The 271805-nt window shown below is 43.7% G+C and overlaps 11 protein-coding genes and 1 long non-coding RNA gene across 17 annotated transcripts; 9 read left to right on the forward strand and 3 right to left on the reverse strand.

The window, feature by feature from the left end:
- Positions 1–2504: 2504 nt before the first annotated feature.
- Positions 2505–8567, reverse strand: LOC139373421 (adaptin ear-binding coat-associated protein 1-like). Its single transcript, XM_071113895.1, has 8 exons — positions 8323–8567; positions 7289–7389; positions 5529–5633; positions 4995–5076; positions 4648–4756; positions 4340–4487; positions 2834–2930; positions 2505–2697 (listed from the first exon to the last, which is right to left on the reverse strand). Exons 1-8 carry the CDS (start codon positions 8565–8567, stop codon positions 2643–2645), a joined length of 942 nt encoding a protein of 313 aa, XP_070969996.1. The 3' UTR covers positions 2505–2642.
- A 1082-nt stretch (positions 8568–9649) lies between these two features.
- LOC139372604 (epsin-1-like) lies at positions 9650–23287 on the forward strand. Its single transcript, XM_071112369.1, has 10 exons — positions 9650–9779; positions 9944–10045; positions 10878–11033; positions 14716–14844; positions 16231–16351; positions 16535–16716; positions 16870–17854; positions 19381–19533; positions 20023–20160; positions 21503–23287. The coding sequence occupies exons 2-10, from the start codon at positions 9977–9979 to the stop codon at positions 21934–21936; spliced, it is 2367 nt and encodes a 788-aa protein (XP_070968470.1). The 5' UTR covers positions 9650–9779; positions 9944–9976; the 3' UTR covers positions 21937–23287.
- Positions 23288–24183: 896 nt separating this feature from the next.
- LOC139372605 (germ cell-specific gene 1-like protein) lies at positions 24184–34451 on the forward strand. The gene is made up of 7 exons (XM_071112370.1): positions 24184–24263; positions 27801–28347; positions 29194–29388; positions 30485–30532; positions 30701–30859; positions 31019–31130; positions 33988–34451. Exons 2-7 carry the CDS (start codon positions 28152–28154, stop codon positions 34397–34399), a joined length of 1122 nt encoding a protein of 373 aa, XP_070968471.1. The 5' UTR covers positions 24184–24263; positions 27801–28151; the 3' UTR covers positions 34400–34451.
- A 1981-nt stretch (positions 34452–36432) lies between these two features.
- Positions 36433–50122, reverse strand: LOC139372606 (visinin-like). The gene is made up of 5 exons (XM_071112371.1): positions 49884–50122; positions 45581–45675; positions 43437–44000; positions 39098–39209; positions 36433–38981 (listed from the first exon to the last, which is right to left on the reverse strand). Exons 3-5 carry the CDS (start codon positions 43815–43817, stop codon positions 38893–38895), a joined length of 582 nt encoding a protein of 193 aa, XP_070968472.1. The 5' UTR covers positions 43818–44000; positions 45581–45675; positions 49884–50122; the 3' UTR covers positions 36433–38892.
- A 4449-nt stretch (positions 50123–54571) lies between these two features.
- Positions 54572–56222, reverse strand: LOC139372607 (transmembrane protein 238-like). The gene is made up of 3 exons (XM_071112372.1): positions 56146–56222; positions 55204–55556; positions 54572–54978 (listed from the first exon to the last, which is right to left on the reverse strand). The coding sequence occupies exon 2, from the start codon at positions 55546–55548 to the stop codon at positions 55231–55233; it is 318 nt and encodes a 105-aa protein (XP_070968473.1). The 5' UTR covers positions 55549–55556; positions 56146–56222; the 3' UTR covers positions 54572–54978; positions 55204–55230.
- Positions 56223–58433: 2211 nt separating this feature from the next.
- Positions 58434–80011, forward strand: LOC139373422 (splicing factor U2AF 65 kDa subunit-like). Its single transcript, XM_071113896.1, has 11 exons — positions 58434–58522; positions 59147–59276; positions 59918–60024; positions 71133–71287; positions 71523–71639; positions 71835–71973; positions 72076–72155; positions 72325–72447; positions 76055–76141; positions 76606–76857; positions 77244–80011. Exons 1-11 carry the CDS (start codon positions 58474–58476, stop codon positions 77376–77378), a joined length of 1374 nt encoding a protein of 457 aa, XP_070969997.1. The 5' UTR covers positions 58434–58473; the 3' UTR covers positions 77379–80011.
- Positions 80012–81131: 1120 nt separating this feature from the next.
- LOC139373423 (CCR4-NOT transcription complex subunit 3-like) lies at positions 81132–97918 on the forward strand. 5 transcript variants are annotated; one of them, XM_071113897.1, is made up of 18 exons: positions 81132–81314; positions 84237–84303; positions 84917–84984; positions 85592–85666; positions 86047–86136; positions 89435–89563; positions 90091–90186; positions 91502–91721; positions 92181–92353; positions 92715–92771; positions 92875–93841; positions 94056–94161; positions 94284–94425; positions 94598–94694; positions 95043–95244; positions 95475–95607; positions 95804–95929; positions 96197–97918. In XM_071113897.1, the coding sequence occupies exons 2-18, from the start codon at positions 84279–84281 to the stop codon at positions 96293–96295; spliced, it is 2805 nt and encodes a 934-aa protein (XP_070969998.1). In that variant the 5' UTR covers positions 81132–81314; positions 84237–84278; the 3' UTR covers positions 96296–97918. The 5 variants fall into 5 exon arrangements, with proteins under 5 accessions (XP_070969998.1, XP_070969999.1, XP_070970000.1 ...); XM_071113898.1 differs by having other exon boundaries at positions 81139–81314; positions 91508–91721; XM_071113899.1 differs by having other exon boundaries at positions 81160–81314; positions 92226–92353.
- Positions 97919–101206: 3288 nt separating this feature from the next.
- Positions 101207–104742, forward strand: LOC139372608 (uncharacterized). The gene is made up of 3 exons (XR_011627468.1): positions 101207–101462; positions 101856–101938; positions 104561–104742. It is a non-coding gene; the product is annotated as an uncharacterized lncRNA (long non-coding RNA).
- A 97-nt stretch (positions 104743–104839) lies between these two features.
- On the forward strand, positions 104840–114661 carry LOC139373424 (protein shisa-7-like). The gene is made up of 4 exons (XM_071113903.1): positions 104840–108428; positions 108724–108878; positions 110044–110226; positions 110753–114661. The coding sequence occupies exons 1-4, from the start codon at positions 107686–107688 to the stop codon at positions 111607–111609; spliced, it is 1938 nt and encodes a 645-aa protein (XP_070970004.1). The 5' UTR covers positions 104840–107685; the 3' UTR covers positions 111610–114661.
- Positions 114662–125834: 11173 nt separating this feature from the next.
- LOC139373425 (zinc finger protein 865-like) lies at positions 125835–147525 on the forward strand. Of its 2 annotated transcripts, none has more exons than XM_071113904.1 (2): positions 125835–126714; positions 141911–147525. In XM_071113904.1, exon 2 carries the CDS (start codon positions 142334–142336, stop codon positions 146354–146356), a length of 4023 nt encoding a protein of 1340 aa, XP_070970005.1. In that variant the 5' UTR covers positions 125835–126714; positions 141911–142333; the 3' UTR covers positions 146357–147525. The 2 variants fall into 2 exon arrangements, with proteins under 2 accessions (XP_070970005.1, XP_070970006.1); XM_071113905.1 differs by lacking the exon at positions 125835–126714 and adding an exon at positions 129498–129945.
- A 2354-nt stretch (positions 147526–149879) lies between these two features.
- LOC139373426 (hepatic leukemia factor-like) lies at positions 149880–161356 on the forward strand. Its single transcript, XM_071113906.1, has 4 exons — positions 149880–150982; positions 154938–155354; positions 158488–158753; positions 160235–161356. The coding sequence occupies exons 1-4, from the start codon at positions 150793–150795 to the stop codon at positions 160448–160450; spliced, it is 1089 nt and encodes a 362-aa protein (XP_070970007.1). The 5' UTR covers positions 149880–150792; the 3' UTR covers positions 160451–161356.
- A 37328-nt stretch (positions 161357–198684) lies between these two features.
- LOC139372314 (glutamate receptor ionotropic, NMDA 2C-like) lies at positions 198685–248944 on the forward strand. The gene is made up of 16 exons (XM_071112044.1): positions 198685–198777; positions 198965–199150; positions 205245–205435; positions 207334–207952; positions 212505–212771; positions 217024–217355; positions 225686–225800; positions 227611–227819; positions 230646–230814; positions 231326–231479; positions 235540–235665; positions 235953–236182; positions 241618–241778; positions 242326–242513; positions 244750–244982; positions 245927–248944. The coding sequence occupies exons 1-16, from the start codon at positions 198685–198687 to the stop codon at positions 248942–248944; spliced, it is 6291 nt and encodes a 2096-aa protein (XP_070968145.1).
- The last annotated feature ends 22861 nt before the right edge of the window (positions 248945–271805 follow it).

The raw sequence follows: 271805 nt of genomic DNA on the forward strand, positions 1-271805 counted from the left end.
GACAGAGCCATCTGAAACCGTGTTCTGGGGAAGGTAAACAAACACTTTTGACACGAGGCAACTTATTCAATCACAACAGCGTTCAAAGATGTACAACAGCACATCCTCGACAACAATAGTTGCAGTTGTTACACATTCATATTACTCTGTGTTAGACAATCATCACTTCACAGCCTGGTTGCCAGATTGGAGGAGTAGGCAGACACAGATCTGGCATCCCAGGCTACTTCTTTAAAACTCATACAAATTAAACATTGAAAAGCACTTTTGCGAATATCATTAGTTTTACACCTACAGTTGAAGTCGGAAGTTCACATACACTTAGGTTGGATTCATTAAAACTTGTTTTTCAACTCCACAAATTTCTTGTTAACAAACTATAGTTTTGGCAAGTCGGTTAGGACATCTACTTTGTGCATGACACAAGTCATTTGTCCAACAATTGTTTACAGACAGATTATTTCACTTATAATTCACTGTATCACAATTCCAATGGGTCAGAAGTTTACATACACTAATTTGACTGTGCCTTTAAACAGCTTGGAAAATTCCTGAAAATTATGTCATGACTTTAGAAGCTTCTGATAGGCTAATTGACATAATTTGAGTCAATTTGAGGTGAACCTGTGGATGGATTTCAAGGCCTACCTTGACATTTCAAGTGCTTCTTTGCTTGACATCATGGGAAAATCAAAAGAAATCAGCCAAGACCTCAGAAAAAGAATTGTAGACCTCCACAAGTCTGGTTCATCCTTGGGAACAATTTCCAAACGCCTGAAGGTACCACGTTCATCTGTACCAACGCAACTGTTATACTGCTCAGGAAGGAGACACATTCTGTCTCCTAGAAATGAACGTACTTTGGCGCGAAAAGTGCAAATCAATCCCAGAACAACAGCAAAGTACCTTGTGAAGATGCTGGAGGAAACAGGTACAAAAGTGTCTATATCTACAGTTAAACGAGTCCTATATCGACATAACCTGAAAGGCCGATCAGCAAGGAAGAAGCCACTGCTCCAAAACCGCCATAAAAAGCCAGACTACTGTTTGCAACTGCACATGGGGACAAAGATCGTATTTTTTGGAGAAATGTCCTCTGCTCTGATGAAACAAAAATAGAACTGTTTGGCCATAATGACCATTGTTATGTTTGGAGGAAAAAGGGGGAGGCTTGCAAGCCAAAGAACACCATCCCAACCGTGAAGCATGGTGGTGGCAGCATCATGTTGTGGGGGTGCTTTGCTGCAGGAGGGACTGGTGCACTTCACAAAATAGATGGCATGACGAAATACAATTATGTGGAAATATTGAAGCAACACCTCAAGATATCAGTCAGGAAGTTAAAGCTTGTTTGCAAATGGGTCTTCCAAATGGACAATGACCCCAAGCATACTTCCAAAGTTGTGGCAAAATGGCTTAAGGACAACAAAGTCAAGGTATTGGAGTGGCCATCACAAAGCCCTGACTTCAATCCTATAGAAAATATGTGGGCAGAACTGAAAAAGCGTGTGCAAGCAAGGAGGCCTGCAAACCTGACTCAGTTATAATAGCTCTGTCAGGAGGAATGGGCCAAAATTCACCCAACTTATTGTGGGAAGCTTGTGGAAAGCTACCCGAAACATTTGACCCAAGTAAAAAACTTTAAAGGCAACAAAACCAAATACTAATTGAGTGTATGTAAACTTCTGATCCACTGGGAATGTGATGAAAGAAATAAAAGCTGAAATAAATAATTCTCTACTATTATACTGACATTTCACATTCTTAAAATAAAGTGGTGATCCTAACTGACCTAAGACAGGGAATTTTTACTAGGAGTAAATGTCAGGAATTGTGAAAAACTTAGCCAAATATAAGGTGTATGTAAACATCCGACTTCAACTGTATGTTCTTTTCATTACAAGTAGGGATTTTCACCCATTTTCATCCAATGTACACTACATCACAACTACTTACTTACCAATGGACTGTAGAGGGCTGTGTCAAGTCCTCTGCAGCAAAGTTAACAAGAAGACATGCTCTTCCCTCTTTAAAACAGGCCAAGTGTGAGGCAGTACAATGGAAACAGATAAGTTCATCAATATGAGCCCTATTCCGGTTCTCCCCCTTCTCCCAAAAAAAGCCTATAGTTTGCATGCAATCATAAGGAATATGATCGATTCCCTCCAGCCAATGCATACGCTCATCCAAAGCTTTAAAATCATTGAGGGGGAGTGAACGATTGCACACTGAGGAGAACGGGGGAGGGAGAAAAAAATTGGGCGAGTGTCTGGGTATGTAGGGATGTTTAGGGAAACATTAACAAGAGGTTGCCGGGTAAAAAACAGTACTGTAAAATTGCTGCTACTGAACATCCTATCATCATAGCCCTTAGGATATATTGCAGACCTGCCATAAAGCTCATATGACCAAATATTGAATATTTGCATTATTATCCCGAATATTACTTTATTATTATTTTTCTTTTTTTTTACTTTGGGAGGAGATTGTTGTGTACGTCCATTCTTAGATTTGATGAAGACTTTCTAGACGTGCATGGTGTTCTTCGTCTCTTGGAAAGTTTGCTTTGACTGTGTTTGTAGCGACGGAGGGAGGCGTTGCGTTCAGCGGTGGAGGCCAATGAGAAAGGCGATGATGTGGACTCAAAACTGGCCCCAATTCGGCGTGTGCTCTTGTCGCGATGTTGGAGGGAGCGAACTGAAGATAAAGAGACTCTTTTTACAGTCTGATTGACTCACAGCAATGCTGGTATGACAGTATATCAGTATGTCATAGCATAACAAGACAAAAAAAGCTCAAATAAGCTCCGTCACAGACAGTTCTAACAAGTTACCTTGCAGGAGAGGAGAAGTCTCCCCAAAGATCACTGCTGGGGTTGGATGATTGGACCACAGTGTTGGAGTTACTACTGTCCAGATCTAGCAAACAGCCTAGAGAGAGAGAGAGAGACTTGTGAAATGTTTGTGTTTATGTTTATGTTAATTTGTGATTGCCAAAGCAAGTGAAATAAACAATGGTAACATGTTTTCCATGCCAATAAAGCCCCTTTGAATTGAGAGAGAGACAGAGAGAGAAAATGAACAATCAAAGCTACACTACATGGCCAAAAGCTATACTACAGGGACACGACACGTTCGTCAGACATCTCATTTCAAAATCATGGGCATTAATATGGAGTTTGTCTGCTTTAACAGCCTCCACTCTTCTGGGAAGGCTTCCCACTAGATGTTGGAACATTGCTGTGGAGACTTGCTTCCAATGAGCAACGATAGTATTAGTAAGGTCGGGCACTGATGTTGGGCGATTAGGCCTGGCTCGCAGTCGGTGTTCCAATTCATCCCAAAAGGTGTTCAATGGAGTTGAGGTCAGGGCTCTGTGCAGGCCAGTCAAGTTCTTCCACACCGATTTCAACAAACCATTTCCGTATGGATCTCACTTTGTGCACAGGGGCATTGTCATGCTGAAACAGAAAAGGGCCTTCCCCAACCTGTTGCCACAAAATAGGAAGCACAGAATCGTCTAGAATACCATTGTATGCTGTAGCGTTAAGATTTCCCTTCACTGGAACGAATGGGCCTAGCCCGGACCGTGAAAAGCAGCCCCAGATCATTATTACTCCTCCACTATGCATTGGGGCAGGTAGCGTTCTCCTGGCATCCGCTATAACTCCGATTTGTCCGTCGGACTGCCAGATGGTGAAGCGTGATTCATCACCCCCAGAGAACGCCTTTCCACTGCTTCAATTCTGTCCAGTTTTAAACCACTGCAGCTGACACTGGGCATTGCGCATGGTGATATTAGGCTTTTGTGAGGCAGCTCGGCCATGGAAACCCATTTCATGAAGCTCCCCATGAACAGTTCTTGTGCTAACGTTGCTTCCAGGAGGCGGTTTGGAACTCGGTAGCGAGTGTTGCAACCGAGGACAGACGATTTTTATGTGCTAGGTGGTTCAGCACTCGGCGGTCCCGTTCTGTGAGCTTGTGTGGTTTACCACCTCGCGGATGAGCCAGTGTTGCTCCTAGACGTTTCCACTTCACAATAACAGCACTTATAGTTGACCGGGGCAGCTCTAGCAGGGCAGAAATTTGACCAACTGACTTGTTGGTAAGGTGGCATCCTTTGAAGGTGCTACGTTGAAAGTCATACTGCGGGCCAATCTACCGCCAATGTTTGTCTATGGAGATTGTATGGCTGTGTGATCGATTTTATACACCTGTCAGCAACGGGAGTGGCTGAAATAGCCGAATCCACTAATGTGGCCATGTAGTTTACCAATCAAAGCTTTATTTAGCTATAGAGAAGTTTATCAAGGCTTTATTGAGAGTTTTAACTGGTGTACCCGTATCTGAGCCTCCTGTTTGAGGCACAGTGTTGTGATTGGAGAAGGCAGAGGAAGGAGGAGGAGCCATCTTTCCTTTTGGTGGCGGCGGTTGGAGACCGAGCCCACCTGCCCCCTGTGGACGTGGCTTATCCCTCTTTTTGCCTTGCTTGAAGAGAGAAAGGATGAGAGAGAAAAAAAAAGATTGGAATTCTGAAGGAATATTGGTGTTGGGGAAAAGCCAAATGGCCAATCCCAAACAATCCCAAACAGATTTTGTTATACAATTTCTACAAGAATGATCTAGTTCAATTGTGCTAGGTCTTTACCCCAATATTTAGGGTGATGGTTTGTCCGTCTTTAAATCCCAAGTCCAGCTTTGGTCCCAAAGCTACCCCCTTAGGGTTTTTGCTGATCTCATTCTCTTGTTTCACCCACCTGTAACACACACAATATTGACTGCACTGACACAGGAAAAAGCACTGTAACATCAGCTGTTTTGAAAACTGCAGCATCTGGAACAAGCGAACTCAATGACACGTTGTTTTGGCTGGCAACTTCTGCTGCAGACAGACCACAGTACGTGTGTTTGTTATTAGTGGGAGGTGGTGAAGCAGCAATGTGTGAGTGCCTTGACAGTCACACTGTCCTTGGAGTGGCCCCTTCCATCACTTACTTAAAGTGGTCCTGCAAAGACACGTTGAAGTCAAAAGAGTCCCCTCTGTCCGCGAATCCAACGCCAATAAACGCACTGCGACCTGGGAGAGTAGGTTGACATGGCTGTATGAGTTCATTGACGTCGAGCTGACATGCAGGACCAGTCAAAAGTTTAGACACACCTTCTCATTCCAGGGTTTCCTTTATTTTAACACTTTTTTGGTTACTACATGATTCCATATGTGTTATGTCATAGTTTTTGAAGACTTCACAATTATTCTACATGATAGAAATGGTCAAAATAAAGAAAAAAACCCTTGAATGAGTCGGTGTGTGCAGACCTTTGACTGGTACTGTAAGTGTAGAGTAAATTTACATTTGAGGAGAGCTGACAAACTCTATGAGCGCACTGTGATCAGAAAGAATATGTTGACATAGACTGATGAGAGTACTAAAACATGCTAAAGGAGGCTGACATAACACTATATGACTTGTGTAAAAGGCTGACATAGCTATGAACGCACAGTGAGGAGTTTTTCACTCATACACACACCATTATCATCCTGTATTCGCAGGACAAAGTAGCGACTGGAGTCGCTTACGGTTTCAACTGCGATGCCGGGATACTCTGTGACAGGGGCCTGAGCAAACAGCTCCCCTGCAGGATGGCAGGAGAAACACAATCATAATAATAAACTACACAGATATGCTGTGTGAAGTTAATTTTACTAGCCACAGTGGGGAGAACAAGTATTTGATACACTGCCGATTTTGCAGGTTTTCCTACTTACAAAGCATGTAGAGGTCTGTAATTTTTATCATAGGTACACTTCAACTGTGAGAGACGGAATACAAAATCCAGAAAATCACATTGTATGATTTTTAAGTAATTAATTTGCATTTTATTGCATGACATAAGTATTTGATACATCAGGAAAGCAGAACTTAATATTTGGTACAGAAACCTTTGTTTGCAATTACAGAGATCATACGTTTCCTGTAGTTCTTGACCAGGTTTGCACACACTGCAGCAGGGATTTTGGCCCACTCCTCCATACAGACCTTCTCCAGATCCTTGAGGTTTCAGGTTTCACTCCAGGACCTTGAGATGCTTCTTACGGAGCCACTCCTTAGTTGCCCTGGCTGTGTGTTTTGGGTCGTTGTCATGCTGGAAGACCCAGCCACGACCCATCTTCAATGCTCTTTCTGAGGGAAGGAGGTTGTTGGCCAAGATCTCGCGATACATGGGCCCCACCCATCCTCCCCTCAATACGGTGCAGTCGTCCTGTCCCCTTTGCAGAAAAGCATCCCCAAAGAATGATGTTTCCACCTCCATGCTTCACGGTTGGGATGGTGTTCTTGGGGTTGTACTCATCCTTCTTCTTCCTCCAAACACGGCGAGTGGAGTTTAGACCAAAAAGCTCTATTTTTGTCTCATCAGACCACATGACCTCCCATTCCTCCTCTGGATCATCCAGATGGTCATTGGCAAACTTCAGATGGGCCTGGACATGCGCTGGCTTGAGCAGGGGGACCTTGCGTGCGCTGCAGTATTTTAATCCATGACGGCGTAGTGTGTTACTAATGGTTTTCTATGAGACTGTGGTCCCAGCTCTCTTCAGGTCATTGACCAGGTCCTGCTGTGTAGTTATGGGCTGATCCCTAACCTTCCTCATGATCATTGATGGGTGATTGACCATCATCTTGAACTTCTTCCATTTTCTAATAATTGCGCCAACAGTTGTTGCCTTCTCACCAAGCTGCTTGCCTATTGTCCTGTGGCCCATCCCAGCCTTGTGCAGGTCTACAATTTTATCCCTGATGTCCTTACACAGCTCTCTGGTCTTGGCCATTGTGGAGAGGTTGGAGTCTGTTTGATTGAGTGTGTGGACAGGTGTCTTTTATACAGGTAACGAGTTCAAACAGGTGCAGTTAATACAGGTAATGAGTGGAGAACAGGATTGATTCTTAAAGAAAAACTAACAGGTCTGTGAGAGACGGATTTCTTACTGGTTGGTAGGTGATCAAATACTTATGTGATTTTCTGTATTTTTTTTTCAACTTCACAGTTGAAGTGTACCTATGATAAAAAATGACAGACCTCTACATGCTTTGTAAGTTGGAAAACCTGCAAAATCGGCAGTGTATCAAATACTTGTTCTCCCCACTGTACATTGAAAGGGCCCTGATGAGCAATGTTGGGACAAAGGGGCACCTGTGCCACACACACACACACACACACACACACACACACACACACACACACACACACACACACACACACACACACACACGGTTTCATGACTCTCACACCTGAGACTTTGTCTTCCAGTTTGATGTAGGCCACTTTCCCCTTCGCCGTTATCCGCATGCGCCCTGACCAATCGGGCACATCCAGCTTCCAGTCTGCTGCCCTACAGGAAATACCCAGGTCAGAGGTAGCCAATAACAAGGCAAAACAGGGAGTAGGTCAGAAGGTCAGTAAACAGTGCCTATTCCAACTGTTCTCAGACCAGCTTTTGTAACAAATAGTACTGTACAATATGGAGAGAATTCTGAATTGACCCAATTGTCCTGTTCTTATAGTTCCTGAAGGTCAAATCAAATATCAAATAAAATTGTATTTGTCACATACACATGGTTAGCAGATGTTAATGCGAGTGTAGCGAAATGCTTGTGTGGAAGCAAGACTATTATGAAGATCACAAACCCCAATTAATAGCATATCAGATAATGTACGGTTTTAGAGAATTTCAATTAAAACCATTTAGCCTACAGTTAACTGGGCCACACACATATAACCAGAATGAAAACAGCAGTCTGCTGAAACTACTCTACTTTCTCTCTCGCAGCTGGCACTGTTCGCTTTAGATGCCTTTAATATACATTGGTTTCATTATTTGAGCTATTCTGTAATCAATTTTACTATCATAATAGGACTAGTGTAGAATGATCGGGAGCCTTGTATTATAGGCCCAATGATATCAGGCTATTTATCACCTAATATGCATCCATATAACATTTGCTGTCAATACATTTTATGGTTAAACTATGCTGATAAACAGCACACGCAAATACACATATCATGCCCATTCACTGTCGATTCATCCGCACTGATAGTGCCAGCCTTGCGAGAGTAACATCAATATTACCAATGGAGCGGAATAATTAGAGAGTCGTAGGCCTACGCAAAACAAATATTAAACACACGTCGACTCCTGTTAACATCCACTTAGCGCTCAGACAGATGCACACACACGATGCAGCATTATGACCACAGATAGAACCACCGGCACCGCGGTTTTTTGTCCATCACCCCAAATATGTGCCAACCCTTTATATTTTACCTGTATCCACGATTTGTAGCCCTCGGTGGTATTCGATAAACGTTGACATCGGGTTTAACGCAAAGGATCGACTCGTATTCGCCCTCGGTCGACATCTTGATGTAAATTAAATTGATGTGTGGCTTATTTATAGTTCCTTTCGGTTTTTGCGAATGGCCTATATACTCACAATACGGCGATGACGTGATGGGGATTCCAGAGCGGAGTTTGTGCTCCATCAATGGGTGCATTGACCCTGCGCACATCCCCCAATGTTTTAAGGCAGCATCCCTCTTCCAATAATATGTATAATAGGCTAGATGTGTAAGCACCCAATAGATGGCATTGGTAAATATGGCAAACAGCTGTTCATGTATACTTTTGAGACCCAGAAAATGCTCAATAAACACATACTTTATGAGAAACAGGCAAGACTGATCCCAATAATAATCAGTTCATTTGTGGACAAAACAAAGAAGCAAACATAGTATTTGTTTCAGTCTCAATAGAGACAATGTTACATCATTGCCACGTTGATTAATTTTATTGACAACAATGTAACGTTCTCGTGATTATTAAGTAGGGGGAGTGCTCTTTTAGACAGGTCAGGTGCGGATTGCAGACGGAAGCGGAAATTGTAGTTCTTTGCAGATCCCTGAAAGCATCCCGAAGGTTCGTATTCCTTTCAAATACACGCAAAATCATATGAAAAATGGATACCCAATGGAAGCATGTTATCTTAAAAGTGTCCGTTGTCCTTAGAAGTTTACCAAAGCTATATTTTCCAAGCTGTCGTTGTTATTGGACGGCTGTCATTGATAGCTAACTGGTTAGATTGCTTGCTACGCTAAAGCTTGGAGGAAAACAACATTCGACAGCCATGAAGATGCACTGACGTTGGCTAGCTACGGTAGCTGTCCATGGTTCTGAATCGTGATGCAGACACTAGCTTGGTTGATCTATCGCAATTACTGTTCTTCAATAATAATATTGCCAAGTAGCATGCTAAATCGACAGTAGCCTACTCGGGTGCATAGCTAATCTGTAGCACTGTAGATCCTGGATTTGTCGGCATTACATTGGCGTTGCATGAAGCTAGCTAGCCACTAAGCTAATTTAGCCTTTTTGCTAACGTGAATGGTGTTGATTTGGTTACAATCATGACGATGTCTAGTTACTAGGCTACCTTTGGCATTTTTCTGTTTGGTATTTACATTTAAAACACAACGCTAACCATTGCATAACTGGGTGGTACAATTTGTTGCCCAGTGGCATGCCAATGTGAAGTTGCTTCTTCAATAGCCTATAGCTGTGTCATTGCTTTGCTCCCTTTTTAGGATAATTTTTCCCAGATCTGTGTGTGCTGGGACCCAATGTTGTCGTGGAGAGAGACGAACAGAATGAGCATCCAGTGAGAGCAGATCGAAAGAGAGACCCCACTTCTTTGACATCACCCACAGTCAGTTTTATTTCAATAGGTAAACAGAGGTATAAGCAGCATTTGGGTTAAGTGCCAAGCAGCTTCTCCTGTGTTACAGACACATACATGTCTGGTGTTACGCGAGGCAAGACAGAAGCGTCATGGTTAATATATGAGTGAAAGGTGTGAGTACATGCTCTTACTAGTCTTTATACTGACTAGGTCCTTGTGGTTTGAGACACCCCATCTGGCACCATGACGTCCTCTATGCTACGCCGACAATTGAAGAACCTCGTTCAGAACTTCTCTGAGGCTGAGGTCAAGGTAAAGGATATGATTTACTTTCCATCTCGTCTTTCCCCCTTTTCCTTTACCCTTCGCTCTCTCTTTTCTTGCTCTCTGTTCTTTGTTCTCTGACTTCCTCTTGATTTTTCTCATCTTCCTCTCACAATACTACCTTGCTTACTTCCCTTCATCTTCACTCTATCCCTCTCTTTCTCTACTCTAAATGCTGTACCACGGGTGGGTCGTTTTACCTTGCAAGGGCCCGTGTGGGTTCAGGCTTTTGTGCCAGCCAATTAGTAGCACACATGCAGTCCTGGATCAAGGCTTTCATTTAGCAGAATCGAGCTAGTACTGCTTGGCTCGGGCAAAAGCCTGCATCCACACGTAGGGTAAGAATGGCCACCCCTGCTGTTCAGTTGACACTGTCAGCATTCTGAAGTGCCTTTGCAGCATCGTTCTGAAATAAGACACACCCTCTGTAGCAGAGCATGGGTAAGTCCTCCATCTGCTACCCCTGTCTGTAACACCAGTGACTCTATCACCAGTCTTTTCCTACAATTATATAGTACAAGTTTGGTGCCAGAAGGCCTGGATGGTATTTGGTATTTTATAAGGATCCCCATTAGCTGTTGCAAAAGCAGCAACTACTCTTCCTGGGGTCCACACAAAATATGAAACATATTACAGAATGACATTATACAGAACATCATTAGACAAGAACAGCTCAAGGACAGAACTATATACATTTTTTTTTAAAGGCACACGTAGTCTACATATCGTTGCATACACACAAACTATCTAGGTCGAGTAGGGGAGCCTTTGTTCTCCGTCTGGAAAATAATCTGTGTTAACACTGCTGTATGCCTGTCAGGTGAGGGAGGCCACCTCCAATGACCCCTGGGGCCCCTCCAGCTCGCAGATGGCCGACATCTCGGACCTCACCTACAATGTGGTGGCCTGCAACGAGATCATGACCATGCTGTGGAAACGCCTCAAAGACGACAAGAACTGGAGGCACATCTACAAGGTGAGGCCAAAAGGGGTATAATCACACATATTTATAGTTCGAAAGATTTAGATAGATTGTGTATACAAGAATTTAATCTACAGATTAGTACATCTACTCATCACAACGTCAAAGTTGTTCGTACTGTATGGCTCACTAGCTGTATGCATACTTTACTCTTTATTCTGAAACTTTATTCTGAATAATTGATGAGCTATCCTGCTGAACAGCTCAGTTCATCAACCAGTGCTGGATAGAACCCCACCTCTCTCTTTTTCCGTCACATCAAATTATTTATTTATCTTGTCTTTGGTGGGGTGGATTGCTATGACGCATTGAGTTTGAGTTACTGGTATCAATCACTTCAGTGTGGGTACCTTTCAGAGATGACAATGTCGATGTCAAGCCTTTGTATATGAATGGTGCGTTTATATTTCTGTTCAGTCCATGTTTCCTGTAATATTATGTTCTCTTATTCAAGTAGGTTGGTGGTTTTTGTTGTTGAGAGCTTTGTAAAAATGTAGCCGATATATATATATACATATATATATATATATATATATATATATATTAAAAAATAAACCTTATTCCTCTTACTGTGAAAATATTATTTTATATTATTTGACACTTTCTTCTTCATTTTGTTTCTTTTGCCACAAATCAGATACAAATACATTTCGTCTACAGTATTTATATTGGCATCGGACATACACGGTACCAGTCAAGGGTTTTACTTTATTTTGACTATTTTCTACATTGTAGAATAATACGGAAGACATATAAACTATGAAATAACACATAATGAATCATATAGTAACAAAAAGAAGTGTTAAACAAATCTAAAATATATTTTGATTCTTCAAAGTAGTCAGCCTTTGCCTTGATGACAGCTTTGCACACTCTTGGCATTCTCTCAACCAGCTTTATGAGGAATGCTTTTCCAACAGTCTTGAAGCAGTTCCCATATATGCTGAGCACTTGATGGATGCTTTTCCTTCACTCTGTGGTCCAACTCATCCCAAACCATCTCAATTGGGTTGGGGTCAGAGGATTTTGGAGGCCAGGTCATCTGATACATCACTCTCCTTGGTAAAATAGCCTTTACACAGCCTGGTGGTGTGTTTAGGGTCATTGTCCTGTTGAAAAACAAATTATAATCCCACTAAGCGCACACCAGATGGGATGGTGTATCGCTGCAAAATGCTGTGGTAGCCATGCTGGTTAAGTGTGCCTTGTTTTCTAATTAAATCACTGATAGTGTCACCAGCAAAGCACCATCACACCTCGTCCTCCATGCTTCACGGTGGGAACCACACATGTGTAGATCATCCGTTCACGTACTTTACTGACTTTATTGTCCCCATGGGGAAATTTTGTTGCAGTGTCATGTACACGTTTAAAGTGGCGTTTAGATAACAAAACAAATTGACAATACAACTATCGTATCGGTTGCACACCAATAAAAAGAGACTAGCCTGCTGGCCTTACTGGGTCGATGGGAACATTAGCCTGAGTTATTTAGGAGGGATATCACACCTGGCACAAATTATTGTCTAGTTCTGTTTTTCCTGCCGAGGGGTGCTTTATACCTGCGCCCAGAGGGGAGTAGTTTAAAGTCCGGGTACAGAGGGTCGCTTGGGTCGAAAATGATATGTGAGCCTTGCGGAGGGCTCTGACCTTAAAGATCTCATCCAAGCCTGTCTGTTTGACTCCAAGTACCTTACTTGCTGTGGTGATAATCCTTCTCAGCATATTTCTCTGGCTGACAGTGGCATTGCCAAACCAACAAACAATACAAAAAGTTAAAATACTCTCAATGAAAGATTTGTAAAACAGAGTCAGTATAGTACAATTAACATTCAAAGATCCCAGCTTTTTGAGAAAGTACAGTCTCTGTTGACTCTTTTTGTAGATCAGGTCTGTACATTTACTCCACTGAAGCTTATTGTCCAAGAGGACACACAGATATTTGTATTCATTTACAATCTCTATGTTCTGACCTCTGATAGATGTTGCAGAGGTAGGTGTTGTAAGCTTCCTGAAGTCTATACACATCTCTTTGGTCTTATTGGTATTGAGGACCATGTGTGGTCACACCACTCTCATTTAGGACCGGGCCATGGTGTTCCTCGTCATCATGCAACAGGCTGATCAAGGCAGTGTCATCAGCAACGAGGTGTCTGTCAGGATGGGAACTAGTACAACTATTAGTGTACAAGATGTACAGGTGTGGGGACAAAACACATCCCTGAGGAGAGCCTGTGCATGTCCCACACTTGGGGATCCACCTTGACCCAATGTGACCGTTGGCTCAGGAAGTCCAACAGCCACAAAACCAGCCCCCCATCTAAGGAGAAGTCCCAAATGTGTCTCTGCCAGAATGTAAGGCTGAAGGCAGAAGAAAAGCCAACAAACAAAACCCTGACATGTGATTTGTCACCCTGTCGATGTCTGTAGACCATGTTGAGGAGGGTAAGAATGGCATCATCAACTCCTCTGCTGGGCTGACAGGCAAACTGAAATGGGTCGAGGAGCTTCTGAGAATATGACTTTTCACAATTTTCTTAACGCATTTCATTACTAAGGATGTCAAGGCGACAAGACGGTAGTAATTCAGCACAGAGGGATTAGATGCTTTAGGAATTGTTATATTTATTGAGTTTTTCCACAATACTGGTACGTGTTGCTGGTCAAGCAACTCCGCTTCTCACAAAGACACAACGGTTGGAACCAAAATTATTAACTTTGGACTCATCAGACCAAAGGACAGATTTCCACCAGTCTAATGTCCATTGCTCGTGTTTCTTGGCCCATGCAAGTCTCTTCTTCTTATTGGTGTCCTTTAGTAGTGGTTTCTTTGCAGCAAATAGACCATGAAGGCCGGATTCACGCAGTCTCCTCTGAACAGTTGATGTTGAGATGTGTCTGTTACTTGAACTCTGTGAAGCATTTATTTGGGCTGCAAATTCTAAAGCTGGTAACACTAATGAACTTATCCCCTGCAGCAGAGGTAACTCTGGGTCTTCCTTTCCTGTGGCGGTCCTCATGAGAGCCGGTTCCGTCTTGATGATTTTTGCGACTGCACTTTCGAAGTTCTTGAAATTTCCCAGATTGACTAACCTTCATGTCTTAAAACAATGATGGGCTGTTGTTTCTCTCTTCTTATTTGAGATGTTCTTGCAATAATATGGATTTGGTCTTTTACCAAATAGGGCTATCTTCTGTATGCCACCCCTACCTTGTCACAACACAACTGAACAACACAACTGATTGCCTCAAACGCATTAAAAAGGAAAGAAATTACACAAATTACACTTTTTTTGGTTACTACATGATTTCATATGTTTTATTTCATAGTTTTGATGTCTTCACTATTATTCTACAATGTAAAAAATAAAGAAAAACCCTGCAATGAGTGGGTGTGTCCAAACTTTTGACTGGTACTGTATGTTTTGTCATCTTTCTCAACTTTTACAATCCGCTTGTAATTTCATACAAACGCTCCCCTCTTCGCCATATTTCTCTGGCACATCTTGGCTTTCACTATGGTGCCATCTTACATTTTTATGAATGATTGTATTTATTTTCCTTCTGATGATTGCTCCATGCAGGGATCAAGTTTCAGAGAGTGTTTTTAAAGGAGTTAGGGGATGATCGTCTTGATTCCCTATTTAATTGTTTTACTCCCATCCCCCAACTGCAGTCGTTGACCCTGCTGGAGAACCTGTTAAAGACGGGCTCAGACCGTGTTCTGAATACGATGAAGGACAACATCTACATTGTGAAAGCGCTAACAGAGTTCCGTTTCCAGGACAAGGATGGGAAAGATCAGGTACTAAAGCTAAATGCATGTTTGTCCCACCAACTCCTCTGATATGCAGGTTCCATCTCCAAGGTATTACTTTTGAAGCCTCCCCACTTGAAAAATGAACTGTAAGCGAATTTACGTATTCATAATTACCATTGGCATACCTTTTATCTCTAGATTATCTCTTCATTGCTCTAACCGAATGAATAATATTAAAATGCATCAGAATCTCTCATGGCTTCACGTTAAAAAAAATCTAGTCTTCTGATTTTCTTAAGGAATGCTATCTTTAAAAAAAAATACAAAAAAACACAGTATTTCTCAGTCCAATTAGTACATACTAGCAACACACGCATAACCACCAAACCAGACAGGCAAATTCAGGGCAGCTAAAACAACTCAAGCCAAGGACAAATCGCCTTAAATCTACGGTTTTATGTAGCGCTAAATGGAACTTTTTACCAATCCATATTTCTCAGACAAAAAGTAAATCCACCTTAAAGAAAAAAATAAAAGAACATCGAATGTGGTAGACCATATCACTGGACAGGAAGTAGAAAGAACATCTAATGTGATAGACCATATACCTGGACAGGAAGTAGAAAGAACATCTAATGTGGTAGACCATATCACTGGACAGGAAGTAGAAAGAACATCTAATGTGGTAGACCATATCACTGGACAGGAAGTAGAAAGAACATCTAATGTGATAGACCATATACCTGGACAGGAAGTAGAAAGAACATCTAATGTGGTAGACCATATCACTGGACAGGAAGTAGAAAGAACATCTAATGTGATAGACCATATCACTGGACAGGAAGTAGAAAGAACATCTAATGTGGTAGACCATATCACTGGACAAGAAGTAGAAAGAACATCTAATGTGATAGACCATATCACTGGACAGGAAGTAGAAAGTATCAACTGAATGTTAAATGTGTTTCCTGTCAGGTATTTTAATTATCTGTATTGTCTACTTGTTGAATGTTTGTGAAGTCTTGATTTGTGGTTGTTTGTAATGTCTTGTTAATTGGTGTTGGACCCCAGGAAGATTAGCTAGCGTTGTGGTGTTAGCTAATGGGGATCCTAATAAAAAGGACAAAACGAGCATAACTTTTATGATTAGTACATTCAGAAAATCTCCAGCGAAAGTGCTTTGTCGAACAGGAATAGGTGTAAACTGGCCCGGGGGAAACCAGTCCAATAAGTGAGTGAGGCTTGGAAGTATCTGGCTCTACTAACATCTAAGCTAACACAGTGCTTTGCCATTCATACACTGACCACTTATTTTCTGATATCGAGCTTTCCCATACTAATTTGGCACAGTTACACTTAGGGAGCCCCGTGCTCCGGAAAGAGAGCTGTCTAGCGGTACGTACTAATGTCTGCTCATGCTATCATTCACAGGGGGTGAACGTGAGGGAGAAGGCCAAGGTAGTACTGGTTCTTATGGAGGACGACGAGAAACTAAAGGAAGAGCGAGAGTCTGCGCTCAAGACCAGAGACAAGATCTCAAAGAACGCCACTGGTGAGCATTAGAGAGCACAGACTCGACATTTGAGAGACTTCATTTGACCCATTTCTCTTAAAAACATTCCCGGAGAATCTCACAGAAAGCAATTTCTTCAATTGAAACCTGAATTGGCCCCCAACCCTGCTTGACATAATAATGTATCTTATCATGCTATATCTTATCGTGCTCTTCCCACAGCCTCCTCGGACGACCCCAACGACCCCAAGGACCCCAACTACAAGCCAGTGTATGTCCCAGGAGCCACCGGGCTCCCCTCCCTGGCCAACATCCCTTCTGTGGCTGATCTCGCCGCCAGCTTTGAGGCAAAGAAGCAAGAAAAACTGAGACTAGAGGCCCAGAAAAAAGAGGAGGAACGAAGGGTTAGTTTTACACTTCAATAGTCTGATTTCTCCCTTTATTTGGACTCAAAGATGCCTTCAGTAAATGATTGTACACTTAGGACAATTTTGGATCATCGACCAAATAAATGTGTGTTTGACATCATGATTGTCCAATCACTTATGTAATTGCAGTCAAAGATGACCAAGGAAGAGCTTGAGTGGGAGGATGCCGCCAAAGCAGGAAAAGTTGCTGACGCCTTTTGCGGGGCAGATGCGCCATCAGAGGAGGATGCGTGGGGTGCAGCAGCCAAGACACCCGCTCCTGATCCTTGGGGGGTTGCGTCCAAAGCTCCATCCGAGGATGCATGGGGCGGATCATCCAAAGCTCCATCCGAGGATGCATGGGGTGCACCATCTAATGCTACAACAGAAGAAGCAGATCCTTTTGCGGCACCAGCCAGTGCCCCAACAGATGGTTCAGATCCTTTTGCGGCTACAATAGATGGTTCTGATCCATTTTCTGCACCATCCAGTGCATCATCTAAAGTTGAAACTGATCCGTTTGGGGCACCAAAAGATGATCCCTTTTCAGCACCATCCAATACACCAAAAGATGGTTCCGATCTGTTTGGGGCACCAAAAGAGTATCCCTTTTCAGCACCATCCAATACACCAAAAGGTGGTTCCGATCTGTTTGGGGCACCAAAAGATGATCCCTTTTCAGCACCATCCAATACACCAAAAGGTGGTTCTGATCCGTTTGGGGGACCAAAAGATGATCCCTTTTCAGCACCATCCAATACACCAAAAGATGGTTCTGATCCGTTTGGGGCACCAAAAGATGGTCCCTTTTCAGGACCATCTAATATGTCTAAAGATGGAGCCGATCCGTTTGGGGCACCAACAGAGGATCCATTTTCGGCACCATCCAATATGCCAAAAGACAATTCCGATCCTTTTGGGGCCCCATTGAATACCCCAACGAAAGGTGCTGATCCTTTTAAGGCACCATCCAGTCCACCAACCGAGGCTTCAGATGCGTGGGGTGCGCCATCCAATCCACCGTCCGAAAAGAAGGCTGACCCCTGGGGAGACGAGGGAACCACAGCTGCCTCTCCCCCCGCAGATCTATTTGGCGATGGCTCGAAGGCTGATGATGACGCATGGGGACCACCAGGTAAGGAGTAATGGTTATTTTTTATTTATTTTTATTTCACCTTTATTTAACCAGGTAAGCTAGTTGAGAACAAGTTCTCATTTACAACTGCGACCTGGCCAAGATTAAGCAAAGCAGTGCGACAGAAACAACAACACTGACAACACAGAGTTACATGGAATAAACAAGCGTACAGTCAACACAATAGGAAAAAAAGAAAGTCTATATACAGCGTGTGCAAATGGCGTGAGGAGGTAAGGCAATAAATAGGCCATAGTAGGAAAGTAATTAAAATTTAGCAGATTAACACTGGAGTGATAGATGAGCAGATGATGGTGTGTAAGTAGTGATACTGGTGTGCAAAAGAGCAGCTAAGTAAATAAAAACAATATGGGGATGAGGTAGGTAGATTTTGGTGGGCTATTTACAGATGGACTATGTACAGCTGCAGCGATCAGTTAGCTGCTCAGATAGCTGATGTTTAAAGTTAGTGAAGGAAATGTAAGTCTCCAGCTTCAGCGATTTTTGCAATTCGTTCCAGTCACTGGCAGCAGAGAACTGGAAGGAAAGGCGGCCAAATGTGGTGTTGACTTTGGGGATGACCAGTGAGATATACCTGCTGGAGTGTGTGCTACGGCTGGGTGTTGTTATCGTGACCAGTGAGCTGAGATAAGGCGGAGCTTTACCTAGCATGGACTTGTAGATGACCTGGAGCCAGTGGGTCTGGCGACGAATATGTAGCGAGGGCCAGCCGACTAGAGCATACAGGTCGCAATGGTGTGTGGTATAAGGCACTTTGGTAACAAAACGGATGGCACTGTGATAGACTGCATCCAATTTGCTGAGTTGAGTATTGGAAGCTATTTTGTAGATGACACCGCCCGAAGTCGAGGTTCGGTAGGATAGTCAGTTTTACTAGGGTAAGTTTGACGGCGTGAGTGAAGGAGGCTTTGTTGCGAAGCCGATTCTAGATTTGATTTTGGATCGGAGATGTTTGATATGAGTCTGGAAGGAGAGTTTACAGTCTAACCAGACACCTAGGTATTTGTAGTTGTCCACGTATTCTAGGTCAGAACCGTCCAGAGTAGTAATGCTAGTCGGGCGGGCGGGCGGGTGCGGGCAGTGAACGGTTGAGAAGCATGCATTTGGTTTTGCTAGCATTTAAGAGCAGTTGGAGGCCACGGAAGGAGTGTTGTATGGCATTGAAGCTCGGTTGGAGGTTAGTTAACACAGTGTCCAAAGAAGGGCCAGATGTATACAGAATGGTGTCGTCTGCACAGAGGTGGATCAGGGAATCACCCGCAGCAAGGGCGACATCGTTGATATATACAGAGAAAAGAGTCGGTCCGAGAATTGAACCCTGTGGGACCCCCATAGAGACTGCCAGAGGTCAGGACAACAGGCCCTCCGATTTTACACACTGAACTCTGTCTGAGTAGTAGTTGGTGAACTACTGGTAACGGTTATAACCTTGTGACATCATCACACATGCTCTTAATACAGATTTTGGCTCAATCCTAAAGTTAACCCCTTCCCCTTTCCTCCAGCATCGACTCCGCCCACCGCCAGTGACCCTTGGGGTGCAACTGCTGCTCCCACAGACACAGCATCGACAAGTGACCCCTGGGGAGATGGAGGAGCTTCCACCACTACAGACACTATGAACTCTGACCCATGGGGAGCTCCAAGTAATGGCACAGGTAATGTACTGTAGTAATGTATGCTTCCTAAAGGCGAAAAAGCTCCAAGCTCTGAGGAAGGCGTCTGACACACGCCGCAATGTAAGCCTGTCTTTTTGTCCTGGCAATAAGCCTCAAACATCCTTGCATGCAGATATCTGAGTGCTCCTTTTTCTTTCTCTGGGCTAGTCGGCAATTGATGTGTCCTGGGGTAAGATGTTTTTTTTGGGATTTCTAAGTCCCTTAGTTAAACGCTGTATTCCCTTTTTCAGTCAAGCATGTTTGGTTACGCTCACAGATTCCATTCATGTTTTTCTTTGTGTGCTAGCACTCCATCTGTCTTCCCTCTGTCTGTCTCCAACAACAATACTTAACACATCCTTGTCTGGTGAAACCCATCCTTGCTCATATTTATACTTCCCACCCATAGGCAATGATTCCTCTAGGGTTTGGCGAAATCTTCAAGATCTCTTATTGTATATCACAATAATATTTCCTCTCTCTCTACAGACAATGGAGCCGCCGCAGACGAAAACAACAAATCGCCAGCTTCGTTCCTTGGCGCAGGAGCTTCACTCGTGAACATGGACTCACTCCTCTCCTCCGAACCCAAACAACCCCCCCTCAACGTCCTTGCCAAGCAACAAAGTAAGGACGGGTAAATGAAAGAGAGACCAGGGGAGAGAGAGAGGGAATATATATTTATCCATTCATTTAAAGCAGTGCTTGTGATTCAGTGTTTTGACTAGGTCTTCCTACCCCTATAGTGGATAACTGTTGTGTGGGTCAGCATCGGTAGTTGTAGTCACTTACAGTACCAGTCAAATGTTAGGACACACCTACTCATTCAAGGGTTTTTCTTTATTTTTACTATTTTCTACATTGTAGAATAATAGTGAAGACATCAAAACTATGAAATAACACATATAGAATCATGTAGTAACCCAAAAAAGTGACAGACAAATCAAAATATATTATATATTTTAGATTTTTCAAAGTAGCCACCCTTTGCCTTGATGACAGCTTTGCACTCTCTTGGCATTCTCTCAACCAGCTTCATCTGGAATGATTTTCTAACAGTCTTGAAGGAGTTCCCACATATGTTGAGCACTTGTTGGCTGCTTTTCCTTCACTCTGTGGTCCAACTCATCCCAAACCATCTCAATTGGGTTGAGGTTGTGTGATTTGTTGAGGCCAGGTCATCTGATGCAGCACTCCATCACTCTTCTTCTTGATCAAATAGCTCTTACACAGCCTGAGGTGTGTTGGTTCATTGTCCTATTGAAAAGCAAATGATAGTACCCCTAAGCGCAAACCAGATGGGATGGCGTATCACAGCAGAATGCTGTGGTAGCCATGCTGGTAAAGTGTGCCTTGAATTCTAAATAAATCACTGACAGTGTCACCAGCAAAGCACCCTCACACCTGTGGCGGTCCTCATGAGAGCCAGTTTCATCATTGCGCTTGATGTTTTTTTGCGACTGCACTTGAAGAAACTTTCAAAGTTCTTGACACAACACAACTGATTGTCTCAAACACATTAAGAAGAAAAGAAATGCCACAAAATAACTTTGATCAAGGCATGGCTCAGGCTCATGACAAGGCATAGCAAGGCTCATGAAGCTGGTTGAGAGAATGCCAAGAGTATGCAAAGCTGTCATCAAGGCAAAGCGTGGCTACTTTGAAGAATCTCAAATATAAAATATATTTTGATTTGTTTAACACTTGTTTTTGGTTACTACATGATTCCATATGTGTTATTTCATCGTTTTGATGTCTTCACTATTATTCTACAATGTAGAAAATAGTCAAATAAAGAAAAATCCTGGAATGAGTAGGTGTGTCCAAACTTGACTGGTACTGTATATATTTTAAATATGTAACCTTTTCACTCCTCCCTCTGTTCTACACTCTCTTGGAATGCTTTGTACTGTGTATCCCTCCTCCTCCCTCTCTTGCCACATTTCTTTTGCCTTTCCTAATTTCCCAGGCGTTTCACAAGGCCCAGGCCCTATGGGCAGAGTCACGTCCATTGCTGGCGTGTCTCGTACTACAATACCCCCAAACTCCAGCCTTTTTGGTTCCATCGCTATGTCCTACGGTGTTACCCAACCCAGCTTTCGGTCCCCCAACCCCATGCTGGGGACTCCTTTATCCCAGCTATCATCCCATTCCCTGGGCATGCCTCGTCCTGGCCTGGCTATGCCTGCAATGGGTCCTCAGATGGCACCCCCCTGTTTTGGAGCTGTGATGGTACAACCCAATTGTCTGGGGGTGATTCCTCAGGCAGGTCACTCTGCAGTGGCCCACTTGGGAGCTTCCACTCCTCCAATGGGACGCGGGGTCCCTTTGCAGCCACACATGGTTTTGGACACTGGGATGGGAGAGCCTCTTCAACAGAACAACAATCCTTTCCTTTTTTGAAAAGCTACAACCTGCCCAGCTCACCTTCCTCAACCCCAATATCTACAATGGTTAATATAATGTACATGTCCAATTTAGGTGTATGCAACGATATGTAAGAAATTAAGCAAGGCAAAATATAAGTATTTTGAAATTATTTTTAATGGAAAAACATTCCATTTTGGTTGATTTCGATTTTTATTTAGGTTCTTTCAAGAGTGGGGAACTTGTGTGATTTTGCTCTTGTGTTGTTCGTTTTCAGTTACGCTGACCAGGTTATTATCAATGCTCGCGTTCTTTATGCTTGACTCAAAAGGCTCTGAGAAAGATGGACGGAGGGTTAAGAAGACCTGATAGCAATATTTGTACAATCATTACAAAAGCCTACAGTGGGACACGTACCCATAAAAAACAGGATGCTAGTAGAGACGCTTTCAGGAAGTGTGTGTGTGAGCGGGCATGTTTTGTGTGAAGATGAGGGGAGGTCCTTCAGCAAAAGTAAGCATAACAACAGTAACTTTTTAAAGTCATTTTTAAAGTTCTATTGTATTTTTTAAATTAATTTATTATCCTATTTATTGTATTTATTTATTTATTAAACGATTTGTTTGTTTCTTGAACACTTGGCCTCCAACAGACACTTTCGGAAAACAAACTAGAGCCATATTCAAATTCATTCATATGACATTACTGACAGCAAACATCAAAGTTGTCATTTTCCCGTGGGTTTCTTGAGTTGAACAGTGACTTTGGTTGGAAAAGGTCATATCCAATTGGATAGAACCCTAATCATCCACATTATCATCCAATAACCAATAGTGGCTTTATTTCCCTTTTATCATTTTATACACATGTATATGTCTACTTATTTTCTTGTGTTCGGGAACAAACACATTGTATACAAATGAAAGCTGGATTTGTCATCCTTTTTTTCTGTCCTGCGAAGCTATCTGTCAGTTGAAAGTTTTTTTTTTTTGTCAAATATTTGTATTGAAAGACAACATTCCATGCATACAGTACTGTTAATGTACATCTATTCAGTGAGTTTTCATCGTAAGGCCTATTGGATGCTTGTCATTCTGTATTTTTGCATTCCTTCTTTGGCCTCAAACGAAACGGTCGAAGTACAACAAGACGGCGCACAAAACGTGAAGCGAAATGAAAGTGGGACTGGAAGTCAACAAATGAATTGATCTGAATCGTAGTGCAAGTGTATTAGTATAGCTACGATAAATGTTATCATAGCTACTATTATGATTACATTTTGTATGATCAATCTTTATTTTATTGTGTATGTCAAGGCTGTGATGTAAACTGTGACAGTACACGTTTGAGAAATAAAATGATTCAATTCCTGAGAGCTCAGCTCTGACTACAGTATCTGCAAATTCTCTCTTTGTTGGCATTGCTTATGTTTTAAGGCGTCTCCATCAATGCCTGTTATCTCTCTGAGTGAGGCGTATGGTCTATGCGCAATCAACACTTGTCTCAATCCGCATCATAGTGATGGTAGTTATTACAAATGGCCACAAGAGGGCTGGCGACACATCTGTAACTCCAGTACAGTGAGTCTGTGTTATATACCGCATATATATTTTTAGTTTGTACATACATGCATGTGCGCCACTAGACTAAAACCCAAATTAAATTATTTTTCATTCGCCCACTTCACTCTTCCAGCCCCTCTCCGAAATCGGGATGATTCAAACTAATTGGTGGACATCATTTGCGGAACTGCTGTTTGATGGGGAGTGAGCTAAACGGAGTGGAGATTGCTGGGTTGAAGGGACATTGGGTGGATCAGAGTTGATGACGAGATGAAAGCGAGGGGCTGAGTGGTGAGTGCATACTGTAAATTCTCTAATTCTACTCCTCATTCGGAATATGGGCATGTCCCAAAGGAAAGTTTGGGTGTTGACTCATCATCCGGGTCACGATGGGGATTCCCCAGAGGGGAACAGACGGTGTGAAATCTCGTGTACAGTACAGTCTCAGTACAGTACAACAAGTGACACAGTGGGTTCACGTCTACAGCCATAACGTTAATCATTATGTAGTGAACTGCTAAGTATGATAATGGATTTGCCTAAAGTGGAGTGGAAGAAGGGGGCGGAGAGGGAGGGAGAGAGAGATAATGTGAGGGATGGATGGATGGATAGATATAGGGAGCAAAGAGAGAGAAAGTAACAGATGGGCGCGTGAGGATTAAGTCAAATCTGGGTGTATTTGTGTCAGAAACTCACCCAAGAAAGACGAGCGTGAGAGTGAGGGAGAAAAGGTGAAGAAAGTGAATATGGTAGAGAGGACGAAGGAGTGTAGAGGGTCGATGTCTTTGAAGGCCTTATATGGTAAATTGTTTTCTTTAATTCGTTCATTCACATATGTTCGGTAACTTTCATGCATGCATTGTACAACCGTAATGGGTGGACAAGGACTCAATGGAAATCCCGCTATTATGCAGTACATAGGGAAAATACAATGGGTACGGCAATTGGAAATCATATCTAGGCACAGGTATTACAAGAAATGAAACCGATCTACCTATGATAGCCGACAAGTAGCCCACAGGAAGTGTGGAAAGTAGATTTGATCTTGGGGAGCTAGTTTTCTACAGCTTCATATGTACTGTAGCACCATCTGAATTACATGGGAAGGAAAAGTGTGATTGTGTGCCGGCTGTGTCATATTTAATCATATTGTTGGACCAAGGGGATAGGAGATTTTATTTGGTTTACCCGTTAAATTTATGCAGTCCCTGGACTGCCCCAAATATTTTACAGTTTCGAGCGAAGCAATAAAATAGTGTCAGAGTATCTGGAGTTTATATGTATGAGACTCTTCGAAAGGACCGATTGATTGACAGTTTGAAAAAAATAACTTGTTGAAATGCTTACAGATTTAAATCATTGGAAAATTGAAGGGCTTGTAATTTGATATTTCGGGGGTAAATTGACCAAGTGTGAAGGATATTCCAAATGTTGGAATATTTTGGTATCACGATGGGATAAATGAAATGCATTACTTTTCTGGATGAACTTCAAAATGCCTAATATGGGTGTCACGAGGGAGCAGTCTGACAAACTCCCGGTCTTACTGTCACGAGGAATCCTCTCTGTCATTATATTGTGCTGAAACTGACAAACCAATCTGGCAACAACACAGCTATACACTCTTAGACAAAAAGGATTCCAAACAGGTTCTTCGGGCTGTCCTCGTAGGAGAACCCTTTTTGGCTACATTTTTGTAATATAGCATACGCTCTTATAGAGAGTGATTTACAGTAGTGACTGCATACATTTTCATACTTTTTGTTGTTGTACTGGTCCCCTGTGGGAATCGAACCCACAACCCTAGCATTGCAAGCGCCATGCTCTACCAACTGGGTCACCCAGGGAGAAACTTTTTTTGGTTCTTTGTGGAAAGGGTCCTCCATTGAACCAAAAAGGCTTCTTCAAAGGGTTCTCCTATGGGGACAACTGAAGAAGCATTTGAGCTTCTAGATAGCACTTTTTTTCCCCCTAAGAGTGTATAGTGGTAATGTGTGCAGATGGACTGATGCAGATGTTGCCAGATGAAATAAAAAACATACAAGCATCACATCTGTGATTCTGCTATCTTTGTCAGATTGCTATTCTACATAAAGACCATATCAACACAGATGGATGGATCTTTCGATTACTATTCTCTGAGGTGACCAATAATGATTCATGGAAATGAGACAGGCATCAGACCAGTACATTAAACCATCCCTATAGTATGATGATGATGATAATGATGATTGTGATGATGCCGAAGATTGTGATTATCGAGATTGCTATGAGGATGACCACGATGACGATGATAGGAGGATGATTGTGTGGGTGATTGTGATTGGGACGATGCAAAAGATTGTGACGATGAAGAGGATGACAAAGATTGCTGTGGCGATGATGATGATGACGATAATGATCGTCAATGATGTTGATCATGGACTGTTGACAAAGTCCACATAGTCCAAAGTATGTGTGTAATCTCAAACTTTTCTGACTATATGGATTACATCGTTGTCTAAACCTATTGCCATGTAATATGAAATGTTTCTACAAAAAGGAGATTACAGTGAACAGTGATTCCTGACAGATTCTGCTGTAGTTTGTTGTCCATTAATTACTCCTCCCAATACTAATCCAAATGATTTGTCTTGCTCTATAGATGGTTGGACAGATGTTACGATCGTGAGGTCAAATGGGATTACCCAGATTTACAGGGAGATTAACACAGATTACGGGCCAACAGAGAGGTAGATTGAGAGATTGGACTAATCATTACATCAAATCACAATCTTCCTAAGAAAGCTGAGATGCACGGGAAGAACAGAATATGTCCTGAGAAAAGGAGACAGGAGAGAAGGATTGGGGGTTGTATAAAACGTGGTGAAATTGAAGCGTTTACCTTCCAGGACACAACTGTATAACAGCGAACACATGCCAATTCCACGTCATGAAACTGGAAACATGGGATGTAGCATTCAGACGAAAAATAAGAAAATGTAAGAAAAATGTATTCATTCAATTTTTTTCTTCCCAAATCTAAAGATGAAAAGCTCTCTGCCTGATTGCCTCAGTTTAATGACTGCTTTGATTTACCTCGTTAATCATCACAAGTCGTTATCGAGGGACCACAGCTGGATCACTGTGTAAAGGGTGGAGGAATATCGAGGGGACTCGTTGGAGTAGAGCATGACAGAGGCTGGAGGCTAGCTAGCCCTCATCCACGTGACATGATATGATGATGACAACGATGACGATTGTGTGGATGATTGTGATTGTGATGATAATGAAGATGATGATAACGATTGCTGTGACAATGATATGATGATGACAATGATGACGATGATTATCATGGTCTGTTGTCATAGTCCACATAGTCCAATTTAGGTATGTAAATCTCAAACTTTGCTGACTATATGGATTACATCGTTGTCTAAGCCTATTGCCATGTAATATGAAATGTTTCTACATGAGGGAGACTACATCATGAACAGTGATTTCTGATGGATTTTTGCTGTAGACTGTTGTCCATTAATTACTCCTCCCAGTACTAATCCAAATGATTTGTCTTGCTTTATAGATGGTTGGACAGACGTTGCGATCGTGATATCAAGTGGGATTACCCAGATTCACCTAGTACAGGGAGATTAACACAGATGAATGAGGATTACAGGCTAATAGAGAGGTAGATTGAGAGATTGGACTAATCCTTACATTGAATCACAATCCTCCTAAGAAAGTTGAGATGTTCGGGAAGAACAGAATATGTCTTGAGAAAGAGGAGACAGGAGAGAAGGATTGGGGGTTGTATAAAACGTGGTGAAATTGAAGCGTTTACCTTCCTGGACACAACTGTATAACAGCGAACACATGGCAATTCCACGTCATGAAACTGGAAACATGGGATGTAGCATTCAGACGAAAAATAAGAAAATGTAAGAAAAATGTATTCATTCAATTTTTTTATTCCCAAATCTAAAGATGAAAAGCTCTCTGCCTGATTGCCTCAGTTTAATGACTGCTTTGATTTACCTCGTTAATCCTCACAAGTCGTTATCGAGGGACCACAGCTGGATCTGCGTGTAAAGGGTGGAGGAATATCGAGGGGACTCGTTGGAGTAGAGCATGACAGAGGCTGGAGGCTAGCTAGCCCTCATCCGCATCCAATCCATCTGTCTCGCTCAACCGCAAGTAAAATCTTCTACATTTCATTGTCCCCTGACCCTGTGTTTTATCTATTTCTTCTTCTTCTTCTTCTTCTTCTTCTTCTTCTTCTTCTTCCTTCCCTCCCTTTATCCTGCCTCTGCCTAATCTCCTCTTCTCCTCTCACCCCTCCATCCCATCATTTTCTCACAGTTTCCTAATCCCACTCCCCAAAACCATCCCTCTGTCAATCCCCCTCCCCACTCCAATTTCTTCACTCTATACCTCTCCATTCCATTCCCCTCATTCTGCCGTGTCATTCAGTCCCCCCACAGTTCCCTCCTCAGCATTGTCAATGCCCTTACTCTAGCTGGTCTCTCCTCAGTCCTCTGTCATCCCTGCGTCCGTCCTCTAACCAGCACCCTCACCCTGTTTCACCATCCTTCGTCTCAAGCTCCTCTTGAGACACCCCGTCTCTCCCCGTCTCTCGCTTCTCTTTCCAGCCTGTCTCCCACCTCTCTGTCTCTCTATAGGAGGGGCATCGCCCCACTCCCATAATCCATCATGCTGGAGAGCATGTCACGATGCAACCGCTCCCTGCTCTCCCTGTCCCTGACCTCGCTGGCCCTGGCACTGTCCATCCTGGCCTTCTGCACCTCGTACTGGTGCGAGGGGACCCACAAGGTTGTCAAGCCCCTCTGCCTCTCCCCGGTCAAGTTGAAGAACTGCGGGCAGAACAACAGCCAGCCCTACACCACAGGTGGGGAACTAATTCACCTCTTCGCCCTGTGCCAGAACGAATCTGGAGCCCAGTGACTAATGATTTGTTTCCCTCACTCTATACTTGTGGACTCACCCCTGTTGAACCTCCCCTGTTGAACATGAATCCTGAAACTGACAATTATGACTTTATAGATTTGTCAGGGGAACCCTTAGCAAAAAAAAGTCCACCTATCCCTTTTTCGCCATCGCTCTCTGAGCAATCTACTGTATATCAACAGAAAGCAACCAGAGGTCTGTTGACATAGTCCAATGTATCTATGTAATCTCAAACTTTGTTGACTGCCTGGATTACATCGTTGTCTAAGCCTATTGCCATGTAAATGTGCAATTTTTCTACATAAGGGAGATTACGTGAAGAGCAGTGATTTCTGACGGATTCTGATGTAGATTGTTGCCCCTTCATTCCATTGACACTAGGGAGCACTTTTGACCTCTGTCCCTGCAGAATATTACATGGTGGTCTTGCTATGCCTTTGAGGAACATGGCTGCAAGATGTGTGTTTCTTGAGTTTATTGTAGAAAAACATTAATATGGCGTGTAGACTAGACACATACAGTACCAGTCAAAAGATTGGACATACCTACTCATTCAATGTTTTTTCTTCGTTTTTACTTTTCACAACTCTGAAATAACACATATGGAATCATGTAGTAACCGAAAAAGTGTTAAACAAATCTAAAGATGTGTTATATTTGAGATTCTTGGCATTCTCTTAAGAAGCAGCGTCACCTGGAATGCTTCTCCAACAGGTACTCTATATCTCACCTAAAACTGTCCAAATATTCCTGTCCCAACTATCCCCTTACCCTCTGTTGTCCTCAGAGAGTCCCACTCTGGACCCCAAGAAGCCGGCAAACAACGTCACCTTGTCGCCCCAGGAAAAGGAAGAGCAGGCGAGGCGTCGGAAAAAGGCCCTCGCCAACGCGGTGCACTATATCTGGGAGACGGGCGAGGACAAGTACATGCTGCGCTACTTCCACACAGGTTTCTGGTTGTCCTGCGAGGCACACAATGAGGGTGAGCATAGGGCTAGACATTGGGGTCTTTATCCAGACCGTTGTTTGAATATGCTTTACACTTATAGAAAGAGGGGTTAAGTATGCTTCATCCCAAGAACCTAATGATGCCTGGTCCTTGTTCTGTAAGATCCAATCTCCTCAATGAATGCACTTGCTACGACTGTGAGACAATATGTGATATGTGGTTGTCTCACCTTGCTATAAGGAATGCATGCACTAATTGTAAGTCTCTCTGGATAAGAGCATCTTCTAAATGACTAAAATGTAAAATGTAAATGTAAATGAATCCCTAGCCTTAGCCAGTAATTGTTTGACACAGAGAACTTGATTTGGACAGTGAATAAAACACGATATAGCTCTTGTTTTAGGCTGTTGATCTACAGAACCATTCGAGTCCAGTGGTTCACACCAGCACACATCAAAATCCACAAAGAAAAGGTTAATTGACCACAAAATCGAGTCCAGCCATGTTCCATGGACCTAGGACTGAGCCTTGTGGAACCCTAATAATGACCGGACACTAGTGATTAGAATGCACTATAACGTCGATATATCTATCAGCAATTGCCATTGTGCCTTTGAATATGGCTGTTTTGCTGTTTCACTATCAATCTCTGCAAGACTGGTTGCTTTAACACCATACTCATCCACTGATCTGGGATTGTCCCTCATCAACCGAGGCTATGTAGAAGTAAATAATCACGAGCGGGTGCTTTGTTAATAACTGAATCGTCTTTAATGTCAGCCATGTCAAGTGTCAGTGAAGGCTAACTTAAAAGGAATATCTTCCCATATCACCTCAGGAATCATTTGCTAGATCACTATAGAGAGAGGAGAGTTAAGAGCTTTGGTCTTGACCCTAAGATAGAAAACATCTGGTGGATTTCTCTCTCTTCTCAATGTGGCTTATTTTATGACAGAAAGTGTCCCCTTCCCGAATGCCCATGCCAATTGGAGCACTGTCTTAAGATCTCAGAACAGCCACTCAAGGGATCTCTTGTACGTCCATTTTCTTGACAAGGCCCTAAAAGATACATGTGAATATACTGACTTAAATTGGATTTGTAACTAATCACATTCTATTTGTCCTATAGAGGAGAAGTGCCGAAGCTTCATTGAATTGACTCCAGGAGAGACGCAAGGTTTGTGCTCGTTGAAAGTACACATACTGTAGGTGCTGCTAATACGCCAACATAACATTTCAAATAAGAACTGTATGCCAACTTTTTATCTCTCTACCTCTGTCCAATCTTAATTATCTCTCTCTCTCTCTCTCTCTCTCTCTCTCTCTCTCTCTCTCTCTCTGACAGGGGTGCTGTGGCTGTCAGTAGTATCAGAGTTTGCGTACATAGGCCTGTTGGCCATGGGCTTTCTCCTCATGTGGGTGGAGGTGCTGTGTCTCTGTGCCCGTAAGGAGATGTACGCTCTCAAGATCAACGCATTTGCCGCTATATGCACGGTCCTTTCAGGTGAGACTGCCACCACTGGCAGAACTTTCTTTTATCACCAAAATGATACATGCCAAGGCTATGAATACTCTGTAAAAATATCCAAAAGGTAAAGCATTGATTATTCCATGTTAGTCGAATAAAATAGGGGATTGTCAGCAAATACCTTTTCTCTCTTAGGTCTGATGGGAATGGTGGCTCATATGATGTACACCACAGTGTTCCAGTTGACTGTGAGCATTGGGCCAAAAGATTGGAGACCACAAACCTGGGACTACGGCTGGTCATTTGCGTAAGTATCTCCTTAGGCATAGTTCACCCAAATTACAAAATTGCTTATTTGTTCCCTTAACCCTGAAAGCAGTCTTTGGACTGCAATCCATGGTTTGGTTTGTTTGTCTAGGCACTGTCTCCATTTTCTAACCACGAATCAATGGAAAACAGTGAGTCCAGAAGGATTGGATCACTGTCTCCATTTTCTAACCACGAATCAATGGAAAACAGTGGGTCCAGAAGGATTGGATCACTGTCTCCATTTTCTAACCACGAATCAATGGAAAACAGTGGGTCCAGAAGGATTGGATCACTGTCTCCATTTTCTAACCACGAATCAATGGAAAACAGTGGGTCCAGAAGGATTGGATCACTGTCTCCATTTTCTAACCACGAATCAATGGAAAACAGTGGGTCCAGAAGGATTGGATCTCTGTCTCCATTTTCTAACCACGAATCAATGGAAAACAGTGGGTCCAGAAGGATTGGATCACTGTCTCCATTTTCTAACCACGAATCAATGGAAAACAGTGGGTCCAGAAGGATTGGATCACTGTCTCCATTTTCTAACCACGAATCAATGGAAAACAGTGGGTCCAGAAGGATTGGATCACTGTCTCCATTTTCTAACCACGAATCAATGGAAAACAGTGGGTCCAGAAGGATTGGATCACTGTCTCCATTTTCTAACCACGAATCAATGGAAAACAGTGGGTCCAGAAGGATTGGATCACTGTCTCCATTTTCTAACCACGAATCAATGGAAAACAGTGGGTCCAGAAGGATTGGATCACTGTCTCCATTTTCTAACCACGAATCAATGGAAAACAGTGGGTCCAGAAGGATTGGATCACTGTCTCCATTTTCTAACCACGAATCAATGGAAAACAGTGGGTCCAGAAGGATTGGATCACTGTCTCCATTTTCTAACCACGAATCAATGGAAAACAGTGGGTCCAGAAGGATTGGATCACTGTCTCCATTTTCTAACCACGAATCAATGGAAAACAGTGGGTCCAGAAGGATTGGATCACTGTCTCCATTTTCTAACCACGAATCAATGGAAAACAGTGGGTCCAGAAGGATTGGATCACTTAAAAATAAAGAGGAGCCTGTATAAAATAAATACAAATACTGAGCTATATTTTATGCTATTTTTATTGAAATAATTTATATTTTATACTAACACAATTTCTCAGAGAAAGAGATGTTGTTTAACTAGTAAAATATCTCAAAAACATAGGAGTCAAAATGATTGGAGCCACTGTTTTCAATACTCCAGCATCCTACACCTTGCAAAGATGACACTGAAACTAAGGATACTGAAGATAATGACACTGAGATGTTTTTATAAAAACGTTTTTATGAGTTTGTAGAACACATCGGGAGGGATCTTAGACCATTCCTCCATACACAATCTTCCCAGATCCTTGATATCCTTTGTCTACACTTATGCACTACCCTCTCCAATTCAAACGGCAGGTTTTCAATGGGTTTTAAATCCGGAGACCGAGAGGGCCATTGCGAAATTATGATTTTGTGGTCAATGAACCTTTTCTTTGTGGATTTAGATGTGTGCTGGTGTGCGTGGCCAAATACCTTTATTTTTGTGTCATTTGACCATAGCACCGGTTCCAATCTAAGTGCCAATAGCATTTAGCAAACTGAAACTGATGACATTAAAATAGAGGTCTTTGGCCATGCACACTGTCACGATCGTCGTATGGAGTAGACCAAAGCACAGCGTGGTTAGAATACATTCTTCTTTATTTAATGAAGAACACGAAGAACACTTAAACCAAAAAAAATGATTAAGACGACCGTGACCGCTATATAAACACTGTGCTAACATGCAACATAACATAGACAATAACCCACCAAATACCCAAAGAAGATGGCTGCCTAAATATGGTTCCCAATCAGAGACAACGATAAACACGTGCCTCTAATTGAGAACCAATCTAGGCAACCATAGACCTACATAAACACCTAGATGGAAACAACCCCATAAATCTACAAAACCCCTAGACAGTACAAACACCCTAGATGAGACTAAAACACACATACCACCCTCGTCACACCCTGACCTAACCAAAATATATAAAGAAAACAAAGAATACTCAGGTCAGGGCGTGACACACACCAAAGGTGAGTTTGGCCCTCGAAAAACAATGCATGCAGAAAATACCTGATCCTCACTGTAAAATATGGTGATGGATCTTTGATATTATGTGGCTATTTTGCTTCCACTGGTCCTGGGGCCCTTGTTAAGGTCAAGCGCATCATGAACTTTACCAAGTAACAGACATTTTAGCCAAAAACCCAGTTGTCTCTGCTAGGAGGCTGAATCTTGGCCCGCAAGTGGATCTTCCAGCAAGACAATAACCCCAAGCACACATCGAAATCCACAAAGAAATGGCTAATTGGCCACAAAATCAACATTTTGCAATGGCCATCTCAGTTTCTGGACTTGAACTGCATTGAAAGTGTGTGGTTTAAATTGAAGAGGGAAGTCCAATTGTACTGTACAGACAAAGGATATCAAGGATGTGAAAATATTCTGTACGTAGGAAGGGTCTTCTCCAATCTAAAAAAAAAAACATTTTAGAAAAAGGGGAGGGTGCTGGAGTATTGAAAACAATATATTTGTTTCATTACTTGTTAAACAAAATATTTTTCTCTGCTCAATTGTATTAGTATAAAATAATTGTGTTTGTACAAAATAATGGATCCCTTTATCAAGGGATCCATTAATTCCGGACCTCACTGTATGTATCCGATATTAGCATCTTTTAAACTTCCTAGGCCATATTTACAGCCTATCTATAACCAATGACCACTACGGCCCTACCATCCTTTCTCTCTTTTACCTCCAGTCTGGCCTGGATCTCCTTCAGCTGCTGCATGGCAGCGGCTGTCTTCACCCTCAACTCCTACACCAAGACGCTGATAGAGATGAAGCACCGCGCCCGTGTTCGTCTGGAGGAGGCCCGGGCGGCCATCCAGGCACCCTCCTATGACGAGGTGCTGCAGGCGGACGGGGGCATCTACTCAGTCAGCAGCCTGCTCCAGCACTGCCATCAGGGGGCGTTGAACGACCCCATGTGTGGGGGAAGGGGGCCGCTGGTGGGCCCGGGGGTTCCAGACCCCAGAGGGCTGGTGGTGATGGCTGGTGGCTGTGGGACAGAGGGGTGCGAGGACTGCGAGAGGGAGATGGACGAGATTGAGGACGCCCTAGACAGGGAAGAGAGGGAGGAGATGGAGAGAGAGGACTGTGAGAGGTGCTGAGGGAAGAGAGGAGGAGGCGTTAAAAACTGTGAAATGGACTGTTCTTGATTTCAGTCATAACTATTTCAGTACCTCCATCCATGCATTAAATCTGAGTAGCTAAAGCTCTGTAAAACCAAACACAGAGAATGATATGTATTGTCCGGGTAGAGGTCAATATAGACAATCACTAAGAATTGGCCACATTTAACATGTATAATATAGCTCACTTTTATTCTATGTCTTTATGTTAACCCTGTTATTACTATCCTGATATTGATAGTAACTGTTCATCATTGGCGGCAGCGTAGCCTAGTGGTTAGAGTGTTGGACTAGTAACCCGAAAGGTTGCAAGATTGAATCCCCGAGCTGACAAGGTACAAAATCTGTCGTTCTGCCCCTGAACAAGGCAGTTAACCCACTGTTCCTAGGCCGTCATTGAAAATAAGAATGTGTTCTTATACTGACTTGCCTAGTTAAATAAAGGTAAAATAAAATAAATACAAATCATGTCAGTTTTCATGTCATGTCAGTTCTTCTACATAAACTGGACAGATCCTGGGAATTGTCTGTTGGGACAACTGTCTCAATATCTCCAGTTGATGTCCAAAAATAGAGGATTTTATCTTGTAGTTAAATGAAGAGTGATTCAAAGATTACATTAAAAAACACAGGCAGCTTTGGAGGTTAAGACAGATGCTTTCAAATGCATAAGATTATGTCAATAATCTCCCCAGTCACAGGTGCAAGAGAGATAGAGAGATAGAGTCTATGCCTTCGCTATGGTGAATCACTAAAACAAGAGACTCTAACCACTTCTGGGAAAATTGTTATCTAAAATTGTTATCTTGGCCCTATAACAAAGAACAAACAGCAAAAACATATACATGATCAAATACACATCTTAGAATCAACTATTAAAGACTACCAGACCCCACTGGATTCTCCAATTACATTGAATGAACTACAATGAACTACAAAATACAAACCCTCCAACTCAAAAAGACCTGTGGTGTTGATGGTATCCTAAACGAAATGAAAAAATATACAGAACATATTCCAATTGACTATACTTAAACTCTTTAACATCATCCTTAGCTCTGGTGTCTTCCCCAATATTTGGAACCAAGGACTGATCACCCCAATCCACAAAAGTGGAGACAAATTTGAACCCATTAACTGCCGTGGGATATGCACCAACAGCAACCTTGGGAAGATCCTCTGCATTATCATTAACAGAGGAGGGCCCACAGCAGCACCTAGATCTTCTGTACAGATTCTGTCAGACCTGGGCCCTGACAGTAAATCTCAGTAAGACAAAAATAATGCTGTTCCAAAAAAAGGTCCAGTCGCCAGGACCACAAATACAAATTCCATCTAGACGCCGTTGCCCTAGAGCACACAAAGAAACTATATATACCTCGGCCTTAACATCAGCGCCACAGGTAACTTCCACAAAGCTGTGAACGAGTTGAGAGACAAGGCAAGAAGGGCCTTCTATGCCATCAAAACAAAAACACCAAATAATTCATGCAGATCAGAATTAGGCCGATACCCACTAATGATCAAAATCCAGAAAAGAGCCGTTAAATTCTACAGCCACCTAAAAGGAAGCGATTCCCAAACCTTCCATAACAAAGCCATCACCTACAGAGAGATTAACCTGGAGAAGAGTCCCCTAAGCAAGATGGTCCTGGGACTCTGTTCACAAACACAAATAGACCCCACAGAGCCCCACGACAGCAACACAATTAACCCAACCAAATCATGAGAAAGCAAAAATATAATTATTTGACACATTGGAAAGAATTTACAAAACAGAGCATGCTAGAATGCTATTTGGCCCTAAACAGAGAGTACACAGTGGCAGAATACCTGACCACCATGACTGACCCAAACTTAAGGAAAACTTTGACTATGTACAGACTCCGTGAACATAGCCTTGCTATTGAGAAAGGCCACCGTAGGCAGACCTGGCTCTCAAGAGAAGACAGGCTTTATTATTCCCTTTTGTACTTTAACTATTTGCACATCGTTACAACACTGTAGACATATGACATTTGAACTTTTGTTTATTATCTACTTCACTTGCTTTGGTAATGTTAACATATGTTTCCCATGACAATAAAGCCCTTGAATTGAATTGAGAGAAAGAAAGAAAGAAAGAAAGAAAGAAAGAAAGAAAGAAAGAAAGAAATAAATAAATAAATAAATAAATAGCGGTTGGAACTAGGGAAGGATGGATTGATGAATGTGACAGCCATCTCTTCAAGCATGTAGGATTATTCAGATGTATGTGGTAAATGATAGAGAATTTAAATAAAAACAAAATGGTAGCCTATAAGATCGTGACAATACTGTGTGGAATGTCTTTGGCAAGAGTTTACATTTTGTATGGATCGATTTTAAATGTAATGTTGACATTTCCAACCAGAAAATAGACATTTCTATGAATAATGTATCAAACATTTAAAAAAAAAAAAAATTCTTGAAGTGGAATGCTTTATTTCACAATAATACTTTTAAATCAAAACAGCAAAACAAATTGTGTACAAAAACAGAGGGGGGAAGCACAGATCACACAAATAATCAAAAACAAAGAACACAAATAATCATCTGATAGACAGATTTGATGTTGTCTTGCTACACAAACTATCTTTCTAAGAACTATTAAAAGGGCCATTTTTATCTAATGAAACTTGAAGGTAATGGAATCTAAAGTTTATGACAACTCTTTCATAAAGTCAGTATCTTATCAAAATAAAAGGTATGTGTATTAAATGAGTGAGACTTCAAATGCTGCTAGAACCGTTCTCAAAAGACAGAGTAAACACTAGTGATCTTCCTGTCCGGGTTGGCGCCCCCCCTTGGGTTTGTGCCGTGGGGGAGATCTTCGTGGGCTATACTCGGCCTTGTCTCAGGATGGTAAGTTGGTGGTTGAAGTATCCCTCTAGGATGGGGGGTTATATCCTGCCTGTTTGGCCCTGTCTGGGGCTATCATCAGACAGGGTCACAGTGTCTCCCGACTCCTCCTATGTCAGCCTCCAGTATTTATGCTGCAATAGTTTATGTGTCGGGGGGCTAGTGTCAGTCTGTTATATCTGGAGTATTTTTCCTGTCTTATCCTGTGTCCTGTGTGAATTTAGGTATGCTCTCTCACCTGTTGCACCCTCTACAACCACTGTGCTTATTATTATTTGACCTGCTGGTCATCTATGAACATTTGAACATCTTGGCCATGTCCTGTTATAATCTCCACCCGGCACAACCAGAAGAGGACTGGCCACCCCTCATAGCCCGGTTCCTCTCTAGGTTTCTTCCTAGGTTGTGGCCATTCTAGGGAGTTTTTCCCTAGCCACCGTGCTTCTACATCTTTGGGGTTTTAGGCTGGGTTTCTGTACAGCACTTTGTAACATCACCTGATGTAAGAAGGGCTTTATGATTGATTGATTGATAGTTCAGCAATAATTTCAGTGCAAGCATTAGCACTTTGATAACGTTTGTGTCTATCATTTTCAGAGGATAATATTAAGACAAAGAAACAAATTGAAACTCACAATCCTTAACCTTCAATAGCAGGGGCAAACTCTGAGTGAAGTATTTTAAAATGTTTACTTCGAAAAGAGGAGATTTCATGAGGTAAATGCCATAAAGAATTGTATCGTAGTTGGCATTGTGTGAGTCTACAGTATTTAGCCCTTGACCTTTATATTAGATTGTGTCTGTCGGTATCAAGATCAATGTCTTTATGTCAACACGGACCAGGTTACATTTTAAACACAATCTCTAAAAGGTCCTAAAACATTATCCTAAGTTTGCACTACCTTTGCTATTATTGCTTTATTGGTGCACATATCAAAATATTTTAACAAATGATTAGCTAATGAGTAGCACGTCTGGTATGAAGTATTATCAGATTACTCATTGCTTGCTTTCATTTTCTAAACCCCTCTTACCAGCTCTTAATACTCTTTACCCTTTCTCAAAACATTCCAAAGCTAAATATCAAGTCCCAAAATATACAGTATATAGTAAAAACAATACCAGTATATAGTAAAAACAATACCAGTATACAGTATATAGTAAAAACAATACCAGTATACAGTATATCGTAAAAACAGTACCAGTATACAGTATATAGTAAAAACAATACCAGTATACAGTATATCGTAAAAACAATACCAGTATACAGTATATAGTAAAAAGTAATGTCCCGTGTAGCTCAGTTGGTAGAGCATAGCGCTTGCAACGCCAGGGTTGCGGGTTCATGGTATGTTTTTACAATCACGCGCAGCTAAAGTATTTGGAGGAAAACATATACTATTTGAACCGAAGTCCGATAAACATTGAAGTTAGACTGGAATTAAAACAAAATACTTTCTGCATTATGATGGGTAAGTTGAGGATAGGGTGGGGAATGTGGAATGTAGGAGCGCAGATCCCAGATCTGTTTGTGCTGTCTTGTCAACTCCTATGGTCATGTCCTATGACCATAGGACTTTATTAGCAGAGGGTTACTTGTTTGCAGGTTCATATTGAATGAGGTGAAGTGCATCCTCATTGTCCATCACACCCTTGATGAACTCTCCTTCTGCAACTCGCTCTGAGGTGGAGAGAGAGAGAGCAAGAGAAAGAAACAGATAGGAATCATCATCATCATCAGGTTTATATTACAGTTAAAATGTCAAATCACATTAAACAAGACGTTCTTCTCCTCACCATTGTCTTCTTTCTCAAAGAATGTCCAGAGTTTGTTGGCCCTCTTCTCCGGTGTGTTCTCATCATTGGGCAGCTCAGCTTGTTCATCCTTGGGAATTAGCTTGAAAATAGCCTGTTGGGTACATAAAAATGGTATACCTTCAATCCCTGAACACAAACAGTGTTTTATTAGAGACAGGCTTCTATTTGAGCCCGGTGTTTATTTCCTTTATACTCAATAAAATGTTGAAAAGACTACCACACTGTTTATTGTGACAAGTAGGACCCGTATAAACATTGTAATAACAAATCCGCCGCAGATCAGACTTGCAACGACTAGACTGCCTATCACCATTTCGCGCTTCAACACCATGGAGAACGGTACCGGTGATATTGCATTTTCTTTTTTGGTGGCGCAATGGCTAGCAACAATGACAGAATTTTGTACACATTTTTTTAATGTCCATGGGAATATCGGAGCTGTGTCCATGCTAATCTCGTAAACAATTCATTTCAACCTGGTGTTTATTTGAAGCAGGTGTTCATTTGCTGAAATGTGTTTTCGGTGCCCGGGGACAGACGGCTATTTGAGATTCGGCGTTTAATTGAAGTTTTATGGTATGTCACTTTCATCGGCTATTCTGTAACACGGGAGATTTACTGACAAATATGTAAAGCAAATCCTGCCGACTACGCCAAAAGGTCAAGTTCAATCATGTTGTCCAACACAAATAACTATTATTATGGAACCATTGTTTTATCCACATTCACTTTAGGAACTAATACAAGCGGCGTGTTGGGGTGAAGTGTTTGTGAAAGGATGTCGTGGATATTCTCTCACCCTATATAAACTACAAACACCAGATCACTGCAGTGAGAATATATCCTTAGAACACCCCAATCCTGTTCTTTTTAATCTTCTCATAAAATCATATTCCAGGGCTGATTATTTTAAAACGGGCGATTACTGTGGAACATTGATGTTTGTACTACGAAAATGATCCAATGATAATCTGTAATGTAAGGCTAAAGAAAATGTATCGCTCCGAAGCAGTCAAAAACACATACTGTATTCTTTCCTGAACAATGTAAATGTATGAAATACTCAGGTACCATTCACATAGAAATAAAAATGTATTTGCGTTCTGTGAATATACAGTGCCTTCGGAAAGTATTCAGACCGGTTGACTTTTCCACATTTTGTTATGTTACAGCCTAGTTCTAAAATTGATTAAATAAGACAATTTCCTTAGTAATCTACCCACAACACCCCATAATAAAAAACAGAAATACCTTATTTACATATGTATTCAGACCCTTTGCTACAAGACTCAAAATTGAGCTCAGATGCATCCTGTTTCCATTGATCATCCTTGAGATGTTTCTACAACTTGACTCCACAAATTCAAATTCAATTGATTGGATATGATTTGGAAAGGCACACTGTCTATATAAGGTCCCACAGTTGACAGTGCATGTCAGAGCAGAAACCAAGCCATGAGGTCGAACAAATTGTCCGTAGAGTTCCGAGACAGGGTTGTGTTGAGGCACAAATGTCTGCAGCATTGAAGGTCCCGAAGAACAGTGGCCTCCATCATTCTTAAATGGAAGAAGTTTGGAAGCACCAAGACTCTTCCTAGAGCTGGCCGCCCGGCCACACTGAGCAATCGGGGGAGAAAGGCGTTGGTCAGGGAGGTGACACAGCTCTAGAGAACCTTCCAGAAGGACAACCATCTATGCAGCACTCCACCAATCTGGCCTTTATGGTAGAGTGGCCAGACAGAAGCCACTCCTCAGTAAAAGGCACATGAATGCCCGCTTGGAGTTTGCCAAAAAGGCACCTAAAGACTCAGACTATGAGAAACAAGATTCGCTGGTCTGATGGAACCAAGATTGAACTCTTTGGCCTGAATGCCAAGCCTCTCGTCTGGAGGAAACCTGCCACTATCCCTACGGTGAAACATGGTGGTGGCAGCATCATGCTGTGGGGATGTTTTTCAGCAGCAGGGACTAGGAAATAGTCAGGATCGAAGCAAAGATGAAGGGAGAAAAGTACAGAGAGATCCTCAATGAAAACCTGCTCCAGAGCACTCAGGACCTCAGAATGGGGTGAAGGTTCACCTTCAAACAGGAAAACAACCCTAAGCACACGGCCAAGACAATGCAGGAGTGGCTTTGAGACAAGTCTCTGAACATCCTTGAGTAGATTGGTTTTGAGGGATTTCAAATGTTAGCATCCACCATTTATAAATATTCTTCCCATCTGAACCTTAGTTTTGATTAAATCGCATTGTGTTCCCATGGCTTGTAAGAAAATCAAAATAACATTTTGGAGAGAAAAACAGTGGTACAAAAAACACTAAATCACATTTTAGTGTTTCAACTGTAAACAGGGAGCTTAAATAAGATTAGAGCCTAAGGACTGGTGTGAACCGACAAATCAGCAGCAGCTTGTTCTCATTTACAGTTCACATAGACTCAGTTTGTTTAAAAGGATTTTTTCTGTCTATATATACACAAACAAAAATATAAACGCAAAATGTAAAATGTTGGTCCCATGTTTCATGAGCTGAAATAAAAGCTCCCAGAAATGTTCCATATGCACAATAAGCTTATTTCTTTTAAATTCTGTGCACAAATGTGTTTACATCCCTGTTGGTGAGCATTTCCCCTTTGCCAAGATAATCCATCCACCTGACAGGTGTGGAATATCAAGTAGCTTATTAAACAGCATGATCATTGCACAGGTGCACCTTGTGCTGTGGACAATAAAAGGCCACTCTAAAATGTGCATTTGTGTCACACAACACAATGCCATATTTTTTGATAGGGCGTGCAATTGGCATGCTGACTGCAGGAAAGTTCACCAGTGTGCATCGAAATCGGCCTATGCTTCGTGGCCTGCACTCCACGCTTTGGAGTCAGAACGTTGAATAAGATTAAATTATTGTTCGTTCCATGTATGCATGGTGTTGAAACAAACACAATTGCATTTTATCGATGTCAATTTGAATGCCCATTGGGAGGCCCATTTTTTTTTTTTAAGGCATCTGTGACCAACAGATGAATGAATATATGTATTCAAAGTCATGTGAAATCCATAGATTAGGGCCTAATGAATTTATTTCAATTGACTGATTTCCTCATATGAACTGTTACTCAGTAAAATCAATGAAATTGTTGCGGTCATTTTTTTGTTGAGTAACCACTACTACCCCAAGCAAAATACAGTATATGGTGTTTGCCATTGGTCACGTTTACATGGCAAAGCACTGACTGTTCAGTTATTGGTTGGCAATGTTGCATGCTTCATCATGATCGCTATAGGGTGGGGCACTCACTGTTATTCTTTAGCATTTTTCCGGCTCGAAGGGCCAAATAAGAAATTATAGGTTTAAAAAAACGTTTTAATTTGGACTAAAATGTTATTCACAACTTTAGTATTCAACCTCCTTTGCATGTTTGAACAAATCATACATTTACTTTCAGACAGCCATGGGGGATAATCACACAGTGAGTGTCACATACTGTACATCTTGACCTGCAGCCCAGTGTAACTGTTGTTAAATGGCTAGCTAGTTAGGGGTGCGCGCTAGTAGCGTTTCAATCGGTGACGTCACTCGCTCTGAGACCTTGAAGTAGTTGTTTCCCTTGCTCAGCAAGGACTGCGGCTTTTGTGGAATGATAAGGTAACGATGCTTCGAAGGTGATTGTTGTCGATGTGTGCAGAGGGTCACTGGTTCAAGCCCAGGATGGGACGAGGAGAGGGACGGAAGCAATTCTGTTACACCAGGACACAGCGAGATGTGTCTTTAAATCTTAAACACTGTTCAATCTCAGTCCCCATTCTCTCCTAATCTACATTTATCCCTCCTTCCCTAATTCCCTCACTCCCTCCTACACCCTTTCAGTTTAACCTCAGGGCCCGGGGAATACGGTCAGATGTTGTAGTGGAGTGGTATCAGTGCTTGAATTCATCTGCACCTCAGGGACACTGAGGCAAAACAATTTATCCCTGCCTCCAGGTCACTATAGTGCTTCCTGAGACTCCACAGCAGAAGTGAGGCGCCAAAACAATGAATTGTCAGATATTGGGGTCACCACTTTATTTGTCAAATGGAAAGTCAAGATTTGTTTGATTGAACATTCAATTTTTTGACACTTGATGACCAGAATCAACCTCACACGGCTTTAAACCTTAACCCCCTCAATGCCAATACAGAGGCCTAGATTAAGGCTGGTTTGGATTTAGATGACAAGCGTCAGTCAACGGGATTAGTTTCTAACATGCATGTCATCTCTATTGATCTGTCTATCCACCCACCCATCCACTCCCCGCTTCTCCTCCCCCACTACTTACGCTGCAGATCTCGGTCACTTCCGACTTGGTGATGTATCCGTTCTTGTCCACGTCGAACAGCGAGAAGGCCCACTCCAGCTTCCTGGTGGTCTTGCCCGTGGACGTCAGGTGCAGCGCAATTATGTACTCCTTGAAGTCCAGAGTGCCGTCGTCGTTGGTGTCGAAGGAACGGAAGACGTGCTGCGCGTACGTCTGGGCGTTGCTCTCGGGGAAGAAGCGGCTGTAGATGACCTCAAACTCCTTGGGCGTGATACGTCCAGAGGGACACGACTTCTGGAAGCTCTCGTACCACTGGGTGATCTCCGTCTCAGTGAACTTGGTGCTGAGCTTCAGGTCTTCCAGGATCTCCTTGGAGACGGCGCTGCTCTTGGCGTTCCCCATGTTGTGTTTTCAGGTGAAAGAAATAGCCCCGTTGTGTCTTTTAAAAGGCAAATGTATATCAACACGGACTGTGATGTGTGTGTTCTTTTGTACGTCCTGACAATGTACGATATCCAGAAGCTGGGAGGCTGGGTCCTTCTCTCTGTAAAGCAGGCTTTTCGCTTGACCCCTTGAAAAGCAACTCTAAATTAAAATAGGAATGAATTCATTTAATAAGGTTATTCCAGTCTAACAAATCGCAGAGTGGAGTCCAATGTCTTTAATATTTACATTTTTCATCAAGAGAAGTATCTGGGCACAACGGGCCATCCATAACTAATTGCAGTAGTGTATCCAGCATGTGACGGGATGACAGTTATCGTAGACATGATAACCATAATCTGTGCTCTGTGATCTCCGTCTAGTAGGCATAAAATACCCATTCCTAATCATCGGGTTTAGGATAAAGGCTACAGTCAGCTAATGAGTTTACACACACACACACACACACACACACACACACACACACACACACACACACACACACACACACACACACACACACCTGAACAACATCCAGGCTTCTTAAAGAAAAACTAACAGGTCTGTGAGAGCTGGAATTCTTACTGGTTGGTAGGTGATCAAATACTTATGTCATGCAATAAAATGCAAATGAATTACTTAAAAATCATACAATGTGATTTTCTGGATTTTTCTTTTAGATTCCGTCTCTCACAGTTGAAGTGTACCTATGATAAAAAAATTACAGACCTCTACATGCTTTGTAAGTAGGAAAACCTGCAAGATCGGCAGTGTATCACATACTTGTTCTCACCACTGATTATATATATATATATATAAAACCTCCCAGTAATTTATTGGGTAAAAAAATGTTTCAGAATTAATTTGCCTTCTTCAGGGTAATGTCATGAATGCTTGGGCCAGGTTATGTAGACAAACAATGACAATAGTGAGGGTTGTGTCGTAATTGCTAGGTTGATCATATTGAATTGAGCTAAACTGTTTAAAGACAATAGCCCACAGCATATTGAATATATTATGCCATAACAATTATTCAATAAATGACTGGGAGGTTATATATATATATATATATATATATATATATATATATGGAGTGTGTGACTCTCTTTGGGATTTTTTTATAGCTTATTCACCGTTGGTCAGCACCTCTACACTAAATTATTTTCTCTGGGTGTGTGCCAGCTCATGCTTTTTTATTGGAATGGAATAAATGAAACGGAGTCAAATGTGGTTTCCATACGTTTGACTCCGTTCCATGAATTCCATTCCAGCCATTACAATGAGCCCGTCCTCCTATCGCTCCTCCCACCAGCCTCCACAGATCACTGTGCTAACACACATAGGCGACTAAAAACATCATACTGAAAACCTGTGGTTATTCCTTTGATCTATGACTCAAATATGGACTAGCATACATTCATGATAATACAACTTTAAAACCATTAGAAGCTTCAAAAGTACTAAAACAGAAGTTAAAACTATGGCTGAAATGAGTACAGTATGTTGAGTAGATACCAAAAAACGAGAAAGTCCATATTAACCTAATGCTTTCAGAAGGGAGTTCAAATCCTTCAATTTAGAAAGAACTGAAATCTCCAAATCAATTCCAATCTTCCACATAAATTTGAAGGGAATTTAACCCATCCCTGGCTCCAAAAAAGGAATTTCCTTGGAGTACAGCTAGAACTATAGACAGAAACAAACAAGGAAAGACATAAATAAAGATGAATTCAAACGCTTACCTGTGTGAGTGACTCAGCGGAGACAAGTCAAGATGAAAGTGATATTCATGGTCAGCGGAGAGCAAAGTGGGATCCTGCTACACCTGCAGGTTGGGCTAAGTCAATTATACAGGATCGTTAATTAAGGCGCTAAGCCACAAACACACCCAAATGAACTTCTTATCTGCTTCTTTTTGTTTCTCGATCATTCCATGCCTACACGTCAGCACACACTAAAACATATTTTATGTAATGTCCGTGTAACGTCATATTATGTCCTTATTTTTTCTATTGCCCTGTCTTAAAAAGCAAAGTTCAAACAACTTTAAACAATTCAATTATTTGAAATCTTTCGCCGTGAGCGTTTTATCCACATAGGTTGCTGTGTAGTTATTGACTCTAGCTTTTACCTTCTTCACTAAGACTTGTTGTCCGTTATCAACACTTGAGTTGAATAAGAACAAAACAACAATGGTCTTACAGGCATGAGCTGTTTTTATAGATGTCAGAGGTTAGTGTATAGGGGCCATGCAACCATTTCTCAACACATTGTTAGCAGTTCCTAGAAAGCCAACCGTAGGTCTGTTTTTATGGTTTAGGTGCTTTATAGTCAGTTAGGATCCCACTTATAAGTAGAGGGTTTGGTCAAACATGTTCAACTATGTACACCAACATAGAAACAAATAAATGCCTGCTCGCTGTTTCGTTGTTCCCAGATGAGTTGATTTAATAAAGCTTCAAGCTTTATTCAAATCGCCTTCAAGGTAAATGACCACACTAGCGTTATTAAATCACCATGATAGCTTTATTAAATCATCATGTTTGGGAGCAGCATAACAGTGAGCAAAGATTCTTTTTTGATGTAGATCTTCGACTTTGAGCATGGTCTGGGAGAGACTTGGTGGGGAAAAGAAGGCGGAAGCGGACGATGAAGTGGATTCTGAATCCAATGGCGGTAGACCCGAGGAGAATTAGTGTAGCAAAAGTAGTGTACAGTGATGAGTGTCCCTTCGTATCTAGTAGAAGTACAGTTTCTTAATGAGGAGCAGTTGAGCAGATTACCAATCTTGAAGAATCCATTTGAGATACCGAAACTGGCGGAGAGAGTGCTGGGTAAAGTGAAGGCTGTGAGGGTCACGAGAGGCGGGCTTGTTTCGATTTTTTTGTGCTTCTGCGGATCGGAAGAAATGTGCGTCTCCCCAAATTTGATACGTTTGAAGTGTCATGTCTGTCTCTTCGTAACAGGGCACACATCAAGGGGGTTATATCTGAGTGGCCTTTATAGCCATAGTGATTAATGGCACTGCCAAGGTGGGGAGGAGGTCCAGGAAGATGGATATCATTGTGGATGCGGCGGAGTGGTTCCTGGGACTGAAAGATTTCTTGGCGGAGGAGTTACATGAAATATTGTCACAAGCCGTACCACCCTCTGAGGCCCTAGAGCCTGAGAAGGGAGGTATGGAGATTTGAAAGAAGTAAGAAGTGGTAGTTCTGATTTGGTTTTGTCAAAGTACTATTTCTATTTGGGTGGATTAAGTTAGTTTACCTATCACCTATGGATTTTCTTTTTACCTTGTTTTGGTTTTTCAACCTGTCCAGTTGGTGGCGGCAATACACCTTTTTGGGTTGTATTCCGCCATAAAACCCACAGAAGAAGAATAATAAGATGTAGATATTTTTGTCGAGCTCCTGTTACTATTTAAGATGTGCATAAACCCCCTCTTTCCATCATGTACACCGCTTTTGAGACAGAAACAGACAAAATAGTAAAGGGTGGTCTCACAAACAAAGAGATTCAGTATGTCAATAACACACAGGTAACCTATTCTTCCCCCGTAATTAGAAAGGGCTAAACCTTCAGGTTCTTGGGTCTTACAGACCTAAGACGAGTTAGTGATAATTGACCCCCCTGTCTTTGATCCAGGGGACTTAAGTGCACTTACCTGACCTATGACCCATAAGCCGTAGTCCACCACCTGCTGAGGTGAAACTGCCTGAAAGAAAATGTGCATTATATTTTTGGTAGAATCCTCATAACTTCCCCAATTTAGTTGGAGTTGGTATAACCAGTGGCGATTTTAGCATGTAAATGTTGGTGGGGCAAACTCCCCCATTTGTTTTTGTATGCATGCCAGCAAAGCCATTACACAACACAACACTAAACAATACATTAATTGCACTATAACGATGGCAAACGGTTGTCCACAAAATGTTAGGGCCTACATAAAACTGTCCCAAAAGCAGAGTCTCAACAGCAGTCCCAACACCTTACCACTGCTACACCTGGCAGGCGGAGGCGGAGCCTTGTCTGGCAGCGAAACAGTTAATTCAGCCTAATTTACCACCTTTAAAAAAAACATAGCTGATATGGCTGACTTGCTTAAACAAATGTGGTTTCTACTGACAATTGAGATGTGCAAACTATGGAATAAGTGGACGACAAGCGGATAAGAAAATATCTGTAATTTCGATTAAAACTTTAATGAGCGAGCTAGGACGGACGTAGTCAATATAACTATTTGTTCAGTACTTTTGAAATGTACAGCAACACAATTCAGAACATGGGCCGTTCTTACAGTATTCTCCCTGTACACCAAGTCAGAAGCGTAAGATAAATAAAGGTAGCATATAAGCAGACAATGAAAGCTCTTACAATATTCAATGATGAAAATGTATACCAAGAAGGAGAGCGATGGAGTGCTGCTTCAGATAACCTGCCCTCCACAATCACCCGACCTCAACCCAATTGAGATGGTTTGGGATGAGTTGGACTGCAGAGTGAAGGAAAAGCAGCCAACAACTCCTCAGCTTATGTGGGAACTCCTTCAAGATTGTTGGAAAAGCATTCCAGGTGAAGCTTTTGAGAGAACCCCAAGAGTGTGCAAAGCTGTCATCAAGGCAAAGGGTGGCTACTTTGAAGAATCTCAAATATAAAATATATTTTTATTTATTATAACACTTTTTTGGTTACTACATGATTCCATATGTGTTATTTCATGGTTTTGATGTCTTCACTATTATTCTACAATGTAGAAAATAGTAAAAATAAAGAAAACCCCTTGAATGAGTAGGTGTGTCTAAACATTTGACTGTGTACTGGTACTATATATATATATATATATATATATATATATATATATATATATATATATATATATATATATATAATGTTTTTTTAAATTTTTATTTTATTTTATTATTATTTTAGATTATTTTTGTATATATTTTTTATAGCTAGACAGGTGTGGCCGTCACTGGGTATAAGTATGACTGGGTATAAGTATAATGTATGGCTGCCACTGGTTGACAACCATGACAGCCATACATAAAAGAAGGATGGGCCTTGATAGCTGGAGGTTTCGCCACCACTGTCTACCTCTGTTTATCACTAGGACCAGAGGGGTTTACAACAAAGCAGGATCAATGTGTTAGCCATCGAACTTTGCATAAACATTCTGAATTAACTTTATTTTTTATATATGCTTGAAATGCATATAGTCCAATTGAGTCGACAACCAAAAACACATACCTAAGTTTAATGAACCAGAAAATCAATAGTTATTTCTGGTTGTTTATCAAAGTTGGCTAACTCATTTTTCCTGCTTTGTATTATACCCCTCTGGAGGGGCCACGTTTTTATTGACTTGGTTAACCAGTTTTCTCTTTCTCCCTTATTTTCTCTGGCCTTTTCCATACTCCACCTGTAATGCTTAGTGTTATTGGTTGATTGTCTGACACAATGTTCATTTTCAAAACCTACAGTGTGTCATAGGGACCCAACACTGTGAAGTGGTCAATTTATCAACACCTTGAAAAAGATGGTCCTATATACAGTATGAGAGTTTGGATTTCAACACTGTGTTTAGAATCTAATACAGAATCTAATACAGAAAGGCTGTGTTTACACAGGTAACGAGTGGAGGACAGGTCTGTGAGAGCCAGAAATCTTGCTTGTTTGTAGGTGACCAAATACTTATTTTCCACCATAATTTGCAAATAAATTCATTAAAAATCCTACAATGTGATTTTCTGGATTTTTTTTTTCCATTTTGTCTGTCATAGTTGAAGTTGTACCTATGATAAACAGGCCTCTCTCATCTTTTTAAGTGGGAGAACTTGCACAATTGGTGACTGACTAAATACTTTTTTGCCCCACTGTACATGTAACCAATTTTCAGTGAGTTCCTCTGGTGCAGTTAAGTGCCTTTCTCAAAGGCACAACAATAGGAGGTAGCATCAAGGATACTGATTATGTTTCTTGTCTATTTATTGTCTATTTATTGTCTATGTGCTTGATTGTTGTATGTGTGAAGCAACACCATACCTTTAACCTGATAACTTGGATTCCATTTGATCAACCACATCAAGAGAGACGTCTGGATAGACTGGCACCAAGACGTGTGTGTTACCATCAGTCCCCGAATTCACCTGTAAATGAAGTCAAACTACTTAAACGTTCAGATGGCCAGAACACCCATGGACAGAGGCACAGATCGCCTTAAAACAGGGTGGCATAGTACCACTCTTCAGCTACAGTCTTGTCCTCACATTCCACTTTGTCCACACACACACTTTATCCATTGTGATCCCCCTGGCCTGACACACACCCTCCCCCCACTTGTTTTGTCCATCCATCTATTTTAAAGAGGGGATTTTCCCCTCAGCTAGAAATATACTTTGCCAAGAGCCCCTGGTTATTGGATTAAGTATGTTTGACGCCCCCCTCAACTCTCTGAGCCAGTAAAGCTGCTGCCCCGAGACCAATCTAACCTTTGCTCTAAATCAAGGTTTAGGCTGAGTGGATGGCGCTAGTGAAGGGATCTTTTGATTGACGGAGAGATAGACAGAGGAGAGGCTATGGAGGCTTAGGAGGTGATGGTTTATGTCAGGACAGAGTGGTGCCAAAGTGATCGAATGGCCATGCCATCCATCCTATTAGTCTGTTTGTCAAAGATACAGTGGGGCAAAAAAATATTTAGTCAGCCACCAATTGTGCAAGTTCTCCCACTTAAAAAGATGAGAGAGGCCTGTAATTTTCATCATAGGTACACTTCAACTATGACAGACAAAATTAGAAAAAAAATCCAGAAAATCACATTGTAGGATTTTTTATGAATTTATTTGCACATTTTGGTGGAAAATAAGTATTTGGTCAATAACAAAAGTTTATCTCAATACTTTGTTATATACCCTTTGTTGGCAATGTCAGAGGTCAAACGTTTTCTGTAAGTCATCACAAGGTTTTCACACACTGTTGCTGGTATTTTGGCCCATTCCTCCATGCAGATCTCCTCTAGAGCAGTGATGTTTTGGGGCTGTTGCTGGGCAACACGGACTTTCAACTCCCTCTAAAGATTTTCTATGGGGTTGAGATCTGGAGACTGGCTAGGCCACTCCAGGACATTGAAATGCTTCTTACGAAGCCACTCCTTCGTTGCCCGGGCGGTGTGTTTGGGTTCATTGTCATGCTGAAAGACCCAGCCACGTTTAATTTTCAATGCCCTTGCTGATAGAAGGAGGTTTTCGCTCAAAATCTCACGATACATGGCCCCATTCATTCTATCCTTTACACGGATCAGTCGTCCTGGTCCCTTTGCAGAAAAACAGCCCCAAAGCATGATGTTTCCATCCCCATGCTTCACAGTAGGTATGGTGTTCTTTGGATGCAACTCAGCATTCTTTGTCCTCCAAACACGACGAGTTAAGTTTTTACCAAAAATGTATATTTTGGTTTCATCTGACCATTTGACATTCTCCCAATCTTCTTCTGGATCATCCAAATGCTCTCTAGCAAACTTCAGACGGGCCTGGACATGTACTGGCTTAAGCAGGGGGACACGTCTGGCACTACAGGATTTGAGTCCCTGTGTGTTACTGATGGTAGGCTTTGTTACTTTGGTCCCAGCTCTCTGCAGGTCATTCACTAGGTCCCCCTGTGTGGTTCTGGGATTTTTGCTCACCGTTCTTGTGATCATTTTGACCCCACCGGGTGAGATCTTGCGTGGAGCCCCAGATCGAGGGAGATTATCAGTGGTCTTGTATGTCTTCCATTTCCTAATAATTGCTCCCACAGTTGATTTCTTCAAAACAAGCTGCTTACCTATTGCAGATTCAGTCTTCCCAGCCTGGTGCAGGTCTACAATTTTGTTTCTGGTGTCCTTTGACAGCTCTTTGGTCTTGGCCATAGTGGAGTGTGACTGTTTGAGGTTGTGGACAGGTGTCTTTTATACTGATCACAAGTTCAAACAGGTGCCATTAATACAGCTAACGAATGGAGGACAGAGGAGCCTCTTAAAGAAGAAGTTACAGGTCTGTGAGAGCCAGAAATCTTGCTTGTTTGTAGGTGAGCAAATACTTATTTTCCACCATAATTTGCAAATAAATACATTAAAAATCCTACAATGTGATTTTCTGGATTTTCCTTCTCATTTTATCTGTCATAGTTGAAGTGTACCTATGATGAAAATTACAGGCCTCTCTCATCTTTTTAAGTGGGAGAACTTGCACAATTGGTGGCTGACTAAATACTTTTTTGCCCCACTGTACATGCTATGGTAAATATAGCTAGGGTTATAAAAATTGCTGCCAATTGGATCACAACAATGGAACGTGGAACGAACTAGCCAGGGCAGGACAGGCTATATAGGCAACTCCATTCCTGACCTCAGACTTGGCAGGCTTTAGGTACAGCCCTTTTGTTACAGCCCAGCTCTTAAATACCGGATTAGACTAATCATGATCTTCATTTAAGGCCATGATTAAATTGAAGACCATAATTCATTAATGAACCGCTTCTACAGACAGTGAGTAACGTGGCCGTGGCAGGCACACAGCGATCGAGGTCTTCAGTTACTGTTCGATTGAATGTTAAAAGGGCAAAACAAGTGACCTAAGCGACTTTGTGCGTGGTATGATCATAGGTGCCAGGTGCGCCGGATCTGGTATCTCAGAAATGGCCACCCTCCTGGGCTTTTCACACACGACAGTGTCTGGTCCGACAAAACTCAGTTCCTTTTGCGTCATGCTGATGGCAGAGTCAGGCTTTGGCGTAAGCAGCCTGAGTCCATGGACCGACCCATCCTGTCTGCTGTCAAAGGTACAGGCTGGTGAGGAATGTTTTCCGGGCACACGTTAGGTCCCCCAATTGAGCAACGGTTGAATGCCACAGGGTATCTGAACATTGTTGCTGAACAAACCCAATAGATCATCTTTAGGATGAGATGGAACGGGCTGTACGCAGAATGAATGAACTGCTGTCCAATCTGCAGCAACTGCATGTTGCCATCGCGTCAGGATGGACCCACATCCCTTTGGAATGTTTCTGACACCTTGTACTGTCCAAGCCCCAAAGAATGCAGGCTGTTCTGGACCTGGTTCTTGTACCTAATAAACTGGCCGATGAGTGTATATTTTTGGTTGCTGACTCTTAGGGATCAGTAGAATCTACCCATACTATTGTGTAGATTTGTCATTGAGGTGAACTATCCACTTAAGTGTTGATCCAGACAAAGCAGAACACTGATCTCACATTCATATATGTACTAGCCCAGATATGTACTTATATTATAGGTAGCCTAGTAGTTAGAGTGTTGGGCCAGTTGGGCCAGTAACCGAAAGTTTGCTAGATCAAATCCCCGGAGCTGACAAGGTAAAAATCTGTCGTTCTGCCCCTGAACAAGGCCGTTTAACCCATTGTTCCCAGCATATATCTATGAGGTACAGAACATGCTTGAGAGTACATGATAATTATCTGCTACACCAACTCATTAGCCAGCTTATGAGGACCCTTTTGTAGACCACAAGTCAAAGACCCCTCTAAATCTGGCAGGACATAACTATTTTCTCTTCTTCCAGGAGCAGTGGAGGGTGCTGAGGGGAAAACGGCTCATAATAATGGCTGGAACGGCGTTAATGGAATGGCATCAAACCATTGTGTTTCATGTATTTGATACCATTCCACCTATTCTGCTCCAGCCATTACCACCAACCTCCTATGTCCAGGATAGTCCATTTTCTCTCCCCTGCCTTCCGTTAAGCCTGTTGTTGTTTTGAATACAATATAATACTTCTTGCCAGGTTTACAGGATATCAGTTGTTGGACGGTATCCTCTGAATAACATAGCAATAAACTTCATTTGAGCCCCCTCAATATAAAGCTCATTCATTTTTGTTTAAGTAGTAAAACAAAAGCTCCCATTTTTGTATAACAAAACAAAAGCTCCCACAACTGTGTATGACCAAATTGTGGTCATACACAGGACATAGAAGCTAGAATACAATTCTGAATATCTACCTCTGCATAGTGGTAGGGATAGTATATATATGACATTTGTAATGTCTTTATTGTTTTGAAACTTCTGTATGTGTAATGTTTACTGTTCATTTGTATTGTTTATTTCACTTTTGTATATTATCTACCTCACTTGCTTTGGCAATGTTAACACGTTTCCCATGCCAATAAAGCCCCTTGAATTGTATAGTAGTCGTCATAGATACTTATGTTGCTGTGTCTCTACGATGGAAAATGCATTGGTTGAATAAGAATGTCAGTCCAAACAGGTCTACTGGTACATAATGTACATCACAAGAGGTTGGTGGCACACACCTTAACTGGGGAGGATGGGTTCATAGCCATGGCTGGAATGGACTAAATGGAATGGTAATCGAACTTATCAAACATATGGTTTCTTGTGCATTTCGATACCATTCCATTACAGCCATTATTATGAGCTGTCCTCCCCTCTGTAGCCTCCTGTGACGTACATACTGTACACTCCTTGTGGGGACCTGAGAGTAAATCTGTTTGTCTCCATCTACAGTTCACAATAGGAACTGTCCCAAGATAAGAGGGAATGGTTGAAGACTGAAAATACTACAATTACACCTTCCAGAAATGTAAAATACAATGGATCACATTCACGCTGCAGGGCTACCATTCTAAACGATTTACATTACTAGTAAACCTATAGACATTTCCAAAATTCAAAGAGCCTGAAAAAGTTCACACAAGGAAACATTTATTAGCAAAATAACTAAATGAAAATGATTGAGTGTAAGGTCATTTTTCTAAATGAAATCACACCACACAAGAAATGTTAAATCACATCCACTATGTCAGATGTAACAGATGAGCAAATGCATTATTATTTTTAATAAAAAGTGTTTTAAAAACTTTGGACATGAATAGTTTGTAATATACAGGGGACATAGCATGCTAGGTGAGTGCATTTCAACTGCTTGGCATTAAACAGTGCTAATTACCCATCACACATTAATACTGCTGGACACAAGTCTCAGAATAAAATGTAAAATACTGCACTAGCACAAGAACTATAGAAGTTGTTCAATGTGAGGGGAGATTGGGGGTGATTGATCCAATACATGTCTGGCATCCACCCACCAATGTGTAGATGGAAAGCCTATTGAGAGAAGAGGTGGAGAGAGTGAGAGGTTACAAATCAATTAATTATTTTAGATCCTGCCGAGTAGATGCATCACAAATAGCATGTCTGGTGGCGTGTTTATTTGATGTAAGGGAGTCATGCTGAGAACAAGGTCTCTTTCACAGATGAGCCCTGTAAGTATAATGTAGGAAATGTTTTGGCCTATAATCCATTATTCAAGTCCCTAGTAACGTAACTTACCTGCTTTTATGGCCAGTTGCCACAGCCCTAAGGCCCCCTGTGGCGATGGATATGCATCTTGCGGCTGAGGGTGCGGGCCAGCCGGTCCACGGTGGTGCCGATGTGGCCAAGCTCTTTGCTGGAGACGAGGCCGTCAATGTTTCCGCTGTACCACAGCACCCAGCCCCCCAGGGACATGAGCACGAACAGTGCTCCTGTGTACACCAGGAGGTCCCCAAAGTCCCTGCCTTTGATATTCAGAGGGACAAAGACTCCCACCAGCAAGGCGGTGCCACCCAGCAAGTCCATCAGCACTGCAAAGGCCAGGGCCAGTTTACAGTGGGACAGGCCATCACAGAGCCCCATGGTCACACCTACATGAGTTAGATATAAAAGTGGTTGGTATTAGTTTACAAAGATTTAAACAACGTTTGTATGGGACAAACAGGAACCCACTGGTCAAAACGGGTTAAATCAACGATGTTTCCACGACATTTCGACCAAAACAATGTAATGTAATGTTCATGTAATGAACTTAAATCAACGTGGAAAACTAATTGGATTTCCAAAAGTCATCAAGGTAAGAGAATCTCGTTTCTTTTTCACCCAACCTTTTAACCTAAATCCATTGACAGGATGACATTTTTGGATGATTTCACGTTAACTCACAACTCAACCAAATGTAGCCTAAATCAACTGAACGTTGAATTTGAGACCGCACCAGTGGGAAGGCAATATTTTAGAACATCAGAATAGCCTAACTAATTACATGTTCACTCCAAAGGAACAAAGAAAATAGTTAGGCTAGGGAGGCTACATTGTTTTCAAACCATTGGCTTGCCATAGTCGGTAGCGTACTTTGTCTGGAAAATGTGTCATGTTTTTAGTTTGACCTGGTGAAACTGATGTCGAATCCGACATCGTTTAATGTCTTCTTTTTAATTATCAAAAATAGTTATCTACCTGGACACGTTGTGTAATCTTCCGGAGTTCGATCCCACCTTTTCACTTTTTTGCGTTTTTCTCAACGACCACTTTACCCCTCCCACAATTTCACCTGAGCCCCGCCCACAAACGGTATGCAAAAATTGTATAAGGCATGGTTATCATTGGTAGGCTAATAAGGCTAGAAGATACAAATACAGTAGTTGATGTATGTGAAGACACGATGAAGTAGGCATAAAGTTAGTTTCACTGTAATTCTTATACATTTTCATTAGCCATCAGGAAGTCCGAAGCGTTACTACAAGTCGTAGGCATGTGCCCTTGAGGAGAAAAGCTGACGAATGTACCTGATGGGGAGCGGATGGGTATTAACTTGCGTCTTTCTTTCTTTTTTGCAGAACGAGGGAACAACTAAGGCAAACGATTCGATGACCTTTCATGCGAAAACATTTATCTTCAGTTGGCATTCCTTTAGCTAAATTTCAGCTTTGTGCGACCGATTTTGGAGCAGGTGAACTTACTAGATACAACTCATATGGCGAAATTGCATTTGAATATTAAAGTTGATTGTTTTACAGCTGGTGACATCACCGTGTCGAAGGACTAATGACAGTTTAAACACTTTCAGTGCAATGTATGATCCATGATGGTGCTTATTATAATGCTACAATGTTGCCATGTGTAGCCTATCACAGATTTGCAAAACAACACTCAGCCCATGAAAGATGACTGATTCTCGGACAAGCACGAGGAATGCAACAGACACTAACTTGTCTTCCTCCTCCTGTCTAATTGTTATTTTACTAAGTTACTGCATTTACTATAGAAATGTATAAAAGCATGGTTAGCCTACTCTATAGGCACTTATATTTAAAGACCCGCTCCTCCCTTTCTAGTTTATCAAACGACATAATTATTAATGATGTGTCACTACCATTGACTGTGGTCCCTAAAGGTCTGTATATTGTTGTGGATGGATGTGAAGTCTCCTTCCCCTTTGAGGAGAACATACAGAATACTAGTGAGTTAAGCAACCCCTTATAAATATGTTCTCTTATCATGAAATGTCAGATAGTTCCGGGCTACTCGAACACAAGCAACATGATCTGCAGTTTATTGATTCATGTCACTAATTGGCTAGAAGTTCCACAGACCTGGAGGGTGAGGTAATTAAACTATCATCCCTCATGAATAGGGCTCTACATAATCACCTCTTGATACCTTCATCAACTCAATTAATAATGTAATTATGGTGTCATAGGTCAAGTGGTCAATAACTTTTCAGTGCATACCACCTGCTTCTGCCCATCACCTACAGGTTTAGAAACGAATAGGGGTTCCTTTCCTCCTATAAGTGTCGACATCAAGGGATAGGAATGTAGACGAGAAGTTATTGACCTTCATGGGGATTCACTTACCAAAAGCTATAAGGCTTTGGTCACAGCCATTTGGCTCTAGCTTCAGAATGGTTTCCCCCCCTACATTAGAGAGATTTCTGTTCTCCCAACCTAATTTTTAGAAGAGAAGAGATGTGTAAGAAAGGTTTGTAGTCTGTCACAGTATTAACTAAAAGCCACATTTTGTGATGTAGCCTATTACAGCAGTTACATAGAAAAATAGTGTTGGCTCCATCCTGAGTCATCCACTGGTTGGGCATGCTGTTTATGGTAATTGGATTATGTTTTGATAGCCATGAATCAAATACTATCTATCTTTCATTCAGTCAGATGGCGCAGCAGAATGATGATTTGAGGTGTTGCTGCATGATTCATGGATGGTAGAAGCACTGACACAAGCACATATTGCAGACACCGCATTCCTCCGTTTGAGAAGGAAATGGGAATAATTTGAGCACATATTGTTGTTTTGATGGTAGAGAAAGTTCATGAACAGGCACACCGTTCTGAGCCGTGGGTTTAAAGAAACTCCACCTGTACATGTTTTATTTGTTTTCATTGTTGAACCATTTAATACCTGAATATTTTTTTGTTTATTTTTTCATTTTCTTGCCACGTTTTGATAGGTCAGTTACTGATAGGTCAGTAACCCATCTGCTGTACAATAAAACAATATCATTTGTGCAAAATGTAGTTATGGGTTTTTGTAGTTGGTATCTGTCTTCCTAGATATTTAATTGATCAGAAATGTGCTTGTGTTTATTTACTAACTGGCTGGCCTCTGAACAATTGTCCAGAATTCCTCTGCTCAACACACACAAGATTAGCGTTATTCCATGCCGACAGAGGGCATCCTAATTCCTTGTGTCCAGTCTTGATTCAAACAGATGTTTATTTGTAGCCTTGGTAGCTAAACTAACAAGATCAAGTCATTAAATCGAGGTCCATAATGTCGGATTTTGATGAATTCGAGAGACTGTTGACTGAAAATAAGAAAGGTGAGTGTTGTTGCACATTCATCCTACAGTAGCGGTTAATTTGACCATCGACAGTAGCTCCAATAGATTATTTAAACTAGGTATCATACCGGTAGCTCCCTGTCACTGCATTGCTGCTAACTAGCTTGCACAAGGCCTATAAGGTGTTTACCAAAACAATATTATGACAAGAGACTCACATGCTTGCTTGCACCTCTGCCGGCAATGTATAACAAAAAGGGTACTGTTTGACAGCTAGCCATACCTGAATAGCTAGCTACATCTGCAGGATTGACTAGTGACATTTTAAAATTGCGATCTGTCCATTACTTTTTGACTTGTGCTGCTATTAACTGCAGCACGCGGACTATCCGATAGCTTATCTAAAGGGTACTGTACATTTATGCAATGTAGAATGAGGGAGTAGTGTTACAGATATGCCCACATATCGTGCTTTCTCTGCATGTTGATGGAGTGCATTTTGAATGGCCTTTTAACTCCTCTAACGTTAGCTATAACAGGATGACAGTATTTTTCATTCTCCGGTAGTATGCATAAGGCCTTTTCTCTCCTGCTGCGACTAAGGGATCCTGTGTCTTTGTCAGTGACTCAGCCCTACTCGCTTATACTTCCTCCCCCTTTTAGAGCGGGACAAGGAGAATCGGCACCGTCGGCGCACACTGTCCCGCAGTCACAGCCGAGAGAGGAAGAAGAGGAGCTGGGAAAGGAGGAAGAGCAGGGCAAGCCGCAGCGACAGCAAGGACCATCAACACAGGCGCAGGTGGATACCGCTGTTCAAGTATTTGAAATGAGATCCATTCCCATTTTGTGCGAATAGTTGTCAGCTTTGTGGACCATTGGCTTGTTTCAACTATTTCTTTCCCCACCTTTATGCAATAGTAAACGGAATACCCATGTTTTAACTGTCATTTCAGCACACAGACTCAAAAACAATCCCAAGAGACTGTCGTGAGCTACAGCAATACAGCGGACAGTGACTTGCATGACACCTTCAAAGTATAACTGCTAATAATGAGTCAGCTGTCCATCTGTTGGTTAAGTACTGTACTTGGTGGTTGTGTGTACTAACGTTAGACTTGCTTCTTAATACAATTTCAAGGTAAGGGTAAGACTTGGATCTGTAGCTGTCTTAGAGGCTTGCTTTGAAGTCCGTGCTTATATTTTGGTCGATATCTGATGTCTAATTCATATAGAAATGTGACCATGTAGATTCCAGGAAGATAGAGTTCTGAAAGGAATGTGTTATAACTATCCATCCAAAATGTATATATTTTTAATATCCCTTTGATTCCCATACTTTTGTGCTATTCGTTGTCCTCTCTCCACACAGTCTCTGCATTGCAAGGCTATATGTCCGTCTCTCCTGTCCTGTCCCCTACTGTTTCTCTCCTGCAGTCGCTCTCCAGCTCTGCACAGAGAGAAGAAGAAAGTGAGGAAGTACTGGGATGTTCCGGCACCAGGCTTCGAGCATATCACCCCCCTGCAGTACAAGGCTTTGCAGGGTCAGTTTGGCAATACTTGTCAGCTCTCACTATAATAGTGTCACATCACAGTCCGTATTATGTCTGCTCAAAAGCAAAGGCTGTTGATGTGATATTGTATGAAAGTATTCAACTCAGTCCCTCTCTCACTTCATACATATACAGTACAAGTCAAACATTTGGACACACCTACTCATTCAATGTTTTTTCTTTATTTTTACTATTTTCTACATAGTAGAATAATAGCGAAGACATCAAAACTATGAAACAACACTAATGGAATCATGTAGTAACCAAAAAAGTGTTAAACAAATAAAAATATATTTTATATTCTTCAAAGTAGCCACCCTTTGCCTCAGCGCAAATCAGATGGGACAGCGTATCGCTGCAGAATGCTGTGGTAGCCATGCTGGTTAAGTGTGCCTTGAATCCTAAATAAATCACCAACAGTGTCACCAGTAAAGCACCATCACACCTCCTCTTCACGGTGGGAACCACACATGTGGAGATCATCCGTTCACCTACTCTGCATCTCACAAAGACACAGTTCGTCACCAAATTTGAACTCATCAGACCAAAGGACAGATTTCCACCGGTCTAATGTCCATTGCTTGTGTTTCTTGGCACAAGCAGGTCTCTTCTTCTTATTAGTGTCCTTTAGTAGTGGTTTCTTTGTAGCAATTTGACCACGACACCTGATTCACAGTCTCCTCTGAACAGTTGATGTTGACATGTGTCTGTTACTTGAACTCTGTGAAGCATTTATTTGGGCTGCAATTTCTGATGCTGGTAACTCTAATAAACTTCTCCTCTGCAGCAGAGGTACAGTGCCTTGCGAAAGTATTCGGCCCCCTTGAACTTTGCGACCTTTTGCCACATTTCAGGCTTCAAACATAAAGATATAAAACTGTATTTTTTTGTGAAGAATCAACAACAAGTGGGACACAATCATGAAGTGGAACGACATTTATTGGATATTTCAAACTTTTTGAACAAATCAAAAACTGAAAAATTGGGCGTGCAAAATTATTCAGCCCCCTTAAGTTAATACTTTGTAGCGCCACCTTTTGCTGCAATTACAGCTGTAAGTCGCTTGGGGTATGTCTCTATCAGTTTTGCACATCGAGAGACTGAACATTTTTCCCATTCCTCCTTGCAAAACAGCTCAAGCTCAGTGAGGTTGGATGGAGAGCATTTGTGAACAGCAGTTTTCAGTTATTTCCACAGATTCTCGATTGGATTCAGGTCTGGACTTTGACTTGGCCATTCTAACACCTGGATATGTTTATTTTTGAACCATTCCATTGTAGATTTTGCTTTATGTTTTGGATCATTGTCTTGTTGGAAGACAAATCTCCGTCCCAGTCTCAGGTCTTTTGCAGACTCCATCAGGTTTTCCATCTTCCCATCAATTTTAACCATCTTCCCTGTCCCTGCTGAAGAAAAGCAGGCCCAAACCATGATGCTGCCACCACCATGTTTGACAGTGGGGATGGTGTGTTCAGCTGTGTTGCTTTTACGCCAAACATAACGTTTTGCATTGTTGCCAAAAAGTTCAATTTTGGTTTCATCTGACCAGAGCACCTTCTTCCACATGTTTGGTGTGTCTCCCAGGTGGCTTGTGGCAAACTTTAAACAACACTTTTTATGGATATCTTTAAGAAATGGCTTTCTTCTTGCCACTCTTCCATAAAGGCCAGATTTGTGCAATATACGACTGACTGATTGTTGTCCTATGGACAGAGTCTCCCACCTCAGCTGTAGATCTCTGCAGTTCATCCAGAGTGATCATGGGCCTCTTGGCTGCATCTCTGATCAGTCTTCTCCTTGTATGAGCTGAAAGTTTAGAGGGACGGCCAGGTCTTGGTAGATTTGCAGTGGTCTGATACTCCTTCCATTTCAATATTATCGCTTGCACAGTGCTCCTTGGGATGTTTAAAGCTTGGGAAATCTTTTTGTATCCAAATCCGGCTTTAAACTTCTTCACAACAGTATCTCGGACCTGCCTGGTGTGTTCCTTGTTCTTCATGATGCTCTCTGCGCTTTTAACGGACCTCTGAGACTATCACAGTGCAGGTGCATTTATACGGAGACTTGATTACACACAGGTGGATTGTATTTATCATCATTAGTCATTTAGGTCAACATTGGATCATTCAGAGATCCTCACTGAACTTCTGGAGAGAGTTTGCTGCACTGAAAGTAAAGGGGCTGAATAATTTTGCACGCCCAATTTTTCAGTTTTTGATTTGTTCAAAAAGTTTGAAATATCCAATAAATGTCGTTCCACTTCATGATTGTGTCCCACTTGTTGTTGATTCTTCACAAAAAAATACAGTTTTATATCTTTATGTTTGAAGCCTGAAATGTGGCAAAAGGTCGCAAAGTTCAAGGGGGCCGAATACTTTCGCAAGGCACTGTATCTCTGGGTCTTCCTTTCCTGTGGCGTTCCTCATGAGAGCCAGTTTGATCATAGCGCTTGATGGTTTTTTGCGACTGCACTTGAAGAAACTTTCAAAGTTCTTGACACAACACAACTGATTGGCTCAAACGCATTAAGAAGGATAGAAATGTCCCAAAATAACTTTGATCAAGGCACACCTGTTAATTGAAATGCATTCCAGGTGACTACCTCATGAAGCTGGTTGAGAGAAAGCCAAGAGTGTGCAAAGCTGTCATCAAGGTTAAGGGTGGCTACTTTGAAGAATCTCAAATATAAATATATTTTGATGTGTTTAACCCTTTTTTGGTTACTACATGATTCCATATGTGTTATGTCATAGTTTTGATGTCTTCACAATTATTCTACAATGTAGAAAATAGTAAAAATAAAGAAAAACCCTTGAATGAGTAAGTGTGTCCAAACTTTTGACTGGTGCTGTACATAAATATATAGTCATACATAGTCATACAAAACATTAAGAACAGCTTCCTAATGTTGAGTTGCACCCCCCCCCCCATGCCCTCAGAACAGCCTCAATTTGCCAGGGCATGGACTCTACAAGGTGTCGAAAGCATTCCACAGGGATAATGACCCATGTTGACTCCAATGCTTCCCACAGTCAGGGGCGCAACTTTCACTGGGGTCAGGGACATGAACCGCCTCCCCCCCCGACTCATTCTGAAATAACAGTTTTATAATTGCACTGTGATACAAAATGTGGCTCCGGTGTGCTTTAGGACCATGTGGATGCCTCAGAGCGGTCGGATAGGCTGTTTTCCGGTTTCAGCCAGCTGGATTTAGGATCGCACGGACACCACAGAACGTGCGGACAGACTGTGTGAAGGCAAAGCTTCTGAAAGGCTGGCGTATAGGACCAGCAAGGGAGAGATGATTAGAGGCCGCTGCTGTCTGTGTTGCGCTTTTTCTCAGAGTTGTAAAAGCAAGCAGGCTGCAGGCCCAGACGGCATCCCCAGCCGCGTCCTCAGAGCATGCGCAGACCAGCTGGCTGGTGTGTTTACGGACATATTCAATCAATCCCTATCCCAGTCTGCTGTTCCCACATGCTTCAAGAGGGCCACCATTGTTCCTGTTACCAAGAAAGCTAAGGTAACTGAGCTAAACGACTACCGCCCCGTAGCACTCACTTCCGTCATCATGAAGTGCTTTGAGAGACTAGTCAAGGACCATATCACCTCCACCCTACCTGACACCCTAGACCCACTCCAATTTGCTTACCGCCCAATTAGGTCCACAGACGATGCAATCTCAACCACACTGCACACTGCCCTAACCCATCTGGACAAGAGGAATACCTATGTGAGAATGCTGTTCATCGACTACAGCTCAGCATTTAACACCATAGTACCCTCCAAACTCGTCATCAAGCTCAAGACCCTGGGTCTCGACCCCGCCCTGTGCAACTGGGTACTGGACTTCCTGACGGGCCGCCCCCAGGTGGTGAGGGTAGGTAACAACATCTCCACCCCGCTGATCCTCAACGCTGGGGCCCCACAAGGGTGCGTTCTGAGCCCTCTCCTGTACTCCCTGTTCACCCACGACTGCGTGGCCACGCACGCCTCCAACTCAATCATCAAGTTTGCGGACGACACAACAGTGGTAGGCTTGATTACCAACAACGACGAGACGGCCTACAGGGAGGAGGTGAGGGCCCTCGGAGTGTGGTGTCAGGAAAATAACCTCACACTCAACGTCAACAAAACTAAGGAGATGATTGTGGACTTCAGGAAACAGCAGAGGGAACACCCCCCTATCCACATCGATGGAACAGTAGTGGAGAGGGTAGTAAGTTTTAAGTTCCTCGGCGTACACATCACAGACAAACTGAATTGGTCCACCCACACAGACAGCATCGTGAAGAAGGCGCAGCAGCGCCTCTTCAACCTCAGGAGGCTGAAGAAATTCGGCTTGTCACCAAAAGCACTCACAAACTTCACCGCCTGGTACGGCAACTGCTCCGCCCACAACCGTAAGGCTCTCCAGAGGGTAGTGAGGTCTGCACAACGCATCACCGGGGGCAAACTACCTGCCCTCCAGGACACCTACACCACCCGATGTCAGAGGAAGGCCATAAAGATCATCAAGGACAACAACCACCCGAGCCACTGCCTGTTCACCCCGCTATCATCCAGAAGGCGAGGTCAGTACAGGTGCATCAAAGCTGGGACCGAGAGACTGAAAAACAGCTTCTATCTCAAGGCCATCAGACTGTTAAACAGCCACCACTAACATTGAGTGGCTACTGCCAACACACTGACTCAACTCCAGCCACTTTAATAATGGGAATTAATGGGAATTGATGTAAAATATATCACTAGCCACTTTAAACAATGCTACTTAATATAATGTTTACATACCCTACATTATTTATCTCATATGTATACGTATATACTGTACTCTATATCATCTACTGCATCTTTATGTAATACATGTATCACTAGCCACTTTAAACTATGCCACTTTGTTTACATACTCATCTCGTATGTATATACTGTACTCGATACCATCTACTGCATCTTGCCTATGCCGCTCTGTACCATCACTCATTCATATATATTTATGTACATATTCTTTATCCCTTTACACTTGTGTGTATAAGGTAGTAGTTTTGGAATTGTTAGCTAGATTACTCGTTTGTTATTACTGCATTGTCGGAACTAGAAGCACAAGCATTTCGCTACACTCGCATTAACATCTGCAACCATGTGTATGTGACAAATAAAATTTGATTTGATTTGATTTTAAGCAGAACATAAACTGGCTACTCTTTAGTTGACTGATCTAGCTGGCAAGGTAACTGCTGTTTGACAGAATTTGTTTATTTTTATTCCAAATGCCGAGCTAGTAGTGTAACTGACATGTTACGTTAACCAATGTTTCATCCCCTCTCGACTGAAATAAATTAACTTCTAGCAGCGAGTTAATTGTAAAATTGATTAAACGAAACTAGATTATCAAATTTTAAAATATTCAGGAGAGAATTCCAGGACCACGGAGTTCAGTAACTAAAACAATTTCTACCACGACCTGTTGTAATTTTTGGTACTGTTAGAAGAAAATGAAAATGGGACCGTAATTGATATTTATTTACCGACCTGACTAAAAAAGAAGAGAGAAAATGGCATTTTACCCAATATGGCCTTATAAATCAGTGTATACCAGTGTTTAAGCCTACGCAAGGTCAATGACGGCCAGCCAACAGCGTTGTAGAGATCACAATGATGTGGTAGATGTTTTATCTACACAAAATAATATATATCACATTTACATAAGTATTCAGACCCTTTACTCAGTACTTTGTTGAAGCACCTTTGTCAGCGATTACAGCCTTGAGTCTTCTTGGGTATGATGCTACAAGCTTGGCACACCTGTATTTGGGGAGTTTCTCCCATTCTCCTCCTTAGATCCTCTCAAGCTCTGTCAGGTTGGATGGGGAGTGTCGCTGCACAGCTATTTTCAGGCCTCTCCAGAGATGTTTGATCGGGTTCAAGTCCTGGCTCTGGCTGGGCCACTCAAGGACATTAAGAGACTTGTCCAGAAACCATGCCTGTGTTGTCTTAGCTGTGTGCTTAGGGTCTATGTCATGTTGGAAGGTGAACCTTCGCCCTAATCTGAGGTCTTGAGTGCTATGGAGCAGGTTTTCATCAAGCATCTCTCTGTACTTTGCTCCGTTCATAGTTTCCTCGGCCCTGACTAGCCTCCCAGTCCCTGCCACTGAAAAACCTCCCCGAGCATGATGCTGCCACCACCATGCTTCACCGTAGGGATGGTATTGGACAGGCGATGAGCGGTGCCTGGTCTCCTCCAGACGTGACACTTGGCATTCAGGTAAATTAGTTCACTCTTAGTTTCATCAGACCAGACAATCTTGTTTCTCATGGTCTGAGAGTCCTTTAGGTGCCTTTTTCCAAACAGGCTGTCATGTGCCTTTTACCCAGGAGTGGCTTCCATCTGGCCACTCTACCATAAAAGCCTAATTGGTGGAGTGCTGGTTGTCCTTCTGGAAGGTTCTCCCATCTCCACAGAGGATCTCTGGAGCTCTGTCAGAGTGACCATCGGGTTCCTGGTCACCTCCCTGACCAAGGCCCTTCTCTGCCGATTGCTCAGTTTGGATGTGCGGCCAGCTCTAGGAAGAGTCTTGGTGGTTCCAAACTTCTTCCATTTAAGAATGATGGAGGCCACTGTGTTCTTGGGGACCTTCAATGCTGCTGAAATGTTTTGGTACCCTTCCCCAGATCTGTGCCTCGACACAATCCTGTGTTGGAGCTCTACGGACAATTCCTTCGACCTCATAGCTTGGTTTTTTCTCTGACATGCACTGTCAACTGTGGGACCTTATATAGACAGGTGTGTGCCTTTCCAAATCATGTCCAATCAATAGAATTTACCACAGGTGGACTCCAATTAAGTTGTAGAAACATCTCAAGGATGATCAATGGAAACAGGATGCACCTGAGCTCAAATTTGAGACTCATAGCAAAGGGTCTGAATACTTATGTAAATAAGGTGTATATATATATATTTTTTTTTTATTTATTTGTTTTATTATTTTTTTTATATACATTTTCAGAAATAGCTAAAAACCTGTTTTCACTTTGTCATTATGGGGTATTGTGTGTAGATTAATTAGGAAAACAAAATATTTGATACATTTTAGAACTAGGCTGTAACATAACAAAATGTGGGAAAAGTTTGAATACTTTCCGAATGCACTGTATATAAAAAAGTATGTCGACACCCCTTAAAAATAGTAGATTCGGCTATTTCAGCCACATCCTTTGATGACAGGTGTATAAAATCGAGCACATGGCCATGCAATCTCCATAGACAAACACTGACTGTAGAATGGCCTTACTGAAGAGCTCAGTGCACTAGCTGCCTCGGTCAACTAACGTCTAGGAGCAACAACAGCTCATTCACAAAGTGGTAGGCCACACAAGCTCATAGAATGGGACCTCCGAGGGTGCTGAAGAGCGTAAAAATCATCTGTCCTGGGTTGCATCACTCATTACCGAATTCCAAACTGCCTCTGCAGCACAATAACTGTTCCTTCACGAAATGGCTGAGGATCCGCTAAGATCACCATGCGCAATGCCAAGCGTCGGCTGATGTGGTGTAAAGCTTGCCACCATTGGACTCTGGAGCAGAATTGTTTGGTGCTGGAGAAATAATGATCTGGGGCTGTTTTTCATAGTTTGAGCTAGGTCTCTTAGTTTCAGGGAAGGGAAATCTTAAGGCTACAATATACAATGACATTCTAGCGGATTCGGTGCTTCCAACTTTGTGGCAGAGCCCTGACCTCGACCCCATTGAACACCTTTGGGATGAATTGGACTGCGAGCCTGGCCTAATAGCACAACATCAGTGATCGACCTCACTAATGCTGTTGTAGCTGAATGGAAGCAAGTCCCCGCAGCAATGTTCCAACACCTAGTGGAAAGCCTACCCAGAAGAGTGGAGGCTGTTATAGCAGCAAAGGGCAGACCAACTCCATATTAATGCCCATGATTTTGGAATGAGATATTCGATGAGCAGGTGTCCACATGCTTTTTGTCATTTAGTGTACCTACCATAGCCAGTTCAGCTCTAGCTAGCCTCTAGCTATCTGCCAGGTAGCAGTATCTAACAGCTTTTGTGTGTATGGAAATGCTTTGTGGCCTTTGTTTTGTCCCGTTTTAACAGAAGTAAATTTGAACCATTGTATCATTAGCTAGAGCTAGCCAAAAGTTGGGTAACGTTAGCTAGCTAGCTCACTAACCTTTGCTATTATTTTTGCCTCAATCACACTAGACTTGAATCAAATGATTAAACCAGCAGCCAAACGATTGAAGGCTAATATATTCTGACATTTCTTCAGTGTAATGTGAGTTTTTATTAGTCAGTAAAGCAATGTAACGTTATTCAACTGTTAGTTTCTCTAGTTAATTCCCTACTTTTCACGGTGACACATTATAAACAGCTCTACAGGCTACACTGCCATGGTGTACAGTCCGTACACAACACTATGCTCATCATATCCCAGCAGGGTCAGGCAGCCAGGGAAGACCAGTCTACGGAGCGTAGGTGAATTTTGCAATCAGTGAATGGATACAATGAATGGTGAGTGAATGGATACAAATTCCATCTTGAGTTGATGGGTAGGCTACAATCTGGGAATCGTGGTCATTTCAATTATTGAACCATTGATTCTATTCTTGGATAATATAATGTATAAATGTACACCAAGGTAATTCTTTGTCATGCTTCATCTGAGCAGGATCAGATGGTGACAGGGGTCATGGTCAGGCAGCCAGGGAAGACCAGTCTGTGACAGTGCTGAGGAGAAGTTCTGCAGATGCAACACTTTATTCTCTCTGTGCAGCAAACACTGGACAAGTAAGAAGCTTCAAAGATTTAAACTATTTTAAGGCAGTCTGACAAACATTTCCAAACGGTATCAAGGGTTTTTCCCGATGATGCAAAACAACAGGTCAAACAAAAAATGCGAGGAAGACCTGGGAGACACTATTGATGATGATGAATGGATACAGATGTGTTAGAATGCCCAGTCATGTTCATATAATCCCAGACATAAATTATTGCAGTTTATGATCATCCATATAACATATTATTTGCCAGTTAAATGGAATATCATGCACTCAGAAATGTTATTCTTCTGCTGGAGGTGTAAATCACAAACGGGGGCATATTTGCATAATTCATGGTCTTGTGAAGGCTGGCTGAATTCTGTCAAAGAGTATGTTCTTTTATCTCCACATGTCTACCGATTCTTTCTGTATTTGTTTGCTTATAAATGTTGATACTGGAGACGGTTATCAGACGAAACTGTAACCTAGCATTTATAGAGGCTAAGACATGCATTGCCATTAATTGGAAGGTTGGTTATCCTTCGATAATGTCACATTGGAAGTTCTGCATCACTAGATGTGATTTATTTCAAGATTAAGGGTATACTGTGCAACTTTCATAAGGTCTGGATTCCTTATGGAATACTGTACAACAAAAGGAGTCTTATGAAAACCTATTTCGGCAATCCCTAGCTGCTGGTCTGCTCAGTCCTGGCCCTGGGGGTCTGCCGTACTGTTGGTTGTCACTCTGGCCTTGGCCTAACACACCTGAAACCAGTAATGAATGTTTCACTAAGATTCTAAAGCTGAGTTGGGTGTGTTGGGTTGAGGTGCCGCAGGGCCGTGGACACCTAGGGGCAGGATGAGGTGATCCAGCTATATTGTGTGTATATTGTGTAAAAATAGCTCTACAGTACTATTAGGCCTATGATATGAATGATATGGAGGATGTACTGTTTCTGTGTGAATGTGTTGGAGGTGTATGTGTGTTTTTATTAATTGTTTGATTTCCAAACCTTTCACTTGAGACATAAGAGATGGGAAGGAGGTTGTGTTGGGGAGAGAGTTGAGTTATTGATTAGACTTGTGAGGGTTGGGGGTGCAGGGGACCGGGTTGGCTGGGTGGTCCGGCTGAAATTTGATATAGAGGATATTTTAATAAAAAGTATTTTGTACTTTTATTTGTAAGAATTTGTTAGGCTATTGGTCAAAGATGCAACACAATATTGATTATTGAATTATCATTGACCTATATTGAACAAAAATATAAATTCAACATGTGAAGTGTTGGTCCCATGAAATAAAAGATTCCAGAAATGTTCCATACTGTCACGACTTCCGCCGAAGTTGGTGCCTCTCCTTGTTCGGGCGGCGTTCGGCGGTCGTCGTCACCGGCTTTCTAGCTGCCAACGATCCACGTTTCTATTTCCATTTGTTATGTCTTGATTGTACAGACCTGGTTCCCATTACGTTATTACTATTTCCCTATGTAACCCTCTGATTCTCATTATGTTTTGTGCGTGATTGTTCCTGGTCTTGTGTTAGTCTTTTGTGTTAGGGTTTGTTATTCCCTGCATGGATTTATTTTGGCTGATTTATTTTTTCGAGTAAAGTACGTTGTTTTACTCAGTTCTGTGTCCTGCGCCTGACTCCGTCCTCACCTCTGCACAACTGACACTTGACACATACGCACCAAAAGCGTATTGCTCTAAAATGTTGTGCACAAATTTGTTTCCATCCATGTTAGTGAGCATTTAAACTTTTACAAGATAATCCATCCACCTGACAGGTGTGACATATCAAGAAGCTGATTAAACAGCATGATCATTACACAGTTGCACCTTGTACTGGGGCCAATAAAAAGACACTCTAAAATGTGCAGTTTTGTCACAACTTGTGCCCTTGCCCACAGTTGTGTCAAGTTGGCTGGATGTCCTTTGGATGGTGGACCATTCTTGATACACATGGGAACCTGTTGAGCGTGAAAACCCCCCAGCTTTGCAGTTCTTGACACAAACCGGTGCGCCTGGCACCTACTACCATACCTTGTTCAAAGGCACTTAAATCTTTTGTCTTGCCCATTCACCCTCTAAATGGCACACATACACAATCCATGCCTCAAGGCTTAAAAATCATTATTTAACCTGTCTCCTCCCCTTCATTACCACTGATTGAAATGGATTTAGCAAGTGACATCCATAAGGGATCATAGCTTTCACCCTGGATTCACCTGATCAGTCTACGTCATGGAAAGAGCAGGTGTTCAGTATTTCTTCTCCATTGGGAGTCATATCTAACTTGAGTCCATGTTCCTTTCTCAGCTGCTGGCCAGATCCCAGCCACGGCCCTACTGCCCACCAAGGTAACTCCAGAGGGGCTGGCCTCCACCCACACTTCTGTACCTGTGGTGGGCAGCCAAATGACCAGGCAGGCCAGGAGGCTCTACGTAGGCAACATACCTTTCGGTATCACAGAGGTAGGTAATAGAGAACTGCTACCCGTTCCACACTACTGAGTTGTACATAAGGCCTAAAATACAGTTTAAGACTAACGCCACAACCCTATGAGATATGTGTAGTAAAACTCTGCATTTCATCATCGCTACTGTGTCATAGCATCAGCCTGGCCGAGAGCCTTCTACATCTGCCTTCCCCACTGCAAAATGTATAGTAAGTGACTCTTTCGTGTGATCGTCCATGTTGTGTCAATAGGAGGCCGTGATGGATTTCTTCAATGCCCAGATGCTCCTCAGTGGTCTTACCCAGGCCCCTGGCAACCCTGTTCTAGCTGTGCAGATAAACCAGGACAAGAACTTTGCCTTCCTCGAGGTGTGTGCTCAACTAAAATCTATTTAATATCAAAAAACAAAATAGCATGAAATAGATCACGGATGGCAGTTATTAGCTAACTTGCAATTCCCTGTAACAGTTTCCTTCCTGAGTGCTGGAGTTTTGTTGACTCCTGCATTCTTCTGCAATAGCACGTCATAATGTTGACCTTCTCTCTACCTGTTCCTCTTCTAGTTCCGGTTGGTGGACGAGACGACCCAGGCCATGGCTTTTGACGGCATCATCTTCCAGGGTCAGAGCCTGAAGATCAGACGGCCTCACGACTACCAGCCCCTGCCCGGCATGAGTGAGAGCCCCAGTGTCTATGTACCAGGTGGGTCTTTCCATAGGACATCAATGGCTTGTTGACCCTGTCGAATCCTCTGATTTCAATTCAAATGTACTTAACCCTATTTCGCACTGTTGCTTGGATTAGGAGTGGTTTCGACCGTGGTGCCAGACTCAGCCCACAAACTCTTCATCGGTGGCTTGCCAAATTATCTCAATGATGACCAGGTCGGACCTTTCTAGCTCATTGAAGTCCTTCTTTCTAAGTCTCTGGCATGATCAGTAAATGTCATGCTGCTGTTTTATTTAAGGTTGAGAAGAATTTGATTCAGTTCCAACAATGCTACTGATAGAGCAATCAGTTTTCCTGTCTTCACACCCTGCCTTCGTCCCCTAGGTAAAAGAGCTATTGATCTCCTTTGGCCCTCTGAAGGCCTTCAACCTGGTCAAAGACAGCGCCACGGGCCTCTCCAAGGGCTACGCCTTCTGTGAATATGTGGACGTCAATTTGAATGACCAAGTCAGTGTCAGATATTGTACCCGTATTGCTGTACGCAATCTTGTTATAGACTTGGGGTGAACATAAGGTCATAGACTCTTGGGCTGCATGTCAATAGTCCAAAGTGGCTACCCTGTGTTTCTTCTTTCGTCTGCACTGATCTGATCTACCTGGCCAAGTGAAAGCAAATCTCACAATAGTCTTCTGCCATATTTCTTTCTCCTATGCAGCCTTTGCAGATCAGTGCTGTTGTAGGAAAGGAGGTGAGAATAGGAAGCACATTTTGAGTGGAAAGATGGCAGCAAATCCCAAACTCCTTCTATAATTAAAATGTCAATATTGCCAAGAATGAACTTTTATACTTCCATGATCCCTCTTTCACCACCAGCAGGATACTGGGATAGGCTACATTCTTTACTTGCTAAATTCATTTGTAAGAGTAAAGGCTAGTCAGTTGTACACCTGAATGCATTCAACTGAAATGTGTCTTCCGCATTTAACCCCTCTGAACTCCCTCGTATTATGTTTTCTACACTTCAGCGTGAAAAATGTGCAGGTTGCCAAAATCTCCCAAATGTCTAATCGTATTTTTTGGCTTTGATTTTACGCCCTTTACGCCCTGTACTCATGGTTAAATCCTGCTACAGCTGTATCTTGGCGCCCCCTGGAGGAAAAACGAGTTGCCCCTCACAGACTCCAAGACATGATCAATTCTGATATCCCGCTCAGACATTGCAAACTCAAATTTGGCCCTATCATCTCACAACTTATTTCAGTCTGGCGCCTGGTTGGTAAACATACCAAAACCAACTTCACAATCCTCACCTTCCTTTATTAAACATACCAAAACCAACCTCACAATCCTCACCTTCCTTTATTAAACATACCAAAACCAACCTCACAATCCTCACCTTCCTTTATTAAACATACCAAAACCAACCTCACAATCCTCACCTTCCTTTATTAAACATACCAAAACCAACCTCACAATCCTCACCATCCTTTATTTGACAACCATGCTCTCCACCTGGGTGGTCGTCTTTTCATCTATGGTCTGAAAGAGAGATTCCTACTGTCTCAAATATCACTGAAGGCTACTATCTGTGTGCATTTCAAGACCTCCAGAAGCAATTTAACTTACCTGATACTTCCTTTTTCGTTTACTTGCAACACCGTTCTGCTTTGCGTGCATATGTTCCCTTGGGAGGCAAGAATGGTCTGTCCACCTTATTGACAAATTATTTATTCATATTTGTACACAGGGACTGGTCTCTAAATGACATTCTCTGCTACTTAAAATGACTCACAAACCAATCCCTTCCCTAGCAACATGGAAGAAAGACCTTTCCGTATGTAGTACTGTGACTAATTGGACTAGAGTTTGGTCCAACATATCAATTTCATCAAGAAACCCCAACCATCAAATTATACATTACAATTTTGCCCATAGAACTTACTGTACACCATGCAAACTATTTCAGATGAAAGCTAGACAAACCCTAAATTGCTCATTGTGCCCTCCAGGGGCTCCTGGAAAATGTTCATATGGTTTGGGAGTGCCCAGGGGTTTTACATTTCTGGAGTTGTGTTTCATCCTGTCTTTCTGACATAATGACTAGAAATGTACCATGTTCACTATTTTATTGTTAAATGATGACACTAGACCTACAGTGGGGCAAAAAGTTATTTAGTCAGTCACCAATTGTGCAAGTTCTCCCACTTAAAAAGATGAGAGAGGCCTGTAATTTTTTTATCATAGGTACACTTCAACTATGACAGACAAAATGAGAAAAAAAATCCAGAAAATCACATTGTAGGATTTTTAAGGAATTGATTTGCAAATTATGGTGGACAATAAGTATTTGGTCACCTACAAACAAGCAAGATTTCTGGCTCTCACAAACCTGTAACTTCTTCTTTAAGAGGCTCCTCTGTCCTCCATTCGTTAGCTGTATTAATAGCACCTGTTTGAACTTGTTATCAGTATAAAAGACACCTGTCCACAACCTCAAACAGTCACACTCCACTATGGCCAAGACCAAAGAGCTGTCAAAGGACACCAGAAATACAATTGTAGACCTGCACCAGGCTGGGAAGACTGAATCTGCAATAGGTAAGCAGCTTGGTTTGAAGAAATCAACTGTGGGAGCAATTATTAGGAAATGGAAGACATACAAGACCACTGATAATCTCCCTCGATCTGGGGCTCCACGCAAGATCTCACCCGGTGGGGTCAAAATGATCACAAGAACGGTGAGCAAAAATCCCAGAACCACACGGGGGGACCTAGTGAATGACCTACAGAGAGCTGGGACCAAAGTAACAAAGCCTACCATCAGTAACACACTATGCCGCCAGGGACTCAAATCCTGTAGTGCCAGACGTGTCCCCCTGCTTAAGCCAGTACATGTCCAGGCCCGTCTGAAGTTTGCTAGAGAGCATTTGGATGATCCAGAAGAAGATTGGGAGAATGTCAAATGGTCAGATGAAACCAAAATATAACTTTTTGGTAAAAACTCAACTCGTCGTGTTTGGAGGACAAAGAATGCTGAGTTGCATCCAAAGAACACCATACCTACTGTGAAGCATGGGGATGGAAACATCATGCTTTGGGGCTGTTTTTCTGCAAAGGGACCAGGACGACTGATCCGTGTAAAGGATAGAATGAATGGGGCCATGTATCGTGAGATTTTGAGTGAAAACCTCCTTCCATCAGCAAGGGCATTGAAAATTAAACGTGGCTGGGTCTTTCAGCATGACAATGATCCCAAACACACCGCCCGGGCAACGAAGGAGTGGCTTCGTAAGAAGCATTTCAAGGTCCTGGAGTGGCCTAGCCAGTCTCCAGATCTCAACCCCATAGAAAATCTTTGGAGGGAGTTGAAAGTCCGTGTTGCCCAACAACAGCCCCAAAACATCACTGCTCTAGAGGAGATCTGCATGGAGGAATGGGCCAAAATAACAGCAACAGTGTGTGAAAACCTTGTGAAGACTTACAGAAAACGTTTGACCTCTGTCATTGCCAACACAGGGTATATAACAAAGTATTGAGATAAACTTTTGTTATTGACCAAATACTTATTTTTCACCATCATTTGCAAATAAATTCATTAAAATCCCTACAATGTGATTTTTTCTGGATTTTTTCTTCTCATAGTTGAAGTGTACCTATGATGAAAATTACAGGCCTCTCTCATCTTTTTAAGTGGGAGAACTTGCACAATTGGTGGCTGACTAAATACTTTTTTGCCCCACTGTATCTGTCGAGCAGCAATGTATTTGGCTGCCTGGATTAACAGCAGCCCAAAAAATTAGCCTCACGTTGGCAGCCTCCTCATTCTTTAAACAGACAGCAGTGGCTGCTATCATTCATGGCTATTATTGACATGGAGATACTTGTAGGACTGTAGGCATGCATGGGGCGAGTGAAAGAAACATATTTGCTCTTTCATCAACGTATGACTCTGTAAAAAGACTGCTATCTAACTTTGGGTTCGGGATGTCCTGTGGGTGGGGTGGGGGGGGGGGACTGTTTGTCTTGTCACTTGTTTTTCTGTCCATGTGTACCTTCTTACAAATAATAATAAAAAACATTTGATCACTGTTCTAACTCTGTTTGCTGTCTCAGGCCATTGCAGGGTTGAATGGGATGCAGCTGGGGGACAAGAAGCTCCTGGTCCAGAGAGCCAGTGTTGGGGCCAAGAACATAGCGCTGGTGAGTACCAGAGATGATAGACTACAGAGAGAGGCACACTTTACAAATGGATGCTGTTCAATATAAGACAGAGATGAGGGAAAAAAGGAATGATATTTTGGGGTAAGTTAGGACCTAACTATCCCCTCTGTTTCAGATGTTCTCTCCTGTTTTGTGCCTTACTGAACACAAGCCTTCTTCGATCCACCTCCACTGACCTAAAACATCAAGCTCGGTTTCATAACTTAATCAGGACAATCCAGAGCTGATTAAGAAATTAACTAACCGTATGCACCACTGCAAAGTAAACAGTATTATTACAAAAACAAGTTGGCAAATGAATAACGGTTTCATATTTTTTTCTTTCGCTTTTTTCTTTCATTTACTTCGTTTTTACACCATAAACATTCTAAAACGTTTTCTAAAAGTATCTCATGTTCTTTCAACCTTCCCAATAACCAAAACCTCTCCCCTCCCCTCACCAGACAGGTAAGAACCAGACCCTGGTGACCCTCCAAGTGCCAGGCCTGATGCCCACCTCCATGGCCTTGCTGGGTGGCCTGCCCACTGAGGTGCTCTGCCTGATGAACATGGTGGTTTTGGAGGAGCTGCTGGATGACGAGGAGTACGAGGAGATCGCGGAGGACGTCCGCGGTGAGTGCAGCAAGTACGGCCAGGTGAAGAGCATCGAGATCCCCCGACCTGTGGATGGCCTTGAGGTCCCAGGCACTGGGAAGGTGAGGACGGGGAGGGGAATAGGGGTACCTGGGTATTAGGATGGGATAGGATAGGGCATGGGGTGTTTGTTGCAGTGTTTTGAGGAGAGTTTGGGTTGTTGTTTCAAAGTGAATTCGTTCAGTTCAGGTGAAATTATTGAATCTCCTTGGGGAAATGTGTCTTTCGCCTCCCATCAAACAAGCATAGCAATTCATAACTTATCACTCTTGCCTAGGTTTTTTGGTAATAGTTTCCAATGCAATAATAAATAAATCCCTTTGTGTGTGTAAACATGTATCATAGTTTTTTGCTGTAGAGTTACATTTAACATGGTTGTCTGGTTCCATACAGAATGGCCATACACCCACTTTCCTATCCTTTCTTTCCCTCTCTCTCCCTCCTTCAGATCTTTGTGGAGTTCATGACCCTGTTTGACTCCCAGAAGGCCATGCAGGCGCTGACAGGCAGGAAGTTTGCCAACAGGATGGTGGTGACCAAGTACTGTGACCCAGACGCCTACCACCGCCGAGACTTCTGGTAGACCTGAGAACCAGAGAGAGGGAGAGAAGCAGAGTTTCATGTTATTTATGTAACGATATGAATATTTATGAGCATCACAACACTCAACTTTTTGCACTTTTTTAAAGAGGAGGCGTAGAAAGTTCATTTAAGGCCACTTATCACTGTGAAATCAGCAGAATTGGTTGAAGTATTACTTTTGTCCTCGTCGCTTATAATTATATGATTTCATTCAATGAATCAAGTTCAATCATGATTTTAAACATGTATTTTGTCCATGCCTGAGCCTCAGGTACCAGTTGTTTATTGTTACACCAAATGACCAACAGTATGTGAACACCTGCTCATCGAACATCTCATTCCAAAATCATGGGCATTAATATGGAGTTGTTCCCCCCTTTGCTGCAATAACAACCACCACTGTTCTGGGAAGGCTTTCCACTATTTGTTGGAACATTGCTGCGGGGACTTGTCCAAGAGCATTAGTGAGGTCAAGGCACTGATGTTGGGCGATTAGGCCTGGCTCGCACTTGGCGTTTCAATTAATCTCAAAGGTGTTCAATGAGGTTGATGTCAGGGCTCTGTGTAAGCCAGTCAAGTTCTTCCACACCGATCTCGACAAACCATTTCTGTATGGACCTTGCTTTGTGCATAGAGGCATTGTCATGCTGAAATAGAAAAAGGCCTTCCCAAACTGTTGCCACAAAGTTGGAATCGTTTTGCATGTCATTGTATGCTGTAGCGTTAAGATTTATCTTCACTGGAACTAAGGGGCCTAGCCCGAACCATGAAAAACAGCCTCAGATCATTATTCCTCCTCCACCTAACTTTGCAGTTTGCATTATGCATTTGGGCAGGTAGCGTTCTCCTGGCATCCAAACCCAGATTCATCCGTCAGACTGCTAGATAGTGAAGCGTGATTCATTACTCCAGAGAACGCCTTTCCACTGCTCCGGAGTCCAATGGTGGCAAGCTTTACACCACTCCAGCCGACGCTTGGCATTGTGCATGGTGATCTTAGGCTTGTGTGTGACTGCTCAGCCATGGAAACCCATTTAATGAAGCTCCCGACAAACAGTTCTTGTTCTGACGTTGCTTCCAGAGGCAGTTTGGAACTCGGAATTGAGTGTTGCGACCGAGGACAGACGATCTTTACGCACTACGCGATTCAGCACTCGGCGGTACCATTCTGTCAGCTTGTGTGGCCTACCACTTCTGGGAGTTAATGCTCCTAGACGTTTCCACTTCACAATAACAGTACTTACAGTTGACCGGGGCAGCTCTAGCAGGGCAGAAATTTGATTAACTGACTTGTTGGAAAGGTGGCATCCTATGACGGTGCCCCATTGAAAGTCACTGAGCTCTTCAGTAAGGCCATTCTTCTGCCAATGTTTGTCTATGGAGATTGCATGGCTGTGTGCTTGATTGTATACACTTGTCAGCAACTGGTGTGGTTTAAATAGCCAAATCCACTAATTTGAAGGGGTGTCCACATACCTTTATATATATATATATATATATATACAATTTTCAGAACATCAACTTATTGTGAGTTCTGACTCATGTCTGAGGGGACACGCAAATACTGTAAGTGTGTGTGTCTACATTTAACTTATCATCACCACCCTCTTTTGATAACAAAATGTCTGAAAATTATGTAATGTTTTGACTTTGTGACTCTGGCACCAATTCTCAGTGGGCAACCCCCATTCCACAAGAAACAATATAGTATATTAACAGGAAGTACCTGATGAACCAGTCCAGATTCTGTAATAGAAGGCTCTCTTCTCCTCTGAAATTGATACAGCTGGGTCGTGTTCATTAGGGCACACCGTAGCAAAACGTTTTGCAACAGAAAACAAATGTGTATTTCTTATTGGAAAAGTTTAGATCTCTCTGTTTTCTTCAGTTTGGTGCCTAATGAACACGACCCTGAACTCTCCCCGCCCACACCTTCCCTCTCTCTCTCTCCTTAGACAACAGCTGAAAGACTTCAGAGTTATCACTGCCCTGCCTCGACCCTTGGTTGGTTTTGTAAAACATTATTGACATTGACTTACACTCACTAGGTAATATTATTTATTATTTCACTGTAAAATCATATCTGCTGTATTTTTGTATTATGCTTTTATATGTTTCAATTGTAAGTTCCTATTTAACCCAGTAGAGCTCTCATGGCTTTGCCTCAAAGTGAGATCTCTTTAGGAGCCAAAGAGGCATGTGGATCTGCACGTGTGAGGCTTTCTGATGGGTGACATGAATTCAGGTTTATGAAAGGCGAGACAATATCAAAGTGAAGATAATGTAGATAATTTGTAGGTGTGGGTAGGCTCTATGATACAATATGAACCAATTACATACCCCCTTCTTCCACTTCCACTCCTCTTTCCTATTTAATCGTTTTCATTGTCTATACTACAAGCACCACACTTGGAGGAACCTGTCTGACATTGTTTTTCGTTCTATTCCCATCCCCTTCTCCAAGACCTTCCGTTGCTTCAAATTACATAATGGATATTTCTTTTGACAGGTTTTGCGCTCCAAATGCTGGTAGTCTCCTGAGGATCTTTCGATGATTTGCATTACCGAACCATTTCCACATCTAAGACTGTTTGTTGTTTTCCTAAAACAGGTTGAAAGATTATGTAAGGAAATGTATTTGTCTCTGTCCTTATACCGTCAACAGGTTAGCATGTGGGAATTTTTGCACTCTGTCACTTCCCTCAACATTGTAAGGTTGTCTTTTTTTATTTACAGAAGGTCAGAGTGATCACATTAAAACAGATTTAATGTACTCTGATGCCTGTCTGATCTGTTTAATGTTAACAGGATATTGAATCAGAATTTTAGTGTGCGTGTGGCTCGTCCTTGGTATTTTATGGAGCCATCTATTTGGGTTCTGCTCCAAGGAGGAATATTCTTTATGGTGAATGGAAAAGGGGATCAAAAGGTGTGATAGAACAGTGTCCAAAGACTCCATATAAAACCAATGTGTATCAATGAGGCTCCAGAGTGGCGCAGTGGTCTAAGGCACTGCATCTCAGTGCAAGAGGCGTAACTACAGTCCCTGGTTCAAATCCAGGCTGTATCACATCTGGCCGTGATTGGGAGTCACATAGGGTGGAGCACAATTAGCCTAGCGTTGGCCGGGGTAGGCCGTCATTGTAAATAAGAATTTGTTCTTAACTGACTTGCCTAGTTAAATAAAGGTTAATATATATACAATCTAGATTTGTGTTAACTCCAAGCTAAAGTTACTGCTGAATTGCTGTCAAGTGTTCCCAAATGGGCAAAGGCTTGAATCTGTCTTTAATTTCCCCGTGCCTTCCAGTGGGGTTGGAAAAAAAGACAATGCCAGCCCAGAGTTCTATTCAGTGAGTTTTGAAAACTATAGATTGTAATATTGCTTTAGACTGATGGCAACATCTTTTATTTCAGTCATGCAGGCCATTTGATTAATGAAAGACAGCATTGAATGATTTCATATTGCACTGTAATTAATCATCTACATGGCAGACTTGGACTATTACAGTTAATATTATCAATAGATTTTCTGTCGACTCAGTTTATCAGTGTTACTTACTGGTTAGGGACATGGATCAAAACATAAGGGGGGCGAGGTTTGAGAACTCATGTTTACCTTTCACCTTTCAAAGTTAACCAATCATAGTGCGACCTGTGCGGAAGTAGTACATCTGTCCCACTAGACGGGCAGACAGTCTAGCCAGTGGAAGGCAAAAATGAGGATGAAGATCCAATCGCTTGCAAGGGAGGCGGGCCTCCAGTCCATCAGGGCAATAGCGGAGGAGGTGTTCCTGGTAGCCATCTTGGATGTGCGGAGTGATTGTTTGGCGAAAATAATTAATACAATTTTGAAAAATAGCGTGAGGACTTGGGAAAATACGATTTAAAAGAGTGGGGTCAACTAATAAAAGAAAAGCTTAATCGGAAAATCCAGGTAAATGAATCGTACACTAAAACAGAACTAGTTTATGTGCCATTTTTTTCTCCCTTCCAATTTGTCTTACACTAATAGTTTAGCCGGTGGTTCACCATTAGCTGGCTATCATATCCGCTCCAGAGACAAATTGACATGGGTTCGGCTGATATGTTTTCCAAGGAAATTCAAGCTTTGCAATAATGCACGGCAATTTTGTAGCCGACAAGTTCTTGTTACTCAGGTGTTGAAGTGGTCTACTTGTTTGCTTATCTCTGACAAATAGAAACAGCTTATAAAGTAATCTATGTTGCTTGTAAACATGTGTTTCTTTAATGCTCACGTTTTTAAATAAGCGATCGTTGCCCCCCAAGCCAGATGTGGAGACTAGCCTAAGCTCACTTGCTAGATCTGTTAATTAAGAAAGTCTAGTGTGGGTAAGATTTTGGCGAATGTACTTCAAATACACCCTCAACTCACTGGCTGAAGTGATGGTAAAATTGCCTTATCGAACCGTAGTTGCGCCGAGCTGCGTGGACGTTTAACATTGTCGCAAAAAAAGTAGCAAGTGATGTTCAGCAAAGTAACCTCCCTCGCCCATCACATCTTTGAACTCACGTGCACTGTCTGAATGTCAAAGTATCCAGACGCCACTCAGTGGCTACAATTCATGTAGCTAGGCTAGCTAAATCGGTTAGCTGCAATCTACTGCCACTTGTGATATTTACTCTTGTGTTATGGTATCGATTGACAGACACATTCAAAACGAGTCTTGTACTGTACAATAAAACAAACATACACTGAACAAAAATATAAACGCAACATGCAACAATTTCAAGGAAATCAGTCAATTGAAATAAATTCATTAGGCCCTAATCTATGGATTTCACATTACTGGGAATACAGATATGCATATTTTGGTCACATACCTTAAAATAAAAAGGTAGGGGCATCAATCATAAAACTAGTCAGTATCTGGTGTGACCACCATGTCACCACTCTCCTTCAGATAGAGTTGATCAGGCTGTTGATAGTGGCCTGTGGAATGTTGTCCCACTTCTCTTCAATGGCTGTGTGAAGATATTGGGGGAACTGGAACATGCTGTCATACGTTTATCCAGAACATCCTAAACATGCTCAATGGGTGACATGGCTGGTGACTATGCAGGCCATGGAAGTACTGGGACATTTTCAGCTTCCAGGAATTGTGCACAGATCCTTGCTATATGGGGCTGTGCATTATCATGCTGAAACATGAGGTGATGGTGGCAGATGAATGGCACAACAATGGGCAACAGGATCTCACAGTATCTCTGTGCATTCAAATTGCCATTGATGAAATGCAATTGTGTTTGTTGTCCGTAGCTTATGCCATCCCATAGTCCGTAGCTTATGCCTGCCCATACCATAACCCCACCTCCACCATGGGGCACTCTGTTCAAAACGTTGACATCAGCAAACTGCTCGCCCACACGACACCATGCCAAGTAAAGTTGAAACTGGGATTCATCCGTGAAGAGCACACTTCTCCAGCGTGCCAGGGGCCATCGAAGGTGAGCATTTGCCCATTGAAGTCCGTTACGACGCCAAACTGCAGTCAGGTCAAGACCCTGGTGAGGATGACGAGCATGCAGATGAACTTCCCTGACAGGTTCTGAAAGTTTGTACAGAAATTCTTCAGTTGTGCAAACCCACAGTTTCATCAGTGGGCTGGTCTCAGACCGTACCGCAGGTGAAGAAGCCGGATGTGGAGGTCCTGGGCTGGTGTGGTTACACGTTGTCTGCGGTTGCGAGGTCGTTTGGAGCGTACTGCCAAATTCTCTAAAATAACGGTGGTGGATCATGGTAGAAAAATGAACATTAAATTATCTGGCAACAACTCTGGTTTACATTCCTGCAGTCAGCATGGTCAATTGCACGCTCCCCAAAATCTTGTGACATCTGTGGCATTGTGTTGTGTGACAAAACTGCACATTTTAGAGTGGTCTTTTATTGTCCCCAGCACAAGGTGCACCTGTGTAATGATCATGCTGTTTAATCAGCTTCTTGATATGCCATACCTCTCAGGTGAATGGATTATTTTGGCAATGAGAAATGCTCACTAACAGGGATGGAACATTTGAGAGAAATAATATTTTTGTGCGTATGGAACATTTGAGGTCTTTTATTTCAGCTCATGAAACATGGGACCAACACTTCACATGTTGCGTTTTATATTTTTGTTCAGTATATGTTTCTGTGAGGCCCCCCTCAAAGTCATTTTCCCTTTCTTGGAATGGTCAGAAATGCCTTGTTAAAGGACCCATGTCTAAACCCAATTACATGCACCATTCAACCAGGAGATGACAATGTGTAAGATGTCAACAAGTCAGACTGTCAACTATGGTCTATCTACTAATCCGTAATAACTAGACACTTTGATACAATGTAATGGTGTTGCCCCCAGGGTGTACATCAGAGAGTGTCTCATTCAAAATGCTTTTTAATGTATTTAACTTGAGTTGAAAGTCGAATACTGTACCATTAGAAATTAATCTGAGTTATCAAAACTTTGTTCTGCATGCTGGCCGTTTTAAAGCGGTAGCCTAATGTGAAAACCATGTACCTGCGCCGTGCATGCTCTCACTATACATCTTCATCACATTGAGACGTTGGAAACATTCTCCCCAGGTGCAAAGCTGGGTCGTATTCATTAGGCAGCAAACGGTAGAAAGCGGACCGAAACAGGCAGGTCTACTTGAACTTGTCCAATAACAAACGCTCTTTTTAATTTTCTGTTGCTAAACGTTTCACTCTGGTGTGCCTGTGCCCTAACGAATACGACCCAGAATTTCACACTGCTAACTTCACTGCCGAGTTAACATGCTATGAAAAAGTAATGTAGTGTAAAAGGGTTGCCAGAGATGACTGTAATCACACCGTAAGACTTCTTTTTCTCTACAGTGAAAGAAGTAAGGCATGAAGAAAGCATCCTAGTCAACAGTCATGGCTGATAAAAGGAAACTTCAAGGTGAGGTTACCAAATGGTTGATCAGAATGGTACCACCTGCCAATCATCCACCACCCAGTCCATCACTACATTCCCTCCCTGCATGCATGTTCTCTCTATGAAGCAAGTCTAGCCAACAGATGAAATGTCACTTTTAATCTCTATCCATTCAGGTAGAGATTTACCTCTTCATTCTAAACCTGTCACTCTACAACGCAGTATAGTGCACTCTGCTTACTGTGATCAACTTGTCCTGCGCGGATGTGATCGCAGTAAGAAAAGTGCTGCACTGTATTACTGAAAAGGGTTGTGACGCCAAAAATAAGAAGCCAGAAGCAACGTTTAGGAGCAAGGCTGCGCAAGGCCAAAGTCAGACTTACTCTGCAAAGACAACCTTCTTAAATGAAGACTACTGTGGTTTGGGGTGACACATGTAGCTTTTACTGCATCTATCATTGATGAGCCTGCCAGCCATAGTTGTAAAAGCAGTGTTGCTTTATGGGGAGAGGGAGAGCTTCGCATTTTGGACTTTACATTATTCATCCTGACGTGATGCATTGTGAAGTATTTCATTTTTTTTGAAGCCGTGGCTGTCTTTCCCAAAACCTCCCTGTTATTCTATGCCCTTCCCCAGGTGAAATAGATCGATGTTTGAAAAAAGTTACGGAAGGCGTGGAACAGTTTGAAGACATTTGGCAAAAGGTAACAGCCATATCTCATTTTTAATTTTGAAAGAATGTTTGTGTGTTGATCTGAAAATGTGTGCTAACTTGGGCACAGATATGGAAGTTGAGCTCTACCTCCCCGGCGCTTTGCTTGTTGGAATGTTTTGCGCTGACCGTACGAAGGTCCACCAAATTATTCAACGTTTAACATCCATTGTATATTCAGGGTCTTAAATACTGCATCACACCTTGTTTGGTAGGGTTGTAGACATTATTCACGGGCCGCGGGGACAGAGAAGTAACAGTTTGTTAGTGTGTAAAGCAAAGAAGATTACGTTTTAACGCCACACTCCTGAGTCGGGTGTTTCGGCCCAGTGGCAACCCCACCACTTGAATTGGTGTAAAGTTGAGGGATGATGGGACTGGAAGGGAATGTAGACTAGTCACTAAAATGTATAGACAGAGGGCTAAGCTATGGATGCTAGGCTCGACACTCCATGAGATTGAATTTGCCACGCTAGTTTTAGACATATTGTGAAGCTATAGGCTACATTGTTTACAAAGACTTGATATGAAATATGTTTGGGAAGAGATACTGTTTTGTCTGAGTGTACTCTGTGTGACTGTGCCCCTCCAAACCACAGCTTCACAATGCAGCCAATGCTAACCAGAAGGAGAAGTATGAAGCCGACCTCAAGAAAGAGATTAAAAAACTACAGGTGGGACACAGACAACGCTAGAGTTCTCAACTGTTATGTGGCTTGAGGACACATGGGTTTTGGGATGTTCCTCAAATGTCAAAACAATGTTTACTAGTGTTATATGGTTTAGGCTGCCCACGGGTGTGTGGTGTGCACACACGTGGGTGCGTGCAGACATGCATGTGTTGATTACATCTGATGAGGGTCAGCTCTCCTTTAAACCAAGCGAAAGCATCTGGGTGTCCACTTTGTGTTTTTGTTTCTGAACACGTCCATGTGGACCAAACTTATGTGCGTGCGTGTCAACCATACTTGATCTCACAGGGCAAGCCACAGCATGCTTTCACTAAGATAACTTATGTCTCTTTCTCTCCCACTCTGTTCCCCCCCCCCCCCAGCGTCTTCGAGACCAAATCAAGACGTGGGTGGCCTCCAACGAGATCAAAGACAAAAGGCAGCTAGTGGAGAATCGCAAACTCATTGAGACGGTGAGTGTGTGGAACACATGTTCATTAGCCGCATACTGTGGACACCCTTGGTATAAACACCTGTGCTTAGCACGGCCTACCAAACCACAGTGCATTGATGAGGTTATTCAGACATGCTTCAATGACCGCACCTGCTAACACAATGAGATGTGTCATCTTAACCTCTGGATCTAGGGTCTTGTATCGAAGTGTGTGAGCATCTGTGAGGTTTTGGTTGGCCTGAAATGTGGTGCTACTAAGGCAAAAAATATATACATGCGATGGTGTTGAAAAGGACACTTGGGTATCAGGACTCTTGATGTGACCTTTGTATTGTGGTGATCAGCCAATACAGACTGACAAACAATGGTGACTTTTGACAATATTACCTTTGTGTGTGTATTCAAAGCCATGTTCATTGTGAATACTAGAGCTCTGTTAGCAGTAAGGTTTATCAGAGGAAGGCAACTAGATTCAGGCGCAAGGGGCGATTTATGTCAGAGGGGGTGGTCAGGAACATAATTATTAGAATTTGTACACTGCAAATTGACCACAACTAAGCCCCAAAAGATTTGATTTGAAAATAACAATTTCATACCTTGATTACATTGAGACACGGTCACAGAAAGAAAAAATGTCTTTGTGTGAATACTTGGGAACAGACCCCCCCCCCCCCCCCCACAAAAAAACTTTTACTTTGGAGGGCCAAATAAAATCACTTGCGGGACGGTCTAGGCCCGCTGGCCGCCTGTTGCCGTCCCCTGGTTTATATTGAGTCTACTGCAGATCTTTAATCATCTGCATTTCGCACCGGTGACACTTTGTTTAGCCGATGGCAATTCCACAGTAACAGATTTACACCATTCTCTCTCCCCCCCTCTAAAATGTATGCCAAACAAAAACCATTGATATCCAAGTTTAACAAACCATACACCTCTATGCACAAGGACTACTTTGAACAATTTCCACTGAAAAATCTTAGGTTATGCGACCACATTTTCCAAAAACTCTTAAAATACCTGCTCCGAATTAAGATTCAAAGATGTCTGCAAAAATAATGGGGTGTCAGCTATGCCATTGAACTACAGTAAGTGAAGTGGCTTTACACCGGTAACTGAATCACATCATGGGTCCTTGTACTACACAGAAATGCATAATTATGGATATGAATGTCATTCTCTTCATGTTTTACAAGTTTGGACAGCACAATAGAGCGGAATTCAGTACAGTACAATACACTGCGGGCTACTTCACTTTACTGCATTTTACTGTACTGTCCAACCTTGTTAAATGTAAGTCTATGATGGGTTCAGATTTGGTCCAGTCTGTTCTGTAGACTTTGACATCAAGGCCAGGGTGGACTGATCAAATTTCAACTACTTTTTAGACGTCTGGTATTGGCTGATGCTCAGTGGGTGAGGATGCTGGTTAAAGTCAATGGAAAGTCAATGGAAAGAGGGGGCTCGTCGGTAGGTGTCTGTAAGATCTGGGAGAGGTGAAATTAACCTGGAGAGGGAGGGGTTGTCCAGGCTTAGACTGTTTTAACCACCAGCCAACAGAGACAGAAAACAGTTATGAGCTGAACATAATTCCATTACAGATTGTGGGGGTTAATTCCGTTACCAATTTGGTAACAGAATTATGAGTTTTAATCACTTAATTCATAAACAAAAGGGATATCAGTAAAATGACTATACAAAAATTGGTAGGTCTGCCATTAAAGGTTACTTCTGTGAACTTTATCTTCACTCGTGAAAATATCTTTTAGAAATTAGTATTTGGTAACATTTCTTAAACTTACAGATGGTAAACAATTTCTCCCAAACAAAAATATAGACTCTTGGCTTTCATTTGACATGCTGTTATGCAGGGTTGGGGTCAATCTAATTAGAATAGGTAGAAATGTTCCTAATTGAAGAGAATTGGAATCAGTGTACTTCCTGAATTGACTGCAAATGAAATGACTCCAACCCTGCTATGAATTTCACATGTTGGCGCTCATGGGTGCTTTGATGGAAATGCCTCTAAGCATAATGTGCTTCTGTTTTTTGCAGCCCCCCGGCACTCAACTTCTAGTCTCAGACAATTGCTACATCGCTTTAACAAAACTAAACTGATCAGTCTTAGTCAAAGCTATGTCATCACCATATCCCAGTTTATGGTCCACAGATATGATAAACGAAGGAAGTTGCCCCATTGAAGCCCAAGCTGCTCTTGTTCGTCTTTCAATACGCATTGTAGTATTGAGGTAGGATCCTACTGTAGGTACTTACTGTAATGGGGTGACACCTGTTCAAGGCAGGCAGTTTGCCCCCTTTGTCTCGGTCTCAAATGACAATGGTGTACTATTTAGAATGTCCCCGTCAGGTTCCAGTTCCACAGAGCCCTACCCCGATCTATATAAAGGCTTCGTCAGTCCACTCTAGAGCTGAGGTGGATTAAATAACCAGGCGGAGATTCCATCCACAGCCAGGCCCCCCTCAGGAGAACAGTTAGCCACATGAATAACATTTAGCGAATAGTCACCGCTCTGCTAAGCGTTCACAGGCTTCATGCCAGGGTTTTAATTTAGCTTCTTGTTATACTGTTAACAGATTAACACAGGGGGGCTATCAATCTTATATACAAAGGTGCTGCTGGCATGCTCTTGTGTGGATGACGCATATTACTACACTTACTGGGGCTGCTGACTTCTAGGGAAATGCATTGAAGCATGCTCCAAGCGTTCTCCTTAGCCAAAACATCATACAAATTCTGCACCGAACTCTGCTTGTGGAAGTCAGAGGTTGTGGATGGAGTCTCTTCTGAGAACACCTAGTGGAGAATATCCAGCATTACTGGTCAAGGAAGCACACAGGTGTCAAAATTTAGTAATCACTGGTCTAATTGGGAGATCTGTACACCTGCTGCAGTCACTCTGAACCATTCTATTGGAGGATGGTTTTAATTGGTGAGGACTCTGTGTTAATCTCCACCCACAGTGCCCAGCAGGCACATGTTCAGTAGGTCTGAAACGGCAAGGTATTATCTGAACTTGTCCCCCAAAAAAAAAAAAAAAAAAAAAAAAAAAAAATGCTTCCTTTGGGTGTCCGTTGAATAGCATTTCAAAAGGTTTTGCTACGGTATGCCCTAACACGACCTTATTTTGCTCGCCAACTAGTCCAATGCTTTGATGTGAGCAGTTGGAAACGTCTGCTTTCACAAGCCAAAAGTTTTTTTTTTTTTGGCATAGCTAGCATGTGGTCAGCTAATGTATTCTCAAAGAGAACTTATCACCTGTTGTGATTTATAAACCATTTCCTGCTATCGCCCCCTTTAGCAAATGGAGCGGTTCAAGATCGTGGAACGAGAGACCAAGACAAAGGCTTACTCGAAGGAGGGGCTGGGCCTGGCACAGAAGGTGGACCCGGCCCAAAGGGAGAAGGAGGAGGTCGGCAATTGGCTAACGGTGAGCACTACTTTTGATTGAAAACCTTTGTTTCACAGAACATGAGCTCAATTCTATTGGCATTAATATGGTCTGATGAAATGACATTAATGACTTGGATTTCATCATGCAATCTATGCCTATTCATTGCAGTGCACTTGGATTTCAAAGTACATAAGACTTGTTAAATGTCCAAATCTGAATTTGCTTTACTGCGTAATTTCTAGGGCCAGGACGGTACCAGTATTCTTAATATTTTCTCCATGGCAAAAATGAAAACACCAAGCAGACCAAACTCTTTAGTCCTTTAAAATGTAAAATAGTGTGCTTTTAGCTTGGGAAATGTCTGTTTCCCTAAAGAACTTAAATCCGCTTTGTGTTTTGTTTCCTTGCCACGGTACTGGTATCGTCCCAGCCCTAATAGTTTCACCTATGAATTAGGTTTTGGTGTTTTTTGAAGTGTTTGCATAGACCACACTGCATAACGACTGGTTCTGGTGTGATCATGTTTAAATCATTTGAATGACGTCACGCCTGTCGTCCATCAGAATACGATAGACACTCTGAACATGCAGGTGGATCAGTTTGAGAGCGAAGTGGAGTCCCTCTCAGTCCAGACTCGAAAGAAGAAGGGAGACAAAGAGGTCAGTAGTCGCAGCATATGTTATCTACACTACATGACCAAAAGTATGTGGACACCTGCTCGTCAAACCTCTCATTCCAAAATCATGGGATATTTCATATGGAATTGGTCCCCCTTTTGCTGCTATAACAGCCTCCACTCTTCTGGGAAGGCTTTCCACTAGATGTTGGAACATTTAGCTGCAGGGACTTGCTTCCATTCAGCCACAACAGCATTAGTGAGATCAGGAACTGATTTTGGGCGATTAGGCCTGGCTCGCAGTCGGCGTTCCAATTCATCCCAAAGGTGTTCAATGGTGTTGAGGTCAAGGCTCTGTGCAGGCCAGTCAAGTTCTTCCACACCGATCTCGACAAACCATTTCTGTATGGACCTCGCTTTGTGCATAGGGGCATTGTCATGCTGAAACAGGAAAAAGCCTTTCACAATGTTGGAAGCACAGAATTGGCTAGAGTGTCATTGTACTCTGTAGCGTTAAGATTCAACTACACTAGAACTAAGGGCCTAGCCCGAACCACAAAAACAGCCCAGACTATTGTTCCTCCACCACTAAACTTTACAGTTGGCACTATGCACTGGGACAGGTAGTATTCTCCTGGCAAACCTAGATTTGTAGTCGGACTGCCAGATGGTGAAGTATCACTCTAGAGAACACATTTCTACTGCTCCAGAGTCCAATTGCTGTGAGTTTTACACCACTCCAGCCGACGCTTGGCATTGGCAATCCCGTTCTGTGAGCTTGTGTAGCCTACCACTTAGCGGCTGACTCGTTGTTGCTCCTAGGCGTTTCCGCTTCACAATAACAGCACTTATAGTTGACCAGGGCAGAAATTTGACGTACTGACTTGTTGGAAAGGTGACGTCTCATGACGGTGCCATGTTGAAAGTCACAGAGTTCTTCGGTAAGGCCATTCTACTGCCAACGTTTGTCTATGGAGATTGCATGGCTTTGTGCAACAGGTGTGGCTGAAATAGCCCTCCTCCACTCATTTGAAGGGGTGTCCACATACTTTTGTATGTCTATAGTGCACCTTCCCCTCCATATCTTCCCCTCCATCTCTCCCTCTCTCTCTCTCTCTGTTTTCTTCCATACGAAAGTAATTTCTCGTTAGATGATGCCATTCTAACTCTAAATTCATCTCTCATCCTATATATGTCTCTTATTTTCTCGGCACGCTGCATTACCCAATGCACCTAATGTAAAGTAGGTACCATCTGTTTTCCACTTCCATGCCTCCACACATGCATATAGCACATTCTGCGCTGAATGCGTACAACTGAGTTTGAGGCATCAACTTACACGCGCATCTCTGCTATAGAAACAGGACCGCATCGAAGAGCTGAAGCGCTTCATCGAGAAGCACCGGTACCACATCCGGATGCTGGAGACCATCCTGCGGATGCTGGACAACGACACCTTGCCGGTGGACTCCATCCGCAAGATCAAGGACGACGTGGAGTACTACATGGACTCGTCGCAGGACCCCGACTTCGAGGAGAACGAGTTCCTCTACGACGACCTGGATCTGGAGGAGCTCCGTAAGTGCTGCTTCGCGGTGGTGTTGTCGCGACACTCAGTATCACGCTACTGATAACGACAAAAGGACAGTAATCACGGCAAGGAAACAAAACAGGAAGCGGATAATTTCCTAAGGAAACAGTCCTGAAACGGCCACCCCAAAGTCACATTTTGTAGAAAAATACAAATCTATAACACACACTTTTTTTTACTTAAAGCCGTTAAAGGACCATAGAGTATTTCCATGGCAAAAGCCATGGAAAGAGTATCGATACTGTGTCGAGACAACACTATTCCATGTATGTGACTATTCCTGAGTGTGCGTGTGTACTGCATATCTTAGACCCCATGTGTGTATAATTTACGATGGCTTGGTTATTGCAATACTGTACGTTCCATCATTTCTGTTCCTGTTGTCTCTGTATAACTGCCCACTTAACGTTTTTCCTTATGCAACTTTTGTTTTTGTTTTTATGTAGCTACCTCTCCCTCTGTCTCCCCCCATCCATCTCTTGTGTCTCTAGCCGGGTCGCTGGTGGCCACGTCCCCGCCGGGCCAATCGCTCCTGGACGACGATCTCTTCCATCAGATCTCCAGCGGCACGCCTACCTCCACCACTTCCTCCTCGCCCATTCCCGCCACGTACACTACGGTGAGGAAACCCCTGGTTCTGTCTACTACTCACTTCAGTCTCCGTTGTGTCCCCTACTTGCTCGCCCATTCTTTAGAACCGCCCACTCATGCTGTACTGTTAGAGGATAGTAATTAGGTTTTGTGAATGTTGACTTGTTCCTGGGTTGGAGTGGGTGCTCTGTGGTCCCTCGCTCTCAGATCAGAGGGGGTTTAGAGAAACAAGGATGAAAGCGAGCAGATGATGAAGTTTGTATTGAGCCTCAATATGAACAGCACTTGATTAAATTTAGGTACAAAACATGTTTTGCGTTGAATTAGAACCGGTGGTCATGGCTCGGTGCTGATTGGGAGATCTTTTGGGGGGGGGGGTTTTTCTCCAGGAGAACTCTGAAGATGACAAGAGAAGGGGACGTTCGACAGACAGTGAAATCAGTCAGGTAAGATGCATTGCAAAGTAAACCGTGCTGTCTGAGTCTCTTTCTTTTTGTTGCTGTGCTGCACCAGAAGTGGTTTTGAAGTATGTCTTTTATTCAATTTCAGTCACCTGTCAAGAATGGCAACCCCTCTTCGTCGTTGTCTTCATCGTCCTCATCCTCCTCGTCCTCCTCTTCATCATCTGCCTCTGGCGCCTCCTCGGGAGCAGCCTCTTCCTCGCTGGCCTCTATGGTGACCATCGCCGGAGGCGGCCAGGCCAACGCTGGGGGCAACAACAACAGCCTTCTGGGCAACATGGGGGGTCTCCTCTCCAACTCTGGCAGCTACAGCGACGCTACCCAGCAGCAACTTCAGCAGCATCACCAAACGCAGCAGGCCAGAAACTCAATACTCTCCTCCAACGCCTCCTCCAGCCCCTCGAACAACATCCTTCTCCCCAGCCCCTCCGCCTCCTCGCCCGCCATCTCTAGCACAGCCCTCACACCCAACACCCAGCCGCAGGCTCCGTCAAGGCCCTCTCCGGGCTCCACCTTGGGGCTCGGGTTGGGCTTGGGCCTTGGTAAAGGCGGCATGAGTGGGTCACCGGCTGTCAGCCAGATGTCGGGCCTTGGCCTGTCAGGGATGCCGGCGTCCTTAAACACCATGGCCGGACTTCTGGCGGGCTCCACTTCGGCCCCCTATGCCATGGCAGCAGCAGGCTCCGGGACCATAGGAAGCCCCCTTGCAGGGAAAATCAGCAGCCTGAGCACTAGCAGCACTAACTCCAGCGCAGTGGGACCGGTGAGCGGACTCAGCGACAGGTCCACGGGCCTTTTGGGCTCTGTGCCCGGTGCAGTTGGTGTCAGTGGTGGGATCCTAGGCCTTGGCTCAGGACAGTCGACAGTCCAGGGCCCTCCACTGGTGTCCCCCAGTCCCATAGGAGGAGGCCTGGCCCCTGGAAGCAGCCTGGGAGCTATAGGAAGCATTGGAGGGAACTCTGGATCAGGAGCGCCAAGTAACAGCTTGGGCATCGGAGGAGGAAGCGCGGCGAACGCAAGGCCACCCAGTGGACAGAAGCAGAATGGTAGCACTAGTAAGCTTGAATTACCATTCGCTTATATTGTTGTTGCTCGGTTATATCCATCCATGGCATTTTTTTGTGAATTGTTTATTTATAGTAGTTGTTCAACCCAGAATTGGGTTGTACAGATTATAAGTTTGACCAAACCAAATTAATATCGCCTATGTACAGTATTGTCAGAGTTCTGTTTTAGTTTGAGGGAGGTTTACAATCTCCTCTGTCCCAGGTTACAGTGCTGTAGTAGCAGACAGCACACCAGATTCTGCCCTCAACATTGCCAGCCAATTACAAAGCAGCCAACCCTCGTCTTTGATCTCCACCACCAATCAGCTGTGAGTATTATTATACTTTTTTGAAGTCCTATGGTATCTTGTATTGTGAATCTCACTGTATGGTCATAATTATTCAAACTCACTTAAAAGCATATCAACCAATGTCTCTCTTACCCACCCAGTAAAGACAGTGGCCCCAACCTTTTAGGGTCCATGACCCTACCCACCAGCACTCCCTCGCCATCCTACATTGAGAGTAAACCTTCAGGCAGCAGTATGCTCAACGGGCCGCTCTCCTACACACAGGCCTCTGAAAGCATGAAGGTGAGAAACACAAAGAGCTTTGTGTAACAAAATGACCCTGGCCGTAGACATTGATCTAGGATCAACCCCAAATACTAACCTGAGCCATAACAGGGAGGACTTCTTGGGACTCACCCGATGTCAGATTTCCTGACCTCTCACCCAGTTGGTTTAACCCCTTTCGTACTTTCAGCCCCAGGAGCCTCTGAGCACTGTGAAGTCCATGGCCGAACAAGCGGCACTGGGCTCAGCAATGGAGGGAGAGTTGCCCCCTCTGCACCTCACCACAGGTGAGCAACCAACTGGACATCATGTAGTGTTTCAAGTGTTGCTGACTGGGAGACTTTCTTAACACCTTTCAATTATTTATGGTATTGTTACTGGGCGGCAGGTAGCCTAGTGGTTAGAGCGTTGGGCCAGTAACCGAAAGGTCACTGGTTCAAATACCCGAGCCAACAAGGTGAAAAATCTGTCTTCCCTTGAGCAATTTGGTTCCAGGGGCTCCTACAATGGCTGACCCTGTAAAACAACACATTTCACTGCACCTATGTAACAGTAAAACAACTTTTGGGGGGAGGGGTGCTTTCAGACCAGACCCCTTTTTTTTCAAATTCTCTTTTCTCTCTCTGTGGCTTCAGACATTTTCCCCAGCACTACAGCGCCTCCAGGGCCTCCCTCGGCCCCCCAGCAGCCATCGCTCTCGGAGGTCAGCATCCCCCCATCGCTGGGTGTGTGCCCGCTGGGGCCCGTACCCCTGTCCAAAGACCAGCTGTACCAGCAGGCCATGCAGGAGTCGGCCTGGACGCATATGCCCCACCCCTCCGACTCAGAGCGGATCAGGTACGAACATGGAGGCAATCTGAAGCCACAAAGATTCTCCAGGGTTGAATCTCAAGTCTTCTTGCTTCCCCCTCACATTTTGGAGAGGACATGAGTACTCAAGGAAAATACTTTTGAGATTCACCCCAGGCTTACATTTTGGGGAATATCTGTATCACTTCTCTGCACTGTTGCTTTGGAGACTAAAGGCATGTATTTAATCCCCTATTGTGATTGTTTTGGTCCTCCAGGCAGTACCTGATGAGGAACCCGTGTCCCACCCTGCCTTTCCACCACCAGGTGCCACCTCCCCACTCCGACTCTGTGGAGTTCTACCAGAGACTGTCCACGGAGACACTGTTCTTCATATTCTACTACCTAGAGGTGTGTGTGTGTGTGTGTGTACACATGTGACAAAACCAAGCTTTACTGTGTGACTGAGACGCTGATTATTTTTGATGGTTTTACTTTTGATGAGAAAGATGTAACGACACACACCGCCAATCTTCAGGCCGTGTCATGTTTTGGACATGGTTGTGTACATAAAAGTAGCATATTCCCTTCTGTGTTCTCTCCGCAGGGCACCAAGGCCCAGTATCTGGCAGCCAAGGCCTTGAAGAAGCAGTCGTGGCGGTTCCACACCAAGTACATGATGTGGTTCCAGAGGCACGAGGAGCCCAAGACCATCACAGATGAGTTTGAGCAGGTGAGCTCGCCCCCCCCCCCCCCTCCACACACTGCAGACTCCTTGGATTGCAACCTTTGTCGTGTTCATTGGGCACCAAACGGAAGAAAACGGATTGAAACAGCAAGAGACTACCTTGACTTGTCCAGTAATGAACACTTACTTGTGTTTTCTGTTGCATGCCCTGTCGAAATATAACCGTTATTTAAAGATTAAGATTTTTGTCGAATTTGAAAGATTAAGGATTTTCACCAACATTGCTGTGCTTTTTCCAATGTCTTTTTAAAGGGGACGTACATTTACTTCGACTACGAGAAGTGGGGACAACGGAAGAAGGAAGGATTCACGTTTGAGTACAGGTACCTTGAAGACCGAGACCTCCAGTGACATAAGGCAGAGAAGGCGAATAAAAGAAGGTTGGACTACTGTCGACATTCCTGGATTGAACTCAACACACTGGGAAGAGGGACGGATGCAGACGCCAGTCTGAGAACAACATAATGCATTTGGAGCTCCTCCCTCTTTGCCTTGCGACGCCACACCCCTACAGTGATAAGCCCCTCCCTCTTTTCCCATCAGGCCGTTTTTGATTTAGATTGAAACTTTTAATCTCTTACCTGAACTGGATCCCTTTCTTTTTTTTCTTTTTTTTCTTGGCAGATAAGAAATCATGATTTCATATGTTTGGTTGATAACGCACTCTGTATTGTTTTTTTTGTTTTTTTCTTCAAAACTCACCTACCACTCATTGACAACCAAAGATGATTGGTCAAATCCGTCTTAATTCTCAGCAGTATGGCAGTCCAATTTAATTAATGAATAAATAAATAAATAAAAAATGTTTAAAAAAAAGTGACAAGGCAGAGAGAAAGGCCAATCAAATGAGCCCTTGGGGGATGTTGGGTGGTTCCAAAGCGTTTCACAGCAGTCAGGTCATCGCTGGGTTGTACACAAGCTAAAGACTAGATGGGGAAACGGTAGCATTTCCATGCTACAATAAGTGCTTATTGGGGTGACTCCATGTTTTATCCCTAATGAATACTCTCTTCAGGGTCACCAGCCCCGCCCTAATATTAAACTAATAGCTGCCTCTTGGGTACACCCAGCATTGACCACACTGCCATAAAGACTGCTGTAGTACAACATGGTAACCAATTAATTATTGTCCCACGTTACAACATTACGTTTATATTGCTGTGGTCAACGGCAACAGAAACCACACCAGCACTGAAGTGTCTCGTCTGTAGAGAAAGTTTACAGGTGTTTTTCACCCCAGAGGCGGGCTTTTACAATAAAACGCAAGACTGCCCTAGTAATAACAAGTCATTATTTTTGTTCCCGTCACTTTGATGATAATGTACAAATCAATTGTGATTGCACTTCCAAATTCACTTCAACCACCAGGTAGATATTTCCTTTTCTCAGGAAGTGTTTGATGGCTCATTATGTGAGGAAATATACCGCGTCAGAAGCTCCATCATAGCAGCACAAAAAAACAACCCACAGTAATCAGACTGACACCTCCGGGCAATTTTGTTTTGTCTGCCCCAATAAGGCTTTCTATTCCCATTTAATGGCCATTTGTTTCATTTCTATAAGGCTTTTTAAAAATAGTATCCTCCAATGTTTGGAGTGCAATCTTAAGTTTGTCATTTTCATTTGCCTGTGTCATCTCAGAGATGTTTAAATTCTAAGGAGTTGAGACCCTTTTATTTTATATTTTTAAAGAAAATAACTTGTCGGGGCACCATTCACTGACAAGCCTGCTGTTTTTAATGTTATCTTTACCTATTGGGTGAGCGGAAGGGAAGAGAAGTCATCCAGAGGTGAAATGTGAATCTCTCCCCCTCTGAAAGGGTGTTGTATAGACTGTCACGTTCATCCTTTCCGTTTTGTCCTTGTCTTCTGGACAGCATGACACTTGCAAAGTGGAGCTGAGAAAATTAAGTAAATATGAAGCATAACCATGAATAAAGGATTGTAAAATATTAATAAAATAATTACTTTTCAGAAGTATTGTTTTTTTTAAAATCATGTTCATAAACCTTTTGAGCGCCTTAACTTTGGGTAGCAGACAAGTATAATGCGTTATTACTTGTTTATAACAGTACAGTTTTACTACAGTAACACAGTTCCTTTTTAGGACCGTACATAGTCTAAGTGTACTGTACACTGAATACTACATGGGATTTACATTTACCACATGCAAATATTTTAAGGGGCAAACAATAAGAAAGCGGTTTACACGCTGAGGGGTGGGGCTGGAAAGATTTAGCCACTCTCAAATTCCTAGAGCAATTGATGCCAGAACTGACGAGCCATGAGATCAAACGTATAGTTCTGACCATGTTTGTTTACAATTACATTGTTCACAAACATTGGAGGAAAACAAGCTTGTATTTTGGGTTCTGGTGGAACAGGACCGAACTAAACTCGATGAGTCATAAGTTACGTTCATATGCAATGGGTAGATAAGTACAAAAACGGATGGAGCAACTGCAGTTTGCCCCGTTTAAAGAGCTTGTTCTTACAAGGTAGTGTGAGTTAAGTGCATGAGCCTAGCGTTAGCATGTCGTGTTCCTACGTCTGGAACAGCAGGTAACTGCTTCTATTGTCACCTCAGTAGAAGACCTATTCCAGGCAGCGACCTAGTACTCTGTCAAATAGAGTACCCTACTCAAGTAAACAAAGTTATGCAAAATGCACCAGTCACTTCAATCAGTTGGTAGAACTACCCATGAATATTGCATTGGGTCGTAGAAGTGTCCTTTTTAAGGTGTGATCACATAATGTGTACTGCTATATCATAAGGTGGGGGGATCCATGCACACTTATGATAAGTCTTTCAATGCATTATAACTGCACCATAATGCATCATACCTGCTGGTTTTAAGTCAAATGTTACCACTTTGACCATACAATTTTGTCTGGCTCCTCCCTTTCATTGTGTTTACGTTGCACCGTTGAGTGCCTACGTTTTCCTCTCCCTGTCTCTACATACCTTATGGTATACGCAGCACAACACAACACATGGTTGCTAATGTGTTCAACAACAAGATGGCTGCTGAGGCTCTCTCGGGAGACTGGCTCTGCATATGCTACTTGATGAAAAGATTTCACCTGGTCATGGACTACCGCCTAGAGACGTTTGGGAGCCAGAGGTGCTTGGCCCTGTGTATCTGAAGGTGCTGTGTGTCAAAGTGTGTGTGTGTGTTTGTGACGCACACCGACTCCATCCTGGCCAGAGGACACTTTGAGTCATCCTGCACTGTTGACTGAGTAGAGGTCTGGCAGGTCTACTACTGAGAGGCCTGCATAGCGATGGTGACAATGCTTCTCTTTTGCCCCTCAAGACATGGAATGGAGGAAGTGACGCAAATGGCGAGGAAAGGCTCCTCATGCCTTAACTTTCTCCCACGTGCGCACACACACACACGTCACATCTGGGAGCTTGTCGTTATCGCTGTCGTCATGTGACCCAGATTTGATCCTTGAATGCTAATTTGTTCAACGGTTCATATTGGGGCTGCAGGTAGCCTAGTGGTTTAGAGCGTTGGACCTGTAATCGAAATAGTTGCTAGATTGAATCCCCGAGCTGACAAGGTAAAAAAATCTGTTGTTCTGCCCCTGAGCAAGGCAGTTAACCCACTGTTCCTAGGCCGTCATTGTAAATAAGAAAGTGTTCTTTCACTGACTTGCCTAGTGAAATGAAGATATGAAAAATATACTGTATACATCCATATGCTTTGTAGTTATGCCATAAAAGGGGATGGGGCCAAAGCCCCTTGAATAATAGGTCAGCCATTACTATCTTCCATTACAATACCTTTTTGACTAACGTACTCATTATATCAGTATGTTTTGGCGTAGCCACCAACAGGCTTGTAATGCCCTCATGGACTTGCCGAACATTTCTCTTTCTTTGGATCTAAGACTACCAGACAACACAAAGTAAGAAATTGCCCAAAGTCTACACATTGTCATTGTGATGTGCAGTCCCGCAACACCGGACACCCTGTCTACTTCATGTGGGTGGACTTACCCATTGACTGTAGATACCCCTGAGAATTCTCCATTTCCTGTTCAGGGGGGAGTATTTCCTGTGGCTGGTTCACAAGGGTTCTCTTTAAGCCTGTCCTCAAATGGCTATTATGGAGTGAAACGTGAGTCTCTGGACATTTCATTCAGATTCAATTTCAGAGTTTTCATTTGCGAAGTGTCCGGTCAGCACTTACCTTTGAGGTTAAAATGACTATTGCCATGTTTGTTAGCCTCCTGGAGACAATATTGATCATGTGTTTGGTTAATTCATTGATATACTGACGTTCAGAGTAATCACTGGTGAGAAGTGATGATTTTGGACAGTTGCCTAACCGTGGCTCTAAGAGCCACTGTGTACCATGTTATAGAAGACCATCTGTGGGGCCACAGACCCCATACAGTCCTTCAGTGTGCCTCTGTTCTGTTACACTAATCAATATTGCTGCCTCTGTCACATAATAATGCTTCCACCAATGGTGGACTTTATGGTAGAGTTTGATGCATATTATTTTCTATTCTGCTCTGTTCGGTTCTATTTTATGTAGCCTACAGGGTACTGTAATGTATCTGTCACTGAGGGAAGGCATGCCTGAGAGGATTTGGGAACAGTTTGTGCAACGAATTGAAGTTTAAAAAAATATATATTTGCATATTTCCTTTTTTCTTGTGATGACGTCATTTAGTGAATGGGGCAGTGACTGGGACGAAGGAAACAAGCATCTACTAATTTCCATCAAATTCATAATTAGCTGAAATACATGGACATGGTTGTCAAGGCAACTAATGACACTGCATTATCCTAGAATCTTCCCTCTCTATCTATTTCCCCATGAAACGCTGTAAAGCAGTGTCAATTTTCCCCCATCACTTTGCTAGTGTTTTAGATGTTTGCATTCCACTGTTATTTGCAGTGAGCTTTGTTGTTTACATAGAACAGAAACATTTTGCTTTTTTGAAGGCGTGTGCGTGTTCGCTCCTGGTGCATGCGTTTAAACCATTCCATTCCATCCCCGTTTGTAAACCAATGTTTCCGCGAAAGAGATAGCTCATTGGGAATAAAGCGTGTCACCGATTGGTAGATACTTTTGCTCACTTAACAAATGGAAACGTGGACAAGTAGGCCTACCATATTGTCCTATCAATGAGTGAGCATCGAGTGTGGCGGACCTTTGTGAAAGCAATTACTTTTTATGAATTTCATCAACGCGGTGGAACCTCTATAGCAAAGGGGGGAGCGCATTGAGGAGTATAGTCGCCGCTAAAAGGAAATAGCAATATGTGATTGAAAATATATATTTTCTGATATAATTTAGTTAGACGACCTCCCCCTCGTTTAAAAAAAATGTTTTATTATTGTGCGATTTTCTATGTCTATTCGGAGAGAAGCATGTCCTTCGAGACAAATTCATTTCATCCTCACCTGGAATTACAATGGAAAATGTAGGCATGATCAGTTATTTTCCGGGAATCACAATTAAGATCCAATGTTGGTGAATGGACTACTAGACATCCGGTAAAGCTACCTTTTGAACACTTTTTAATGAACAAAATCTGATTAATGTTCTCCTGTTTGCATAACTTCAAAAGCTTGAAAACGGATTTCCACAGCCTCATTCGAGTGGATAGATAAACACGACTCTCTCAATTTAGGATGGAAGTTAATTATTAATTGAGTGCTGATTTTTCTATTTTTTCTAACAATTATTTTTGACCATATGACACAATTTTGGTGTAGTTATTTAATATTTGGAATAGACCAGCGCATCCGCGTGTGAACTCCAATCTATGGGCTTTCATTGTGATGTGGCATAGTGTAGGGCCATTTTTTTACTCAATTTATATTGGAATTATTGTATTGGCAACAATTGATGTGCTACAATATTTTCCCTCCTTGTTTAATTTCAAGGAAACATGGTGACGGGCCTGACGACCGCATCTAAAAATGGACCATCATCTTATTGCCCTTTGAGTACAATCAGCGACACGCAGGTAAGTCGTTCCTTCATTTTGTTTCTGTTTAGTGCTGCAACGTTGCCTAACGAAACGCGCACGTGAACAGGTCTCGCTCTTTGCGCCTCGACCACGATAACTACCCTCCCATTTTGTGTCTATCTTGTCCGTTTCCCCCCCATAAACGAAGTCATCTAGCAGCAATAGAAAATGGAAGTGTGTGAATTGGCCTAGGCACACAATGACTGTATGACTTGTTCCCGACATGAGCAACGCCACATGAATGCAAATGTCGACACACCAACCGTGCCATCATGCTCATGGCCAGCAAGCCTGCCTAACTTCAATGTGTATGGATATGGTTTTGCTTTGATAACATTGTCACGTAGAGGCACCTGTTTGCTGCCCAAAACCTCAGCCGCGGGAGGCTTATCGATATATAATCTCCCACAAAGAGCCTATAGACTAAGCTCAATGAATGCTACATGATATGGCACATTAGGAAACAGCCACAATAGCTCAATAATGGTCAAAAATACTACAGCGTTTCCCAGTATTAAAGGTAATTAATCCTTAACGTATCAAGGGAGTTGGTAATGGGTCTACAGTAATTAGTTCATGATGCCTCTTCTTCGGAGGCCTATGCACCCTGACACCTAATTACAAAGGACTCTGTTGCTCTGCCTTTTGAACCAGCATGCCTCAGTCCAGAGAGAGATGGAGAGAAAAGGTGGGGTAGGGTGGACGAACAAGAGGAGCGGTGGGGTGGACAAACATCTGACACTGAGCCGCATGGGAGGAGGGCGAGATGGAGAGATCCTTGGGAAAGGAGGAGAGGTGACACAAAGCCCATTGCACAACGGAGGGCATTGATAAGACAATGGATAGATGGATATGTGTTGATATGGGAGGTGGAGGACGGTGTTGCTCCTTCCCTTTCGTTCCCTCTCTCACTCTTCCTCTCGTTCGATGCTGCAGTGCTATTCTGAGAGAGCCTGCTCCAGCCCACTCACTGGCAGAGAGAGAGCGGGAGGGAGGGAGGTGGGGGGTGGGGGGGGTCGGTGTAGCGCTAACACGCTGTGTGCCAGCATGTGCGCTGTCTCTTTAAGACCTGTGTGCTCGCGGTAGGGGCCAGGCATATGCAGATGCTCAGACAGCGTACATGTTCGGAATTCTCTGTTCCATATGGAACCGAACAGACTCATAACATCTCCCTATTTGTGGCCAGGCCGAGTGATGTGTCTGTCGAAACCGATGGGTCTGCCTAGAAAGCATCACATTAGAGGAGATCAGCTGTTGTCAATACCTTCTTAATTGCTGCATCCAGGAAACGGAATGCAAATGGCCCCCCAGGGCAGTCAGTGATTTTAAAGGTACCCTTAACTTTTCAGCACAAGAGACTCCACTGTTTGGGCCTCCAACCCAGCTTTGCCTCCTTTTTTCCCCCCTCCCATTTCGGAAGGATACTCCCATTCCGGGCAACCCCCCACTCTGCTCACATCTGTGGCTTCTCCCCTCCTTTCGCTCCTCTCGAGGCCCAGTCTTCACTATGAGACCTACTCTTCTCCCCTGACACTCGTCTCTCGGTGTCAGTACTATCCATATGGTGTGTCTCATCATCATGTCCCATCTAGCTGTTTTTTGTTGTTGTTGAAGTCAAAACATGTCTATTCTCTCGAAGTTGATGTTAACGTAGTGTGATCTCGCAGGTCCTTACCTAACGAAGGACTATAGGAGACTGTAGTCCTCGGGAGTCTATGACTGTGACATTCAAGGTCTGGTGTGAAAGGATGAGCTTTTCCCGAATTGTGTTTCATGTTACAGATTTGCTGACCGTATGATGATTAGATTCAATTAAATCGTTGCTTTTAAATGAATGCAATAATGCAACATGCATTGTCATTTTTACACCGTGGATATCACGCAATCTGAAATATGAATCGATTTAGCCAAACAGAGAGAATGTATTAATTTTGTTAATTACTGCTTATACCAGTCATTAGCTAACTGTTTATGTAGGAGTAATCATGCATGCTTGTTCAGTGCTTTTGTACACCGAGTGTACAAAACATTAAGGACACCTTCCTAATATTGAGTTTTACCCCCCCTACTTTTGCCCTCAGAACAGCCTCAATTCGTTGGGGCATGGACTCTACAAGGTGTCAAAAGCGTTCCACAGGGATGCTGGCTCATGTTGACTCCAATGCTTCCCACAGTTGTGTCAAATTGGCTGGATGTCCTTCTTGATACACACTGGAAACTGTTGAACATGAAAACCCAGCAGCGCCTGGCACTACTACCATACCCCGTTCAAAGGCACTTAAATATTTTGTCTTTCCCATTCACCCTCTGAATGGCACACGTACACAATCCATGTCTCAATTGTCTCAAGACTTAAAAATCCTTCTTTAACCTGTCTCCTCCCCTTCATCTACACTGATTTTAAAGTGGATTTAACAAGGGACATCAATAAGGGATCATAGCTTTCACCTGGATTCACCTGGTCAGTCTGTGTCATGGAAAGAGCAGGTGTCCTTAATGTTTTGCACACTCAGTTTACGTCTTGTACCTAAACTCTCCTAGAATAGAAACACGATGGCTAAACTGTGGACGAAGAAAAGGTCACCCATTGATCAACTTGCTGTCTTCTTCTTTTTGCAGTGTCAATTTAGAATAAGTAAAGACGTAGAAGTTTGAAGAAGAAAAAAAAAAGCAAAGAAAGAACCTCAAACCTGGATTACGTCATCATCACTGTCTTGGCCAGGTGGAACAACTAAGGGGACGTTCCCCCCCTCTTTAGATCCAGAGGCTGTTTGCTAATTACAACGGACTTTCTACATCCCTTTTTTTATTTTCTCAGTATTTTTTTTTCAGGGGGGGGGGGGTGGGGGGGGGATTTTGGACCTTAATTTTGGGATTTTGGACCTTAATTTGCACGGACTGTTTTTCTTTCTTCCCCTGTTTTGTTTCGAGCGAGACCTAAACCAGTGCCATACGAACTGTGCAAGAAAAAAGAAAAAATAACGACAACAACGAAACTACCAAAGTCACGCTTACCATTCATACCTCATGTTTCACTTAGTGTTATCTTGACTTCAGCGTTCAGATTCAATATCAGAATAGTCGTTTTCTCATTTGTCTCCCTAACACATAAAATACACATTTCATATCCTTATTACATCAAAATAGCATTGAAGCTCAAAGCGTACATAAAGTTATAACATTCTATCAATCAAAAAGTAGTTAGAACCACATTGTGGAGAGTTAGCCTAATGCCTGTAGTTAAATGTACATTTACTGTCCTTCGTCAGTTAAAAAAAAGATATATAATTTTCTGCTCCTAAAATCTTTCAGATTTGGATGAATAGTGCATTATTGGTTCATTCAACTAATCTTTAATGATGACCTGTATTTGTTTGTAGTACATTAGTTGGAGAGTGGTAAGCAGTGATAACTCACAAACTTGCTCAGGCTCTGAAAGCTCGGCCACAGATCGATCAATCGAACTAGGCGTTGACTGACTGAAGGGCAAGACAAGTCACATATAACGTGATACATTGACCTCGCTGCTATTTTGTCGCTACTTTGCTTATCTCCCTCAATTATATACCTCACATTTTTCTTCTTCTTCTCTCTCTCAGCATCTCTCTAGCATTCTCCCATACAGCACATGTAGGCACACCACATTTAACAATCTGAAAATCCCCAGTTTCCTTTTAACCCGGATGATATTCAAACCCTTGCGTTCCTCTTTTCTTCCTCTCAAAACATGCAACACAGCCCCCCTCAGTGTATTGATGGTGTCTGTCAAAGGAGATAACACTGTAACACATAAGCCGTATCACACCAGCCATACTATGACCCAACATTTAGATCTACCATCTTACCCTGTTTTAAGACTTCTTTGCATCAACAACATCTCGTATAGTCACTTTCAATTATAGGCGCGCTCATACATTCAGGGATACAGTGAAGAGCTTCTATGACACTAGGATACCATTTCCCACATTCATTTTCAGAAGAAAAACGCTTAGAAAGCTATTCATATTAGATTGTTCTACTTTTCTCGTTTAGGTCACAATGACCATGTATCTGTAGTCATCAGCCCAGGTTAGGTTAGGCTGTAAAGGGACCATATCATAGTGTACATTTTCTCCACATTCTGCATTGAACCAATGAATCCAGACATTTTCATGTCTGTTCTGTGGGCGGAGCCGCGCTGTCCTGCCAGAACCGGGCCCAAGCCCACCTTCGTTCTATTCTGTTGGGCCGAGTTAAACTCAGAGCAGAGACACTCCCGCAAGGGGATCAAACGCACATAAATCCTTAGCCTCCTTTCGTCCCTCCACCTCCCATTCACCAGTCCCTCCTTCCCTCTCTCACCTTTTCCTAATTCACCAACAAACAGAAATTACTATCTCCGGCTGCCTTTATTCATTTGGTCCATCACTCGCTGTGTTATATCTTAGTTTTCCCTTTCTCACTAAGTTGGGCGTGAATTGTGTGGTCCCAGTTTGTCTCAACTATATATGCTGCTTGGTACATTTCTTCAGTACCCATTTTCACCGGACCTTGTTGACAAGCTTTTGTGATTGGTCCTTTTCTCAAAGCGCAAACCTTTTTATTTTTTTTGTGGCTTTTCCAACCACTGCATTTAAGTCCGAAATTTAGAATCCCAAGTCTCTCTGAATGATATTTCCTCAATTGACCACCCCACCTCTATTTCCTTTCTCTCAATATTCAAAGTTTGTGAACAAATAGAACATTCAGTGCAGAATGACACTATCCAGCTAATACTGATAATAAACCAATCTGTTCTAGCGCATGTATGGACATGGGGAATTAGAGGCACCTAAAGCTGCCAACACCATTGTTTACAATTCACACAAAGTTTTACATTAAGGTTTGCGGGTCAAATGCAGAAAACTGAAGTGCCAATTCCAAGTGATAATCTAATTAAGCATAGGTGAAAAGTACTCAAATAAAGAAAATGAAGTTTACATGGAACCCTTAATGTTTACAGACTACACCTGCCCTTCAAATAGGATTCGCTTGCTACCTTATTCATAACTTTGTGGGATAGTTCAAAAGACTCCCGACGGGTACGAAACGTTTACACATTGATTTTGTTTACAAGATAATACTGCCTCTCATAAAGAAAGACAACCCACACTTGGCATTTTAGTGAGGTCTGCACAGGAGAGACCACAAACATTATCATTACCATTCCATTAAATAACACTTTATTGACTGATGTTTACAATATATACATTTTCCAGCATCCTCCTCGTCTATTTTGTTTTCGTGTGCTAAGTTGAAGTTGTCGAGACAAACTTCAAATGGTCCTTTCACAAGTATAGCCATAATATAGGCCAGTACATGCCAAGGTCTAGAACGTAGAAATATAGGAATATATAAAACCTCAACGTTTACATGAGCTGCTTGCGAACGAGAATAGATTTGTATTGATAGCTTGAGAGAGATGTTTACATAAATGCATACAAGTTACACGCCACACGCATTGCTTGAACAAGCAAAAACAACAATCACTTTTAAACAACGTAAAAACACCCAACCTAGTGTGTGTTCTGTACACGGAAGCACTAACAAAGTTCATCGTATTCCAGTTGAAACCTTGAGTAGAAGCTTTTTATATTTTTTAGACTTACACGCCAGTGAAATTCAAAGAAGACACTTTCCCTCTTGGAAGAGGACCTCGATATTTGAACACCCGGCGGGCCTTTAAAAAATCAAACTTTGGCTCAGAAACGCTGAAACGTTGAAAAATGAGGCCAGGAACCTACAGAAGGATGTTCAGCAACTCCCTCATATTTTCCCTTGTGTCCGGCCTCGTCCTTTCTGCCGTCACCGTCACCACCGAGCGCCGCTCATCCAATGGCGGCCCCAGCGGCACCACCCTGTTCCTCCTCACCGGCTTTGGGAACAAACCGATGCCGCCGCCCCCGGGGGGGGCGAAGGTGGCGCCTAAAGTGGCTGAGATGGAGGACGCTCACGACGGCGAGCCGAAAGAACCCGAACCGCTCCCCAAGCCCCTCCCCCAGATCAAGCTCCCTCAGAACATGACGGCAGCTGACGCCCTCAAGCCCCCTCTGGGTGCTGCCCAGGTGGCTCCGCCCCCCCGGCGCCTGGTGGATGTGGACGTGTGTCGGGCCTACTACGACGTCATGGGCCAGTTAGACAGCACTTTCAACTGCTCCAAGGGCACCTACATCTACTGCTGCGGCACCTGCCACTACCGCTACTGTTGTGATCACCAGCGTAGCCGCTTGGACCAGGAGTCGTGCAACAACTACAACTCGCCCGGTTGGCTCGACACACCGCAGACGAACCCCCCGCTGTCGGGGAACCGGGGTGACCCAGACTCGGAGCAGCTGCAGCAGCAGAGCAACAGCACGGCGTACGTGATCGGAGGGGTGATCTCCGTCACCCTGGTGGTGGCCGTGGGCATCAAGGTGGCCTTCCACAAGATGTCCCGACGACCCCGGAACAGAGACATCAACATGCCCAGGTGAGAAAGGAACGGAGAATTGTCTTTGAGCAAACGATCAGTAAACACTGTCTGAATAAATGGCCGTGTGGGTGTATGTGGGTCTGTCAGTGGGTTTTTAGTCTTTTTTTTTTTTAAATCCATTGAGGCCACAAGCCACAGGGGTGATGAAACTGAACCACGATCAATGAACAAGTAGCACATTTACGTTGGTGGCCAGCTAAGTCGAATGCTCTACTTTTGAACGGAAAGTAGTTTGTTCTACTCTCTCGCTCCTGTCCATGATTTTTTTCCTCTTCTCTCCTCCTTCTCCCAGAGCCCTGGTGGACATCCTGCGCAGCCAGGCCAGCCCAGTCCAACAGGGGGAGAGGAACGACAGCAGCGTCCTGACCAACGCCACCGTAGGAGACGGCCTCGGTCGTCCCCCCAAGAGCCTCTACACCCCGGTGCTCCAGAGCAAAGACAACCGCAGTGAGTGACGCAACAGAACGCATTTGGACAACACTGTCATAGCAATGTTAGTGTCATGACACTAACGCTGTTATTACATTGTAATAACACAGTAATAGCCTGTTTTCAGATGCACACGAACCCTTACAGTGATGATCGCGGACAGCGGAGGTGGACGCAGTAGCCTGGTAACGCTGACTGTATGGAGTCGCGCTCAACAATGCTTGCACTCTGAACACGCTCACGTAACCCCACCGCACACACTCCACCACACACGCAAACAATGCTCATGATTCACGCGTACACGCACGAGTGGCTGTACCGTCAGTGTTCGCTGTGCTCTCTTGCAGTTGGCAACTTGCACCACAATTTTATCCAGGTGTCTGGTTCCAGTCCCAAACGCTCGGCTGCTAAGGGTAAGCCTAACTAGCTGACACAGGCGGCGAGGTGTGTGAGTTGGCCTCGTGACACGTCTGTCTGGTGTTGTACATGTCCCATCGGGTGTTTTTCCCCTCAGCACAGTCGCTGTTTCCTTAACCCCGTCGCTGTTTCAATGCTCCCACTCACTCTGTGTGTGTGCGTCTCCCTCGTAAGTGTCTCAGTATGTGCTGTATACATACTGTATCCGTTTGTGGTGTAAGTGTGCTTACTTACACTATGGGCCTTGGCTTGAGTGAAGTCAGTGACCTGAAGCCTGCACGTGTTACTCCACAGTGGTCAATGTCTCCCATGTGTTCCCTCAGTGGTTATAAAGATATTATTGGCTGTTATTGCCCATTATTGTACATGGTCAATGGCCAAAGTGTCAGACAATCATCTTGGCTTGTTTTATATGTTACCTCATACTAGTCGCCTTAGAATGACTTGAAAATGTACAAATTACAAATGGCAGCAATTCTCTAAGACTAGTAATTTGTAAGGAATTGGCACAATTCGTCAATGTATATGTACCTTTAAGTTAATTTTAAATACATGTCGGCCCGTTATAAATGTAGCTAGCTATAGGTGTTAGGTCCTTATAAATATATATGTGTGTATATTAGATCCTTATAAACGTACTCATACGGTATATATTATGTTAATAAACATGCTAGGTCATTCTAAATGTATCCCCGTGTGTTAGGGCCCTGATTAATGCTCCCGTGTGTGTCGGGTCTTTGAAAATGTCTTCCTCTTCCTCCTCCAGAGCGCGTGCCCCGCATGAACAACGCCCAGCTGGCCTCCACGGGGACCCTCCTCACCGGCAGCTCCGGCCTGCACCCGCAACCCCCTTTCTCGCACTCCTTCCACAACCTGGCCCAGCTTCCCCCCTCCTACGAGGCGGCCATGAAACCTGAGATCAGCCGCTACAGCTCCCTGAAGAGGCTCGGTGAGGAGGGGAGCAGTGGGGGAGGGGCTGGAGTGAGGTCTGGGTGGCAGCCACTGCTGGGGAGAGGGGGGGGGGGGGGGTTAGAGAGAGAGAGCTCCAGAGATATGTGTGTGGAAGAAGCAATGACAGGCGAGATGCAGCCGGCCGACGGTGTGTGTCAGACGTATTCCCTTTTGTTGTGCCTTTAATGTAGGCTGTTATAATCTATAGAATGGGAGTTGATAAAGGCTTGTTCGTTCAGAGTAGGTGCCCCAGAAAACTATGTAATAGGGAGGATGTATAGGGGGATTGTAGAATACACAGAGAGAGAGAGGAACCAACGGTTGGCTAATGGTCACATTTCAGTTTGCTTTCAGGGAGCTCAGTCCAGGGAAAGTCTTTAAAGATGAAAGACTTCTTAGGACGAGAAATGTTGGAACACTTTGTTTCACCCGATAATTAATGAATTTCACTAACTGTTATTTCTAAATTTGTTTCTTTCATCGTCTTTCTTTAAAAACTCAACCCCCCCCCCCCAAAAAAACAGAGAAAGATTTGGAGGACTACTCTGGCTACTACTCATCGAAGCGACGACCTAACAACGCCCCTCTGTCGTTCCACTCATCCCAGCACCACCTCCACTGGGGCGGTGACTACACTCTTGGAGCCAGGGGTACCCTCCCCCTCCACTCCTCCCGGACACATATCCACGTGCCCACATCCACCCCCAACCCCTACCCTCTGCCAGCCCAGTCATCGGGGTACCAGGCTGCCTTTGACAAGGCCCCGCGGAGGGTCATGTCCCAGGACCAGCTCCTAGCGCTTGGCGAGGGCAACACCCTCTCCAGACTCTCCAAGAACCAGCAGCACCAGTACTACAAGGCCATGACCACCAGCAAGAGCTCCACCTCACAGACGCTTCGCAAGTCCCACGAGAGACTCCTAGTCTCGCCCGACCGTCTGGAGGAGAGGATGGTGGGCATGGGCATGCCAGGGGTAGGCGGTATGGTGGGTATGAGCGGGATGGGGGGATTTGGGGGGATGGGAGTCCCGACAATGGGATGCCTCAGCCACAAGGCCCAATCACAGCAGAACATCTGCGTCACACCCTCGCTGGACCGCCATCACATGATCAAGATGAACTCCCACCCCACATCGGGCCACGAGCTGGAGATGAGTGTGGCGGGCCACCCGGTAGGAAGCTGGGGGGACCCTCATGGGCACGGACCAGGGGCCGGGGTAGGGCAAGGGAGCGGGGCGGGGACCATCGGGGGCCACAACGTGCGGAGGATGGCATTCGCCGCCAAGAGGCAGAACACCATCGAACAGCTCCAATATATCCCCGGTGGCGGAGGAGGGGGCCAGACATTGAGGACGGCTAGTAAGAACGAGGTGACCGTGTGAGAGAGTAAAGCCAACAGTGAAGGAGAGATGAAGGTCGTGTTGAGAATATTCAAGCTGAACGTGTTCACGCAGAAAGGAAAGGAAAGGGAGAGGAAGAGGAAGAGGAGGTCAATTGGGGCATGATGGAAAGATAGATGAATAGAAGAAGAAACAAGAGAGGCAAGGGCAAGCTGATGAGAGAGAGAAGGATATGACGGGGATACTACGTCCCAACAAGAATGAAAGATGTGAGAGAAGAGTGGATGCCATTGTTACCTGTTGCCAGGAAACACAGAAAAGGGCAATGATAGAAAGAAACCATTGAGAAAATAGAATTATTAGAGGGAATTTTGAATGAAGCCTATTGATTTGATTCATGTTATTGTGAGTCTTGGGAAAGAGAATATTCAACCATATTGTTGAGGAGGGAGAAAGAAAAAGGGCCATGTATAGAGCAAAAAAGGAACAATTTCACAAAGTTTTTCGTGCTATTGAAACATTATCCGAGCACATGACTTTTACTAGTGGATTAAATGGTTATTGGGTTTCTTGTTGCTCTGACAGAGAGAACGAAACTGTCTTTGAATCTGAACAGACACTGAGAACAATGTGATGGTGGTTTGACTTTTGTAAAAAAAAATAATAATACAAGACTGTAAATTGTTGTTTTTTGTAAAGGAATAAAGCCCTGTTAGACAGTATGTGTATTCTGGGGGGGTATCACACAGCTATAGCCTGATTACTTAATGGCTGACACTGAGTGGACATTTGAGTTGCCCTGTGTCACTGTCCTAATTTTTGATTGGACGACTTGAAAATAGACACATTTGGAGTACTGTTGCTCACTACCACAATCTCACACTACAGCCATAACTTAGTCTGCAGACGTTTTGTATAAGGTCATGTAAGGGTTGAACCTCTTGATTATGGCTGGATTTCTTCAGTTATTATTAGCATGATTTGACACAAATATAACTTTGCTGCATGACCTTTGCACCCTCGCCTGATTGGCTGGCTGGTCGACGTGATGGCTGTCATTCCCATAGAGACCCAAGTCTCAAATGAGGTCAGTTTCCAAACTGTGGAGCTGATTCCAGTTATGTTTATAGTCGCACAGAAATGCTTTGACACTGTTATTCGATACACAATGTCAGTCACGTTTATAAGGAGTTAAAGACCACCTGAAAGGGAAAAAAACGAAACAAAATTGTTGACCACATGAGAATGAAAGCTCAGTGAAGATGTGTTAATTTTGAGGGACACTGCCATGCAGAGGATTTACCTCGTGGCTAATGCAAGGGCTTTGTTTAGCCATACCTGCCCATGGGTCTGTCCCTTAAAACAATCTCCAAAACCAGTCAAGCTCCTGCTCCATTGATAATCCTTTCTGAGCTGTTTACCAGGATTGTGAGGTAAAACATTGATTTGTTAGTAGTTAATATACCAATCACTACTCCGACTTCTCTGAATTCCACATGACTGTTTCTGAAACTCAAGCCGTTCACAATATTTGGAGGAATGGCGGGAAAGGGAGAACAGAAGACAATGGACACAACACCAAGGGCTATTCTGAAAACTCTTTATGTGTGTCCGTGGTCTGTACTATGTCGGCTTTTTCTGTGTCAATATTGGAGAAAGTTTGTGCAACACTGCAGAAATGACTGACACATTTTGTAAGTGTGAAGAAAACAGAGTCAATGCTGCAAAGCTACTTTGTGCCCTCGTGAGGTTGACATTGAGTGTGACAAAAAGCCATCATACTATTGTTTTTTTTTACATTGCAGGGGTGGGGGTGGACCTAATGCCGTATTTTGTACATTTACAAAAGTTTATTTTTTTGTGGGTTTGACAGATTATAACATGGAAGATGTAGTCATTTTTGGCCAATTTTGAAAGGGTTGAACTCTCAACTTTGACTGAAGGCATAATGAGACCATAGTATTTACAAAATCTTTGTATAGTATTTTGGCTCGCCCCTTTAACTGTGACTGGATAAAGACAAAAATGTATTACTTTCAGCCAGACAATGTTTTTAAAGCTCTATGATATGTGTTTGTGTTTATGGTCATGGTTATGATTACTATAGATTTACTATTTTATTATTATCATCATCACCATGATTATTAGTTCCCCTATTATTATTTTTTATTCTCTGCTGAAGATCAATGTTTCCTGGATTTTGAATATTCATCTTTCTAGTGGATTTGAACCTTTTTGTATTCTTGATTTAAAAAAAAAAAAAAAGCAGATGCAATCAAAGTGAAAAGACAAACTGCATGAAGATGTCAAAGCCAGTGTTTGCGATGTCATAGTGCTGACTTATGATGTCATGGCGTGTATGTGTAATGTACAAGCGTCTGTATTTGTGTGCCCGGGTGGGTATTTTAGTTTCTTTTCAGGAATGCTGAATCTCACATTTGATCTGACTTGGGATATGGCAAGTAAGACAATTGTGTTTCTCAGAGAATCCACAAACTATTTCAAACCCAAAGCTATGATATTATTATTCATATTGGCTTTTTGGATTCAAAAGCCTAGTATCAGAAAGGACATCAATCAAAGCTGTCCTTGTAAAGTGACATTCACCAAAGCAAATGTAACTAAATCTACTTTTCTCACATTTCAAGGTGTAGAGCAAAAGCTATACAATTCCATTGTTTACATTTTTTTGTGAAAATTTGTGCATTTCGTTATAAGATTACATTTATGTGACCGGAATCTCACTCTTTTCAAGAACTTTACTATTTATTGTAAAGAATGAGGATTTTGCTAGAATAGTTTGGAGAATGTATTGTGACTTGCCTTGTTGTCTAACATGATTATGGATCACCAATTATAGGACTAGAATGGTCCAATGATTTTTACAGTAAGAACTTCAGATTCCATAATTGGAATCTTGTTAAACTTAAACGAAGAGAGGCAAAATATATTTATGTCACAGGAAGATTCAGTTATTTTAAATGTATGTTTTTATTGTACTTTTGGAGGTTTACTGATGTTGTGATTATGTTTTTGTTGAGTACGCCCTCATAATTCTGTGTGCCTGTAAATGTACTGTTGATTAATGTGTGTGTGTGTGGTCTGAGGAAATGATTCCAGGTGTGTGTGGGTGAAGGTAAGAGGGAGGTTATGGTATAAAATGGTTGTTTTGGTGAGTGGCTCGTGGGGTGACATTTAGTGGCGTGAGGTTTTCCAGATAGAAGGAAGTGGAAGTAAACATGAGATAGCTTTATTGGCCCCTAATTGTATTGCGGGACAATGAGGCAGGGGTGTACTGTATTACCTCAGAAAAATGTATAGGGATTAATCTAATAGATAAACCCCATGTCTGTTTCCAAGACTATTAAGTGAAGATCTCACAAGCGTGCAACCCTTATTTTGGTTATTGGTGAATTCTCGCATTTGTAGAATCATACTGTTCAATTGATAATAACAATAAAAAAAAATCCCAACAATTACAATTTTTTTCTTTCACTGGGTTATTGGTGTTCATCAGATCAACACAAATTATGATTTTGATTATTCTATGTAAATCACTTTGGCTCATTGTTTTATGGGTGGACTGACTGATCAATTATGGATAGGAAACTGTCATTCACTTGTCCAGAATTTAGGTCAGAAATCACGTGAGAGAATGCATTTTCAACATCATTTTTATTAATTGTATGTATCTATTGTTTCTTAAATAATACAATTTATCAGATGAATTGAGCAGCCAACAATTGACTTACCCCATCATAACCAAAAATACAAATGTTCTACTCTGTGGTTTGTATCAATGCCTTTTTTTTTAACAAGCATGTATTGCTTAAAAATATGTTGATTTCATGGGCTGTAAAAGTTTGCATCCATATCACCATGAATTTGACAATGGTTACACTTCTCCAGCCCAATCCCTCAGCATTGTAGCAAATCAAGTGGCGGGGCTGCCATTTGGATGAAAACTGTATTGTGCTTTTGAACTCACTTAGGTAATACCTTTGATGATACAGTGGTAGCAATACATGGTTATAAAATCTACAGAAAATACAGAAATGCCAATGGTGGAGGTGTTGCCGTTTATATCAAGAACCACATTCCTGTAAAGCTTAGAGACGATCTCATGTTATATACCTTTTAAGTAATATGGCTACAGGTTCCTCTGCCTCACCTAAAGCCTTTTCTTGTGGGAAGCTGTTTTTCTTGTGGGAAGCTGCTATAGACCACCAAGTGCTAACAGTCAGTATCTGGATAATGTGTGAAATGCTTGATAATGTATGTGATATCAACAGAGAGGTATATTTTCTGGGTGATTTAAATATTGACTGGCTTTCATCAAGCTGCCCACTCAAGAAAAAGCTTCAAACTGTAACCAGTGCCTGCAACCTGGCTCAGGTTATCAGTCAACCTACCAGGGTAGTTAAAAACAGCACAGGAATGATATCATCAACAAATCTTTGCTGCAGAAATGTTCTTTAAAGCAGTATCCAAATCCATTGGCTGTAGTGATCACAATATACTAGCCATATCTAGGAAAAGTTCCGAAGACTGTGCCCAATATAGTGGTCATACAAGAATTATGTTTTGTAGTGATTCCTATGTTGTTGATGTAAAGAATATTTTTTGGCCTGTGGTGTGTAATGAGGTGCAACCAGACGCTGCAATTGACACATTAATGAAATTGCTTATTCCAGTTACTAATAAGCATGCACCCATGAAGAAAATGTCTGCAAAAACGGTTAAATCCCCGTGGATTGATGGGGAGGCAAAAGGAATGGCAAATAAGTCTGGCTGCACAACCGATTGGCAAACGTACTGCAAATTGAGAAATCATGTGACTAAACTGAATAAAAAGAAGAAGAAACTATACAATGGAACAAAGAGAAATGACATGAAGAATGATAGTAAGAAGCTTTGGAGCACCTTAAATGAAATTTGGTGCAAAAGGGTCGACTCAGCTCCATCATTCATTGAATCAGATGGCTCATTCATCACAAAACCCACTGATATTGCCAATTACTTTAATGATTTTTTCATTGGCAAGATTAGCAAATTTAGGCATGACAGCAACAAACGCTGACACTAAACATCCAAGCATAACTGATCAAATTATGAAAGACAAGCATTGTGATTTTGAATTCTGTAAAGTGAGAGTGGATGAGGTGAAAAAAATTATTGTTGTCTATCAGTAACGACAAGCCACTGAGGTCTGACAACTTGGATGGAAAATGACTGAGGATAACAGTGGACGATATTGCCACTCCTATTTGCCATATCTTCAATCAAAGCCTACTAGAACGTGTGTGCCCTCAGGCCTGGAGGGAAGCAAAAGTAATTTCACCACCCAAGAATAGTAAAGCAAATAGTCAACCAATCAGCCTGTTACCAACCCTTAGTAAACTTTTGGCAAAAATTGTGCTTGACCAGATTCAATGCTATTTTACTGTAAACAAATTAACCAGAGACTTTCAGCACGCTTATAGGGAAGGACATTCAACAAGCATGGCACTTACACAAATGACTGATGGTTGGCTGAGAGAAATTGATGATAAAAAGATTGTGGGAGCTTTTTTGTTAGACTTCAGTGTGGCTTTTGACATTATCGATCGTAGTCTGCTGATGGAAAAACCTATATGTTATGCAGTGGTGTAAAGTACTTAAGAAAAAATACTTTAATGTACTACTTAAGTAGTTGTTTGGGGTATCTGTACTTTACTATTTATATTTTTGACAGCTTTTACTTTTACTTCACTACATTCCTAAAGAAAATAATGTACTTTTTTCTCCATACATTTTCTCTGACACCCAAAAGTACTCGTTACATTTAGACAGGAAAATGGTCAAATTCACACACTTATCAAGAGAGCATCCCTGGTCATCCCTACTGCCGCTGATCATTACAGTACATTCGAAAAGTATTCAGACCCCTTGACTTTTTACACATTTTGTTATGCTACAGCCTTATCCTAAAATGGATTAAATAGTTTTTTTCCCTCATCAATCTATACACAATAACCCATAATGTCAAAGAAAAACAGGTTTTTATACATTTTTGCAAATGTATAAAAAATGTAAAACTATGAAAATATCACATTTACACAAGTATTCAGACCCTTTGCACAGTACTTTGTTGAAGCACCTTTGACAGCGATTACAACCTCGAGTCTCCTTGGATGTGAAGCTACAAAATTGGCACACCTGTATTTGGGGAGTTTCTCCCATTCTTCTCTGTAGATCCTCTCAAGCTCTGTCAGGTTGGATGGGGAGCGTTGCAGCACAGCTATTGTCAGGTATCTCCAGAGATGCTTGATCGAGTTCAAGTCTGTGCTCTGGCTGGGCCACTCAAGCACATTCAGAGACTTGTCCCGAAGTCCCTCCTGCGTTGTCTTGGCTGTGTGCCTAGGGTCGTTGTCCTGTTGTAAGGTGAATCTTCACCCCAGTCTGAGCTCCTGAGTGCTCTGGAGCAGGTTTTCAACAAGGATCTCTCTGTACACTGCTCTGTTTATCTTTCCCCTCGATCCTGACTAGTCTCACTGCCTCTGAAAAACATCCCCACAGCAGGATGCTGCCACCACCATGCCTCACCATAGGGATGGTGCAGGTTTCCTCCAGATGTGACGCTTGGCATTCAGGACAATCTTGGTTTCATCAGACCAGAGAATCTTGTTTCTCATGTTTTTAGAGTCTTTAGGTGGCTTTTGGCCAACTGCAAGTGGGCTGTCATGTGCCTTTTATTGACGAGTGGCTTCCGTCTGGCCACTACCATAAAGGCCTGATTGCTGGATTGCTGCCGAGATGGTTGTCCTTCTGGACGGTTCTCCCATCTCCACAGAGGAACTCTGGACCTATGTCAGAGTGAACATCAGGTTATTGGTCACCTCCCTGACCAAGGCCCTTCTCAGTTTGTGCAGGTGGCCAGCACTAGGAAAAGTTTTGGTGGTTTTAAACTTCTTCCATTTAAGAATGATGGAGACGACTATTCTTAGGGACCTTCAATGCTGCAGACATTTTTTTTACCCTTCCAGAGATCTGTGCCTCGACACAATCCTGTCTTGTAACTCTACGTACAATTCCTTCAACTTCATGGCTTGGTTTTTGCTCTGACATGCACTGTCACCTGTTGGACCTTAAATAGGCAGGTGTGTACCTTTCAAAATCATGTCCAATCAATTGAATTTACCACTGGTGGACTCCAATCAAGTTGTAGAAACATCTCAAGGGTGATCAATGGAAACAGGATGCAGTTCAATTTCAGGGTCTGAATATTTATGTAAATAAGGTTTTTTGTAAAAAAAAGCTAAAAAACTGTTTTCGCTTTGTCGTTATGGGATATTGTGTGTAGATTGATGAGGAAATTTTTTATTTAATCCATTTTAGAAAATTGCCGTAACATAACAATAAAATAAAGTCAAGTGGTTTGAATACTTTCCAAAAAAAATGTGCCGTCTGCGTTGTATAATATCAGGATTTTGAAATTATTTATACTTTTACTTTTGATACTTAAGTATATTTAAAACCAAAATCTTTTAGACTTTTACTCAAGTTTGACGTTTGAGTACTTTTTCCACAACTGTGTTTTAGCTACTTTTCAGATGCATTTTATCACAAACTTAACTGTGGTTGAAATGACAGAACGTGGTGAAAATGACGAAATTCATTATCCCATTAGCTTTATTTTTTTTATTTTTTTTACTTTAGGCGAAGGGAAAAAAGAGAGTAGAGAAGTGAAATCTATCTCTGAGCTTACAAAGTGAGAACAAAGAAGCAAGAGATGGCAATGGAAATGCAACCAACGGAATAGAAGACAGACTTTAAAAAGAACAGCTGGCAATGGAGACCAACCTATCAGGAAACACACCACCTCAGTCACCAGATGACTTGCAGCCAGAAGCCAATATTCCTGCCCCTAACCCTAACTTGATACATGCCAACATACCTGCTCCTAACTTACCTGCCGCTGATGCACTGCATGATACCCCTTCCTCGTTGTCTGCAACAGCAATGAGAAGACAAATACTTGCTGGAAGGGAAAAGGTTGGATGAGGTCACTCAAAAACATACAGAGATCTTTGCATGACAAATGTCAAACTTGATAATGCTTTACGGAAATCTAAACAATACCAAAACAAAGTGTGATCGACTGAAGAAGAAAATGGAGAGGCAAGATTCCCCAAAAACAAAACAGCAAATGAAGGGAACGCCAAAGAACTTTAAATGCATTTTATTGTTTCAAAATGCCATCATTGCAGAGCTAAAGCAAAAGCATAAAAAAATGCACAGTGCTAAGGACAAACCACTGGCTTCAAAAATGCTCAGAGGCAACATCCTGAGAAAGTGTGGCCTGGTCAAAGCCACAAACAGATAATTTGGATTTTCAGCCACTGAAAACAGGCCAACAAGTCCTCAATACTCCAGGAAAAAGCAGCGTAGCAGAATTAGCACAGCCACAGAAGAGAAAATCACTAGATTCTGTGAACGCGATTTCAACAGTAGAGCAACAACAGGGGAAAAGGACACACTAACGAGGAACAAGAAGAAAAAGCAGAAGCGCTTCACTTGAACGACAGTATCACCAAATGAACAGAAAATGAGCTGCAGCAACATTGAGAACCTTTTTGAGTCTTTGTGCTGTGAGAAACTGAAGAAAGAGTACATGTACAAGGAGTGCTCCCTTTGCCAAGCAAAAGAGCTTAAACATCTGACTTTGATGCTGGTGAGCAGACATGGTGGTTTGAGTGAAAAACAAAGCTGAAGAGAGAGAGAGAAAAACAAAGAGGGAAACATGGAGAAGGTCACTGTACATTTGCCAGTAAAATAAAAGGTGCGTGGCACACTGCATATTCTACTGGAGGACTTCTCCAAAGGATTGAAAGAGTATTTGTGGAAACACGTGTACAACGTTCAACACCAATTATCCAAACTGAGAGAATGTAAAGAGAATCTGGGGAAAGAGGAGATCGTAGTACATTTTGAGACTTTGGTGATTCTCACGAGCAGGTGACCATCTGCACTTTGTATTGGATATACCACAAATGAAACTCAGCTCACTGAGCTCTTCTATGACACCTCTGCTATCCGGGCCCATCTCTCAAAAACAACCCAGTATAGGTCTTAAAATGATTTATACTATCTCTCCACCCTTCCCTTTGAAATGGGCTTCCAGAGAGTCACATAGAATATCCTAGAAGCTGGACATAGAAAAGGCCCAGCTGATGGGTTAGGAACAGCTGTGAAACGAAGAGCAGGTGGAATTGTGGCACAAGGCAAGGCCCTCCCAAATGGAAGAACTGTTTTTGAGGAACTGTCAAAAGATCAGTCAGCTATCAAGCTCTTATATATCTCAGAGGAGGAGATAGAGAGCATTGAGGCCCTCCTACCGGATCACCTGGAGACGATCCGTGAGACAATGAATGACACACCAGGTAATAGTTCAGGGTTATTTTGTGTCAAATCTCACATTTGTTAAACAAACATATTATCACTCCACTATGTGTCACTAGACTATGCTATCATTATATATTTTGAATGTGCATAGCTTTGACAATTTCCTGTGTTTCCAGATGGTCACCGACAGTTCTCCAGAGAATACTCAGTTGCTTCTGTTCCTTTCCACATCACTGCAGCTGTTTCAGCCCAAAGACTGTGACTCTGGTTGGAAAAACAGAGGCAGACCACGATGGAAAATCCAACACATCCCACAACGCCTTCCAGCCCATTGAAGATCTAAGTGAAGCATTGATTGGAAAGTGGTGTGTGGTGGAATATGATCAGGACGTTTACCCTGGCATCGTGCAAGTCGTTCACGCAGAGAGTGGTGCTCTTGTGATAAACCAAGAGTCGCGTTGGCCCCAATCGTTTTTTTTGGCCGATGAGAGAAGACATTATATGGTACAGACCACAGCATGTGCTTGGACTTCTCCCTGAGCCCCATCCAGTGACCAAAAGGCACATGCAGCCTTGGTCTGGCAGGAACTTAGCTCTCTTTCTAAGCCTTAGGTACCCTTGGAAACTCACTATACAATGCATACAAAGCAGGACTTATTTACTGTTTATGTAAATATATGTAAATCATACATTAAATAGAGTCATTAAAGCTTTAACTCTTCCCTCATTATATACAGTTGAAGTCGGAAGTTTACATACACTTAGGTTGGAGTCATTAAAACTTGTTTTTCAACCACTCCACACATTTCTTGTTAACAAACTATAGTTTGGCAAGTCAGTTAGGACATCTACTTGTGCATGACACAAGTTATTTTTCCAACAATAGTTTACAGACAGATTATTTTACTTATAATTCACTGTATTAAAATTCCAGTGGGTCAGAAGTTTACATATGCTAAGATGATAGCTTGGAAAATTCCAGAAAATTATGTCATAGCTTTAGAAGCTTCTGATAGGCTAATTGACATAATTGGAGTCAATTGGAGGTGTACCTGTGGATGTATTTCAAGGCCTACCTTCAAACTCAGTTAAACTTACATTATGGGAAAATCAAAAGCAATCAGCCAAGACCTCAGAAAAAAAATTGTAGACCTCCACAAGTCTTGTTCATCCTTGGGAGAAATTTCCAAACGCCTGAAGGTACCACTTTCATCTGTACAAACAATAGTATGCTAGTATAAACACCATGGGACCACGCAGCGGTCATACCTCTCAGGAAGGAGACGCGTTCTGTGTCCTAGAGATGAACGTTCTTTGGTGTGAAATGTGCAAAATCAATCCCAGAACAATAGCAAAGGACCTTATGAAGATGTTGGAGGAAACAGGTACAAAAGTATCTATATCGACAGTAAAACGAGTCCTATATCGACATAACCTGAAAGGCCGCTCAGCAAGGAAGAAGCCACTGCTCCAAAATCGCCATAAAAAAGCCAGACTACGGTTTGCAACTGCACATGGGGACAAAGATCGTATGTTTTGGAGAAATGTCCTCTGCTCTGATGAAACAAAAATAGAACTGTTTGGCCATAATGACCATTGTTAAGAAAAAGCGTGTGTGAGCAAGGAGGCCTACAAACCTGACTCAGTAACACCAGCTCTGTCAGGAGGAATGGTTCAAAATTCACCCAACTTATTGTGGGAAGCTTGTGGATTGCTACCCAAAACGTAGGACCCAAGTTAAACAATTTAAAGGCAATGCTACCAAATACTAATTGAGTGTATGTAGCCTTCAGACCCACTGGGAATGTGATGAAAGAAATTAAAGATGAAATAAACCATTCTTTCTACTATTATTCTGACATTTCACATTCTTAAAATAACGTGGTGATCCTAACAGACCTAAAACAGGGAATTTTTACTTGGATTAAATGTCAGGAATTGTGAAAAACTGAGTTTAAATGGATTTGGCGAAGGTGTATGTGAACTTCAACTGTAGGTGCTAGAAGTTAGTTGTTTCATCTACAGTAAGTGTAGTCAATGACAAAATGTTGTTCTCGTGTTGAAAAGGTGCTAGTTCCAGTGTTTTGGAATCTTACTTTGTCTTATATTATGTTTAACAATGGTTGTTGTTCAAAATGTTTGCAATAAAGTATTGTTCTCAGAATTGTGTTTTACATAAATGTCCTTTCCACCCCAACTTTTCATTTCCACCCCACCTTGTCATGTCCATCACAACCCATATTTCTGAGGTAAATTAGTATATTATGTATAACTTATATTGATTGATTGTTTTAGATAGGGAAATCATATGGTTGTTATCATAATCTCACAAAAAGGTTGGGTGGAAATATCTTATTTTTCATGATAAATAAATGTTTTCAGCTGTCACCAAGGCAGGTTTATACATTCAGGTGTCATGTTGAATTACTAATATTAGGAAAACCTTAAAAATCTCTTCAAAAAATATTCAATTCAAGTTAATATACAAATACAATGCCTTTCCCACATGGCGTTTTTCCTATTTTGTTGCATTACAACCTGTAATTTAAATTGATTTTTATTTAGATTTCATGTAATGGACATACACAAATTAGTCAAAATTGGTGAAGTGAAATGAAAAAAATAACTTGTTTCAAAAAAATTCTAAAACATAAATACCTGAAAAGCGGTGCGTGCATATGTATTCACCCCCTTTGCTATGAAGCCCCTAAATAAGATCTGGTGCAACCAATTAACTTCAGAAATCACATTATTAGTTAAACAAAGTCCACCTGTGTACGATCTAAGTGTCACATGAACTGACCAGGGTTGGGTTATGAAAAAATATCCGAAACTTTGAACATCCCACTGAGCACCTTTAAATACATTATTAAAAAATGTAAAGAATATGGCACCAGAAACAAACCTGCCAAGAGAGGGCCGCCCACCAAAACTCACGGACCAGGTAAGGAGATCCATTAATCAGAGAGGCAACAAAAAGACCAAAGATTATCCTGATGGAGCTGCAAAGCTCCACAGCGGAGATTGGAGTATCTTTCCATAGGACCACTTTAAGCCGTACACTCCACAGAGCTGGGCTTTATGGAAGAGTGGCCAGAAAAAAAGCCATTGCTTAAAGAAAAAAATAAGCAAACATGTTTGGTGTTTGCCAAAAGGCATGTGGGAGACATCCAAAATATATGGAAGAAGGTACTCTGGTCAGATGAGACAAAAATTGAGCTTTTTGGCCATCAAGGAAAATGCTATGCCTGGTGCAAACCCAACACCTCAACACCATCCCCACAGTGAAGCATGGTGGTGGCAGCATCATGCTGTGTGGATGTTTTTCATCGGCAGGGACTGAGAAACTGGTCAGAATTGAAGGAATGATGTATGGCGCTAAATACTGGGAAATTCTTGAGGGAAACCTGTTTCAGTCTTCCAGAGATTTGAGACTGGGACAGATGTTCACCTTCCAGCAGGAAAATGACCCTAAGCATACTGCTAAAGCAACACTCAAGTGGTTTAAGGGGAAACATTTAAATGTCTTGGAATGGCCTAGTCAAAGCCCAGACCTCAATCCAATAGAGAATATGTGGTATGCTGTACACCAGCGGAACCTATCCAACTTAAAGGAGCTGGAGCAATTTTGCCTTGAAGAATGGGAAAAAAATCGCAGTGGCTAGATGTGCCAAGCTTATAGAGACATACCCCACGAGACTTGCAGCTGTAATTGCTGCGAAGTGTGGATCTACAAAGTATTGACTTTGGGGGGTGAATAGTTGTGCACGCTCAAGTTTTCAGTTTTTTTGTCTTATTGCTTGTTTGTTTCACAATAAAAAAGATTTATCATCTTCAAAGTGGTGGGCATGTTGTGTAAATCAAATGATTCAAACCCCCCAAAAATCCATTTTAATTCCAGGTTGTAAGGCAACAAAATAGGAAAAGTGCCAAGGGGGTGAATACTTTTGCAAGCCACTGTATATAAGAAATGTGTTATAGATACAGCGGTTATCAGATATTGTTTCTAGACAAATCAAAGACAATCAAAATACTTGTAAAATTGTGTTTGAATCATTTTTAATTTCTGAAAAATGCAGGACCAAAGTGCCGGAAGTTTCAGAATCACCCACACATGGATTTTGTATTATAGATATGTGATAGTAGAGTAGTGGCCTGAGGGAACACACTTCATGTATTGGGAAAAGTGTTATGAAATGTAATGTCATGTAATATTTTAAATTGTATGTAACTGCCTTAATGTTGCTGGACGCCAGGAAGTCAATGGGGATCCTAAATATATAAACACAATAAAAAAAATATTCAAACTGGTTGTAAGTTCTATAAATGGACCTATAATCACACTGTACTCGTTTACTTAAAATTCCAGGAATATAAAACTCTCTGGGCCACACGCTCTGAACTAATTATTTCTAATTGCTTTACCTCACATATGTGATGAGCAGCTGTTAAGTGTCTAGTAATATGGGAGTCACTTTGATATTGTTCTCTCAACCTTTCTTATACCAAAACATGTAGTCGTTTGTCCCTTTATTCCCCTTTGTCACCCTTGTGGATTCAGTATGAATGATGTCAGTATATGGAAACTAATCTGACAAAATGTCCTTAAAAAAACATTTTGATTTTAATATAAGCAATAAGCAATCTCAATTGTGTGTAAAATGCATAATTCAACTAAATACATGCATTTAATAATGCATTTGGCAATGGTCATGCAATTGTTTGGGTTATGCAGAAATTCAGAAACAACACGAGCACACAGCCATGTATGCTTTCCAAATACATGGCTCTGCACACTCTAACACGCGCGCGCGCGCGCACACACTCACGGTTGGTTGGACTTCTTAGCCTGTGACACTACCCGGAAATAGAATACAGACCGGAAGCTACCATTTTAACTCGAAGAACATTAGCAGCCGTAGGCATAGTCCATAGACGGGGACACCTAAAATTGACACGGGGCGGAAAATATTTGACCGAAGAAAAATAATGAAAATACGACAAACACTCAAGAAAGGGCTAATTTCGGTAAATTCGAAGAGTTAACGATTCAAGCATCGAAACTACCGCTTCAAACAAGGGACATATCTGAATTAGCAGGCCAACCCAGCGGAAATAGTTTTTGTTAACGAGTCGAAAACAGCCCTCCTGGGCCGATGGAGAGGCAGGCCTTTGAAAATATTTGTCCCTGGATGAAGAAAAATGGCTATCTGACATAAATAAGTTTTCACGGCGTACCCCGCGCCATTTTTATCCTATGTTTTTTTTCTTTTAACGTTTTGACAGGCGATTTTAATGGTAATTATAAGGTTAGCTAGCTAAAAAAAAGACAGCTATCATGCTATCTGTTAGCTTGGTAGCTAGGTTAGCTTAGCAGCCGCTACCTATGCAACCAGGTTTTCAAACGACATTTACATGTATTAGCTAACAACGACATGATTGAAAGACTCCTTTATTCAGATCCAATTTAATTTTTATTGCTGCTTTGGTTGACAATTCTACTCAACCACCTATAAAAACAAAGTAATGTTAGCCTGCTAACGTTGGTTAGCTAATGACGAATGCCGCGCTACTAATTTTGGAATTTTGCCACCACCTGCAATTTTGGTGGGTTTTCAAGTTAGTCTAGCTAACTTAGCTACCCACCAGAAGATCAATGGAAGCAGACCCATTCGTTTCTACTTGTAAACACGTTTTGGTCTTCAATCAAGCAGAAAGTGCTACACCAGTCTCCAGCCCATATACATCCCACCAAACCTGTTGGTAAGATGTTTTAAAATTAGTTTATTGTTAAATGGTACCTTATAACCTTGTAGTTAGGCAAGGTCTTCACAGACCAGCAGGAAATACTGGGAACGTCATTGGAAAACATTTTAGCACAGTAGAAGTCTTTTGTAAGTTATATGAAAACACATTCTCTGTTATGGTTGCAAATATCTCAACAGTAGGCTATTGGCACCTATCAGGTACAGGTCTAGACATGGCCATGTTGGCTATCATCCTTAGTTTTGTCGATTTGTTTTACATAATGATGCACAGCATATTATCATAAAAATTAAACACTGTGCATGCCAATCAGTTTATGCCAATTTCTGTCACATTTATATTCTGGATTCTCATATGCTCACTCTAATATATCCACTTTGATTGTAATTCCTTGATTTTATATATATTTTTTATTTGTATTACATTTGCAAAACATTCTACTTCACTGTTGGAGCTAGTAACATAAGCATTTCGTTACACCTGCTATAACACCAGCAAATATGTGTACATGTCCAATAAACTTTGAATTGATTTTACCGAGGCCCAGGCTACATTCAATTTAGGCCTATTTGATTGCCTTCTTGGCACTTTAGACTAATGGCTTCAAGTTCATGGTATATCATTTCATAACTAGCTACATACATTTAATTTGCATTGCCCCGTAGGCTTCAATCAGCAAATTTTGCATTATATCAAAGAGTGGCCCCCCGAAAAAAGCAAAGGATGGAGAAAACAGAACATGCGTCCCATGTAAATACCTTTACTGGGAGTACTTAATTTCTATGAGATGAGGCTAGACCTAACTCAATTAATAATTTGGACTTTGGCGTAAATGGCCTAAATCATTTGTTTACAAAGTTTCATGACAACAAAAATAATCTATGGAGTAGGCTACTTGTTTGTTTATTATAACAAGACAATTGTACCAAACTCCACAAGATTATATGGGTCATCTATTTATTTTCTTGGCTATTATAATACCTTCCTTGTTTGGTAACAATAGGTTGGGTGACCTTATCGCCCTACAAGAAATGTAATTGGAAAGTTGCCCACAAGACAGAACTGTTTTTGTGTCTATTGTTATGGGGAAGGACACAGTGAATTCACTGTTGTTCTCTAGCAGAAGTTTCACACGGGTTCCTGTGATATTTACCTTAAAAGACTGAAGGTTGGGTGTAGCCCAGGGCCACGTTCAGTTGCAAAACGTTCTTGAACGATAGAAGGATAGAAATTCCATGAATAGATTCCTTATTTGACATGTCTGTTCTACATAGCATATTTATATCTGAACGTTACGTCCTGCTGAACGTGGTGCTGGTGTTACCATTTTGAAATGTAGCCTATAATTAGTTTAGGTGAGGTGGTTGTGTAGCTGTGGCAGGCCTCCCATGTCTCTAACCAAGTCAGAAAAGTCACCTGGAAAAAAGTAAAGGTGAAATATTATTTAAACCACACTAGTGTTTTTTATTTGACCTTTATTTAACTAGGCAAGTCAGTTAAGAACAAGTTCTTATTTTCAATGGCGGCCTAGGAACAGTGGGTTTAACTGCCTTGTTCGGGGGCAGAACAACACATTTTTTACCTTGTCAGCTCAGGGATTTGATCTTGCACCCTTTTGGTTACTAGTCCAACGCTCTAACCACTAGGCTACCTGCCGCCCACGCTTCCACCGAATATATTTATAGGCGGTTTTGCCCTTACACATCTGCACAGCTCAACTAGACTAATAAAGGACTTGTTGGTTAATTGAATTAGTGCTGGGCTAGAACAAAGATGTGGTCCCCTAGGACCAGGATTGCACACAATTAACTGCACACACTGAATTCACGTCTCTCCTATTTTTAAAGCAAACCTGAGGTGCATGTGGAAAGTATGATTGGCTGAACTAACAGCTGAGTTGTTCCATATGATTTCAATAACTTTTTTACTGAACCCCTTTTGATTTGAATGAAACCTTCCATGTTTTCCCATGGTGGAAGTGGTCAGAAAGTGACATTTTGGATCTGAATGTTTTGGCATTTGAAAATAGGAGAGACATGAATTCAGCGTGTAACCAAAAGTGTGCAAGATCGCATCCCCAAGCTGACAAGGTAAAAATTGAGATTGCTCAATTTTGACCCAATTTGCAAAGCCCACCCTACCATGAGACTGGTTGAGTTTGATATAATTTGAAAGCTTACAAACAGGGTTGTTCAAATCTTTTATGATTTATTGAAATACATTTTTTTTAAATAAAACATTACATTTTGACATCGATTATCTAAAAACATGTAAACTCAGGTTTTGTTCATATACACTTTGTGTAAAAAACATTAAGAACACCTGCTCTTTCCATGACATAGATGTACCAGGTGAATGCTATGATCCCTTATTGTTAAATCCACTTCAATCAGTCTAGATGACGGGGATGAGACGGGTTAACCCTCTAGGTTCTAAACTAACATGGAATTGTTTTAAGATGACCATACTGAGGATAATTTAGCCACCTTTTACTGCAGATGCGGAATGGCGATATCGATGGATGCGGGGGAGATTACCAACGGGAAATAAAACTCTAATATCTTATGTTTCACCGAGTCGTGGCTGAACGACGACATGGATAACATACAGCTGGCGGGTTTTAATCTTTTTCGGCAAGGATAGCACAGCGGCCTCTGGTAAGACAAGGGGTGGCGGTCTATGTGTATTTGTGAACAACAGCTGGTGCATGAGGTAGAGTATCTCATGATAAGCTGTAGACCACACTATTTACCAAGAGAGTTTTCATGTCTTTTTCGTAGCTGTCTATATACCACCACAAACCGATGCTGGCACTAAGACCTCACTCAATGAGCTATATACGGCCATAAGCAAACAGGAAAACGCTCATCCGGAGGCGCCGCTCCTAGTGGCCTGGGACTTTAATGCAGGGAAACTGAAATCCGTTTTACCTGATTTCTACTAGCATGTTAAATGAGCAACCAGAGGGGAAAAAACTCTAGGTCACCTTTACTCCACACACAGAGATTAGTTCAAAGCTTGCCCTCCATTTGGCAAATCTGGCCACAATTCTATCCTCCTGATTCCTGTTACAAGCAAAAACTAAAGCAGGAAGCACCAGTGACTCGGTCAATAAGAAAGTGACCAGATGAAGCAGATGCTAAGCTCCAGGACTATTTTGCTAGCACAGACTGGAATATTTTCCGGGATTCTCCTGAGTGCTTTGACGACGTCGTCCCCACAGTGACCGTAAGTACATAACCATTAGCCACTGAAAATACATTTGACCGGTCATGCTTATGAGTCTAGGTTAATTTGCGTAATTCAATTAGTGTCAGAATTTGAACAAAACTCGTCAAGTCATAAAACGGGAACAGTGTCGGAGTCGACCAGAATGATTATTTTGCAGAAAATAGTAATGTACAGTGAGTTTATAGAGTTAGAAAGTAGCTTTCTTACGTCAACTAATGGCTGTCTTTAGTCAGAGAGCCATGAGCAAACGAGTGGAGGCTCGTTGCTAGGCTACTCAGACTGCAGGGAGCTGTGGGAGACAGAGTAGCAGCACTAAGTAGCTACCAAAAAAAAGTTTCACAGCATTTATCTTCTGTTCTATTGGTTTTCATATCAACGTTGTTCCTAGTTGTTGCATATTTACAGTTGACCTCTTTCTATGTTTCTAATGGAGGTGTTCATTTCAGTCACATTAAACGGCTTGCGTCAGGGGCGGCTTTTAAAACAGCGTTTTCCCGCAAATGGCTTTTTGGCAAATTATGTATTACTTTGTCTGCTTCATCACAGTAGTTTCATGTTAACCTCTTCATCCTACCCCCTCCTTTTTCGAACATTCTGTTAAAAATCGAGCAACATTTCAGCGTCCTGCTACTCATGCCAGGAATATAGTATATGCATATGATTAGTATGTGTGGATAGAAAACACTCTGAAGTTTCTAAAAGTGGTTCAATCACGGCTGTGACTATAACAGAGCGTGTGTTTCATCGAAAAGCGCAAGAAAAACTGGTCACTGAAAGCTGAAAAAAGTATCCATGCGCCACTTTCATGTATTGTTTAACTTCTTGACCATACTTGAGACGCAGACGTCTCAAGTATGCCCCTGGAAATGCAAATGCGCTACGCTAAATGCTAAATGTACTCGTTACAACTCAATCTTTGATCAAAATTCACAAGCAGGGTATTGAATTAAAGCTACACTCGTTGTGAACCTAGCCAGCAAGTCAGATTTTTAAAATGCTTTTCGGCGAAAGCATGAGAAGCTATTATCTGATAGCATGCACCCCCCAAAATGCCAGCACGACACGTAAACAACAGATTTTGCGGTAGCCGGCGCTACCCAAAACGCAGAAATAAAATATAAAACATTCATTACCTTTGACGAGCTTCTTTCTTGGCACTCCTATATGCCCCATAAACATCACTATTGGGTCTTTTTTTCGTTTAAATCGGTCCATATATACCCAAAATAGCTTTGTATGGAAGCTGTGTCATTCAGAAAAAAACATCGTTTTTAAACGCTGCGTAATTTTTTAAAATTAAAAAAGTCGACGATAAACTTTCACAAAACACTTCGAAATCCTTTTGTAATCCAACTTTAGGTATTAGTAAACGTTTATAATCTATCAAAATGATTACAGGGCGATGTATTTTCAATAGGTCTTCGCTTGCAAATCAATGGCTGCTAATGTCTTCTTCAACAACATCCGGGTGAAGACTGGGAAAATGGATGCCAGATAGATGGATTTTCCAACAATTAATTCAATTGAAAATGACGACAATGGCGACATCGTGTGGAATTTGTATGAATTGCAGGCAGGTCGATATTAAATTCTGTTCTCTTTTAACAACTCGTGGAAGTGACTTATGGAAATTATTTTTAGCTTTCAGAGAGCAGTTTTTCTTGCGTTTTTCAATTAAACACACAATCTGTTATAGTCACAGCCGTGATTTAACCAGTTTTATAAACTTCCGAGTGTTTTCTATCCACACATACTAATCATATGCATATACTATATTCCTGGCATGAGTAGCAGGACGCTGAAAAGTTGCGCGATTTTTAACAGAATTTTCGAAAAAGGAGGGGGTAGAAGTAACCTCTTGATCCTACTTGAGACGCAGACGTCTCAAGTAGGCACCTGGAAATGCAAATGCACTACGCTAAATGTACTCGTTAAAACTCAAACGTTCATTAAAATACACATGCAGGGTATTGAATTAAAGCTACACTCGTTGTGAATCTAGCCAACAAGTCAGATTTTTAAAATGCTTTTCGGCAAAAGCATGAGAAGCTATTATCTGATAGCATGCAACACCCCCAATATACCCGAAGGGGACGTAAACAAAATAATTAGCGTAGCCGGCGCTACACAAAAACGCAGAAATAAAATATAAAACATTCATTACCTTTGATGATATTCTTTGTTGGCACTCCTATATGTCCCATAAACATCACAAATTGGTCTTTTTCCCGATTAAATCCGTCCATGTATGCCCAAAATATCCATTTGTATAGCCTGTCTGCTTCAGGAAAAAAGCTCTCTTCCAACACGCAACGTCATTTAAAAAAATTATATAAGTTGCCTATATTCTTTGACAAAACACTTCAACCTACTTTTGTAACCCAACTTTAGGTATTTGTAAACGTTAATAAGCGATCAAATTGATCACTGGGCGATCTGTATTCAATAGCAGCTACTCAAGAAAACAATGTCCATTTTTCAATCTTCCAAAATCGATTGTTGTCGGCTGGATGGAATGACGGATCTATTGGTAATATCTCAAAGGATTTTTGTCAATGAAAATGACGTTTTTGGCGACATCGTGTGGAAGCTGTAGGAATTGCATCCGTGTCCATATTACATTTGGTGTCCTTTAAATAATGAGACCACAGGCTTGCTATTGTTGCATGTTTTTTAAGCTCTTAACCTTTCTGGGACATCCTCAACAACAGCCAGTGTAAGTGCAGGGCGTCAAATTCAAAACAACAAATCTCATTAAAATTCCTCAAGTATTTTACACAATTTTAAAGATAAACTTCTCGTTAATCCAGCCATTTGTCCGATTTCAAAAAGGCTTTACGGCGAAAGCACCACAAACGATTGTTAGGTCAGAGCCAAGGCATAGAAAAACACGGCCATTTTTCCAGCCAAAGACGAGTCAAAAAAGCAGAAATACAGATAAAATTAATCACTAACCTTTGATGATCTTCATCAGATGACACTCATAGGACTTCATGTTTCACAATACATGTATGTTTTGTTCGATAAAGTTAATATTTATGGCACGTTACGTTCAGTAGTTCCAATACATCCGTTGATTTTTGCAGAGAGCCGCTTCAATTTACAGAAATACTCATCATAAATGTTGATGAAAATACAAGTGTTATACATGGAACTTTAGAAAAACTTCTACTTAATGCAACCGCTGTGTTAGATTTCAAAAAAGCTTTACCGAAAAAGCACACCATATTATATTCTGAGTACAGTGCTCAGACAACAAAACAGCCAAACAGATATCCACCATGTTGTGCAGTCAACAGAAGTCAGAATTAGCATTATAAATATTCACTTACCTTTGATGATCTTCATCAGAAGGAATCCCAGTTCCACAATAAATGTTTGATTTATTCGATAAAGTCACATATATGTCCAAATACCTAGTCCATGCGAAAGTTCAGACGAAACGCTATATTACAGTTCGAAGAAACATGTCAAACGAAGTATAGAATCAATCTTTAGGATGTTTTTATCATAAATCTTCAATAATGTTCCAACCGGAGAATTCCTTTGTCTGTAGAAATGCAATGGAACGCAAGCTAACTCGCACGTGAACGCGCGTCACGAGCTCATGGCACTCTGCCAGACACCTGGCTCAAACAGCCCTTATGAGCCCCCACCTCACAGTAGAAGCATCAAACAAGGTTCTAAAGACTGATGACATCTAGTGGAAGCCTTAGGAAGTGCAACATGACCCCTTAGACACTATTTTTGAAAGGGAATGAGTTGAAAAACTACAAACCTCAGATTTCCCACTTCCTGGTTGGATTTGTTCTCAGTTTTTGCCTGCCATATGAGTTCTGTTATACTCACAGACATCATTCAAACCGTTTTATAAACTTCAGAGTGTTTTCTATCCAAATATACTAATAATATGCATATATTAGCAACCGGGCCTGAGTAGCAGGCAGTTTACTCTGGGCACCTTATTCATCCAAGCTACTCAATACTGCCCCCCAGTCCCAAAGAAGTTAATGAAAAATATCTGTTCATTTTACCCATGCATAATATTTTCTCATGATCAGGTCATTTTACTGTTTGGAACGAATTTATCCATTTGTTAACCTGTTCTTGGGTTGGTTAGTCGGCAGCAAAATTGACTGAAACTTGTATCCCTGCCCCAAATCTCTCTGCCAATAATGGCTAGTTTTCAGTTTTCCCACCCCACTCACACCAATTGGTGTTTGTTAAGAAGCATTTTAATTGAAAACAATCACAGGAAGGTACTTCATTGTTACCTAGAAATTATTTTGTTTTGAGATTAAAAGGTTGCATTGGACCTTTTTTAAACTGTCAATCTTCCATTGGAAACCTATTGAAATTAAATAGATAATATATTTCCATTCAAGTTGACATTTGACAGTGGGTGGACCAGCTGCTATCTTACTGGTAGTAATTGGAAGTTAGTTTCAATTAAATTGAAATGTCAATGGTGTACCAGATAAATTGCAGGTGTCTGAAGGGATAGGTCCATTCTATGAATTCTATTTCTATGATTGAAATGATACCCACCCTGTATTCGAGTATGCTGTCTCAACCGATGACTGGCACAACACAAATGCTTCCAATGTAAAATAAGATCTACGGTAGGGCTTGGTGATATACCGTATTTTACAATATACCGGTATTGATGCACGGACCGGTTTGGGTTTTTACTTTACCTTCTATAATGGTATTTGAATGTAAAAATGTTTATGTGATGCGGCACAATATATAGCAAATTCATTTTTGTTTTTATGAAAGTTTATGTCCGCTTGTTCTCATGTTGTCTTTTTGGTCTCGTCTTGTTCGCTCCTGTGCTCCTTTCCATTTACATCAGGGAGTTGGATATAATGAGGAGATGCTCACTTCTCCACCCTAACAATGGGAGTCATTGTCCCAAAGGTGAGAAGGCAGGCGACAAGCTTAGGTTCAAGATAAGCGCATAGAAATGCATTGGGCTTTTTTTGGGACAGATTTTGGCGAGAGGGTAACCTCATGCTTTTCCTCTTTCTCCCAAGATGAGAGATCACTTCTTTCTCTGACAAACGGTTTCAACTTGCGTTTGAGGTTTGGTCCAACAGAATCAGTCATATGGACACCGAAACACATGGAGACATAATTTTACTGTAGTAGAGAAGTTCACTTTCAACCGTTTCAACTCCTCAAATTTTGAGCCGAGCAGACACTACTAAAACGTATGTACCAAATTAACATTCATTCTGGAAAATGAAATCTAATTGTCGCGCGTACATTACGGTACCACGTATTGCTAGCAGCATTTTAGTCAGTTAGAGATCGTTATATTAGCTGTTTAGTCTGTGTGCAATAAGCATAAAACAATTATATAAGGAATTGGCAACTCATTCTCATTCTGAGAAATAAAGTAGGCCACTTGATTTCAACATCTGAACAAAGTGGACAGGCTAGCATGCTTTTCAAACAGTTGGAGACGGACAGGTTGTGTTCATAACAATTCAACTGTTTTGTCTTGTTAGATAAATTCAGAGCTTGTGAAATTTTACCTACATCCAAGTTGGCTAAACTTGATATCAAATCTAATATTTTTGGTCACATACACATATTTAGCAATGTTATTGTGGGTGTAGCGAAATGCTTGTGTTCCTAGCTCATCACTGCAGTAGTGTCTTAACATTTCACAACAATTCGCACATCTAAAAGTAAAAGATTGGAATTAAGAAATATATAATATAAATATTAGGATGAGCAATGTCAGAATGGCATTTAAAATGAGTAAAGCAGTATGTGAACATTATTAAAGTGACTAGGTCCTGGGTGGCAGGAAGCTTGGCCCCAGTGATCTATTGGGCCGTACGCACTGCCCTCTGTAGCGCCTTAAGGTCGGATGCCGAACAGTTGCCATACCAGGCGGTGATGCAAGCGGTCAGGATGCTCTCAATAGTGCAACTAACTTTTTGAGGATCTGGGGACCCATGTCAAATCTTTTCAGTCTTGTGAGGGGGAAAAGGGGTTGTCGACTGTCTTGGTGTGTTTGCACAATTGTAGTTTGTTGGTAATGTGGACACCAAGGAACTTGACTCTCCACCCACCACTACTGCCCCATCGATGTGAATGTGGGCATGTTCGGCCCTCCTTTTCCTGTAGTCCACGATCAGCTCCTTTGTCTTGCTCACTTTGAGGGAGAGTTTGTCTTGGCACAACACTGCCAGGTGTCTGACCACCTCCCTATAGGCTGTCTCATAGGCTGTCGGTGATCCGGCCTACCACTGTTGTGTTATCAGCAAACTTAATGATGGTGTTGAAGTCGTGCTTCGCCACGCAGTCGTAGGTGAACGGGGAGTACAGGACGGTACTAAGCACGCACACCTGAGGGGCCCCCGTGTTGAGGATCAGCTTGGCAGATGTGGTGTTACCTACCCTTACCACCTGGACCCTGGGACTAAATACCTGCCTGTCAGGCAGTCCAGGATCCAGTTGCAGAGAGAGGTAATCTAGTCCCAGGGTCCTTAGCTTAGTGAGGATCTTTCTGGACACTATGGTGTTGAACGCTGAACGCTTCATTGTAGTCAATGAACAGCATTCTCACATAAGTGTTCCTTTTGTCAAGGTGGGAAAGGACAGTGTGGAGTGCGATTTGAGAGGGCGTCATCTGTGGATCTGTTGGGGATGTATGAGAATTGGAGTGGGTCTAGGGTATCCGGGATGATGGTGTTGATGTGAGCCATGACCAGCCTTTCAAAGGACTTCAGGGCTACCGACGTGAGTGCTACGGGGCAATAGTCATTTAGGCAGGTTACCTTTGCTTTCTTGGGCTCAGGGACTATGGTGGTCTGCTTGAAACATATAGGTATTACAGACTCGGTCAGGGAGAGGTTGAACATGTCAGTGAAGACGCTTGCCAGTTGGTCCGCCAAAGCTTAAGGTTCCCCTAGGAAACACTTGTCAACACTTTGGTTTGGTCACAATAACTCCTCCTTGGTATTTTCATTCATAGTCATGTCAAACACTTTATTTAAAGTGCCCACTATTATATTCTAACTATAGAATTAGAATAATAATTATATTTCCATGATTCTAACAGTTCACCCAAGTGTTTTCCTCTAAATCGCAATTGCAACATTTGGTTAAAAATAAGGCCCAGATTGTTTGCCCATATCGTGCAGCACTACGTGGAAATGATCTCAAATGAGTGCAGGAAAAGCAGAAATGTATGATAATGCTGAGAAATAATTTTTAGTTGAATTGAAGAGTATGAAACAATGCAGAAAGACCCAATGAAATCACTTAGAATGTGTGTGTTGCCACCCTAGGGCCACACTACTCATAAAGCAAGTTTATAACTTTTATTATTCAAAAACATGAAACAAAAATATATTTTGCCATATCACCCAGCCCTAGTTTAAGGTAGGGTTGTAAACATTAAACCATTTAAACGAAAATTAGGATCTTAAAGATAGATCCATAACTGAAAATGTTTTGTTTGTTTTTGCATAGATGCAGAAAGATCAACAACATAGTGGGTCAATTTCCGCATCAACTAAGGCTCAACTTCTTCTTTGTTTTGGTGCCCTGGCTACCACGCTGTGAACAGCGTAAAGCGAACCCTTGCTCATGCGCAGATACTACGAGATTGAAGTGTTGCGTCTAGCTCATCTCAATATCCTAGCCTATTCATTGATGTTAGGCCTTGCGTTACTGAAGTTGTGAGACATTGCAAGCCAAGAAATTGTGATATGCAGGATTCCATTGTGAGATACAGCTTTTGATTGCCGTCTGATAGGCCTAGTGCACGGTTCTGTGTGTCTGGCGGCTGACCTCCTTATACTGTCTCCCTCCGTCCCTCTCTAGCTCACGGAAAATTGTGAGCGTTTGTGTTCTTGGAGGTATGGCAACTAGTCAGTCTCCTGCGTTCCAAAAATACAGAATTTTAGGAGTCTTCACACTCGACGTGCAAGGATTCGGGGAAACAATTATTTTGTAGTCGACTCTCCACCACGTCATTGTTGTTAACAGTTGGAAAAATGACAGAGAAAAGTAAGTGACCGCAGCGAAGTCTTGTGTGGCGATACTTTGAGAAGTTAAATGAGAAAGAAAATCTAACTTGAGTTGAGGTACAGTGATGGTAGTACAGGTGCAATGCTTTAAAAATAAAATTCCACCAAACCACTCATTTGCATAACACTAATATGTGAGAATAATATTTGGGGGTGAACAAATGTTTCATTTTGTTGTTAAGGTTGGTCAACTACAAAACCCGCAATGCTGTCTCTGTGGGCTGGCTGGCTAGGTAGCTAGCTAGCAAATGTAGCTACACACAATAATACCAAAGTCAATATCAGCCTGTGAAGAAGAGAGCTGTAAAATCACCTAAACAAACTGCTCTAACTATCGATTTACCAGTCTACAATCTCACCGTGTTCAACCTGCAGATCGATGCAGTCTGACATTCACAACGGCACCATGCAATTCACCCTGGACTGAAGAGGCAGACAAATGGGAGAAATGTGTTAAACCCTTTTGTTAAATTACACATTTCTCTAGGTATTTAAATCACAGAAATATGATCAATGGCTCATTGGAGAGAAGACAATCTGACATGTTTCTCCGATCTAAAAGTTGTATTCCTGTTTAACTTCCAGTGTGGTGAGAGCGGCTTTATCTTAAGGCTACGTCATATCAACTGAATTTCTGCCTGCTTGAATGGCAATATCTCAGATACACATGAAAACATGAATTGACCCAGGGAATCGGGAAATTGCTCAGCGATGCACAAAAACAATATAACATTCAAAATGGTTGTATCTTTACTTTAACTATCTGAAAGTGATGCACGGTGAGACCCAAACCGTTGCTGGCAGCACAGCTGCATTGTAAATTCACATGGAATTTTGCGAATTGTCTTCTCTTTTTTTTATGGGAAACCGTAAACTTAAAACGTTTTACGTTTACATGTTAAGAAAAATTGTCCGTTTGTCACATTCCTTATCCAGGGTACATTTGTGAAAATGAGAATCTGGGTTTAGTTTTTTATTTATATATATGACGTAAAAAATATAGTTTGACAACCCTGTTTTGTAAGCTTTCAAATTATATCAAACTTAACCATTTATCTTTTTAAGTGATGACATCGCATGGTAGGGTGGGGTATGCAAAATGGGTAAACTTCGAGCACCAGTTTTGGCATTCAGGTCCAAAAAGTCACTTTCTGACCACTTCCACCATGGGCAAACTTGTATGAAGATTTTGTTAAAAGCGGTGCAGTTTGAAAGTGATTGAAATTATATGGAACGACCCAACTTTAATTTCTACTTGACCAATGAGTCCGAGTGCAATTGGGGTCTAACCTATTCTGTTTGACATAATGCAAGCCAAATAGCATTGAAAAAACTTTCTGCACGCCCTTGATCACTACTGAAGCAAGAAAACACTTATTTCAATATAAAATGCAGGTGAAATGGTTTAAAATCCAGATTTTATGGTCTGCGTTTTGAAAGTGCAGACTTCTAAAAGCTAATGCGACCCCTGCTTCTGCCATGGCCAAACATGTTTAGAAATGTTTGTTCAAGTCAAGAGGTGCGGTCAAAAAGTGATTGAAATCAAATGGAACGACCCTTGGGTTAAGCAAGTTTGGTTTTCGGGCCAGAGTCCTTTTTCTCTCTTTCAAATCAGTTACTGATTCTGAATTCTGACCTGGAAATGTGGGCCCTTTTGTGTTTCAATAACTATTTTTGTTAAATAATTGTCTATCCTTAGTAATTGCATGAGGCTATGTTACAGAATGCACCGTTAACAGAGTTGATGGCTGCATTGGTCTAGGCAATACAATTATTGTAAATAATCACAATTTTAAAGGCACAAATGCTTGTTTATGTTTTGACAAATATTAAGTTAGACAATGAAGATCTCCTGAGTTGTGTCTAGTGGTAAGTGGTTATGTATGCCTATACTGGGAGCTTAAAATAATTTGATATGATGCTTTGTCAATTCTCGGGATCAAATCAAATTTTATTGGTCACATACACATGATTAGCCAATGCTAATGCGAGTGTAGCAAAATGCTTGTGCTTCTAGTTCCGACAATGCAGTAATATCTAACAGGTAATCTAACAATTTTCCCAACAACTACCTAATACACACAAATCTAAAGGGAGGAATAAGAATATGTACATGTAAATATATGGATGAGCGGCATAGGCATGGTGCAATAGATGGTATAAGGTACAGTATATACATATGAGGTGAGTAATGTAAGATATGTAAACATTATTAAAGTGGCCTTGTTTAAAGTGACTAGTGATCCATTTATTAAAGTGGCCAGTGACATGAGTATGTACTATGTAGGCAGCAGCCTCTCTGAGTTAGTTATTGCTGTTTAGCAGTCTGATGGCCTTGAGATAGAAGCTGTTTTTCAGTTTCTCGGTTCCAGTTTTGAAGCACCTGTACTGACGTCGCCTTCTGGATGGTAGCGGTTTTAACAGGCAGTGGCTCGAGTTGTTGTTGTCCTTCATGATCTTTTTGGCCTTCTTGTGAGATCGGGTGTTGGAGGGCAGGTAGTTTGCCCCCGTTGATGCGTTGTGCAGACCGCACCACCCTCTGGAGAGCCTTGCGGTTGAGGGCGGTGCAGTTGCCGAACCAGGCGATGATACAGACTGACAGAATGATCTCGATTGTACATCTGTAAAAGTTTTTGGGGGGGTTTTAGGTGACAAGCCACATTTCTTCAGCCTCTTGAGGTTGGAGGCGCTGTTGCTCCTTCTTCACCACACTGTCTGTGTGGGTGGACCATTTCAGTTTGTCTGTGATGTGTACGCCGAGGAACTTAACTTTCCACCTCCACTACTGTCCCTTCGATGTGGATGGGTGGTGCTCCCTCTGCGGTTTCCTGAAGTCCATGATCTGCGCCTTTGTTTAGTTGACATTGAGAGAGGTGTTGTCCTGACACCACACTCCGAGTGACCTCACATCCTCCCTGTAGGCTGTCTCATTGTTGTTGGTAATCAAGCCCACTACTGTTGTGTCATCTGCAAACTTGATTATTGAGTTGGAGTTGTGCATGGCCACGCATTCATGGGTGAACAGGGAGTACAGGAGGGGGCTGAGCACACGCCCTTGTGGGGCCCCCGTGTTGAGGGTCAGCGAAGTGATTGGCCCATCAAAGTCCAGGACCCAATTGCACAGTGCGGGGTTGAGACCCAGGGCCTCCAGCTTAATGATGACCTTGTAACCTTACTATGGTGTTGAATGCTGAGCTGTAGTCAATGAACAGCATTCTTACATAGGTATTCCTCTTGTCCAGATGGGATAGGGCAGTGTGATGGCAATTGCATTGTCTGTGGACCTGTTGGGGCGGTATGCAAACTGAAGTGGGTCTAGGGTGGCAGGTAGGGTGGAGGTGATATGATCCTTGACTAGTCTCTCAAAGCGCTTCATGATGACAGAAGGGACTGCTACGGGGCGGTAGTCATTTAGTTATCTTTGCCGCCTTGGGTACAGGAGCAATGGTGGCCATCTTGAAGCATGTGGGGACAGCGGACTGGGATAGGGAGCGATTGAATATGTCTGTAAACACACCAGCCAGCTGGTCTGCGCATGCTCTGAGGACGCAGCTAGGGATGCCGTCTGTGCCAGTAACCTTGCGAGGGTTAACATGTTTAAATGTCTTACTCACGTCGGCCACAGAGAAGGAGAGGAGTGGGGGCTGCAGTCCTTGTTAGCGGGCCACGATGGTGTCACTGTATTATCCTCAAAGCGGGCAGAGAAGGTGATTTAGTTTGTCTGGAAGCGAGACGTCGGTTTCTGTAACGTGGCTGGTTTTCTTTTTGTAGTCTGTGATTTCCTGTAGATCCTACCACATACGTCTCGTGTCTGAGCCGTTGAATTTCCGACTCCACTTTGTCCCGAGGCGCTATCAAGCTCTAGGCCTATTTAACCAAGAGACTTAACCAATGTTTCTGTTTTTCCCCAGTCTTCAAGAGTGTGGCATCAACGGGCAGACAAAGAAGTGGAACGCCTGTTAATCCTCCTCCACCCCAGCTGGATGCTGACAGCTTCACATTTTTGGTGAAAAACAAGACTACCACTGTACAAGAAGGACTCTACAAACACTACATAGACTGCATACTATTTATACGTTGTATTTCAAATTAGGAACAGCATTTATTTAATAGGACCTTTACCTGCTCTTCTTGGTTTAAAGTGCAAGCACTAGGCATTCATCTGTATAAGAGGGGATAAGGGATAGACATTGGTAGCAGCGAGAGTCATTCTAAGTTGTTCAAGAAGCATTACTTCCAGTAGCTGTGGCTATTGATGATTATTGGTGCGATATTGTTGTACTTCAACAGTAGGGCGAGTGACCCAGGAAAAACCTCCCATTAGTGAGTGGGAGATGTTCCAGTTCAGTAAGTACCCCTTGGACATTCTAGATATGCTAAGTGGACACCAAGCCCACCAGTTTAAAGGCCTTGGATTGGAAAGACAGTTGCAGCACCAACAGCAAGTCCAACTTCAGCATCAGCAGCAGCTTCAGCAGCAGCACCAACAGCAGGGGGAGTCATCAGGGGCTCTTCTCTCTGGGCTTGGTCTGGGGTCTCTTCAGGGGTCTAGAAGTAATGCTTTTGCTGATTCTTCATCGATATTTGCCAAAATGAGTGCCCCACCTCCACCAATATCACACCAGAGCCAGTCCTCATCCTCGCATAGTTCACGGAAATCCAGTAAGATGAGTAGTAGTGGGAGTTCTGCTGCAGGATACCCACAATTCTTACGTCCGTTTCACCCTGCAGAAGCAGCGCTAGCCCAAGAGCAGCTGCACTCGGGAATGGGACGTTTTGACTTTGGTGGTAGTAGCGGTGGAGGGTCTGGTGTTATTGGAGGAGTGGTTACATCGGCTCCCCCACCGCCACCTTTACACCCTGGCCTCTCTGTTCCCCAAGCCTCACCTGGACCATCCTCCTCGCCCTCCCCGTCATCTTCATCGTCCACCAGTAACAACCCTGGCAGTGCAGTGTCCTCCCTAGGGCAACCACTCGTTGGGCAGTCTGATCCACGTAGCTTACATCAGCAATTCAGTTGCATGCTTGCCGCCAATCAGTACTTTCTTTCTGGGGTCCCGACTAACAGCAGTCTGGAGCAGTTTCTGGTTCAACAAGGGGGTCATAACCATCTTGGCCTGGGTTTGGGCCAAGGAGCTAGTGACTCAAACTCAGCCCTTGCCCCACCTCCAGCTCTTCACTCCTCTCACAGTCATAGTCACTCCACTCCCCAACCTCAACAGCAGCAGCAACCATTGGCACCCCATGCTTTATCTCACCCTCACAGCCATACCCACCCACACCATCCTCTTCATCCAACACCTCAGCCGTCGTCTCTGGGTGGCTTTGATTTCCAAGGTATTCCAGTTCTCTCCTCCAATCAGCTGGCTTCGTTGATGCAACAAGAAGCTAGTGGTATGCCTCTCCCTCTACCACTCCATTTATCACTTTCGAAAGATGAAGGGAAAGGAGACAGTGGATCTGGGTCTGGTGGAAGTGGTGGTAGCAGGAGAAAGAAGGCTATGGCTGGCTACCTTCCTCAGAGAAAAGCAGATGGCACTAGTCACAGCACTAGCAGTGGTAGTAACTGCCACAGCAGCTCCACTGAACACAGTCAAAATTCAATCATTCAACCGGGCCTTGTAGGAGGAGCCATAACCAGCCTTGGTAATAACCATTCATCAGTCCTCTCTTCATCAACACAGTCTTCCTCAACGGTCTCCTCCTCTTCCTCCTCAGCCCCTTCCTCATCCACAGCGGTGCTGGTAGCTAATGATTCACAGCTACCTAAACCTGCAAATCCCATGGCCTCCATGCCTTGTCAACCTGACCCTGAAGCCATCTACCACTGTGGTGAATGTGGAAAGACCTTCAGTCATCTTACAAGCCTTCGAAGACATCTCCGTAGTCATGGTTTGACTTCTGAAGATGCCAAGCCAGACACTTCAAGCGAAGACAAAACGTTCTGTTGCACCGAATGTGGAAAGGGATTCAAGAAAAGAGGGCACCTCCTCCAGCATGGTGTTATCCATTCAGGGGCTCGTCCATTTGCATGTGGTGTCTGTCAACGGTCTTTCAACCGCCGTGAGTCCCTCACTAGGCATGAGAAGATCCATGATGATAAGCCTTTCCGATGCCCTGCTTGTGGTCGCTGCTTCCGAGAGAGCACCTCTTTGCTAAATCATGCTGCGTCTGGTACTTGTGGAAAGCCTGGAAGGAATTCCCGGCCCAGACCAAGCGGTAGTGGTGAAAATAAAAGCTCATCAAGTGCAAGTAGCAGCAAAACTGAAATGGTGGCTGGAGGCAGTGGTACAGGTGATTACCAACGAGATGGAGCGAGCAAATATGGCACGGATTATTCAAGGAACCGGCCATCCTACCAACCATCTTACAGTGTGGATGACTACCGACGACAGCAGGCTAACCAATCTTGTTATTCTGGAGAGAGCTCCCATAGCAGTGAGATGTCAAGCCAGACACTTAGAAAAGCACCCTTGGCTCCTACCTTACACCCACACCCTCAAAGTCAACAACAACACCATCTCCATCAACAGCAGCCTCATCTTCCTCTTTCATCTCTATTGGATGACTCTGAGGATGAGGTCACTAGCAGTGCCATGTCTGCAATTGCAGCAGCTGCCGCTGCCTCCTGCGATATAAGTACTGGCGAGAGTCGAGGAGAGGAGCGAAGAGACATCATTGGAGGTTTGCTTGGAGGACTTGGCTTTGGGAATATGGGAGTCTCACCAGGTGGTCCATCATCTACATCTGAAATCGACAAGACCTACAGAGCAGGTAGTGGCTCTACCATGCCTTTAACCCATCCAAGCCAGCAGATGATGAATGCTAAACCGAAAAAGCCACGCAAGCCTCGGCAGAAGAGAGAACCAGGACCTGATGGAATCATAGTTAGACAAAGAAGAAGTCGTGGAGAGGGAGAACGGCCATATTCATGCGGAGTATGTGGTAAAGGGTTCAGGAGACGTGAGACCCTACGTCGGCATGACCGTGTTCACACAGGTGAAAAGCCACACCGGTGTGATGTTTGTGGGAAAGAGTTCCGGGAGTACTTCCATCTTACTAAACATTCCACTGTGCATTCTGGGCAGAAGAACTACAAATGTGACCTATGTGGTAAAGAGTTTGCTTATGCTCAGAGCTTGGTGAGACATGGAAAATTACACACAAAAGGACAATTGGATGGTACACCAGGAGGAAAAATTGCTAAGGGCCATGGAGGGGTTAATAATCTAGATGGAAATCAAGCAAACTCTCAATCTTATTATCCGTACCCTCAAGATAAGTCTCAGGGGTCCAGCTCGTCCACTCAGCCCTCTCAGAAGCTCTATACATGCACAACGTGCTGGAAATCCTTCCGCCATCAGTTCCACCTGACAGCCCATCAACAAACTGTCCATGGTGGTGGAATAAGAGGTGAAAAGAATTTCTGCTGTGAGGTATGCGGGAAGGCTTTCGCCTATTCTAACAGCTTGTCCAGGCACAGGCAATCGCAGCATGGATTGGGCCGCACTGGTTCGGCAATCCCACCAGCTGGTGGAACCCAACATCCTTCCCAAGCAGCTGAGTACATCCCTCTTTTTGAATCAGGCCACCCCTCAACTTATCCGTCTGGCTCCTACATGCCAAACCAATCCTCCCAAGGTCAACACCGCCCTTTTCAGTTCCAGTCCCAAGAAGGATGGGTTGGTGGCAAGAGAAAAAGAGAGAAAAAAAGGAGGGTTGAATATCAAAGTATAATGAGAGGGGGGCAACTAGTAGGGGTTGCCTTGAATAAGGCCACGAGCAGGAGACTCAAACTGATGAAGCGGAAAAAAGGAATAATGCATGAGAAGCTTAAGCAAAAGAAACTGCTCGCCCAGCTCCTGAGAATGAGAGGAGGGTATAGAGTTAAACAATGGTGCGGAGGTGTGGTTAAGGTCAGTGGGCTGTCATCTATGGAAGTCCCCATAAAACGTTTTCCATGCCAGTACTGCCCCAGCACCACATTCGCCAGTCAGGCCAAACTTTTGATCCATCGTTGTGTGAGGCACCCTCCAAGAAATAACGGCCACCAGGCCCGTCTGAAGTGCTCTGTCTGCGGAAAGCGTTCTCGGACGTTACGGAAAGCCCTCATTCATCGTGGACGTCACCTTTCCCAAGGGCGGTTCTCATGTCCCAAATGCCGCTCCCGCTTCTGGAATGGATCTCTCCTAGAGAGGCACAGGGTTGCTTGCCGGGGTCAATCTCTCTTAGGCAGTGGAAGCTGGGGCTTGAACGTGAACTTGCCCCCAAGAGAGGTTGTTGAGAAGACAGCGGAAGAAGCGGTTCAGGAGGGCCAGCCTGGGAGAACAACAGTGGTGACTGAATACAGCCACTAATTATTTTATAGTCTAGGATTTTTAAACTAAAAAGCAAGCAAGAACTAGCAAGTTTTAAAGATGTGGGCAACAGGCTTAGTAGAATTACCATATATCCCATTCATACAATCCTTACTATAGCAGAGATGTTTGTAAGATAACATGGACTTTTTAAAGGTCAACATCAAAAGCACCATCCATCTGTCTTTGCTTCCCCAAAGCGGAGAGAGGATACTAGATCATGTGAGTGTTTGAGTAGCATCTCTTTTCTTCTAAAATGCATTCAACCACAGTATCATTTTTGTTAGCTGTGTTTGGTCTGGGATTATGAATGCATACTAGTAAGAGTGAAGTACCACAAGTACTGATGTTTTATGTTTTCTGTCATTATTCACAGTTAAACAGTAATAGTATTTGTCTTTTGTTCTGTACTATGTGTTTTTCTTTTGTTCCCTGTAGAGATTTTTTTTCTCGTACAGATGTTTGGCCTGAAGCAAAAACAAAATGTCTGGTAAGCAAGCCAGTCTAAGAAGCTATTTGAACCGATAAAAGATAGTTGTCAATTAGTCACTCCTGTTATGAAACTTGACTCACTGAATTGAATAATCACTTAGTGTAACTAGACGTATCTTGTCAAACAATCGGTAAAATTGTGCAAAACTGGCTAGCTGAACAGGTTAGAATAGATCAGAATGGAATGAAAGAGACCATTTTTCTGTACACTTCCATCATATATAGTGGAAAACAATGGGACTTTGGTGTCAGGAATGGATAATGGGAACAACCGGAGTGTACTGTACAATTCGTATTATATTTTATTATATATTGATTATTTGCTGTTTTTTTTTACTCCAAGTATCATTTATTTTGTCATTGTTGCTATTGTATGGGTGGGTGGGAATATGTTTTGGGACTATCTTTGTAAAACAATGGGAGGATGATGAATATATCTATCAGTGTGACAATTTTTTTTTTCTTCCCTACCCCATTTACCAACCCTATGCCTTAGTTAAGCCCTATCCCGTAACACGTGTACGGACACATTGTTCATTACTTAGGTCCTGTCCCCCAGTGTTTTCCTTTCAGTAAACTAAAACATGAAATATTATTACAAAATAACTATCGTTTTCTTTGCCTAAAGTGAATTGTTGAATCCCTTAAAAATTAAATAAAAATTTGTAAAAATGTCATCATGCTTTCCCTTCCTATTATTTAAATTGATGGTATTCAAAGTCTCCCCCTAGTGGGGTTGCGGAGGAAATGCAGTGGGCAAAAATTACAGATTATTTTTGGGACAATATACAAATGTTATTGAGAAAGATCATTTAAAAAATACATATACTCATGTTAATGAGAAAGATAATTAGAAAAATAACATTTGAATAAATGTGTATTACCTGATTCTCTTAATTTTGATAGAAATAAATGTAATTGCAGGCAATTTGTTGATGTGACAATCAAAATATACCGATTTATTTAAAAAATGTTAAACATTTTAAGGTTGTAATCAGATTTGGGATGGGGGTCGTCAAATTCTGGCGAAGAAAATGGGGTCCCCGCTGAAAAAGTTTTGAATACCACTGATTTAAATCTAGAGCTATTCTGAACTTTTCTTTTTGTCAATGCACAAATGATCGCTCCTACACATTTCACTGTTTATATTTACTTTCCTATATGTTGATCATTTAAGTAGGATCAAATAAATGGCAAAACTGCAAGGTGTTCCACACAGTGCGCTGTACTTACCTTACACTGCAGAGATGTTTACAGCTCACGTGTTAGCACATGCCCTGTGCAGTGCCACACTCAATTAGAAATGGAGGATAAAAAGCCCAGTAGATGAGTACGGCTGTTTAGTGCCAAAGGCTCACAACCGGCTGCTCTGAGAGTTTTCCTCTGTATCCGGAAGGTTGTATATATTGGTGCATTTGCTTGAATTCACTTTTCAGAAAGTCCTTTATTTTATAATATACTGTATTTGGTCACCAGTTTGGCAGGGCCTGCATTTAACACTTCAGTCAGATTATCATAGGGTCAGTGGTGTGATACACATCAAACTCTTAGTAACATTTGATTTCTGTTGAGAGGATGGGCAGGCATGCAGATGTGGTTGGAAAATAACTGGGGTAATATTATTCAGTGTCCTCTAGATGGCCATGTGAGGCCCTTTTTATGAATGCTTACAGAAACCTAACCAGAGAGGGAGGGGAATATTTTGTGTGTGAGAAACATTGCAGTTTACATTTTTTTAAACGAAGTTATGCATGCACATTAAAAGTATCCGTGCTATAACATATTTGCACCATATTCACAAATCAAGGGTTGATTCATCTGTGTGAATATTTGTCCGTGTTTTAAATGTGTTGATTGTGTCATTGGATATTTTTGCTCTTAAAAACCGCACTATTGCCTCCATCTAGTGGCTTGTAGGTCTAATGCATACATGAGTGTTTTTAAGCACTTTTTAAGGTGGCACATCAAATAAGCTGTTGTACTTCTGAAGTGTGACTCATACACGGTAAATTATGATTATGAAGATAATTTAACTTTAATTTTCAAAGAAAATATTAGCTGGAGGGGTAGTGTGGAGAAGTACATTTTTTAAATATATATATTTGAGGTATTGATGGTTATTAGGCTACATTGTATTATTAGTAGGGCCAAGTATTAATAGCCTCATTGTCATTATTGGAAAGCTATAAGGAAAATTATCAAGCCAAACTATTACACTGTGGGGTGGTCACCAACTAAATACTTTAATTCAGTATCTGGATCTTGCTAAATGCAACAGTAATCCGTCCAATCTCTCTGGCCTCACTTGCCGCTTTTACTTCTGTCTCACGCGGCCCTACCATGGGGAAGTCTTTGGGCGGAGCCAATGACCTATTTCTGTCCAATAGCGTTCGACAAAGGGCAGAGACTGACCTAATTTGGACCAATCGCAGCGAGACAAGGCTGCCGGTAGGCACCACTCGAGCGTGCCATGGCCATGTGCTCGCTTTGGAGAGCAGGAATCGTTCTTAAAGTGAAGTAAAGTAAATCCTTTAAATGACAGAGATAGCCCACACACCAAGTAGCATACAAGGAATTTATTGGTAAAATCTTTGAAAATAAATGAGGCTACTGAACATTGCAGAGCAATTCCATTCTTGTGTTGATTTAGGATTGGCTACAGGACCTGTGATCATAATCAATTAAACAGATATGTATGTTGGTCCACTAATCTCGTGGTTACTGGTTTAGCTTTTTGACTGACAGTTAAGTCAACCACGTGTTCCATCGGTTCCATCACCAGAACGGCCATTGCAAATTATGCAGGACTTGCTATGGTGGTTGGGGTTTGAGAAGAGTAATCAACAACTCCTTCTGTGACTGTTTTGCGTATGAAGGGGAGGGGCTCATTAATGTTGTTTGGGGCGTTTTAGTAGGTGTGGATCATGAATATTGATCAGTTTCTCCCCCAGCGCCAATCCACAGTGAGCGGTGATGTCATGGGAGCGGCCCGTGTTCATTCCAGCTGACTCTAGCCGCGCCGCGCTTGGTTGCTTCCTTGCTGGCAGTTTACAGAAAGTGAGGGAGGGAGGGAGTGGGTGAAGGTGAACGACAAAAATAACGACAGAGAAAGAGGGAGGGAGAGAGAGAGAGCGCGACTAAGTGGGGAGAGGAAAACAAGGGACATCAACATCTATACTACTCTCATGTTGTTGGATATTATTTGACGAAGCCTTTTTCCCCCTTATCACCCACCACCCTTTACCCCCCCCCCCCCCTCCACCCCCAAACATACACTTCTTTTCAACTTTCTCTATTATTGGATTTCTTTGAGTTTTGAGACTTTACGTAGGACTACACGTCCAATGCTGTCCGTTATATTATAGGCATTTCTCCAAAATCCATTTCAATTATCATTTTTCGCGGAATATTTTTGTTTAGGTCAAGAAGAAAATCAACTCCGTGCGATGCCTATTATCCTCAAATAAACGGACAATCATCAAAGCAAGGTATTTTTCGCGAAATCTGAGCGCTGATGTCCAACTTTGTTTATCTCAAAGATAGAGGCTGGGATAAGAGATTTATTAAAGGGCCCATTGCATCTGGCAAGATTATTGAATCGAACACTTATTTGACCATGGACATTTCTTTGAGGACATCATTTTCACTTTTGATTTCTTCATGGACATTTGGAAGCGCAATAGTTTATTGTTGATGTCAAGTTATATTTGATATGTCGAATGTCACTATTATTCTCTAGCATGTTCTTAATTCATATTTAGATAAACTATCAGTCGGTGTTCGAATGAGGTAAATAACAGTCGGTGTAGCAGTGTGTATCCAGCTGTCCGCCTTTTTAATCGTCACGTCACTGTGTTGTGAACCCGTTGACAGCCAGTCAATCGTTTGTGGATTAATCGGATAAATTCCGAGTTCATTCCACGGTGGGAATCAACGGCGTACCAATGTCTAGGCCGCTCACACAGCTCCTACCGCCTGACCTCCCGGCCGGAGCGAGCCCACAGTTCAGTACGGGTAACCTCGCGGGCAGTGTCCTGACCGGCGGACACTTGAACTCCATGGCCAGCCTCAAGACTCTCCTACAACTGCCCATCAAGGCTGACCAGCGAGCGAAAGACTGCTGTGCAATGAAAGGTGAGGTTTGTTTGTTTGTGTTTGTGTGTGTGTGTGTGGGGGCAGGGAGGTAAGGAAGCGGAAAGTTCATGCATATCAAATGTTAAAATGAATAAATACACACACACAGGCTGGCCTGCAATCTTTGTTTTCATTCTGTTGGCTTGAATTCATGTTTATAAATATAAAGCGTATCGGTTTGACAATTCTTGCTTTGACTTGTATCATGCATTACTTATGGAAATAGGTTCATATTTTTTAAGACAACACAGCAACAAGACCACACACACAGCTTTTATCCTTCAACAAATAGATTCAATAAGGTCATAGCTCATGATATTGATGTACACTGAGCGTACAAAACATTAGGAACACCTTCCTAATATTCAGTTGTACCACCTTTTGCCCTCAGAACAGTCTCAATTCGTCAGGGCATGGACTCTACAAGGTGTCAAGTGTTCCACAGGGATGCTGGCCCATGTTGACTCAAATGCTTCCTACAGTTGTGTCATGTTGGCTGGATGTCCTTTGGGTTGTGGACCATTCTTTATACACACAGGAAACTGTTGAGCGTGAACAACCCAGCTGCGTTGCAGTTCTTGACCCACTCAAACGGGTGCGCCTGGCACCTACTACCATACCCCGTTCAAAGGCACTTACATTTGTCTTGCCCAATCACCTGCTGAATGGCACACACACACACAATCTCAAAACTGAAACATGATTATTTTTTAAACCTGACTCCTACCCTTAATCTACACTGATTGAAGTGACTTAAATAAGGGATTATTGCATTCACCTGGATTCACCTGGTCAGTCTATGTCAGGGAAAGAGCAGGTGTCTTTAATGTTTTGTACATTCAGTGTATAAAGATGTCTAACACCAGTTCTCAATCCAACAAACATTGATTTTCACACTAGAGCCATTTTAAGTGGTCAAATGTTAACTAAGCGCCGCTGTTGTTAAATGTAAAGTACACATTTGAGATTTCTGCCTAAATAGACATACCCAAAAGTATTATTTATCATAAGTGCCATAAGCAATACCTAGTAATTCTTATACTACCAGAAAGATTCAAGTCTCCCTTTTCTGGTAATTTTTTTTTTATAAATTGCTGAGGTGTAGTTACTTTTGAGGACACAATCTCAAATTTACAGTACATTTATGATGGAAATATAAAAAATCATGTATCATTTTTTTTCCAATTCAAGGGTTGCATGTTTCGTCACGATATTGTTTTGAACGTTCGCTTTGTACTGATGCCCAATTGAGCATTCTACTCAATGCATCGTCCATGAGCGCTGAATATTTAATCAAAAGTGCATTACATTGTCTTGGAAATACAATGCCATTCAAAGGGAGTCAATTCATTTGTAGGAAAACCTTTTGTCATCATTTTGATGTCGCCAGATTGACTTTAGAGGCAGTACAACGTTAGCTAAAATTGAGGGGAGGTCACCTGATTTTTAGCTACCTAAGGTTAGATTTGCTAGCTATTTTTTGGGATGAACTTTGCTAGCAAATGACAACATTGCCATCTGTCTAAAATACATTTGGCGACATGATAATGCTGGCAAAGTTGTTTCCTACTAAACATTTCACTACCTTACCAATGCCATCGTATTTCCAGGCACTATATTGTAATTTACACTAAACAGTCGTTAGCCTCTGTCCAGAATGACTGGGTTTATCACGATTTTAGGGCCCCACTATTGCGCCGCTGATAGAGGACGGCTTGAGAACATTCCTGACCCTATAATATTCCACCTTTCCTATAACTGTGAAATAAATATCACACTTAGTGACAGTACAAAAATTGGCACCATTTCATATAAATGACTACGGAAAAGTTTCTGCCCAGCAAAGCAGAGACGCCATTTAAACGCCCGCTAACTCGTTACAAACTTCAAGCTATAAGCACAAAGTTGCTCTTTCAGCAATTGAAAGTGGCCCTGTTTTTAAGTTCTACAAAATTATTTTGTAAGTCGCAGCGAGACGCTACTGCTTTTACTGCAATCGCTAAGGCTTTCCCGTTTCGTATGTCGTGTTCATTGGAAGTGGAGCTACAAGGCTCACAGCCAGAGGATATTGATCCTTTGTCTGGATAGGCCAGAAAATGTGACGTGTCGCTCCCTAATGCAAATGATGGTGTTTGGTTTTCACATACTGCATCTCAGATGAGAGTGGAGAGAAGCATGCGGAGCGGGACAACCAGAGCTTTCATGGAGTGCACAGCCATTGATGTTACGCCGTTCACAGAGTGCTGTGTACACAACAATGACGGGCGGAACCGTTCCAGAACCACACAAAACCCCCTAAATAGGGGGACTTAACGTTTCAGTTGAATGGATGTCACAACCTCAGGCAGCTTCTGTCTGGCTAACATCCTCTCCCTGGTGGCTATGTAGTTGAACAACGTCCCTCCACCATTTACATGGATGGTCTTTGTGTGAGAGATGATGCTGATCAAGACTGACAGCTCCTCCGATGGAGTCCGAGCACAAAGGGCCTACCAGCATCAAGTTCACCATCAGAACATGCATAGTCGTGGTGCATCACTAATGTTAAGGGATGGAGAAGGGTTTTATTACATGAGATGGAGTCTTGAGTCTTTTTTGCATCCGAGAGAGTTAGTTGCCTGTGGCTTCAATGCATGATACATTTCCCTTAAAACAAAAAAAACTGTATATTCCTCTCCCTGGCATGCTTTGTTCTTCGCCCTCGTATACACCCACACGCTGTACGCATCTCTCCTCTCTCTCCCTCGTCTATTCTCCTCGCCATCCTCTAGCACGTTTACCATATCTCCTCATTCACTCCTCTTGCACTTCTCACATCTCCCTCACATCTCCCTATCATCTGCTGTATCTCCTCTCATCCCCCAATATCGCCCTATCAGCCATCTCTCCTCCTATTTGAATCTCTTTAATCTCCACTCCTCTTCCCTTTCCTCTCCCTTATCAACCCATCTCCTTTTATATTCATTCCCTCTGTCTCGTTTTACTGTCTCCATTCCCTGTCATTACTCCTCTGTTCCTTCTCCCCCTCTCTGATTTGACGATGCTTTCCCTTCCCCTTTCTCCCCTCTCATTTCTCCTGTCTTTTCTATCCTCTCTCCTGTCAGTCTTTCTTATTTTGCATTCCCCTTTTTTTCTCCACTTCCTCTCTCTCTTGCATCCTACATGTCCCTCTCCTCTCCGTGTGTGTGTGTGCGTGATGACAATAATGTGCTGTGCTGTCCAGAGCCACCAGTACAGTCCCGGGTGTGATCGTCACACTATCAATCAGGCCTGTCACCCTTTCCCCTACCGCTTCTACCGTGTCTCTGTGAAACCCTCTACCTAGCTCTCAGCGGGGTCCCACTGATGGTCATCCTCCATTTTTGGGCCCCCTCTCCTTGCTCATTAATCTGATTGTTCTCGCCTCCCCTTATTACCCTCTCCAACTCAAGGGGTTGATGGCTGAGACGCCAAACGATGCCACTTCTGCTAATAGTTTTAGTATAGCATCTCATTCTTTCTTCATAATGTTAGCCCACCATCTCACTCTTGCCTCATGATGTTAGCTTAGCATCTCACTTCTTCATGATGTCAGAGTAGCATTTCAGTCCACCTTCATGATATTTGCATAGCATCTCACTCCCTTCCTCACATTATTCAGCCAGCCTGTGTGTGAATAGAAGACTGCTGCCACTGTTGCTGATGCATCCATGTAATGGCGGTTGGTTGCCTGCAAAGCTGATAAGGGCATGAGGCTCGCAGGCAGATTATGGGATGATAAGAGACATCAGTGATGAACACTGAAGAGGCTGGATTGTTGCACTCAATGGCCCTTCTCTCTCTCTCTCTCGCTATCTCTTCTCCTCATTGTTCTCTCTCTTTTATTCCCTCTTTTTCTCTTTATTTCATGCTCGCTCTCTCTCCATCTCTCTTCTCTCCATCTTTTTTTCTCTTCCTCCCAATCTCCCGCTAACAGACAAAGACAAGCCCCAGGACTCGGACACCATGGGTGGGGGCCCAGGTGGTCGGCCTTCCCAGTCGGCTTTCCTGGGGCCCCATCTGTGGGAGCGCACGCTACCCTGCAGCGACGGTGGCCTCTTCCAGCTGCAGTACATGGACCTGGAGGAGTTCCTGACTGAGAACGGCATGGCCATGCACAGCAAAGGTGGCAATGGCTCCAGCGCCAGCGCCCAGGTGCCCTCGCAGAGCTCTCTGCAGTCGGCCGTGCCCAACCAGAGCTCCCAGTGCCCGCCGTCCTCCCCTCCGCTATGTTCTTCTTCATCATCCTCCATGTCCTCCTCATCTTCCTCCTCCTCGCTGCTGGGCCTGGACAACGGGCCGCCACCACCAAACGGACTGCCAGGCATGATGGGAGGGCCCGAGTGCCTACGTGGTTAGTAGGGTGTGTGGTTAAAGAGGGGAGGGTGTGGGTGGGGGTCCAGGTATGTGTGTGTGTGTGTGTGTGTGTGTGTTTGATTGTGTCCATGCGAGTGTGTTTTGTTTCTTTTTGACCATATGTTTGCATGTTTTGCGTTGGTGTGTCAAATCAAATCGCATTTTATTTTGTCAGATACACGTGTTTAGCAGATGTTTTTGCGGGTGTAGCGAAATGCTTGTGTTTCTAGCTCCAGCAGTGCAGTAATATCTAATAAGTAATATCTAACAATTTCACAACAATAAACGCACACACAAAACGGAGCAAATCTTGTGTGTGGAAGATCGACAATGTTGCAAGATGACTGGAACCGTCATTGCGGTAGTTGCACCCTCCTCAACATGACCTAGGTCGGCATTGGTTGGTGGAGGAAAACACGGCAGTTTGTGGAGCTCAAAGGCAAAAGCAAGTATGTAGGAGAGCCAGTGGAACGGCTTTGTGTTTTATTTGTCTAGTGTGAAATTGGTGTCATGATGCTGGTGGAAGATGTTATATTAGCAGAAGCTATATAAAAAGACAGGGTATCGTCTCAAGCTAGTCCAATAGACTTTTCACTGCCCTTTCATTTTGACACTCTAGCGCCTTCTGGTGGCATTTTCTCAACGACGCATAATATTGTATACTACCTTCATAAAGTACATTTAGTTTTCAAAACTACAAGCACATGCTACAATAACCATCAAGGTGTACCCTTTCCATGCATACTAAATGTTTGCACTTTGACCTATATTGCAGACTCCATGGGTTGCGGGGGCAGATTCTTATGACATTGCCAGCAGTAAGATTTTAGTTAGATTTTCCAAAAAGACAAGGACTGTAGCCCTCAAATAGTTATGCTACTTTCTATTTTCTGACAAAACATTCTTGCCCGATCTTGGTACTGGGTCCACAACAACCGCTCAGAGTTTACAAAAACAGATCTGCTAAATCAGTGTAACACAAACACACTACATTTATAAAGAGAACCTACACGGATTAGTTACAGAACCGGAAAGACCATCAGAGTTACACCGTAGCTTAGAGAAATAAACAAATGCATCAATTGTAGAAATGGTGAGGTTAACGTAAGAACTCCCCTCTTTTGCCACATTGATTCATTTGAATGAAATGTGGAGATGAAAGGGTTATTTTAAGGAAGACTCTGCAGTACAGTCAACAGAGAGAGAGAGAGCAAGAGAGCTGTCATTTCTCTCCCTCACTCTCTCCCCTCCCTCTCTCACACGCTTGGGCCATGTGCAGGCGTCACGTGCCGATGCAGAGAGCAATGGAGTGAGAGACGGGAAGGGTGGGGCGTACGAAGAGGGAGGGTTTGGAGGGAGACATAGAGGGGGAGTAAAGCAGTGAGAGAGAGATAGATAGCATTGCATAAGACTAGCCTAGCATAAAGAAGCAGAGAGATTTACATTGCAGAGATAACGCCACCATGTCGCCATACCAGTGTCTTTACACACTGAGCAACATTGTGACATAACATTTCATGTTGTTGACAAGGACTGAGGCAAAGACTACTGTGAAATGAAAGGTGAGGTGTATTGTTTGTGTGTGATTGGGGGGGGGGGGGGGGGTAGTTTGTCCTATGGATACTTAGGAAGGAAGAATTCTGTGTATATTTTAAATATAAGGTAGAGGGAGGTGGTGGTATGTTGGGCGGGGTAGGGGTTGGAGGGGTATTGTAGGGAACTGTCTTTGTGGTGGCTATGGAGCAAGGGGACTGGGGAATGGATTTTATGTAACACACTTCCTACATTCCATTTCAGCATTGCATTTCCTCAAGTGTTTTTGAAAGACAGAGCACAATCAAACAATTGTTGCCAACAAGACTGATTTCCCCAGAGAATGCAATAATCAATAACACCAAGACCAATATTTAATTGAAATGTAAAATGAAATGGCTATGTTATAGCTAATTTATGGATGTATAGGGAGTGTATTGGTTGACTTCCAGAGAGCAGCTGGTCTTGATTAGGCTATAACCTTGACCAAAAGCTGCTGTGGCCATAGCTATAGCTCATATTACACCTCAGGGAAATAAAACAATGTAGTGAAGGCCTAATAAATTGCTGTCTAATTTCATTGGTTAAAGTGGAGTGGTGAAAAAATAATAACAAATAATAGTGTGTTTTGGATTATGAACGCTTTAAAATCCTGCTTAGAAGTGTTACCTGGAAAATGTTGCTATCAAATGTATATTAAAGGAGTTGGTTCACTATTTTACAACTTGATGATAGATGGTTCCTCACCCTGAAAGTAGTCTATGGGCCAGGAGAAACTGTAATCAGGTCTCTTTAAACAGCCACTACAAACTTCAGCTAACTTTAGACAACACAAGCTAACAATCAATGGAAGTAATGGGAACATGTGTGTGTTTTTTATTTGATTATGGCAAAATCCCCTTTAAGCAACAGCAAACTAAATATGGAGTGGATGTTAAATTGATTTCAGGGGATTTGGACATTAGTTTTTGTAAACATGCTCACATGCCCCCCCCCCCCCCCCCATCACTTCCATTCACTCTTAGCTTGTGGTGACTAAGGATAGCTGAAACGTTTAGTGGCTGTTCTAAAGAAAACCAAACCTTGGATTACATGGACTACTTTCAAGGTGATGAACCATCTAACATCAAGTTGTAAAATATTGAACTACTCCTTTAAAGATAACACTATATTTCCCTCAGTTAGTAAAATATGTATGACATTGATCAAAGGTTAAAGAGGGGTGAGCGAGAGCAATGGCCATACGCAAGCTCATTGCTGTGTGTAGAAGGTTGTTTACACAGCAGCACTGTTCTTGGATCAGTTTCAACTTTTTGGCCCAAAATGGTTGTTATTAGGATTGGGCTTTGGTGTCGTCTTATCCTGGATCAGCCAGCTCAACCACATGACTGACTGATTGATGTAGCCTATGCTTCCACCTGGTGGACGATCTGTATCACTGCAGCAGCCAGTTTATAAACGAGTGATGTTGCCATATACACAGAAATAACAAATCCCCTTTACCTTGTTCTCTGCATGCTTTGACCCTTCACCCTCGCCACGGTGTGAAGCATGTGACCAACCAAAAGTTTTGCTTTTGTTGGCCTCTCTCATTATAGGTGTCCAGGTCATGCCTCCAGACCTCTCGCCCTCCTCCACCACCTCCTCCTCCTGCCTCCCCGGGCCGCCAGGAGGCTCACTGGTCGCCAACGGCACCGCTGACGTCATGGTGAACTTTGACCCGGACCCGGCGGACGTGGCGCTGTCCAGCGTGCCGGGCCAGGAGGCCTTCGACCCCCGGAGGCACCGCTTCTCGGACGAGGAGCTCAAGCCACAGCCCATGATCAAGAAAGCCCGCAAGATGCTGGTCCCAGATGAGCAGAAGGTACTACATTTCTTGCGATTCTTGGCTTTACACGTAGTTTGCGCCTAAGAAGCTTCAAGGTAAAGTTAGCAATATGATGTCGTCATACGTAGCGGGGCAACTTCCTGCTTACTCAAGTGAATGACAATGGGGGCATGCCTCAAGGAAGGGCACACATTGGGGAGGGGCAAAAGTGGAAAGTTTGAACTGGCGTGTAGATATGCACGCAATAAATAACGAGGTAAGAAACTCTCATATTGCTTGCGGTGGAGTAGCTAATTGTGACAGCATTGTTATTAAGGAACACACTTTGATAAAAATAGTTCTGTACAGTTGAAGTCGGAAGTTTACATACACTTAGGTTGGAGGCATTCAAACTCGTTTTTCAACCACTCCACAAATTTCTTGTGAACAAACTATAGTCGGTTAGGACATCTACTTTGTGCGTGACACAAGTCATTTTTCTAACAATTGTTTACAGGCAGATTATTTCACTTATAATTCACCGTATCGCAATTCCAGTGGGTCAGAAGTTTAAATACACTAAGTTGACTGTGCCTTTAAACAGCTTGGAAAATTCCAGAAAATGATGTCATGGCTTTAGAAACTTCTGACTAATTGACATTATTTGAGTCAATTGGAGGTGTACCTGTGGATGTATTTCAAGGCCTACCTTCAAACTCAGTGCCTCTTTGCTTGACACCATGAGAAAATCAAAAAAAAAAATCAGCCAAGACCTCAGAAAATAAATGGTTCATCCTTGGGAGCAATTTCCAAACGCCTGAAGGTACCACGTTCATCTGTACAAACAATAGTACGCAAGTATAAACACCATGGGAACACGCAGCCGTCATACCGCTCAGGAAGGAGACGCGTTCTGTCTCCTAGAGATGAATGTACTTTTGTGTGAAAAGTGCAAATCAATCCCAGGGTACAAAAGTATCTATGAACCCAAGCATACTTCCAAAGCTATGGCTTAAGGACAACAAAGTCAAGGTATTGGAGTGGCCATCACAAAGCCCTGACCTCAATCCTATAGAAAATATGTGGGCAGAACTGAAAGTGTGTGTGAGCAAGGAGGCCTACAAACCTGACTCAGTTACACCAGCTCTGTCAGGAGGAATGGGCCAAAATTCACCCAACTTATTGTGGGAAGCTTGTGGAAGGCTACCTGAAACGTTTGACCCAAGTTAAACAATTTAAAGGCAATGCTACCAAATACTAAGTGTGTGCATGTAAACTTCTGACCCACTGGGAATGTGATGAAAGAAATAAAAGCTGAAATAAATCATTCTCTCAACTGTTATACTGAGTTTAAAGGCATTTGGCTAAGGTGTATGTAAACTTCAGACTTCAACTGTACATGCTTCAAGTGTGCAACTACAATGCTCAGCTTTGACACCTCCCCCTTCCCATCACAAAACTGACCCTTCTTGCCCTTCTCCCCCCCCCCCCCACACACACCCCCACAACACGCCTCTACTTTGCCGTGACTCCCGCAGGACGACAAGTACTGGAGCCGGCGCTACAAGAACAACGAGGCGGCCAAGCGCTCACGTGACGCCCGGCGCCTCAAGGAGAACCAGATCACGGTGCGCGCCGCCTTCCTGGAGCGAGAGAACGCTGCTCTCAGACAGGAAATGGCCGACATGCACAAGGAGCTGGGCCGCTGCCGCAACATCCTCAACAAGTTCGAGAGCCGACACGGAGACTTGTGAAGAGGATGAAGGGCGGAGGAGGGAGAGGGTTAGAAGGCAGCCACAACATTGGCAGCACTTCAGTTGAGGGGGTGCGCGTACGGCCTACGTAGACGTGAGCATTGTATGACACCTGGCGTAAAGCATCCGTGTTGTGAGTAACCCGGAGTGTTGTAGTGAGTGCAGCCTTCATTTTGTGTATCTATGCTATGCTGGTTTCACTTCCCGTGTCTCTTTGACAGGTTGCGTCGTGATGTCATTCAGTGTTTATATCAGGTGCGTTGCAGTGGGTTTTTTTTTCTCCATACGCGCACCCGTTCAGATGGGTGTGTTCAAATCATACAGATCACAGACAACTAATGTTTTTAAGCTAAAGGCAAGGAGACAAGCCAGGGGAGGACAGATGTGTACTTTTTTTCTATGACTAAACATGTGTATCTTTTAACTGTACTGAGCAGGGAGGGAGGCATGGGCCAACTAGAAAACAGAGGATGAGCTATAATCTAGAGGAGGAGGATGAGGAGAGGTAGGCAGAAGAGAGGAAAGCGAAGAGATTTCAACATAGGAAAACTGTATATTTTTATATTTGCAAAGACGGCTCAGAGGAGATTTTGGAAATAATCTTTTGTATATTTTATATATGGGTGAGTTTAGTAGAGAGATGGGGGGGCTATATGAAGATGTTTTAACAACAGGGTAGATTGATAAATTATATATTTTGAATTTAGAAGCTGTTCACAACCATCCCGGTTGAGGGACATTGATCCCGAAGAGGTTTTTAAGATTGACCCTTCTGAGGTCGTAATAATAGAGAATGTATAATGGTTGTATCCAGGGATAACATGGCGGCGAGAGAGGAGATGCATCTTAGTAAATGACTGTGGACATGAACAGGTCAAAGGTTAAATAAACATTGTATAGTTTAAATAGTGTTCTTGTGGGTTTGTTCAAGCACTTAAAGGAAATGTTTTTTTTTGTTTTTTTTCACTCCCAGCACCACCTCGACATCAACATATGTGAAAATGGCGTGTTTCTATGTTTTGTAGTAAAATAAATAGAGGAAGGTAAGTGTTTCCAATTAGATCATAAACCAGTTAGTAGGAAATTAGCAGGCAATGCCTGCTCATAATTGGTTAAAAATCACACGATGCACACCGAAGATGTCATTGGAGGAAACACATCTTAGAAACACGCAATTTTCACATATGTTGATGTTGGGGTGGTGCCGGAGAGGATGAATATGAAAAGTGGCGGAGTTATCTTCTCTTTGATTCCTTTCTTGAATGAAATCTATTTAATTGTGTGTCTGGCAGTGAGGGGGAGAGAGAGAGAATTTATTGAAACGCTGCAGTCAGTGATCCATCATGAGAACAGCTGCATACGCACTGATGTTTGTGAATAAATATTGGTCAAATGTGTTGCCAGGTATTCATGTCGATGGGTGAATATGTTTGGCTCCAGCCCAAACACAGACAGACACACACCACAAACAAACAGGACTAGACAAACGGTGACCCAAACACAGACAGACGCACACCACAAACAAACAGGACTAGACAAACGGTGACCCAAACACAGACAGACACACACCACAAACAAATAGGACTAGACAAACGGTGACCCAAACACAGACAGACACACACCACAAACAAACAGGACTAGACAAACGGTGACCCAAACACAGACAGACACACACCACAAACAAACAGGACTAGACAAACGGTGACCCAAACACAGACAGACACACACCACAAACAAACAGGACTAGACAAACGGTGACCCAAACACAGACAGACACACACCACAAACAAACAGGACTAGACAAACGGTGACCCAAACACAGACAGACACACACCACAAACAAACAGGACTAGACAAACGGTGACCCAAACACAGACAGACACACACCACAAACAAACAGGACTAGACAAACGGTGACCCAAACACAGACAGACACACACCACAAACAAACAGGACTAGACAAACGGTGACCCAAACACAGACAGACACACACCACAAACAAACAGGACTTGACAAACGGTGACCCAAACACAGACAGACACACACCACAAACAAACAGGACTAGACAAACGGTGACCCAAACACAGACAGACACACACCACAAACAAACAGGACTAGACAAACGGTGCAATAACCTGGACCAGTGACTACGTATGCATTTTCACATTACACACACGCACGCCTGCAAGTACGTGCGCGCGCACACACACACACACACTCTTATTTCAAATCAAGTATAAAGCCCTTCTTACATCAGCTGATGTCTCAAAGTGCTGTACATAAACCCCGCCTAAACCCCCCAAAAGCAAGCAATGCAGGTGTAGAAGCACGGTGGCTAGGAAAAACTCCCTAGAAAGGCCAGAACCTAGGAAGAAACCTAGAGAGGAACCAGGCTATGAGGGGTGACCAGTCCTCTATTTGACTCTGAAAGAAAGCTGGACCTCAACACAGGGCTGGTGTACGATAGCGCACAACCTGTCAAGGCAAATAACACTTCATCACTTTCCACAGCATATGCTGGGAATTTGTCTCTCTCTCTCTCTCCCTCATCCTTGATCCATTGTGAAGTGTGAAACTGGTTGAGAATGGATTGCCCAGGTTAAGTTGGCAGTGTTCAGCATGAACCGGAGCATGCTGCCACTTAACACACCCCGAGTTTGATTATAATGATGATTATTACTGTGGACTATATATGGTGTTCAACCTGTTCCTCCATCTGAACATACACAACCCAACACAGTAACTGAACTGCCTATAGCCTTGTATTTATTTTGTATTTATTCTTTATTCTGTGTGTCGTATTGTAAGAGTAAGTCCCGTATAGAGTGACACACAAAAGAGTATGTCTATACCTCTCCTAAACAACTTAACCCAGTGACAAAATGCACCCTTATGCACCTTAAACAACTTAACCCAGTGAAACAATGCACCCTTATGCACCATAAACAACTTAACCCAGTGAAACAATGCACCCCTATGCACCATAAACAACTTAACCCAGTGAGACGATGCACCCTTATGCACCATAAACAACTTAACCCAGTGAAACAATGCACCCTTATGCACCATACACAACTTAACCCAGTGAGACGATGCACCCTTATGCACCATAAACAACTTAAGCCAGTGAAACAATGCACCCTTATGCACCATACACAACTTAACCCAGTGAAACAATGCACCCTTATGCACCATAAACAACTTAACCCAGTGAAACAATGCACCCTTATGCACCATAAACAACTTAACCCAGTGAGACAATGCACCCCTATGCACCATAAACAACTTAACCCAGTGAAACAATGCACCCCTATGCACCATAAACAACTTAACCCAGTGAGACGATGCACCCTTATGCACCATAAACAACTTAACCCAGTGAAACAATGCACCCTTATGCACCATAAACAACTTAACCCAGTGAGACAATGCACCCCTATGCACCATAAACAACTTAACCCAGTGAAACAATGCACCCCTATGCACCATAAACAACTTAACCCAGTGAAACAATGCGCCCTATGCACCATAAACAACTTAACCCAGTGAAACAATGCGCCCTTATGCACCATACACATGTACAATAAAATACTACAGCTATTCTCTCACTAGATATGTGTGTGTATATAATATATCCTTGATCATATAATATGATATATCCGTGACTATAGATGTAATAATACACATAGCTTGAATATATAAATGCAGTATAAGATGATTGGAATCATTGTCAATTTCTCAGGTGTTCTGGGGGACAAAAAAAAAAAAACAACAAACTCTTACGATAAATCTTAACTTTGATGACAGAAGTTGTGATTCTTACTTTATTTTTCTTCTCCGGGTTGTCCGGATACATTGTGGAGCTGGCCCATTGTGGAGCTGGCCCATTGTGGAGCTGGCCCATTTTGGCAGTACAATTATGTAGAGTTCGATGGAAATCTACTGCGTACGACCAACTCACCTTGGGAGGGATGTTCTAGTTCAACCAGTTCTGGATTTGAAGGTCTTTGTTGATTTCAGACATAGCATTCAATGTTATTTTTTAAATGATTCTTATTATTACAGTTCTGATTGCTAGTATTATCGTCGTTGTTGTTGTTGTTGTTATTATTACTCTTATATTTATTTTCCTTGCTACAACTTTTAAGGGAGAATGCAGTTCTCATTTTATCTCCCTTGTATTTTTCAAGACCATCTTTACTCTACTTTATTTTCTATGAGCCTGTTCACTATCGGCACCATCCAATGAGACTGTACAAAGCTCCAGGTGCACTGTGGGGACTGTAGGCTTGTCTGTGTGTTTTGTATTTGAACAAAAGCTGAAACAACCACAAACTATGGACTTGAAACCCTGGAAGACTACATCTCCCAGCAGCAGGCTTCTAACACAGTCCATCTTTTGATGGACAAAGAAGCAACTTTTTGATACCTGGAACTTGTTTGCAGAAACATAAACTTTTGACAGTGATATTTTTCTATGTGTCTGTATATGCATACTGCAACTTTTTGTGGGCATTTGTAGCCCATCCACACAGTGATGGTATGCTACTAAACGGCATTGCGGGTAATGTGCACAGGATATTTTCCCTTCCCCATGTGGATTACAAACTACTCCCTGTTGTGACTGTTATAAATAAACTACAAGTCACATGAGCACACCACTACCCATTTGCCCCAGTAATGTCTACTTATCCTGCCTATAAGGATGCTGAGGAATGTGATCTGGCTTTTCCCGAAAACACCAATAAAGACTCATCCTTACTCATTGAGAAAGCTTTTGTGGTGTCTTGTATGTTGTCGTGATTTTATATCTTCTCTTTGTGTGAAACTGCAGTGAATCGAAGTCACACAGCATCAGAAAGTACAACAGAGCTCCAATGGGGGGCACTAAGGCCCATTTAACATGGCGCTATTCTCCAGACCATATTAGACATCATAAAATGGCGGCCCGACGCTCCCAGTGCCACCTGTGACCAGTGGGCTGGTTCAGCTGTTCGTCGACATGGATTGCGTCAAGCAGTCCCCCACGTAACGCCATCTGCCATCTGTCCAATCAGTAGCAGCAGCAACAACATACCACCACACAGGTGTTAACTAACATGGGTTAAAATGATAGATCCACACGGACTCCCAGAGCATCTGTTTTTCTGACCACAGTATCCATTTCACCACGGAAGGTTTGCTAGACTTTCGGGGCTCAACTTGATGAAAAGATGATAAACCTCCATCTGATTTCCCAGGTGAAGTAAATATTAGGTTGTACATAACCATTTTGGATGTTTGTAGTTCATGAAAGACACTAGCGCAGGTTGACTTCACGTGTGACGACAAGGAACCGTCCACAACCACTGGATGCCATTACATTACAATGATGTGATGGCAATGCAGACAATGTCTGAGTAGGAAAACAGTCTAGACTAAGTCATTGATCATCTAGCAGAGCATGTGTCACAGTATCACTATCGCAAGGTAGGAATGTAAACGTATGAGGCTATTCGATAGGAGCAAAGCCAAAGGCAAGTTTGTCCCTCAGAGCAGTGATCATGAGCGGTGATTAATTGGCGGACACACTGCAACCCTTTCAATTACCAAGGCCTCATAGTGTCATTGACAACACTGCTGGGGGGGACAAACGGGTTTCCTTCCATTGAGAGGAGGGAGGCGACTGTGAGTGTGTCCCATATGGCACCCTATTCCCTTTTTAGTGCACTACTTTTCAGCAAGACCCTCTTATCCAGGGCTCTGGTCAAAAGGAGGGGGCTATAAAGGGAATAGTGTGCCATTTAAGACGCATCCAGTGTTTTGACCGCGGTATCAAGGCCTTGGCCTGCTACTGATTAAACCAGTACGGAGTGTTATTCAGATGTTGTCACTGAGCTAGGGAAATACCCGAAGAAGTACTGCGCTGTGTGAAAGAAATCATAGATGGTAGAGAACAGGAAGATTACTTGAGGGAAATAATTGTACTTATTGTTTTACTGCAAGGAGGGATGGGTGGAAACTGTTTGTGGGGGAACCTTTGAGAAGACAATTAGTCTAGTAGCCTACAAAGAGAGAATGTGCGTGTGCAAGTGCAAGAGTTTGAGCCGGAGAGAATTGAAGAGGGAGACAAAGAGCTCTTGCTTGAGAGTGTGGCAGTGTAATGTCTCTACTTGTTGAATGTCTATCTCTGCGCTCTTCAAAGCCTCGCTCAGCTCCCTACGGAACTGGAGGAGAGGTTCCCTTCATTACGGCTGTGTTATGTGCCATGCCTCAATGTAAGGTCCCTCCCAGCGGTTCCCATCTCTTCTCCACCCTCTCACTTTTACATTTAAGTCACTTAGCAGATGCTCTTATCCCAGAGCAACATACAGCTGCAAATAGGGTTAAGTGCCTTGCTCACCTAGCCGGCTCAGGGACTTGAACCAGCGACCTTTCGGCTACTAGCCCCACCTCGCTATCTCTCTATGTACCCCCATCTCCTTGCCCCTATTTTCCTCCCTCTCACTTTTCCCCAATCCTCTTTCTCCTTCTCTCTTTTTCTCCCATAGTCAAAACTCCACAAACACCCCTTACGTCTCTCACTTTCTCTCCCCTTCTTTTTCACTTTACCCCCTAGCCTACTGGACACTCCCCTGCCCCCCACTAACTCCTCACCCCCCCCCCCTCTCTCTCTTTCACCCTACAGTTTTCTTCAATAGCCATTTTGACAGCCAAGGAAGACAGATTGTACTCTCCTTACCTCCTCCCCTCCCTTCTCCCCTCCCTTTTCCATCTCCCTGGCAAACCAACCTGTAATGCTATAGGATTGGGTGTGTGTTGGGGGGGGGGGTCAAACTGGGTATCCTGTCACATCATAGCCCAGAGACTCAGAGCCGCCGCACGAGAATGTCACTCCAAATTGTCTCGGCATGGCCTCGCACAGCGCACGCAGACACCTCCTACCCCCTCCTCCCACTTCCTCCTCCACTGTAGCCGAGCGTGCCGATGGCCTGAAGAGCGGTTCTGCGGCGGTGGCACGGGAGGTTGGCATATCTGACAGGTCTGGAAAAGCTGTCTCGATAATGAGCGAGCCAAATGTCACGGGCATACTGATTACCGAATCATCCTTCTAATTGTTTCCGGGTGGTATCGAGTTCCGTGCGCAATCAGATTCGAAGGCCGCCCAGCATTAATGAGCGACGGTTGTAGTTGGAGACATAAATCCCACTGATGATGTGTGCCTATTCAATCCAGGCTGTAATGTAATTAAGGCAGTGTGAGTGATCACCAGTGTGCTGGATATACATGGTGCAAGCCTGTCTGACGTGCAGGGTTGTCAAGATATATGACCCCTGACCTTTGTAGTTTAGGTTGCAGTGCAGAGTTGACAGCAAAGTGAGCGATGAGTAATGAGGGGTGGGATATAGAAGACACTGGTGAATAACCAAGTGACACGGACAGGAAGGTCATACGCTACTTATTAACTTTAAGTAGTTTATTAACCATTAGTAAACTGTTTGTAAATCATTGCGAATCCCTTTCTCCTGTAAGTATCAACACGATTAAGTACATCTATACTGCAGTAAATTAAAAAAGGGCAACAAACTCCATAATCTCTGTTGCCTGCAGTTACGGCAAATGTCTCCATTTGCTTTGGAGGGTGCGTTGCGATATCTATGGAGAGACACGAGTGATGAACTTGTGTTCTCAAGTTCACCTTGACTGCACAGTTCAGTTTCAAGCTCAGGCACATCATATCAATGCACTGGTGTGGAACACATCAATGTATAAGTATCATTACTCTATCGCTGTATACAGGAGTGCAACTTATACCCAGTTATATCATTGGAATGTGATACAAAATGAGGCAACTGTGTGCTTTAGGACCATGCGGACGCTTCCGAGCGGTCGGGTAGGCTGTTTGGAGTGTCTATGCATGTAACGGATCTCGTCCTCCTCTCCTGAGGAGGAGTAGCGAGAAGGATCGGAGGACCAATGCGCAGCGTGGTAAGTGTCCATAATGTTTAATCAAAACACAACAGAACACTGGAACAAAACAATAAACATGAATAAACAAAACAGTCCCGTGTGGCAACAAGCACTGACACGGAAGACAGAAAATAAACACTCACGAAACACAGGTGGAAAAAGGCTACCTAAGTATGATTCTCAATCAGAGACAACTAACGACACCTGCCTCTGATTGAGAACCATACTAGGCCGAACACAGAAACCAACATAGAAAAACAAACAGACTGCCCACCCCAACTCACGCCCTGACCATACTAAAACAAAGACAAAACAAAGGAACTAGGGTCAGAACGTGACAATGCAACTAGACAAAAAAACATCTAATAATAAGTTATGCCTCCCCCCCACTTCTAAAACCAAAGTTGCACCCCTGGCTATACACAACAAAAAATAGTGGGACAATATAGAGGATGCGTCACATGTCAATGCACACTACCATTCAAAAGATTGGGGTCACTTAGACATTTCCTTGTTTTTGAAAGCAAAACACATTTTTTGTCCATTAAATAACATAAAATTGATCAGAAATACAGTGTAGACATTGTTAATGTTGTAAATGACTATTGTAGCTGGAAATGGCAGATTTTTAATGGAATATCTACATAGGCGTACAGAGGCCCATTATCAACAACCATCACTCCTGTGTTACAATGGCACGTTGTGTTAGCTAATCCAAGTTTATCATTTTAAAAGGCTAATTGATCATTAGAAAACCCTCTTGGAATTATGGTAGTACAGCTGAAAACTGTTCCTGATTAAAGAAGCAATAAAACTGGCCTTCTTTAGACTAGTTGAGTATCTGGAGCATCAGCATTTCTGGGTTCGATTACAGGCTTCTAGGCAGAGTTCCTCTGTCCAGTGTCTGTGTTCTTTTGCCCAACTTAATCTATTATTTTTATTGGCCAGTCTGAGATATGGCTTTTCTTTGCAACTCTGCCTAGAATGCCAGCATCCCGGAGTCGCATTTTCACTGTTGACGTTGCGATTGGTGTTTCGCTGGTACTATTTAATGAAGCTGTCAGTTGAGGACTTGTGAGGCATCTGTTTCTCAAACTAGACAATCTAATGTACTTGTCCTCTGGCTCAGTTTTGCACCGGAGCCTCCCACTCCTCTCTCTATTCTGGTTAGGGCCAGTGTGCGCTGTTCTGTGAAGGGAGTAGTGTACAGCGTTGTACGAGATCTTCAGTTTCTTGGCAATTTCTCGCATGGAATAGCCTTCATTGCACAGAACAAGGTTAGACTGACGAGTTTCAGAAGAAAGTTCTTGGTCAGAAACAATTTTGAGCCTGTAATCGAACACACTAATCCAGATACCCAACTAGTCTAAAGAAGGCCAGATTTATTGCTTCTTTAATCAGTACTACAGTTTTCAGCTGTGCTAACATAATTGCAAAAGGGTATTCTAATGATAAATTAGCCTTTTAAAATGATAAACTTGGATTAGCTAACACAACGTGCCATTGTAACACAGGAGTGATGGTTGCTGATAATGGGCCTCTGTACGCCTATGTAGATATTCCATTCTAATCAGCTGTTTCCAGCTACAATAGTAATTTACAACATGAACAATGTCTACACTGTATTTATTTTTGTTTAGTTTTTTTGTTGTTGAATTTTACCCCTTTTTCTCCCCAATTTCATGGTATCCAATTGTTTTTTTAGTTGCTACTATCTTGTCTCATCGCTACAACTCCCGTACGGGCTCGGGAGAGACGAAGGTTGAAAGTCATGCGTCCTCCAATACACAACCCAACCAAGCCGCACTGCTTCTTAACACAGCGCGCATCCAACCCGGAAGCCAGTCGCACCAATGTGTCGGAGGAAACACCGTGCACCTGGCAACCTTGGTTAGCACGCACTGCGCCACCCGGAAGGCCCTCTACACTGTATTTCTGATCAATTTGATGTTATTTTAATGGACAAAAAAATGTGTTTTTCTTTTAAAAACAAGGACATTTTTAAGTGACCCCAAACTTTTGAACGGTACTTTTTCCACATTTTGTTATGTTACAGCCTTATTCTAAAATTGACTAATCATCAATCTACACACAATACCCCATAATGACAAAGCAAAATAGGTTTTTAGATATTTTTACAAATGTATTAAAAATAAAGAACTGAAATGCCACATTTACATAAGTATTCAGACCCTTTACTCAGTACTTTGTTGAAGCACCTTTAGCAGCGATTACAGCCTCGAGTCTTCTTGGGTATGACGCTACAAGCTTGGCACACTTGTATTTGGGGAGTTTCTCCCATTCTTCTCTGCAGATCCTCTCAAGCTCTGTTAGGTTGAATTGGTAACGTTGCAGCACAGCTATTTTCAGGTTTCTCCAGAGATGTTAGATCAGGTTCAAGTCCGGGATCTGGCTGGACCACTCAAGGACATTTTGAGACTTGTCCCAAAGCCACTCCTGCGTTGTCTAGGCATTGTTCTTAGGGTTGTTGTCCTGTTGGAAGGTTAACCTTTGCCGCAGTTTGAGGTCCTGAGTGCTCTGGAGCAGGTTTTCATCAAGGGTCTCTTTGTACTTTGCTCAGTTCATCATTTCCCTCGATCCTGACTAGTCTCCCTGCCCCTGTTGCTGAAAAACATCCCCACAGCATGATGCTGCCACCATCATGCTTGACCGTAGGGATGGTGCCAGGTTTATTCCACACGTGACACTTGGCATTCAGGCCAAAGGGTTCAATCTTGGTTTCAATCTTGGTTTCATCAAACCAGATAATCTTATTTCTCCTGGTCAGAGTCCTTTAGGTGTCTTTTGGCAAACTCCAAGCGAGCTGTCATGTGCCTTTTACTGAGGAGTGGCTTCTGTCTTGCAACTCTACCATGAAGGCCTGATTGGTGGTGCTGCAGAGATGGTTATCCTTCTGGAAGTTTCTCCCATCTCTACATAGGGACTCTGGAGCTCTGTCAGAGTGACGATTGGGTTCTTGGTCACCTCCCTGACCAAAGCCCTTCTCCCCTGATTGCTAAGTTCGGCCTGGCGGCCACCTCTAGGCAGCATCTTGGTGGTTCCAAACTTATTCCATTTAAGAATGATGGAGGCCATTGTGTTCTTGGGGACCTTCAATGCTGCAGTCATTTTTTGGTACCCTCCCAGAGATCTGTGCCTTGATGCAATCCTGTCTCTGAGCTCTACGGACAATTCCTTCGACCCCATGGCTTCTTATATAGACAGGTGTGTGCCTTTCCAAATCATGTCCAATCAATTGAATTTAGCACAGGTGGACTCCAATCAAGTTGTAGAAACATCTCAAGGATGATCAATGGAAACAGGATGCACCTGAGCTCAGTTCCGAGTCTCATAGCAAAGAGTCTGAAAACGTATGTAAATAAGATTTTTTCTGGTTGTTTTTTTTTAAATACATTTGTAAAAATGTCTAAAAAACTGTTTTCACTTTGTCATCATGGGGTATTGTGTGTAGATTTATTCAGATACATTTTTTTTGTAATCCATTTTAGAATTAAACAAGTAAAGGGGTGTGAATACTTTCTGAATGCACTGTGACTAAAATCTATTGTCCTATTGCAGCTTCTCAATGGCATGGTGGAAAACGAATGGAACGGGAAAGGGGAGATACCTAGTCAGTTGTACAACTGAATGCATTCAACTGAAATGTGTCTTCCGCATTTAACCCAACCCCTAACGTGAGGGAGCGACTCTCAGTTTGGTCCCTGAAACCCTGAAGCGTCAAAGGAGGCCAAGTTTCCAGGAACACCAGGAAATTTCCAGATTCTGCTGGAATATTGTTGAAAGGACGTGTTGCTAGCTACAACAGTACAATCTCTATAACCATCCCTCCATAGGCCTGCTGGGTCAGAGACGCTTTCCATACTCTCAGGATGACATCACCATTTTACTTAGCCTACACACAGGCCAGGATTCAATCAGATGCGTTGTCCACAAGCAAACTGCATTGCATTCACGGAGATTGCATTCACGGAGATTGCATTCACGGAGATTGCATTCACGGTGAAGTAAATTAAATTACCTTTAAAAGTCAATTGCAGTACGCTTGTCACACTGCGCTTTAATTGATTCCTGGCAACAGGCAATTTGACTAAGTAGTGGAAACCAACTCTTTCCTAAGGTCATGTGCTTTAGGTTCTGACTATAATCTCTGTAATGTTTACCCTGAAGGAGGTATAGGCTGTCTACACTACAGAGGCATTCATAACATGCTGACAGTTACGGACAGTGTAGGCACATGTGGAGATTTGACAGTTATTCAGTGGTGTGGGGTGTGGAAGTGAAAACTGTTCTACCTATCCCGCAAAGCTTCACGGCAACCTCTCACTTCTACACCCCAAGAGCTCCTCTTCTCGCCTCTCTTCTCCCTCTCTTCTGTTCGGGTTAAATTTGACCTCTTTCTTTCTGGCCCCTGCCCCAGAGCCTTTTCCCCCGCCTTCTCCCCCCTGCTTCCTCATTCTCCTGCTCCATATTTTCCTGCACCTCTCCTTTCCTGGACTTCCTCTGCCAGTTCTGCTTCGAAGATGACAGACCCCCCCCAGCTCTGGATTGGCTGTCGCTATGGAGACTGGTGCTGGAGTGCTGTGGGGAGGGCTAGTGATGTGAAACTCGCTCATGTGTGAGAATGTGTGTGAAGTGTGTGTGTGTGTGTGTGTGTGTGTGTGTGTGTGTGTGTGTGTGTGTGTGTGTGTGTGTGTGTGTGTGTGTGTGTGTGTGTGCATGCATGCTGTGTACAATATGTTTGTACGAGAGAGAGAGAGAGTGTGTGAGTGAAGTAGAGGCGGTAATGAGGCTCTTGCTTGTCAGCTGGTCTAGCTGCCTGTTCTGGAGGGCATTCTCCACACTCCTAGTTACCCAGCAATGTGTACTATCCGGTGAGTGTGTGTTACAGTTATATTTCTGTATTCAGCCCACTGTACACATGCCTTTTGTTTAACTCTAATCATATGTCTGCAGGCAGGCTACAGTGAAGTGAAGTGGCGGAGTGTGTGTGTGTGTGTGTCAATGCGCTGTGTGGGTGGCAGCTGCAGTGGAGGCGAAGCTTCTTGTGTGACTGCTCCTTTTACACACTGGAGAGCAGCTCAGCTCATCTGGAGCCCTGGCTCCTGGCTGCTTGCAGGGGGAGTGCAACCCAGCACCCTGGATTTGGCTCCTCTCCTGGAGCACGGCTCAAAGTCAACAGGCACAGGACTAGAGAGAGAGGGAGAGAGGGAGGGAGGGAGGGAGGGAGGGAGGGAGGGAGGGAGGGAGGGAGAGAGAGAGAGAGAGAGAGAGAGAGAGAGAGAGAGAGAGAGAGAGAGAGAGAGAGAGAGAGAGAGAGAGAGAGAGAGAGAGAGAGAGAGAGAGAGAGAGAGAGAGAGAGAGAGAGAGAGAGAGAGAGAGAGAGAGAGAGAGAGAGAGAGAGAGAGAGAGAGAGAGAGAGAGAGAGGGAGGGAGGGAGGGAGGGAGGGAGGGAGGGAGGGAGGGAGGGAGAGAGGGAGGGAGGGAGGGAGGGAGGGAGGGAGGGAGGGAGGGAGAGAGAGAGAGAGAGAGAGATCACATCACAGGTAACTTCCACAAAGCTGTGAAGAGAACTTTGTGGAGAGACAAGGCAAGAATGGCCTTCTATGCCATCAAATGGAACATAACATTTGACGTACCAATTAGAATCTGGCTAAAAATACTTATAGAACCCATTGCCCTTTATGGCTGTGAGGTCTGGGGTCCGCTCACCAACCAAGAATTCACAAAACGGAACACCAAATTGAGACTCTGTATACAGAATTCTGCAAAAAAGATCCTCTGTGTACAACGTAAAACACCAAATAATGCATGCAGATCAGAATTAGGCCGATACCCGCTAATTATCAAAATCCAGAAAAGAGCTGTTAAATTCTACAACCACCTAAAAGGAAGAGATTCCCAAACCTTACATTACAAAGACATCACCTACAGAGACATGAACCGGGAGAAGAGTCTCCCCTAAGCAAGCTGGTCCTGGGGCTCTGTTCACAAACACAAACACACCCCACAGAGCCCCAGGACAGCAGCACAATTAGACCCAACCAAATCATGAGAAAACAAAAATATAATTACTTGACACATTGCAAAGAATTAACAAAAAACAGAGCAAACTAGAATGCTATTTGGCCCTAAACAGAGAGTACACAGTGGCAGAATACTTGACCACAGTGACTGACCCAAAAGGAAGGAAAACTTAAGGAAAACTTTGACTATGTACAGACTCAGTGAGCATAGTCTTGCTATTGAGAAAGGCCGCAGTAGGCAGACCTGGCTCTCAAGAGAAGACAGGCTATGTGCACACTGCCCACAAAAGGAGGTGGAAACTGAGCTGCACTTCCTAACCTCCTGCCAAATGTATGACCATATTAGAGACACATATTTCCCTCAGATTACACAGATCCACAAAGAATTTGAAAACGAACCCAATTTTGTGTGAAATACCACAGTTTTTATTTAACCTGGCAAGTCAGTTAAGAATACATTCTTATTTACAATGCCTGCCTACCGGGGAACTGCCTTGTTCAGGGGCAGAACAACAGATGTTTACCTTGTCAACTTCGGGATTCGATCCTACAACTTTTCGGTTACTGGCCCAACGCTCTAACTACTAGGCTACCTGCCACCGCAGAGTCTGCCATCACAGATATGACAGCAGAGTCTGCCATCATATTTGTGACCTGTTTCCACAAGAAAAGGACAACCAGTGAAGAACAAACACCATTGTAAATACAACCTATATTTAATTTCCCTTTTGTACTTGAACTATTTGCACATTGTAACAACACTGTATATAGATAGACATAATATGACATTTGAAATGTCTTTATTATTTTGGAACTTCTGTGAGTGTAATGTTTACTGTTAATTTTAATTGTTTATGATCTATTATCGCGCGAGAGAGAGAGAGGCATACAACCCAAATCGAGGGACAGAGGTCTGTTGGAGACAGACGGCTGATGAACGTCCTAAAATGGACACTGTAGATGTGATCACGTAGGGCCTATATCTTAAATCAATAGGGCCTATTATAGAAGTGCACACTGTATTGCAGTGCATTGCAGTACACCGTTCCAAATTCTAAAAAAATATCATTTTTTTGTATAGCTGTGGATATCTCTCTGTACTGGTCTAATACCCCCAGTTAGAGCAGTCCGAGTCATTACATTCATTGGGAGTTGCATGCATCTCCCAGTAAATGATTGTACAGTAGGTGTGAACAGTAGTTGGCTCCAGGTCATGATGTCGTTTTGCTACATCAAAGGAAAAAGAGAAGAGTTTTGCACACAAAGAAGACTCCAATATCTTCCTTTTGCAGTTGCACTGTCTCGTCTTGCTCGCAGTACTGCAGCTGGAAAGTCCTGACACAGACGTGTTGGTGTGTGTATTCCGTGTGTTGCATCAAAGGAGTAGTGCTGTAATAGAACTGTACTGTTTGCTACCACAGTCGGATAGCTAACGGCCACAGAATTTCCCAAAATGCTTGCTGGCAATCGAATATACTTTCAAAAGGAAGAGCCACTGCATCACCCCTAGTTGGTAGGTCTTTACTAACTGTGGTAGATTGTTGGGTTTTTAAATGCCACAGAGTCCGAATCCGATCTGGGCTCAAACACGTTTTGTAAGGGGCTATTTGAAAGCAGCTTGCTGTGAGCGGCTTAGCAGTTTGTTGCCATGCTGGCTAGAACCAGCTAGAACTAGCTATAGCCAGATGACCAGTAAGCCACATACTGTGAAATGAGAAGCATTTGAAATCCGTTCAGATTGCATATCAGAGAATTGTGGCCTTTGTATTCCCGTTATGGCCTAAATCACCTAATATTTTTAACAGCATGTAGAACATTGACCTGATTATCTAAAATCTACCGAAACACCATTTTGCCCATTTTAGTGAGGTATAAACAAAAACAGTGGTTGTAGGCTATACAGAAAATGTCTGAAAAGGAAAAGATATTTCACAAACCTTCTCTTCTCTCGACTGTACATAAAAAAACATCTGAGAACAAACATGACCCTGTTACAGTTTTTCATTTCTGTTTTTGGAGCCAGGAAAAGCAAGCTTAGTTCATTTTAATCTGTTAAATAGCAGACTCTAAGTGCTATATTTAGATTCCTGTAATGTTGCAAATTTGAAATAAGCCAGAGGGAACCCTTTCCCCCCCCCCCCCTCGGAGTATCAAAGTATTATTTCAACCACGTAGTCGTTAGCATCTCTTTGATATCTCTTTGGTACGGCATGTAGCATCGACCGCATTCCTGCTCACTGCTTTTTAATTGGGCTATGCTACGCTATGCTACGCTATGCTACGTTAGCCTCGTGTGACTGCCTTGTGCCTGTTCATGTGGCTGGCTTGCTGGGTTTTATACTCAGACCTGCTTAAGCTAACAACATCGACATTTTTTTTGTTGAGTGATGGTGGGCTGTGTGGCGGTGGGGCCTCTCCTCGAAACTTTCGAACAGCACTTATCTTCAAAGTGCATTAATTTCCTTTTAGATCACTTCACAACTCTTGTATCTCTCCTTTCCTTTCCTTCTCTCCCTCTTCCTCTTTCTCTCCTGCACACTCATTTCCGGTCCCCGTCTCTTTCTCCCACCCTCTATATGTCTGTTTCTGTGTGAGTGCCGAGAAGATTTGTCAGTCAGGCTGTGAGTGTGCCCTGCTATTGCCAAAATGAAGATGCCATGTGGAGGGTATTGCCCAATGTCTCCAGATGTGTCTCTAACCCTCTCGCACAGCTGTGCCGTGATTTCTCACAATGCTTTCGGACATTTAAACACACGCCTGCACGCACATGTACACACACACAAACACACACGTACAGACACATGCCCGCCTGCATGTACACGCACACACACTCTAAAATTATCTCCTTCCCTCAGGCAGAGGGCTTAGACAGATTTCTCTCATATCGGCGTGTGTGTGTGCGTGCGTGCGTGCGTGCGTGTGTGTGCGTACATGTGCGCATGTATGTGTGTATGCGTCAGAGATAAAGAGCCAGTCAGATCTGATTCAATGTGATTTGTTTACCTTCACTCCTCATTACACTAATCCTTTAAATACCTTTCATGCTATTTTTCAATCCTATCATGAGTCATGCCAAATCTCACAGCTTCATACCTGATCCACACACCCCAAAAAATTGGAATCACACGGAAAACATTGACAATACTGTAGATTGGTCTTAATGTGGTTCATTAAGGTTTTAGAAGAAAAAGGAAATCCTGATATTGACAGAGAAGGAGAAACAGAGACTCCTTTCCGCCTAAACACACACACACACACAGGCAATTTCCCAAATTAAATTTTCTTCAATTCAAATGAATGGGAAAAAAATGAAGAAATGTGATTTACATGACTAATCTGAACACAACAGGTCTATGGGATAGTCTACTATCAAGCTGTAGCAGGCTAAGCTGGTTGGTCCCTGGGATATACTTTACAGACAGTATGTATTTTCATAGAAGTATGACTTTCGATAACCATAAAATGAATCAAAGTTGACAAATGAAATACTTAAAAAAAATATATATATATTATTATTATTTTTTTTTTTTACAGTTCCTCTGCATCACAACAGGGACACACATTTACTTTTTTTGAAATAATTTGCTGCGACAAGCCTTTGACATAAAATTGGGACTAATGCTGACTAGAAGCTTGTGCATTATGACCGTTTTGCTTTTTTCAGACCCAGACAGCCTTCGTCATGCAGAAGAGCTCTCAAAAATGCATATTTGCATGTAAAACATTCGACACATAAACGAGAACGTATTAGCATGTAAATTATCGCTCCTCGTCGCCCACTGATTTGCATTGCTAACTGTGCAAAATAAACATCTCATGAATATGTCACCAAGGTTGTCATTTCAAAGCCATTAGCCAGTCGCTAAACACCTCTTGACCCCCCCCCTCCCTGCTCTCTCTCTGCTATATATCTCTCCCTGCTCTCTCTCTGCTATATATCTCTCCCTGCTCTCTCTCTCCTTTATATCTCTCCCTGCTCTCTCTCTCCTTTATATCTCTCCCTGCTCTCTCTCTTCTATATATCTCTCCCTGCTCTCTCTCTTCTATATATCTCTCCCTGCTCTCTCTCTCCTATATATCTATCCCTGCTCTCTCTCTTCTATATATCTCTCCCTGCTCTCTCTCTTCTATATAGCTCTCCCTGCTCTCTCTCTTTTATATATCTTTCCTTGCTCTCTCTCTCTCTCCTATATATCTCTCCCTGCTCTCTCTCTCCTATATATCTCTCCCTGCTCTCTCTCTCCTATATATCTCTCCCTGCTCTCTCTCTCCTTTATATCTCTCCCTGCTCTCTCTCTTCTATATATCTTTCCTTGCTCTCTCTCCTTTATCTCTCCCTGCTCTCTCTTTTCTATATATCTTTCCTTGCTCTCTCTCTCTCCTATATATCTCTCCCTGCTCTCTCTCTCCTATATATCTCTCCCTGCTCTCTCTCTCCTTTATATCTCTCCCTGCTCTCTCTCTTCTATATATCTTTCCTTGCTCTCTCTCCTTTATATCTCTCCCTGCTCTCTCTTTTCTATATATCTTTCCTTGCTCTCTCTCTCTCCTTTATATCTCTCCCTGCTCTCTCTCTTCTATATATCTTTCCTTGCTCTCTCTCCTTTATATCTCTCCCTGCTCTCGCTCTTCTATATATCTCTCCCTGCTCTCTCTCTTCTATATATCTCTCCCCGCTCTCTCTCTTATATATCTCTCTCCCTGCTCTCTCTTCTATATATCTCTCCCTGCTCTCTCTCTCCTATATATCTCTCCCTGCTCTCTCTCTCCTATATATATCTCTCCCTGCTCTCTCTCTCCTATATCCCTCTCTCTCGCTCATCTCCATCTTTCTCTCTCTTTTCCTAGTCTGTCTGTCTGTCTGTCTGGGGTCTTCTGAGCCCTGTGTGTCACCATCAAATCCCATACTTTCTTCCTACTCTCTCTCTCACATATCAGATTGTTGGACTCTGTCAGGGGACCAGGATCTGGCAGTGCCCTCGCCCCATCTGTTAGACAGAGACTGATTGAGTGAGAGAGCGAGGGGAAGAGAGAGGGGGGGCATGTGTGAATGTGGGATGTGTGTGTGTGTGTGTGTGTGTGCGTGCGTGCGTGCGTGCGTGCGTGCGTGCGTGCGTGCGCTTGTACAGGAATTTGTAAATGTGTCTGTGTGCATGAGAATTTACGTTCGATCATGTCTGTGCAAATGCACGTGCACCCATGTGATCTTTAGGGTAAATGGAAATACCTGTGTATTTGTGTTCGGGACTTTGTGTTAGTGTGTGTATGCCCATGGGAACTTATGTGTGAGCGTGTATGTGGTCTGTGTGAGTGCGCATGTATGTGCATTTATGGATGCCTGTACAACATGTGAGATCGCGTGTGCGCATGGACTTTTATACGTGTATGAGTGTCTATGCGGTGAGTATACGCCGGGAGATAGAGAGGGGAACTGTGTCTGTGTGACTACATGAAAGCCCATGAGAAGCCACATAGCTCCACTCACTAATCAAACGCTGAGAGGACAGCCTGCAGGGCCCCCCAAAAAATATGTTGCAACACAGTGCTGCCACCTGCTGTTCACCAGCTGTAACTGTGGCCTGATACAGTAAGTGCAACAGCACTGGTGCCAACAGACTGCCAGAGGCAGACAGGGTACACCCTGTCCTCGGGATATGGACTGCACTGCACTGCTCTGCTCTGCTCACAGAACTGCAACCACTGGCCCCGTTCAAATTCTTTAAACATGCACCCTTCCTTTATCCTGTCCCTGCGGTCCTATCCCTGATTAGAAATGGAGTGTCAGGTGAACGGGGCCAGTGTGTATCAGCGAGGAAGAGGAAGTCAAAATACAAGGTCCATATTCGGTCCATATTCCAGTGAGGGAAAAACAGGTGAGAAAAAAAAGGGCAAGATATTCAGGCTGTTGTATCTCAGATGAGTTCATATACACACTCTGTATGCTGGAATTCATTTCCATATGATCACATAATCAGTGCCTAATTCATCCAAGATACCAACACAGCCAGTGGAATGCAAATCAGTGTGATAGCAGCAATGTTTAATTCCAATTGAACTCAAACAGCAGATGGGTTTGACTGAGATGTGAGGTGGGAGATAGAAAGGAGAGCCGAAGATTATCTTCGTCCAGAAATGAGATCATCATCCCTAGATAATGTCCATTGCAAATGAATTGACTCCTGATTTTTCTCCACATTCACGTTGAAGGAAAAAGGAAACCGCACACTGCTCTGGATAGTATCCCCCGATCTTTAATAAGCTTACGTATCGGCCTCACGGCCTCCGTCACATTCCACATTCACGTACCATGAAGATCAGCACATTTCTGGGTTCTGGGAATCCTAAGGGAGGAACGTAGCTCCAAAAAGTTATTTCCCGAAATAGTTGAGCGTTTATAACGTGTCAACCTTCTGAATTGTTTTGTAAGCGCTCATTTAACAAGAACGTTGTCACATGAAAGAATGAAGTGAAAATGAAATGGAAACAGTGCCCCTGAAAGAAATGATTAAACCACAAAAATAATGTGCCAAAGTATGTACTGTACTACGTTAGCACACTGTATTGTGCTAATAATTGCCTATTATGCAGTAGGCTTTAAGGCTGCAGGTGCCATATTTGATCAGGCTGCAGCACCATTGTTTGCTATTAAGAGGGATTTCAGGGGTGTATTCATTAGTCGGATTCTGTTGCAAAACGTTTGGTCAGTTGCAAAACGTTTTGCAACGGAAACTGCTTACCATATACTCTAGGAACCAAATGGAAGCATGTACAGAAAACACAATCAAGCGGGGAGGGGCCTACCTGAATTTGTCCAATAGAAACTCTTGTTTCCGTTGCAAAACATTTTACAGCCGACCAAACATTTTGCAACGGAATCCGACTAATGAATTAACTCCAGCGGTCTTTTCTCTAGATTCCACACCTCTTTTAGCGGAAAATAGACAGAGTGGTTCAGAATCATCCGCATCCCTTGGACCTTACATTTTCTGGGGTTACTTCTTTTGTTTTTTTTTTAAGGGTTTTAACTTTGGATTACAAATAGTTCTTGGAACTTGGGACTTTTTTTCCAATACTACATTTTTCAGTTACATTGTGAATTTGCTCATTGGGGTTTGTGTCTGTGACAAGACTATTCATTAGTTGAATGAATCATTCTTGAGGATCATTATTGTGCGGTTTATGTGGAACCATTTTGATTTTCCTCTCCATACAGAAGTATTACGCTGACCAGTGACCCCAATATTTTTACCTCAGTAAAATATCAAGTTTGAGGTTCACAAAACTTTGTTACGACATATTAGCTCTAATAGTTCTATAGAAGCCAAATCCTCCCATCCCCATCCATCCAGAGAGAAAAGAAGTGGTCTGATTGAAATATAATTCAACACAACAGCTACTGTAGGTCACCTATACCGGAGTTGAGACCCTACCAAAGAGTGTCCTTGAACACAAAATCCCATCATTTTACTGCAAAGTCGACAAACACGCAGAGAAATTCCCGATAGCAAACCGAAATCATCATAGTCCTAGAAATGTTGTCTCATGGAACCATGACACTAGCCACAAAACAATAAACCAAACCATAAAATCCATAAATCCATGGTATTCAGGAGACAGGGAACAGATACAACCAGGTACAATTGAGGTTCTACGTGAACTAAAGCAGTCTCTCCTGAGTTACGTTCTGGGAGCCCCCTGTGCACACTGGTATTCATCCTAATTTTGATCTGTCAATGAAGCAAGCATACACTGCGTATACAAAACATTAGGAACACCTGCCTCATATGGAGTTGAACAGCCTTTTGCCCTCAGGACAGCCTTCACATGGACTCTACAAGGTGGCTCATGTTGACTCCAACGCTTCGCACAGTTGTTTCAAGTAAGCTGGATGTCCTTTGCGGTGGTTTCGTGATACACACGGGAAACTGTGGAGCGTGAGAAACCCAGCAGCCTTGCAGTTCTTGACACAAACCGGTGCACCTGGCACCTACGACCCCACCCCTTTCAAAGGCGCATACAGTTGAAGTCGGAAGTTCACATACACTTAGGTTGGAGTCAATAAAACTAGTTCACATACACTTAGGTTGGAGTCATTAAAACTAGTTCACATACACTTAGGTTGGAGTCATTAAAACTAGTTCACATACACTTAGGTTGGAGTCATTAAAACTAGTTCACATACACTTAGGTTGGAGTCCTTAAAACTAGTTCACATACACTTAGGTTGGAGTCATTAAAACTAGTTCACATACACTTAGGTTGGAGTCATTAAAACTAGTTCACATACACTTAGGTTGGAGTCATTAAAACTAGTTCACATACACTTAGGTTGGAGTCATTAAAACTAGTTCACATACACTTAGGTTGGAGTCATTAAAACTCATTTTTCAACCACTCCACAAGTTACTTGTGACAGAATATAGTTTTGGCAAGTTGGTTAGGACATCTACTGTGTGCATGACACAAGTAATTATTCCAGCAATTGTTTACAGACAGATTATTTCACTTATAATTCACTGTTTCACAATTCCAGTGGGTCAGAAGTTTACATACACTAAGTTGACTGTGCCTTTAAACAGCTTGGAAAATTCCAGAAAGTTATGCTATGGCTTTAGAAGCTTCTGATAGGCTAATTGACCTCATTTGAGTCAATTGGAGGTGTACCTGTGGATGTGTTTCAAGGCCTACCTTCAAATTCAGTGCCTCTTTGCTTGACATCATCGGAAAATCAAAAGAAACCAGCCAAGACCTCAGAAAAAAATGGCCTCCACAAGTCTGGTTCATCCTTGGGAGAAATTTCCAAACATCTGAAGGTGCCATGTTCATCAAAATTATTTAGTCAGCCACCAATTGTGCAAGTTCTCCCACTTAAAAAGATGAGAGAGGCCTGTAATTTTCATCATAAGTACACTTCAACTATGACAGACAAAATGAGAAAAAAAATCCAGAAAATCACATTGTAGGATTTTTTGATGAATTTATTAGCAAATTATGGTGGAAAATAAGTATTTGGTCAATAACAAAAGTTTATCTCAATACTTTGTTATATACCCTTTGTTGGCGATGACAGAGGTCAAACGTTTTCTGTAAGTCTTCACAAGGTTTTCACACACTGTTGCTGGTATTTTGGCCCATTGCTCCATGCAGATCTCCTCTAGAGCAGTGATGTTTTGGGGCTGTTGCTGGGCAACACGGACTTTCAACTCCCTCCAAAGATTTTCTATGGGGTTGAGATCTGGAGACTGGCTAGGCCCCTCCAGGACCTTGAAATGCTTCTTACGAAGCCACTCCTTCGTTGCCCGGGTGGTGTGTTTGGGATCATTGTCATGCTGAAAGACCCAGCCACGTTTCATCTTCAATGCCTTTGCTGATGGAAGGAGGTTTTCACTCAAAATCTTATGATACATGGCCCCATTCATTCTTTCCTTTACACGGATCAGTCGTCCTGGTCCCTTTGCATAAAAACAGCCCCAAAGCATGATGTTTCCACCCCCATGCTTCACAGTAGGTATGGTGTTCTTTGGATGCAGCTCAGCATTCTTTGTCCTCCAAACACGACGAGATGAGTTTTTACCAAAAAGTTATATTTTGGTTTCATCTGACCATATGACATTCTCCCAATCTTCTTCTGGGTCATCCAAATGCTCTCTAGCAAACTTCAGACGGGCCTGGAATGTACTGGCTTAAGCAGGGGGACACGTCTGGCACTGCAGGATTTGAGTCCCTGGCGGCGCAGTGTGTTACTGATGGTAGGCTTTGTTACTTTGGTCCCAGCTCTCTGCAGGTCATTCACTAGGTTCCCCCGTGTGGTTCTGTGATTTTTGCTCACTGTTCTTGTGATCATTTTGACCCCACGGGGTGAGATCTTGCGTGGAGCCCCAGACCGAGGGAGATTATCAGTGGTCTTGTATGTTTTCCATTTCCTAATAATTGCTCCCACAGTTGATTTCTTCAAACCAAGCTGCTTACCTATTGCATATTCAGTCTTCCCAGCCTGGTGCAGGTCTACAATTTTGTTTCTGGTGTCCTTTGACAGCTCTTTGGTCTTGGCCATAGTGGAGTTTGGAGTGTGACTCTTTGAGGTTGTGGACAGGTGTCTTTTATACTGATAACAAGTTCAAACAGGTGCCATTAATACAGGTAACGAGTGGAGGACAGAGGAGCCTCTTAAAGAAGAATTTACAGGTCTATGAGAGCCAGAAATCTTGCTTGTTTGTAGGTGACCAAATACTTATTTTCCACCATAATTTGCAAATAAATTCATTAAAAATTATTTTTCACATCTGGTTTCATTTGCGTTAATTTCTGTGTGTATAATGGTAACCTGTTGCCTGCCTAAGTTTGTTACAGGATTAGTATTTTATTGTGAGGTGCTCGGTTCGGTTCTCCCGTTATTTGTTTTCACGGGTTCTGAAATATATGAGTGTCGGAACTTTGTTTGTTCCTCCGTGCGTTTGCACGGCTTCTCTGTGGTCGAGGGCGTTGTACCCTTTGATTGTGCCATTCCTGTGTTGGTGGACTTTCTTATTAAAAACACGCTTCTCAGACATCCCTGCTCTCCTGCGTCTGACTCCTACACCTACCACCTAGACGCACATTGTCACAGATTGAAGTGGATTTAACAAGTGACATCAATAAGGGATCATATTTTTTCTTGGATTCACCTGGGCAGTCTATGTTATGTTATGTATACTCAGTGTGCATTCAAGATGTGATACTGATTTTCACATTGGATCTTGATAATGATCTCACAGTCATCCTATGAGAGTCCTCCAGCCTAGTGTGAATAAAAACCAGCAATGTACAGGGCATCTCAGGACCAGGTTTGGGAGTAGCTAATCTAACCCAAACTACTAACGCACCCATAGGCTAAACACACTACATACATAGTTTGGTACATTGACTGTAGGTCATTTCAGGCCACAGTCCAATATCTCGTGTGGCGATCGGAAAAGTCCTCTGACTCATGACAAAGAACTCTGGGATAGTTTTGACCAGATGTCTGATTAGACTTTTCTTTTCTTTGACTTCTCTACATTTACGGCCACTTATTTGGGTCTGGGGAATAGATGGAGATGTACTCCGGTTCACAGGTGCACAGAGGTAGCCTCTATTGGTTCCACTCGAACATGATGTTCATTATGATTAATGAGCAGAAAACCCGCCAGGAGATAAACGATGTCCAACGATAGAGTCAACCATGCAAATAAAAAGGAGATTGTTGTGGGTTTGTGGCACAAAGATTAGACTCACCGAGACTATAAAACTGGAGAGATTACAGTTTCACGCCACATTAGGACCCCTTCGCCAACTGAGTGGGGGGGTCAAAGGTTATCGGCTGTATTTACAGAGTTGCTGGGTGTCAATCGGTCTATCTCTCAACCTGTTTGTCTCTCTGACTGGCTGACTTTCTGTTGACCTGTCTACCTCTTTTTTTACCTGTCTGTCCATCTGTCTGCCTGCACTTGAAAAAAACAAAAACAGGGCTACAGAATTGATACGGTAAATGCATATTGAATTATTTTTATTTCAACATACATTCAAGGGATGGAGACACTGATTTGACTTTTGGTGAAATTTCTATTTCAGATCGGGAACCGAAGAAATTGCAGGCTCCCTTATCAGGGAGATGTTGAGATTCTGCGATTGGGAGGTCTGAAAAATGGCATTTCAATGATTGGTTGTGGTAAGAAGCAATTCCGGATGAATGAAAATAATGTGACCTAATCACGGAGAGGGAATGTATAAAAGTGATCTGCAGAAAGCAGACAGGCTGAGATTCCTAAAGCTTTTGCAAAGTTAAGCTAATCGTTAATATCCGTTTTGTTGGCCAAAAACCAATGTTGCACTAAAAATAAATTATATATATATAGTGACCGTCTCAAGGTGAATGCTGATGTGTTATTCCAATATGAGATATTCAGTATATTTTAACAAGCTTGTAAGACTGTTTTATGTGAAACACTCACGGGTTTACATTGAACTTTAGTATTGATGCATTTTTAATGTGCGTAGCAAGCGGAGCATAGCCAATGCTAAACCAGTGCTAAAACACAGTTTCAGCACCTTGGACCAGTCCTCATATGTATATTAACGCTGCACTTTGTAGCAACACACTTGAGCAATAATGACTCATAAAATGTGATGCCACATTAGAAATATTTCAGCACCATGGACAGAGAAAACCCACTAAAGCCTTAAATTCATTTTAGCTTGGACAGCGCCTCCATAGAGCTCTTAATGAGAGACTATTTCTCACAGCTCTGCTGGGCTGTGGTTATTGGCTGGAATGCCTGCTGATAGATAGACTGTCAATTGATTTGTTATTTTCCCCATTTCCCCCTAAACTTCGAAGTGTTCAACTCTAGGTAATAAATTGAATGTATGACATACTGCTCTCGTACTTCTTGCAATCTCGCTACAGTTGTCAACATAGCAGACCTGGGTTCAAATAGTGTACATTTTCTTTGAAATACTTTAGCTGTGCTTGTTTGAGCTTGCCTGGTGCAATGGATTCAATGGAATTGTCCCAAAGGGGCAACCACCCACCCACCTGACACACCAGGCAGGAACCCCAAACGCTAGAAGTAAACGAAATAAAACAATTAACGGGTAATGGGTGGGTAGGGTTAAGGTTATGCAACATAAACACACATCTTCATTGGTCTTCTTATACTGAAGAGATGCACACTTACAACAGAGCTCACCGTGGACGGAATGTAAAGCTTCTTATGGGAACAGTGAGCGAGTTAATGAGCCAGGGAATGAGTGAGTGAAGGAGGGATCTTGCTCTTTTTTTTTTGCTTAATTGTGTCATTAGTAACATACATGTTATCAGCGAATGCACCTATCAAGGCTATACGTGTTCAGTGTATTGCACGTCTCCATTGTTAAGTCTGCAGAGATACTGACGTGCCGTGGATGTCTCTGTCTGGGCGCCTCTATTAGGTTCCCTCTCACCAAGGCTGGGAGTTTACAAATCATCCTCCCAATGATCTGGCAATGTCTCCTGTCAAATTAGCTTCGAGGCTTCCTTCACCTGGCCAAGTTGCAGATCTGGATCTACATGATATTTGGTGGTGAGAGAGACATGTTTGGTGAAAATGCACTATTAATACATTTTGATTAGATTTGATTTGTTTTTCAGGTGACTTTTTTGTTGTTGTTGTTGCTTAAAATTGGTCTATTTTCGGGAACAAGGAGTGTCACAAGACTTAAAGTGATAGTTCGCTCCAAAATCAAGGTTTGCCGGATGTTTTCAGAGCTCCACAGTGGGTTAACGGCCCCGTGCCATCTGCTCCAGCTTTATATCCATATTCAGCTATATGCGCCTCGATCTCTATTTTCATCGTCTCTATTTACTTGGGATTGACGACTCGTCTTGACATCAGACCACTATTGAGCTCGGAAAGCATCGGACAAACTTTGAGTTATAGCCTTGTTAAATAGAAAATGGTATTGTCACTTCACTGTATTCAGTCAAGCTACCACTTCATTCATGCCTTTTGCCTCAACTTTCCTTTTCTGCTGTGAGGGAAAAAAATGAACGTGTCAATTGCTTGTGTTTTTTTTTTAAATAGAAAAACTCAAGGCAATTAACTCCATTGTATTCCCAGTCAGAACAGAGAAAGGGAGAATTCTGACATTACATTTTTATCGTAGACTAAATTAAAAGTGTGCCGTCATATTTCTCTGAGAATATCGCTTGCTTTTAAACTCAATTATTAACAAAGAATGAATATGCTGTTTTAATTGTGCCATTCCAGTACTGAGGCACCGCCTTCAAACGTGTGCAGAACTGCAGTGAATTCTTCATGGCGGCTTTCCAATACAATTTGCCTGTAATTATTCTCTAAGATGAATAGATTGGTTAGCTTAGGAGGATTTGGTTAGCTTTCGGATCTCCTTGAGGTATTTAATAACACACTCAGAAGCAGTGACTGTACAGAAATGATAGAGCTTGTAGGGTAACAGCCATGTGGTTTTATAGCCACTTAGTACTGTTTTACCTTTGGCAGCTTGTTTCACGATTTGTAATAGATTCATGAAAGGCTCCTTCAGGTTCCTATCCCTCACCACAATATTCCTCCTATTACTCTCGCTCTGACCTCACGACGAAGAGGTCAGTGCCCTGGTCTTCCAATTACAAAACAACAGGGTGACCAAGCAAGACGAGTGTCCACTTTTCCCGTTAATTGGGCACTATTTTTAATGTTTCACAGAACCGATCGGCGGCGTGGCAGCTCTATATTTACGCAGGAAAACAAGCCTCTAGAAAAATACCAGTGGATTCACTTGAAACATAACGGAGACATAGACACAGAAGGCAGAGGCTCACGCACGCGCGCGCCCCAGCACACACACACACACACACACCATTTCCCTTAATGATTACATCAAGATAAAAGGGATGTGCATGGTACAGAGGCGCATGTCTTCTCTTCTTCTTTGCTACAGTCAAACATTTTATGTCCAGCATAGAGGACAAAATGGCTGGTGCTCAGCAGAAAATATCAAAAAAGGATTTTCCTCTGTTATTCCCCGTAAGGGCTAATTATAGCACCCATTTACAGCAGTAGAACAATTGCAAGAGCCTAATGTTGTGACATCAAATAATTACCAGATCAACGCAGACAGGATTACAGTAATTAAAAAACACATTATCCTTCAAAGGTGTGTCTCTAACATATGCATGAATAAGTTATTTATCCGTGTGTAACAGTTTCAAGTCCCAAAATTCCCTTACAGTGGAAAAAGTTCAGCCCAGAGTTGAATATTATAAACAATTGCAATGATCATGTATTCCCCTAAGGCACACATAACCGCAAAGTGCAAGGCTTGAATTCTCTTTAGTGTTGTTTAAAAACTTTTTTTTTATATAAAGGTATCTATAAACGGACTTATTTTTTGCTTGGAGAGAGAGAGAGAAGAGATGTGGGTGAGGGAGCAAGGAGGAGGAATATAGGTTTACAGATGGGTTTAAGGGGAGGGGGAAAGAGAGAGGGAAGGGAGGGAGGGAGTGAGGCAGGGAGGGAGAGTTCTAATAAATATCTTGACAGCATACTGATACACCACTGAGAGTGTGTATCCATCCACTCCATCGTAAAAAAAAAAAAAAAAAAAAAAAAATCCACGACGACAAGTTTAGCATTCAACACGTGTCGCGGGAGTGATGAAGAGGGAGGTTGCTAGGTGACGAGGCGTATATACTGAATTTTAACAAAATAACTGGTGAGAGGGGAAAGAGGGAGGGAGAGAGATGTAGTCAGCAACATGTAGACTCGCTGAGTAAAGAAAAGGTCGATACTGTGTATAGGTGCAACATTTGAATACATAGGCTACACAACGGGAGATAACCCGCAGGATATGTCCAGGAGAGGAATGGATGTATCGTGGATGGAGAGACGAGGGGAGAAGAGAGTCTCGGGCTCCTGAAAAACAGTGAGTATTTTACTCCTTGCTGTGAGGGTGATATGTTTAGGTTTCCTTTAAGAAGTGTTCCAAGCTTTGCCCTTCAAAAATGTGCTGAATGTTATGCACGGGGGACCGGAATAGTGGCGTGGTGTTTCTCGAGGCTAAATGTGTTCATATTGGCAGCTAGTTTGATGGATAGGCAACAACCGGGCCGGTGAGCGAGGCTTTGACCCCTCTGTCATTGATGCGCTTGCATACTCCAAGTGCTCTGACTGATTTCCAGACGAACACTGCACAGGCATAACCTACTGTACATACACACACTGGCACGGGCATTTGTTCACACTCAAACACACACACACACACACACACGTTCTGAGTCACCACACATAACTTACATTAGTGATGAAAGAAATGTGGACGTTTTTTTTTTTATCTCCCCCCAATCGGCGTTTTTAATCTGGGTACATTACCAGTCGCCGTTAGTGATACACATTGCCTTCGTTTGAAACCGGTTTATGCGCATTTGTCCCTTTCGATTGTTTTCTTGTCCACGGAGAACACGTTGTAGCCTTCTTCTTTTTGTTCATGACACATCTCTTGGTATTTGCCCAAGGCAGCTTTCAGATGTTGAATCAATCCTTGAGCTTTCTGTACGTACCCATCTGTCAGCTGTGCTCCCGACTTTGTGTGAATTTATTGGAAGACAGCTCTTTGAATTGCAATTCTGAACTGTGCAGAAGGTAATTTGCTCTGATTTTATCAGAATTGCTTCGGCAAAACTATCCCACGTGCACTGTTGGGTGTATATTGAGTAAAATACCTTATATATAGGCTGGTGGCATGTTTAAATCATATTTGCATCCTTAACCGGTCCATGCATATATTCTGATTCTTTTGAAAACCAATATTGCAGGCCTTTTAATTCTATCCTAGAGCAAGTTGAAACACGTTTTTTTTTTCAAGGATCATTATGTAATATATAGCCTTGAAGTTACACCCTCCATGTTTGGGGTTCTCAAGTGCTTGACGGCATGGGATCTCCAGACTGTCTGCCTGAAAACCCATTGTTCAGTTGACGACACTGTACCATACATGTTTTCTTTTGTCGGTTGTTCTGGACTGGACCTGTGAGCACGAAAGAGGGTGGGATTTGCAATTGGATTATAATGGACCTAGTTTCATGTGTCATACGTTTTCACACACACACACACAATGTGTAACAGGGCCATACAGTCTTATTCAGGTCGTTTTCAGTGAAACCGATTGTGGAACTCGTCCTAATCCAAAATGCACCATTTCATCCAGTTAATCCTGGAAGGATGTTGAAAACACGTGTTACTTTGACTTCGGCAAAGCAATCTCTGAGGGATTCCTTTATGGAGAGAAACAAATCTGACAATGACAGGCCCAAGTTGCTCAGGCGAAGCTTCTTTCAGGCCGTTGTTTCAGCTCTTGAGTAACTCTGGACTTGTGGGGACGTGTCCCATTAAATCATCAGACTAATGTGACACTCAGAAGTGCAGGTCCACTGAGTAGGAGACAGAGGAGGTGGAGGAGAAGGGCTGCACCTGTAGCGTCACCTTGGGATTCAGCTCTGTGCTTCCAACTTCCAGTTAAGGGTGGGTTGTGTTCATTCGGGCACACAACGGGAAAACGTTTTCAAGCAACAGAAAACCTTTTTTCTTTGTGGACAAGTCCAGGTAGTTCCTTCCTGTTTGTCTGTTTTCTTCCATTTGATGCCTGATGCTCCTTTCATATCGAGCTCCTTTACAAAAGTTATTCTTCATCCCTGAGAATTGCACTCAGTCTGAGGTGTTCCACTGAGTCGTTCGTGTATGAACGAATGGTTGCTGGCTGCGTGACGTTATCAGTTACGCTGGCAGCCTTGGACTGAAATCCCCTGTTCTGCTAAGAGGGGGAACTGAGGCCATTTTAGGTTCATCTTCTTTAGAGACAAGCCAAGTGGCCCTGGCTTTCCTCTATGGCGACGGTGGTCAAAGTGTTGGTTGGTTTGGCTACGCCCGGGGGAGCCGCCATGAAACCTGCTCAACTTTCCTGGCTGGGGGGAAAAAATGGGTTAAAGCCATCGATCCAACTTAACGTTAAAGTAGTGAGCTGGAGGAGGGAGGCCTGCCGCGAGGTTGCATCCAAAGACGACCGACCGCCTGAATGTACGTGACAGAATCATGTGATCCGAACCTCGCCTTCGACACACCCAGACCCTGTTTGAAGGCCACTCTGAAACTTCTGAACCATATCTTCATTCCAAGTGTTCTATCGTCCTTGTCTGGATTAGCCTAGCTGGGACTGCTGCATAGCCTAGTCCCTTCAAAATCAACTTTGGACCTCGAAGCCAGTTCCGCATTTTTTTTTGTGGGTTCCCGTCTAATCAGGGACTGATATAGACCTGGGACACCAGGTGTGTGTGCAATTAATTATAAGGTATAACAGAAAACCAGCAGGCTCCAGACCTCTTAGGGTAAGAGTTGAATACCCCTGGCCTATTCAGATAGCTTACAATATGCTAGGCTAAAGTTAGGCCTAAAGGCTATCATTCTCAGTATCAGAGCGCAGTGACCAAAGAAGGCGACCCCCTCGTTTATCACAAGCATATATCTGGGAGACGATATGTCCAAATGTTCCAATGAACTTTCAAAACAAAGAAATGCTCCTTTTCTGTTTTTTATCGGCTGTTGTGTAGTTCGGCAGGTCATAAATAAATGAGGGCTGCAATGATAACCGACTCAAGCTTCTTTCCTCGGCGACTCACTGAACTGGTGTTTTAACGGTGCCCTTTGTGTCACTGTTGCCATATCCACAGTGCAGCCAGCCAGTGTCTATCCGTTGCAGATAGGCCCGTGGTATATCACGGCTATGGTGTCGGTGTTGCCATTTCTACTCTACGTCTAAAGCACAAAACCTGACAATGTCCCAACGATGAGGAACGGCTGAATGTTCATGGGTGACTCATTTGCCTTTACTGTGAGCTGAGTGCTCTTTCCAAAAAGTCTTCAGGTTAAAAGAAACGTCTGTCGGCTGTCGTCTTGATCTAGTACATTCCGGGGGCCATATAACCTTGGTGGTTATTTATTTAATTTGTCTCTTTTTTTTTAGGCTTGGGCAAACAGTTTGGTATGAAGGGACATGGAGGGACTCTGTACTTGACTATGGTGGGGCTGATACCATTCTAAATATATAATGCTAGCGATAATGCTTGGTGGACATCGTGGAACGGATTGCTTTGCTTTCTGTTAACATTGCGCTTTAATCGGGTCATAAATTCCATCTCCCTTAGCAGAGAGAGCTAGCGTTTGGCTAATGGCATCGATTGTAAATCCCTTTCGATCAAATGTAAATTGACATTGCATTTGCACCCTTTGGCTTGATGAAGTTACTGCTTCTACCTGCTAGGCCACAGTCTCTTCTACCAGTGCAACCGGAAACGTCTGTCTTCATTTAGCTTCCTCTGAGGAGAGCAATTGAGCTTCAGTCAGCTACACTACGACTCTGACCGACACAAATGATTACACATCTCGGATCAGCTGTGTTTTTGTATTTCTCTCTGAGTCAGTTCTACTGACAGGCAGGTTTAGTGTTCAGTTGCTTGATTGGTAGCTGGTTGGACGAATCTGACAGAGCCGATGAATACCGTTTGATGAATCAGTCTGTGGACCTTAACACACAGGCAGGTTTTTGGCACAAAACCCCTGTACAGTATGTGCAGTACATGTCTAGGAATAGAGGGAGAGGGAGCTGAATGAGGCATAAGAGAAAGACAGTGTATAGAGACCGAAATAAAGAGTTGACGTTTGTGCGTTGCCTCTGGTATACATTTTGTTTTATTTTCTCTATTCTTTCGTTTATCCCAGGCGTGCCTTCCCTGCAATAGCTGTGTTTGTGTACAGACCCTGACGATTTCTTTGTCTCTGTTTACTCTGTTAACTTTTATTCCACCTTAGCACCAAACCATCCAACAACAAAACAACAGCCAAGGGATTTTTACATACTTCTATCTGAAATAAATAGGCCTACTGTCAGACACATGGATTTAATAAAGCTGGTCATAGAGCTTTGTTTAACAATATGGCCGCTCATTTGGGAGTTTCCATTGTGCCCGGGAATGCAACAGGTCGTTAATCTGCAGTGGCACCGCATTGGGCATGTAGATAGGCACCTTTGCCAGTTCTTTACTGTGGCGTGACAACCTAGACACCCACTGGAGGAGACCTGTAATCCGCCAGCTCCCCTGGGGTCAAAGTTGAGAATCGTGAGCGAGCTAAATACCAACTCATTAGGCCTGGCCAAATGGGGCTCTGGAGAAATAAAACCCTTAGAAGCATGTGAGAGGCTGAGGGAGCAAGAAATAGGAGAGGGGAGAAGGAGACACAAGGGAGGGAGAGGGATAGAGAGGGAGTGGGAGCAAGAGTATTTGTAAAACAAATTTGGTGTTATTTCTTACATACAGCCGGAAATAACTTTTGGGTATCAGAACCGCGGTAACCAGCATTTCGACCAGAAATATGACTTTCCAGAATTTCCAGATCCTTTGTTCGTACTCTCCAAGGCAATTTAACTTATCCCAGATTGAACACCATCTACCATTTCCGAGTTCTATTACTCGCTAATGTTCAGTCCATGGACAATAAAGTAGACGAGCTCAGGGCAAGGATCTCCTTCCAGAGAGACATCAGGGACTGTAACATACTCTGTTTCAAGGAATCACGACTCTCTCCGGATATACTGTCCCCGTCCATACAGCCAGCTGGGTTGTCAGTACATCGCGCAGACAGGAATAAAGAACTCTCGGGAAAGAAGAAAGGCTGAGGTGTATGTTTTATGTGTCACGTTCTGACCATCGTTCGTGTGTGTTTTCCTTGTTTTAGTGTTGGTCAGGACGTGAACTGGGTGGGCATTCTATGTTGGATGTCTTGTTTGTCTATTTCTATGTCTGGCCTGATATGGTTCTCAATCAGAGGCAGGTGTTAGTCATTGTCTCTGATTGGGAACCATATTTAGGTAGCCTGGGTTTCACTGTGTGTTTGTGGGTGATTGTCCTCAGTGTCCTGATGTCATTGTTTCTGTGTTAGGTTACACAAGTATAGGCTGTTTCGGTTTTCGTTAAGTTTATTGTTTTGGTAGTGTTTGTGTTTAGTGTGTTTTCTTCATTAAACATGGATTGCAATAGACACGCTGCATTTTGGTCGGACTCTCCTTCTCATCAAGAAAACCGTTACAGAATCACCCACCACAAAAGGACCAAGCAGCGTGTCAACAGGCAGGAGCAGCGCGAGGAGATGCGCAATAAGGATTTCTGGACATGGGAGGAAATCCTCGACGGGAGAGGACCCTGGGCTAAACCAGGGGAGTGTAGCCGCCCAAAGGTGCAGCAGGAGAAGAGGCAACAGGAGCAGCCGAAAGAGGAGGTATGGACATGGGAGGACAAATTAGAAGGAAGAGGACCCTGGGCTCAGCCAGGAGAATATCGCCGCCCCAAAGAAGAACTGGAGGCGGCGAAAGCTGAGAGGCGCAGATATGAGGAGGCAGCACGACGTAGCGGATGGAAGCCTGAGAGGCAGCCCCAAAAATTTCTTGGGGGGGGGCTAACAGGAAGTATGGCTACGCCAGGTAGGAGACCTGGGCAGACTCCCTGTGCTTACCGGGGGGCTAGAGAGACCGGACAGGCACCGTGTTATGCAGTGGTGCGCACGGTGTCTCCAGTGCGGGTGCATAGCCCGGTGCGGTATATTCCAGCTCCGCGTGTCGGCCGGGCTAGATTGAGCGTCGAGCCTAATGCCATGAAGCCGGCTCTACGCAGCTGGTCCCCAGTGCGTCTCCTTGGGCCGGCTTACATGGCACCAGCCTTGCGCTCGGTGTCTCCGGTTCGCCTGCATAGCCCAGTGCGGGCTATTCCACCTCGCCGCACTGGCAGGGCGACCGTGAGCATTCAACCAGGTAAGGTTGGGCAGGCTCGGTGCTCAAGAGCTCCAGTGCGCCTGCACGGTCCGGTTTTTCCAGTACCACCTCCACACCCCAGCCCTCCGGTAGCAGCTCCCCGCACCAGGCTTCCTGTGCGTGTCCTTGGCCCAGTACCACCAGTGCCAGCACCACGCATCAGGCCTACAGTGCGCCTCGCCTGTCCAGCGCTGTCGGAGCCCTCCTCCTCTCCAGCGCTGTCGGAGTCTCCCGCCTGTTTAGCGCTGTCAGAGCTTTCCGCCTCTACAGCGCTGCCGGAGTCTCCCGCCTGTTCAGAACTGCCAGTCTGCAAGGAGCTGCCAGTCTGCAAGGAGCTGCCAGTCTGCAAGGAGCTGCCAGTCTGCATGGAGCTGCCAGTCTGCATGGAGCTGCCAGTCTGCATGGAGCTGCCAGTCTGCATTGAGCTGCCAGTCTGCATAAACCTGCCAGTCTGCAAGGAGCTGCCAGTCTGCAAGGAGCTGCCAGTCTGCATAGAGCTGCCAGTCTGCAAGGAGCTGCCAGTCTGCATAAACCTGCCAGTCTGCAAAGAGCTGCCAGTCTGCAAGGAGCCGCCAGAGCTGCCAGTCTGCAGGATGCCGCCAAAGCTGCCAGTCTGCAAGGAGCCGCCAGAGCTGCCAGTCTGCAAGGAGCCGCCAGAGCTGCCAGTTAGCATGGAGCAGCCAGAGCCCCCAGTCAGCATGGAGCAGCCAGGGCCGCCAGTCAGCATGGAGCAGCCAGGGCCGCCAGTCAGCATGGAGCAGCCAGGCAGCATGGAGCAGCCAGAGCAGCTAGTTAGCATGGAGCAGCCAGTCAGCATGGAGCAGCCAGAGCAGCCAGTCAGCATGGAGCAGCCAGAGCTGCCAGTCAGCATGGAGCAGCCAGTCAGCATGGAGCAGCCAGAGCTGCCAGTCAGCATGGAGCAGCCAGTCAGCATGGAGCAGCCAGAGCTGCCAGTCAGCATGGAGCAGCCAGTCAGCATGGAGCAGCCAGAGCTGCCAGTCGACCAGACTCTTCCAGATCTGCCAGTCGACCAGACTCTTCCAGATCTGCCAGTCGACCAGACTCTTCCAGATCTGCCAGTCGACCAGACTCTTCCAGATCTGCCAGTCGACCAGACTCTTCCAGATCTGCCAGTCGACCAGACTCTTCCAGATCTGCCAGTCGACCAGACTCTTGCCAGATCTGCCAGTCGACCAGACTCTTCCAGATCTGCCAGTCGACCAGGATCTGCCAGATCTGCCAGTCGACCAGGATCTGCCAGATCTGCCAGTCGACCAGGATCTGCCAGATCTGCCAGTCGACCAGACTCTTCCAGATCTGCCAGTCGACCAGACTCTTCCAGATCTGCCAGTCGACCAGACTCTTCCAGATCTGCCAGTCGACCAGACTCTTCCAGATCTGCCAGTCGACCAGACTCTTCCAGATCTGCCAGTCGACCAGGATCTGCCAGATCTGCCAGTCGACCAGGATCTGCCAGATCTGCCAGTCGACCAGGATCTGCCAGATCTGCCAGTCGACCAGGATCTGCCAGATCTGCCAGTCAGCCAGGATCTGCCAGATCTGCCAGTCAGCCAGGATCTGCCAGATCTGCCAGTCAGCCAGGATCTGCCAGAACCGCCAGCCAGCCAGGATCTGCCGGATCCAACTACCTGCCTGAGCTTCCTCTCAGTGCTGAGCTTCCTTTCAGTGCTGAGCTACCCATCAGTCCCGAGCTACCTCTGTCCCGAGCTGTCCTTCTGTTCCGAGCTTCCCCTCTGTCCCGAGCTGTCTCTTAGGAGGGTCACCTATCTAGGGACGCTAAGGAGGTGGACAAAGACTATTATGGAGTGGGGTCCACGTCCAGCGCCAGAGCCGCCACCGCGGACAGATGCCCACCCACACCCTCCCCTATAGGTTTAAGTTGTGCGTCCGGAGTCCGCACCTTGGAGGGGGGGTACTGTCACGTTCTGACCATCGTTCGTGTGTGTTTTCCTTGTTTTAGTGCTGGTCAGGACGTGAACTGGGTGGGCATTCTATGTTGGATGTCTTGTTTGTCTATTTCTATGTCTGGCCTGATATGGTTCTCAATCAGAGGCAGGTGTTAGTCATTGTCTCTGATTGGGAACCATATTTAGGTAGCCTGGGTTTCACTGTGTGTTTGTGGGTGATTGTCCTTAGTGTCCTGATGTCATTGTTTCTGTGTTAGGTTACACAAGTATAGGCTGTTTCGGTTTTCGTTAAGTTTATTGTTTTGGTAGTGTTTGTGTTTAGTGTGTTTTCTTCATTAAACATGGATTGCAATAGACACGCTGCATTTTGGTCCGACTCTCCTTCTCATCAAGAAAACCGTTACATTATGATTAACTGCCCTTGGTGTGATTGTGATAACGTACAGAAACTCAAGTCCTTTTGTTCACCCAACCTAGAATACTTCACAATCAAATGCAGACCATATTACCTCCCAAGATAATTTTCTTTGGTTATAGTCACAGCTGTGTATATTCCCCCTCAAGCCGATACCACAACGGCCCTCAAGGAACAAGGATCTACACTGGGCTTTGTGCAAACTGGAAACCACATATCCTGAGGCTGCATTTATTGTAGCTGGGGATTTGAACAAAGCAAATCTGAGGAAAACGCAACCGAAGTTCTATTTACATATTGCCTGTAGTACTCACGCTTCAAAAACTCTCAACCATTGTTACTATCCCTTCCGGGATGGCTAGAAGGCCCTCCCCTGCCCTCCCTTTGGCAAATCAGATCACAGCTACATTCTGCTCTATCCTTCCTATAGGCAGAAACTCAAACAGGAAGCACCTGTGCTACGGTCTATTCAACGCTGTTCTGACCAATCCGGAATCCATGCTTCAAGATTGCTTTGACCTCGCGGATATGTTCCGGGTTGCCTCTGAGAATAACATTGATGTATACACTGACACGGGGACTGAGTTCATCAGGAAGTGTATAAGGGATGTTGTTCCCACTGTGACTATAAAAATCTACCCAAACAAAAAAACTGTGGATAGATGACAGCATTCGTGCAAAACAGAAAGTGCGAACCCCCACATTTAATCACGACAAGGTGACTGGGAATATGATCGAATACAGACAGTGCGGTTATAACACAGTGGCACTGACGCGGTAAACTCTCCTTCTCCGTGGCTGACGTAAGACACTTAAGCGTGTTAACCCTAGCAAAGCTGCCGGCCCAGACGGCATCCCTAGCCGCGTCCTCAGAGCATGCACAGGCCTGCTGGTTGGAGTGTTTATGGACATACTCAATCTCTCCCTATCACAGTCTGCTTTCCCTACTTGCTTCAAGATGTCCACCATTGTTCCTGTACCCAAGAAAGCAAAGGTAATTGAACGAAATACCTATCTCCCCATAGCACTCACTTCTGTCATCATGAAGTGCTTTGAGAGGCTAGTTAATGATCATATCACCTCCACCTTACCTGACACCCTAGACCAACGAAGGAGCTGATCGTGGAATTCAGGAGACAGCATTGGAGAAGGTGAAAATCTTTCTCGGCAAACACATCATTTGCAACAGCGCCTCTTCAACCTCAGGAGGCTGAAGACATTTGGCTTGGCCCCCTAAGACCCTCACAAACTTTTACAGATGCACCATTGAAAGTATCAAGTCGGGCTGTATCACCGCCTGGTACGGCAACTGCACCGCCCCCAACCGCAAGGCTCTCCAGAGGGTGGCAAAAGGTCGCAAAGTTCAAGGGGGCCGAATACTTTCGCAAGGCACTGTAACAGACTGTTAAATAGCCATCACTAGCCAGTCTCCACCCAGTACCCTGGCCTGAGCTTAGACACTGTCACTAGCCAACTACCACCCAGTTACTCAACCCTGCACCTTGAGGCTGCTGCCCTCTGTACATAGACATGGAATCACTTGTCACTTTAATAATGTTTACATACTGTTTTACTCATTTCATATGTATATACTGTATTCTAGTAAATGCCATCCTGTTCAACTAATGCTGTATATAATACTATTCTATCCTATATATTCTACAGATATACTAAATATTCTATTCACATAATGTCTATACACCTACCTACCTACCTACCTACCTACCTACCTACCCACCCACCCACCCGGACTCCGACATTGCTCGTGCTAATATTTATTTTAGATTTGTGTGTATTATTGTGAATTGTTAGATATTACTGCACTGTTGGAGCTAGAAACACAAGCATTTCGCTACACCCGCAATAACATCTTTGAAATGTGTATGCGACCAATACAATTTAGTTGGATTTGATTTTAGAAGGAGAGCGAGAGGAAGAAAGAGGTTAGGGAAAGAGGGACAGGGAAGAGATAATGGAAGAGAGACTGAGGGAGAAAGAGAGAAATAGGGAGAATAAGATACAAGAGAGGGAGAGGGATAGATGGAGAGGAAGTGGGAGAGGGAGAGGGATAGATAGAGAGGGATAGATGGAGAGGGAGAACGGGACAGGCCAGGGATAGATAGAGAGGAAGTGGGAGAGGGAGAGGGATAGATAGAGAGGGATAGATGGAGAGGGAGAACGGGACAGGCCAGGGATAGATAGAGAGGAAGTGGAAGAGGGATAGATGGAGAGGGAGAGGGATAGATGGAGAGGGATAGATGGAGAGGGAGAGATGGAGAGGGAGAGGGATAGATGGAGAGGGAGAGGGATAGACGGAGAGGGAGAGGGATAGAGGGAGAGGGAGAGGATAGATGGAGAGGGAGAGGGATAGATGGAGAGGGAGAGGGATAGATGGAGAGGAAGTGGGAGAGGGAGGGATAGATGGAGAGGGATAGATGGAGAGGGATAGATGGAGAGGGAGAGATGGAGAGGGAGAGATGGAGAGGGATAGATGGAGAGGGATAGATGGAGAGGGAGAGGGATAGATGGAGAGGGAGAGGGATAGATGGAGAGGGATAGATGGAGAGGGAGAGGGATAGATGGAGAGGGAGAGGGATAGATGGAGAGGGAGAGGGATAGATGGAGAGGAATAGAGGGGTAGATGGAGAGGAATAGATGGAGAGGGAGAGGGAGAGGGATAGATGGAGAGGGATAGATGGAGAGGGATAGATGGAGAGGGAGAGATGGAGAGGGATGGAGAGGGAGAGATGGAGAGGGATAGATGGAGAGGGATAGATGGAGAGGGAGAGGGATGGGAGAGGGATAGATGGAGAGGGAGATGGGGATAGATGGAGAGGGGAGATAGATGGAGAGGGAGAGGAGAGAGGGATAGATGGAGAGAGAGGGATAGATGGAGAGGGAGAGGGAGAGGGATAGATGGAGAGGGAGAGGGAGAGGGAGAGGGAGAGGGATAGATGGAGAGGGAGAGATGGAGAGGGAGAGGGATAGATAGAGAGGAAGTGGGAGAGGGAGAGGGATAGATAGAGAGGGTGAGGGAGAGGGATAGATAGAGAGGAAGTGGGAGAGGGAGAGGGATAGATAGAGAGGAAGTGGGAGAGGGATAGGGATAGATAGAGAGGAAGTGGGAGAGGGATAGATGGAGAGGAAGTGGGAGAGGGAGAGGGATAGATAGAGAGGACGTGGGAGAGGGAGAGGGATAGATTGAGATGGAGAGGGAGAGGGATAGATAGAGAGGAAGTGGGAGAGGGAGAGGGATAGATGGAGAGGGAGAGGGATAGATGGAGAGGGAGAGGGAGAGGGCTAGATAGAGAGGAAGTGGGAGAGGGAGAGGGATAGATAGTGAGGAAGTGGGAGAGGGAGAGGGATAGAGGGAGAGGGATAGATAGTGAGGAAGTGGGAGAGGGAGAGGGATAGATGGAGATGGAGAGGGAGAGGGATAGATAGTGAGGAAGTGGGAGAGGGAGAGGGATAGAGAGGGAGAGGGATAGATGGAGAGGGAGAGGGATAGATAGTGAGGAAGTGGGAGAGGGAGAGGGATAGAGGGAGAGGGATAGATAGTGAGGAAGTGGGAGAGGGAGAGGGATAGATGGAGATGGAGAGGGAGAGGGATAGATAGTGAGGAAGTGGGAGAGGGAGAGGGATAGAGAGGGAGAGGGATAGATGGAGAGGGATAGATGGAGAGGGATAGATAGAGAGGGATAGATAGAGAGGAAGTGGGAGAGGGAGAGGGATAGATGGAGAGGGAGAGCGGGACAGGCCATGGATAGATAGAGAGGAAGTGGGAGAGGGAGAGCGGGACAGGCCATGGATAGATGGAAAGCGGGACAGGCCAGGGATAGATAGAGAGGGAGAGCGGGACAGGCCAGGGATAGATAGAGAGGGAGTGGGAGAGGGAGATGAACTGGTCGATAGAGGAGAGAGAGATAGAAGGCGTCAGAACAAACATGAGCAAGATACCAGGGGGGGGTCGAGGGAGCATCAGACACCCTCAGAATCCTATATCCCACTGGGCACACACTGGTGGAATCAATGTCATTTCCACACCATTTTAATGAAATTGCATGGAACCAACATGGAATAGATGTTGAATTGACGTCTGTGCCCAATGGAATCCGTTCCGTGGCTCATTTTTTGTCCTCATGTCTCTCCTTCATAGAAAAGTCATTTAGCAGACGCGTTTATCCAATGCAATTTATAGTCCCGCACGCAAAGATTTTACATATGGATGGTACTGGGACTCGAACCTACTACCCTGGTGTTATCTGTGCCATGATTTGCCAACTGAACTACAAAGGACCATGACATTAGCTAATCCACCCCCCCCCCCTTTTCTCTCTCTCACTGCCTGTTTTTTTTATGCTTCCTTCTTCCCAATCTCTAATTTCCTGAAAAAATATAGCCGAAATCTGTTCCTCTGCCCCTTTATCCGTAACTCCCTTCACCAGCTTCTCTTTCAATCTAATGAAGGTCATGTTTATTAAAAACATTATTAGCGAGATCACCGGCCAGCCTGTTGATTACTTCTTTGCAGAGAGAGCAGATGCTCTTAAATACCTCTGTGCTTCCTCCTCGGTGCTGTGTGCTGAGCCGAGCAGGCCCGCGTTCATTCGTTCCTTCCCCTCCCACCATCCATAGCCGCAGCATATGGGAAATGAAGAATGCCACCAATGACCGTCAGCAAATGCATTGTGGTATGTATTTTTAGAGTAGCAATTATTTCTATAAATGATATTGCTTCTTTGTATGCAGAGTGCTATGGGGCAAAGTTTGATCCCAGTACAATTTTCACCACCAAATGACTTTCATGCGAAGACGATGCATGAGGTAAAGCATCACATCCCCCAATAAATTGGAATGCGATATTCCTTATTTTCAGCCACACAATCAGTGGTGATTTGGAGGTATAGTAGGAAGTGGCAAATATTGCTTCTTGTTTGTGCTTATTTGGTGTAAAATTGAAAGAGAAAAACAAAATGTATAAAGTAATGATTGCATTTCATCCAGGCAAATACTTTATACAGTTTATCTTAAATAGCCTCCTGAAAGTAGCTCCGTATAACCAACTGCTGTGCTGACTGTGAGGGAATCTTTCTGGTTAAAGCTCAAGGAGTCCTGTATCGGTTCTGTTGTTCTCCTGGCACTTCTTTGGAAACAAGACAGATCACCTCAAGGGGATTTATCCTATGTGGAATATGTAGAAATAGACTTGACTTTTTCCCCCATTTTGTTACGTTACAGCCTTAATTAAATCGTTTTTTTTCTCTCATCAATCTTCACACAATACTCCATAATGACAAAGCAAAACATACATTTTTTTTTAAATGTAGCAAATGTATATAAAAAAGCAATATTTAGGTTTTTTATTCTAAATACATTTGTAAAAATAGCTAAAAACCTGTTTTCACTTTGTCATGATGGGGGATGTGTATATTGATGAGGGGAAAAAAAGTATTTGATCAATTTTATTATAAGGCTGTAACGTAACAAAATGTGTAAAAAGAAGGGAAGGGGGTCTGAATACTTTCCGAATGCACTGTTAAAATAGTAACCGTCTGTCTGGCAATGTACACAGAGTACAAAACTTTCAAAAAAAAACTTCCTAATACTGAGTTGCACCACCCTTTTGCCCTCAGAACAGCCTCAATTCATTGTGGCGTGGACTCTACAAGGTGTCGAAAGCGTTCCACAGGGATGCTGGCCCATGTTGACGCCAATGCTTCCCACGGTTGTGTCAAGTTTGCTGGATGTCGTTTTTGGTGGGGGACCATTCTTGTTGCACAGGGGAAACTGTTGAGCGTGAAAAAACCCAGCAGCGTTCTTGACACAAACCGGTGCGCCTGGCACCTACTGCCATACCCCGTTCAAAGGCACTTAAATCTTTTGCCTTGCCCAATCACCCTCTGAATGGCACACACACACAATCCATGTCTCAATTGTCTCAAGGCTTAAAAAAATCCTTCTTTAACTTGTCTCCTCCATTTCATCTACACTGATTGACGTGGATTTAACAAGTGACATCAATAAGGGATCATAGCTTTCACCTGGATTCACCTGGTCAGTCTATGTCATGGAAAAAGAAGGTGTCCTTAATGTTTTGTACACTCGGTGTATATTACAAGGGCTTCAAACTGTACCTACACTAGGTGTTGTAGTGGGAGGAAGACCTCTTTAACTGCGTGGAATTCCTTTTCTGTCAGACATGGAGTCACCGAGTGCCTTGAAAAGCAGTTGGCTTTGACAAAAATGAATTGATTCTTACTCTGTGTGAGTGTGTATAAGATTGCGTGTGTTTGAGAGTGTGTGTGCGTGTGTGAGTGCGTGCGTGCGTGCGTGTGTGTGAATGTCTGTGTGTGTGTGTCCTTGTGTGTGTGTGTGACAGGGGTAGTCAGGAGGGCCCTGACTTTTGGGTCATGGGACTGAAATATTTTGAGGATACGTGACGGACCATCACACTCCTGCTTATGGTGTCTGTGTGCCAAAGCGCCAGCGGATACCGCTTGGAGTAAGACAGGGCCAGGCAGTTCCTCATGACGCTCACGCTGCTCTGAGAGTCTGCCAACACTTAGACGGCCATAAAGAGAAACTCGACATAATCACTCTCTGTCTCCCTCATGGTCAGTACAGTTACTTCTGCCTACCGGTTATCCCGTTGTCCAGATCGGGTTTTGCGCTGACCGTGCTATATGATCATCACAGAAGATTCATGTTGGAGCTGAATGTGCCATACAACCCCTCACACAAGATGCAGTTTTTTTTTGTTGAGTGAAAATACTGTATGAGGACGTCTGTTCCTGGTGTATTACCCAGTAAGCCGTTGACAACCAATAGATATGGGGGAGGAGTTCAAGGATGTATAGCCTCTATGCTAATGCCTGGATAGATAACATGGCTACAGAGTTCCCGTACGGTACTGTACAGCTGACACAGTTTCCGTCAGCCAGGATACGCATGATCCATTCACCCAGCTGTGTGTTTTACAGTAACCTCTGACCTGTACTCTGAACTACTAACCAGTCTTCTCCCAACGCCATTTCCCTAACCACTATACCACTCCACAGCCATGATACCGCAGGGCCCATTTAACATAGGCAGCAAACAATGCACTACTATATCAAGGGAAGACCATAAGACTGCAGTATGAGAGCCTTGGGGAGTATGAGAGCCCTGGGGAGTATGAGAGCCCTGGGGAGTATGAGAGCCTTGGGGAGTATGAGAGCCCTGGGGAGTATGAGAGCCCTGGGGAGTATGAGAGCCTTGGGGAGTATGAGAGCCCTGGGGAGTGACAACACAAGCTGAGTGGTTCAGGGCCAGCGGATGGACTGCTAGCCTGGAATGATTGATCCAGAACCCGTACGTATGGTCAGTAGTGCGGTTTGTACTGGATTCAGCTGTACGTCCTTCGAACTGAGTACAGAACCTGTGTGGTCTGTACTGGTTTCATAAGATCTGTATTTGTTTCATACAGTCTGAACCGGATTAAGCCGCACGCCATTCCAGTCTTTCTCACGCTGAAAAATGCTGAGGCCGTTAGGTTCCATGGCGGGCTCTGCCCATAGGCTTAACCGAGGTAGTAATATCCAATTGAATTATGCAACGGGGCTCGGATGAGCCATTCAAGCCGAGGTCTGGCTTTGTCTGAATGGTATATTGAGGGCAGTGTTAAATACTTATCTTTCTTGCCTACCCCATACTACCGCCCCTTAGATATACTTCTGCAAGGCACTTAACCCTAATTAATGCCAGGGGCACCATTCTACTATGGCTGACACTGTAAAACAACACATTTGACTGCATCTATCTGGTGTATGTGACAATAAAATATATATATATTTTTTTTAAATATATTTTTTATATCCTCTCTCAATACTTTTATTGTTTTCCCACTTTACAGCCGCTGTGGCTATCTGGCTCACTGGCTCAATCCCCTATTTGCTCTCTGTCTTCCCCGACAGCTACAGTATCTTTTAATTTGTTTCCCCCCAAATTGAGCACTTTTCGTCATCGTAATCCCTCTATTTTTTCCTCAGATGATAACTCGGCGTGAAAAGGAGCGATGTAGGAATGTGAAAACGGAATTAGAGAGAGAGAGAGAGAGAGCGAGAGAACAAGGCAGGAAGAAGCGGTTTGTTTGGGGCAGTGAAGAGGACATTACATCAGCAAGCCTTCTGGTTCAAAGCAATGACATTAGAAACGGACGCTAGGAGAGAAAACGGGCAATATGAGAGGGAGTGACAGATACCGATTGTTGTTCTGTGTGTTAGTGACCCGGAGAGAGTGGGTTTTTGACTCTGTGTCTATTTGTGTGTGCCCCAGGGGGAGAGGGAGGGTTAATTAAAGAGAGTGAATGGAAAGGGGGGGATGAGAAGGAGGGGGGGGGGGTTGGCACGCTAAGCGACTTCAAAATGATTCATTAAGTGTTGCTTGCGTTACATCTCCTTACATTTCGTGTACAGTCCCATAGCGTCACTCAACTGCACAGAGCATTTCCCCACCTCAACCACAGTTGTTTATAATAACATGCATATACACACAACTACCTCGACCAAACTCGCCACCCGTCCACAGTTTTATTTGTATTGTAATTTAGCCCTGTCCATTTAGATGTACAGTACCCATTGGTGGTTTATGGCTGCAAAGATTTATAGCTCAGCTTCAAAGCTCTCCAATGATGTGGGATCAAACCATGAATCAGCTCCAGCTCCTGGGGGGGGGGGGGGGGGGGGGGGGGGGGGTGTTGAGTTCAAGGGGTGAGCACTCCTACTCTAGTCCCCAAGCAGTGGGCTTATGTTCCTCTGTAGTTCACTGTACTTGGCTTTACGCTTACACTGACCTTAAGATGTTGATTGATTGTATGGAAGGTGATGCAGGCCCATTCCATCCACCCCTCTGTCTAGTGCAATGTCTCTGCCCCAGTCTCTCTCTCTCTCTCTCTCTCTCTCTCTCCTTTTGAAACCTGCTCATTTTAAATGAGGCTCAGTGGGTAGCACCCCGTTTCCATTACGCCTACCCCCCCCTCTCTCTTCCACTTGATTGTTTTTCAGTAGTATCCCTCGCCACTGTAGCTCCTACTTACTTCTATGCGTATCATTGCTCCTCTCCTCACTTACTTACAGGCCTTTCATTCTTCAGACTTTTCCCCCCTGAATCCTTTTTTCTCACCTCTCCTCTCCACTCCAGGTCCTTCTTCGCCTGTGAACTGCCGCCGTCGCTGCTCTGCCCACCGAACTGCGCCCCCCCTCCCCTCCCCCACATGGCAGCCAAGCCCGCCCTCTCCCTCCTGTTGGCCGTGTTGGCCTGCACGGGGCCCGCCCGCTCCTCCCCTCCCCTCTTGCTCCGCCCCCGGGAGAGAGAGAGGGACTTGGGTGTAGTCAACATCGCTGTGGTCCACTCGGGCTCCTCCCTGCTCCCGGAGACGGCCGCTGCTGGGGGAACGGGCGCCACGAACGGGCCGGGAGGTCCTCAGGGGAGGGGGGCCTCATCGTCATTGGCTATGGTGGCGGCGTCTGCGCCATTGGCTTCTGCGTCAGCGGCTCTGGTGGGCGGTAGCGTGATGACGCAGTATGGCCCAGCCAACGTGATCTACCTGACGGTGAACGAGAGCAGCCCAGCGAGCCTTCTGCTGCAGCTGTGTGAGCTGCTGGCCACTACGCCGCTCCAGGGGCTGGTGTTCGAGGAGGAGAGGCCCCCGCCACCCGACCAGGCTCCCCTGGCCCCCATGCTGGAGTTTGTCTCGGCCCAGACCGGAGTGCCTGTTGTGGCCGTGGGAGGAGGGGCCGGCCTGGGCAGGGAGCCACAGGTAACTACCTGGCTGTGAACTTTCCCTTCTTAATGGATTTCAAGTAATGAATCAGTCCTAAGTTACTGTGTGTTGGAAGCCTCATCTTACCCAGTGGGCAGAATTTGGCACATGACGTCTTCATTTTCTGGTTGGAAACTGGGTTTCTGGTTGAGAAGACGCCTTAAAACCAGATTGCAACCAGCTGGTCTCTGTTACAACCAGGTAAAGATGTCTTTTTTTCAAAACGTCATGGGAAAGACGTTGTATTTTGGTTGTTATCTGGTTGCTAAAAAGATGTTTACAAAACTTCCTCCATTTACAACTAGTATGAGGATGTCATCTTTGCGGCGTGGTCTGAGTAGGAGAACACTACTTCAGTCCTCGAGTGGCTGCAGTCCTGCTGCTTTCTGTGTCTGCCTGGCACTTACTCTAATGTAACAATTAATGTCACTGATTGCTGAGAAGGTTCAACACTTGGTTTCCAAAGGCCATTTGATAAGACCGAAAACAGAGAGAGTGGCCCTCGAGGACTGGAGTTGTGCAACTCTACACTCCGGGAAAAAAGGGTTCCAGAAGGGTTCTTCGGATGTCCCCTTTTTGGTTGCAGGTAGAACTATTATGAGTTCCATGTAGAACACTCTGTGAAAACAAATATAATCCTCATCAATCTACACCCAATACCCCATAACGACAAAGCAGAAACAGGTTTTTAGAAATGTTTGCAAATGCATAATAAAAAAATACAGAAATACCTTATTTACATAAGTATTCAGACCCTTTGCTGTGAGACTCTAAACTGAGCTCAGGTGCATCCTGTTTCCATTAATCATCCTTGAGATGTTTCTACATCTTGATTGGAGTCCACCTGTGGTCAATTCAATTGATTGGACATGATTTGGAAAGGCATACACCTGTACACCTGTATAAGGTGTATGTATAAGGTGTACAGTTGACAGTGCATGTAAGAGCAAAAACCAAGCCATTATGTTGAAGGAATTGTCCGTAGAGCTCCGAGACAGGATTGTGTCGAGAAACAGATCTGGGGAAGGGTACCAAAACATTTCTGCAGCATTGAAGGTCCCCAAGGACACAGTGGCCTCCAAAATTCTTAAATGGAAGAAGTTTGGAACCACGAAGACTCTTCCTAGTGCTGGCCGCCTGGCCAAACTGAACAATCGGGGGAGAAGGGCCTTCGTCAGGGAGGTGACCAAGAACCCGATGGTCACTCTGACAGAGCTCCAGAGTTCCTCTGTGGAGATGGGAGAACCTTCCAGAAGGAAGGACAACCAACCTCCCTAAACAAGGCCCTTCTCCCCCGGATGCTCAGTTTGGTGGTTCCAAAATTCTTCCATTTAAGAATGATGGATGCCACTGTGTTCTTGGGGACCTTCAATGCTGCAGACATTTTTTTTTTACCCAGATCTGTGCCTTGACACAATCCTGTCTCTGAGCTCTACGGACAATTCCTTCGACCTCATGGCTTGGTTTTTGCTCTGAAATACACTGTCAACTGCGGGACCTTATATAGACAGGTGTGTGCTTTTCCAAATCATGTCAAATCAATTGAATTTACCAAAGGTGGACTCCAATCAAGTTGTAGAAACATCTCAAGGATGATCAATGGAAACAGGATGCACCTGAGCTCAATTTCGAGTCTCTTAGCAAACGGTCTGAATACTTATGTAAATAAGGTTTCTGTTTTTTTTACATTTTTAATACGTTTACAAACATTTCTAAAAATCTGTTTTCGCTTTGTCATGATGGGTTATTGTGTGTAGATTTGATTTTAATCAATTTTAGAATAAGGCTGTAACGTAACAAATGTGCAGAAAGTCAAGGGGTCTGAATACTTTCCCAATGCACTGTATACTTATATTCTCCACACAGTCTCATTGGGGATAAATACAGCCAACCCCTTCAGTTCTATCGCCTTTCATCAGTCCTTTCTTCTCAAACACAAATGTGTCATTTGGTACTTAACCTATTTTTGCACACATATCCAACTGTGAACGTTTCTACAATTACAGGCCCCATTCAAGTCTCACTTGGCCTTGTTAATTGTGCATCGCTCACTGAATAATTAATATAGCGAGGGAGTTCAACGGTGGGCATTTACATGTGCATAATATAGTTCCATCTACATTGTATCCTTCTGTTCAGAGATGGGCAGTATTTCTGTTCCATGTATTTGAAATACGTATTTAAATGACCTTTATAATTTTTTTGTCATTTGTACTTCACTGGCCTGAACTACAATCCAATGTATTTTGTAACAAGATACTTTAGAGCTGTGTTTCCCAACAACGCATTTTGCCCCCCCCCCAAAACCACACAGCTGATTCAAATAATCAACTAATCATCAAGATGTAATTATTTGAATCAGCTGTGTAGTGCTAGGGACAAAAAACTAAACGTGCACCCCTTGGGATCCCCAGGACAGAGTTTGGGAAATGCTGCTTTAGAGAGCTACATTTGTGTATTTTCAAAATACAAAATACTTTTCCGCTAAAAAAAAATATAGTGGTTCACAATTTTGTGGCCCCCTACCACCCCAAATTTGCGGCATTGGTATCAGAAGTCTGATGGCACTATGGTGGGATAAGAGCGTTTGCTAAATGACCAAAATGTCAACTGGAAAATGAACACTTGCATAGTACAATGGGCCACATTTTATTCAAATACAAATTGTTTGGGGGTGGAGCTCATTAGAATAATACCCAGCGTGCAAGTGCAATTTTTTTTTACATTTACATTTATTTCATTTAGCAGACACTCTTATCCAGAGCATTCAACTAAGGTAGATAACCAACCACATCACAGTCATAGCAAGTTAAATGTTTCTGTAACTGTTACTGACAATGTTGTTGTAGTTACAGTAATGGGGCTACTTGCAAGTATTGCTATTAAATACATGACTTGGCAAAAGTATTTAATATTTTACTTAGATATATTTTTTGTAACAAGAACATTTTTTAAAAGTATCTTTGCCCATCTCTGTGTCTGTTATCTTGTCTGTCTTATGTATACGACTCTAGAAATCGTATCCTCTACTTGTACATGAACCTTTCAGTAGAGTATCTCCTTTTCCTCTCTCCATTCCCTTATCTGTTTTTATCCTAATATAATCTAAAATAACTGAACAAGCATAGGCTTTCCAGTCTGGCCAGATCAGGGAAGATGAAGGAAAGGAGACATGGAGAGGAAGGCTAGTCTTTTTCATCAAAAAAAAAATCACGGTCTACAGTGCAATACAGAATCTCAAATCAAAATGATCTGTCACATGCTTTACAGACAACACGTGTAGACTAACAGTCCTTTTCTAACAATACAGAGATAAAGATAAGATAAAACATGTGGTAAAAATAGAAATAATTGCACAGTGAATAAAGAATAATTGAACGTACATATCGGTTGTGTCCCATAAATCCACCCTGTTCCCTACATAGTGCACCGCTTTTAACCAGGGGCCCATAAGGTTCTGGTCAAAAGTAGTGCACTATAAAGGGAATAGGGTGCCATTTGGGACCGTGCTGGTGGACCCTACTGGAAAGCCTTCACAGTAGACAAGACAGACAAAGGGAAAATAAAAAGAAAGGGATGGTACTGAGACTGGAATTCAATTACAAATGGCCATATCGATGTTTCCTCTGTCTTTGTTTAAAAACTCCTACCCAGGCATGAAGTTCTTACTCTGAAAACAGGATGCTTTTCTTACTCTGAAAACAGGAAGCTTTTCTCACTTTGAAAACAGGAAGCTTTTCTTACTCCGAAAACGGGAAGCTTTTCTTACTCTGAAAACGGGAAGCTTTTCTTACTCTGAAAACGGGAAGCTTTTCTTACTCTGAAAACAGGAAGCTTTTCTTACTCTGAAAACGGGAAGCTTTTCTTACTCTGAAAACGGGAAGCTTTTCTTACTCTGAAAACAGGAAGCTGCTGACATTGTGTAATTATAAGCCTATTTAACCATGGGTAATATTGCTATGGCATGAATGTAAGCCACTGAATAGGTAAGAAACTTGATGCACCACAAGTTTAATGTATCTTTCTTAACCAACGTTAGTTATGGTCTAAATAGGCCTTCATCAGACTAAGCCACAGCAATGTGTGTAGGCCTGGATTAGGCTCACACTGCCATTCGAATTTTACGTTACTCCTAACATTGGACGTGTTCAGTAGGGAAAATCTGTGTTCTCATTCGACAAGTTCAGGTGCCACCTTCCCGTTTAACTCTGTTAGAAAATGTTTTCTCCCTATTAAATACAATTCTGACCCCACTGTATTCATGAAGTGTCTCAGCATAGGAGTGCTGATCTAGGATCAGATCTCCTGTCCATGTATCTTACGCGTTATGATCTAAAAGTCAAAACAGGTCCTAGATCAGCACTCCTACTCTGAGACTCTGTGAATATGAGGCCTGGATTCCTCCTTTTATAGCAGAAAATGAAATTCTGTGTTCTTATGGACAGATACTACCTCCATCCTTCAGTTCACTGCACTCTCTCGCTCCCTCTTTACCCCTCCCTGTCCTGAAAACCCATTTCACTCCTTAACAAACTGTTTCCTCCCCCAGGAAAGCGGCTCCATCTACCTCCAGTTCACCTGCTCCACAGCCATGCAGCTGGACGTGGTCTTTGAGGTGCTGGAAGAGTTCGACTGGACCTCCTTCTCCGTGGTGGCCACGCGTCACCACGGCTACGAGGACTTCCTGGCCATGGTGGAGGCACTGACGGACGGATCCTTCATCGGCTGGGAGAAGAAGGGCGTGGTCATGCTCAACGTCTCCGACGACCCGGGAGGGACGCGCGCGAGCAGGCTGCTCAAGGAGAACGAGGCGCAGGTGAGACCGTCTTTTTTTGGGGGGGGGGGGGGGTAGTAGCTGTCCTGTTATGCTTTACCATCTTTTGTCTGATGGTACAGAAGTGGAGGGGGATACTGATGAAGAGGGGAGACACAGCAGGAAGGACAGACACTGGGGGGGGTTGAACCCAGGTTTCTGGTGGGGAGGCATGTATATGTACTAGCAGTGGGTTTGTTACCACTAGACCAAGGAGTCGACATTGGGGATCTTTTAATTCACTCTTCTTAATCATTTATTCATTGAGACAGGATTTAAGGATAGAAGGGAGACAGGGAGAGAATACCGAATAGCTGTGGGACTGGGATTTGATCCCACACTGAAGGGGTAAACACGCAGTTGTGTTTACGCCCCAGTCCTGCACATTCCCGGTCCGCACCATCGGACTGTATGGATGTGCTGCAGATGGTAGCTCGACCCCGCTATGCCAGCCCCAGGTCTGTGGGACCTTGCCTGTGTTTCAGGCCGTCGTCCCGTCTTTGCAGTCCCGTCATTGCAGTGGACCTGTATTACAGGAAAGTTTTTCTCCTCCGTGTTCCCGGGGACCCTGCTGTGCGGGACATGCCGGATCTCCCCCCTCGCTGAGAAATGATTTGACACTGATTAGTACAGTATTGTCTTGGTAGCCAATCACCTGAAAGACACTCCAATCACCCATCTTTAGGAACAACTTAATAAGATACCTGGCGTACCTCAAGTAGTTTGATTTGGGACATTGAATTCAGTGTGGTCTTCGTTACGTTAACAATCAAGAAAACCAAACATTTTGTTCAAACAGAAGGGGGGGGGGGGTCTAACAAATAGTCACCGACAACAACCGAAACGTGTAACGAAATGTGTAACGGCACACGGGAGCACTCTATGTTACTCTTCTGATAACCCATCAGGTTCCTCTAATCTGGGGTCCGTACAAACCACAGGATTTGGCACGACCCCCCCCCCCTCCCCCAGCCGAATCGTTTCCCAAAATGAAAGAGACCCCCCTTCACCGGTACGCTAGGCCTCACTCCAGTGACGGCGGAACAAAGAATGAAGATCAGACTCGAGATCCACATTACACGAAGGAGCTTCCATGCAACCCATCTCCGCACCTTGTACTAACACGCTGTAACCAGTTGCTGAAGTGTCAGAAAAAGGTAAAAACACCCTTGAAGGACTGGGCTGCCTGCCCCAGTGTCTCGCTGTGTCTTCACCGGCTGCTTCACAGCAGCACCACTCTGCAGAGACGCGGACGTGTCTGAAGCAAAGGGTTCGTACACATCTGATACCAAATCCCCAGTCTCAACCAGGGACGTAATGGGCTGCAGTGCTCTCACGAGAATGAAATGTATTTTTCTCCCTCTCGTTGGTCTGTTTCAACGTAGGACACAGAGACCCTGTGTCCTTTCTCAGGGCAGTATAAACTGTATGGAACTGTCGTCTGTGTGCTTCTGGGACCAACTCGTAAGCCTGGCGCTTTAACCTGCTTTAACCTTTTCATCATCTGAACTCTGGTCAAGAGATGAAGCGGCGGACACTTTCTGAGCCTTTCCCACGAGAACACTTCGAAGGAGCAGTGACCAAATATCTTGCAGCCATTTTAGGGACGTGGCAATCCGCTCAGACAGAGCACAAATATACATCCACCTCCTTTTCGTTGAAAGGCGGTACAAGCCGGCTGTTCCGACCAAGATTAAACTCTGTGGAGGGTGCGGGATGGCCTGACTGGATTGGGAGCGCTTCCAGATCCATCTCTCTTAATCAAATGGCATGCACACGTTCCTCTTGTTCTTGCTCTAGTCTGCCTGCACGTTCCCTTTTATTTGTGCTCAAGCACTACTTTTTGTTGTTCAAGCTCTAATGTCTGTCGTTCAAGCTCTGTCTGTCGTTCAAGCTCGAATGTCTGTCGTTCAAGCTCTAATGTCTGTCGTTCAAGCTCGAATGTCTGTTGTTCACGCTCTAATGTCTGTTTGTTCACGCTCTAATTTCTGTTGTTCACGCTCTAATTGTTGTTGCTTCAACTTTGCCTTTAGTTTTATCTCTCTCTTAGTTGCACATCTACGGGATGTACTCTGCCACCCGTAGGACTCTTTTCATCAACCTCCTCCACCAAAGCAGTACCAATCAACTCTTTGACTACTGCTTTTGGATCGCCAGATGTCACTTTGGCATAATGCTTTGCAATGATGAGCAAATTCACCTTTGTACATTTATCTAGTATTTCATATTGTTTTCCACAAATACTTGCAACTTACAGTCCATGGCTTTAGTTTTATAAGCCGGTGTGTTTGTGCAACTTTGAAACGGATTCTACCATTCTCATTACCCCTCAGGGTGGATGGCAGTGACAGAAACGCTACCACAAAAGGCTATTCTGAACACAGCAGAGCTTCAGAGTAGGTGATTAGAGCGACTACCATACTCATGGGAAACAAGATCCTGGATGTGCCCCCATTTTTGTTAAATTCCCCAGCAAGAAAAACAAAAATTGTTGCTCAAAATAGGGAACTAACAAAGAGTCACCGACAACAACCAACCCAGGTGGGGATTTAGGAGGGGTTCAAAAAGACACTCATGAGGGTGTCCACGGAAAGTTGTCTAGCAACAACAACTGCAACCTAAAAGACACTCACCATGAGCTCCCACTAAATCTGCCCACTTAGAGGCAAACAAAACTCACACCAGACTTTTAAAGTCAGGAAGCCAAGCATAAAAGTGGAGCCAAACAAAAACAGGGAAGATCAGATAAAGGATTGTTTTTCTAGCAGTAGGGCGATCCAACTAAAGGTGTTAACCCTCCATGTCTCTCGAGACCACAGGAAAACTGGGCTAACCACTCTTAAATAGCACTTGGGCCAGCACAGGTGAAACACCTACCCACTAATGAGACGGCAACCAGAACAGGTGTAAAACATACTGACTAACGAGGTGACACCAATCGGTGCACCCTACGTGCTAAAGTCCAACCTCAGAACATAAATGAAAAAAATAAAAAACCTGCAACACATGTAATTGAGATCCAGCTGTAGATGGTGTTTTTGACATACACTACATGACCAACAATATGTGGACACCTGCTCGTCGAACATCTCATTCCAAAATTATGGGAATTAATATGGAGTTGGTGCCCGCTTTACTGCCATAACAGCCTCTACTCTTCTGGGAAGGCTTTCCACTAGATGTTGGAACATTGCTGCAGGGACTTGCTTCCATTCAGCCACAAGAGCATTAGGGAGGTCGGGCACTCATGTTGGGAGATAAGGCCTGGCTCGCAGTCGCAATTTCCAATTCATCGCCAAAGGTGTTCGATGGGGTTGAGGTCAGGGCTCTGTGCAGGCCAGTCAAGTTCTTCCACACCGATCTCGACCAACCGTTTCTGAATGGACTTCGCTTTGTGCACGGGGGCAACGTCATGCTGAAACAGGAAATGGCCTTCCCCAAACTGTTGCCACAAAGTTGGAAGCACAGAATCGCCTAGAATTTCATTGTATGCTGTAGTGTTAAGATTTCTCTTCACTGGAACTAAGGGGCCTAGCCCGAACCATGAAAAACAGCCCCAGACCATTATTCCTCCTCCACCAAATTTTACAGTTGGCACAATGCATTGGGGCAGGTAGCGTTCTCCTGGTATCCGCCAAACCCAGCTTCGTCCGTCGGACTGCCAGATGGTGAAGTGTGATTCATCACTCCAGAGAACGCGTTTCCACTGCTCCAGAGTCCAATGGCGGTGAGCTTTACACCAACCCAGGCGACACTTGGCATTGCTCATTGGTGATCTTAGGCTTGTGTGTGAATGCTCGGCCATGGAAACCCATTTCATAAAGCTCCCGACGAACAGCTCTTGTGCTGACGTTGTGTCCAGAGGCAGTTTGGAACTCGGTAGTGAGCATGGCTGTGTGCTCAATTTTATACACTTGTCAGGAATGGGTGTGGCTGAAAAAGCAGAATCCACTCATTTGAAGGGGCGTCCACATACTTTTGTATATATAGTGTATGTAAATAAGAAATCGGAGAATGGACAAAAAGAAACAGAAATTATGTAACGATATAACATTTCATGCCAAACACTGTCCACTGCTGCAGCCTGAATGGGAAATGGTCTGAGTTGAGATGTTTTCAAAGAAGGCAGTGAATGGGGTCAGCAACCCCAAAACTGCCACAGTGTGACTGACATCATTTGACCCAGTTCGGTGCAACAAGACTCCCACTTACCACTCGCTCTCTCCCCCTCTCCCTCCTCCCCCGCTCTTTCCAGGTGCGTCTCCTCTACTGCTCCCAGGAGGAGGCCGCGCTGATCTTCAAGGCGGCCTGGGCCTCGGGTCAGGCCGGACACTCCCACATGTGGTTCGCCGTGGGGCCAGCCCTGTCCGGCCTTGGCCTGGAGGGCCTCCCCAAGGCCCTGTTCGCAGTGCGGCCGCAGGGCTGGAGAGACGAGCCCCGTCGGAGGATTGCCAAAGGGGTGTCTGTGCTGACCCACGGAGCCATGGCTTTGAGGAAGGAGTACGGCTGGGCCCGAGGGCCACACTACTTCGCAGGCAACTGCCAGACAGATGGCAACCAGACGCAAAGGGTGCCAGACAGGATCAGGTGAGGACAGAGTTATATGTTCCTTCAGAACTTCTCCTTCAGAACTTCTCCTCTGTGGCGGAGGAGTGTCACTTGCTACTGCTGGTTGCTCCTCTCTCTCTCTCGCTCTCTCGCTCTCTGCTTCTTTCTCGCCATCTCCTTCTCTCTCTATTTTTCTGCCTGCCTCTTTCTGTCCATCTGCTTCTCTCTATCCTCAGTGTGTATATGCCTTTCCTTCTCTCTCTTCTCTTTCTCCCCCCTCTCACTTTCCATCTCTTCCTCTCTCTCTCGGTCTGCCTTACTCTGTCATCTGTGATTCTCTCTCTGTCGGTCTCTGCCCCCCTCTCTCTCTCTCTTTCTCTGTTTCTCCCCCTTGTCTGCCTCTCTCTCCCCATCAACAGCTGGAACACCTCAACCCCTCTCTTGCTCTTTCTCTCTCTCTCCCTCTCTCATTGTCTCTCTCTCTCTCTCCATGACTGGTTCCCGGTTGTGTATGAGAAGTCGCTGTATCTCCCTCCGTCTGTCTTTTGCTGCCTGTCAGCCGTGTCTCATAGTTGACTCCTCCAAGTCCCTCTCATGTCATTCATTCAGTACACTTGGCTGAAAGAGAGATGAGCCATGTGTACATGCTGTATGTCCGTGTCCGTCCATATAGAGTTTGTGTCAGAATAAAGTAATGAGCCATGTTCCTGTGTTGAATTAACAATGCATGAACCTTGTTCATTTAAAGTTAAAGATACAAGCCTTGTCGAGTCCCTGCTAATCAGGTTAAAGATACAAGCCTTGTCGAGTCCCTGCTAATGAAGTTAAAGATACAAGCCTTGTTGAGTCCCTGCTAATCAAGTTAAAGATACAAGCCTTGTCGAGTCCCTGCTAATCAAGTTAAAGATACAAGCCTTGTTGAGTCCCAGCTAATCAAGTTAAAGATACAAGCCTTGTTGAGTCCCTGCTAATCAAGTTGAAGATACAAGCCTTGTTGAGTCCCTGCTAATCAAGTTAAAGATTACAAGCCTTGTTGAGTCCCTGCTAATCAAGTTAAAGATACAAGCCTTGTTGAGTCCCTGCTAATCAAGTTGAAGATACAAGCCTTGTTGAGTCCCTGCTAATCAAGTTGAAGATACAAGCCTTGTTGAGTCCCTGCTAATCAAGTTAAAGATGACTTCTTGCGTCCATGTGAATCAAGTTGAAGATGCGTGACTTTTCTACGTGAATCAAGCTAGATTTCTTTTAAACATGAGTTTAGCAACGTAAGCAACGTTAACTTATTAATAACAGTTCTGTAGTGGGGCCACCCGAGTGGTGAGGCGGTCTAAGGCACCGCATCGCAGTGCTTGAGGCACCCAGGTTCAATTCCCAGTCTGTGTCGCAACTGACCGGGAGTCCCATAGGGCGGTGCACAATTGGCCGAGGGGGGTTCATTGGAGGGTGGTAAGAAGTGCGGTTTGGTGGGTTATGTTTCGGAGGAACCATGACTCGACCTTCACCTCTCCCAAGCCCGTTGGGGAGTTTCAGCATTGAGACAAGATTGTAATTGGGGAGATAAAGGGGATAAAATACACACCCCCCCCCAAAAAATGTTTTAATCCAGTTCTTTAGCAATGAGGTTTGTGCAGTAAGCTCAAGACGCTTGAATTGCCCTGCCAATGTTGTTCTTCTCAGACCAATTTGAAATTATATTTAAAAAAAGAATGGTATATGATCATATGATAATTTGTTGTATTACTTGTGAGGCACAGCATAATAATTAGCTTCTTAATTTTTTACTGGACTGATGGCCTGATTCTGACACAGCCTTCTAGCTGATGGCAAAACTCAAGTCGCACTGCATTATTTTTTGCCTCATGCGCCAATTCATGTTGTTACTCCTATGACCAGAGAAAGTCGGAACACGTTGATATACTCGTTAATTGCAGATTGTGCATTTTGTGGCTTGTAAAAGTGTTGACAGTGCTGAATAACTTAAACATGAAATTACTCATCAAAACATCAGCTCTTGCTGTATTCTTCTTTTTACAGTCTATGGCTCGAGGAAACTGTGCAGACATGGTGATCTGAGCTATCTGAATAGCCAGTGGTAGGCCTGTAGGTGCACTTGATTTGCTTCCTGGGCGGAGTTCTACCTTCAGACACATGAAATGGTTCAAAATGGGAAGTGCACCTACCACCAATAGCGCAAAACAAATAACAAATTGAAGAACGCAAGGCTTTATCATTGTTTTTTACAGAAATGTTTAGTGATCAACTAGGAATTCCTTGGAGATGACCAGTCGATTGGGACCGGTTGGTGACCACTGGGCTAGGATTAAGTTTAGGGTAAGGGTCAGGGTAAGAGTCAGGGTTAGGGTCAGGGTCAGGGTTAGGGTCAGGGTTAGTTGAAAAGAGAGGGTTAGGGTCAGGGTTAGTAGGTTGTTAATTGAAAAGAGAGGGTCAGGGTTAGGGTCAGGGTTAGGGTCAGGGTTAGTAGGTTGTTAGTTGAAAAGAGAGGGTTAGGGTCAGGGTTAGGTTAGGGTCAGGGTCAGGTTTAGGGTAAGGGTCAGGGTTAGGGTCAGGGTTAGTAGGTTGTTAGTTGAAAAGAGAGGGTCAGGGTTAGGGTCAGGGTCAGGGTTAGTAGGTTGTTAGTTGAAAAGAGAGGGTCAGGGTTAGGGTCAGGGTTAGTAGGTTGTTAGTTGAAAAGAGAGGGTTAGGGTCAGGGTTAGTAGGTTGTTAGTTGAAAAGAGAGGGTCAGGGTTAGGGTCAGGGTCAGGGTTAGGGTTAGTAGGTTGTTAGTTGAACTGATAGTCTGTAGATACAGTGCCTTCAGAAAGTATTCATACCCCTTGCCTTATTCCACATTTTGTTGCGCTACAGCCTCAATTCAACATTTATATTGTTTGTCACCCATCTACACAACCTACTCTATGATGACAAAGTGTTGGCAATGTTGACAAAATGTTGGCAAAGTTATTGAAAATGAAATACTGAAATATCTCATTTACATAATAATTCAAACCCCTGAGTTGTAGGAGCACCTTTGGCAGCAGTTACAGCTGTGAGTCGTTCTGGGTAAGTCTCTAAGAGCTTTCCACACCTTGGTTGTGCAACATTTGCCCATTACTTTTTTCAAAACTCTTCAAGCTCTGTCAAATTGGTTGTTGATCATTGCGAGACAATAATTTGTAGGTCTTGCCATATATTTCCAAGCAGATTTAAGTCAAAACTGTAACTCGGCCACTCAAGAACATTCACTGTCTTCTTGGTAAGCAACTCCATTGTAGATTTTGACCTTGTGTTTTAGGTTGTTGTCCTGCTGAAAGGTGAATTCATCTCCCAGTGTCTGGTGGAAAGCAGACTGAACCAGGTTTACCTGTGCTTAGCTCCACTCCGTTCATTTGTTATCCTGAAAAACTACCCAGTCCTTAGTGATTACAAGCATATCATTGCACGATGCAGACACCACTATAATGTAAAGTAGGGAGAGTGGTTGTATTGTGTTGTATTTCATTTGCCCCAAACATAACGCTTTTGTATTCAGGACAAAAAGTGAATTGCTTTGCCACATTTTCTGCAGTATTACTTTAGTGCCTTGTTGCAAACAGAAGGCATGTTTAGGGGAAATTGTATTCTGTACAGGTGTCCTTCTTTTCACTCAGTGAATTAGGTTAGTATTGTAGAGTAACTACAATGTTTCTGATCCATCCTCAGTTTTCTCCTATCACAGCCGTTCAACTCTGTAACGAAACTCTGTAACTGTTTTAGTCACCATGGGCCTCATGGTGAAATCCCCGAGCGGTTGACTTCCTCTCCGACAACTGAGTTAGGAAGGACGCCTGTATCTTTGTAGTGACTGGGTGTATTGATACACCATCCCAAAGTGTAATTAATAACTTCACGATGCCTAAAAGGATATTCAATGCCTGCCTTTTTTATCAAATGTTTTATCCAATAGGTGGTCTTCTTTGCGAGCCATTGGCAGACATCGCTGGTCTTTGTGGTTGAATCTGTGTTTGAAATTCACTGCTCGACTCAGGGACTTTACAGATAATTGTATGTGTGGGGTGCAGAGATGAGGCAGTCGATCGTTCAAAAATCGTGTTCGACACTATTATCGCACACAGAGTGCAACTTATTGTGCAACTTTTTAAGCGTTTTTTTTTTTTTTTACTCCTGAACGAATTTAGGCTTACCATAACAAAGCGGTTGGATACTTATCGACAAGACATTTAAGCTTTGACAATTCCACTTTGACGTTATTACCGAAAATCTGACGTTATTACAACAACAACAAACAATCTCAATTGAATCCATTTTAAAATCCAGTCTGTAACACAACAAAATGTGGGAAAAGTCAAGGGGTGTGAGTGCTTTCTGAAGGCACTATAGTCTATAGAGCATCTACAGATGGACTATCCAAATAAAGTGTAACCCCCCCAAAAAAAGGAATATCCACTTACTGTTCATTCATTGTTAACGTATCAGCTATAATGGGTCTCTTTTAATGCATTTCTTTGACCAGGCAGGGTAATACTACAATTATCTACCTCCCACCACTCTCCCCTCTTTATCTTACAATCATTTCTCCTGCATCCCCTTCTGAACCTCTCTGCTCCTCTCTTATCCCTTCACCCCTCCCTCCTCCCTCTGTCTCTCGCACTGCTCTGCTCTTTATGCTTTGTTTTCATTCCGCCATTCAATTTCATCCTCAATCTAATCTCATTCTCTCTCCCCTCCGTCCCATCCCCGCTCCTTCCCTCCCACGCTCTCCCATCTTATTGTCAGTTCGCAGCCCTCTCTCTCCTCTCTTTCTCCCTGGCTCGCTCTCTTTTTCTCATCACTCCCCCTTCCCCCCCCCCTCTCTCTTCCCTTGGCCCGACTCTAAAAGGGATCTGATGCGGCATCGTTTTACATGTAAATTGGATAATTGGTTATGGTGGTGTAATGCAGGGTAGAAATATCGGAGGCGGTTACACACAGCCACGAACAGCCCCCCCCCCCCCACACCACCACTAGGCCCGTCCAGTTTCCTTCTAATGAAGAAGCTGGCATCAGTAAGGCATGGGAGAATCTAATAAAGAGGGCACATACTAATGTAGCTCAAAAGAGAGTACATTAAAATCCGACTGAATGTTGTCTGATGTTTAAACAGCTAGTCATCCCCCCCAAACCCTCCATCCCTTCTCTCTCTCTCTCTCTCTCTCTCACTCTCTTTCCCTCTCTGCCTATCCTCTCGCTCTCTTTCCTGGCTTCTCTCTCTCTGTCGCTCTCTCTATCCCTGACTCCTTCTCCCTCTGTCTGAATGCATTAGCCATTATGAGTTGTCTTTGTTCCGTCACGGGAGACAAATCTACATTCAAATAGTCCGCAGCGTCTGGTTGTTTGTTCACCTCACAATGTTCGGCATCAGAGGAAACACATGTAATGTCAATGACTGTGTGTCGCCATGACAACATGGCACTCACCAAGAGCGATCAGTGGCATTGCAGAGTTGAAGTGAATGCTAACATTGTCTTTTTTCCTCAAATAAGAAAAGCAACATCCATACGGTGGGATGAATAGTTCCATATTGGTCAGCAGATTTTTTTTTAAGGCATCTCTTTTTTTCCCCAAGCCATTAAAAGGATCATTTGAATGTAGAATAGAGACCAAGGGCGTTTCCTACGTTCATTTCTCTATGCTTGGGTCAGTGTTCTCTTCGTGGGCTTGCTTTGACGAATCGCGTGTGACCGTGATTGTGTGTAATAGGGTGTGGGTGTGGGTGTGGTAACAAAAAGGTAATGAAACTCTTTGTCTTCTTCACACAGCCCTTCCTGTATAAGGCCCTCTAGCTCATTTGTATTGCATTGCATTACTTTGCATGCCATCATTGCCCGTTTTATGTACAGTAGCAACAGGATGGATATGAAAACCAACATAGCCCAAAGCCACACCATAGGGCTCCAGCCAGTCTGACCATATGCCGGGATGCGTATAATTCCTCCGACTGTATGATATTGAAAAACCCATCAATTATAAATCATAGTTCAGCTCATTTCTCTTGGGAAGTCAACGAGAGGGCAGTGTTTAAGGCGTAAATAAAAAATCTCATATTGTGTAGTAGGCTTTTTATGTGACAGCCTCGTATAAATAATGGCCAAAATAAATAGGAAAGTGGAAAATGAAATGAGGGCATCTTCAATCAACAATTGCTGCATCATGAAAACAAGAAAGCGCTGCCGACAAATTCCAAATGCCTTTCGAAAGGACAGGAGAGAAAAACAAAACCGGTGTTGGGTTTTTTAACATTCTATCTGACTGGCGGCGTCCTCTGTGAATGGGTTTTTTAGGTGCAGTGTTGTCATGGTGACACAGAAGCATCTCAGACTCTGCAACAGACAGACTACCCCTAACAGCAAAATATTCCACATGAAAGCCAACAACTAGTGTGGTTTGCTTTATAGCTTGTACCCCTGATTATCAGAGTGGGGCTAGGAAGCCATTAGCACTCTCGATATCAAAGAGTTACAGATGCGTTGAAGATTAGGGAAAATAGCCTGCCTACCATACCTCTCTGCATACCGCAGTCGTTGCAAGTCCCAAACACTCACACACACTGCACAGTATCCATGTGATATTCAGAAACGACCTGCCTTTTTGTAGAACTCTGGTTACTCTAAAGCCCTCTCTTGAGAGGCAAGTTCACATGTTTGGTTCATCAACTCCTTGATTTGTTTCATGTCACGTCGCCTGTAACTGTACATGGCTGGAACATAATAACAAGCAGCTTGGGACATAGAGATTTCTAGTGTAGTGCCTAACAGCCCACCTGCAGCCTGCTGTCTCTCACCCTGCCACCTTGCCACCCTGTCACTCTACCACCCTGCCACTCTGCCACCCTGCCACTCTGCCACCCTGCCACTCTGCCTCCCTGCCACTCTGCCACTCTCTCCCTTCCATTTGTTGTATCTTTCAAGTACAAAGCTTGCAGCTGAAGACGCATGGAAGATAAATGACAAAAGTATGTGGACAACGGCTCATCGAACATTTCATTCCAAAATCATGGGCATTAACGTGGAGTTGGTCCCCCCCCTTTGCTGCTATGACAGCCTCCATTCTTCTGGGAAGGCTTTTGGCGAGATGTTGGAGCATTGCTGCGGGGACTTGCTGCCGTTCGGCAACAAGAGCATCGGTGAGGTCGGGCACTGATGTTAGCCAGGCCTAATTGCCCCACAGTCGGCGTTCCATTTCATCCCAAAGGCCAGTCAAGTTCTTCCACACCGATGTCAAAAAATAATTTCTGTATGGACCTTGCTTTGTGCACGGGGGCATTGTCATGCTGAAACTGGAAAGGGCCTTCTCCAAACTTTTGCCACCAAGTTGGAAGCACAGAATTGTCTAGAATGTCATTGCATGCTGTAGCATTGACATTTCCCTTCACTGGAACTAAGAGGCCTAGCCTGAACCATGAAAAACAGCCCCAGTCCATTATTCCTCCTTCACCAAACTTTACAGTTGGTACTATGCATTTGCGCTGGTAATGTTCTCCTGGCATCCGCCAAACCAAGATTCATCTGTCAGACTGCCAGATGGTGAAGTGTGATTCACCACTCCAGAGAACGCGTTTCCACTGCTCCAGAGTCCAATGGCGGCGAGCTTTACACCACTCTCGCCGACGCTTGGCATGGTGATCTTATGTTTGTGTGCGGCTTCTCGGCCATGGAAACCCATTTCATGAAGCTCCCGACGAACAGTTCTTGTGCTGACGTTGCTTCCAGAGGCAGTTTGGAACTCGGTAGTGAGTGTTGCAACCGAGGACAGATGATTTTTTACATGCTACATGATTCAGCACTCTGCGTTCCCGTTCTGTGAGCTTATGTGGCCTACCACTTTGCGGCTGACCTGTTGTTGCTCCTAGACGTTTCCACTTCACAATAAGAGCACTTACAGTTGACCTGGGCAGTTCTAGCAGGGCAGAAATTTGATGAACTGACTTGTTGGAAAGGTGGCATCCTATGATGGTGCCACATTGAAAGTCACTGAGGTCTTCAGTAAGGCCATTTTAATGCCAATTTTTGTCTATGGAGATTGCATGGCTGTGTGCTCGCTCTCTCTTTCTCTCTGCCACCCTCATTGCCTTCATTGTCACTTCCAGCTAAAAAATGAAGCTTGCTTCTCCATTTCTTTGTTTTTCTGTTTGTCCATTTCTCAGTTTCTTCTGTCTGTCTGTCTGTCTGTCTGTCTGTCTGTCTGTCTGTCTGTCTGTCTGTCTGTCTGTCTCTCTCTCTCTCTCTCTCTCTGTCTGTCTGTCTGTCTGTCTGTCTGTCTGTCTGTCTCTCTCTCTCTCTCTCTCTCTCTCTATTTCTCTCTGCCATTCTCTCACTCCATTCCCTGTCTTCCAGGTTCTTCAGTAACATTACGCTGAGTGGCCGGGACTATTCGTTCAACAGTGACGGCTACCTGTCCAATCCAGTGCTGGATGTGATTTCCTACACCGAGGGGAAAGGCTGGGAGGAGGTCAGTGAGTTAGCGCGCTAGCCTTTAATTAGCTGACACGCTCACTAACCACCATCCCACACCCCATCAAGTCTTGCTAACACATCCTCACAAACACACACACACACACACACACACACACACACACACACACACACACACACACACACACACACACACACACACACACACACACACACACACACACACACACACACACACACACACACACTCTCCCCTCACCTTGCTAACCACACTAACCACACTATAACAGTCCATCGGATGTGCCTACGTACCCCTCCTTCACGTTTTGGAAACCTTGTTAGCTTTCGTTAACAGGCTAACTCGACGTCTAATGCTCTTGCCTCAGCTCTCCGTTCACTCCATTCCTGCTGTTTTCAACTAACCTTTCAGTACTCTGTATGTTTACCCACGTCGTTGCCTCAAGGCCTAGCGATTCCATGGATATCCATTCACAACCACCAGAATTTGTTCAGCGTGAATCGTGATATATTCAACACGCCTTCATACGGTGGTAGAAAAAGGACCCAAACGTCATACTTGAGTAGAATTAAAGATGTCTTTGTAGAAAATGACTCAAGTAAAGGTGAATGTCATCCATTAAAATACTACTGGGTAAAAGTCTAAAATGATTAGGTTTTAAATATACATACGTGTCAAAAGTAAATGTAATTGCTAAAATATACTTAAGTGTCAAAAGTTCAACTATTAATCATTTCAAATTCCTTATATTAAGCAAACCAGATGGCAAGATGCTCTTGTTTTTTTACGGATAGCCAGGGGCACACTCCAACACTCAGACATCATTTACAAACCAAGCATGTGTGTTTAGTGATTCCACCAGATCGTCCGTAGGGATGTCCAGGGATGTTCAATTGTGTGTCATTTTTCCTGTCTTGCTAAGCATTCAAAATTAGTACTTTTGGGTGTCAGGGAAAACATATGGAGTAAAAAGTACATTATTTTCTTTCGGCGTGTAGTATAGTAAAAGTTGTCCAAAATATAAATAGTCAAGTAAAGTATAGACACCCCAAAAAAACATCTTAAGTAGTACTTTAAAGTATTTAAAAAAAACTGAATTACTTTACACCACTGCCTCCATACTGTCAGTGTCAAGGTGGGCTAATCTGACCCAGTTGCAGCTGAACGATAACATGGTCCCTGCGGTGGGGCTCCTTCCGTTCATTTCCCATCTCCTCAGAGTATATTTACTGAGCGCTCTGGGCTCAGATCAGGTGAGGGCAGTGATCAAGCAGTGGATGATTGAGCTCTGGGACCAGTTTCTGACCCCAGACCATTATATGATGGGAAAGTCAGACCACTTATGATTTACAGTGCGTTCATAGTCTCCATAGTACTGTAACTTACTGTAGTATATAGTACTATAGTATATCATAACCACCGTTCAAAATATGAAGATAATAATATACAAATGTAGGCCATTCCATGGTCGACATGTACATGTACTAATACATTGTAGCTGGTCATATTCGAACCAGACGACTTCAAGTGACCCCAGAAGGAGAACTGATGAATTGGTGCTTCAGAAAACAGTGACTTACTTCAATTAATTTGTGAATCACTTCAACACGGGTCGCGGTCGCTTCTGGTTTTAATTCCCCCCCAGTATGCTGTCTCCTATGTTAGCCTGACCGCTGAGACACTGGAACACTCTCAAAGGGTTAAGTACATGCCACACTTACCACAAAGCGGAGTGGTGAACAAAAGAGACACTGCGTCGCAGAAAGGTTTCCTTTTTCCACCTCGCGCTCCAGATACTTCCTAAGTGTCTCTGAATGATCTCCCGCAGGTTGGCACGTGGCAGAACGGTGTTCTGGATCTCATCATTCAGCCCTTTTCACGCTACGGCTCCTTCCTCAAGCCGCTGGATGACACCCAGCACCTCAAGGTGGTCACCCTGGAGGAGAGGCCCTTTGTCATTGTGGAGCCAGCCGACCCAGGCACCAACTCCTGCATCCGGGACTCGGTACCCTGTAGACTACCGCTCAACACCACCAAGTAAGACCTGCTACTGGGGCGGATGTTTTACCATGACCGACCGTGGTCTAACCATGCAGATGTTTTACCATGACCGACCGTGGTCTAACCATGCAGATGTTTTACCATGACCGACCGTGGTCTAACCATGCAGATGTTTTACCATGACCGACCGTGGTCTAACCATGCAGATGTTTTACCATGACCGACCGTGGTCTAACCATGCAGATGTTTTATCATGACCGACCGTGGTCTAACCATGCAGATGTTTTACCATGACCGACCGTGGTCTAACCATTCAGATGTTTTACCATGACCGACCGTGGTCTAACCATTCAGATGTTTTACCATGACCGACCGTGGTCTAACCATGCAGATGTTTTACCATGACCGACCGTGGTCTAACCATGCAGATGTTTTACCATGACCGACCGTGGTCTAACCATGCAGATGTTTTACCATGACCGACCGTGATCTAATCATGCAGATGTTTTACCATGACCGACCGTGGTCTAACCATGCAGATGTTTTACCATGACCGATCGTGGTCTAACCATGCAGATGTTTTACCATGACCGACCGTGGTCTAACCATGCAGATGTTTTACCATGACCGACCGTGGTCTAACCATGCAGATGTTTTACCATGACCGACTAACCATGCAGATGTTTTATCATGACCGACCGTGGTCTAACCATGCAGATGTTTTACCATGACCGACCGTGATCTAACCATGCAGATGTTTTACCATGACCGACCGTGGTCTAACCATGCAGATGTTTTACCATGACCGACCGTGATCTAACCATGCAGATGTTTTACCATGACCGACCGTGGTCTAACCATGCAGATGTTTTACCATGACCGATCGTGGTCTAACCATGCAGATGTTTTACCATGACCGACCGTGGTCTAACCATGCAGATGTTTTACCATGACCGACCGTGGTCTAACCATGCAGATGTTTTACCATGACCGATCGTGGTCTAACCATGCAGATGTTTTACCATGACCGACCGTGGTCTAACCATGCAGATGTTTTACCATGACCGACCGTGGTCTAACCATGCAGATGTTTTACCATGACCAACATGTAACCAACGTAGTTTAAATGTTGTAACTATCATAAGTGTAAAGGGGAATTTCATTCAAAAATCGTGGTCGGCCATGTTGATCCTCATTATTCATATAGTTTATTGAGAGTGTGTTTCATATACAATGCTTTCCTCCACACTAACTAAAAAGGACATAACTCCTAAAAGCATGATGTCACAGGGTTACATTCCCTCTCCTCGAGCCATTCAGGGAAAATAATTGGAAAGAATTTGTAAAGATTTAGCATCTGAATTGTGGTAAATAAATAATAAAGCCTTTGAACTTAAAAATGTCTTTATACACTGAAGTGTACAAAACCTTAGGAACAACTGCTCTTTCCATGACATAGACTGACCAGATGAAAGCTATGATCCCTTATTGATGTCACTTGTTAAATCCACATCAATCAGTGTAGATGAAGGGGAGGAGACCGGTTAAAGAAGGGTTTTTTAAGCCTTGAGACAACTGAGACATGGATTGTGTGTGCCATTCAGAGGGTGAACGGGCAAGACAAAAGACTTAACTGCCTTTGAACAGGGGGAATGGTAGTAGGTGCCAGGCGCACCGGGTTAAGTGTGTCAAGAACTGCAACGCTGCTGGGTCTTTCATGCTCAACAGTTTCCCATGTGTATCAAGAATGGTCCCCCACCCAAAGGACATCCAGCCAACATGACACAACTGTGGGAAGCATTGGAGTCGACATGGGCCAGCATCCCTGTGGAATCGAGGCTGTTCTGAGGGCAAAAGGGGGTGCAACTCAATAATAGGAAGGTGTTCCTAATGTTTTGCACACTCATAAAATGATCATTTGAAATATTAAAAGGTTCCAAACAAAACCTCAAATGTGAACTTTTTGATTGAAGTTTCCCCTTAGAGTAACTTTTGATTGAAGTTTCCCCTTAGAGTAACTTTTTGATTGATGTTTCCCCTTAGAGTAACTTTTTGATTGAAGTTTCCCCGTAGAGTAACTTTTTGATTGAAGTTTCCACTTAGAGTAACGTTTTGATTGAAGTTTCCACTTAGAGTAACTTTTTTGGATGCAGCTTAGTCTAACCGGTAAACACGTGCTTTGCCCGTTTTACTTATTGACATCCTGTGTATTCTCTCTGGTCCTCTTTTATAAACTCTCACTCAGTGTTTCACAGTCTGCCCTGGTCTCTAATGGTCTGATGTGTTGTGTGTTCCGCCAGTCTGTCTCTGATGCCTGGTAACAAGGCCTGCTGAAAGTTCCATCAATTTGATTTGCTCGGGGAGATTGGCCCATTTTAATCAGCCTACTTTGAACATTCCATTAGAATCTTAAAACCTACATTGGTGGGTTATCACAGTGGGCATACAGGGAGGGATCACACATTGATATTTGCCCAGATAAATGTAGCTTTTGATCTACCATCAGGCCTTTTCTGTCAACTTACCTGTTGTAAAGCTACATGCTTGGAAATAGTCCACGTATGTCCTGTTAAATCTCCTTGTCCCCTGCTGAGGGTAAACCACACAGAAAAATAGCATTTCATCCTGTTTTAATGCAGTCCTCCTGTCTGTCCTGATGTGCCTCCCCTCTCTAAAACTGAGCAGTCCAACTACAGGCAGTATTGATCCAGCTACTACAGCTCTTGCTAATAATTCATACATTCCTCCTTTCCCTACTGTGTCTCCCTTCTGTTTCTCTCTCTCTCCTCTGCCTCTTGTCTCTACCCTCTCCCTCCTTGTCTTTCTCTCCTTCCCTCCCCCTCTCTCTCTCTGTAACCACAGTGTGCCGGTGGATGAGAAATCGTCGAAGCACTGCTGCAAAGGCTTCTGCATTGACGTCCTCAAGCGATTGGCCAAAATAGTGGGCTTCTCCTATGACCTCTACCTGGTGACCAATGGCAGACACGGGAAGAGGGGGAGTGATGGGCAGTGGAATGGCATGGTCGGGGAGGTCAGGGGTCATGCATTTCTTCTTCTCCTTTTCTTTTCGTATTCAAAAACCTATTCAAGGGGTACCATGCAATTCCTCCTCGAAATCCCCTATAAATAAATGTGGAGACAGAATGAGACTAAGAACTGTCAAATAGATTAGTATTCCCATGGAAGAGTAACTGGAGTGTTTGGCTTGGAGTCTTGGGCAGATGCCTCGTTATTTCCAGGGAAGCCAATCCCCCTCTGAGGGCCGGGATTAATACGGGTGGTTAACAGAGAAGGGGATGTTATATACCAGCATGGCTAAGGGTGTGTTGTTGTACTTACACAGCCACCGGGTGCTAGGCTCCTTCTACGAGGTGCCGGTGTCCCTTTTCTCTCGCCGTGAGGCTCCACAGTCGCTCAACTCGCTCTCGGATCTCGTTACCGTAACCATTTCACTACTGAGACAGCTGGAAGTGAGTGCCTGTGAACGTGAATGGGCTCGTTTTTTTTCTGTTCCTAACTGCAGTTCCCCTCCCGCCCACCAGGTGGTTTATAAACGGGCCGACATGGCCATTGGCTCCCTGACCGTCAACAAGGAGAGGTCGGAGGTTGTGGAGTTCTCCGTGCCCTTCGTGGAGACGGGCATCAGCGTCATGGTCTCCCGTAGCAACGGCACCGTCTCGCCGTCGGCTTTCCTTGGTGAGCAGGGCAGATTAAGAGCTTATGAAGGGCATATGATGGGCTATGAAGGGGCTATGAAGGGCCTATGATGGGCTGTGAAGGGCTTCTGATGGGCTATGAAGGGTCTATGGTAACACACAACACCTGACAATCCAACCAACAAGGAAAACCTTGATTTCTCTCTCTTGGTTTAGTATCAAAGTTGTCAAGCAATGTTTCACAGGCTTCTCAACTAAAATCCATAAACCCATTCAGTATTCCAATGGGCTATGTCGCTCCTCGGTAATGAATGGTGAAAATATTTCAGAGTAAAATATGTCTCTAAGGTAACGCCTCGATATTTCAAATCGCCTTAGCGTAATTCTAGTCTTTGTTCAACCATGTAGAGAGACTCAGTCTGTTTTTCTTTTGAAGCCAGAAGGAGACTAGTATCAGCTACATTTACGCCTTTACTAGACTATGGGGATATTTTATATATGAATGCTTCCGCTCAGTGTTTGAGATCAATTGACACTCTTTACCATGGCACTTTGAAAAACCCTTACGCACCACTGCACTTTGTATACCAGGGTTGGCTGGCCTTCTCTAGTCACTCGTAGGCTCAGTCACTGGTATACTCTTGGGTTTACTACCTTTTTATTTGGGCATTTTTATTGTTCAGAAATGTGGTGGGTACTCTCTTCGTTCGCTGGACTTTATCCTGCTAACTGTTCCAAATGTCCGAACTGAATTTGGTAAAAGGGCTTTTATGTACTCTGCGCCATGTCTTGGAACACCTTACAAAATACTTTTAAACTGGAAGAACTTGTCTCGATTGGTGTTTTTTAAATCACTGATGAAGGATTTTGAGGCTGATTCCCTGACCTGTCAATGTTTTTAATTTGCTGTTTTTTTATGTTGTTATACTCTTGTGAATTCAATGGTTTTTACTAGATTACATGCAGTTTTTCATGTTGTCTGTCTGTAGTTTTTTGTAATGACTTGGTGCTGCCTATCTTGGCCAGGGCGCTCTTGAAAAAGAGATTTTAATCTCAATGAGCCCTTCCTGGTTAAATAAAGGTTAAATAAGGTCTGCAAACAAGGCAGACATTTTAATCCTACAGCTGTCGATTGAGACGGGATGGTACGTTTAAATCTGCAGCCGGATCTTAGATTATACAGTGTGAAATGCACCGAGGTAATGGCAGCTCATCAGATATGACTCAGTAGTACACAGCAATCTGGCCATTGGAGACGGCTGTGCTGGACGTAAAACGAGCTAGTTCAGATATGAACTCAAACAACACAGGCTGGATGTAGTCTTAGTTTCAGACACTCAAACAACACAGGCTGGATGTAGTCTTAGTTTCAGACACTCAAACAACACAGGCTGGATGTAGCCTTAGTTTCAGACACTCAAACAACACAGGCTGGATGTAGTCTTAGTTTCAGACACTCAAACAACACAGGCTGGATGTAGTCTTAGTTTCAGACACTCAAACAACACAGGCTGGATGTAGTCTTAGTTTCAGACACTCAAACGGCACAGACTGGATGTAGTCTTAGTTTCAGACACTCAAACAACACAGGCTGGATGTAGTCTTAGTTTCAGACACTCAAACAACACAGACTGGATGTCGTTTCCCCCCTGAATGATTCATGTCACTTATATCTGTCTGTCAACGAAGATTTAGTAGACAGTCTGGACATGTTCTGTATCCAATGGCCACCCAGAAGTTTTTTATTTTATTTTATTTTTTACCCCAAGGCCATTTAGTCTGAATCAAGGGTCACTGATTTGATGGTAACCCAAGGGTCATTGGTTTGCTCTTAGTGTGTATTAGCTGGCCAGAGCCCAGGGGTAATCTCTTGCCAAAAAAATCTTGGCTCTTCTAGCCTGACTCTTTTTGTAAGGCTGTTTTCTTGAGACCTTCAACCATTTTCTCAACCATCTTGTTTTGACCTTAATATTTTTGATATTGTAGGTTACTCCTCCATGACTAAGGTCAGACAGAATCTGAACCTCCAACAATCATTTAAAGACCATTCCCGATTCCTCTTGTGTAATAACAAAAACGTCTTAATTTCATTACCATGCAATTACAGAGCAATTGCTTCATTACTGTGTAATAAACATGAATAATTAGTTACGTCACAGGTATCCAATCAACATCGTGCTACCACAAAACAATCCCTTTAAATGCCTCCTATCTTTACCTATTATTAAAAAAATGTATATTTTACCTTTATTTAACTAGGCAAGTCAGTTAAGAACAAATTCTTATTTTCAATGATGGCCTAGGAACAGTGGGTTAACTGCCTTGTTCAGGGGCAGAACGACAGATTTTTACCTTGACGGCTTGGGGATTCGATGGCACGAGTGTAGTGGTTTGAGAATGGTTTTTTTTTTGTTGAATTCCCTCCTTGGCTATGTTCCAATGTCAATGCTAGCATACCACTTAGAATGCATGCCTGTAATCTGTCTGTATTGTTAAACACACATCACTTGTGAGAGGGTTGCTGGGCCATGTAAAAACTAACATAGACAAATGCTCCACCACACACACTTATATATTTAATAAGGCTAGTAAATGCACAATGTGCATCCACTCTTGGATCGAAACTTTGTCCATTTACAAGCCTTATTAAAGGGATGAGGTCGAGCAACCGTCTAATGCGTGTCCAATACATTGTCTGTGTCCCAATGGCACCCTGTTACCTATGTAGTGTACTACTTTTGACGGAGGGCTCAATGGGCTCTACCAAAAAAGTAGTGCACTACAGTGGGGTCCCAAATTATTGACACCCTTGATAAATATGAGCGATTTAATGATTGTATAAATAAATAATTGAAATACTGAGCTATATTGTATTTAAAAAATATATATATTGACACCCCTAAAGGTTCTTTAAAATAAAAACGAGTCAAAAGTTGAGTATTTGGTCCCATAATCCTAGCATGCAAGGACTGTATCAAGCTTTACAAACTTGTTGGATGCATTTGCAGTTCGTTTTGGTTGCATTTCAGTTGATTATTGTGTCCTTTTGGAGTCACTTTTATTGTAAATAAGAATATAATATGTTTCTAAACACTTCTACATTCATGTGGATGCTACCATGATTAGGGACAATCCTGAATGAATCGTGAATAATGATGAGTGAGAAAGTTACAGCGGGTCAAAGATCCATACACCCAAGAAACGCTAACCTCCCCTGTTGTTGGTAATGGTGAGAAGTTAGCATGTCTTGGGGGGGTACGGGCTTTGACCTGCTGTAACTTTCTCACTCCTCATTATTCACGATTCATTTAGGAGTATCCACATTAACGTAGAAGGGAACATATTTAGGAACATATTCTATTCTTATTTACAATAAAAGTGAATCCAAAATGACACATTACAATATTTACAATGAATTTCTATTGGGCACAAAACAATCTGAAACACAACCAAAATGCAAAATGTCTCCAACAAAAGTTCGTAGAGTCACAATCTTTGTGTAGCCATTGTGTGCTAGGAACATGGGACCCAATGTAGAATATGGGATCAAATGTAGAAAAATGTTGAAAGTATTCTATTTTATACTAATACTGCTCAGAGAAAGAGATTTTGTTTAACAAGTAATGTTATTATTTTTCCTCAAAAAGGTAGGGGGCAAAATGATTGACACCCCTAAATATTATTTAAAATAAAGTAGTCAAAGGTTTAGTAACCCTTGACTACTTTATTTATAAGTATCTTTAGCAAACCTTTGACTACTTTATGTACAAGAATATTTAGGGGTGTCAATCATTTTCCCCCCTATCTTTTTGAGAAAAAAGTTTTTACTAACTAAATATTTTTCTCTAAGCAGTTTTATTAGTATAAAATAATAGAATTACCCAATTTTTGGGAGCATACAATATAGCTCACGGTTCTGATGATTTATTTTATGCAATCATTATTGCTCATCTTTTATCAAGGGTGTCGATCATTTCGGACCCAACCATATATAGGACATTTTAGGGTACCATTTGGGAAGCGTCAATAGCTTCATTCTAAGTAGCAAGCTAGCGACATCCTTGGAACAGAACCCTTGTCTTTCTGATGCGATGTTTCAGAGCCATACAGCCCAGCTGTGTGGGTGATGATGTTCGTCATGTGCCTCTCCGTGGTCGCTGTCACAGTCTTTATTTTCGAGTTCTTCAGTCCCGTCGGCTACAACCGCAGCCTGCAAAGTGCAAAGAGTAAGTCATTTATTACAGTATGATCATTATTATTTCAGGTTATCACCATTGAAGCAATTGAAGTAGTCGTGATTGAGTTTACATACCAGTGTGAGTAGTACCCTGGGGATGTTTCTATTCCATTCAATGTCCATTTCTCTCTCTCTCCCTGTCTCTCTCTCTCTCGCTCTTTCACTCTCTCTCTCTCTCTCTCTCTCTCTCTCTCTCTCTCTCTCTCTCTCTCCCTCTCTCACTCATTGTCTCTCCCACTCCCCCCTCTCTCTTCCCCCCGACCTCTCTCTATCCAGAGACAGGGGGCTCTAAATTCACCATAGGGAAGTCTATCTGGCTGCTGTGGGCTCTGGTCTTCAATAACTCAGTGCCTGTGGAGAACCCCAGAGGAACCACCAGTAAGATCATGGTGCTGGTGTGGGCCTTCTTTGCGGTCATCTTCCTGGCCTCCTACACGGCCAACCTGGCAGCCTTCATGATCCAGGAGGAGTACATCGACACTGTGTCTGGCCTCAGCGACAAGAAGGTGTGTGAGCGAGGAAGCCATTCTGATCCAAGGCCAAGATGGCTATAATGTCTTTTTCCATAGCACAGTGATGCCTCAATTCTTCACACGTCTCCCAATGTGTGCACTTGCACATTACTTGTCTATGGATTTAAAAGCATTGCGTTGGGAAGGCAGGGCCGGATTCATGCGGGGGCTTACCAGGGCTGAAGCCCCTTGGCCCAGCCCCTTGGGGGGAAAAGAGGAAGCAAACAATTATATATGTTTTACAGTTGAAGTTTACATACACTTAGGTTGGAAATCATTAAAACTCATTTTTCAACCACTCCACACATTTCTTGTGAACAAACTATCGTTTTGGCAAGTCGGTTAGGACATCTACTTTGTGCATGACACAAATCTTTCCAACAATTGTTTACAGACAGATTATTTCACTTATAATTCACTGTATCACAATTCCAGTGGGTCAGAAGTTTACATACACTAAGAGAACCATGAGAAACACCATGAGAAAATCTAAAGAAATCAGCCAAGACTTCAGAACAAAAAATGTGTAGACCTCCACAAGTCTGGTTCATCCTTGGGAGCAATTTCCAAATGCCTGAAGGTACCATGTTCATCTGTACAAACAGTAGTACGCAAGTATAAACACCATATGACCACACAGCCGTCATACCGCTCAGGAAGGAGATGCGTTCTGTCTCCTAGAGATGAACGTACTTTGGTGCCAAAAGTGCAAATCAATCCCAGAACAACAGCAAAGGACCTTGTGAAGATGCTGGAGGAAACAGGTACAAAAGTATCTGTATCCACAGTAAAATGAGTCCTATTTTGACATAACCTGAAAGGCTGTTCAGCAAGGAAGAAGCCACTGCTCCAAAACTGCCATCAAAAAGCCATACTACGGTTTGCAACTGCACAGGGGGACAAAGATTGTACTTCTTGGAGAAATGTCCTTTGGTCTGATGAAACAAAAATAGAACTGTTTGGCCATAATGACCGTTGTTATGTTTGGAGGAAAAATGTGAAGAACACCATCCCAACCATGAAGCACGGGGGTGGCAGCATCATGTTGTGGGGGTGCTTTGCTGCATGAGGGACTGGTGAATTTCACAAAATAGTTGGCATCATGGGGAGGGAAAATTATGTGGATATATTGAAGCAACATCTTTGAAGCAAGACATCAGTCAATAAGTTAAAGCTTGGTCACAAATGGGTCTTCCAAATGGACAATGACCCCAAGCATACTTCCAAAGTTGTGGCAAAATGGCTTAAGGACAACAAAGTCAAGGTATTGGAGTGGCCATCACAAAGCCCTGACCTCAATCCTATAGAAAATTTGTGGGCAGAACTGAAAAAGCGTGTGCGAGCAAGGAGGCCTACAAACCTGACTCAGTTACACCAGCTCTGTCAGGAGGAATGGGCCAAAATTCACCCAATTTATTGTGGGAAGCTTGTGGAAGGCTACCTGAAACGTTTGACCCAAGTTAAACAATTTAAAGGCAATGCTACCAAATACTAATTGAGTGTATGTAAACTGCTGACCCACTGGGAATGTCATGAATGAAATAAAAGCTGAAATAAATCATTCTCTTTACTATTATTCTGACATTTCACATTCTTAATTCCTAAGACAGGGAATTTTTACTAGGATTAAATGTCAGGAATTGTGAAACTGAGTTTAAATGTATTTGGCTATGGTGCATGTAAACTTCCGACTTCAACTGTATATATGTATACAGAACAGAAATATAGACGCAACATGTAAAGTGTTTGTCCCATGTTTCATCAACTGAAATAAGAGATCCTGGAAATTTTCCATACGCACAAAAATCTTATTTCTCTCAAATTTCGTGGACAAATTAGTTTACATCCCTGTTATTGAGCATTTCCCCTTTGCCAAGATAATCCATCCACCTGAAAGGTGTGTAATATCAAGAAGCTGATTAAACAGCATGATCATTACACAGGTGCACCTTGTGTTGGGGGCAATAAAACGGCACTTTAAAATGTGCAGTTTTGTCACACAACACAATGCCACTGAAGTCTCAAGTTTTGAGGGAGCGTGCAATTGGCATGCTGACTGCAAGAATCTTCACCAGAGGTGTTGCCAGAGAATTGAATGTTCATTTCACTATCATAAGCCACCTCCAACGTTTTTTTTTTGCCACGCCAGCACAGGACCTTCACATCCAATTTCTTCACCGGTGGGATCATCTGAGACCAGACACCCGGACAGCTGATGAAACTGAGGAGTATTTCTGTTTGGATTGGCTGGGCCTGGCTCTCCAGTGGGTGGGTCTATGCCCTTCCAGGCTCACCCATGGCTGTGCCCCTGCCCATTCATGTGAAATATAGATTTGGGCCTAATGAATTGATTTCAATTGACTGATTTCCTTATATGAACTATAACTCAGTTGAAATTGTTGTATTTTGCGTTTATATTTTTGTTCAGTATTAGTATATATATTTTGGGCCTAAGCCCAAGATGCAAAAAAAAAAAACACATATAAAATTGCGTTATTTTTTGTAATATTGAATAGTTTTATCACACCACACCAGAGAGCATCATTTTGCCACAGAGGATCAATAGTTTCTAAAAAATTATTGTGGATTTATTTTTTACCACACTCACATGCAGGTATCTGCCAAAATAAAGGAAACACCAACATAAAGTGTCTTAATGAAAATGGTGTTGGGCCACCAAGAGCTGTCAGAACAGCTTCCTTGGCATAAATTCTACAAGTGGACCTAAACCATGCCAGGAAAATTCACATACTTTGTATCCCTCGTTTACTCAAGTGTTTCCTTTATTTTGGCAGTTACCGGTATGCCTCCAGTCAGGAATGCTGCTCTTTGGCCAGCATGCGTGCCAAATATACAGCTTGTTGCGTTGTGGCCATAGACATATAATCCATAGAAAGGTTTTATAACTTCTTACCCTGGCAAATTGACTGTTAAACTCATGGGTACTCTAGCAATGGATGCCTGTCCAGACTTGAACTGCTATCTATGGATTATATTTCTATGGTTGTTTGCGGTTGTCGTTTTGCCTTTTTGAAGATTTCAAAATACAATTGTGGGAAAAATGTACAGTTTGGAAAGCAAATCCCTACTTCTGAAAAGTCTGATCTGTCTGTAAAACCGATAGAAACACATTTTTCTCAACAACTCCCATTTTGTTTTGCGAACAGCAGCGCTGTTTATCAAAGTAGCTCATCATGAGATAGGCTATTGCCACGATGAGCGCATCGGCCATCACTGTGAGTAGCCTATGGCTTAATCTTTATCATTAGGTGAGACATTGTCCCACTGGAAATGTTATTATGTAGCCTACTGTAGGCAATGGTATATGCACTATATATACAAAAGTATGTGGACACCCCTTCAAATGAGTGGATTCAGCTATATCAGCCATACCTGTTGCTGACAGGTGAATAAAATCAAGCACACAACCATGCAATCTCCATAGACAAACCTTGGCAGTAGAATGGCCTTACTGAAGAGCTCAGTGACTTTCAACGTGGCACCGTCACAGGATGCCACCTTTCCAACATGTCGTCAAATTTCCAACAAGTTCGTCAAATTTCTGCCTCTGGAAGCAACTCAGCACAATAAGTGTTCGTCGGGAGCTTCATGAAATGGGTGTCTATGACCGAGCAGCCGCAGGTCAAGCCTAAGATCACCATGAGCAATGCCAAGCGTCGGCTGGATTGGTGTAAAGCTCACCGCCACTGTACTCTGGAGCAGTGGAAGCACATTCTCAAGAGTGGTGAATCACGCTTCACCATATGGCAGTCTGACAGGACGAATCTGGATTTGCCAGATGCCTGCAGAATGCTATCTGCTCAAATGCATAGTACCAACTGTAAAGTTTGGTGGATGATGAATAATGGTCTGGGGCTGTTTTTCATGATTTGGGCTAGGCCCTTTAGTTCCAGTGAAGGGAAATCTTAACGCTACAGCGGACAATGACATTCTAAACGATTCTGTGCTTCCAACTTTGTGGCAACAGTTTGGGGATGTCCCCTTCCTGTTTCAGCATGACAATGCCCCCGTATACAAAGCGGGGTCCATTCAGTAATGTTTTTTTTTTAGATCGGTGTGGAAGTACTTGACTGGCCTGCAGAGCCCTGACCTCAACCCCATTGAACACCTTTGGGATGAATTGGAACACCGACTGCGAGCCAGGCCTAAATCAGGCCCAACATCAGTGTCCAGCCTCACTAATGCTGTTGTGGCTGAATGGAAGCAAATCCCTGCAGCATTGTTCCAACATCGAGTGGAAAACCTTTCCAGAGGAGTGGAGGCTGTTAAAGCAGCAAACGGGGGGACCAACTCTATATTAATGCCCATGATTTTGGAATGAGATGTTTGATGAGCATCCACGTACTTTTGGACATGTAGTGTATACACTGTACAGTTGAAGTCGGAAGTTTACATACACCTTCGCCAAATACATTTAAACTCAGTTTTTCACAATTCATGACATTTAATTCTAGTAAAAACTCCCTGTCTTAGGTCAGTTAGGATCACCATTTTATTTTTAAAATGTGAAATTTCTGAATTAGTAGAGAATGATTTATTTCAGCTTTTATTTCTTTCATCACATTCCCAGTGGGTCAGAAGTCTACATACAGTCAATTAGTATTTGGTAGCATTGCCTTTAAATTGTTTAACTTGGGTCAAACAATTGTTGGAAAAATTTATTTTGTCATGCACAAGGTAGATGTCCTAACCGACTTGCCAAAACTATAGTTTGTTAACCATACGTTTGTGGAGTGGTTGAAAAATGAGTTTTAATGACTCCAACCTAAGTGTAGGTAAACTTCCGACTTCAACTGTATACATATTTCCTCCTAACATTGTACAGTCTGTGTGTCGCTTCATTGGCCTGGGCCATTGATTGTTTGAATTCAAGACCAGATTGTCCTCAGTTTGTTAGTCAGAGTAGCCACTTATTTTGGTCATTTGTGTGGTATTATGAAATATCCATCTCATGTCTTCTGTCATGACAATTTATGCATTGATCCATCCCTAATGTTCATCCCTCTCACTTCTCTCCCTTTCTAAAGATCTTTGTAATAAAAATGCAAGGAGAGCAGAATTCTGTTCTCTTTGGGGGGAGAAGAAGAAACTGTCTTTTAAATGAGATCTAAGGAAGTTGGGTGGACACCGGACAGCACCACGAGATGCAGCCCAAAATCACAAGAACATCTCAAAAGATAGATGCTCAACTTGTTGAGTTGGTTTTGGAGATTTGAGCACCAATCTTTTCGAATGTTCTTGCATTTTCGCAGTTCTATGATTTTTGACATGTTGCTTGATGTATTGTCCAACTGTCCGACTTCCTTAGATCACGATGCATGCATTATTTACGTTGTAATGTACTGTTGTCACTCAACACTTACCCTGAATCCCCACATCAACCTCTAGTTCCCCCTCTATCCCCCCAGTTCCAGCAGCCCACTGAGCAGTACCCCCCGCTCCGATTTGGCACCGTCCCCAACGGGAGCACCGAGGAGAACATTCGCAGCAACTATGCCAACATGCACAACTTCATGATCCGCAACAACCAGAAGGGCGTGGAGGAGGCCATCGACAACCTCAAGACTGGGTCAGTTTGTGTGTTTCCGAAGACGACATCCCCGTTCATTTCATTGCATTCAACCAGGACCATGTTCATTAGGCACCAAACGGAGGAAAACAGCCTGAAACATGGAGGGACTACCTAGACTTGTCCAATAAGAAACGCTCATTTTCGTTTTCCGTTGCAAAAATGTATTTTTATATACATTTTCTGTTGTGTGCCCTAATGAACATGACCCAGCATAGCAGCCTCTTAGTAACAGTTATCTCCTCATGCAGTCCTGTCCTACTGTATGTGTGTTTATGTCTCTGCCGGGGTTTATAGTGCAAACTACTGTATGAATTATGCTTACATTAGATAAAACTCACACACACTTATTAGAGTAGTTGTCACAAATTGTGCGCCTCATGCAGAGGGGAGACACTTCCCCAAGACGACTTGGCCACCAGAAGCTTAGTCCTCACCCGGACTTGACGTACCGTGTTATTGAACCTCACATTCTCACTTATCATCTCACCCTCATCCCCTCTTCTCTTTCTCCCCTCCCCTCCCTCCCTCCCTCCCTCCCCGTCAGTAAACTAGATGCCTTCATCTATGATGCGGCTGTGCTAAACTACATGGCGAGGAAAGACGAGGGCTGTAAGGTGATGACCATTGGCTCGGGCAAGGTGTTTGCCACCACAGGCTACGGCATCGCCCTGCATAAGAACACCCGCTGGAAACGCCCCGTGGACTTGGCCCTCCTGCAGCTGGTGGGAGACGGTGAGGAGAGAGAAAGGAGTGTGGGGGGGGGGGGGTTGGGGACAGGCAGGAGAAGTTGATAAATGTGCTGGCTTGTTGGTGGCGGGCTGGCAGCATCAATCTGTCTCTGCTTTTAGTGGTGGATTGAAGTGAGGAGGGGGGGGGGACCACTTTCCTGCAGTACCTTCTGCTTAATTCAGTTGAATGCTGTTCACATTCACGGTTTTACAGTTTGTCCTGCATACTGTACATTGTACAGTAGACCTTCATACTACAGGTATCTGCCAAATTAAAGGAAACACCAACATAAAGTGTCTTAATAGGGCGTTGGGGCACCACGAGGCAGAACAGCTTCAATGCACCTTGGCATAGATTCTATACGTGTCTGGAACTCTATTGGAGGGATACGACACCATTCTTCCACAAGAAATTCCATAATTTGGTGTTTTGTTGATGGTGGTGGAAAACACTGTATCAGGCGACACTCCAGAATCTCCCATAAGTGTTCAATTGGGTTGAAATCTGGCCTGAGATGGGTACGGCATATGGTTTACATCGTTTTCATGCTGAACAAACCATTCATTGACCACTTGTGCCCTGTGGATGGGGGCATTTTCATCCTATGGGGGGGGCGTAGTCATGGTGGCCAAAATATTGGCAAACAATAATGGTCTGCCCGGCATTTCTATGCATGGCCCTAAGCATGATGGGATGTGAATTGCTTAACTCAGGAACCACACCTGTGTGGAAGCATTTGCTTTCAATAGACTCTTTGTGTCCCTCATTTACTCAAGTGTTTCCATTATTTTGGCAGTTACCTGTATGTCTTCTGTGCAATCACCCCCCAGAATGTTTCACAAATCCTTACATCCTAAAAGGTCTTAAAGGTTCCATATATGTGTTCTCAAGCACTGTGTCATACGTTGCGTTGCTAATTTCACAATCGGGGACTTACTTTGTTACACACCTTTTTGTGACTGTCTCTCATTTGTTCCGGTTCTGTGATTAGAAGGTGGCGTTGTTCCTTCGGCTTGTGCTGAGGATGTTGCAGCTCCGTCTCAGCTCAAAGCAGCTCTACGAGGCCCTGAGTTTGGTCACGAGTAAGGGTTGAATGTGAAAGGGTGCGGGGGGTTTATTGAAATGTGATGAGTGGGATTAGGAGTCTGTCACAGTTTATGATCACGCAAATTAGCATATATTGTTAAAAAAAAACAACAGCAACATAATTGGCGGTGAAGTATGGTGATTTTCGTCGTCTAGCTCTTGAATTTTTCCACTGACTTTGCGGATCGATGCTTTATTGGGGGGGGGGGGGCTTACTATGACTGTGGTGTCCCACCTCGCTATTTTAATATGAATGCAATAACTGTAAATCACTCTGGATAAGAGTATCTGCTAAATGACTAAAATGTAATCATAGAGATCACTTTAGCTCCTGACCGTGAACTCTTAGCTACACTTTCTGGGAAGAATATTTCTGTTAGGTAGATTCCTTTTTATTTTGTTTTATTGGAGTGGATTATGACATTCCAGTCAACATGGTTCATTCATGTTTTTCTAATCCATGTCGTTTGGGCTTTACAATTTCCAACACAGGGCAGTTGACCTAAGTTTAATATAGTTGAATGTCTCACTGTTTTAACTCTGATGACCAGGGATTTTGAAACGCACTTTAAGTAGCTACTCTTACAATGCAGGGTGCTATAGCCCCAAGACGTGGCTGTCATTTCAATACATGTTGTCTGCTCTTCGCTGAGCACAAACTCTGGGTTTTCCTCCATTTTTTCCCTTTCCAGTGTAACAGTTGTTTTTGATATATGGAACTAATGGTTTGTGTTGGGACTCCTATTAGTGTCCACTGCCTTTCATCTGTCGAGGTCACTCTTAACACGGGAGACTCTGTATCCAGGCCATTTCCGACATCCATCAAAGCTATGCGGCTTCTCTCTCTCCCCCTTTCCTCCACCCCCCCCCTCTCTCTCTCACACACACACACACACAGGCTTACTCTCTCACATTCTCACCTCCCCTTTCCCCCACACACACTATTTTCTCAATTTTCAGCTTTCTTTTTGCCATCATGCAACAGCTCTGAGCCAGACACACTTTCACCCCTCTTCCTCCTGACCTCTCAACTGTTACCTTCCCAGCTTCCCCCTTAAGGTATAAAACAATGCCTGTCCCATAACAACGGCAGATAATCCCTAATTGTAGTTTTTAAAAATGTCTCTCCCATCTCCTCTTCTCCCACCGTCAGACGAGATCGACATGCTCGAGCGCCTGTGGCTCTCGGGGATCTGTCACAACGACAAGATTGAGGTGATGAGCTCCAAGCTGGACATCGACAACATGGCGGGGGTCTTCTACATGCTGCTGGTGGCCATGGGGCTCAGTCTGCTGGTTTTCGCCTGGGAGCACCTGGTATACTGGAAGATCAGGCACTGCCTGGGCCGTTCCGGTGGCATGGACTTCCTATTGGCTCTCAGCAGGGTGAGTTACTGACTGAGTTATAGTGATGGAAGCGATGCCCCCTGGTGGTGGTGAAAGGAAAAAGGGCTTGGTGCATCAACACATCACAGGCTATGTTTAGGCAGTACTGTTCAAAAGGTAGGTCCTCGTACCTCGTTTTTAAAAGTGACCTAGTTTTCTCCAAGATTTCAGATGACATTGTGTCTTCCTCCTCCTGCTGCGTTCTACGTCGACGTTCCGGGATATCTCCGACTGTTACTCCCGCTTTCAATTTCACCAAATGTTGATTCACGTGCTCAACGGGCAGTGTTGATTCACGGCCATCGGATTTCTGTCCCGCTGTTAATTGCGATTCAGTGGGATGACTCTTGATTTTCAATAAGACATATTGGTATTGAATGAATCTTCTTCAAGTAAAGGTGATAAAGCTGTTATGCTTTACACGGCCCCGCCCATTCAACACACTTAACCAATAGCCTATCAGTCTTTTAAGGCTGTAAATGACCTGCATTTAGAACACGAGTTCCTCCTCCGCCCTCATTAGTATTTTGTGGTCAGTTGCCTCCTCTCCGAGAGTACAAAGTAGAGAGAGATTGCATAGAGGGGCATCCGCCATCATTCATTGCACGTCACGTTTTATGCTAGAGAGGAAAGAGAGGACAAATTATTATCTTTTAAAGAGTCAGTTCTGACTTACTGTTTGACCACTGCGCTAGGAGCTCCCGAGTGGTCATTTAGAAAGATCAGTCGAACTGAAGCTTGAGTGCACCGTAATGGCAGATACTGAGGTAAGTGTATGAAGACCTCTACAGGGACACATTTCCGCTACATTTCTGCCACAACTTATGTAACCTAGTTTTACGAGACTTGCGTGACTTTCAGTGTCCATGCTCTCGTCTAGGGATACTGGGGTGTGGAGTTTGCTAGCTGTATCCTAACTAGCTTCCCCTTCTATGTCTACACAGGGTATGTACAGTTGCTGCAAGTTTGAAGATGAAACCGTCTCTGGAGGCCTCCGAAACACACTTCCCCTATATCAGAGTGTTCCCACAATGCCGCCTCCACCCCAGTCCCACATCTCAGCGGCTGTAACCTGTAACACCACTCTTGCCATGGTGCAGCAGCAGCAGAGGCATCATCACCAGCAGCATGAGCAGCAGCAAGCATACAGCATGCTTCCTGCTGGATCTCCTCCAACTACTGGGCACTCTGCAATGGCCCTTGGGCCATCAAACAGTCCCCTTTTGCAGGGTCCTATGCCGTGCTCCACTTTTCTGCCTCGCCATGACCGCAGATTGGCTGTGGTAGACCGCTGGAACCGTCCCAAGCCCGGCACGGACAAGCCTATTGGTGGCAGCGGTGGGATCCCAGACATGGCACAGTTTCAACAGGGCTTGCCCCCTCATTGGGCTGGGGGAGCCAGTGGAGGGGACGGGAATCTGGATGAATACAAGCGATACTATGGCCCGATCGATCCAGAGGGCTTAGGGGCAAATGCTGACCCACAAACAGGTGGCTCTCAAACCCCCAAAATGAACCAGAGGGGGACAAAGTCCTCAGGAATTCCACGGCTACCTTCTAAAGGACCGCCCCCTGGTCACTTAATGTCCAAGCCCCCTCTACCGCTCCCCTCATCCCCACATCCACCGCCATTTTGGAGAAGAGGCAGCCTCCCGAAAAGAAAGGGCTCTGGGGGGCCTCTGTATGAGAACATCCTCCCCTTGGGGAGAAGAGGGGGAGGGCGGTACGGAGTAAGGGATGGAGGTGGCAGGCGAGGCCGTCGCCCTCCCCCACTCCCATTGCCTGTCCCTGTCGCGTCCCCTGCCCTCACTACCCCTACCACTCCCTCTCACTCCGCCCTCTACACCTCCAGCTCCTGCTCCTCCACCTCATCCAGTTCATCCTCGTCCTCATCCTCCGTCTCCCCCTCACGCTCCAACTCCCCCTCATCCTCCACCATCACATACACATCGTCCCAGAGTTTTAAGTACAGGGCTGGCAGTAGGGATGTTGAGGACGTCTATGACTCTGATGAGCTGACAGAGGAGTCTAGCCTCCTGCTAGGACGGAGAAAGGGCAAATCCCAACGCATGTCCTCTCGCTCACTGCCTTGCAGTCCGCCCCCTCCGCCTGTACCACCCCGCAAGCCTCGTCTGCAGTATGAGAGAGAGAGGGCTGGGAGCCAGCTAGCCCAGCTGCAGGAGTGGTGGGCCTCCTGGGGCGAGAGAGAAAGACGCAGAGGAACAGGAACCAGGGCCGAGGGGAAGGAGGAGAAACAGCATCACAAAGAGCGAGAAAGGGAGAGAAAGAGGAGGAAGAAAGGCCGGAAGAAAAAAAAGAGAGAGGAGAAGGAGAGAGAGCGGGAGCGCAAGCGGCGTAAAGTGAAGGAGAAGAAGAAGAAGAGAGAGGACAAGGCGAAGAGAAGAGACCGGGGCAAGCGGTCAGAGCACGAGGAGGGAGGTGGTGAGCAGAGAGGGCAGCTCAAAGCGATAATGCAAGAGGCCTACTCCTCCTACCCGGCTACGAGGCGTGACTCTATGAGGAAAAAGAGTGAAGGTTCTATCAGAAGTTACGGATGGGATATTCCAAGGGAGGAAGAGAGGAGGGACTGCGATGACAAGGAAAGAGATGGAGAGGACACTAGAGGCAAGGAAAGGCACAGAAGTCCTTACTCACGCCACAGGCATGCAGGTAGGCCTTCCAGTTCCAGCAAGCAGTACCAGAGCCCCAGAAAACCCTCAACCGCTGTCAAGTTCTGGGGAGCGGGAAACCCATCGTCAGAGATTCCTTCATCTGCATTTCTGCCACTGATCCCTCTCTCGTCCAGGCGCAGGAGTAAGGGTTCAGATAGAGCGGCCCTAGGGAAAGAAGGGGAGACGCGCCCCCTGTTGGGCAGGAACGAGAGAGTGGAGGTTCACTCCAAAGAAGGTCTGTCGTTTCACGAGTGGGACTCCGAAGATGAGGATGAAGATTCCGAGGAGGAAAGGAGAAAAGTGGAGCAAGAGAAGAGACATGAAAGAAGACGAAGGACCGCATCAGAGTCCGAAAGGGAAAGTGATAAGATGGTGGGCATCTACTCAGACGACGACGGCTCCTCGGGAGAATTTGGAAAGTTCGAAAGGTACTGGGAGGGTCATGAGGGTAGAGCGGTTGGGGGAATAGGAGGGGGAGGTTGGTTTTTCGGCACTTATCCCGCCAGAGAAAAAGCTGGCAGCATAAACAGTAGGGATGGCTCGTTATTGGGCCGTGGGGAGGGATGGGGCGGAGCAGAGGGAGTAGGGGAAGGTGGCTGGGGATCAGGGAGGATAGGTGGTACACAGTGGCCTCCACCTCCATTGACACCACCAGCTCCTCGAAGATACTGGTCCGTGGACAAGCTTCCTGTGAAGGAGGAGAAGAAAGAGAGACGGAAGGACAAGGACAAAGGGCGAGGTGATGTGGCTTGCAACTGCCAATCTGCCCTCGAACATCAACACGCTCACTCTAAATTGGCCAAGGTGAGCTCTCCTAGCCAGGAGGAACTATTTCTACACTGTCAAAGCTTTGTGACCAGCGCCAATTCCAAACGGCATTCCTTCAAACCCGACCGGACCCAGAATCAACCCAAATCGGGAAGCCAGTCCAACCTCAGCATCCAGCGGACAGACCGCATTCGGCAGCCTTCTACATCGCAGGTCCTCATCCCCTCCCTCCCTCCACCAACACTCCCAGCCCTTCCTGCCCCTCCCTCCTCATCCCATCCCATCCACATCCCTCCTCCGAACTCCTCCTCTTCGGTCTCGTCTCCCTCTGTAGTATCCTCCACCCCAGGCGCCCCCCAGCCGTCTTTTATGGCTTCTGCTAGTGCCAAACTCCTGTACCAGAGACTGCGCTCAGTGCCTCCGCCCCAAAGGTTACAGTCACCTCACCTGCCCCTCAAGGCCAAGAGCCTCTGCTCACGGAGGGGGTCTGCACACTTCTCCAGTGTGGAGAGCGAGGTGTGAGGCGAATCATAGACACCTACCTGGGTCGGAAACACCGACCTATTCAGACAACCTTGGGTCATGACTGTTTGGCCACTGCAGTTTTGTATCTCAGACCCCTGTAACTCTTGCACAACCCCCATTGTCCAGTCAAAGGGAGTGCACAGTAATGTCATGTTTACTGGGGCTCTCTTCATTCTGGTCAGAGTATCTGTGAGACTACATGTATTGTTGGTGAACTGAAATTGGTGTCAGAAGTGGGATCTCCGAAATGGGGCCGTCCTCCTGACACGGCCGCGTCTTTGAAGTGGTTGTCATTGTTCAGTTATATTTGTTCACGAGGGCTCAGGTACTCGTTCATAGGCCTCCCTACTGAGGGCTCCAATGCAGGAACATTTGACTCACGTCCCTGAAACATGAACCTCCAACGTTCCTTTACCAAGCGGTGTACACCTCACAGGCCTGTGAGATCTGAGGGTCATAGTTGTGTACGTTCTATGTTTCACGTTTAGGGAGAATAGAATAGTAGCTAGCTCTCTCGGTTTTCTCCATTCACCCTCTCCAAACTCACATTTGATGTTCTGTGTCTGTGTTTTAGCGTGTTTGTATTCTTGACAACAGGGTAAGTCGACTGTGACTGATCTTATACTGTGCCAAACTTCAGTGGAGCTTACATACAATGCTGTTTCATTGATGCCACAGGTACTCCCCGATTCATGACCCTCTTGAGCAATACATTACCTGCAGACCAACAGTTCATGCATTTTATATTTTAAAAGGTTATTTTACTATAGTGTTATTATAAACTGAGACAAATGTTTTCATTTTGACAAAATGTTAGCACTGTGCTGTACCATACTGGGTACAAGCAAAATGTTTTCAACTACCTAACGTCATTGGCAGCCCCCCCCCCCCCCCCCCCCATAAGACAGAATGTAGCCTTGACCTAGTCTGCTGCAACTATGAAGACACTATAAGATTGTAGCATTTTGGGGGGGGGGGGGGGGGCTAGATGGAATTGTTGGACATGTGGCCTCACAGGTGGCCAGGATTCATTCTGTGTCCCAGTAATGATGTCAACATGATAGGTGTCTAAATGATGCTACCAGAGATGCGCTTGAAAATCCGTAATCACGAGCTAGCTTGCTCGTAGCAATTTGACGGGAAAGCTGATACCTGCACAGTCAGATGTACTTTCAAATCAGCCAGTTTTTTGTGTGTGTGTTGTCAGTAACCCACAAGGCTAGTTCCATCTTCTCCATATAGTCTGTTTAGCTCATTCATCTGCCAGTGACTGCATCTGAGCCATACTTCAGCTGAAGAAGAAAAAAGAGTAACCTTAGTTAACACAAAATTGTTGTGTAAAGTTTGTCTGCATTTATTTGAATATCTAGATATATATCACATATATATATATATATTTGTGTAGTTGGGTAGCATTAGAGTAATTGTTGTTTAGCATCTTGATATGGGGATATTGTTTATCATTCCAGTGCCATTAGATAAGATATGAATATTCCATGTGAAGGAAATATCCCCCTTTTTTTCATCCGCAATTGGGAGCGCTCTTTGTTGCTAAAAGTATAGGTTTTTATTCTTAAAACCTAGTTGACCCGAGAGCGACAGGAACACAATGGAAGCAGTGCTTTGCTTGTTACAATCAACAGCTTGCAAGAATCCAATGACGAGGCTAACTGTGGGCGAAATGTTACCTGCTAAGGTATTTGTGCCACAATTGAACCGAAATCTCTGTCCCTTCTCCTCGTCTATTTGTTGTGTTGATGAGTGTCTGCAACTGTAAACCGTTCTATTTTTTATTATGTATCTGTGAATATTTCTTTCATCTCAATAATAGCATATCTATATATATTAATATATCTCAAAGATAAGATCTTATCTGTTAAGTTTGTCTACTAAATTTACAGTATTATATAGGAAGCTGGCTTTTAGTCTGTCTTACCTTGTCTCAAAACCCAGTGAAATCAGAGACCAGTACCTGACTGTGTTCTTACCGACCATCCACCACGATTAGTTAACAATGATATTCGCCATGTGATGGAGGTGTGTGTCTGACGACCGTGTCACTGTAGTAGTGTAAGTTTGGGCCTTGGCTGTAACACATTATTAATAACCGTTCTAATATATTAGGTATTTTTTACCAGGGCATAGTCTGCTCAGTAACACCAATGAGATAACTGAGCCTGGATTTCAACTTCTTTAAACACCAAAACCCAATGTGGTCTAGCGGGCAGCAACAGGCTTTTTGTTGCGTCATGCAGCAGTATACTATCCATGGTGAGCCATACCAGGACGGTGTCGTGTGTTCCCTCTCTGCAAACCTGTGTCTGTCGTGCTGAACTAAACAAACAAAAAACACACTGTGTTCCTCCATAACAATCCCCACTGTAGCGCCCCGTCCAGCGCTGTCTCCGTCCGCTAACCCTGCGCGGTCTTTACGCCACACTGTGTCCAGGCGGACCTGCACTGCGTCACTGTGTGAGAATCAATGTGACATACTAGGGCAGAACGCAGTGGCTACGTTGGGCTGCCGCGCCACTGGAAAGACAATACTGTGCTGTACTGCAAGCAGAACAGAATAAAAAATAATTTTCGTATTAAAACCTCTTCCGTCCATTTCCATTTTTTTCTTTGTGTCGGCCTCAGAGAATCGGGTGCGAGAGGGATGATTGGGAAAACGTGGAGCGAGGGATACATCTGTTCACATATATCAATGGGGACGTGTTGTGCAGGAGACAGTCCGTCCTGAGAAAAGTGCAACGGTTTTATCACAGCGAGTGACACTGTGGTGGAGAGACTAATAGAATGAGGTGTTCTCATTCACACACACAGCTGCAGCCCATGGTTAGGGTCCACGTCCAGTTCAATTATTTTACAGGTCAAGTTCATTTGTCATATTGCACAGGAACACATTGTGTACACAATTCAATTCTTACTTGCAGGTTCACCTCTCAACAATGCAACGGCAATAAGCAGAGAAAGGCGGGTTCGTCGAGGCTCACGTCCAAAGTGTTGACTCAAATGTGTTTTTACCACGTACCAACTCTGGACTAGGAACACTCACACACACATACCAATTAATATGGAAGCTCATTAATGCCAATAACACATTTCATTGAGATGGAGCCCCTCAACAGATATTGGAGCATTTACAATAGCAGTGCATTGTTACGAGTTAGCTAGGGCCATTAATAAACACCTTCATGGATGTTGGTTGACTGCCATTTTGTGCCAGAGTGCCTTTCTCCCATCACCCCTCACTGCGAGAAGGTCAGTTATCACCCACACAGTTCAAGTGAAAAAGGATTAGATGGCTCTGTATAAGATATTGTAAGAGAAGGAATGGGATTTTGTTTTATAAGGGGTACTGATATAAAATACACTGCTCCAAAAAAATTAAAGGAACACTAAAATAACACATCCTAGATCTGAATGAATGAAATATTCTTATTAAATACTTGTTTCTTTACATAGTTGAATGTGCTGACAACAAAATCACACAAACATTATCAATGGAAATCAAATTTATCAGCCCATGGAGGTCTGGATTTGGAGTCACACTCAAAATTAAAGTGGAAAACCACACTACAGGCTGATCCAACTTTGATGTAATGTCCTTAAAACAAGTCAAAATGAGGCTCAGTAGTGGGTGTGGCCTCCACGTGCCTTTATGACCTCCCTACAACGCCTGGGCATGCTCCTGATGAGGTGGCGGATGGTCTCCTGAGGGATCTACTCCCAGACCTGGACTAAAGCATCCATCAACTCCTGGACAGTCTGTGGTGCATGGAGTGAGACATGATGTCCCAGATGTGCTCAATTGGATTCAGGTCTGGGAAACGGGCAGGCCAGTCCATAGCATCAATGCCTTCCTCTTGCAGGAACTGCTGACACACTCCAGCCACATGAGGTCTAGCATTGTTTTGCATTAGGAGGAACCCAGGGCCAACCGCACCAGCATATGGTCTCACAAGGGGTCTGAGGATCTCATCTCGGTACCTAATGGCAGTCAGGCTACCTCTGGCGAGCACATGGAGGGCTGTGCGGCCCCCCAAAGAAATGCCACCCCACACCATGACTGACCCACCGCCAAACCGGTCATGCTGGAGGATGTTGCAGGCAGCAGAACGTTCTCCACGGCGTCTCCAGACTGTCACGTCTGTCACGTGCTCAGCGTGAACCTGCTTTCATCTGTGAAGAGCACAGGGTGCCAGTGGCGAATTTTACAATCTTGGTGTTCTCTGGCAAATGCCAAACGTCCTGCACGGTGTTGGGCTGTAAATACAACCCCCACCTGTGGACGTCGGGCCCTCATACCACCCTCATGGAGTCTGTTTCTGACCGTTTGAGCAGACACATGCACATTTGTGGCCTGCTGGAGGTAATTTTGCAGGGCTCTGGCAGTGCTCCTCCTGCTCCTCCTTGCACAAAGGCGGAGGTAGCGGTCCTGCTGCTGGGTTGTTGCCCTCCTACGGCCTCCTCCACGTCTCCTGTTGTACTGGCCTGTCTCCTGGTAGCGCCTCCATGCTCTGGACACTACGCTGACAGACACAGGAAACCTTCTTGCCACAGCTCGCATTGATGTGCCATCCTGGATGAGCTGCACTACCTGGGCCACTTGTGTGGGTTCTAGACTCCGTCTCATGCTACCACTAGAGTGAAAGCACCGCCAGCATTCAAAAGTGACCAAAACATCAACCAGGAAGCGAGAAGTGGTCTGTGGTTATCACCTGCAGAACCACTCCTTTATTGAGGGTATCTTGCTAATTGCCTATAATTTCCACCTATTGTCTATTCCATTTGCACAACAGCATGTGAAATTTATTGTCAATCAGTGTTGCTTCCACAGAGGTGTGATTGACTTGGAGTTACATTGTGTTGTTTAAGTGTTCCCTTTATTTTTTTGAGCAGTGTATATTTTATAAACATTATTTCCTCTGAATATCAAATATATTTATATTGATCTATAGTTTGTTGTTTTGGTGCTCCAGTCTGTATCTAATATCTACTGTATTCACATTTTGACAGTGCATTCAGAAAGTTTTTTATTTATTTTTATTTATCCGTTATTTTACCAGGTAAGTTGACTGAGAACACGTTCTCATTTGCAGCAACGACCTGGGGAATAGTTACAGGGGAGAGGAGGGGGATGAGTGAGCCAATTGTAAACTGGGGATTATTAGGTGACTGTGATGGTTTGAGGGCCAGATTGGGAATTTAGCCAGGACACCGGGGTTAACATCCCTACTCTTAAGATATGTGCCATGGGCTCTTTAATGACGCCAGAGAGTCAGGACACCCGTTTAACATCCCCCTACACAGGGCAGTGTCCCCAATCACTGCCCTGGGGCATTGGGATATTTTTAGACCAGAGGAAAGAGTGCCTCCTACTGGCCCTCCAACACCACTTCCAGCAGCATCTGGTCTCCCATCCAGGGACTGACCAGGACCAACCCTGCTTAGCTTCAGAAGCAAGCCAGCAGTGGTATGCAGGGTAGTATGCTGCTGGCAAAGTATTCAGACCCCTTTACTTTTTCCACATTTTGTTACGTTGCAGCCTTATTATAAAATTGATTACATCGTTTTCCCGCCAATCTATCAACACACAATAGCCCTTTAATGACAAAGGAAAAACAGGTTTTTAGACATTTTTGCGAATGTGTTCAAAATAAATACCTTCATCACTACACAAGTATTCAGACCCTTTAACTCAATACTTTGTTGAAGCACCTTTAGCAGCGATTACAGCCTCGAGTCTTCTTGGGTATGACGCCACAAGCTCGGCACACCTGTATTTGAGGAGTTTCTTCCATTCTTCTCTGCAGATCCTCTCAAGCTCTGTCAAGTTGGATGGGGAGCGTCGCTGCACAGCTATTTTCAGGTCTCTCCAGAGATGTCCAATCGGGTTCAACTCCAGGCTCTGGCTGGGCCACTCAAGGGCTTTCAGAGACTTGTCCCAAAGCCACTTCTGCGTTGTCTTGGCTGTGTGCTTAGGGTCGTTGTCCTGTTGGAAGGTGACCTTCGCCCCAGTCTGAGGTCCTGAATGCTCTGGAGCAGGTTTTCCTCCAGACATGACACTTGGCATTCAGGCCAAAGAGTTCAATCTTGGTTTCATCCGACCAGAGAATCTTGTTTCTCGTTGTCCGAGAGTCCTTTAGGTGCCTTTTGGCAAATTCCAGGTTGGCTGTCATGTGCCTTTTACTGAGGAGTGGCTTCCACCCGATTGGTGGAGTGCTGCAGAGATGGTTGTCCTTCTGGAAGGTTCTCTCATCTCCACAGAGGAACTCTGGAGCTCTGTCAGAGTAACCATTGGGTTCTTGGTCACCTCCCTGACCAAGGCCCTTCTCTCTCGATTGCTCAGTTTGGCCGGGTGGCCAGCTCTTGATGGTTCCAACTTCTTCCATTTAGGAATGATGGAGGCCACTGTGTTCTTGGGGACCTTCAATGCTACAGACGTTTGTTGGTTCCCTTCCCCAGATCTGTGCCTCAACACAACCCTGTCTCGTAGCTCTGAAATATACAACTCTGATATACAACAGTGGGACCTTTAAATAGACAGATGTGTGCCTTTCCAAATCATGTCCAATCAATAGAATTTACCACAGGTGGACTCCAATTAAGGATGATCAATGGAAACAGGATGCACCTGAGCTCAATTTCAAGTCAACGGTCTAAATACCTATGTGAATAAGGTACTTTTTTTATTTACAATCTTTTGAAATTTGCAAAAATGTCTGCAAACCTGTTTTTGCGTTGTCATTATGGGGTATTGTGTGTAGATTGATGAGGAACATGTTTTTATTTGATCCATTTTAGAGCAAGGCTGTAGTGTAACAAAACGTGGGAAATGTCAAGGGGTCTGAATACTTTCCGAATGCACTGTACGTGAAGTAATGTCTTCTCCCGTGAGATGGATGTGCACGTAGCTTATTTCTGTTCCATTACTAAGGTCCTCACTTTCTGATGCAACCACCTGACAGACTTGGTATTCAGGCAGACACTCTTGGTGTGAGAGCCACGATCCAAGGCGAGGCAGACGTGATGATCTGCCAAGAAGATAGGCTCTCGCCCTGAATTGCCATTGTTGCCTGTCTCAGGAAGTGCTTGTGTTCTGCCTTTCACCATAATCGGCCCTTAAAATTCTCAGAATTGTTGTCACACCGCAATTACACCATACAATACAATTATCCTTTTTTGCAATACTTAAATTATATCACCACTTAAAATGATATCACTAATTCCGCTATTATTGAGGGAGTCTACACTTAATTAATTCACAGCGTGTTTATTGTGTAACATATGTATGTCATGAATGTTAATGTATTCTATTCTATGTATAGATGACAGAACACCTGTCATATTGTCTGAACAGCCGGTTCACTCTCCTGTTCCTGCTAGACAAACTAGAACAGAAACCAGGCCAAAGTAAACCCTGACAGTGCACAGGAGTTGAGAGACAGGAAAACAGAGAGAGAGACGCACATTAGGGGAGAGGAGAGGAGAGAGAGACGAAGAGGGGAAAATAGAGAGAGAGACGCACATGAAGAGGAGAGGAGAGAGAGAGAGAGGATAATGGAGAGAGAGACACGAAGAGAACAGGGAAAAAGAGAGAGAGAGAGAGTCACACACACGAAGAGGAGAGGGGAAAAGAGAGTCACACACACGAAGAGGAGAGGGGAAAAGAGAGAGAGAGTCACACACACAAAGAGGAGAGGGGAAAAGAGAGAGAGTCACACACGAAGAGGAGAGGGGAAAAGAGAGAGAGTCAGACACGAAGAGGAGAGGGGAAAAGAGAGAGTCACACACACGAAGAGGAGAGGGGGAAAAGAGAGAGTCACACACACGAAGAGGAGAGAGGGAAAAGAGAGAGAGAGTCACACACACGAAGAGGAGAGGGGGAAAAGAGAGAGAGGGTCACACACACAAAGAGAAGAGGGGGAAAAGAGAGAGTCACACACACGAAGAGGGTGGGGGGAGGAGAAGGCTAGAACCCAAGAAAGACATGGAGAGGAAGGGAGAGGGGGACTTTGACAGACAGAGAGGAGGGTTCAGAGACATGGGGGAGAGAAGGGGGGGGGGGTGGAGAGGTGAACACAGAGGTGGAGAGGTGTAAAGACCATCCTGTCGGGCTGTATCACTGCTGTATCACCTGCTACAGCAATTACAACGTCCGCAACCGCAGGGCTCTCCAGAGGGTGGTGCGATTAGCCCGACTCATCACCGGGGGCACACTACCTGCCCTCCAGGACACCTACAGCACCCGGTTTCATAGGAAGGTCAAGACGATCATCAAGGACCTCAGCTACCCGAGCCAAGGCCTGTTCACCCCGCTACCATCTAGAATGCAGAGAGCATACAGGTGCATCAAAGCTGGGACATAGAGACAGCTTATATCTCCAGGTCATCAGACTGTTAGTCACCACTAGCCGGCCTCCACCCAGTACCCTGACCTGAACCTTAGCCACTGTTACTAGCCGGCTATCACCCGATACTCTACTCTACTCTGCATTTTTGAGACTGCTGCCCTATGTACAGAGAGTCATTGAACACTGGTCACTTGAATAATGTTTGCATACTGTTTAACCCACTTTATATGTATATAGTGTATTCTGGTCATGGTTCATCCTATATAAGTGCTAATGTACACACCTTTTGCTGTTCATATATTATCCATGCTGTCGATACACAACAGGGTAGCCTAGTGGTTAGAGCATTGGACGAGTAACCGAAAGGTTGCAAGTTAAAATCCCCGAGCTTACCCTGGCTGGCGCTGCAGTACAGCGCCCTTAACCACTGCGCCACCCGGGAGGCCTATTCTGATATTTCTTAATTTAACTTTTTGGATTGTGTGTGTATTGTTTTGTCTTGCTAGGAATTACTGCACTGTTTGAGATTTTTACTCCTCTTCTACCTAGACTTCACACACGAAAATGTTATATTCTGGTGAGTATACTCCTTTAACCTCTTTCTTTTAATATATACGAGGAGATAAAATTGGGACCAATTTAATAACATACAGTCCCTTAACAAGGCCTCTGAATTGTAAATCATTTATAGTGTAATTAAAGAAACTACATGAAATTGACGTGTGATGGTCAGACGAGCCGGTGGTCATTGACTATGTATGAGTCATAATAGTGGTCTGCTGTTCTGCGGCACAGTCCTCCTCACTCCACCAGGGGGCAGCAGAACCACCAGAATGGGACCAGGGAATCCCCACTTACTGTACTGACCTAACGGAAATAAATCAAATTAGTGTTTCGATCACTAATTAGTAATTACTATCTTAGCCCTCTCTCCTTTTGAACTCTGATTTTACTAAGAGCGGCTTCGGCTGCCTTCACGACCCACAAGCACCAGCGACCTCGGATACGTCAAAGCTCTTGTGCTGTCCGAACACATTACATTTAATTTGGTGTTGGGAGTTTGTATGTATGAAAAACGCTGCGGAGGGTGCAGTACTCTGTTTCCGCCACCATGGAGCAGGTGGGGTCCTCTTCTGCAGCAGAGCGTGGCGGTTGCCAGTGGAATGAATCACTCACCATACGCATATTCCTGGAGAACTGCCGGCGCACGACGGCGATGAGGCTAATTTCAGCCCCATTCCCATGCCGCCTGGACGCCTTCGAAGGATCTGGCCAACGCCACCACTGAAATGCTGCCGACTCAGGCCCAGGTCTACATCGATTTAGATACAGAAGTGATCACACATTTGGAGTTAGGTACATTTTCTCCTATGCAGGAGGGATGGGGGAAAGAGGAGGTAGAGTAGACTACAGCGTCAGATGGTAACAGTCACAGAACGATCCAGTGCTGTGCCCCCGGATAGAGTCTCACTGCACCACACTGAGAACATGAGATGCGGAGGACCAATGAGGACAATGGTGGGGTGTGAAAATGTGACAATGAGAGATATGAAGAGTGCGTGAATGAGTGCACATTCTGGCAAGGAAGAGTGTGTTTACGCAGAACGCGTGTGTGTGTGCATGTGGCAGAGGGATAAAGGGGGATATTGTGTGCATGCGCGTGCATACAGTATGTGTGTGTCACAGAAGGTTGGTGGCTTGTGGTAATGGCTGGAGCGGAGTAGTGGAATTGTATCTATTGAACAAGTGGTTTCCACGTGTTTGATACCATTCCATTTGCTCCATTCCAGCCATTATTATGAGCCGTCCTCCCCTCAGCAGCCTCCACTGGTGTGTGTGTGTGCGCGTGCGTGCGTGCGTGCACATGGCAAGGGGGGAAAAGAGTGTGTTTATGCAGAGGAGAGTGAATGTGACAGAGAGGCGAAGAGAGTCATTGTGGGCTTGTGTTCAAGCTAGAGAGAGTGTGTGCAGAGTGTTTCTGGCCATGAGCATGAGGCTGCTGGAAAGTGAGGTTGATTGATGATGAGAAGTAAATATGTGTGTGTCTTAACAGGCAGTGATAGTGTGTACTCTTCAGTGTGTGTAAAGAAAGTGTGTGTGTGCGTGTGCGTGCGTGCGCACACGCGTGAGTGTGTGCATGTGTGTGAGGATATATTTACATAACAGACAACGGAAACCGAAACCAAGTGTATATGTTCTGTATGCAAAATACTCAGCATACATACTTATGTAGCAGATGTCTCCTAGCAGAATAAAAAGGCCCTTTGCAGTCAAAAACGTGATTTTCTGGTGTTTTATATACATTTCCACACTATGGGGTTGGAATAATACTCTGAAATTGTGAAAATTAGGATAATGGCATTTTAGCGTAAGAGCTGTTTGAAAAGGTTGCCTGAAATTTCAGCCTGTTTCAGTGAGATGGAATTTAGACCTGCCTGGGGTTGTAAATGAGTTATTAGACCAATAAGAAAGACACACTGCTTCTTAACACAGCGCACATCCAATCCGGAAGCCAGCCGCACCAATGTGTCAGAGGAAACACCGTGCAACGTTGGTTAGCGTGCACTGCACCCAGTCTGCCACAGGAATCACTGGTGCACGATGAGACAAGGATATCCCTACTGGCCAAACCCTCCCTAACCCAAACGATGCTAGGCCAATTGTGCATCGCTCCACAGACCTCCGGGTCACGGCTGGTTACAACAGAGCCTGGGCACGAACCCAGAGTCTCTGGTGGCACAGCTGGCGCTGCAGTACAGCACCCTTAACCACTGCGCCACCCGGGAGGCCTGTTATTTTAGTGTTTTTTTTTAAACCATTTTAATTTAAAACAATCACAGGAAAGTATTTAATTGTTACCCAAAAATGATTTGAAATTGAGATCAAAACGGCTGCATTTGACCTTTAAAGTTAATGTCCCAGGTCAGCAGTCCTGGGAAGGAACTCAAGCATTACACACACACTGTATGTACTGTCCTGTATACGACAGAGAAATTGAGAGTGTAGGAAGGATAGATAGCACACACACTGTCGAAAAACAAGGAGAAAACCAAAATGGAGGCTCAGATGCAAAAATCCATCTTATTTATTTAGGACATGATGCCCTAAAAAGTGGAAGAGGTGCAATTGGCAACTCATCGTCAGTGTCATAGCGAGGGTGTGGACACACACGGCTCATTACGAAAGGCTTGTCAAACTACACTACACGAAATGAGAGACAATGTATATACGAAAGCAGAGAAGGGAACACTGATCACCCCTTGTTGTCCCGTAATATGGGGACAGTAGTATGGGTAATATATGTAAACAGGCAGATAATCGTTGGTCTCATAGGTGTTTCACCCCCTTTAATGTTCAACGCTGGCACACTTCAGTGCTTTAATTAACCAAGTTCATTTTAAAAAGGAGCCTGCGTCTCCTAACAAGGCCATTATTAACAGTCATGCGCTGGGGTGTTTAACAAGAACAGATTGCTCTTGCATTTTGACCTAAAGCGAGTTACATAATGTGTGTGTCGGATATGTGAGTGTAAAAGCGAGCGTGTGCGTGTGTGTGCGTAACGTGCATACGTGTGTGTGATGGCGAGATAGTTATCTAACGATTGGTTACATCTCACGTTTCTTAGAGCCACCTCTGTCATTACATATTCATAATATATCTTCATGCTCACTGATGTGATGACATTGACACATCAATCTATTAATCAGAAACCTGAAATCTAAATGGTAAAAACCTTGGTAACATTTGACTGCCTCGGCCCGGAGGCACAGTTCACAAGATGCCTCTGCTCATTATAGTTCCTTTTCAGTTGGTATTTGACTGGTGTGGTAGCAAGCACTGCTTTTTGGCGTAACCTTTAAAGAATTGTAAACTATTGGAAACTGTCTCGTACCAAATATTTGAATGAACTGCAAAGTTGGAATAATCATTAGGTCATTTTCAATGCCACATACACCATTGGAGCAGTAGCTAAATGAAAGACCTTCAAAAAGACCTACAGCCACAGGCGGCAAAGTGAGGACATGGCTCATTCAGTCCTCAAAGACACACTGGGGAAAAAATGAGGACACGGGTCAGTAAGTCCTCACAAACACACTGGATATCAAAGTGAAGACACGGGTCAGTAAGTCCTCACAAACACACTGGATATCAAAGTGAAGACACGGGTCAGTGCGTCCTCACAAACACACTGGCTATCAAAGTGAAGACACGGGTCATTGAGTCCTCACAAACACACTGGCTATCAAAGTGAAGACACGGGTCATTAAGTCCTCACAAACACACTGGATATCAAAGTGAAGACACGGGTCATTAAGTCCTCACAAACACACTGGATATCAAAGTGAAGACACGGGTCATTAAGTCCTCACAAACACACTGGCTATCAAAGTGAAGACACGGGTCATTGAGTCCTCACAAACACACTGGCTATCAAAGTGAAGACACGGGTCATTGAGTCCTCACAAACACACTGGATATCAAAGTGAAGACACGGGTCATTAAGTCCTCACAAACACACTGGATATCAAAGTGAAGACACGGGTCATTAAGTCCTCACAAACACACTGGATATCAAAGTGAAGACACGGGTCATTGAGTCCTCACAAGCACACTGTAACCGAAGGCTTTCAGTAAACGTAAACACCTAAACAGCCACAGATGGCAAAGTGAAGACACGGGTCATTGAGTCCTCACAAGCACACTGTAACCAAAGGCTTTCAGTAAACGTAAACACCTAAACTGCCACAGATGGCAAAGTGAGTACACGGGTCATTGAGTCCTCAAAGACACACTGTAAGGATTCCAAGAAATGAGGACATGGGATCCCTATGTCCTCACAATCCCACACATGGCAAAGTGAGGACTCAAGCCTCTAAGTCCTCATAAACACATGTTGGAGGTCCAAAAGGCTTCTGTCACAGATGTGCCTGAGCTGAGTAGCTAGCGGCTAAAAACACAGCTTCCCAGAGTACCTCTCACTTGCGCAGACAAGAGTCCCTAACTGGGTCAATAGGCCAAAAAACACTCTTAACAGCCACTTAATATTCCTCAATAGCCCTAATGTATGTAGTCATTGAATCCATATGAATCCAGGTGCATGGAAGTGCGTTAAGGCAATACATCAGAATCGGATACACGTGGATGTGTCTGGATATTCTAGATAGAGAGAGATGCAGAGGAGTCAGTCACGTTCACTGCCAATGCCCTGTAGGCTCCTGCACCTTCTGCCAATAGAACATGGCTTCTGTGGCTACTGCCCAACGCGGGGGGAAGGAAGTTGCTGTTTTTAATGGAAATGTGGGGCGTGTGATCTGTGTGTTCAGTCATGTGTGTCCCCATGTGGATATGTATATGCTTATAAATATGTGTTCATTTCTGCTAGACAGTATGTACACTACCGGTCAAACGTTTGGACACGCCTACTCAATCAAGGGTTTTTCTAGATTTGTACTATTTTCTACATTGTGGAATACTGTGTTAGTGAAGACATCACAACTATGAAATGACACGTATGGTATCATGTAGTAAGCAAAAAAGTGTTGAACAAATCAAAATATATTTTATATTTGAGATTCTTCAAATAGCCACCCTTTGCCTTGATGGCAGCTTTGCACACTCTTGGCATTCTCTCAACCTATACGGGCACAAGGAGAGACCCAGATGCAGACACGAGAGGCAGGTGGTTTGAGTCTTTGATATTTATTAATCATCCAAAATGGGTAGGCAAGAGAATGGCCGTGGACAGGCAAAAGGTCAAAACCAGTTCAAAGTGCAGGAGGTACAGAGTGGGAGGAAGGCTCGAGGTCAGGGCAGGCAGAATAGTCAGGCAGACGGGTACGGAGTCCAGAAAACAGGCAAGGGTCAAAACCGGGAGGACTAGCAAAAGAGAATAGAAAAGGTAGGAGCACGGGGGAAACCATGTTGGTTGACTTGGAACGTACAAGACGAACTGGCCACAGGCAGACAGAAAACACAGGTTTAAATACCCAGGTGATACATGGGGAAGATGGATGATACCTGGAGGGGGCGGAGATAAGCACAAGGACAGGTGAAACAGATCAGGGTGTGACACAACCAGCTTCATGAGGTCGTCACCTGGAATACATTTCAATTAACAGGTGTGCCTTCTTAAAAGTTCATTTGTGGAATTTCTTTCCTTCTTAATACGTTTGAGCCAATCAGTTGTGTTGTGACAAGGTAGGGGTGGTGTACAGAAAATAGCCCTATTTGGTAAAATACAAAGTCCATATTATGGCAAGAACAGCTCAAATAAGCAAAGAGAAAAGACAGTCCATCATTACTTTAAGACATGAAGGTCAGTCAGTCCGTAAAATTTGAACTTTGAAAGTTTCTTCAAGTGCAGTCGCAAAAACCATCAAGTGCTATGATGAAACTGGCTCTCATGAGGACCGCCACAGGAAAGGAAGACCCAGAGTTACCTCTGCTGCAGAGGATACGTTCATTAGAATGACCAGCATCAGAAATTGCATCCCAGATAAATGCTTCACAGAGTTCAATAACAGACGCATCTCAACATCAACTGTTCAGAGGAGACTATGTGAATCAGGCCTTTATGGTCAAATTGCTGCAAAGAAACCACTACTAAAGGACACCAATAAGAAGAAGAGACTTGCTTGGTCCAAGAAACATGAGCAATGGACATTAGACCAGCGGAAATCTGTCCTTTGTTCTGATGAGTCCAAATTGGCGATTTTTGGTTCCAACCGCCGTGTCTTTGTGAGACGCGGTGTGGGTGAACGGATGATCTATTTCCCATCGTAAAGCATGGAGGAGGAGGTGTTATGATGTGGGAGAGCTTTGTTGGTGACACTGTCAGTGATTTATTTAGAATTCAAGGCACACTTAACCAACATGGCTACCACAGCATTCTGCAGAAATCCCATCCCATCTGGGTTGGGCTTATTGGGGCAATCATTTGTTTTTCAACAGGACAATGACCCAAAACACACCTACAGGTTGTGTAAGGGCTATTTGACCAAGAAGGAGAGCGATGGAGCGCTGCATTGATGTCTTCACTATTATTCTACAATGTAGAAAATAGTTTTAAAAATAAAGAAAAACCCTTGAATGACTAGGCGTTCTAAAACTTTGGACCGGTAGTGTACGTGCATGACTATGTCATGTATGACAGATTGTGTATGTTCACTATGCACCTCCTTTTTCTCTCTTTTTTTAATACACATATTCATTAGTGCAGCATCTCCAGTACTGTAAGATTATGAGATGTATGACAGCTAACTCACATTTTTCCAGATTGTATATGTGCCCCTTGTGTTTTTTTCTCTCTCCTGTGAAGGGCATATTATCATTTCTTTACTTATGTCATCCAAAGGCTTGGCAAAGTTTGCCTGTGCGACAAAGTAGCGATTATATACTGAACGAAAATAGAAACGCAACATGCAACAATTTCAAAGATTTGACTGAGTTCCAGTTCATATAAGGAAATCAGTCCGTTGAAATACATTTATTTGGCCCTAATCTATGGATTTCACATGACTGGGAATACAGATACGCATTTGTTGGTCACAGATATATATTTTTTTTAAAGGAGGGGCGTGGATGAGAAAACCAGTCAGTATCTGGTGTGACCACCATTTGCCTCATGCAGCGTAACACATCTCCTTCGCATAGAGTTGATCAAGCTGTTGATCGTCGCCTGTGGAATGTTGTCCCGCTCCTCTTCAATGGCAGTGAGAAGTTGCTGGATATTGGCGGGAACTGGAACACACTGTCGTACAAGTCAATCCAGAGCACCCCAAACATGCTCAATGGGTCAATGGAAGAATTGGGACATTTTCAACTTTCAGGATTTGTGTACGGATCCTTGCGACACGGATCATCATGCTGAAACATGAGGTGATGGCGGCAGATGAATGGCACGACAATGGGCCTCAGGATCTCGTCACGGTATCTCTGTGCACTCAAATTGCCATCGATAAAATGCAATTGTGTTCATTGTCCATAACTTATGAATACCCATACCATAACCCCACCGCCACAATGGGACACTCTGTTTACAACGTTGACATCAGCAAACCTCTCGCCCACACAACACCATACTCGTGGTCTGAGGTCATGAGACCGGTTGAACATATTGCCAAACTCTCTAAAACGACGTTGAAGGTGGCTTATGGTAGGAAAATTAACATTAAATTATCTGGCAACAGCTCTGGTGAACATTCCTGCAGTCAGCATGCCAATTGCACGCTCCCTCAGAACTTCACCAAATTTGAGAAAAAGGAGCTTTTTGTGCATATGGAACATTTCTGGGATCTTTTATTTCAGCTCGTGAAACATGAGATCAACACTTGCTCAGTATCTTTTACAGTGGGACCAAATTATGAGGATGAACACTGTTGTTGCTTTCATGCTGTGATATTTGGTGGAATTTGCCTCATATTATACAGTGTGTTATTATACAGTGTCATCCTTCAGTATTTATGCTGTAATAGTTTGTGTCGGGGGGCTAGGCTCAGTCTGTTATATCTGGAGTATTTCTCCTGTCTTATCCGGTGTCCTGTGTGAATTTAAGTGTGCTCTCTCTAATTATCTCGTTCTTTCTTTCTCTCTTTCTCTGAGGACCTGAGCCCTAGGACTATGCCTCAGGACTACCTGGCATGATGACTCCTTGCTGTCCCCAGTCCACCTGGCCGTGCTGCTGCTCCAGTTTCAACTGTTCTGCCTGCGGCTATGGAACCCTGACCTGTTCACCGGACGTGCTACCTGTCCCAGACCTGCTGTTTTCAACTCTCTAGAGACAGCAGGAGCGGTAGAGATACTCTCAATGATTGGCTATGAAAAGCCAACTGACATTTACTCCTGAGGTGCTGACTTGTTGCACCCTCGACAACCACTGTGATTATTATTATTTGACCATGCTGGTCATTTATGAATATTTGAACATCTTTGCCATGTTTTGTTATAATCTCCACCCGGCACAGCCAGAAGAGGACTGGCCACCCCACATAGCCTGGTTCATCTCTAGGTTTCTTCCTCGGTTTTGGCCTTTCTAGGGAGTTTTTCCTAGCCACTGTGCTTCTACACCTGCATTGCTTGCTGTTTGGGGTTTTAGGCTGGGTTTCTGTAAAGCACTTTGATATATCAGTTCATCAGAAGGGCTATATAAATACATTTGATTTGATTTGATTTGTTATTGCTTTAAAAGCCTAAAGAAATGATTCGGGCGCACTTCAACAGAGATGGCGCCAAATCTTAATGCGTCTTTTGAATCCATGACAAATTTCTCAACCCCCCCCCCCCCCAATGATTCCATAATTCCCTCCTCCATTTTCCCAATCTTTCGTTTCTTCTCTCTTCCTTTACCAGCCACTGTAACCTTTTCCTTCTCCTCGTCATTCTGGTCTTCCTCTCATTCAACCCCTCATCCTCCCTTACCTCCCTTATCTCTTATTCCAAGCTTCATTCCTTTACTGCATTCCTCCATCTCTCACTTCTCCAATTTGACCCGGTCTCCTCCCTATTTTCTCTCTTCCGCTCCCACTCTTTCTCTATCGCACCTCCTCTGTCCTCCCTTTTTCCTCAGTCTGCAGTCATAAGATGCTGACCACTCCGTTTAGTAATGGTTGAAACAGCAAAACCTCTCTTTTTTTCAGTAACCCAAGCCTTCCTCCTCGTCCCTCCCTCCCTCCCTCCCTCCCCACCACTTTCTTCCTTCTCCTTGTCCTTCTAAATTTCGATCTAAAAGTCTGAACGAAACTGCTCTACCTCTCTCCCTCACCTCTCTCTCTCGCTCCCTCCCTCCCACCCCCCCCCCTCTATCTCTCTCTTGCCCTCACCTCTCTCGCCCCCCCCTCTCTCTCTCCCTCTCACCTCTCTTGCCCCCCCCCCCCTCTCTCTCTCTCCCTCACCTCTCTCGCTCCCACCCCCCTCTCTCTCTGTCTCTCTGTCTCTCTCTCTCTCTCGCCCCCCCTCTCTCTCTCTCCCTCACTTCTCTCGCTCCCCCCCTCTCTCTCTCTCCCTCACCCTCTCTCTCTCTCTCTCTCCCTCACCTCTCTCGCCCCCCCTTTCTCTCTCCCTCACCTCTCTTGCTCCCCCCCCTCTCTCTCTCTTTCTCTCTCTGTCTCTCTCTCTCTCCCTCACCTCTCTCGCTCCCCCTCTCTCTCTCTCTCTCCCTCACCTCTCTAGCCCCCCCCTCTCTCTCTCCCTCACCTCTCCCCCCCCCCCTCTCTCTCTCTCTCTCCCTCTCTGTTTGTACATACAGGTAGCTGTGCTGTATACATTACTGTTGATGTATATCTCTCTCTGCTTGTTAATTTCAGTGTTTGTATCCCACCCACATTTCCCACCACTTTGTTTGGTCACCCTCCCTCCCCCTTTCTCTCCGTAGACCACACCTCAACTGCTTCCCTCTCCTTTTCACCCCCCTCCCCCTTTCTCTCCGTAGACCGCACCTCAACTGCTTCCCTCTCCTCTTCACCCCCTCCCCCTTTCTCTTCGTAGACCGCACCTCAACTGCTTCCCTCTCCTCTTCACCCCCCCCTTTCACTCCGTAGACCGCACCTCAACTGCTTCCCTCTCCTCTTCACCTCCCTCCCCCTTTCTCTCCATAGACCGCACCTCAACTGCTTCCCTCTCCTCTTCACCGTAGACCGCACCTCAACTGCTTCCCTCTCCTCTTCACCTCCCTCCCCCTTTCTCTCCATAGACCGCACCTCAACTGCTTCCCTCTCCTCTTCACCCCCCCTCCCCCTTTCTCTCCGTAGACCGCACCTCAACTGCTTCCCTCTCCTCTTCACCTCCCTCCCCCTTTCTCTCCATAGACCGCACCTCAACTGCTTCCCTCTCCTCTTCACCTCCCTCCCCCTTTCTCTCCGTAGACCGCACCTCAACTGCTTCCCTCTCCTCTTCACCCCCTCCCCCTTTCTCTCCGTAGACCGCACCTCAACTGCTTCCCTCTCCTCTTCACCCTCCTCCCCCTTTCTCTCCGTAGACCGCACCTCAACTGCTTCCCTCTCCTCTTCACCTCCCTCCCCCTTTCTCTCCGTAGACCGCACCTCAACTGCTTCCCTCTCCTCTTCACCCCCTCCCCCTTTCTCTCCGTAGACCGCACCTCAACTGCTTCCCTCTCCTCTTCACCTCCCTCCCCCTTTCTCTCCGTAGACCGCACCTCAACTGCTTCCCTCTCCTCTTCACCTCCCTCCCCCTTTCTCTCCGTAGACCGCACCTCAACTGCTTCCCTCTCCTCTTCACCTCCCTCCCCCTTTCTCTCCGTAGACCGCACCTCAACTGCTTCCCTCTCCTCTTCACCCCCCCCCTTTCTCTCCGTAGACCGCACCTCAACTGCTACCCTCTCCTCTTAACCCCTTCCCCCTTTCTCTCCGTAGACCGCACCTCAACTGCTTCCCTCTCCTCTTCACCTCCCTCCCCCTTTCTCTCCATAGACCGCACCTCAACTGCTTCCCTCTCCTCTTCACCTCCCTCCCCCTTTCTCTCCGTAGACCGCACCTCAACTGCTACCCTCTCCTCTTCACCTCCCTCCCCATCACGAACTCACAGCTCACTGTCAAACCCCCTCTGCTATTTTTTTTTGTTGCTGAACACATTTTTTTTCTCTCCCTCTCTCCCTCTCCCACCCCACCTTTTTCTTCTGACAGAATTTCTTTGAAGTCATGGTTGTCACAGCAACAAGATAATGGAAGTATTCAAGACCATCTTTATAAGGAGAGTGGGAATTTCCAACAGGACGCAGCCCCCCAAAACAAACACACGGATCACACGTCTTCATATACATCAACGTAGGCAGAATTATATTGTAACATTCCTGTTATAGCTTTGTTCTATTTATCATGCCACACTGGACATATTCATTGGCATAGGTTCAAGCATCAACATTGACTTGAAATTCTAAGCAGGTGTCTCTGTTCCTTACATGTTAATTTGGAAACCATGTCATAATATGTCATAACAGCTGACATAACTTGACATAACTTGTCATGATCATAACACTGTCATGACACACATTTTTAGACCTGTTGTGACATATCTTGTGTTACTCTATGGCTGGTTATGACACCTACATAAGAGTGTCAAAACCCATAAAACCTACCATGGTAGTTAGTCTATGGCTGGTTATGACACCTACGTAAGAGTGTCAAAACCCATAAAACCTACCATGGTAGTTATCCTATGGCTGGTTATGACACCTACATAAGAGTGTCAAAACCCACCATGGTAGTTATCCTATGGCTGGTTATGACACCTACATAAAAGTGTCAAAACCCACCATGGTAGTTATCCTATGGCTGGTTATGACACCTACATAAAAGTGTCAAAACCCACCATGGTAGTTATCCTATGGCTGGTTATGACACCTACATAAAAGTGTCAAAACCCACCATGGTAGTTAGTCTATGGCTGGTTATGACACCTACATAAAAGTGGCAAAACCCACCATGGTAGTTAGTCTATGGCTGGTTATGACACCTACATAAAAGTGTCAAAACCCACCATGGTAGTTAGTCTATGGCTGGTTATGACACCTACATAAAAGTGTCAAAACCCACCATGGTAGTTATTCTATGGCTGGTTATGACACCTACATAAAAGTGGCAAAACCCACCATGGTAGTTAGTCTATGGCTGGTTATGACACCTACATAAAAGTGGCAAAACCCACCATGGTAGTTAGTCTATGGCTGGTTATGACACCTACATAAAAGTGGCAAAACCCACCATGGTAGTTAGTCTATGGCTGGTTATGACACCTACATAAAAGTGGCAAAACCCACCATGGTAGTTATTCTATGGCTGGTTATGACACCTACATAAAAGTGTCAAAACCCACCATGGTAGTTATTCTATGGCTGGTTATGACACCTACATAAAAGTGTCAAAACCCACCATGGTAGTTATCCTATGGCTGGTTATGACACCTACATAAAAGTGTCAAAACCCACCATGGTAGTTATTCTATGGCTGGTTATGACACCTACATAAAAGTGTCAAAACCCACCATGGTAGTTATTCTATGGCTGGTTATGACACCTACATAAAAGTGGCAAAACCCACCATGGTAGTTAGTCTATGGCTGGTTATGACACCTACATAAAAGTGGCAAACCCCACCATGGTAGTTAGTCTATGGCTGGTTATGACACCTACATAAAAGTGTCAAAACCCACCATGGTAGTTATCCTATGGCTGGTTATGACACCTACATAAAAGTGTCAAAACCCACCATGGTAGTTAGTCTATGGCTGGTTATGACACCTACATAAAAGTGGCAAAACCCACCATGGTAGTTATTCTATGGCTGGTTATGACACCTACATAAAAGTGGCAAAACCCACCATGGTAGTTAGTCTATGGCTGGTTATGACACCTACATAAAAGTGGCAAAACCCACCATGGTAGTTAGTCTATGGCTGGTTATGACACCTACATAAAAGTGGCAAAACCCACCATGGTAGTTATTCTATGGCTGGTTATGACACCTACATAAAAGTGGCAAAACCCACCATGGTAGTTAGTCTATGGCTGGTTATGACACCTACATAAAAGTGTCAAAACCCACCATGGTAGTTATTCTATGGCTGGTTATGACACCTACATAAAAGTATCAAAACCCACCATGGTAGTTATCCTATGGCTGGTTATGACACCTACATAAAAGTGTCAAAATCCACCATGGTAGTTATTCTATGGCTGGTTATGACACCTACATAAAAGTGTCAAAACCCACCATGGTAGTTATTCTATGGCTGGTTATGACACCTACATAAAAGTGTCAAAACCCACCATGGTAGTTATCCTATGGCTGGTTATGACACCTATGACAAAACGTTCCATTACACCATAGCCTACTTGTCACCAGTATGTTTTTGTTATTGTAACATGTTCTGAAAATTACCATATTAAATTATCATTGTAATTGCACAAACATTGATGTCAGACGTGCACCTACCCCCAATGACTGGGATGAATGCAGGAGCATATTTTAGGAGCAGGACAAGACACCCTCTTTGTGACTGAGGATTGACATAAGGGCATGTATGTGATAGGCCTTATCTGGCTTAAATGATTGTGAGGGTCATAATGCTTCTTGACAGTGTCATAAAAAGTGCATTTTCTTAGTCCAAGTAAAGCGACACAGGAGGGTCATAATGTTTAATGACAGTGTCATAAAGTGTCTTTTCTACAAGTTATTTTGGATGTAAAAAAAAAAACATGACTGTAAAGAATTCATTGCAACAACAGCAAAGGGCTTCAGAAACAAACTTTCAAACTAATGGAAACTTCTTGGCATTGAACAAAAACAAGCACATTTAATGAATGAGGGTTTTGACAGTCAGTATGTAGGTGTCATCACCAGCCATAAAATAACACAATATATGTGCAAGTATATGGGTCATGACAAGTGTTATGGCCATATTATGACAGGTTATGAACAAGTTATATCAGTTGCTATGACATATGATAACATGGTTATGACCGTGTCACCTTTTATTTCATGTGTGGC

This window comes from Oncorhynchus clarkii, chromosome 18 (genome assembly GCF_045791955.1).
Source record: "Oncorhynchus clarkii lewisi isolate Uvic-CL-2024 chromosome 18, UVic_Ocla_1.0, whole genome shotgun sequence".
NCBI lineage: Eukaryota > Metazoa > Chordata > Actinopteri > Salmoniformes > Salmonidae > Oncorhynchus > Oncorhynchus clarkii.

Bases quoted from the DNA above. Each gene is read 5' to 3' on its own strand.
- LOC139373421 (XM_071113895.1), bottom strand. From the start codon at position 8,567: ATGTGCGCAGGGTCAATGCACCCATTGATGGAGCACAAACTCCGCTCT. The intron at 5,077-5,528 runs GTGTGTGTATGA...CTACTCTCCCAG, and splicing joins GCGAATACAGGATGATAATG to GTCGCAGTGCGTTTATTGGC. The intron at 4,757-4,994 runs GTAAGTGATGGA...TGTGTGTTACAG, and splicing joins TCTTTGCAGGACCACTTTAA to GTGGGTGAAACAAGAGAATG.
- LOC139372604 (XM_071112369.1), top strand. From the start codon at position 9,977: ATGACGTCCTCTATGCTACGCCGACAATTGAAGAACCTCGTTCAGAAC. The intron at 10,046-10,877 runs GTAAAGGATATG...TATGCCTGTCAG, and splicing joins TCTCTGAGGCTGAGGTCAAG to GTGAGGGAGGCCACCTCCAA. The intron at 16,717-16,869 runs GTTAGTTTTACA...ATGTAATTGCAG, and splicing joins AAAAAGAGGAGGAACGAAGG to TCAAAGATGACCAAGGAAGA.
- LOC139372605 (XM_071112370.1), top strand. From the start codon at position 28,152: ATGCTGGAGAGCATGTCACGATGCAACCGCTCCCTGCTCTCCCTGTCC. The intron at 30,533-30,700 runs GTTTGTGCTCGT...TCTCTCTGACAG, and splicing joins GACTCCAGGAGAGACGCAAG to GGGTGCTGTGGCTGTCAGTA. The intron at 30,860-31,018 runs GTGAGACTGCCA...TTTCTCTCTTAG, and splicing joins TATATGCACGGTCCTTTCAG to GTCTGATGGGAATGGTGGCT.
- LOC139372606 (XM_071112371.1), bottom strand. From the start codon at position 43,817: ATGGGGAACGCCAAGAGCAGCGCCGTCTCCAAGGAGATCCTGGAAGAC. The intron at 39,210-43,436 runs GTAAGTAGTGGG...TGTACCCAACAG, and splicing joins AAGTGACCGAGATCTGCAGC to GCTATTTTCAAGCTAATTCC. The intron at 38,982-39,097 runs GTGAGGAGAAGA...TCTCCACCTCAG, and splicing joins CTTTGAGAAAGAAGACAATG to AGCGAGTTGCAGAAGGAGAG.
- LOC139372607 (XM_071112372.1), bottom strand. From the start codon at position 55,548: ATGGGGCTCTGTGATGGCCTGTCCCACTGTAAACTGGCCCTGGCCTTT.
- LOC139373422 (XM_071113896.1), top strand. From the start codon at position 58,474: ATGTCGGATTTTGATGAATTCGAGAGACTGTTGACTGAAAATAAGAAA. The intron at 58,523-59,146 runs GTGAGTGTTGTT...TCCCCCTTTTAG, and splicing joins GTTGACTGAAAATAAGAAAG to AGCGGGACAAGGAGAATCGG. The intron at 71,640-71,834 runs GTGTGTGCTCAA...TTCCTCTTCTAG, and splicing joins AGAACTTTGCCTTCCTCGAG to TTCCGGTTGGTGGACGAGAC.
- LOC139373423 (XM_071113897.1), top strand. From the start codon at position 84,279: ATGGCTGATAAAAGGAAACTTCAAG. The intron at 93,842-94,055 runs GTAAGCTTGAAT...CCTCTGTCCCAG, and splicing joins GAAGCAGAATGGTAGCACTA to GTTACAGTGCTGTAGTAGCA. The intron at 94,162-94,283 runs GTGAGTATTATT...TTACCCACCCAG, and splicing joins ATCTCCACCACCAATCAGCT to TAAAGACAGTGGCCCCAACC.
- LOC139373424 (XM_071113903.1), top strand. From the start codon at position 107,686: ATGAGGCCAGGAACCTACAGAAGGATGTTCAGCAACTCCCTCATATTT. The intron at 108,429-108,723 runs GTGAGAAAGGAA...TCCTTCTCCCAG, and splicing joins AGAGACATCAACATGCCCAG to AGCCCTGGTGGACATCCTGC. The intron at 110,227-110,752 runs GTGAGGAGGGGA...CCAAAAAAACAG, and splicing joins CAGCTCCCTGAAGAGGCTCG to AGAAAGATTTGGAGGACTAC.
- LOC139373425 (XM_071113904.1), top strand. From the start codon at position 142,334: ATGTTCCAGTTCAGTAAGTACCCCTTGGACATTCTAGATATGCTAAGT.
- LOC139373426 (XM_071113906.1), top strand. From the start codon at position 150,793: ATGTCTAGGCCGCTCACACAGCTCCTACCGCCTGACCTCCCGGCCGGA. The intron at 155,355-158,487 runs GTTAGTAGGGTG...CTCTCATTATAG, and splicing joins AGGGCCCGAGTGCCTACGTG to GTGTCCAGGTCATGCCTCCA. The intron at 158,754-160,234 runs GTACTACATTTC...TGACTCCCGCAG, and splicing joins TGGTCCCAGATGAGCAGAAG to GACGACAAGTACTGGAGCCG.
- LOC139372314 (XM_071112044.1), top strand. From the start codon at position 198,685: ATGTTCCGGGTTGCCTCTGAGAATAACATTGATGTATACACTGACACG. The intron at 199,151-205,244 runs GTAATTGAACGA...CATTTAACATAG, and splicing joins CTGTACCCAAGAAAGCAAAG to GCAGCAAACAATGCACTACT. The intron at 241,779-242,325 runs GTCAGTTTGTGT...CCTCCCCGTCAG, and splicing joins ATCGACAACCTCAAGACTGG to TAAACTAGATGCCTTCATCT.